This window comes from Panthera pardus, unplaced genomic scaffold (genome assembly GCF_024362965.1).
Source record: "Panthera pardus isolate Hobbes unplaced genomic scaffold, ASM2436296v1 HiC_scaffold_13, whole genome shotgun sequence".
NCBI lineage: Eukaryota > Metazoa > Chordata > Mammalia > Carnivora > Felidae > Panthera > Panthera pardus.
Window position 1 is genome coordinate 186,867,365 of NW_026526688.1, and position 288,358 is coordinate 187,155,722.

The following is a 288,358-nucleotide window of genomic DNA, read 5'->3' on the forward strand; positions in this document are numbered from 1 at the left end:
GGAAGGGGCGGTGGCGGCGGCCGCGGGCGGGGAGGAGCCGCCGCGGGCAGTGGCCGGGGGAGGCGGCGGCGGCAGCGGCAGCGAGGGAGGAGGAGGAGGAGGAGGCGGCGCTCCGGCCGGGCCAGAGAGCAGCGCTGGGATCCGCGCGGCCGTGACCCCGCGGTTCCCCGGACGCCGAGCGCGGCCGCAGCGGACAAAGGAGCATGTTGGCGCCGAGGAGGGCCCGTCCTCCGGCCGCCATGAGGCTCCGGGCGCCGCCGGGCCCGCGCCGCGCCCCCGCCCGCCCGGGCGCCGGGCCGGCCCGCTAGGCCAGCCCGTCGCCGCTCGGCCCGCAGGCCCCGGCGCGCAGCATGGAGCCGCCCGGGCGCCGGCGGGGCCGCGCGCCGCCGCCGCCGCTGCTGCTGCCGTTCGCGCTGCTCGCGCTGCTGGGAGGCGGCGGCTGCGCCGCGGCGCTGCCCCCCGGCTGCAAGCACGACGGGCGGCCCCGAGGGGCCGGCAGGGCGGCGGGCGCCGCCGAGGGCAAGGTGGTGTGCAGCAGCCTGGAGCTCGCGCAGGTCTTGCCCCCCGACACGCTGCCCAACCGCACGGTCACCCTGTGAGTAGCCCTCGCCTCGGGTCCCCTCCCTGGGGCGCTTTCTCGTCGGGCCGCCTCTCTCTGCGCAACTTTGGAGAGGGGTGCTGCCGGCACCCACGCGCCTTTGTGTGAATGAAGCTGCAGGCAGGGATGGCGCTGGGGGGGTTGGCTTGGCAGGGGCGCGTTTCGGGGAAGGCAAGTGAATCCGCCCCGGAGCCGCTTTCCAGTTCCGCTAGTTTGCAAAGTAAAAGTTTTCGGGTTCCCTGGCGCGCCCCGCGCTGTCCCGGCGCAGCGCTTCTGTGGCTGCGCGGTGCCACGTGAGGATGCAAGTAAACACGCAGTCGGCGAAGTTGTAGATGGCCCATCCTTTGCTTGGGCTTCCAGAAAACACGGTGCTCCGTAGAAGCGCCGGTCCTTCAGCTTTTCTGCACATTAACTTACACTTCCATGCGGTTTGCATGAATGTTTGCAGAATACCAAAACAACACTGGGACTTGGAACGCCTGTGTGTACAATCCCCTACCCCCCAGACTGTTTCCTTGCCTTTCGCTCCCTTAGTTTTATCACACAGTAAAAGAACACCTTTTAAAATGGAGTTGTTATTAAGGGCGTGAAATACATTTGAGACGAACCGTGCACCTTCCAGCCCGGATTTCATGTGTTTGCACGTTCATACTTAAAAACCCGAGAATTTTGGAATTGAAAACTGGGTTTGTTGAGCCTCCCATGTCGAGGCACTTGATAGTTGAGTTTCCGACCTGGAAGGAAGAGTTTTTGGTCTCAGGACTCCATTTGTGCTCAGATTCACGGTCCAGTTTTGCAGGCGTGGTTCTGCCCATGCTAGCTGGACAGTTGAAATCTTGACTTGATTTTCTGAACGATGAATTGGCTTGCAAAAGTTCAAGTATTTCTAAGGGATATTTTGTCGAACTGAAACGTGAGCCTCTCTGTCCCGTATTCCTCTCCGTTCTTTTGGTTTGTTTCCTAAAAAAGAATCAAGGCTACCACTGTAAAAACACGAAGGCAGGGGGAACAGCATGACTTATGAAAAGCTTGAAGTACGATTTTTAATTTAACCCAAATTAAGCAGGAGGCTAGGGGTAAGAGAAGTATAAACCTCATTACTAAGACCTTTGTTCTTCCATTTCCATTTGTTTGAATTAAGAAAGGCTTAACACAGGGAAAAAGTGTTTTTGTCTATGGAGGCATGAAAATGGATAAAATAGTTTTCTTTGACTCGTTTACTGACCATTTGGTAGTGGCAGCAGCTGTATTTATTTATTTCTTACCCAGATTCTTTGAAGTGGAAATTTTGGGATGGGACCTTTAATTACAGTCTTGAGTCAAGCAGTGAAAACCCCATGTTGGAGATATCCCTTTATAACTTTGCGGAAATTAGTCATCATACATTTGGGTTCTGAATCGGTGGTGCTCCAGCTGATTCAAGTTTAGGTCGAGTTTTTCAGAATGTCAACAGTTTCAGCTGTATTAAGTCAGCTATTTGTAAGTTGTTTTCGTTTTGCAGAAAAAAAAAAAAGATGGTGTCATAGAAAATCACTTTTCAGCACATTATCAGTTAAGCTGTTTCAAAGAATTCTTAGTGCCTTTAAAATGTCATAATTTTTTAAAACGTTTATTTAGTTTTGGGAGAGAGCATGAGCCTTAGTGGGGGAGGGGCAGAGAGAGAGGGGGACAGAGGATCCAAAGCGGGCTCCCGTGCGTGCAGGAAAGAGCCCGATGGATGGATGTGGGGCTCCAACTCGCAAACTGTGAGATCATGGCCTGAGCTGAAGTCGGACGATTAACCAACTGAGCCACCCAGGCGCCCCTACAATGTACTATTAATCCAATATTTTTTGCACCTGAAACCTCTTTAGATGAAAATAATAGAATGTAGTGAATGGGGAGAAATTATAATTCACTTAAGAATCAGCTAATGTTCTGGATTACGTTGGTTCAAGTTATATCGGACCAGTTCCCTTATTTTGCTAGGGAGTACATTGGAGAGTCCTGCAGGGATAAGTGACTTGCCCAAGTTCCATAGTGATTGAGCATCAGGGTCAATGTCCCAGATTCCTGATGTGCAGTTCAGATGCTTTCTTAACTGTCCCCCCCCCCCCCCCCCCCCCCACCAAGGCTTTCATCATCTTATTAGTTCAACAGTTGTGTGTGTGTGTGTGTGTGTTGTTGTTGTTGTTGTTTTTGAGTGTTTCCTAGGTAGTGGCAGCGTGTTGAGGTTTAGACTAGGTGTTAATTTCCTCCGGGTGTGGCAAATTACCACACATTGGGTGGCATAAAACCAACAAATTTCTTTTCTTACAATTCTGGGAGCTGGAAGTTGCAAGTCAAGGAGTCAGTAGAGCTTTGTCTTCTCCAGAAGGGTCTTCTGACATTTCTTGGATTGTGCCACCCCAGTGCCAGTCTCTGCCCCTGTCTTCATGTCGCTTCTTTCCGGGGTGTCTCTGTGTTTCACATACTGCCCCTTCTCTTGTAAGAACACCAGTCATTGAATTTAGGGTCCACCCTACGTCCAGGATGATCTCATCCAAGGATATGTAACTTAATTACATTGCAAAGACCCTATTTTCAAATAAGATCACTTTCAGGGGTACCAGGGGTTTAGAGCTTTGGACCTCTTTTGAGGGCATACTATTGAACTCACTACAGAATATAAATAAAGCATGGTCTTTCTTTAGGAACACACAGGCAGTAGGAGAGAAATATTCATGAATTCAGAACAGTATGGTAAATGCTCTAATCCTGGAGTGTACATGTAGCAAAAGGAACCCAGAGGAGGGCAACCAAAGCCCCCTTGGGGCACAGTTGGTGGGATCCAGGATCTGAGGATCCTGAGCCAATTCGAGAAGGATGAGGTGGATACCTGTGAATGAAAAAGGTGATGAGATGAGGGGGAAGAAATGCGGAGTTGGTCTGTGGTAGACTCCCTACTTCCCACCCCATGCCCATGGGCTTGGAGGGTGCAGTGTTGGCTTGCTATGCGGTGCAGTTTATATTGCTGGATGTCAAGGGCAAGTGTCTACTCCCTGGAGTGGTCCAAGGGGAGCCCGCAAGCGCCTGGTCAAGGACAGACAGGCTTTCTGGTTCTGGTTTGAGTTTTAATTCCTTAGGTGTGGCCAACCATTTTCAGCTGCTGCAAGGAAATTTGATGGGGCTTGCAAGGATAGCAAGGATAGGATAGAATTTTTTTTCTTTTTTTAAATAATGAAAAGTAAGGTAATTTCTGCCTTGGGGAATGAACTAGGCTTCACCATAGCCAAGAGCTCAGGCCCTTCAGCTATCTTCATGAACAACATCTATTTTCATAGCCTTCGTTATGGAGAGGTCCAGCAGAAACCCTCCGCGTGACCACACTTCTTTCATGTGTCATGTAGTCTTTTGTATTAATGGAGTAAATTGCATTTATTATTTACAGCGAGATTGAATTAAAATTTGACTTTTAAGGTTTTTGTTGGAAATATATATTACTATTTTTTTAAAAATGTTTGTTTAGTTTTGAGAGGGTGCAAGTGGGGGAGGGACGGAGAGAGGAGGACAGAAGATAGATCTGAAGCTGGCTCTGCATTGACAGGCTGGCAGCTGCAAGCCCGATGTGGGGCTCCAACTCACTAACCTGGAGATCATGACCTGAACTAAAAGTTGGATGCTCAACCAACTGAGCCACCCAGGTGCCCTGAAATACAAGTTATTAACTTTATTCCTGTCTTATTTGATATTTTAAGTTTTAAAAATAATGAGGACTTCAGTTATAGAAAGTTTTACACATTTACTTTGCTTTTCAGATTTTTTTTTTTCCCATAATGCTACATGGAGATTCTAGGTAATTTTTTTTTTTTTTTTTTAATTTATGATTTGTCATGAATTGTACCTTAGGGACAATGTCTAGATGTTTCTCAGACTTTTTAAAACAATCAGATAATGTAGGAGGTTTGGTTTTTACTCTACAAAATGTTTGTTTTTGCTATCAAAGACCTGATTACAGACATCAACCAGTGTGCCCAGCTCAGTGTCAGGGAGACAAAAAGGAATGCTGTATTGTTTTGAAACCTCAACCTGGTTGGAAGAAAGGATTTGCACAAAAGCAGCATTTAGGGAACAATTGCAGACTGTCTGTAATTAAGTAATAAATCCTGTACTGCCAACTGTTTAAATGCTTTAGGAAGTCTGAAAAGATTGGAGATCAGTTGGGGCTGCGGACGCCCTGGGAGATTTTCTGGTTTCCTGGAGAAGTTTGGACTTGAGCAAGGCCTGAGGGAAGGGAAAGATTGGATTTTGTGCGGACATCGGGGAGTTACTGACAGGGGTGGGGACGGAGTGGTTCTACTGAAGCAGGGAGGTGGTTTTCAGAACCACTGGTCTGTACCAGGTATGTAATACCCAGGTGTGGTGGAGGTCAAGTTAGAGTAGGGGAGCGTGTGCAGGCGGGGAGGAGGAGGTGGGGGTGTGGCCCAGGCAGAAGCTCCCTGGAGCAGTGGCGGAGCCTGGTGAAGTGGGGGACTCAGAGGGGGGAGCATGCGGTCGTAGAAGCCAAGGCACGTTCAGGTTTGAAGGAAGGAGCGGGTGCCCATGTTGAGAGATGCTGGGGAATCAGGACCAGGAAGGCCAACGAGCTGAGCACTGGATTGGCCTGCTTGGCGCTTTGGTGCCCTCTGGGGGTCAGAGGCCATGAGGGGAGGTTGGGGTGGCTTCGAGGGAGAAGGGGGTGAGTGAGGATGTTGGTGGTAGCATCTAGACGAGGAAGAATTTCGGTGCAAAGGAAGGTTTCTTAGGAGCAAAGGACCATGAGAGCACATCGGAGTAAGCTGGACAGTAACTTGGGTGTGGGGCACACGGTGGATGGAAGATGAGATGAGCTAAGCGTAGGCACAGGGTTTTGCTGGCAACAGGCACTGTTCGTTCTCGAAGAAGGCGGTGGTGAGGCAGGAGGGCTTTGGGAGTGCAGGTGGGTTGAAGTGGGGGTTCTTTTATGTTCCCATAGACGTGGAGGCAGGGTGAGGGAGGAAGGAGAAACAGGAGGCTGGCCTTTGGAAGCTGGGAGAGCTCGCTCGCTCGCTGGGGATTGTAGAAAAGTTAGCAGAGTGGAGTTGTGTCCATTTCTGCCTTGTGATCAAATTCGAAGGCACATAGATGACCACAGTTCTTTCTCCAGTCGCATTCAGCCCAGAGGTGTAAATAGTTGGGATTGGCTCGGCTGCTTCTTGCCAGGGCAGTGCCACAGAGCGAGAGAGGCATAGGCTGTGGCCTGAAGTTCTGTGTCAAGGGTTAGGTTTTTATCTTTGAATTCGAGGCCATCCAAACCTTTTGTAGCCTTATTTCCCAATACTTGGCACCAATTATATTTTCTTCACGTGCATATCAGTTGAGGCACTGTTAATACTGTAGGCACTCGGCTGGGTGCTAGGGGTGTTCAGGGATAACGTAAGACGTGATTCTTTCGTCTAAGGATCAGTGCTATGTGCGAAGTCTCTGCGTAACCCAAGTGTGCCTCTCATTGCCCCCTGACTTGGTTTCCTGTGCATCAAGGGTAAGTCTGTCGCTCTTGCCTGGAAATCCTATTCTGGTAAATTCTGGGTCCTTCACAATCCAGCTCAGCTGCTGTGAGCTTTTTTGTCACCCTTCTGGCTTTGGATCCGTCCCTTCTCTGAAGCCAGGTAGTGCTTAACTAACTGTGCTCCCATGTCCCTCTGTGACACTTTATATGACACTTGCTCTCCTAAAGCACGTACCCTTGAAGGGAAGGACTGGGAAACCTGTCTTAATACCGTGCCTGGACTGTGGGGTGCGAATTGTTCTTAATGGGCATGAGTCATACTGGCAAAGATAATACTGTATATGTGGTACGACAAAAGGACAGTGGAGGGATGGAAGAGGGATGCGAATTCAGATTTTCACCCTATTATGGCAAATGAGAACACTTATTTATTTATTTTTAGGTTTTTTTTTTTAATGTTTTATTTATTTTTGAGGGACAGAGCGTGAGTGGGGGAGGGGCAGAGAGAGAGGGAGACACAGAATCCGAAGCAGGCTCCAGGCTGCCAGCTGTCAGCACAGAGCGCAACGCTGGGCCCGAACCCACGAACTGTGAGATCATGGCCTGAACCAAAATCAGACGCTTAACCAACGCAGCCACCCAGGAGCCCTGAGAACACTTGTTTACTTAGGTCCGCGTTTCATGGCCGTAGGATCCCCAGTTCAAGAAGGGTACGTGAAACTTGTTTAGTTACATTTGACAGAAGTGATCTTATGTGTCTGGTGAGTACACACATAAGGCGGCGTGGTGGCAGGTTGCTCAGAAATAGTGCAGAATTTTGGGCAGACTTAGGCGTTTGGTCCATGAACGCAGACCTTAAGTTTTTTTCCAACAGGATGGGAAGCTTTTACATGATCCAGACTCTGAATCTTGTTGCTTCTTGCCTGCTTGGAGCGCTCCAGCATCAGGAGTGTGTGAGAGAGGTTGGTGGGTTTGGCAACAAACCAGAAATTAAAATACCAGGAACAAAAGAGCACAGGAATGTTTGGAGATCCTTGTCCCAGTTCATCCACTTTTCCCAGGAGCCTGTAAAGATGGTTTTAAAAAACAGACAAAAACAAAAACAAAACACACCAAAAAACAAAACAAAACAAACACCCCCCCCCCCCCAAAAAAGCCCCAGAAGTAAAAGCTCTCGGAAAGTCAGAAAATGACAGTGTGAAGTTTTAGTGTATGTAATCAGTGATTTATTACTATTATTCTTTGCTATTTAGCTGCCTGTCTGAAAGCCATTGTTTTCTGTATTGGCTGCATTCCTGTGAAGGGGTCTTCAATCCCTTCACAATTAGCTGTGTGAAGACACAGCTAATTTATTGTTGGGTGAACATTTTCCTTGTAAATAGGCAAAAATTAGGATACAGAGCTCTTTTACATTTTAGTAGCTTGTTAAGTCAGTTTTTGCAAAGGTAAGGAAGCTATAGATGCAGGCTTGCTCAATGAGTTTTTAATTGTTGCCAGACTAAATTTATTTTAAAACTTAATGTAATTTTCATGCTTTGTGGTTTAGCTTGCATTAATGTTCCTGTGCAATTTTAGTCTGAGGAGAGAGTTTTAGAGAAAGTAAGCATCTTCTCCCAAGGTTTTTTGTTTTTTTTTTTTCTTTTCATGACTAAACTTCTCAGAAATTTCTGGTAGGGGAATATCCTGCGTGTTGGCGTGGGGTGAACAGAGAGGGAGTGGGCATCTCACAGAAGGCCACTTTTCAGTACCATGCTGAGTACATGGCAGTTCACCCAGGGAAGCATTTCTTGTCCTCAATTCCCTCCTGCTCAGGGTCTGAAGGGAACAAAAGGAAAGTTTAGGGATTGGTGTAAGAAGTCTGCAGAACAACCCCTCCCCCCAGTGCTCTGGTCTTCCTTTTTCCTTTCTGTAAGTTGCAAGCCCAGGCTTAAATCTGTGCATTTCCCCATACAGCGGGGTCTGTCCAAAGACCCAAATCTACTTTTGATGTTTACTGTTCTGTACTGGCATTCTTTTTTTTTTTTTTTTTTTTAAGTTGATTCTAGTATCCAACTTTAATAAATTTACCACATATTCTTTCTTTTTTTTCAACATGTTTGTTTATTTTGAGAGAGAGAGAGAGAGAGAGAAAGAGCACAAGTGGGAGAGGGACAGAGAGGGGGAGAGAATCTTAAGCAGGCTCCATGCTGAGCACGGAGCCTAATGTGGGGCTCAATCCCACAACCCTGGGATCATGACCTGAGCCGTAATCAAGAGTTGGATGCTCAATTGACTAGCCACCCAGGTGCCTCTTGACCACATTTTCTTATGGCAGTGAATATTTGGGTTTCATTATTCATTTCGTTGGTTTAAAAATACAAAGAAAACTATGTAAATTGTATATAGGAAGAAATTATGTTCCCTAGTGAACTGTAATCTTACAAATCTTTAATAAAAGGGAAGGTTAAAAAAAAGTTCCTTGAGATCAAAACTGGGAAAGAAAAGGAAAAACAGTCTTTCAGATGACATGATCTTGTTTTGAAGAGACCTAAAATGGGATTTGATATTTGCTGAAGTAGTGTATTTTTTTTTAATTGATGTATAGTTTCTATACAACGTTATCAGTTTCAGGTGTACAACATAGTGATTAGACAATTCTATACATTATGCAGTGTTCCCCACAGTCACCATCTGTCACCATTCAAACTTATTACAAATATTATTGATTATATTCCCTATGCTGTACTTTTTACCCATGTAACATTTTATACCCGGAAATATGTACTTCTGAATCCTTCTCACCTGTTCTGTCCCTCCTTCCTTTGGCAACCACTAGTTCTCTGTATTTATGAGTTTGTTTCTGTGTTTTGTTCATTTCTTTCTTTAGATACCACATAGAAGTGAAATCATATAGTATTTGTCTTTCTCTGTCTTATGTCACTTAGCATAATACCCTCTAGATCCATCCATGTTGTTGCAAATGGCAAAATGTTACTCTTTCTATGGCTGGGTAATACTTTATGGTTTATACCACATCTTCTTCTTTTTTTTTTTTTTTTTTAAGTTTATTTATTTTTGAGACAGAGAGAGACAGAGCATGAACGGGGGAGGGTCAGAGAGAGAGGGAGACACAGAATCGGAAGCAGGCTCCAGGCTCTGAGCCATCAGCCCAGAGCCCGACACGGGGCTCGAACTCATGGACCGCGAGATCGTGACCTGAGCTGAAGTCGGACGCTTAACCGACTGAGCCACCCAGGCACCCCAACCACATCTTCTTTATCCATTCATTTGTTGATAGACGCTTAAGTTGTTTCCATGTCTTGGCTATTGTAAATAATGCTACAGTAAATATAGGGGTACATATATCTTTTTTAATTAGTGTTTTTGTTTTCTTTGGGTAGATAACCAGCAGTGGAATTACTGGATCATATGGAATTTCTAGTTTTAATTTTTTGAGGAGCCTCCTAGTGTTTTCCATAGCGGCTGCACCAGTTTACATTCCTACCAATAGTGGAAAAGGATTCTCTTTTCTCCCCTTCCTTGCCAGCACTTGCTGTTTCTTGTCTTTTGATACTAGCCATTCTGACAGGTGTGAGGTGACATCTCATCGTGGTTTTGACTTCATTTCTCTGAGGACTAGTGATGTGGAGCATCTTCTTGTGTGTTGGTCTATTCAGGTTCTCTGTCCATTTTTAATCAAATTATTAGGGTTTTTTTTTTTGTTTTTGGTATTGAGTTGTGTGAGTTCTTTATACATTTTGGATATTAACCCCTTATTGGATATATAATTTGCAAATATTCCTCTCATTCATTAGGTTACCTTTTCACTTTGTAGATGGTCTCCTTTGTTGTACAAAAGCTTTTTAATTTGATGTAGTCCCAATGGTTTATTTTTGCTTTTATTTCCCTTGCCTGAAGAGACATATCCAGAAAGACATTACTAAGGCCATTGTCCAAGAGATTACAGCCCATGGTTTCTTTTAGGAATTTTATGCTTTCAGGTCTTACATTTAGATCTTTAATCCATTTTGAGTTAATTTTGCATTTGGTGTAAGAAAGTGGCCCAGTTTAATTCTTTCACATGCATCTGTCCAGTTTCCTCAACATTTATTGAAAAGTCTTCTCCCCATTGTATATTTTTGCCCCCTTTGTTGTAGATTAATTGAACATATAAACATGGGTTTATTTCTGAGTTCTCTTTTCTGTTCCATTGATCTATGTGTATTTTTGTGCTAGTATCCTACTGTTTTTATTACCATAGCTTTGTAGTATATTTTTTCTAAAAAACATTCTAGTTTAATTAAAATACAGTATTATATTAGTTTCAGGTGTTCAGTATAGTGAATCAACAATTCTGCACATTACTAAGGGCTCATCATGGTAAGTGTAGTTTTAAAATTGTTTTAAAATTGTCCTCAATCTGGTATGTGATGCCTACATCTTTGTCCTTTTTTTTCTCAAGATGCTTTGGTTATCTGGGGTATTTTATGGTTTTGTACAAATTTTACAATTATTCTAGTTGTGTGAAAAATACTATTGATATATATATATAATATATATATAATATATATATATTATATATACATATTTTACGTCTGTTTATTTTGAGAGAGACAGAGACAGCATGAGTGGGGAAGGGGCAGGGAGAGAGGGAGAGCGAGAATCCCAAACAGGTTCCATGCTGCCGGCACAGAGCCTGATGCAGTGCTGGAATTCATGAAGCCATGAGATCAGGACCTGAGCTGAAACCAAGAGTCAGATGCTTAACTGACTGAACCACCCTGGTGCCCCCTGTTGGTATTTTGATAGGGATTGCTTTGAAACTGTAGATTGCTTTGGACTGTATGAACATCTAACAATATTAATTCTTCCAATCTGTGAATGTGGAATTATCTTCCCATTTGTGTCCTCTTCATCAATGTCTTACAGTTTTCGGATTACAGAAGTTTTATCCCCTTGGTTAAATTTATTCTTTGGAATTCTTTTTGCTGCAGTTGTAAAAAGGATTTCTTTATTTCTCTTCTCTGTTACTTCATTATTAGTGTATAGAAATATAACAGATACCTGTATGATAATTTTGTATTCTGCAACTTTACTGAATTTATTAGTTCCAATTTACTATTGGTAAAGTCTTTGGGACTTTTTCTATATAATATGTCATCTGCAAATAATGACAGTTTTATTTTTTCCCTACCAATTTGGATGCCTTTTATTTCTTATCTGATTTCTGTGGCAAAGACTTCCAGCGTTATGTTGAATAAAATTGTAAGAGTCACCTCGGTGTCTTGTTCCTGATTTTAGAGGCAAAGCTTTCTGTTCATCATTGTGGGTTTGTCATTATATTAATATTTATTAATATGTAGCTGTATTATATACACACACACACACACACACACACGTATAAATAAAATAGGGCTGTGGGCCTCTATTATATTGAGGCATGTTCCCTGTAAACCCACTTTGTTAAGAGTTTTTATCATGAATGGATATTGTACTTTGTCAAATGCTTTTTCTGCATCTACTGAGATGTTTTGATTTTTATCATTCATTTTGTTAATGTGTATCATGTTGATCTTGTGGCTATTGAACCATCCTTGCATTCCTGGAATATATCCCACCGGATTGTGGTGAATGATCCTTTTAATGTATTGTTGAATTTAGTTTGCTGGTATTTTGTTGATTTTTGCACATATGTTCATCAAGGATTTTGGCCTGTATTTTACTTTTCTTTTTTTCTTTTTTGTAATGTCTTTCTTTGGTTTTGGTACCAGGATAATGCTGAACTTGAAGAATGCATTTGGAAGCTTTCCTTACTCTTCTAATTTTAGGAATAGTGTGGGAAGGATAGTTGTTAACTCTTTAAATATTTGATAGCATTTACCTGTGAAGCTGTTTGATTCTGAATGTTTATTGGGAGTTTTTTAATTATATATTCAATTTTGTTACTAGTACTCTGTTTAGATTTTTTGTATTTTTCTGACTCCGTGTTAGAAGATTGTATGTTTCTAGGAATTTATCCATTTCTCCTAGGTTGTCCAGTTTGGCATTTAATGTTTTTGCAGTAATCTTTTACAGTTCTTTATATTTCTATGATGTCAGTTGTTACTTCACTTTGATATCTGATTTTATTATATATGTCCTGTTTTTTTCTTGACGAGTCTTGCTAAAGGTTTATCAATTTTATCTTTTCACAGAACTAGGACTTTGGTTTCATTGATCTTTTCTATTGTTTCTTTTGGAATCCTTTATTTCTGGTCTGGTCTTTATTACTTCCTTTCTTCTAACTTTGGGCTTATTTTTTTTCCCTCTCTAGTTCCTTTAGGTGCAAGTTTGGATTTATTTGAGATTTTTTTCCTGTTTCTTGAGGTGGACCTGTATCCCTGTAAGCTCTCCTATTAGACTGCTTTTGCTATGTCCCAAAGATTTTGGTGGATCATTGTGTTGCCGCCTTCATTTGTCTCCAGCTCTTCTTGGATTTCGTCTTTGATTTCTTTGACACATTGGTTGTTTAGTAGCATATGGCTTAGTTCTAGTGGCATTTCTGATGATTCCCATCCTGTTTTTAAAAATGGCTTGCTTTTGCATTCATTCAACAAAGTTATTCACTGCCTACTCTGTTTGTTGTAGACTTAGGTGGGTTTCTGTGACTTTTTATCTCTGGGCATGACTTTTTCTTTGGCCATCAGACCAGTTTTATCCTAGTCCTGTATGCTCGTATCCCTTTCTGGAACTCCATTTCTTGCCCTTAAGCTGTCCAGTATCTCTCCTACCAGACTTGACCACTGGCTCTTTGTGATGTGATTTAACCTGCATCTCCCTCCATTGCTGTGCTCTGCTAAGAGAGCTAGAGGTGGCAGGGGTGGAAGGCGGGAGTGGGGGCTAACAGGTGGATTTGTAGAAATTCTTATAGGCATTTCTAAGGGAAATTTGTAAGACTGGCTTAGGAAAACCTTGTGAGAGGGGCTCATAGACCTTTTTGTTCAGTGACCACCATTGTTTTCCCTCAAGTCCACCTGCCGGGCACAAAACCTTTCCAAACCTAGTGTGTCTCAGATCTCTTGTGGTACATAATCACTTCCATTATTTATAGCAATTCTTTCCAAGAACTTTCATGCCATGACCTGTATAGGTAGTGATGATGTTTGTGTGAATGAGGCCCCAGGCTCTGCATCCCAGCCCCAGGGGTTGAGGGGAGCGGTTCTCTCAGCTTTCCTATAATCTGGTCGGTGGATTTTTTTGTTGAGGCTTTTCAACCTCGCATTGAGTCACCTGGGAGCATTACAAGTTCAGATGCCTGGGCCACAGACCTCCGCTCTGATTTAATTGTTCCAGAATGAGGCCTAGATGTTGGTATTTTTCACACCTCTGCAGGCAAGTCTGATGTCACCTGGGTTGAGAACTTGTTGTCTAGTAGCCCGGCGACCTGAGGGTTAACCATCTTGACCAGCTGTCACCCACTGCCACAAAAGTAGAGAAAAGAATAGAGGGACACATTGGGGACAGCTGCCTCACGTGGGAGGGAGGGAGTGTTTTAAGTGGAGCAAAGGTGGATGAAAACGAGGAGACATTTAGGTAGCTGAGAGCTTTAGGGGGCCTTATTCACAGGAGACAAGACAAGTGACCATTTGTAAGGTAGGGAGTGATGTGCTGCAGGTGGATTTAATGTCAGGTCGTGGGGTTAAGGACAGTTAGGTTGTAGCAGTGTGTTGTGGCACCAAGTGAGCTGAAAGGGCCTAACAGCAGTGAGCGTTTGTCCAAACCAGTATTTAAGGGCCTGGTACTCTGGTGGAGCCCCCTGCCTGAGTGTACCTTAAACCCATTACTTTAGATTTAAAGTAGAGATTTAAATCTGGTCGTAATGCATTATTAACATAAAATGATGGAGGAATGAGGAGAGGCCTAGTTTCCCAGGTATATACCTGCTCTGGGAATTTTGGTGGGAGGGAGGTCTTACTAGTTAAAAAAAAAAAAAAAGTCTTATTTTACTTTGCATTGTGATTATTAGTGAAGTTTAATATAATCTGACATGTTGGGGTGCCAGGGTGGCTTAGTCAGTTAAGTATGCGACTTGGGCTCAGATCATGATCACGAGCCCCATGTCAGGTTCTGTGCTGACAGTTCGGAGCCTGGAGCCTGCTTCGGGTTCTGTGTCTCTTGCTCTCTCTCTCTCTCTCTCTGTCTCTCTCTCTCTCTCAAAAATAAACATTAAAAAAATTTATAAATCTGATGTGTTTACAAAACTCATTTGTGTTCGACCACCTTCTCTGTACACTTTTATTTTCTAATACCATTTTCCCCACTTGATACTCTTGAGATTTTTAGAGACCTTCTAATCATCTGATAACATTTTAAGTTAAAAAAAATTTTTTTTAAGTTTATTTTGAGGGGGAGAGAGAACATGTGTTTGCACGTGGGGGAGGGGCAACGAGGAGAGACAGAATCCCCGGCAGGCTCTGTGCCATCAGTGATCAGCGCACGGCCCGTTGCGGGACTCCATCTCACAAACCGTGTGATAGATCATGACCTGAGCCGAAATCAAGAATTGGACGCTTAACCGACTGAGCCACCCAGGCTCCCCTCATCTGATAACATTTTAAAAATTATTTTCTTGCTGATTGGGTGGGACAATGGAGGCTGGACGATGGGCATCCTTGTCATATTCTTGACTTTATAAGTGATCGGCATGTTGGGCAGACCAGGACAAGAGATTTTCTGTATCCTAGGCTGTGACCCTGAACGGGCTCTTATAGGAGGCACTTGCTAGTTGCTTTTAGCTCTTTATCAATTCAGATGACTGACCTTCCTGTTCTTAGTTTAAATAACATATATACATCTTTTGACCCCCCCTTTCTCTGCCACCCCGATATTTTGCCTTAAGTTTAAATTACATAGTGTTTGAATTGGGCATATTTGAAATCTTTTTTTTTTTTTTTTGGTTGGTTGTTCCAACCTGCCCCTGTGGGAGTGGGGCAGGTCTACAGAATTCTATATTCTATACAAAGAAAGCTGAATTATCCAGACCCTTAGAATCTTAGAGTTCTTGCTCAACCTTTTTAGATGACAGTGCCATGAGCATAAAGGAAATCTTTTGGCATAATTGCTAGCTCTACGTGAAAAAGCGCTGCTTCCTCCCTATTTAAGAATGGTCTTTGCAGTCAAGATGTCCCTGTAAAAGAGGAATAAGCACGCCGCCTACCGAGGCTGGGGAGAAGTAGAGAATCCCTGGCGTAATCGAAGCTCCCCGAGCCCCCTGCCTCCCACTTCCCACATCCCTAGTACAGGGAATAATGCACAGGATGTGATTGCGAATTAAATTCACTCCCCATATGAGGACATTTCGGAATTATAATACCTCGTTCCGAATATGTGACCTGGGCTCATAGAAGGTCTAGAAGGTCTGTTCTTTTGAGGTCACAGACCCTTGTTTTGCTCCTTCCTTCAGTTGTAGCACCTGGACTTGTATTGCACATGCACTTCTGTGATGGCCTCTTAGTGTGGGCTGGACCAACAGGGCGTTGTAGATTGTGTTTGGGACGGCCCTTCAGTCTAAACCCTCCTTAAATTTAATCGAAGGGAACTTAGAGTGGCCTCAGAGGTGTAAGTGTGATAGAAATTCTTTAATGCAACTGTTAAAGTTTTTTTTTTTTAAGTCTGTTTGAATCTAAGTCTAATTAAATTGATTCATTTCCCATCAAGATAAGACTTAAAAGCATCCTTTGTTTTATTGTGCAATGCTTCCCAGCTTTTTTCTCACGAAGAGGCAAAGAGAAATTGACGAGTGTTGTATTCATCTCCAGGACCATGTTTAAGACAGATGTGCTTTCTATTAGATTAATCTTTTTTTTTTTTAACCTGCCTTTTTTTTCTTTTTAAACAAGACCAAGCATAAACTCTCCCTTAATGCCCAAGACTCGACTAGAATTCTAAAGTCATTACAGTACTGTGGGCCTGCAGTTCACCTTCACAATCCCAGGCTGCTCCTTCGTTCCTTGTGACTGGGTCCTGCCTCTCGTTTGCTTGCATTAAGGCAGGCGTCATACTGTGTGGAACTATTTATAATCCTCACTGTCTTACCAGATTGTGAACTCTTGATGGTGATACTTATCTCTGTGTCTTCAATGTCTCCCCCGTAAGCGCTCAGTAAATCTTTGTATAAAGAACTCTCATTTCCCCCCACTGGTTTTTAAATTAAGTTTTAAAAATGTTTCTATTTTTGAGAGAGTGTGGGGGAGAGACAGAGGGGGGGATACAGAGGATCTGACGTAAGTTCTTTGCTGACACCAGAGAGCCCAATATGGGGCTCGAACTCCTGAACAGTGAGATCATGGTGGAAGTCAGAGGCTTAACTGACTGAGTCCCCCAGGCGCCCCTTCCCCAGTATTTTTTTTTTTTTCTTTCTTTCCTTAAGTAGGACTGGGAACAGAATGTTGCATCATCCTTAAGAGGGATGAATCTATCATGGATAAGCTTCAGGTTCTTGAAAGCAGAATGCCCAACCTACAAGATTAGGGCTTAGACTCCCACTCTTCATTTGCTAGTGAAAAATGTCTTCCCAGATTAGTTTGTCCGCCTCCCTTCTTGATCCCACTCCCCACTACCTCTTGAGAAGCCCATCACTTACCTTTCCTGTGTTTTGAGTTTCTCTCCTACTTTGTGACGTTTCTCCTAGGCATACACCGCCGTGTCCTTTTCTCCTCTCCCCAAACACCCCCTTGTAGCACCATGTTGGAGGGGTCACTCTCTTCCTTCACAATATAGCTTCTTGAAAAGGGGCTTGAATCCATTGTCTTCATCTCCTTACTCTTCATTTCACTTTCAACCCATTACTGTCTCGTGTCTGTACGGAGCCCAGCCTGAGTCCGTCTAGATGTAGACATTTTCCATTCACCACCACGTGTGTTGACTTCTGGTTCTTTGATGGCCACCACCTGTTATCAAGCTCCCCTAATGATTGAATCTTGGCAGTTCACACAGTTTGCGCCATGAAGCTCTTAGGAAGAAATGGTTAGCTTGGCTGTGTGGTTTCTCTGTCAAGATAGACCATGGAGAGCCTTGTCCTAAATAATGCTTTTTGAAGTGCTGAGAATGGGTGTCATCTGATCCGAACCCATGAGAAATAGAGATTGTCCACTTGAGATTACTGCCATTTTAAAGCACCCTGGGTACCTGTGTGACCAGTTTTCAGGGTTCCTTACTTAAATAAAATTATTGGAGTTCCTGCAGGGGTAAAGTTGAAACACTTATGCATCAGCTTGGCTAGAAGTTAGCAACCACAGACCGGGACCCTGAGCATAAAAACTTTGTCAGACTTTTCCTCGTTTAAGCTTTGTGACGTTCTCAGGTACTTGAGTTAACGTTTACATCTTTTCCCATTTGAGTGATTTTTTAAACCTTTTAAATTGTGGGTGTCCTGTCGGCACTGCGTGACCAAAGGTGAGGGGGGATTATGGAGGCCTTCTACGTGGTCCTGGTACGTTGAGTAGTACTGGATGGTGGCACCTTTCAAACGGAAGGTGTAGGGGTCGTGCAGTCTGGGAGTACCAGGCTCCTGTTGTGCCTGGAAGATATACCTGGGAGGTGAACCTAATCTGGCCCAGTCAGGTTCCCTCTCTTTTAAACTTCTTTGTCTTGCTAATCTATGAAACTGAGCCTTAGTGGTTATATTTTATTCTGACCCTGAGGGATTAGTTTTAGTTTAGGTTAGGTTTGGTTATTTTTAGGGATGCATTTATTTTTCTGTTGGGAGGCGGTGGGATAGTAAAGTCAATCTAGAGATTCTGGTCGTCTTTTCTTTCAAGAGCATGGGAATTGGACAACACTACCAAGCCTTCTGATGAAATTAATTTGATAGACCTGCTGCTTCCAGTTTGGATGTCGCCTAAAGATTTATGATTGAGTTACATGGTTACAAACTGTTTCTTTCTGTTGCTGGTTTAACTTTCTCCCAAAACCGGTTTTGTAATTACCAGGAAATACTGGAGAACAGGAGAACCTTAAGCTGTCTATAGAGCCTTTCAGCCTTCAGAACTACCTTTATATACAAGAACCTTTCACTGAGTTATGAGTTGTAATGACGGCCAGCATTCAGATGTTTCTCATGTACCGGGTACTGTGCGAAATGTTTCACATACCACAGCTCAATCATGAAAACCAGTTCATGAGGTTGCTGTGGTCCCGCCCCTCCCCAACATCTGACAGGTGTGCCAGCTGAAGTGTGGACAGGTAAATCGATCCTCTCAAGTTACAGGCTTTGTAGGTTTCTGGCGTCTGTGTCCTCTGGGCCTGTAATTCTCAGTATCATGTCCATAAAAGATAAAACAGACAATTTAGGTGCTCACTTAGGCAGTGGGATTGGGGTTAAATCTTTTTTTTTTTTAATTTTTGAAATTTACTTATTTTTAGAGAGCAGGGGAGGGGCAGAGAGGGAGGGAGAGAGAGAGAGAATCCCAAGCAGGCTGTGCACTGTCAGCGCAGAGCCCAATGTGGGACTTGATCTCACAAACTGAGAAATCATGACCTGAGCCAAAATCAAGAGTCAGATGCTCAACCGACTAAGCCACCCAGGCGCCCTTGGGGGTTAAGTCTTTGTCGAACAAAAGATATGGGACTTCTTTACTTTGAACCATTTCTTTAGCAGTGGCTGGCTGATGAGATAACAAGGTAACTGAGAATTCTCACCTGGTGCATATTCTGTCCAAGGAACTAACTGTTGAAGGAAAGAATTTTAATGTCCTATTTTCCTATCATCGAGTGGCTTTGGGGGGTGACTAGGGCGGTGGCACTTAGGACGGCCGTGGAGTAGTATTGATGATTAAATAATCAGTCCTTTTCTTGTCTGCATTCTTGAGGTTGGAAATTGTACCCTGGAATGCTAATTGACCCTGTCTCAAGCCTGGCTGCCACTTTCAGATGAAAGGAGTGATAGCGAAGGGAAGTAGCTGCGTTTGGGTAGGTTTCCACTTTTAGGGAGGGTCCACACCTACGTGTCACAGTTGCGCTGGGTAAGCAGGGCTCTGGCATTCTTATTCCCTTTTTGATAAGGATGACCAGAAGGAGGGTACAGAAGAAATAGCAATGAGACCGGATGGCTGCGTGGGTGGCTTACGGTAGCTTTGATACCAAGCAGAATGGTGACCCGTAGCCAGTCCTCACTTTTCTGGCCCTCCCTTTCTTGAATAGTAAAATGGGGTTTTGAAGCAGATGATCTTCAAGGGCTCTTGAACTGGTAAAGTTGTATGATTTTATATATCCCACTAAAGCAGACCAAACCTGACAAAATCACGAGGTAGATTTAAAAATCCATGCACGTTGAAGGAAGCTCAAATTGTTTTATTAGGATTGATTCATTGCATTATAATAGGTGCAGCAGCTGTTTTCTTGGGGGAGGGGGTGTAGTATTGGGTCTGTTCAAGTCCTGAGTCTGGTCTGTGTGGTTCCTGAGCTCCTGGGCGTTTTCTTTTTCTTTTTTCTTTTTTTTTTTATGTTTATTCATTTTTGAGAGACAGAGAGAGCATGAGTGGGGAAGGGGCAGAGAGGGAGGAAGACACAGAATTCGAAGCAGGCTCCAGGCTCTGAGCTGTCAGCACAGAGCTCGACACGGGGCTCGAACTCACGAACTGCGAGATCGTGACCTGAGCCTAAGTCAGACGCTCAACCGACTGAGCCACTCAGGCGCCCCACCTGGGCGTTTTCGTACCACTCCTGGGGCTAGTTGCCCCTCACCGGCTGAGACCTGCCCTCTCCCTAGGGCTACTGCCAGCCTTGGGACCGTGCACTCCCTTTCTGTTAATTGGATTTCTTTTTTGACTCTTAGTTCCCATCTTTAACATCTTGGTAGACTTTGTTAGCATCTGAACTCCGGTTGTCTCTTTGTGTAACCCTATTCCTTCCTCTGTTACAGGAATATAGATTTTTAACTTCCCAGCTCAATGAATCGGCCAGCTTGCTTGTCTGAATTTTTGAGTCTCAAAGGAATTGACAGGGTGTCCATAATGTTTGGAAACCTCATCTTACTTTCTTTTCTTTTCTCTTTTCTTCTTTCCTTTCCTTTCTCTTTCTCTTTCTCTTTCTCTTTCTCTTTCTCTTTCTCTTTCTCTTTCTCTTTCTCTTTCTTTTGTATATTAGAGAGAGAGAAAGAGCCCGAGTGGGGGAGACACAGAATCCGAAGCAGGCTCCATGTTCTGAGCTGTCAGCACAGAGCCCGACGTGGGGCTTGAACCCACGAACCCCAAGATCATGACCTGAGCCGAAGTCAGATGCTTAGCTGACTGAGCCACCCAGGTGCCCCTAGACTTTCTTTTTAGCATAGTGAAGATACCCTTCATGACATCATACACACAGTCACGTATTTTTTCCTTTTATCTCCAGACTTAGTGCATCTTTAAAAAAAAATTTTTTTAATGTTTATTTATTATGAGAGTGAGAGAGTGTGCGAACAGAAGCAGGGGAGGGACAGAGAGAAGGAGAGACAGAATCCCAAGCAGGCTCCTGCACTATCAGTGCAGAGCCCAGTGTGGGGCTCAAACTCATGAACTGCAAGATCATGACCTGAGCCGAGACCGAGAATCTGACGCTTAACTGACTGAGCCACCCAGGCGCCCCCAGACTTTATGCATCTTACAGATTGTGTGCCACACAATTATTTTCTTGCTGGCATGCTCTCCTACCCTTTACAGCTTTGCCTGTGTTACCACATATTTTTTTATTAAAAATTTTTTTTAATGTTTATTTTTGAGAGAGAGAGACAGAGTGCAAGCAGGGGAGGGGCAGAGAGAGAGGGAGATAGAGAACCCAAAGCAGACTCAAGGTCTGAGCTGTCAGCACAGAGCCCGATGCGGGGCTGGAACCCACGAACTGCAAGATCATGACCTGAGCTAAAGTCAGACGCTCGATTGACTGAGCCACCCAGGTGCTCTACCACATATTTAATACAGCTCTTTCAATGCCAGTGTTCTGGCTGATGCTGTTTCACGGCAGTCCCCACTGACTCTGAATACCTAACTTCTCTCTAAGTGGGTAGGCCAGGTTCTGGTCATGATCCCTCCACCAATTATAAAACTACATGTGGGGTCATAGTTGTCTATGATCTACTTCTGCACTGGAGCCAGTATGACAGATAGATTTCTTGAGTGTCTGCACTGGTGAATTGGGAATAGTCATCAGGAGTGTCGAGTAAGTGTATCAGGAAAGAGCTAGGACTCACTCAAGGGCTGCCGTGGGCCTGGGATGGGGACCACTAATGAGCTGCCCCGGGATGGGGAGGTGACGGCACACATGCCATTGTTTGCCAGTCGCCCCAGAAGCCCAAGGCTCTTAATCATTTCTTTTTCTTTTATAATCTTAGGATCATATGGCTTTTTGTGCATATCCATGTTCTTTACTGTTTGAGAGCGTTTTCAACAGCTACTTTAAGAGTGGCTTGGCATACATTTATAAAAGGTCTCAGGAGATTTCTTACTGGAAGAATTATTTAGATTCTATACTTAGTAGTAAGCTCTCTCCTTGTCAAAAATATTGATTTCACTCCTCAGTGATAGTTTCTAAAATGTACTTTCCAAATATCTTCTAATAGCGTGGCTCCTAGCATTTGGACCAGCAGTCTAAGGATCTTTGGGAGATTATACTGGAGGAGAATGCTGGTTCTCATATATTAAGAACTACAAATTAGTGAAAACAGACATGATCTATTAGAAATATGGGGCAGTAATAACAGGCAATGTCTACAGAGTGTGCCAGATCCTGTCCTGTGTGATTTGAGTGTTGTATTAGTTAATTCATACAGTTCCCTGATGATATCATTATTCTGATCCCTCTTTGTGTCTGAGGATGTGGGGCATGGAGGCTTATTGATTTCCCTGAGGTCACTAGCCAGTAAGTGATGGAACTGGGACATGAGCCCAGACAGCCTGACTCTAGAGCTCATGTTTGTAACCCGTGTGTTGTAATGGTCAAGGGGTATTTCCAGACCTTCAAGGGAAGGAAACAGATTCTCAGTCGGAAATGCAAATTGGAATTTTGAGGTACCACTTTTCACTACTTAGATTCAAGTGTGACTTTGGTAGGAACTACTTCATAGCTGATGTGTAGACTTAAATCCCTCCTTCCCTCCACCCACGTCCGCTCACTCTGGCCTCGCTGCTCTTGGAGCTCAGGTGTTCTGCAGCCCAGTGTCACCTGAGCGGAGGACCCGCCCACCCTGTGCCTGGACTTCTGACCTGTGTGCCAACTTACCGGTGTTGATTTAAAGCACTCAGTTTGTAAAATTTGTTGTGCAGCAGTAGAAAACTAACAAAGAACTTTGAGGGGTTGTCTCTGTTTGAAAGGATTTTCCCCTTCCTGTCTGCCCTTTGAATTTCTACTCCCTTTTAAAAAAAAATACTTATTTTGAGAGAGAGAGAGAGAGAGAGCTTGTGAGAGTGAGAGCAGGGGAGGGGCAGAGAGAGGAGGAAGAGAATCCCAAGCAGGCACTGCGCTGTCAGCATAGAGCCCGGCGTGGGACTCGAATTGTTGAACTGTGTGATCATGACTTGAGCTGAAACCAAGAGTCAGACACTTCACCGACTGAGCCGCCCAGTTTTTTGTTTTTTTGTTTTTTTTACACAAAGTTCAGAAACGCTTGATCATTCTGCATTTCAGCAACATTTAAACTGCATTGTGTTTGGATCAGTCATGCACCCTTTTCGTAGCACTTTACATTTAGACCACAAGGATTATTTCTACACATGAATCTAGCTGTGTATCCTTGGTGTCCCTCCTAGCACAGAGTAGGTGCTCAAATATATTCTCAAGTAATGTGTAGTAGGTCTGTCAGGAATTTTAACTTAAAAATCAAAGATTCAGAATTCTGAAAGGACCTCAGTATGGTCCCAGGAGAGAGCTCTCTATTTGATTAAAATGCCAAATAACTTGCTTTTATTGTATTCATAAATATTAAATGTCCAGTGTTCTTTATGATGTATAGACACCTTGAAAAATGGGCTCCCTTTTCTCACGGAGCTGGTGTGTTCATGAGATAAGATGAAGTGTTCTTTAATAAACGGTTTTTCATTTTTGGGCATTTTAGACGTATATCTAGACTGGCATAAAAAACCGTTTAGTTTTTCTTAACCAACTGCTATTTAAATACATGTAGACTTCCTGCTTAATGCTAAAGCATAAAAATAGATGATTTCCCTTTTGTTTATGAAACTGCTGAATAAAGAATCTGAAACAATTATAAGAAGGAACAGGCCTGAAGAAATGTCAGGTCTTTGATTAAGAATGAGTGGAAACTTGAAAGGTTATTTAACGAACCATTTGAATAGTTAAGCATGACCATATGCCCAAGATGACACCTGTTGTCTTACTGTAATTATTAATGGCACCTTGTTTTATTCTCAAGTGTCTGTTTGATGATAAATTATATTGTGACCCTGTAATAGTATGTTAGCGGTTGATGTCTTTGACTTGCCGTCTCCTTTTAATAATTATTCACCTCCCAGAGATTGAAGTTGGAAGTTGTACAGCATCAGGTTTCAAGAAGGCAGGCAGACTGTCCTGAACTTCCTCCCGGACTCGCCAAATCTGTGGAAGTGATATTAAAACTGAATGATAAAAACACCCACGTTTTCGTGTCTGTTTGGAAACTTACAGGGTTTTTTTTTTTTTTTCTTTATCATGGAATTCACAAATTTTATTAGAATACACCTGGGTGTGTGTGTGTGTGTGTGTGTGTGTGTGTGTGTGTGTGTGTGTTTAAAATTGATTTGCCTGGCATGTGGTTAGTTTTTTATAAGTCTTCAAACTGGAGATATCCCCCCCCCGCCCTTTTTGAGGGGTTTATATATATATCTTTATCAGACATTACTTTTTTATTGTGGTAAAATACACATAACATCTCTAACCATTTGTAAGAGTATAATTCAGTGGCGTTAAAGACATTTGCAGTGTTTATAACCACTGTTACTATACCTGCAACATTTTCATCCTTTCCAGTGTAAACCCTGTACCCACTGCATGATAACTCCGTAAACCCCCCTTCCCCTGAACCCTGATAACCTCTGTACTACTTTCTGCAGAGATCTTTCCTTTTACTTAATTGTAGTCATTTTTATACCTGTTCCTTTTTTTTTTTTTTTTTTAGTTTTATTTTTGAGTAATCTCTACATCTGACATGGGGCTCAAACTCATAACCCCAGCATCGAGTTGCATGCTTCACACCGACTGAGCCAGCCAGGTGCCCCCACTACCTGTTCCTTTTTTTACCCTCTGGAATCTGTATTACTTACAAATACTCCAGATTTCATGATTTGCCTCCCACTGGTGTCTGTCTTGATTTTTATTTGCTGAATTTAAAAAGTCAAGCTATATGATCTCACTCATATGTGGAATTTAAGAAACAAATGAGCCAAGGGGGAGAGAGAAAAAGACAAACTGAGAAACAGACTCATAACTGTAGAGAACAAACTGATGGGTTACCAGAGGGGAGATGGGTGGTGATGGGAGGGCGGGAAATAGGTGATGGGCATTAAAGAGTAATCAACATCACTATTCATTAGGAAATGTATATTAAAACCACATTTAGTTACCACTGTGCTAGAACGGTGTAAATAAAAAATATTCTGGGTGCTCCTGGGTGGCTCAGCGTCCGACTTTGGCTCAGGTCATGATCTCGCGGCCTGTGGATTTGAGCCCCGCATCAGGCTCTGTGCTGACAGCTCAGAGCTTGGAGCCTGTTTTGGATTCTGTGTCTCCCTCTCTCTCTGCCCCTCCCCTGCTCGTGCTCTCTCTCAGAAATGAATAGATATTAAAAAGAATAAAAATAAAATTCTGACAGCCCCACCGGTGGGGAGACTGTGCCACAGCCCTCACACAATGCCAGTGGGGGTGCAGTATGGTGCAGTTGCTCTGGGAAAAGGATTTGGTAAGTTTTTTATGAAGTTAAACATGCACGAACCAGCGATCACACTTCCAGAGAGTTAGTTACTAAAAGAAATATGTTCACACAAAAACCTGTCTTCAGATATTTGTAAGCAGCTGTAGTCCTATCACCGAAATCTGAAAGTTTCTCAAATGTCCTTCAGCTTGGTAAATGATAAACCGTGGTCCCTCTCTACCATGGATTGTTGTTACTCAGCAAGAAAAAAGGAACAAACTACTGACGTGTGCAACACAGATGAATGTCCCAATATGTTAAAAAAAGGCGGGGGCTGTGATGATGAGTTATCACCTATAATACTCCCAAGGGTTAGAAATCATCTTTCTTGTAGCTCTCCTGGTTTCCCTACCCACCACACATATGGAATAGCATTTTGGGTGCTGGAAAGCCTTTGTGCTAGGTTGCCTTTTATTTGGTTACTTTATGTGTTTAACTTTTCCAAACTCAGAAAATGAACAAGCAATTTAAATGGACACTTTACCAAAGGATATTTATCAATGACAAATAAGCATATAAAGAGAAGCTCGACATTTATACTAACAAAATTACAAAAGAGATACGTCATCATACCTACTAGAAAGGCCCAAATCAAAATGACAATATCAAATTTAGAGGGTGTGGAACAACTGGAACTAAGTGGGGCTATAAAAGGCTACGACCACTTTGAATTTATTAATGCCTAAGCCCTATGACCCAGGAATTCCAATCCTAGATATTTAATTAAGAGAAGAAAACTTACGTCCACAAAAAGTACGTACGTGGTCTTCATCACTTAGTGAGGAACTGGAAGCCCAGATACCGGTCAACAGGGATAGTAAACCAATGGAGGTGTGTGTATTTGCATGGTAGACTCCTACTCAGAAATAAGGGAGAAATTATACAGCAGTGTAGATGAATCTGAAATAATGATGTTGAAGACACAAACTGTGATAAGCATTCCCAAAAGACCAACTTAATTGATGGTGGGGGAAGTCAGAAAGTGATTTCAACAGGGTAGAGGGCAGGAAGGAATTTTCTGAGAGGATGGCAGTGTTCTCTGTCTTGTTTGGGTGGTGATTGTATATAAAGGTGTATAAAACTCAAAAAGCATCAAACTGAATGCTTCCGTACATTTTATTATATGTATGTTACAGCTCAGTAATAACAAGGCTAGGATTGTGCATTAAAAGTAAGTCAAGGTGAGGTGCCTGGGTAGCTCAGTTGGTTAAGCGTCCGACTTCGGCTCAGGTCGTGATCTCGCCGTCTGTGAGTTTGAGCCCTGAATCGAGCTCTGAGCTGACAGCTTGGAGCCTGCTCTGGGTTCTCTATCCTCTCTCTCTGCTCCTCCCCCACTCATGCTCTGTCTCTCTCTCAAAAATAAACATTAAAAAATTTTAAAAGACTTTGAGGACCCCACCAAGCATGTCTCAAAAGAAGAACAACCATAAGAAAGTGAGAAAAGTAGGTCAGTCAGTGGTTGAAGCTATACCCAGGGCTTCTGTGAGAATTGATTGGGCCATAATACAGTCTTGTAAACAAAAAAGGGATGAATCAGTTGCAGACTTTCGAATTTGCTTAGAAGAAATATTTAGACAGCATTTTGGTCTCAGGGACTGTGAAGCTAATATTGCCTTGTCTGCTCATTTTGTTAATGGGCTTCTCCCTGAGCTTAATGATTTATTAAAGAAACATAAAATAAGACGGGAGATCACTCCCCTTTCTGAGCTCCCCACATCTTGCTGAGCATTTTGAAAGAATATTAGAACAGAAAAAGGGGTTATCCAGCAAATAAACTCATGGCCCTACAGTTATAACAACTACAGGGGCCTTGACCAAACTTTAGAACTAACTTTGCACCTGCCTCTGTTGAGGAGATACTTGTCAAGATAGAAGCAAAAGGGACATTGGATAAAGGACTTTGCCCTCAAACAACCTGATTATCCAAGAAGAGGAAACACTCCACCTTCAGATTCTCAAGATAGCACTGATGGGGCTGAGGAATCATCTGGTAAGCCACTCCCAGTAATTCCTGTAACTCATCAGGGTGAAATGAAACTTGAAATAAATGAGAAATCTGCAGTGTGCTGGTAGATACCAGAGGGACTCTTTCTCCTTTTAACTCCACCATGGTACAGCAAGAACTTCTTCAGAGTAATAAAATTGGTTTGGCGATAGGAGTCCAGTCCAAAGAGTTCCTTTATCAACGCCCTTAACTTTGGCCCTTACCCTCTTCTCCGAAAATCATGCCTGTCTCTTAGGAGACACTGACTCTGTAAATCTCCTGGCAAGTTACCTACTTCCTAAATTCAGAGGTCAAATAAATTTTGTCTTCCCCAACCATATAAATCTGTTAATTCAGTTTTTTGGACATGGGGGTCTGACATTTGACTGTTCAGGTGAGGTTCGCTGGTGCCTCTGTCACCAGCCTGTAAGAGACCACTGCTGAGCCCTCCCGCCACTCACAAGTTCCAGCTGCCCCAAGAACAGTGAGGGGTTTGAGCTGAGCACAACTATGAAGTGGGCTATGGCAAGAAAAAGGGAAACCATGACCACTCCAGAGGACCCAGTGGCCAGAGAGAACAAGGGAGCAATCCAGAAGTCTGCTTTTTTTTTACTTTTTTTTTAACGTTTATTTATTTTTGGGACAGAGAGAGACAGAGCATGAACGGGGGAGGGGCAGAGAGAGAGGGAGACACAGAATCGGAAGCAGGCTCCAGGCTCTGAGCCATCAGCCCAGAGCCCGACGCGGGGCTCGAACTCGCAGACCATGAGATCGTGACCTGAGCTGAAGTCGGACGCTTAACCGACCGAGCCACCCAGGCGCCCCCAGAAGTCTGCTTCTAATGACCTGTGTCAAAAGTTGATAAGAAACAAAAACCCAGTGAATCACCAAAGTGGTAATCAGTAGAACTTTACTGTGCACACACCAAAAGGCTGTTTGCCAACCATGAGCACTCAAACCGAAACATGGAATGAGGCTCCACGGTGGCTTATATCGCATGAGGGCAGTGAGTGTTCTTTACAGTGATTGGTTATAGTAATAGAATTTTCTTAAATGTAAAGGAATTGGTTAGTGGTTACCTCATGTCAGTTTTGGGGAATGAGGTTAGTTTTGCTTATGATTTTCAAATGCAGAGGCAGGAGGTGACCCAGGTTGACCTGGAGCTTTTGCTATTAATAACATTTTACCCCTTCATCAGTTGCTTTTTCTGTGTGTGATAAATGTATTTTAAATCTGACCATTTGACAGTATGGTGCCTATATCATAACCCACTGATCTTTTTATATGGGTGATTTTGACTTTTTTTCATCTTTAGTCTTGATAATATAATTTGGGTATCTGTGAAGATCAGTTTTCGTTTGTACTTTTTACTTGGTTAATTTAAAAAGCTCCCCCTGCCCAATTTTAGTTTAATCATGTATCTCTGGAAGTTTAACTGCTTCCCTTATAAATGAGCTGGCAGCTTATGAGATCTGTCGGCTGCTTGAGTGATAGTTCTCCATGACACCTGAATGAATCCCACCAACCTCTCCTGAATGTTAAAATCTGAGAGGTTTAGCATTTCTGCTGCCTTTAATTACTCTGACTGCTGTATAATATGCAATCGTCTATTACACAGCTTTTTTTTCAGTGCTGTATCATAGTGAAACCTTAATGTGTAAACATTAAGCCGCGATTAAGGATCCAGACTTAAAATTCAACCCCAGTTTGTGTGTATGCCAGCAATGACAGCTACTGATAAATTCTTAATTTCTTTTCCTAGCAGCTGGAAATTTCTTTTGATACCAATTTGAAGATGGTCCTAACTTTAGAAGGGTGAAAATGTGGAAAACAGTATCTTAGGACACTTCTATTGCAATATTAAAAGAAGAAAGCGAGACGTATTCCGGTAGAATTTTGGATTCCCTTCTGCCCCCTAAATTACATAAGCCTCAGAGAGAAGAAGTAATGAGAACAGCATTGAGGTTTTTACTCCTTCCTCATCTGTAACACTGGAAGCTGGTACATTGTAGGTGTGGGTGAATTCCTTAAGAAGGATCTTTGCTGATCCTTAAACCCAACTATATTTTTATTTTATTCATTTATTGAACAGATATTCTGGGCATCTTGCCAGCTGGGTCCTCTGGGAAGCACATGCCAAGTGCTTAGACGGGGTTAGAAGTAGAAGATTTTTACCGATGGAAATACAGTACATGAAGGGAAACGAAGCAGAAGTGGGCCCGGGGATCCTTCAGACTGGGATGCAGGTGTAGTCTCTGTGAAGGGAGAGGGGAAAGGGAGGATGACTGGGTAGACGACGGTGCAGTTGTACGGAAGTCTGGGCCCGCCCTGCTGTAGAGATTGCCCACTGGTGAGTCTGTGCTGGCCGGGAATGGAGAGCCCTCTGGGCCCCGCTGTGCTTTGTCCTTGGCTGGCATTGCCTACAAAGTGGCGGCCTCTGCTTAGAAACTGAGGCAGGTCCTCTGCACAGCGGCAGCTGGAGTCTCTCTGCTCACTGGCCTCCTGTGCAGGGTCTCTCTTAGAGGATGGTCTGAGGAGTGCGTCTCCACAGCCAGCAGAGCCCCTTGCCGCGTACCAGGAGTTGTTGTAATGTTAACTCTGCCACTTGGTTTGAATCGGAACCTGGACCAGTCGCCTAACTTGCAGATTTTAGCTTTGGAGAAAATAATGCCGATATCGTAGGGTTTTCGCGAAGTCTCACCGCACAGTGGTCTGACTCACACGTTCGGCGTTCTGGTCTGTTTCCTGTGGGGACGCGGTGATGGTCAGATTCGAGAAGGTCCCTGTGCGGGTTTCACCCGGTCATGGCAGACACGGTAAACACACAGATACCTGAACGGCAGCCTCCCGGCATGAGAGCTGCTCATTAAAACCAGGTGATGCGGCAGTGTTGCGCGCAAAACGTTTTTTCACGCACCGGAGCTGTGAAGCCTACCACGCGGAATGTTTTCTGCAGAATTGAATGAACCAGTGCGCAGGGTTCGGAGGACACATTGACGAACGGACTAATGATACTTCGGACAAAATGTGCACAGCGCCTCTGGCATGCCGACTTAGGTGTGATTTCAATGTAAAGGGGACTCAGATTGATGAGTTTTGCAGTCTAGGAGATTCTTATTCTTACTTGCTGGGAAGAATTAATTTCGAAACGAGCACACGATGTTTCATTTGCTGGGAAACCAAAGGATAAACTGGGACAGACTGTGCTAAAACGGGGGTTGACAGACTTTCTCTTTTTCTGTAAAGGACCAGATAGTAAATATTTTAGGCTTGCCTGGCCGCCACAGTCTCTGTCGACACCACTCACCTGCGCCGTCCTGGCATGAAAGCTGCCGCAGACGACATGTGAACAAATGGGCCTGGTTGTGTTCCGATAAAATTTTGAAAAGATTGGAATTTATGTTCCATAGGATTTTCATGTGTCGCAACAATACCATTCTTTTGATTTTCTTTCAATCATTAAAAATATATAAAATCCATTCTTGGAGCCTACCGGCTGTCCAAACAGGTGGTGGGTTGGATTTGGCCACCCTGTGGACTAGAACTTTGAAGAACGTAGGAGTAACCGGATTTCATTAGTGGGATAAATGAAGCAAAGCACTAAAATTCACTTTTGAGGAGTTAGCATTTCTGATTTTAGCTTTTTGCAGGTGCTCCTAAATTTTTAGGACATCTGCCGATTGAGGTTAGTGACTCAGAAGCTTAGCCTAGCCATATTGTCTGTTTTTCTTGTCTTTGATAAAGATGTAGCAATAACAAGTATTACTCTACGTAATAAATCTAATGCAGAATCAGTTTGTATTACCAGTTTGTATTGCTTGAGCAAATCAGAAATGTCAAGGGATGGAAAATTTTAGTACACATATTTAAAATGCATACCTTTGGCCCTCTGTATGTCTTTGCTCTTTCTGTATGAATACCTGAAAAGCTCTCTCTCTCCCTCCTCTGCGTGGTATCCCATTTTGTGGATAACTAACCAATCCTGTATTACTGGAACGAACCTAAATATCCAGTCGTTAAGTTTTATGAATATAGTGCAATGAATACTTTTGTTCTATAAATATGCAATTGCATAATTTAACATATAACATGAAATGTATATTGCACAACTACAAGTATGTCTTTAAGGTAAATTTCCAGAAGTGGAATTAATGGATCAAATACTGTATATGCATTTGAACTTTTGCCTTCCATAGTGTGATTGTATTGATTGATACCAAATTTGAGTGGCTGTTTCCCTCTGAATATAAAGTGTGTTGTCACATTTTTGTTTTTGCTCATTAAGTGAATTATGGTATCTTGTTTTAGTTTTAATTTGCATTTCTGTCATGATTGTGGTTGTATATCCCTTCATATGATTATGATCCATTTGTATTTATTTTCCGTGAACTGTCTTTTTATGGCCTTTGCTAGTTTTTCTATTGGGGATTTTTTTTTTTTTTTTTAAGTGCTCTTTATATGTTTGAGGAATTAGTCCTTTGTTTTTGATGGTAGTCCCAAGTATTGTATATCTTTTAACTTTGCTTATGATTTTAAAAGTACCAACGTTTTAAAAATGTAGCCCTGTTTACTCCTTTTCTTAGTTCTTTAAAATCTTTAGTTATTATGACTTGTAAATCTGTCTGCCCTCCTCCCCCCTTTTTTTTGTCTTTATGAGACTGCCTTTGTTTTAACTATGACATTCTCTTAGTCTTCTCCCCTTTTTTTTTTTTAATGTTTATTTATTTTTGAGAGAGAAAGAGAGAGAGCATGAGTAGGAGAAGGGCACAGAGAGAGAGGGAGACACAGAATCCAAAACAGGCTCTGGGCTCTGAGCTGCCAGGACAGAGCCCCACACGGGGCTTGAACCATGAGCTGTGACATCATGACCTGAGCTGAAGTTGGACGCTTAACCGACTGAGCCACCCAGGCACCCCTCCCTTTCTTTTCTAAGGATACTTGTCATTGGATTTAGGACCCAAACTAATTAAGGATGATCTCATCTCAAAACTTTGAACTTCATTACATCTGCAAACATCCTTTTCTTTTTAAGGTCACGTTCCTAGGTTTTGGGTGGACATATCTTTTGGAGAGCCACTGTTCATCCCACTACAAGAACTCCATTTGATTGTTTTTCTGATTTTTTTTCCTTCCAGTGTTGACTTCAAGAATTCGATTCCTGACGTTTGATCTGAATATTTAAAGCTCTTGAAATATATTTTCAGTTCTTCTCAGAAGGAAAATTATTCTGTGCCTTCTGCCATACAGGGTGCGGGTGCTATGAATAGCATAGCGTTCCATTCTGGGACTTGGAATAGCAAGTGGCTGAGAACGTGTAATACTTAATTTTTATTTTTTTCTACTCGATAAACTTTTGATTTTTTTTTTAAAAACATGTCTACGTTAAGTCTTACTCCTTTTTTCATGTTTCAGCATAAATGGTATATTGAACTAACTTGCTACTGTGTTCAATGATAACGGGCATCCAAGGCTTCCTGCAGTGTTTAAATTCAAGAGGCATGAGCCCAGAATAGCGCTCCTAAGCATTGTCTGTAGATATGGTAGTGTTATAATATCGTTAGTATAGAACAGAAATGGGTATACATAAGCTTTATAACCTTGGTCAAGTTTTATACTTTTTATTTAGTTACCTCCTGGAAAGTTTGAAGTTTCAGAGATGTCAGCAAAAATATTGATTAGAATGGGTTTTAGGTTTATAATGATACATGATATTATGCCTTTGCTAACTTCACAGTCCCCAGTCTCAAAATTGAGTATAAAAACTGTCTGCAGAGTAAATTTATTCACACTGATCCTGTTTTCTTACACAAAATCCTTAAACACATCAAGTTATGTATAGACTGAATATATTAACATGAGGTTGTAAACTGTATTTTTAAGGTTGCAGTTATAACTTTTTAAGTGTGATAAAATGTCTTCCTTTTTACTCTTCTCAATAAAATCTATCATTTATTGTACTAAAAGCCTTTATGACTGAGCAAAATGACAGTCCTTTCGCTGAAGCAATACTGGATTGCAGTGAATGTAATTCAGCCAGAGCCCTGGATGTTTTTCACAAGCTACTTCCATATTTGGGTTTCATTCTTCACTCAGACACAGGGTACTGATGTCACCAAGCCTGTTACCTGTTAGATTGTGTCATTTTCCTTTGTTTCTCTAACTTTTGGTTTATCGGTTATAAATTCTCAGTCACTGTAAAGTTCGTCAGTTTTGCTCATTGAAACATGGATACAGAAATTTAAAAGGGGCTAGAAAAGGATCTGGGTGGTCACTCTGGTCTGAATTTTTTTCCATCTTTTTTTTTTTTTAATTTTTTTTTTTTTTTTAACGTTTATTTATTTTTGAGACAGAGAGAGACAGAGCATGAACAGGGGAGGGGCAGAGAGAGAGGGAGACACAGAATCTGAAACAGGCTCCAGACTCTGAGCTGTCAGCACAGAGCCTGACGTGGGGCTCGAACTCCCGGACCGTGAGATCATGACCTGAGCCGAAGTCGGACGCTTAACCGACCGAGCCACCCAGGCGCCCCTGAATTTTTTTCCATCTTAAAGGTGATGAAATTGAAGTCTAACTAGAGAAGTGAACTAAATTATTTATTGCTGGTGAGGTCTCTGTTAAAACTCCAGGCTCTGGATCTCTGCACATTGTTCATTGCTCTACTTTTAGTGCCTATTTATTTATTTATTTAAAAAAAATTTTTTTAACGTTTATTTATTTTTGAGACAGAGAGAGACAGAGCATGAATGGGGGAGGGGCAGAGAGAGGGAGACACAGAATCCGAAGCAGGCTCCAGGCTCTGAGCCATCAGCCCAGAACCCGACGCGGGGCTTGAACTCACGGACTCACGGACCTCGAGATCGTGACCTGAGCTGAAGTCGGATGCTTAACCGACTGAGCCACCCAGGCGCGCCCCAGTGCCTATTTATAGTGCCTGCTAAGTTGCAAACTCTCACTACGTAAACATTTCTTGAATATAAATAAATAAGCATGAGTCTTTAATCTCAAAGCTTCAAGTATTCCTTCGGTTTTTATTTCTAAGATATAATTCTATGCAAAATTAACGCAATTTCAAGTTATACCTGCTTACGAAGATTCTTATGTTTATCATCAGGAGAAAAAAATATTTAAAAAATAAGAGGAGTCTGCTAGATGTTTCAAAAAAACTACAATTATAGGGAATAAGAGAGAAACTAATAGAAGGCTCATCACTAAGGTAGTGATCCATTAGGATGTGTTTCTTCCCAGTCTTTTTTTTCTTCTTTTTGATCTCTGTATAGATTCTTTTCAGTCAGCAATATCACTTTTGGTGTTTGCTTCTGAACTGAGTGTAAGCATTTTCCTTTTTATCAAGTTTCCTTTGAAAGAATTCTTTTTTCATGGATGCATGAAATTTTGTTTGGATGTGCCATCATTTAACTCTTCCTCTTACATAATGTTGACATGAGGTCGCTGGATGGATATCCTTCTTGTTGGATTTGGTGACATGTTTAGGAGTGATGTTTTGGAGAGCAAGGTGCACCACCAGGCTGCTTGAGAAAGCTGGTTTCAGTGACCTTTGTGGCCAAAGGTGGGCAAGACTTAGTTTGCTTTTGCTCGAGCCAACCACCTCACTTGCAATTTTGATTGGAGAAAATGGTATTGTATTTTAATGGCAGTTTATTTGACCACCATGTTTTCTTGGTCCCGATGGTTGATGCCTTCCTTGTCTTTGCTTTAGGAACAGCTTTGAGAAGCAAGAGGTTACATGGTAATACACTTGGATTGCAAGAAATATTGGAACGATGGTGGAAGGGGCTGCCTGGGGGGTGCAGTCAGCTGAACGTCCGATTCTTGATTTCAGCTCAGGTCATGATCCCAGGATCGTGGGATCGAGCTCCGTGTTGGGCTCCACGCTGAGCATAGAGCCTGCTTAAGATTCTCTCTCTCTCCCTCTCCCTCTCCCTCTCCCTCTCCCTCTCCCTCTCCCTCTCCCTCTCCCTCTCCCTCTCCCTCTGTCTTCTCTCCCCCACCTGTCTCCCCAGCTTGCACTCTCTCTTTAAAAAAAAAAAAACAACCAGAAACAAAAAAATGAAGGAGGATGTGCGACTTAGACGCAGGGAACAGAATCTGAAATTTGATGAATGCTCGTTGAGTGTGTCGTGCATTTTCTGATTTCCTTCTGGTGTTTATGAGTAGATATTATTCTTCCCGTTTTATGTGTGAGATGTGGACTGACTTACCCCAAGATCAGTGTAACTTGAAAACAGTAGAGCTGAGTTTTAAACATGGGTATCCTTGACTTGAGAAGCTCCTAATAATCATTCCCAAAAAAGGCTCTGAAATATGAATCTACATGAACAGGGCTTTTTTTTTTTTTTTTAATTCCACTTACATCAAAAGAAATTCAGATGTCAAATGGCTATTTTTGTTTGTTTTAAGACAAATACTCAGAGCTGCTTCTTTTAGGGGTACCTGTGTGGCTTAGTGGGTTAAGCGTCCAACTCTTAATCTCAGCTCAGGTCTTGATCTCAGGGTCATGAGTTCAAGCCCTGCGTTGGTCTCCACACTGGGCTCCACGCAGGGGAAGCCTGCCTAAAAAAAAAAAAAAAAATTCTTCATTTAGAATAATAAAAGTAGATAAAATAAAAATGAATGCCTGAAACCGTATGACCCAGAGGCATTCTGTTATTTGTATGTACACAGAATTGCTGTGTTGCTCTTTCCAGGAGGGAGGGGCCACTGCTCAACCTTGTGCCCATTGTGAAGAATGTCCCTGAAGTGCGACATGTGTGTGATGTGCGTGACGTGAAGTGTGTGATGGAGAACTTTCTTGTCCATGAGGCCAGGAGTGAGTTTCTTGACCTATGTTGGTGTGTGTTGAATGTGGGGTGTAGAGTAGAGATTTTCTGGGTTTGTGATCTGACTCTGGCATTTGCTGGTGTAACTTTGGGTCATTAACCTAACTAATTCGTCTCTACCTTGGTTTTCTCACTTTACTATTTGATGTCCCCATTCCTCCAAATCAAGTAGCTTTAGCATTTTCACTTTATGGAAAATATTTATTGGTATTTTAGCTGCCAACGGTGCACAGTTACAATGCCTGGAGAGGAAGCAAGATCGTGTACACACAAGTGCCTTCTTGGGCAAGTCCTACTGTGGGGGTGGCTTGACTGACTTCTTGCAATAAGTTCTTGTTTTTAGGTTGTATTTTTATGAACGTTGTACCTGATACATGACATAGAATACTGTGATACAGGTACCTGTGCCCTCTGTATGTGAGGATGTGCAGAAAGCTTATTTTCACACACAGAGGCGCAGTACATTTGCATACCGTTAAATTACAAATAATATTCAGCTTTGAAATAATATCTAGAGGTTGCTTTATTTCTTTGTAAGATCAGTATTTTATAGAGTGTTACACGTTTTTCTATTAAGTTTCTAGTTTTTAAATAAGCCTTCAACTTACATAAATTGGTTTAATTATATAAACGTATGTGCTGTTCTTCTCATATTGAACTTTAGAGCTATTTTGTGTTCACTTCTCTCCCTTTTTACTTTAAAATGATGGGAACAATTTAAGAGGCAACAAGATGTGTGCGCAAGTTATTTTAGGTAGTTTCTCAGAGAGAAAGAAGGTCCTGTTTTTTTTCAGGCATCTCAAAGATTATTTGGGTAATAAATGACTTTCTAGAATTTCTCATAGGTTTAAACATAGGGAACTAAATTATTTTGATATTATTGGTGTATGTATATTCCACAACTTACGTTTTTTTGTCTTTTGTTTTTTCCCTGTCATTTTTAGGATTCTGAGTAACAATAAAATATCTGAGCTGAAGAATGGCTCATTTTCTGGGTTAAGTCTCCTTGAAAGATTGTGAGTATTGTTTATTATCTCTTATTGTTATTTCACTTACTGCATTTTTTTTTTTTTTTTTTTGCTGTTTATTATGAGCTTTACTTGAGTGAAAGATAATACTAAGTGCATTTTCGTTATAAGACTGTTACTAAAAACTTGAGTTTTCCCAGCATTTTATTTCAAAAAATTTCAAGAATTTAATGTCAGAAAACAATTCGTTAATTAGATGTTGGCAAACTTGCCGAAAAAGGGCCAGATAGTAAATAATTTAGGCTTTGTGGGCCATATGGTCTCTGTCACAGTGCCTCGTTTTCTGCCATCGTAGTGGGAAAGCAGCAAGGGACAATAAATACACGAATCATTGTGGAGGCGAAATTATTTGCAACGCAGGCTGAGGTCATGGTTTGCTGATCACTGGTTTTTGGAGCATAGATGCTCTTTTGAAATTCTTTCATGACGTGGATGTCTTATAAAATAAGTAGAATTTAAAAAATACATCAAGGGGGGTAACTTTTGGATAAATTTTGATATTTTATTGAATGTGGTAATTTTGTTTTGCTTAGAAATTAGGTCTAGTTTTGCTTATGATCAGATATAAGTAGCACTAATTTTTTTTTTTTTTGCCTTGGAGTTTGCACAGTGAATATTTAATTTGTGTGTATTATGAATAATATTTTTGGTTCTTGTTTCAAATTCCCTTATTACTCATACATTTAGGATAACATCTCAAGACATTTTTTTTTCTTTTTCTTTTTTTTTTGAGTACGCTTCATGTCCATCGTGGGGCTTGAACTCACGACCCTGAGATCAAGAGTCCAATGTTCTACCTACTGAGCTTGCTAGGCACTTCTGGGATAACATTTTTTCAGATGAATATAAGGCATAGATCTATAAGGAAGTTGGACCGTGAACCTCTCCACTTCTGTTGAATAATAGACTTTTCCTTATTTTCTTAGTTCTCTTTGCTTTACTTTCTCTATTTCTGTGTGGTCTTTCTTGACCGTTTTACCTAGTAGCTTCTACGGTCAAACGTCCACAGGACATTTGTTGCTCTGGTCACTGATGTGTTATTTACACATATACCTAGAGTTTTTATTTGTCCTTTTAAAAGTGTCTGTTCTTTTCATTCATCATGTGTCTTTTTTTTTTTTTTAATATTTATTTTTGGGAGAGCACAAGTGGAGTAGGGGCAGAGAGAGGGAGACAGAGGATCTGAAGTGGGCTCTGTGCTGACAGGCTGACAGCAGTGAGCCAGATCTTGAACTTACCAACTGCAAGATCCTGACCTGAGCTGAAGTCAGATGCTTAACTGACTGAGCCACCCGGGTGCCCTGATTTACTGATTTTAAAGCTAAAACCTCTATAGTTTTTGTAATTTCCATACCAACTCCTTGAATAATCTCTTGATTCTTGCTTTCTACTGTTTTTAGAGCTCTTCTCATTTTCCCTCTCTACCAGGTCACCTAACTGACTCTGGAACACCTAACTAATGTCCTCTGTCTCTGTGTGTCACTGCCCCCTCCTTGTGATGGAATCCAAACAATATCTTGCCCTTCCTTTATGTCTGTCAGCTATACCTTGTATTCTTCTGTGGTTTTCTTCACTGTAAGATTCTCCTCATGGACTCTGGTTTGCTTTGGGTTCTCCTCATGCTATCTGTGAAGTATCTAGGTAGCTTCTCTTCTCAGACTCTGCAGAGACTTTGGGACTTTGTCTTGGGCTCTCAGTGCCTCACACACAAGCTGTGTGAGTGCAGTGGTTGTCTTTGGGCTGCCATAACAAAATGCTGTAGACTAGGTGGCTTAAACAACAGAAATTTATTTCTTCCCAGATCTGGAGGCTAGAAGTTCAAGATCAAGGTGCTGGCAGGGTTGATTTCTTCTAGGGCCTTAAGGGAAGGATCTGTTCCAGGCCTCTCTTGTTGGCTTGTAGATGGCTGTGTTCTCCCTGTGTCTTCCCATGGTTTTTCCCCTTTGTGTGTGTCCACATTTCCTCCTCTTACGAGGACACTAGTCATATTGGATTAGGGCCTATGCCAGTGACCTCATTGTAAGTCGATGACCTTTTTAAAGAACCCATCTCCAAATCCCAAGTCCCATTTTGAGATAAGAGGGGTTACGACTTCAACATAGGAATTTTGGAGGACACGATTCATCCTGTGACAATGATGTAGCATTTTTGTAAGTTTACTTATGTGTGTTTTCCCTGCCTGTTTACTAATTACTCTGCCTTGGAAGGAATGACAAAACAGAAAAAAGGATTCAGTGTTTGGATGTTGAGTTTCAGAAGTCCTAGTCCAGTATAGAAAAGAGATTTGGGAAAAGATAACATAAGAGAAACTTCCTCCTTTCCTAGATACACATTCTGTGGGCTCAGTGGAGAGTTAGAGGGAATGTAGAAAGAGTGTTTATGCTGGCGGGTCCTGGAGAAGGGTCTCTGTCTTTGCTTCCCCACCCCTACCAGGTTTAGGGGAAGGACAGGGAAAATGACCATATAAAACGAATGGATGGTTCTGAATCTAAGGGCAAAGAGCCTCTGAGTCCTCTTTCCTGGAGAGGAAGCAAACCCCCAAATTTCCCAGGACCCAGTGTGATCTAGGAGCAGAACTGGTCACACAGCCATTGAGGCACATGGGCTAGGTCATTCTGTTAGAGTTTCCCAGGGAACAGCAGAATGGCCCTTGCTGAACACAGGGATGGGTTGTTCTAAAAGAAGGTAGAAGGATTTGGGTTACTTCTGGGGAGCTCAGCCTAAGACATAGCTAGCCACGTAAGTGACTTAAGGTCTTTATGAATGACATCATTTTCAAAATTTTCAGAGTTACTCGAAAATACAGTGTAGCTGATTTTATTCCTTCACTGGTCATTCCTGGTGCATCTCTCCTTGTGTCTTCCCCCTGTGAACCTGAGAGCCTTTTGTGCGCCAGCACTGGAAGGAAAGCCACTGCCCCAGGGACCCTCAACCAGTGACCGAGAGTAGATGGTGGGTAACCACCTGACCACCTCCCCTCTCAGAAGGGGTGATGCTCTCTGCTGTGCCCCAGGGGAGATCTCCTCACCAGTGCCCCTTGTATTGGCTTCCTTCTCATTAAGGGCTGGCTGGGTTGAATTGACTGGCAGATATGCCCCAGAGGTTGAGGAAACCTACAGGCCAAGCTGTCCCTGACAGTTCTTTTGAAGAATAGCTTTTTTTTTTAATGTTTGTTTATTTTATTCATTTATTTAAAAAAATTTTTTTTACCATTTATTTTTGAGACAGAGACAGAGCATTAGTAGGGGAGGGGCGGGGGGGGGGGAGAGGGAGGGAGACACAGAATCTGAAACAGGCTCCAGGCTCTGAGCTGTCAGCACAGAGCCCGACACGGGGCTCAAACTCACGGACCGCGAGATCATGACCTGAGCCGAAGTCGGACGCTTAACCGACTGAGCCACCCAGGCGCCCCTTGTTTGTTTATTTTTGAGAGAGAGACAGAGAGAGACAGAAGGTGAGTAGGGGAGGGGCAGAGAGAGAGAGGGAGACACAGAATCTGAAGCAGGCTGCAGGCTCCCAGCTGTCAGCACAGAGCCCGATGTGGGGCTCGAACCCTGTGAGATCATGACCTCAGGCAAAGTTGGACACTTAACCAACTGAGCCACCCAGGCGCCCCTGTTTGAAGAATAGCTTCTTAAGAGGATTAATTCTCACTCTCTCTCTCTCTCTCTCTCTCTCTTTCTGATATATTAAAACTGGCCTGGGTACACATACTCATTTTAGAGTATTGTGATTCTTCTTATTTGCCACTATTTAGTGACACTCCTCTATAGTCTAATTACTGACACTAAAATTACATACCAGGGAATGTGTTTAACTCCCCACTTTCCATTCCACCCCAAAAGATGGGTCCAGGTCATGATGGCATCTCTTTGTAGCTATTGCTAGAGCTAGCCTGAGCCAGTAAGAGTGATGAGGGGTATTTAGCTGTGAGAAAGAGGTATGGCTCCTAAGGAATTACAGGAGGAAAGAATTCACTCTTTTTCATGACTTTGTGCTTGGAGATAATTTGTGGACCTTGGGATATCCTATCATGGTTGAGGGTCAGCTCGAAGGCCAAGTTGACATTCTGAGAAGGGCAGACTCCAGAGGTGGTTGGAACTGACCACTTAGCCTGTCCTGTGTCTTGATTTCCCTTAATGCCAGAGAATTTCCTTTATTGCTGAGGCCTTTTTGAGTAGAAATTTCGGATACTTCAGTTAAAAAGCATCTTTTCTGATATGCTTGGCATTCTTTCCTAAAGAAGTGTGTTCTTTTTCCAAGCACTGTTAAAATACTCCTTTGATTTTGTTAAAGCAATTCTTGTGCACTTTTTCATTTATTTTTTAATGACCCAACGTATTTAGATTTAGCTATAGACCCTAAAGTTAGACTCCTGTTCCCTAGGGAAGCTGTGTTTGGTAAGAAAGAGGAGAGATGTTAAACGAGAGAATCTGACTATAAATATCGTTTGGCAATGCCTGATTAATATGACTATTAGTAAGTATTATATAATATGTCAAGGCGTGTTTATTATTAAAGGAAAAGTGTATCTTTAAATCATATTACAGTACTCCGTTATTCATGAGAGGTATAATGTAGAAACACATGTAGTACATCATTGACCACAAATTTATGTACTGCGGTAGCTAAATCAGTACTTGTTGTAGATGCGGTTTAAAATATGAAAAGGGAAACCTATGTTTTTAAAAAATGAAACTGACATATATTTGTTTGCAGAGCTTTTTAGCTCCAATTGGGGGCGCTTGGGTGGCTCAGTGTGTTAAGTGTTTGACTCTTGATTCTGGCCCAGGTCTTGATCTCACTATTTGTGGGTTCGAGCCCTGTGTTAGGGGTCTGTGCTGACAGTGCAAAGCCTGCTTGGAATTCTCTCTCTCCCTTTCTCTCTGCCCCTACCCTGCACGAGTGCTCTCTCTTTCAAAATAAATAAATGCTTAAAAAAACACAAAAACATGCCGATCGAATTTTCTCCCGAAATATTGTTTCTCTTTGAGGTGTAGGATTGTGGACAGTTGGGCTGGGGGGAGATAGGGACTAAAAAGTTGGGCCTAATGATTAATTGTATTTTCTGGGGATAAAAAATGATTTTTATAATGAAAATTTATAATCATACAGAAAAATTTAAAGAATCATGTAGTAATCTCCCATATCACCAAGTCACTTAACCTGCATGCGAGAAGAAGTAATGATTTGCTGTCATTTTTTTTTTTTTTTCTTTATACTGGAACATGTGTACACATAGACATGTTTGCTGAATTACTTGAAGGTCAATTGCAGGCATCATGACCCTCTGCCTGTATTAAGAAATGTAAGTGGTTATGAATGCGATGCAGCCGTCTCTCTGTTGCCTGAGTTTATGAATATCATAATGATTCTGTAGCTAACCGTAATTTACCAAAAAGATTTTTATAGTGAAGGTCAGCTAATGGAATTCTGTTTCTCAGCTATGGTTTACTTTTTGAAAAAAATTTTTTCTTATCCATTTATCATCTGTCTTTGTCCATTTTGGCTGCTATCACAAAATACCACAAACTGGGTAGCTTGCAAACAACACAGATTTATTTTTCAACAAACATTTAGTTTTGGAGGCTGGCCGGGAGGTGCAAGATCAAGGTGCCTGCAGATTTATTGTTTAGTGAGACAGCTTCTTGGTTGACTGTCCCCTCACTTGGTGAAACGGGAGGAGGAAGCTCTCTGGGGTCTCTTTTATAAGGGCATCAATCTCATTCATTAGGTCTGTGCCCTCATGACCTAATCACCTCTCAGAGGCCACACCTCCTAATTCCATCACTTTGGGAGTTAGGATTTCAATATGAATTTTTGGAGGACACAAACATTCAGACCATATCAATTCCATCTATACTCTATATTGTGTGTCTGTCCCTCTCACTGAATAGACAGACGTGGACTCTGCCCTTGTGGAACTTCTGGTCTCTCAGTGAAGGTGGTTGAAGCAATCAGTAGAGAGACCTGAGGGCCACATCAGGGCAAGTACAGGGCACTGTTGTTCACAGATATTTTTCTAGAAACAGGAATGCTGTTCAAGGTGTAAAGAATGAGTAGGAGTTATGCAAGAAAACCAGGATGGAGGTAAGGGTAGATGTTGGGGGCTATTGGGATGTGTATCAGTGACAGAGCAACCACGTGCCAAGGTCTAGAGGTGAGAGAAATAGGACTCTTCATAGAAACATCTTGAAATAGGACTAGTAATATGAAGAGAGAGAGAGGCCAGATGAGGGTTAAAACAACGTCTGGGACAGCATGGGAAGTCAGAGTTAGGGTAGGAAAGAAAGAGGGCCAGGGCCATGGAGGACCTTGGAAGTTAAAGAGTTTGGACTTCATTCTGAGGGAACTAGAGCTTTCAGATGTTTTCTCCAGCACAGAGACACATTCAGGTTTATGCTTAGGAAGATCACTTTAAATGGAGAGTGGATGAGAGAAACCAGGGCACCAGCTGGAACTGTGTGGGGGTCACAACGGAGAGGAGGAGAGAGAGGTGCATGGCTCTGTGCATCATTGGAAGGCTGGACGATAACACATCTGATAACTTTTTCGTATTATAAAATTTATCAAACCCAGAATTTGAAGGAACATTATGTCCAGCACCTTGATTTAACCATTATCAACTTTTTGGCATGTTTGCTTTATATGTCTCCCTCTTGCTCTAGGTGTAAATTAACTCAGTTCCTTTAGAAAATCTCCACTGTATCAATGAGAAAGATGTGTTTAAATCCTGAATTCTGGCTTGGCTACTTATTAACACCAAGAACTTGGCCTGATTTCATAATCTTTTTTGCTGTAGCAACAGCCGAACTTATGACACTGAGATCAAGAGTTGTGTGCTCTGTTGACTGAGTCAGCCAGGCACCCCCTAGCCAGGCTCTTATATCATAGAAGCAAGAGGGCTCTAAGGTTACCTCTTGACCTCTAATCAAACCACTGGAAATGGCCATTCCCAATCCCCGTCTGTCTCTTCCTCCCTACCCCAGGCCCTAGGTTTAGTTGGACCAGGGTCATGTAATCATACCATTTACTGAGACCACAGTGTTTGAAGAATCTGGATGGAGGTTGATCAAGTGCCATACCTGGAAGGGTGGTATTGGGGGCTCTGGGGCACTGTCCGTCCTATATGGTGTGTGAAAGAAGTAGGTCTGTGAGAAGAGCAAGGGAGAAGGCAGCAAAAAAAACCAACCAACCAACCAAACAAACCCAAAAAACCAAAACTAAAAAAACCCCAAAAAACCAAAAACCAAAAAAATGTTTAGCACAATGACTAAACATTAAATGATTGATAGCAGTCATAGTTTGAGTTCTCATTGTTAAATTCCGGGACCTTTCATGCTAGCTCTCCTTTCTCACCTCCATCTACTCCAAAGGTTTTGAATTCCTTTTTCCTTAGGAATGAATTTTATTTTTTTATTTTTTTATTTTTTTTAATTTTTTTTTCAACGTTTTTTATTTATTTTTGGGACAGAGAGAGACAGAGCATGAACGGGGGAGGGGCAGAGAGAGAGGGAGACACAGAATCGGAAACAGGCTCCAGGCTCCGAGCCATCAGCCCAGAGCCTGACGCGGGGCTCGAACTCACGGACCGCGAGATCGTGACCTGGCTGAAGTCGGACGCTTAACCGACTGCGCCACCCAGGCGCCCCTATTTTTTTCTTTTAACTTAAGTTTTTGAATTTTTGAATGACTAAGTCTTTCCTTTTCTGCTGTGTGCCCTCAAAATGGAGCAGATGGGTAGAGTGTCTCCTTAGGTTTCTGCACTGATGTTAACACTTGGCCGAGTACTGGTGGGTTTCACATTACTGGGCCAGTATCTTTTTTTTTTTTTTTTAAGTCAATTAATTTATTTTCAGAGAGAGAGAGAGAAAGAGCACAAGCTGGGGAGGGGCAGAGAGGGAGAGGGAGACACAGATCCCAAGCAAGCTCCGTGTCATCAGCACAGAGCCCGATGGGGGACTCGAACCCACAAACCGTGAGATCATAGCCTGAGCTGAGATCAAGTCAGACACTTAACTGACTCAGCCTCCCTGGTGCTCCCATTGGGCCAGTATCTTAACCTGAGTTTCTCCAGAAGCTGGTCCTGAGATGAAGTTTGAGTTCAGGTGGTTTATTTGAGAGGTGGTCCCAGAAAGCTCACAAATTAGGGAGGGAAGGGAGGAAGCCAACGCCTGGTGCCTTTGTGAGCAGCTTTGTTGCAGGGAACTGAGCCTGGACCCGGAACGCTGGGAGCTGCACGGACACACGTCACCCTCATCCCCCTGGAGGCAGAGGATTCTCCCACTCGCCTCTCTCATGGGGCAGGAGCTCTTCTCGGGCCAGTCACACCCTTCACTTCTGACTTCCCTGGAGTGGCCCTTAGGAGCTAGCCAGGAGAGAGCCCACAGGGCAGAGAGGCGTGTGGGGGGAGGTACAGGTCTGGACCCTGCTGTCACAATCTGCCTTAGTATCCGTCTGCCCTGGGCAGGAGTTTGGGGATAAGGGATGGTGGGGGCATGGCGTTTGTAGTTGGAACTTATTCTCTCCCTGATTTTCTGTGGAAATCGTTGCACCAAAGACCTCTTTTTCACTCCTAGTTTAGAGGACCTAAAAGCTGGTTGGAAGTTCCAGAAAAGGGTAGGATTCGTGAATTGACCTGAATATCTTTTGAAACTTTTATTATCACCCAATTACATTTTGTGAAGCTACCTGGCCTTTTCAGATACTTTGGGTTACTTTATTTACAAAAAAAAATACCTTCGAGGCTATGGTGCAAAAAACCAAAAAGGTCAGCTGCCTGCTTTGGCAAAGCAGTTTTCTTGTGGAATATAACGTCTGAGCTCTGATTAATGAAATACTCTTACTTAGTAATGGTAATCCAAGCATAGATTTTATGTGTAATAGTTATTTTTTAAAAAGGGATTGCAGGGGTGCCTGGGTGGCTCAGTCAGTTAAGCATCCGGCTTCAGCTCAGGTTGTAATCTCACAGTTCAGGAGTTCGAGCCCTGCATTATACTCTGTGCTGACAGCTCAGAGCTCAGAGCCTGCTTTGGATTCTGTGTCTCCCTCCCTCTCTGCCCCTCTCCTGCTTGCACTCTGTCTCTCTAAAATGAATAGATTAAAAAAAATAAAAAAATAAATTAAAAAGGATTGCAGATTACTGGGGTGGTGGTGGTGGTTCAGTTTCAGTTAGAAAAACCTGGCTCTGATTTGGGGAGGAGGGTAGAATTGAAACTGTTCCTCCAGAAGAGTACCTGATGTGTTACAATGGGAGTTAAGACCCAAGAAAGGCAGAACAGGATTTGCTGGAGAGCATGCTGCTCCCAGAATTCACAGACTGCACTTCCAGAGAAGCATTACTGAGAGTTTCTGGTCAGTGTCTGTCACCCCATATTAAACAGCATGGAGAGTGTGGGAGGCCAGTGTCAGCGATGTATCAAGAATGGCGGACTTTGGGGCCAGTGGGTGGCTCGGTCAGTTAAGCATCTGACTTCAGCTCAGGTCATGATCTCACGGCTTGTGAGTTCGAGCCCCGCATTGGGCTCTGTGCTGACAGCTCAGAGCCTGGAGCCTGCTTTGGATTCTGTCTCCCCCTCTCTCTACCCCTCCCTGGCTTACACTCTGTCTCTCTCAAAAATAAACATTAAAAAAAAAAAAAAAAAAAGAATGGCGGGCTTAGAGTAAGTGAATGACTACTACCATGTTGTGCATAGGGCCAGTCTTATCAGGATGTTTTTGTGAAATTTCCAGAAAACGTGTTCAGAAACTAACCCCAGCTTTGTAACTGGTATATGGCAATAGTTGGAATGAGCTGTTGGAAAAAAAAAACCCAGCATGTTATGAAGCAGGCCAGATACCAGTTTTCATTAGCTGATGGGACAGTGAAATTGAATGTGCCTTCCTTCACTGGATGGAAGAAAATCTGTGGCTCAGCGTTCACTACATACAGTAAGACTTCCTCGGGGGTCTTTTCTTAAACACAAGCAGGCAAGGGAAGTCACACGCTTTCTGAGTTAGAGCAGTTTGAAAAGTCAAACATAGGGTTCTCCTCTAATTTATAGACTGCCTGGGCTCAGGCTAAAATCCCATGATGGAGCAATAGTCATAAAGATCCCAGAGACCTGTCACCTCAGTGTCATGATAACAGGTGGCACCAGTGGTCCAAGATCTACTTCCAGGAAGGCCTTTTAAATTTCCAGTAAGTAAGGAACTGAAGGATCCTTTGAGGTGGCACCTGCCCTGCTAGGTTTTATCTTGGTGTTGCTCTGCATTTCTGTCTTGTTTCCCTAACTCTGTGTGCATCCCTGTGCCATGTATAATTGTGTCACATGTGCAAAGGGCAGTGTTGCCATTGTTAGGGGAAGAAGGAAGAAGGGAAGGGCGGGAGAAGTTGCAGAGAGTTTCTGTCCTTAGTCTGACATCCGGTGCCCTGAGAGATGACTGGAAACCACTTGGGACTTCAGTGGGCAAGGTTATGAGTGAGTCTGGCTCGAGGGTCTGGCAAAGCTCCAGTGTGGGCCAGCCACTGGCAGGAATGTGGTCAGGAAAAATGGGCTGCTCTTCTGCTTTTCTAAGTCCTCCTGTAGTTGACTGTCAGCTGTCTTTGAGGTCGGTGTGAACACCTGTAGGGGGCAACTTGAGTCCCCAGCTGGGCCCAGGCACCCACTGGAGAGCAGCAGCCTTATTAGCAGGTGGCTCAGATCCCCTCGGGTGGAGGGATGTGGCTGTGGCGTTCACCACCGGCCCCCCAGTGGCGATGCGCTGGCATGGCGTGGCTGTGCACTTGACCCTGGGAGTAAATTGTGCATGCCATCAGCTGCCATTCATTGCCTTGGGGGCTGGTGGATCTTTGCTTTGAGATACATATTGTGAATTATCACATTTTTATTTTACAGGAATCCTAACCATAGAAGCTCAGGGAGGGAAAAATCTGAAAAACCAAATGACATGAATGTTAGAGTGTGTATTTTTGAAAATGGTTTTTAAAAATTAAGTTTAATTATGTTCCCACATATAATCTCTGATTTCTTTCGATAACTGAAGTATAGCATACTAAGGAAGAAATTGTAGAAATAATGTATAGGATTGTAGCTTAGTCATAACTTTGAATTTGAATAGTAGTAAGGACATACATATCTTTTTTTGACATATGCCTTTATTGTATTCACCAAAAAAGTGATTTTGGAACCAGATTTCTTGAATTTGAATTCTGGCTCTACTCCTTACTGCTGGGGTTAACCTTTTTGGCGTTAATTTCCTCCGATTGTTGTTTTCTGTATAGCAGGTAAGTGTAGTTTGCCTAACTATTTGTTGCAGTGCTGATATATGAATAACTTTTATTTCTAACAGGGACCTCCGAAACAATCTTATAAGTAGCATAGATCCAGGTGCCTTTTGGGGACTGTCATCGCTAAAAAGATTGTAAGTATTTGAATTGTTTGCCTATGAATTTAAATTCTTCTTTTTAAAGTAACTGTTAACCTACTTTAAGCTTTACCATGATTAAAAAAGGTGGGTTTTTAACAATTTTTAGTTAACTAGCCAGGACCGTGATGGGGGGGGGGGGGTGGTGGGAGAAAAGAGTAATAGAAGTCGTGTAAAAAGTGGTTAATTTGTACAGTAATTTGATTTGTTTCATGGGAGATGGTTGTGTCCTTCATATGCTAATAAAATGATTACTGGCTTTGCCAATGATCATAATATGTAATATGTGAAGGAAGGATTTTAAGTTATAACTGCATTCAAGCTCCGTCTGTTGTATATCCGTATCAGTTGAGGCCCCTTTCTATTAATGATTCAAAGTCTTACTATTAGCATGTATATTTTATCTGTGTATTATTATTTCAAAACCTACAGAGCAGGTTTTTAGTACTTTTGAGGCTAAATAACTCCCCTCACCCCTTATTTTGCTGTTTTCACAGCTGCCCCGTGAGCTCATATTTGAGCATATGAGCTTAATTATTATTAAGTACTGGCTGCTTACCATGGTCTGACTTCCTGGGAAGAGCTCACAGACTCTTGGGGGCAACTAGACAATGAAAATATACCCTAACACAGGCACATGTGAGCTGTCACAGATAAAGTTATAGCAATAATAATCCACCAATGACAGGAGCGGCCACCTGGGAGGGGAATGGCCTGTCACAGGAGCAGTTGACCTTCAGATTTGACCTGGCTCCTGAGGGATGAATAATACATACTGAGGAATAACAAAATGGGTGTTCTAAGCAGAATGGACAGTGTGGGAGAATATGTCTCTTGGGGTTGAGTTCTTTGGCCAGAGCATGAAGTATATAGCAGGAAAAGATGAATTTTGGAAGTTGGGCTGGTCATGGAGGGATTAAGTTTGTCAGGCTTTTGATGACCTGCCACGTTAAAGAACTCTGAATCTCTTCAGACAGGGTGAGCTAGGAGTGCCTGGGTGGCTCGGTCTGACTTTGATTTTGGCTCATCACGGTTGAGATCGTGCCCAGTCTACACTGACAGCACAGAGCCTGCTTGGGATTCTCTCCCTCTCCCTCTCTTGTCTGTCCTCCCCTGCTGCACTTTCTCTATCTCTCAGAATAAAAATAAACATTAAAAAAAAGTGTGGGGGGGGCGCCTGGGTGGCTCAGTCGGTTGAGCGTCTGACTTCGGCTCCAGTCATGATCTCGCGGTCCGTGAGTTCGAGCCCCGCGTTGGGCTCTGTGCTGACAACTCAGAGCCTGGAGCCTGCTTTGGATTCTGTGTCTCCCTCTCTCTCTGCCCCTCCCCCATTCATGCTCTGTCTCTCTCTGTCTCAAAAATAAATAAACATTAAAAAAAAAAAAAAGTGTGGGGCTAGGAGGACTTTTTGGTTTTATCATACTCTTTTATTTTATTTTTTTTTTAAGATTTAATTTTTAAGTAATCTCTATACCAAATGTGGGTATTGAACTCACAACCCTGACTATCAAGAGTTGCATCCTCTACGGGCTGAGCCAGCCAGGCACCCCTATCATACTCTTTTATTATTTAACATTTTTAAGGTATTGAGGGTACTTGTTCATTTTTTTTTTTATGTCTTTGTTTTCCATATTATTTGTATAGTAAAATCAGCTCTGTTTGTTCTTAGTCGAATCATGTCACGACTTAAATGCTGACAGTGACCTTCCCTCCCAATATTTTTGACGTTTGGTATCTATCATTCTCTCATTCAAAACTCGTTCCTTTTTACAGTCAGAGCCAGTTGTAAGAGTTGGCCATGCTACTTTTGCATATTTAAAAAAATTACTTCTACAAATAAATTTTTTTTCCGTCTAAAACGTATCCTCTGAAACCCTTCCTCTCAGTCTCCTCTCTTGGGTTTCTTAGTGTTCAGAATTCTGGAAGATGAAGCATAGTAGGAGTTAAAGGATTCTCTCTTTCTTCATTCTGTAAAATTGTTTAAAATCTCAGTCAGACTCTGTAGGAGGAAATTTTATTACCATGGTTTTCGTTGAGGGCCCTAGATGGTGGTTCATTGTTTTTATCAGCCATGCGTGCACTCAGGACGCCCAGGGATGTCTGGAGGAGGTCTTGCCCCTGATCAGTTTTCTTCCTCGTGCACTTTGCTCTCCATTATTTTCCAGTTAAGGCTTTTTAACAAGACAAGTCAGAAAAACTGGCCCTTCTGGAGTAGGTCAGTGGTGTTAATGGAGGCTGGAGTTCTGGATAAGGAAGATAAGCATTGGAGGGGAGGGGCATTACGTGGGGCATCAGAGTTGCAGAGGATCAAGGTGTAGAGTTAGGTTTCCAGCCCAGTAAAAGTAGTAACTGAGCACAGCAGTGGATCAGGTGGTGAGACAGAGACCACCATCAGTTCCGTTAAACAAAAATGGAGTCTGTTGTGGGTGCTCAACAGTGAGCCCAGCTCCGAGATACACAGGTAACTCAGGAATCCCTAGAGGGGTTGGCAGACGAGTGGAATCATATACACCGACCAGGAGCCTGGATGTGGGCTTGGGATCTTCTTATAGAGAGCTGGAGCAGTAGCTACAGTGTAGCTCCAAGAGCTTCTAGGACTCAGCCGTTCCGACCCAGACGAGGGTGTGGAACTTGGCCATTGAAGGGCTGCAGGCACCTCTAAACCGGTCACTGGGGAGAGGAGCAGCAGCTTAATACGCTTGTTTTATTACTGAGGCCCTTTCTTTGTGCTTCTTACCAGGTGCACACGGACACCATGTTTGGATGGGTCAGTTTGAATCCAGGTGTAGGAACGGGAGTCCTCAAGTAGGAAGCGAGAGAGCTGGTATTAGACTCACCCTATCAGAAATTGGGGCGGAGGCTGAACCATCTTTGTTTTATTTTTCCCTCCTGGCGATTCTGATGCTAAAGTTGGGGAACTTCTAGAATAGCTTTCCCTCCAGCTTTTTTTTCCCTCTGCGGGTGGGGTGTGACCTCATACTGCCAGATAAGACAACTTCTCTCCCTCTGTGATTGACACCACTGGATCCCAGCCTTTTGGGAGGGAAGCTCTTTTTTAGGAAGATAAATGCTAATAATATCTCCATGTAGAGATGGGAATTGAAGGGAACTTGACTGTGAATAAAAAAGCAGTTTCATCAGGCTGTTTTAAGGATAATGCAGAATATCTTAGATTCTCTGTCTAGTTCTTTATCCTTTAGCAAATAATTTCTCAAGTACTTCCGTCCAAAATAAATAAATAAGTTTCTTGATTGGTAGCATTTAATTACTAATATTGCCCCCTGCATTGCCTGAGCATTTCTTTATTGCATTACACATTAAGTAGTCTCTTGTGTTCTTGCCCAGGAAGGTAATTGCCATTTATAATAATCTTCCCACTAGAAGATACATTCTTAATTTCAAACAGCTGACTTGTAATGGAACTTACGGTATACGGTTTGCTGGCTGAGAGCATCCTGTATGAAACTCAATGAGAAACAAACATATTCTGTGTTAGTAACGTTTGCTAGTTGCTTATGGATACAGGCGCTGCTTCTTATGAGGCCCTAAATCATTCATTTCAATTGTGCATCTCCCTCGACAGCCACACATAAAGTGTTTTTGTAAGTGTACCGTGCCTTTGCCTTTATTTTATAGATAATTTGAATCAGGAAGATTAAGTGGCTTTCTGAAGAATAAACTACCAAAAGTAGGTAAAACCCAGACCCATTCAGTTTGTCTTTTGCTTTATCAACACATTCAGGCTGATTCTCCATCTAAATGGAAACCCATTATCAATACCTAAATACTATTTTAAATAGGTATAGCTATAATGAAATTGTTTCCCAAAGAATCAGTGGTAATTACACCAGTTAAAGCTCAGAAGAGAGACAAGATAATGAATAGAGCCCAGAAATGCTTGCTTAAGCAACAATTCACAAAATGATGCCTAATTTTCTTAAACAGTAAAACCCAGAAATAAAAGGAAAATCGGCTGGAATAAAAAAAGTCCCACAGGATTAAATACTTCACTTTAACATTGTGAGGAGTAGGGTCCTGGAGCCCAGCAGGCGCAAATAAAGTTTCAGTTTTGAATGGCTTAAGATTCTTTTATCAAAAGTTGCTGTAAGATAGAGAAGGCAAAGCTGTAAAGTCAGGGAACCTCAGGATTACCTAAGCTAGCTTTTGGACTATCTAAGGGAGACACTTGGCGAGTAAGTACCTGGTTCAGATGCTAGATCCTTACCATTTCTAATTTCTAGTCTGGCTAATAAAGTTTCTGCTGTTACCAAGCATATGGTTGAGAATCCAACAGTTTTAGTTTAGGAACGGCTGGTACAGATTCCTTCTCTAAAGAGTAGCTGAGAGTGTGGCTCAAAGAATAGGTACTTTTCCATTACAAAGAATAAGACAGACATTGAAGAAAATGTGTTAAAAATATTTCTTGAAGTTTGGTTTAGAACCTTGTTCAAACCCTTTTGTCAACATCCAAGGGATGAATGGTTCCAAATCTAAGAACTGATAAAAATTAAGATTCATTGTTTTAGGGTTTTCTTGTATATAGTTTACTAAGTCTTGTGATGGAAAAAATGCTGAAAGCCATGCTATGTTATTTGAAGGTTACAGAAATTGTCAATTATTATCTCCCAATTAAAATGCGGTTTCCCAGGGGTGCCTGGGTGGCTCAGTTGCCTTTTAAGCATCTGACTTTGGCTCAAGTCATGATCTCGCAGTTTGTGAGTACGAGCCCCGCATCGGGCTCTGTGCTGACAGCTTGGAGCCTGGAGACTGCTTCAGATTCTGTGTCTCCTCTCTATCTGCTCTTCCCCTGCTTGTGCTCTGTCTCTCTCTCTCTCTCTCAAAAATAAATAAATGCTTGGGGTGTCTGGGTGGCTCAGTCAGTTAAGCATCCCACTTTGGCTCAGGTCATGATCTTAAGGCTTGTGAGTTCGAGTCCCATACGGGGCTCTGTGCTGGTAGCACAGATCCTAGAGCCTGCTTCAGATTCTGTGTCTCCCTCTTTCTCTGCCCTGTCCCCCTCACACTCTGTCTCTATATTTCTCAAGAATAAATAAACATTAAAAAAAATTAAAAATAAATGTTAAAAATAATTTTTTTAAATGTAATCTGATTAAAATGTAAAATTGTATTCACTGTGGTGTGAGGAAAGAACACAGTGCAGAAGAAAACAATATCTACTAAACATTTTACGTAGATAAAAAGGAAAACGTTTCATGGACTGAGGAGAAAAACATATTTAGAAAGTAGTATTCGACCGTAACTATTAGTTAATAGTGAAGGGAAAAAATAACTAGGCTGTTACCTAGCTATTGCTGAAGTAATTTGGCTTAGAGACTGAATGATAGATCCGTGGAGTAAGAGCTAATTCCGTTTTCTCAATACACTCAAAACTTCTGACTGTTTAAGGAATGACATTAGAAAGCAGTAAGTTTCAGGTATTCTTGAGGAAATAAAAGTTCAAATATTTTGGTTATTTGCCCCTTTATTGTCTGTTAGATGTTCGCTGAGACTGAGCTCTGTCCCTAACTTCTCCAGCGTCGTGAACTGTGTAGGCCATCTAAGGAATTCTATCACAGACAGTAAGGTAGATGGAGTCTCCTTTTTACCACTCCAGTTTTATCTTGAGTCATTTTATAGGAGTAAATGCTTGAAATACAGAGGGCACCTATAATTAGACAGCATGTAGTCTGTAAGTGCCAGAAATAAGTGAAAGCAAGACTTCGTTTTTCTCAGTGCTACCCTTAACTCACTTGAGGTAGGTAAACTTCTCAGAGATGCTGAAAAGATCTTGTATGTTACCTGGGTGCTGTTCCTGAGTATTGAATGTATGAAATCTTCATTAACCAAGAGAACACACTGAAGATATTTTTTCTTTCCCCTTTCTCCTTAGGGATCTGACAAACAATCGAATAGGATGTCTGAATGCAGACATATTTCGAGGACTCACCAATCTGGTTAGGCTGTAAGTACGCTTTTCTATTAAAATGTAAGAAAGCATGTGAACTATTGCTCAGATATTTATAGATACCCGTGACATGTTTAATAGTAAAGTAGCAACTGTTGGGATTATAGAAGGAGAAGCAGATAGCTGGAAATTCAATCCTGGAGACATATTGTCCTCAGAACTTAATACTCTGTTACTGTGCGCACGCACACATGTACACACAGAGCCACACAATGTGGTATGTGCCTCAGAGGACATGTTCGTGTGGAGAGAGATGGTCGGAAGCTTTGCCAGTCTGGATAAATTTCCTCGAAGAGGTAAAACGTGAGCTGATGGCCCAGAGATTGTAAAGATTTGGTTAGTTAGAAAGGAAAAGAAGCGGAACAAATGATGCATGAAAGTGGAAATAGGAGCAAAGCCATTGTCAAGGGGAAGGCCACTGGTGTGAAGAATAAAATAGCCATTGGAATTGTGATGCCTCTGACTTTGTGATTTGGGGTGAGTTAACTTTTGTGAGCTTTTCGATTATTTTTCATCTGTTAATATAGGTTAATATACCTCAAGGTTATTACAAAGATGAATTAAAATTTGAATTGTCTGTATCTATCTCAAAATTTACACATGATATAAATGCAGAAGAACTTTGTATAAGCCCTCAAATGCATTTTTTTTTAATTTTAATTTTTATTTTTTAAAATGAAGAAGAGGTTCTGTTTGGGAATAACTAGAAGTAAGGCCTATAATAATAGAACTTTAATTTAATGCTTTTTTTATTTTATTTTTTGAGAGTCAGAGATAGACTGCAAGCAGGGGAGGGGCAGAGAGAGAAGGAGACACCAAATCTGAAGCAGGCTTCAGGCTCTGAGCTGTCTGCACAGAGCCCAGTGCAGGGCTTGAACCCATGAATGCGAGATCATGATCTGAGCCCAAGTCACGTGCTTAACCAACTGAGCCACCCAGGCGCCCTTATAATAGAACTTTATATGGGAGCGTATGAGAAGCAGATAGAGGCTTAGATCCGATTTAACAATAGGAATGCACTGAAGGACATTTATCTGGGAAGATGGCATAAAATCCTATTTTAGAGAATAGTAATCTGGGAATAGGGTGCAGGATGAAATTCGGGATTTACAGTAGAAGGTCTAGTTACGAGGGTTGTCTGTGTCTGGTTCTGTCTCTTTGTAGCTTTTCGGAATGTTTCTTCAACTTCATTCATGTTAACTTTGAAAAAGCTGTTAGGGGGCTTCCCCAGGGAGATGAGTTCACCGTAGCAGGAAGGGAGGGGACTTAGGATCACCTGTTAGAAGACCACAGAGGATTCCTGTTTCTTAGCAAACTCATAATACTTTTCAGTGAGCCCTTTAATTTAGGGGGAGACGTATATGGCCAATATTCCTGTGTTGAAATAGAAGACTGATTTGGTGTACAGCTTTACTCACAACTGGAAATCAATGAAACCAATTGCATTTTTTTCTTTTTTTGAGGCTGTATCACAGCACTTTTATTTCAGTGCTTTTATTATCTCTTCTTGAGGGTTTTGTATTTTTGGTTTTTGAGGACTGTGCAGGAATTGGCAAAATGAGGCATTTATGGAGAAAAATCTGTTATATTTTTGGATAGCTATGACTCAAGTAACAAAAAAGAGTCTGGAGTCTACTGTTTTCATTGACTTGGGTTCCAGATGGATTTATAGCTTCGGCAAAAGAACTAGAAGGGGCAGTCTTTATGTTAGGGCCTTTCCTTACTATTTCCTTACTGTTTGTTTGTTTGTTTGTTTGTTTCTTTCTTTCTTTCTTTCTTTCTTTCCCTCCCTCTTCTTTCTTTTTCTTTCTTTCTTTCTTTCTTTCTTCCTGTCTTTCTTTCTCTCTCTTTCTCTCTTTTTCTCTCTCTCTGTCTCTCTCTTCTTTCTTTCTTTCTTTCTCTCTTTCCTTTTCTTTCTTTCTCTTTCTTTCTTTCTTTCTTTCTTTCTTTCTTTCTTTTTCTTTCTCTTTCCCTGTATTTCCTTCTCTTTCTTTCTTTCTTTCTTTCTTTCTTTCTTTCCCTGTACTTCCTTCACTCTTTCTCTCTTTCTCTCTTTCTTTCTTTCTTTCCTTGTATTTCTTTCTTTCTTTCTTTCTTTCCTTTTCTTTCTTTCTTTCTTTCTTTCTTTCTTTCTTTCTTTCTTTCTTTCCTTCCTTCCTTCCTTCCTTCCTTCCTTCCTTCCTTTTTTTCCTTTTCTCTCCTTCTTCCTTTTTTTCCTTTCCTTTCCTTTCCTTTCCTTTCCTTTCCTTTCCTTTCCTTTCCTTTCCTTTCCTGTCCTGTCCTCTGCCTCAAAAGCTGAAGTTTTAAAGCTCGGGTACATCTCTTAGATTTTTAATTAATTCTTTGATACTTGTTGTGAGAATTTACAGGACATTTATTCAGGTGAATTATTCAAACAGAAGAATACTGCTACCAGGTCTCCTACTTTGAGATTTGATTGAGATAATTTTGTAGCCCATGTAGTAATAGGTCTTTGTGGCTTTTTTAAATGCAACAGTTGATGGCACATACAGAAGTAAACCTGACTTAACATCCTTTAAATACTGTTCTAAGAAAAATTGGCAATTGAGGTAGCTTCTTAATGTTCAGAAATGCATTGTAATGGAGATGCCTATAATAATTTGGGTTGACCTAGGTCTAGAGCTGTGGATCAAGAAACTTTGGACAAGTATTCTATATGGGCAACAGCAATTTCCCTGTTTCTAGGCTGAGCCACCCTGTGTGCTGGTTGTGAAGGCTAAAAACAATTTGTGTTTCCCCCTGGGAAGAAAAACATACTTAAAAAAAAATTTTTTTTTTCTAATGTTTATTTTTGAGAGAGAGAGAATGCACTAACAGGGGAGGGACAGAGAGAGGGAGATACAAAATCCGAAGCATGCTCCAGACTCTAGGCTCTGAGCTGTCAGCACGGAGCCTGACACAGAGCCTGATGCTGGACTTGAACCCATGAGCTATGAGATCATGACCTGAGCCAAAGTCGGACACTTAAACGACTGAGCCACCCAGGCACCTGAAAAACATATTTAAAAAAAAAATGTTTATTTATTTTGAGAGAGAGAGAGAGCACGCCAGCCTGGGGAGAGGCAGAGAGAGAGAGGAGAGAAAGACAACCCTAAGCAGGCTCTGCGTTGTCAAGAGATCCTGACCTGAGAGTTGGACGCTTAACTGGCTGAGCCACCCAGGCACCCCAAAATAGTATTTTCTTAGTGTAACAAGTGGAAAAAAAATTTGATTAGCAATGGGGCACATAGTGCATTTCTTACATAAGATCTGTCTCCCCCCCAAAAGACCAGGTATACAGAAGAAGGGAATCCCCAGTGGATCACTCTTGTAGATATTTCCTCTGCTGCTGCTTCAGGGGACTCTCTGGGTTGCCCTGGAACTTGGCATCTGGGACTGGCTGGGCTTCTTAGCCAAGGAGGCTGGAATGGAGGCCTCTTGCCAGGGAGGCCGGATGAGACCTTGGCACACAGACTGTAGCCTTCTTGCCCTGGCTTCTCATTGTTTTGAAACAAGCTGTGGCTTTAGAGGCTTAGGTTAAGAATTCAAAAATAACTTTAAATAGTCTGAGGCTTCAGTGGACATGGATGTGGAGGGTAAAATTGATTAATTCTGTCTGTGGATCTCAGCCTTTGTTGGTGGAGAATTTCTGGGGAGAACCGTCTCAGAGAAGTGAGGGCTTAACTTCCCAGAGGTTCCCACCCTATCCCGCTCAACAGTGGAAATAACCGGCAAACCGAAGATGAGGAGCTGAAAATGGATGCTATATTTAAATTATTTTTTAATGCTTATTTATTTTTGAAGGCCAGAGATACAGCGTGAGCTGGGGAAGGGGCAGAGAGAGAGGGAGACACAGAATCCGAAGCAGGCTCCAGGCTCTGAGCTGTCAGCACAGAGCCCAACCTGGGGCTTGAACTCACGAGCTGTGAGATCATGACCTGAGCCGAAGTCTGACAGTCAACCAACTGAGCCACCCAGATGCACCCTGGACACCATATTTAAAAGCCAAACCAGAGATTTTTTTTTTTTTTTCTCTGAATTGCATTGTATATTTTCATTATAAGTCTCTCTCCTTCATTTAGGAGGTTAATTTCCAGAGAAATTGTTAGGAGATCAGCAAATCAAAAGCTTTCTCCTTTTTTCTTTCTTATGAATTTTGATCAATTTAAATCTGATATTTTTTTTCCTAAGAATTACACATTTAATATTTTTCTATTAGAAATAATTGGTAAGTGGTGTTTATGAAAACTTCCTTTATACAACTGAACAGTTAGTGATGTCATTAAGTAATAAAACCATTTAGAGACCTGAAGGAAAAGTTAAGCCTCCTTCCATCACCTCAGACATACCACTGTGAGGTCGCCTGTACTCACTACGTGGCTGTCTTATTTTCATATTTTCTGTTGCTCCCACAAATGTACGGGCATGCATATAGGGCTTTAAATGTGTGCTGTACTCAGCAGTTTACTTAAAAAAAGTACCCATATATCATTAATCTCTTTTCAAGGGGGTACATGTTGTCGTAGTCCTTGTTTGTTAATAGTTACAGAATATCCCTAGTGTAGAACTGATTATAATTTAGTCAATTGTTCTTCTGTTGAAGGAGATTCTATTTGATTGCATTTTCCCTTGCTTTAATCCATTGGCCCTGGTAAATATCCCTGTATATACACAGGTGATGTATATATTTAACTTATAGGAATTCAGATGTATCTGTTTAGCAAAAAGTAAGTAAATAAAAATTAAGACATTAAGAAACAACAATGCAAGGGTGGGAGTGGGGGATGGATGGATAAGTCACCTGCTGTTCCATTCAGTGAGGTGATAGACTGGGGAGCAATGACTTTGCTGTGCTGTTGTCATTCTCATTTCCCTTTTGCTTTTTCTGTGTAAGCCTCTCAGAGCTGAAGTGTGATTGTAGTGTTTTAAAACACGTGTAAGTTTTTATGGTCCCCAAACCGAAGCCAGTCACTCTGTTTGGTGTTCAGCCAGTCTGTTTGAACGCTGGAGGAAAAATTGGTTTGTGTTGGGATTTACTGGAAGGATGGCATGTCTCACCCCAGTGTGATTCCTTCCTCTGTGATTTCCAAAAGGAAATCGCTAATAATAACTAATAATTAGAATAAAATTACCTAATAATTAGAATCTAATGATCCCTGTAAGGTGCTTTTATTTTGTTTATACTTAAATCCTATATTTACAGGATAGAGCTTTATTTCCAACTTACTATTAAGGAATTTTTCAAGCTTGTAAAAAAAAATTAGAGACAATTATATAAGGAATTTCCACGTACCCTTCCTCCTGTTTTAACACTTAGCAACTTCATAACCAGTCTTGTTTTAGTTATGCCTCCCATCTCTTTTGCCTTCCTGCCTACATTGGTTTAAACAGATCCAAGTAATCATGTAATTCCACATAGGGTAGCTTCATACAGGTACTGTTGTTCATTTTAATTGCATGTAGGTTACTTTTTTTTTTAAGTTAATTTCAAGAGGAGAGAGAGAGAGAGCACAGACATGCGGGTGGGGGAGGGAGGGGGGAGAGAATCCTAAGCAGGCTCCACACCCAGTGCAGACCCCTGTGTGGGGCTCGATCCCAGGACTGTGACATCATGACTTGAGCCAAAATCAAGAATGGGACGCTAAACCCACTGAGCCACTCAGGTGCCCCTAGGTTACTTTTTAAAAATATAATAATGATTTACACTTCCATCTGTAATACCCTTTTCAAAATCCACATTCAGTATCCCTTCTGATAGGCCAAAAAAGAGAAGGGCATCTCTTTCATCATTCTTTTAATGGCAGATCTCCTTTTTTGTTTGTTTGCTTGCTTACATTCCTAGGCAGCTCTCCTATGAGAATCTGAACCCTTTTATCCAGGCCTTTTCTATCAAAAATTCGTATATTATATTTAAAAGCCAATCCAGGGAGGTCTTTTTTTTTTTTTTTTTTGTTACTGAATTTCATTGTATATTAATTTGTGAAGGATTGGCATTTGTGTCATATTAAGTCTTCTCATCCAGGAATACACGACTGCAGATGTCACAGGAATGGCTGACCTTTCCCGGATCAGTTCTGTTCCCTCTCCCCACCAGGGAATCCATCTACCTGATTGTCCACACAGGAGGGATTCAGTCCAGACCCCAGTGAGAGGCAGGCTTTTTCCCAAGTCTCAGGGCATCTCCTTTGAGAATTCTAGGTCTAAATTGTATCTATTCTTGATAGTACTATAGACAGAGAACAGATCTTCAGATCTTGTGGGGGTTGACCTTCCTGTCATTTTTCCGGAGCCCTCAGTCCTGACGTAGTATTCAGAGCCTCCTGAAGTGGAGTCCACATCCCGAATAGTCAGCCACCACCACGGAGCACCTACTGTGTACCACAGCTTGTTACTAGCTGCCAGGGGTACCCTGATAAATAAGACGCACAAGTCCTGCTGCTCCCAGAGCTTATGGTCAAGCGCGGAATCCTTCTGGGTTTACCAAACCACTCAGATTGTAGCATGGGACGTTCTGGGTTTAAGTCATACAAAACTCAGCAAGGGTTAGGTATTTATTAAAGTCATCTGATACAAGGGGAGGAAACAAAATAGGTTAAGTAATTTGCCCAAGGCCCACACTGAATTATGTCCGTCTTAAACCCTGGACTCTTTCCACTCTGTTCACATTTTTTATCCGCTTCCTGTGGGTTGCTGCTGATAATTATTCAGATCATCCTTGTCCTTGTCCTTTTCTGGTTTTTAAATTTCTGCTTTCTTACATGATGCGGAGTTAACACACGAAGACTGATTTACTTAAAATGAGAGCATGACTAGGGCTCTACCTTATTGGTAAGGTAGCTTTTAGATTCGCCTGGTATTTGGTAGAAAATCCTATGTGATAGTAATAACTTTAATTTTATTACTTGAGATAGGCTGAGAACAAAGTTATTCATCCTTGGATAAAGTATTTACTACTTGCTCCTTTTTATAAGATTTAAAACAACTTTCATAAATTCTTTATAACATTATTCAGTGATTATAGGACACTTTAGAAAATTGTATAAAATGATACATAATTGTATTTTTTATATGAAATTGTTTCCTTTTTTTTTTTCTTTTTTCTTTCCCAGAAACCTTTCAGGGAATTTGTTTTCTTCATTATCTCAAGGAACTTTTGATTATCTTGGTTCATTACGGTCATTGTAAGTAAGAAAAAATTTTTTTCCTGTTTTGAAAAATAAATCTTGATTTTTTAAGAATTAAAAACAGTTATTATATGGTTTAAGAGACTTCATGGGGAAAATGTGAAATTTTGCAGAAGTTAGATTCTCAATTGAGAGCATGAATTCTCATTGAAAAGCATACTATAAACCAGAGTAATGTGTTTCAGACTGGGACAGCCATTTTCTCCTTAGAATACTGTCTCTCTCTATATTTAGAGTAAATAAATGGGCAATTCATTCTCTTTCACTTTATTTTCAAATTAGAAAAGATTGTTTGACTAGTTGAATCCTCAAAGTATAAAATATCCTTCCCTATGAAAGTCTATTGTGAAGAATATTTTATACTTTAGGGTTTTACTTTTATCTTGTAACCCTTTCCCCAAACTGAATTCACAACTAATTACTGAAATTTCTAGGATTGTTTATGTAGAATGCCTGCTTTACGAAACCAACATAAGATCATACTGACATAGCTCTCTGTAGCTTTAGAATTAGCTGATCTTTTTTTTCCTCCCAAAACAGTTTTATTAACTGAGATTGTATGGGAGTTCCTTTTGACAGTAATTGTATTTCCACATTAAACCATAATATATTTCAAACTGTAAGTTATACTAATTTCTATTGGAGATACAGTTAAATATAATGTTTTTCAAATCTTTATTGCGTATAATTTATGGGGTTGATTATTTTTCCAGGGAAAAATGTCTTCTCTTGCAGATGCTATCTGGTGTATGCTGTCTTCTTCCCTACTGTGCCTTGTCTTCTCCATTTTTTTTTTTTTAACCTTTCCTTCCCTGTCTCTTCTCTGCTCTTCTCCTTTAATTTTCTAGGTGTACTGTTTAGCAGTTTTCACTGAGATGTAGCTAATATTTAGGCATTCGTCTGGCTCCTCACCATTATAGATATGGACACATGTATCCACTTGAAGAGCCACGGGGGATCAAAGTCTGTCTCGTCTTTCTTTTTGTTGCCATTACCATTGTTTAGTGAATGAAAACATCTCTATTTGGCATATGTAGTAGGCTCAAGTCAACCATTTCTGTAAGTTTAGAAAATAAGGACTATAGAGAGTAATCTGGCTTTTGAGACCTTGGGCAGTAGGAATGCAGGAGGTATTTTTATCCAAAAATTGGGAAAAATGGCTAGTGTTTTTACCTCCGCGTGCTGGAAACCAACCAGAAAGTGGTGCTTAGGAGTTAGAAGTCAGTCCAGTCGTCCTTCCGTAGTGTTTTCTAAAATTTACTTTCTCTTTTGTGTATCACTCATCCCACCTCCTTTTTTTTTTTGCCAGAATTAATGAGATGAAGCCTGTGCTGATGCACGGTCCGTGCTAGGAACACACATGTTATATTTGTTCTTTGCACTTTGATTTATTTGGGCAGGATGTGTTAGGTTCTGTGTTAGTTTTATCTATGTTTTGTCCCCCTATTATGTAATGTGTTCGTGTCCCCATGCTTTTTGATGAATGGGTAGAAGTTTGATAGGCCCAGAAGGTGGAGGTTTGCTATTCTAGACCCTGAGATTCAGGAGCCTGTTACATAGAAGAGGGATGATGTGTAGATTTTGTTTGCATACCAGCTTTGATGTGAAGCGGTCAGTCTCAGGATTAGCAGGGGGGGAGGGCTGGGGTCAGCCATTCCTCCTGTCCTCTCATTAGCAAGGAGAACACAACCGGTGGGTGGTTTGTGCCCCAGGCATCCCAGGGTGAGCACTGGTGTGCTTGTCAAAGCAGAAGCCAGCATATAAAGCAAACATGCCATTCTATTACATTCACTGTAATCACTAATTTGAATTTTGTGTGTTACAGAGAGTTTCAGACTGAGTATCTTTTGTGTGATTGTAACATACTGTGGATGCATCGCTGGGTAAAGGAGAGAAACATCACTGTCCGGGACACGCGGTGTGTTTATCCTAAGTCTCTTCAGGCCCAGCCAGTCACGGGTGTGAAGCAGGAGCTGTTGACGTGTGGTAAGAGAGAAAGAGAAAGAGAGAAAGTGTTTGCCATATTTTACTTGCTACTGTCTTTTTCTTGACAAACTGTGAAGTTCTCTTCACACTGTGATGGAACTGATTACAACCGTTACTCTTTTTGGATCTGATAATACATATTTAGTGTATGTGAATAGTTAAGTCAACTGGATAAAACAGTTTTGGATGGGTGTTTAAAGTTCTTAGGTTTTGAACGGCTTTCTGTACGAAAAGCAAGTTCAGACAATCTTCAAATTTTCTATCAGTTGGCAAATCAGGAATTTGATAGTAAAAAAAAAAATCTGAGTTTGCAATCATACTACTTGTTGGTAGGAGTGTGAATTAATAGAGCCTTTTTGACATATACTTTGGCAGTATGTATTGGTGTTCTCAAAAATTTGATACAGTTTAATCCAGTGATTCTATAGGAGGGTGTAATTCTTAGGAAATGATCAGCTATGTTAGTCAGTATTTAAGTATAAGCATATCTTCAATCCTCAAAAATAGGGGATTGACTGAATTACTTGTGACACATCTATTTATAATAATGCAGCTATTAAAATTCATAATTTTGAAGAGTATTTGAAGACTTGAGGGAAATACAACATATTTATTAAAAGAAAAAGAAAAAAAAATACACATAAACCGAAAATATTCCTTAAAATGATAAGAGGAGATTCCAGACTTTGTGTCTGGAAATAAGCAGTTCTATACTTGTTTACATTTTTTCTTTATTATCATTACTGTTGTAGTTTCACAAGTAAAATATGCTCATTAGATGAAAATTAAGATTTGTGAAAAGAAACAACATATACATGTATCAAATCATCATGATGTATACTTTAAATATCTTACAATTTTAAACATGGGTGGGAAGAATAAAATAAACAGAAAAATATATTATAATTCTGTCAGTTATACCTCAATAAAGCTGGAAGAGAAAAGACACTAAGAAGCAAACCTATGGGGTGCCTGGGTGGCTCAGTTGGTTAAGCATCCAACTTCGTCTCTGGTCGTGATCTCATGGTTCGTGAGTTCAAGCCCCACAACGAGCTGTGTGCTAATAGTGTAGAGACTGGAGCTTCCTTTGGATTCTGTGTCTCCCTCTCTCTCTGCCCTTCCCCTGCTTGTGCTCTGTCTCTCAAAAAGAAATAAACACTAAAAAAATTAAAAACAAACAAACCCAAAAAAGTCCATGCTTGCATTCCCAAAGGTAGCTGTTGTCAACGATAACTCAGTATATTTTCTTCATCCTTTTCCTGTGTTTTGACCAAAACCTCATCATACTCTAATAATATTTTATAACTTTTTAAAACTGGAGATGATGTAAACCCATTTCCTCATCATATAAAAGAGATGCATACCAGTACATGATACAGATGTAGCTGTAACTTGACCACTTCCTTATTACTGCGTATTTAGTTTGTTAATAATTTCCAAGGATTCATTTCTTTGTATGCCTGTTTGCATATGTGCTGTTACTCTTTAGGATAGACCACAGCTTGGACACCTGGTGGCTCAGTTGGTTAAGCATCTGACTTTAGCTTGGGTCATGATCTCGTGGTTCGTGGTTTGAGCCCCACATTGGGCTCCATGCTGTGCGGAGCCTGCTTGGGATTCTCTCTCTCCATCTCTCTCTGCCCTCCCCTCGTTGTGTTCTCTCCTCTCTCTCTTTCTTTCTCTCAAAATAAATAAATAAACTTAAAAAAATAAAAAAAATAAAAGAGAGGATAGAGTACATACAGGTAAAAGTAGTAGACAGTAGACTAAGTATTCTAAAGGCCTTTAATGAGCCCATGGTATTTGTGTATAGTTTTGCACATATATTTAGAATTCCTCCCTGTTATTTTTCTGACTGGAAGGAAATATATCAGCTTTTATTTTTTTAATTAATCTTTTTTTTTTTTTTTTAAAGTTTATTTATTTTGAGAGAGAGAGAGTGCACATGAGCAGCAAAGGGGCAGGAAGAGAGAGAGTCCCAAGCAGGCTCCATGCTGATAATGTAGAGCCCGACATGGGGCTTGAACTCACAAACCATGAGGTCATGACCTGAACTAGAACCAAGAGTTGGACGTGAACCACCTGAGCCACCCAGGCACCCCATATCAGCTTGTTAAAATGATGATGATATGTGGGATCTTAAAAGATTTTTCCTTCCCTTTTCTTTAAATGTTCTAAGTTTTCTCAGTGAGTATTCATCACTTATGTAAGCAGAAAGCAGTGGTTTAATCAAAGGAAATGCTGTCTTCTAAATGTATTCTAAAATTGTATGTCTATCAGTATTTACTTATCACCAGCTCCATTCTCCAGATTTAAGTATTATTTTACAATTTGTTTTCTTAGTAATTGCTTAGATACCACAAAACAGGAACAACTTTAAATGTCAGAACTGATTATGAAATGGTTTCATTTTAATTTTACTAATTTTGTTTTCGTTTAGGAGCCACTTATCTCCGTAGGAGCCTTGTTGGTGCTAGCATGAAAATGCTGGTCACTGGGGAAAATTTGTTTTTTCATTTAAAACATTTTAATTAGAATTTCTATCGCTTTGGGGGTACCTGGGTGGCTTAGTTGGTGAAGCATCCAACTTCAAATCAGGTTGGGATCTCACAGCTCGTGAATTGGAGCCGGAGCCCTGTGTTAGGCTCTGTGCTGACAAGCTCAGAGCCTAGAGCTTGCTTTGGATTCTGTGTCTCCCTCTCTCTTTACCCCTCTCCCGCTATGCGCACACTTGCGCGCGCTCTCTCTCTCTCTCTTTCTTCAACATAAATAAACGTTAAAAATAAATTAAAAAAAAATTTTGTTTTCATAATAGAGTTTTTTCTTTCTGTGTATATTTATTTTTGAGAAAGAGAGAGAGACACACACGGAATCTGAAGCAGGCTCCAGGCTCTGAGCTGTCAGCACATTGCCTGATACGGGGCTCAAACTCATGAACCGTGAGATCATGAATGACCGGAGCCAAAGTTGGAAGGTTAACTGGCTGCGCCACCCCAGCGGCCCCCCGCAAAAAAGAGTTTCAATAGCTTTTAACTCTGGAGAGTGAATATAGTATGGTATCTGTTTCCTGAGTCTTTGTTTTATGGTCTGTAGATCCACCCCTTGAATTACCATCTTTCTACATGACTCCTTCTCATCGTCAAGTTGTGTTTGAAGGAGACAGCCTTCCCTTCCAGTGTATGGCTTCATATATTGATCAGGACATGCAAGTGTTGTGGTATCAGGATGGACGCATAGTTGAAACTGATGAATCTCAAGGTATCTTTGTGGAAAAGAACATGATTCACAACTGCTCGTTGATTGCCAGGTAAACTTTTTTAGATGAGGAATCGTCTCTGTGGATTTTCTGTATTTCAGAATTGAAGTGTTAGAATTTGAACTAATATTTTATCTTCTTGCACTTAAAAATACAAACATTTGGTGTTCCTTTTCCTGATTGTTACTCATTTCCGGAAATTAAATAGCTACCGTTGTCATCCAGTTGTGGAGCAGAAAAGTATAGGAAGAAAGGGAAACACTGTTAAAAAGTTGGAGACTGTTTTTGTTAAAAGTTTTAGGAGGAAAAATGTAAACTTTTTGTGCCAGACTTAATTTCTAACCATTTACTGCTGCTAAACTCAGATTTTCACATTTAGCAATCACCTAATTTTCACTGTAGGTTAATGCTACAGTTTAAGATACTGTATTTCCTTTCTCTACTCCATCAGTATAAAAGATTTTAACACCTGTCCTGTTAACCCAATGACTGGTATGATCACCAAAATCATTGATTTGAATGAGTGTTATAAAGTATAAAAAAACAGAGTGAAAATATATGATATTATCACTATATATTTTATTTTGGTAAAATCTTAACCTGTAGGCATTGAATTTTCTTTTTTCTTCTCTCTTGTGTCTCTCTTTTTTTCCTTCCTACCAATTTCGTTCCTTTTTTTTTTTTTTTTTTTGAGAGAGAGTGTGTGTGCACAGGTGTGAGTGGGGGAGAGGCAGAGTGAGAGGGAGAGAGAATTTTAGCAGGTTCCACGCCCAATGCAGAGTGCATCGTGGGGCTCAGTCTCACAACTGTGAGAGATCATGACCTGAGCTGAAATCGAGTCAGATGCTTAAGCGACTGAGCCACCCTTCTTACTATTTATTCTTCCTACTTCTATCTATTTAAGAATAGGTCTGTAGTTTCCAAACTCTTTTAGAGCAACTTAGGGTAATATCATTGCAGATTCAAAGAGGTGCCATTAAAAAAAATTATCAAGAAAATAAAGGCATTCTGACTTGAGAATCCTGTCTGAGAATTTCGGGGATACAATATTCTATTTTACAATTTTTGTTTCCCTCCTGAGATTTCCTGTCTGTTTATTAGAAGCATATTTTTCTTTGTGTCTTCTAACATATTTATAATAGATGCTTTTAAATTCTTGCCTGCTATTTCCAATATCTAGGTTATCTTGGAATCATCACCACTGTCTTCTTTGCTTTTGAATATGTTTTATATTTTATTATTTAAAAAATGTTGAGGTGCCTGGGTGGCTCAGTTGGTTAAGCATCTGACTTTGGCTTGGGTCATGATCTCATGGTTTGTGGGTTCAAGCCCTTGTTGGGTTGGCATGGGGAACCTGCTTGGGATTCTCTCTCTCCCTCTTGCTCTCTGTCCCTCCCCCACTTGCACCATCTCTCTCAAGATAAATAAATAAGAAAAAAATATTGTTCATGTGTCTAGTAATGTTGGATTCTATCCTGGACAGTGTGAATGATTCACAAGCTGGCAAAGTACAGCCTATGGTCCACACCTGGCCTGATGGGCCTGTGGGCTAAGAATATTTTTAACCTTTGTGAATAGTTACATAAGGACCAATATAATATTTTCAATGTTGCTTCTTGGCCAGCAAAACCTGAAATAATTACTGTCTGGCCTTTGAAGAAAACGTTTACAAACCCCTGATTCTGGGTTCTCTTCCATTTGCTTGAAGTCAGCTGGTTTTTGTTCCCTCGGGCATTTAGTTTGGCTAAACTCAAACTCCTACTTCTGTCTTTTCTGTGCTGGGCAGCATCTGAAGTCTGGTTGGTGCCCACTCTGTCAGGGGCCAGTTAGAGATCCGGGTAGATGTTCTATGCAGAAGTTTGGGCTTCCCGCCAGGTTCCTGTCTACCTCTGTCCTCTGATTTTTCAACAAGTAAGACTGAATTTCTATGTGAGTGGGGCCTGTCCTTGGGCAAAAGCCATTGAAAACACTTTCCCGGTCTTACTCCCCAGTGCTGATCCCTTCTTCCAGGTGTCAGCTTCTCTCCGGTTTCTGCTTGCCTTGGATCACTGACCGTGTGTTGAGATAGGCGTCATGTTGTAGTTTGTCCAGAGTGTATAATTGTTAACTGCAAGGAGGGTAGTTTCATAGGAGCTGCCCTGCTCTTCCCAGAATCAGAGGTTTGTTTTTTTTTTTTTTAATTAGGGAGTGAGATTGTTAGAAACAGTTTGTTAGGTCCCAGTGAGAAGACTCTAATTGTTACCTCACTTGTGTTGTGATAATTTCACAAGCATTGTACATATGTTAAAACTCATGGAGTTATGTGCTTTAAGCAGTTTATTATATGAATAGACAATAAATGAGATATGATATACCAACAATAATATATTAAAATATATAGAACCTTTTTTTAAATAAAAAGGCTCTCAATCATTTAGTACTCTTTACATTTTGCAATTATAAAGTAACTAGATTAACTTTATACATTTATTTCTGCAGGTCATACTTTAAATTCTTTGTAAGCAGGACCAAAAATTAATTCTAAGGTCAGCATCCTTGCCTAATAGTTTTTTTGGGAGGGACACTTGACTAATGTGAAAATCTTTCATATGAAGTCCTTTACCCAAAATTTGCCTCCGAATAGTAAAGAAGTTGCAGGAAAAGGAAATGATGGTTATCAATTTGGTTAACCTGAGACACTTGTTTGTTCTTCAGTGGTTTTTCTCATGTTATCCATTCTCCCTTGGTAAGAATCAGAGTTTGCACTTTTCCTCAAAGATAAAATTGAAGCTGCTTCTTCCTCCTTAAATCTCCAAATATGCTGCCTTGAGGATTCCCGAAAAGTTTATTCTGATAATTGGTTTAAAGCATTGAAGGTGTTGCTAAAGGTTATCTTTAAAAGCATGTTGGCAGAATGTGTTAGGACCTTCGCTCCCAGCGGGTGTGCTGAAGTGCCCTGGGACATCACAGTGAGTTTACAGAGGTGCTGTGGGGTGTTGTAAGTTTTTTCTTTTTTTAAACTTTATTTATCTGTGTTTGAGAGAGAGTCGGGGAGGGGCAGAGAGAGAGAGGGAGACAGAGAATCCCAAGCAGGCTCCACGCTGTCAGCACAGAGCCCAACATGGGGCTCAGACTCACGAACCGTGAGATCATGTTCTGAGCGAAACCCAGAGTCAGTTTCTTAACCGACGGAGCCACCCAGGCGCCCCTGTTTTAAGGTTTTGAAGAAGCGTGGGGATACTTGACATTTGTTGGACCAACTTGAGGCAGTTACAGTATCATTCGATCATGCTGGATTCCTTTCTCTGGCGCCATACTTTAAGGGTACCGAGTTTTGGGTGATTAATATGGTGCAAAGCAGGTACTGTGTGAAAGTCATCGTGGAACGGGAAATAAGGGTATCGTTTGATCTGTATCTGACATTTGGTTAATTTTGGAGTGCTCAAAAGACAGACGCAACCCATCAGGAAGTAATTGTGGTCATTGAAGAATGAAATATTTACCTCGGATTGTTGTGCATTATTTTTTCAAATGGCTCTTAAGATATTAGGACATCCATCCACAATTCTGGGATTTAATTTAGTAATTGGACCATTGTAGGTATTTCTTTTGGGCTTGGGGCTCTGCGTAACATTTTCTTGTCAGTGAAGGTGCTGTGAACCAAGAAAGTTTGGGGACCTCTGGATTAGAGAGTGATTGGTTATTTTAGAATTTGGTTATTTAAATTTAATGTAAGGTACTTTTCGTGGACTTTATTTGGAGTATATTTAGTACTTTTAGTACTTTATTTGGAATATATTTATTACAGTGTGTTGGTTTGTTCACTGACTTAATTAACAAAGATGATAAACATTTTCTTTGATTCAGAGTAACAGTGCCTCAAAGTCTTTATTAGAACATATGATGTTGTATAGCCATTAATGATTTAGGAGACTGGAAAAACGTGTATTAACTTCAAGCATAATTTTGTCAGTTAATTAAAATGATACATCCTTTATGTCTAATTATCTCTTAATTTTCTATTTACATAAAAGCATAGCATAGTGGGTCATATGGTGGGGAGAAAGGCTAATTGAAGGTTCTGACATTTGCTCTTTAATTAATAGGTTTTATAGTAGAGAGTTATGATTTCATCTTGAAAATTGAATTTACTGACAGCTATTTAGAAATATAGCTGTTTTATAAATTGAAGTATACCTTTACATGGAAAACTCCTTTTGTGAAACCATTAGTTGGTAATTTATTAAATCTTTGTAGAGACTTAATGAATTCTTCCCACAAAGTATTTTACCTTAAATATTTTCTTAGTTGTTCACTTCATAATATTAATCTCCTTCCTTCATGCTTGACTATTTTCCTTCAAATCAGTGGAAAGGTACTTGTAACCTGGAAACGTCTCCATTAGTTTTGCCGAAGAATGTGCCGCCATGTTTCTGCCTTTGCACTTAGGCTGTTGCCCTGCCTGGCTGCATCCTGGTTTCCTCTTTCTGGTGGAAGAAGTGTCAGGCATGATGTCCCATCTCACTGTCACTTTGTTCGTAGCTTTTTTTTTTTTAATGTTTGTTTGAGAGAAAGAGAACGAGGAGGGGCAGAGAGAGAGAGAGAGAGAGAGAGAGAGAGAGAGAGAGAATCCTAAACAGGCTCCGTGCTGTCAGCACTCTCTCTCACTACTGTGAGATCATGACCTGAGCTGAGGTCGAGTTGGTTGCTTACCTGACTGAGCCACCCAGGCACCCTGTTCATACTTCTGGTACAGCTCTAACCCTAGTGTTTTCAGGAGCTTTTTATCTGTTCATCTTGACTTGCTGTTGAAGTACTTAAATGGAGGGATCATTTATATATATATTTTACATATGTACATATATATGTACATATATACATATATATGTATGTCTATATATATATAAATATTTAACATTTATCCTAGCATGGTGAGAGGGGCATGTGAGGGAGAGAGAGGGAGGGAGGGAGACAGAGGATCTGAAGCAGGCTGTGTGCAGACAGCAGAGAGCCCGACGGCGGGGCTTGAACTCACAAACCACGAGATCGTGACCTGAGCCAAAGTCGGGTGCTTAACCAGTTGAGCTACCCAGGCACCCCTGGAGGGATCATTTTAAATTTGTTTTTAATCTGGCAAGTGCTTTGCCCACAGTGTGTATTCAGACATATTTGCTAAGTGAATGATAGAAGCCTGATTGTCTCCCTTTTTTGGTCTAACCATATTTTCTCTCTTTTTAAAATCTTTCTTCATGCAGTGCCCTCACCATTTCTAACATTCAGGCTGGATCGACTGGAAATTGGGGCTGTCATGTCCAGACCAAACGCGGGAACAATACGAGAACCGTCGATATTGTGGTATTAGAAAGCTCTGCACAGTACTGTCCTCCCGAGAGGGTGGTAAACAATAAAGGTGATTTCAGGTCAGTGACATGGAAAGTGCTGGAAAAGTGATTTGCCCACATCTGTTTTTATTCCTAAAGGTGCATCATGGTCTCCTGTTCTGAAGAAGAAAATTTGAGAAATACATGCATGTTCATATACATAATCTTTACGTATCTTAGGACTACCCTTTAGAACAGTGATTCCAGACTCATTTATGAAGATTAAGAAAAAATGTGCCTGCATTTTATCTCAGATATGTGGATTTAACAGCCTCTGCAGGCAGAGTGTTTCATGTTTAATAGTTTGTTGTAAAAGTTAAGGACCACTACTTTAGGGAAACGTTTTGGAAATTCTACTAAAACTGTGAAATCCAGACAGGCTAATGGTATGTCCTGTTTTTTTTCAGGGGCTCTTTTATGGATGAACTTTGCTTCATATTGCTAAGTTACTTTTACCTATTGGCAGTTTAGTAGACATGAGAATTAGGAGAAACCCATGTCCCTGTTTCCTCTCCAATTTGGTTTTTCTGACAATTAAGCCAGAAGGACACTGGGGAATGAAAGCTTTTCAGATGGCCTGAAACTTTGGGAGCCACTGGTGGTGGACTCTGTGTTGAGATAAGCAGAAGGAGTTAAATATTACAGTTTTTTTTTTAAATACAAAATTTAGAATTTGTGGGAGGTAACAACTTTTACCTTAGACTCTCCTTAACTTTTCAAGGTTTTTAAAAAGCATCTTTATATTATTTATTTAATGTTCTTTATGTTCAGGAATTTAATAATGACTTTATAGTTGATGTAAATGTAGGGAAATATGTCTGCTCTTGAAAGCAGCGTAAATAGTGTGTTGAAAACCCAGTTTGCACTGTCTTTGATTGGTGCTCCTTTTGCCCAACTTTTAAGGGTAAGAAAACCCTTGGATATTAGTCTTTTAAACCCAAGGTGAAGAAGCAATGCAACATCTTTAGCTCAGCTGCTTCTTCATGGCTTTTTTAAAAAACTGTCTTTTTGTCCTTTAAAAAAAAATCTCTCTGACCTGAGTATGTGGAAATTAGCATTTTATTATTGCCAGGAGCTAAGTCCTTTATGTAGATTAACTGTTAACAGATAATATTTACACTGTATACTTTAAAGCAAAATAGACAACATTTGGGAATTTTGTTCTATTCTGCATTTTTTATTACGTGCTCATGATGTGTTTTCTATTTATGGTGGATTTTCTCTTCCTACTCATAATTGGAGTATTTTACAAATTTAAAAATAGGAGAATCTAATTGGAGTATTTTACAAATTTAAAAATAGGAGAATCTAATTATTTAACTGATTAATGAATTAGCTTTCAACACTCCTTAGTATATTACACGATTGGACTTTCACTGCATTAATAAGATTTAGTTTAGTGTTGCTTAGTCTGTTTATGCAGATTTCGGTGATGAATTATATTTCGGCATGACTGATGCTGTAATTTATCAGTTCCTGTGTTACAGGTCAGCTGTAACTTTTATTAAATATATTCACTTCAGTCCCACTTTTGGAGAAATGGAGCTCAAATGACAAAGATTTCTCCCAGCTGTTAGTGGCAATCCATGCCAGTTGCATAGGGAGCAGTTTCTCCCAGATAAATTCATTCGTGTGTCGTGTTGGAGGTCTGCTGGGCGACCCCCAAGTGCAGAAGCTTGCTAGGAGGACTCGCGTGGACTCAGCTTGTCATTGCGGTCACAGCTAAGATGCATTATAGTGATGTAGTAAGACACATAGCAGGATAACCAGGGCACGGACCTAGGTGCATTCTGGAGAGATCCACGTGCAGGCTTCTTCCTGCTCTTTCCCTCCCATGAAGATCACACACAGCATGCTCCTCCTTCAGCCATGAAAAGGCAGCAGCCTCTATGCAGCCCGTGGGAGACTCAGCACGCCGAGTTCTTATTGCTGGCCGTGTAGACACCCTCTGCCTGGCATGTACCAAAATTTCAGACTCCCAGGAAGAAAGCAAGTTTCAGCATAATCCCTGCGGTGTGTCCCAACAGCCTGGGCACGGTGAACAGCCCTCCAGTTCACTGTTTGTGGGAATACTGCAAGTCCCAAATACTCCCAAGTCCCCAGTTGTCCCAGCAGGCCTTTCTAAGGAGAGCCATCCTGGCCCTGCTGTGGTGACTCTTGTCTGCACATCTGCTGACTCTGTGCCGTATGTGGGATTTTCTTTTTTAAGACAGTTTTCCTGTGTGTTTATAGCAATATTTAGAATATTTTAAGGAAGTATGCTATGGTATTAAAATATATGTGGCTGATGGTTTAAAACAGTTCAGCTCATGCTAACCTTTTTTGTAAAGTCTTCGTTCCGAGAGGAATTTGTTTCTTCTTGATTTTTCTCTCTGATTATACGTGACCTGTTGTCATCCTTGATTTTCTCCCCCTATTACTTGTGTTCCACGTGAGTGTTTTCATACAGTTTTGTCTTCGTCTCTCTAGATGGCCCAGAACGTTGGCAGGCATCACTGCGTACCTTCAGTGTACTCGGAACATCCATGGCAGTGGGATCTACCCTGGAAACCCGCAGGATGAGAGAAAGGCTTGGCGCAGATGTGATAGAGGCGGCTTCTGGGCGGATGATGATTATTCTCGCTGCCAGTATGCAAATGATGTCACTAGAGTTCTTTATATGTTTAATCAGGTAACTAGAAAGTCTTCACGTTGACTGAGGTGGTTAATTTATTTTCGTTGAAATGCCAGGTGTGTGTTTGTGTGTGTGTTAAATACGAGTAAAGCACAAGGATTTGGTGTTTCCATTCAGTTGCTCTGTCTTGGGGATTAGGCTTTGTCACCTCAACCGGTATTCAAGGCCCTCTGTGGTGTCGACTTTCCTTTCCAGTCACTGCCTGACTCAGTGCCTTTGTTTGAATATCTTTATCATCTATATTCACTAGACCGAATTCCCAGCCATCCTTCAAATCCATCTGGGAAGCCACCTGTTGGGTTCCTTTTATAATCTCTTTGTCACGAGTGATCCCTTGTTACACTTGTACTCATATGTCTTTTCTTGTATTCTCTCCTGTGCATCCTTTTAAACCTGACCACGTGGTAAGCAGCGGGAACATGGCCTCCCTGTGACACATTTTCTTATGCTCCTTGGTAGCTGTTATGTCCTTGGTGTAATGGTTGGTGCTGAGTTGTGTTTAAGTCAATAAATAAGCAAATGTAAAACATTACCGGCAGAGCATGGCAGTATAGATACATGTTTAGTAAGTGCTTCATACTCTCGTGCATTGGGGCTCCAGGGGAGTTATTGATCCCTCCCAGTTGGAATACTCAGGAAAGGCTTTACTAAGCAATTGGAATCGAGTATGTGTAGAATTTGGATAAGCAGAAAAGAAGAGATGGTGTTGTGTGTTTACCAGACGTGTTTTCATGTATTACTATGTTTCATTTAAAGTTAAAAAAAAAAAATTTGCCTTTAGGTTGGTTACCATTATAATGCCAGTTTTCTCCGCTTTGAAAAAGCATTTTAAGAAGGTCCTGGTGATAAATGATAAAGACTTTGAATTCATTGCCATGTTTTGAATGCAAAGATAAAACGCCAGATTTTTTGCCTTTTTAAATACAGATGCCTCTCAATCTTACTAATGCTGTGGCCACAGCCCGACAGTTACTGGCTTACACTGTGGAAGCTGCCAATTTTTCTGACAAGATGGATGTTATATTTGTGGCTGAGATGATAGAAAAGTTTGGAAGATTTACCAAAGAGGAGAAGTCCAAAGAGGTATTTTTCTGGTTCACATTTGTAGCATATAGCATGTCAATGAATAGTCATGTGATAGAGTTGAATCTGTAGTTTGTATTTATTTAAAAAAATTCTTTTAAACTCTTTTATTCAGTTTTGAGAGACAGAGAGAGACAGAGCATGAATGGGGGAAGAGCAGAGAGAAAGGGAGACACAGAATCCGAAGCAGGCTTCAGGCTCCGAGCTCTCAGCTCAGAACCTGATGCGGGGCTCGAACTCAAGAACGGTGAGATCGTGACCTGAGCTGAAGTCGGACGCTTAACCGACTGAGGCACCCAGGCGCCCCTGAATCTGTAGTTTTTAAAGAAAAGTTTACTTATTTTGAGAGAGAGAGAGAGCAAGCAGGGGAGGGGCAGAGAGAGGGAGAGAGAGAATCCCAAGCAGGCTCCATACTGTCAGTGTGGAACCCAATGCGGGGCTCAAACCCACAAACTGAGATGATGACCCTGAGCCAAAACCAAGAGTTGGACACTTAACCAGCTGAACCACCCAGGCGCCCCTGAATCTGTATTTCTAAAGCATCTTTATGTTTGCTCTATTTTAATTAAGTATACCTTTTAATTTCCAAAGTATTGAGAAATGTATGCTGCATTTACTATAGTAATCTGTTAGAACAGAGGTGAACAATCCGTTCTTGGGAATTAAGGTATCGTGATAGAGCAGAGCCAGCCTGTGAGAGAGCAACTTCCTGCCTCCACATTGTGGGTTGGCTAGAACTATTCCCAGGCATTCTGGGATTTCTCCTGTCTACACAGGCATGTGTTTATCCTTCTCTTTCTCTTCCCCCACCACCCAGTTTTATTGAGAGACAATAGACACTCATCAGTATATAAGTTTAAGGTGTACACCATGATGCTTTAACTTACATACATTGCAAAATGACCATCATGATAGGTTAGGCTAACATCCATCTTCCCATATAGATACAATAGAAAGAAAAGAAAGAGAAAAAGAAAAAAGAAGAAAACAAATTTCTTCACGTGATGGGAACTGTTGGGATTTACTCTAATAACTTTCCTATATACCATGCAACACTGTTAGCTGTTTTCATTTGTGCGCTACATCCTTGGTACTTAAAACTGGAAATTTATACCTTCTGACCACCTTCCTCCAGTTCCGCCCCCTGTCCTCCCAACCCTCTGCCTCTGGTAACCACAGGTTTGTTCTTTTTCTGTGAGGTTTCTTTTTGTCCACATGTAAATGAAATCAGGCAGTATTTGTCTTTCTCGGATTTATTTCACTTAGCATAATGGCTTCAAGATCCCTCCATGTTGGAATAAATGATAGGATTTCCTCATTTTTTAAATGGCTGAATATGATTCCTTTGTGTATATATATATATCACAACTTCTTTATCCTTTCATCCTCAATGGATCATAGGTTGTGTTATTATAAATAATGCTGCTATGGACGTGGGAGTGCAGAGCCATCTTCAAGCTAGGGTTTTAGTTTCCTTTGGATATATTTCTGGAAGTGGAATTTTGGGATCATGTGGTAGTTCTGTTTTTAAATTTTTTAGGGTCCTGCATATTGTTTTGCATAGTGACTGTACAAATTTACATTCCTACCAAGTGCACAAAGGTTCCCCTTCTCCATATTTTTGCCAGTGTTTTCTTGTCTTTTTGGTGGTAGCCATTCTAACAAGTCTGAAGTGGTACCTCATTATGCTTTTAATTTGCGTTTCCCTGATGACTAGTGATGTTAAAGACCTTTTCATGTACCTCTTGGCCTTTCATATATCTTCTTTGGAGAAATGTCTATTAGGTCCTTTGCTTGAGTTATGGAAGTTCTTTATATATTTTGCATATTAACCCCTTAACCAGATAAATGGTTTGCACATATTTTTTCCCATTCTGTGAGCAACTAGGTTGTCTTTTCACTTTGTGGATGGTTTCTATTGCTATGCAGAAGCCTTTTAGTTTGATGCAGTCCCATTTGTTTATTTTTGATTTTGTTGTTTGTGCTTTAGATGTCATATCCAAAAATCGTTACTAAGACCTATGTCAAGGAGCTTTATTTCTGTCTTCTTGGAGTTTCATGGTTTCAGGTTTTCATTTAAGTCTTTAATCCATTTTCACTTAATTTTTGTGAGGAATGTGAGATAGGGGTTCAGTTTCTTTCTTTTCCATTTTAATATCCAGTTATCACAACACCATGCATTGTGAAGAGACTGTCTTTTCTTCATTGAGTATTGTGGCTCCCTTGTCAAATATTAGTCGACTGTATAAGCTGGGCTCTTGTTTCTGTTCTATTGGTCTGTTTGTATTTATGCCAATACCATACTGTTTTGATGACTATAGCTTTTATAGTATAGCTTGAGATCTGCAAGTATGATGCCTCCTTCTTTGTTTTTTCTCAATATTCTCTTGGCTATTCAGGGTCGTTTGTGTTTCCATGTAAATTTTAGGAGTATTTTTTTCTACTTCTGTAAAAATTGCCATTGGAATCTTGATAGGGATGGCATTGAATCTATAGATATCTTTTGGTAGTGTTGACATTTTAACAATATTCTTATAGTCCACGCACATGAGATACCTTTCCATCTATTTGTATTTTCTTTGACTTCTTTCATCGGTGTCTTGTAGTTTTCAAGGTAGAGAACTTTCACTTCATTACATATATTCCTAAGTATTTTATTGTTTTTGAAGTTATCGTAAATGGAAATGATTTCTTTAAAAAAATTTTTTTAATTAAAACATTTTTTAAGTTTATGTATTTATTTTGAGAGAGGGAGAGAGAGAGACAGACAGACAGTGAACAGGGGAGGGGCAGAAAGAGAGAATCCCAAGCAGGTTCTGTGCTGTCAGCCCAGAGCCCGATGACAGGCTCAAACTTACAAATTGTGAGATCATGACCTGAGCTGAAACTAAAAGTTGGACACTCAACTGACTGAGCCATCCAGGTGCCCTGGGATTGATTTCTTTATTTCATTTTTATAAAATTCATTGTTAGTGTGTAGAAATACTACTGAGTTTTAATGTTAATTTTGTGTCCTGCAACTTTACTGAATTCCCTGATAAATCTAACAGTTTTTTTTTGTTGTTGAGTCTTTAGGATTTTCTGTATATAAAATTATATCCTCTGTAAATAGACACAGTTTACTTCTTTGTTTCCAATTGTGATACCTTTTAATTTTTTTCTAGCTTGGTTTCTGTAGGTAGGACTTCTTGTACTATATTGAATAAGTGTGGTAAAAGTGGGTCCTTTTGTCTTATTTATAATCTTAGAGGAAAATCTTTGAATCTTTCACTATTGAGTATGAGGTTAGCTGTGGGCATGTCATCTATAGCCTTTATTATGTTGAGATACATTCCTTCTATGCCTAATTTGTTGGGAGTTTTTATCATGAATAGATGTTGAATTTTGTCCAATGCTTTTTCTGCATCTATTGAGATGATCGTATGGTTTGTTTTTATTCCATTCATTTGATATATCATATTGATTGATTTATATATGTTGAACCATCCTTGCATCCCAGAGATCAGAGATAAATCCCACTTGATAATGGTGGGATCTTTTTAATGTACTGCTGTATTTGACTTACTAGCATTTTATTGAGAAGTTTTGCATCTACATTTATCAAGGATATTGGTGTGTAGTTTTCTTTTCTAGGAGTGTCATTTTCTGGTTTGGTATCAGGATCATGCTGACTTTGTAAAATGAGTTTAAGAAGAAGAGGGAACTCTTCAGTATTTTGGAAGAGTTTGCATGTGATTGGTTTTAATTCTTCAAATATTTGGTAAAATTCACCAGTGAGACCATCTCATCCTGGGCTTTTTTTCATTGGAATACACACACACACACACACACACACACACACACACACACACACACATATATATACACCCACATACGTATACTTATGTATATATATACACACACATATATGTATACTTATACGTGTATATACATACACACATACACACACACACAAATATATATATATATTTTTTTTTATTTTTAAACATTTATTCATTTTTGAGAGAGACAGTGTGAGTGAGGGAGGGGCAGAGAGAGAAGGGAGACACAGGATCTGAAGCAGGCTTTAGGCTCTGAGCTGTCAGCACAGAGCCTGATGTGGAGCTTGAACCCATGAACTGTGAGATCATGACCTGAGCCAAAGTTGGACACTTAACTAACTGAGCCACCCAGGTGCCCTGGAATATTTTAGATTACTGATTGATTCTTCCTACTAGTAATTGGTCCATTCACATTTTCTATTTTTATCTGATTTAGTCTTGGTAAGTTTTATGTTTCTAAGAATTTTTTCATCTAGGTTGTCTAGTTTGTTGGCGTATAGTTTTTCATTGTTTTCTCCAGATCCTTTGAATTTCTGTGGTATCGGTTGTAATGTCTCCTTTTTCGTTTATAATTTTGATGATTTGAGTTTTCTTTTTTTCTTGGTTGGTGTAAGGGTTTATCAGTTTTGATTTCTTTTCAAAGAACTGACTCTGTTTTGGTTAATCTTTCTATTGTTTTTTTGTTCTCTATTTCATTTATTTCTTCTTTAATCGTCATTATATACATTTTTTCTTCTGCCGCCATTGAGCTCACTTTGCTCTTCTTTTTCTAGATCCAGAAGGTATATAATTAGGCTTTTTGGGATTTTTCTTGTTCTTAATGTAGGTGCTTATTGCCCTTAACTTGGCTTTTAGAACTGCTTTTGCTGCATCTCCCAAGTTCTGCTATGTCTGTTGTGTTTCCATTTTCGTTTGTCTCAGGAATGTTTTTTTTGTTTTGTTTTGTTTTTGCTGCATCTCCCAAGTTCTGGTATGTTTGTTGTGTTTTCATTTTCGTTTGTCTCAAGAATCTTTTTTTTTTTTTTTTTTAAGATTTTATTTTTAAATAATCTCTATACCACATGTGGGACTCAAACTTAGAACCCTGAGATCAAGAGTCACATGCTCTACCGACTGAGCCAGCCAGCCAGGTGCCCCTCAAAAACTGTTTTTAAATTTCCTTTAATTTCTTCTTTGATCTACTGATTATTGAGTAGAGTGTTGATTTCCATATGTTCATGAATTTTACTGTTTCGCTCTTGCTACTGATTTTTGATTTCATGCCATTGTATCAGAAAAGATACTTGGTCTGATCTCAGTCTTCCTGAATTTGTTAAGACTTGTTTTGTGGCCTGATATAAGGTCCATTCTAGAAATTGTTCTGTGTGTACTTGAGAGAAATGTGTGTTCTTCTGTTGTTGGATAGAATGTTCTGTATATGTCTGTTAGGCCCATTTAATCTCTAATGTTGTTCACATATACTGTTTCCTTTTGATTCTCTGTCTGGGTGATCTGTCCATTGTTGAGAGTTAAGTATCAAAGTCTGCAAGTACTATTGTTTTACTGTTTGTCTCCTTTTCTGTTAGTTTCTGCTTTCTATATTTAGGTGTTCCAATGTTGGGTGAATGAGTATTTACAGTTGTTAGATCTTGTTATATTGACCACTTTATCATTTTATAATGATCTCTGTGCCCTTTTACCACTTTTAAAGTCTGTTTTGTTTTTGGTTACCATTTGCTTAAAATGTCTTTTTCCATCCTTTTCTCTCAGCGTAGGTTTGTCTTTAAGGCTAAAGTAAGTCAGCATGTTGTTGGATCTTTTTTTTTTCCTTTAATCTACTGAGGCATTTTCTTTCTTTTAATTGGACAATTTAATCTTTAAAAAAATTTTTTTTTCATGTTTATTTCTGAGAGACAGAAAGAGACAGAGCATGAGTGGGATAGAGGCACAGAGAAAGGGAGACAGAGTCCAAAGCAGGCTCCAGGCTCTAGGCTCTGAGCTGTCAGCACAGAGCCCGAGGCGCACGCAGGGCTTGATCCCACGAACCGCGGGATCCTGACCTGAGAAGAAGTCGGATGCTTAACCGACTGAGCCACCCAGGCACCCTGGACAATTTAATCTTCTTAACATTTAAAGTAATTATTGATAGGTAAGGACTTACTATTGTCATTTTGTTAATTGTTTCTTGGTTGTTTTGTAGATCCCTTATTCCATGATTCTTATCTTGCTGTCCTTTTTGTTGTTTTGATATCTCTTGGTATCAGTATATACTGTTTTGACTTCTTTGTTGTATTTTTTGGTGTAATTAGTATAAGATTTTTCTGACTGGTTGCTATGAGGGTCACATAAAATATCTTAAACTTATCACACTCTATTTTAAACTGACGGCAACTTCAGTAGAGTTTGTAAACTTTGCAGTTTTACTTCTCCTCTCCCTCACGTTTTAGGTTACTTCTGTTACTATTTATACAGTACAAAAAAACACATAGGGATGCCTGTCTGCCTCGGTTACTAGAGCATGCGATTCTTGACCTTGGGGTCGTTAGTTGAAGTCCCATGTATGGCATAGGGTGTATTGTAAAACAATTTTTTTTAATGTAAATTATAACAGATTGTTGTCATTATGGTTGTTTTAAGTATATTCTTTTAACTTTTAAACTAGTTTTAAGTAACTTATGCCCCACTATTACCATATTGCAGAATAGAAAATGCCCATATATTTGCTGTTACCAGTAAGATTTACACTACTTTTTAAAAAAAAAAAAAAAAAAATGTTTATTTGAGAGAGAGTTAGGGAGGAGCAGAGAAAGAGAGGGGAGAGAGAATCCCAAGCAGACTCTGCACTGTGAGTGCAGAGCCCAATGCTGGCTCCATCTTTTGAACCGTGAAATCATGACCTGAGCCAAAATCAAAAGTCAGATGCTTTACTCACTGAACCACCCAGGTGCCCCAGCCATTATTGCTTTAAGTATACTTTCTCTAACTTTCTCTTTCTTTTCTCCTTTTGGAATTCCTAAAATGTGAATATTGTTTTGCTTTGTTTTATTGTTTTTTTTTCCCCATTGTGTCCCATAATTCCTGTAGGCTTTTTTCACTCTGTTTCAGAACATTTTTGCTCCTCTGACTCTGGAATTTCCAGTGTCCTATTCTCTCTAGTTGTTGATTCTTTTTTCTGCATGGCTGAAGCGACCTTTGAAGCTCTGTTGAATTCTTTAGTCATTATATTTTTCAACTCTCGGATTTCAGTTTGTTTTTTGATGGTTGCTGTTTTCTTGTCAGACTTCTTATTTTATTCATGTATTGTTTCCCAAGTTTTATTTAGTGGTGTCTCTCTTTTCTTGTAGCTCACTGAATTTCCTTAAGAGGAGTATTTTAAATTCTTTGTCGGACAGTTCTTGGATCCTCCATTATTGGAACTCGATGAGTTTCCTTTGGTGGTGTCATATTTACGTGACTTTTTGTGCTCCTTGATTCCTTATTTGAGTAATGGGGCTTCTCCTCTAGACTTACCAGTTTTGTTTTTTCACTGGTTAGCTCTGTTTGGGTTTCTGGGTGTGTCTGCTGGTAATGGCCTTGGGCAAGTGGGACCTGCTATTATCAACTTCTTTTGGGCCAGGCAGCTCTTAGAGCTCTGAGAATGGGTACAGGGACTTGTGCTCCTGGCTTGGTTGCCTACCCTGCTGAGGCTTTGTGGTTGCGCGAATTCTCCGGTCAGACTTACTAGATATGGTCTGGACTGAATACCATATTCCGGGGTAGGTGGGGCCATGGGTTAGCTTCCCTCCAGGGAGAGCCATCCTTATTGTGAGTTTTAGTCACCGCGATCTTGTTATATTGCTTAATTTCTTTCGTAATATCCTGGAATAGGAGACTATTTTTCGGAACTTTTTTGAAATTCCTAATGATTGTAATATGCAAGTTAGGAAAATTTGGTGACTTTGAAAATGAGCACATTTTGGGGTACCTGGGTGGCTCAGTTGGTTAAGTGTCCAGCTTAGGCTCAGGTCATGATCCCATGGTTTGTGAGTTCAAGCCCTGTGTTGGGCTCTGTGCTGACGGCTCAGAGCCTGGAGCCTGATTCAGATTCTGTGCTTCCCTCTCTCCCTGCCCCTCCCCTGCTCATGCTCTGTCTCTCAAAAATAAATAACCATTAACAAAATATTAAAAAAGAAAAGAAAAGAAAAGAGGTATATTTTAATAGGGCCATGTTCTTAAAACTATGCTTGTCAACATGATATCCTTTATGTGAAAACATTGACAACCACCATTTTCAGAATGAATGAGCAGAAAATAATGTTTCAAGTAAGTTTTTAGATGCAGATTAATGTATTCTTAAACGTTAAGTTTCAAGCTACTTGAGAGCTAGTGGCTCTTATGTGATAGAGTCAGTTACACAAAAAGGTTCAGCTCTGTCAGCACACTGTCAGCTTGGAGCCCGATGGGGTGTTTGGACTCATGAACTGTGAGATCTTGACCTGAGCCAAAATCAAGAAACATGCTTAACCAACCGAGCCACCCAGGCACCCCTCATGTTTACTTTCTAGTAGTGTTGCCCTGTGTGGTTTTCCAAAGTACACAGCACACAGCTGTGTAGAAACACTGGACTGAACAAAGTCTAATGTATTTCTTGATGTATGACCTCCCAGATTCATTAATAATGTTCAAAGGTAAATACTGTCCCTAGTTCTTCTACATCATTTAAACCAAGGAACTTTTTTTTCCCCCTTTTTGGTACACTGCTTATTAATATCTTGCATTTTGGTGATAAGTTTTGGAACTTGGAACTACAGCCCCAGTACCCTACGTGCTTTATTTGATAGGATGTAGTTACTAAAGGAAGAAAAACAGTTACATGTATTTAAATGAGACTCAGGTCAAGGGACCATTTGATAATGAGGTAACATTTTAGTGTTGCTCTCTGAACTTCAGACCACAGTTTTCTTAAGAGCTGTCTTGCTACTTGATGGTCTCTCTGGGCCACAGCCTACTTCCGGTGGTAAATTTTCCCAGTGGTGGGAGAAGCTGTCTGGATTCTGGCTCTGTGGTAGTGCTGCTTTCCATTTTGATGATAATCACAGGTTGGCTGCTACATGATGAGAAATCATTCATGGAAGTGGGAATGGTTTGAGTCCCGGGAATAAATGGCATATCTTCTGGAATGTGGACATTGAGAAATATTTTGCCAATATATAATGCCTGTTTATTCCTTCACTGCCCTGTTTATTCCCACGCTGCCTGTTTATTCCCACGCTGCCTGTTTATTCCCACACTGCCTGTTTATTCCCTCACTGCCCTGTTTGTTCCCACGCTGCCTGTTTATTCCCACGCTGCCTGTTTATTCCCACGCTGCCCTGTTTATTCCCACGTTGCCTGTTTATTCCCACACTGCCTGTTTATTCCCTCACTGCCCTGTTTGTTCCCACGCTGCCTGTTTATTCCCACGCTGCCTGTTTATTCCCGTGCTGCCCTGTTTATTCCCACGTTGCCTGTTTATTCCCTCACTGCCCTGTTTATTCCCACGCTGCCTGTTTATTCCCTCACTGCCCTGTTTATTCCCACGCTGCCTGTTTATTCCCACGCTGCCTGTTTATTCCCTCACTGCCCTGTTTGTTCCCACGCTGCCTGTTTATTCCCACGCTGCCTGTTTATTCCCTCACTGCCCTGTTTGTTCCCACGCTGCCTGTTTATTCCCACGCTGCCTGTTTATTCCCGTGCTGCCCTGTTTATTCCCACGTTGCCTGTTTATTCCCACGCTGCCTGTTTATTCCCTCACTGCCCTGTTTATTCCCACGCTGCCTGTTTATTCCCTCACTGCCCTGTTTATTCCCACATTGCCTGTTTATTCCCTCACTGCCCTGTTTGTTCCCACGCTGCCTGTTTATTCCTGTGCTGCCCTGTTTATTCCCATGCTGCCCTGTTTATTCACATGCTGTCCTTGTTTGGCCTGAAGGAGCTTTGTGCGCATCTCAACTCGTGAGGAGTCACATGGTGCCCAGAGGCGTGCGTTCCCCCACTGCGTGCGGTGAACGTCTCCACTTTGGTGTGCTGTCAGGTAGATGCATCTTGTTGAGGACAGGAAGTGCATAGGGTTTCATGAGTTACTTATTAACCTGAGGCCCTTTCTTTATTTTTGAAATGGGATGATATTTGCCCTCTTTAACTTGCAGTGTTTGTGTGCACAAGTGAGAAAATAGAGGCGAAACTGTTTTGCAGAATCATTGAAAGCTATGTTATACTTTCATAAAGTTAGGAAATTTAACATTCTTATCTCTGAAGCTGAGAAGTAGGTTCTTTAAAAAAAAAAAAAAAAAAAATCACCAGAATGCTTTAATTACTTAACTGTCACTTTCACTGGTGACATTAGCGGTAAAGTGTGAATTAACTTTGGAAACAAATGATGGCAAGTTATTAAGTATAAATAGGAGAAACAGAAGAAAAATATTTAGGATTGAATAATTGAGGTATAAATGTACTATCATCACCTGTGGTCGTGACAGGCATCCTATCAGATTCTCTGGAAAGTTAAAGTATAGGCCATAGCTGTCACCATTTATTAGAACAGTAAAAAGAAATCATGATGTTTAAGGGCTTCGTTTTATGTTAATTACCATGAAATTATTCTAAGGTATCCTGAAATGCATATGGCTTAGTTGGACAAATAATTAAATTGATTTTTTGCATTATATCCAAAAAGTCACTCTGTTATGAATAATTCATAAGGGAAATATTGTGAGGCAATTGCTTTTTAACCTATGATTGAGTCTAGGCAGCTCAGGCTGGTGCTCTGTGATCTTAAGGTGGGTGCTGAAAGCTTTCCAGCCGTCAGATCCAAATGGTGTATTTAGTGGACTCTTTTTTGTTTTAATATTTGTTTTATTTTTGAGAAACAGAGCACATAAGGGGCAGAGAGAGGGGAGACACAGGATCCCAAGCGGTCTCTGTGCTATGAGCACAGAGCCTGATGCGGGCCTGGAACTCACGAACTGTGAAATCATGACCTGAAATGAAGTTGGATGCTTAACTGACTGAGTCACCCACGCGCCCTTTTGGTGGGTTTTTTTTTAAAACAGCTTAAGGAAGGGGCGCCTGGGTGGCTCAGTCGGTTAAGCGTCCGACTTCGGCTCAGGTCATGATCTCGCGGTCCGTGAGTTCGAGCCCCGCGTCAGGCTCTGGGCTGATGGCTCAGAGCCTGGAGCCTGTTTCCGATTCTGTGTCTCCCTCTCTCTCTGCCCCTCCCCCGTTCATGCTCTGTCTCTCTCTGTCTCAAAAATAAATAAACGTTAAAAAAAAAAATTTAAAACAGCTTAAGGTTGTCTGTCAGGCAATTTAAGTGTCTGTTCCATATTTACACTAGTGATGTCTCTTATGAAAACATATGTGCATTTCAGAAGAGGAGAATGTATAAAGATCAGATTTGGTTATGCATAATAGTCCTTTTACTGCTCTGGTTTTAAATTGTAATTAATTATATATTTAAAATTATATATATGTATGTATTATATATATCTAAAATTTTTAATTTTTTAGTGTGCTCTAGTTTAAAGAAATTTTTTTAATGTTTATTTATTTTTGAAGGAAAGAGAGACAGAGCATGGGCGGGGGAGGGGCAGAGAGAGAGGGAGACACAGAATCTGAAGTGGGCTCCAGGCTCTGAGCTGTCAGCACTGAGCCTGATGTGGGACTTGAACTCACAAACCATGAGATCATGACCTGAGCTGAAGTTGGTCGCTTAACGGACTGAGCCACCCAAGGCGCCCCAGTGAGCTAGTTTTAAATGTCTGAGCGAGGCATGCACCCTAATGCTAGTTTACCACAAAGTTCATTTGGCACGTTTTTATGGCCAGATCTTTAAAAATGTAAAGTTCTTTCACTTCCTTATCTTAAAATATAATCACTTATGTATTAACCATTTTGTTTTGTTTTCAGTATTACTAATGTTTTTTCCTTGATTTTTGTCGGACTTTACTGTTAAGCTTTTCAGAGATGGCTACCCTGGCTTTGTTACATTGTTTCTGAAACTTGAGTGTATATCTCAATCCCCCGAAGGTTTGTGAAATAGAGCGGTGGCCCTGCCCCCTCAGTTTCTGATTCAGTCTGTCAATGAGGAGGTCTGAAAATTTGCATTTCTACACTGTGCCCAGTCACCTATCTTTGGCACAAGCTTTGAGAAGCACTATAGTATCTTCCTTTTCTATCCCTGTCTTGCTTTAAAAAAAAAAAAAAAGTATACTTTAGTCTTAACTTCCTAAAAACTTTTCAGAAACTTTTTTTATTGGAAAATTCTAAAAGTGTAGGAGAGAGAATGTTATCATTAATACCTGTGTTTTACCTTTCACCGGGCTTCAGCATTTTTCAGTATTGACCAGTTTTGTTTCATCTATCTACTTCTTTTGTCCCCATTCCCCCACTCTTTCTTTTCCTTTATCTTTTTCTTCTTTCTTTCTTGTTTTCCTTCTTCAGTGCTGGAACATTGAATAGCAAATTCTAGATGTCCTACTTCATCCATAATTTTCCTGAAATAAAAGGAACTTTAAAATAGAACTATGAGGGGCTCCTCGGTGGCTTATTGGTTAAACGCTCGGCTGTTGATTTTGGCTCAGGTCGTGCTCTCACAGTTCATAAGATCGAGCCGGGAGTTGGGCTCCATGTGGACAGTGTGGAGCCTGCTTGGGATTCTCTCTCCCCCTCTCTCTCTGCCCCCCTCCACCTGCACTCACATGCACGGTCTCTCCCTTTCTCTCTCTCTGTGTCTGTCTCTGTCTCTGTCTTTGTCTCTGTCTCTCAAAATAAATAAACGTTACAAAAGATAAAATAGAACCGTGATACTGTTAATGTGTTACCCAAATGAGCTCTGAGACCTTAACACCATCAAATATCTAGTCCTTGTTCAATTTTCCCTAATTATGGTTTTTAAAAATGTGCATCATGTGTGTGGTTACCTTAAGGAATTCGTTCACTTAATTTTGCAGTTGGTTATGTGGGATTTTCTAGACATAGGTCACCAGTGAATACAGTTGGTTTATCTGTTCCTATTTAAATTGTATCCTTTTTTAAATTTTTTCCCTTTCTGGTTGTCTGTTAGTGAGAACCTCCAGAACAATGTTGATTAATATTGATGATGAGGAGTCTTCATGGGAATAGTCTAATGTATCCTTATGAAGTGTGATATTTGTTTGCTTCTGTTAAGTGCCTAGGGGCAATACCAAGGTAAGGGGCTCGCTTTGAAATTAGTTCTCAGCTTGAGGTTTTTTAGACCTCAGGAATAATGTGATGCCTGACCTTAGTCCTGTGTGATCAGCTGTGTTTACGAATTGCCAGGGAAGAGATTTTTCACCTCCTACTTTGTGCCAAGGTCAAGACAGTTTCAATTTTGCTTGCTGGTTCGCCCTGACCCTGGAGGTGTCCCCTTTATGTTATCAGCTTAATGCAGTGATCTCCTTGTAGGCCTGCCTGGAAATCAAAACATAAGCCACGGCCATCAGAGTTCAACCTCAGAGCTTCTTGGATTCCTGCTGCTGTTTTGCTGTGGGCCTCTGGAACAGTCTTTATTGTCTGACTGGTCAGTGGTGCCTTTCTTTTTTTCCTGTCGACGAGTTTTCGCTCAGCAGTTTTCACTGTTAGCAGGGGAATCTTCCTGAGTACCTAGTTCTCCATGCTCCCCGAATGGGAGAGGCACAGAGGTTTGTGTAATCAGAAAAAAACAAAATGAGCTTCCCTCGGGAGAACTGAAGGACTCCGAGGAGTTAGGCTCTTCCGTTTGTTGTGAAGGTGTGGCTGAGGGGGCCGCCGATCGAGGTCCACCTCTCTTGAGTAGTGTTCCTCATAAAAGCAGCTTTGCTGACCTGGAGGAAGCGTTCTCCCTTTGTGTTGATAATTGTGGTATGGTCTTCACCGCCTCGCCTAGAAACATACCATTTTTTCCCGTGTGATAGAAACTGTGCATTGATGCATAGTTTTTACTTGTGTATCTTTTTCTTATACGTCTATATTTCCCACTATTTGCTTTCTTAATTTATTTTTTTTTAATTTTTTTTTTAACGTTTATTCATTTTTGAGACAGAGCATGAATGGGGGGAAGGTCAGAGAGAGAGGGAGACACAGAATCCGAAACAGGCTCCAGGCTCCGAGCTGTCAGCACAGAGCCCGACGCGGGGCTCGAACTCACGGACCGCGGGATCATGACCTGAGCCGAAGTCGGACGCCCAACCGACTGAGCCACCCAGGCGCCCCGCTTTCTTAATTTAAAAGAATAATCCTTTTTATTTTGCTAAGCTACCTCAAATCCGTTTTGTAAGGAAACAGAATAAATGGGACATTTATTCCACATAACATTATTCTCAGCCTCCCCCCCTCCCCCCCCCCCACACTTCTCACCTGTTTCCCCGGATCCCCCATGGTCATCATCCTCCTCTTCATTATCTTCTTCGCTCCTTTACCACAATAAAATCAGATCTTTAATCTTTGCCACAGGCCCTGATGATTATCACAGTGAGACTCTCACTGAATATTGACCGCTTTACTAAGCAAACTGAGAAGCCTGCAGTGGGACCCCGAGGCACTCAGGACACCGAAGCTAGTTAAGAGGGACGTAAATACACCTTTAAAACTTGGCTTTCACAGTGGAGTAATCCCTTTGTTAAAAGTATGCAGGGCAGTAACACACTTTGAGATAGGTTTGATCTCAGTATTATACGTAATGTGTAACTAGGAGAAAATCGTGAGGGCTTCTTGAACTTAGTAATAATACCAGCTACTGCCCTTATTCCTGTTATTACCTAGTCACGTTTGGACAGCACGTCATCCCTTTACAAACTGTCACCATCTTAGCTGTCCCCAAACAACTGCCCAGCTTGCTGCCCCGTCCCACACATGAGTCTGTAATTCTTGATTTTCTGGTTATTAGGTTTAACGGGTACCCCCTGCTTCCTTGTGCTTGGAAATGCAAACTGGGGTGGGGAGGGCTACATCCCTTGGCTTTTCTCAGAAATGACGTGAGTTGCTTAATGAAGATAACTTTTGTTTTCTTAATTTCCTACTGGCATGAACCCTTCTGAGCCCTTCTCATAGAATTCTTGGTCTCATTTTACAAGTGAGAAAACTGAGTGTTGGGCAGGCTCAATAACTGACTCGTGGGCATTTAACTGGCAGGTGACAGACTTGAAGTCTCAACCCAGGAGTGTGTAACTCGAAGGCACATAAATACTCTGTCTTCATTGTCCTACTATCCTCCTACAGTACAATTAAATACCAAGTTTAGGTTATGCATCATCTCGTGTGTTTCCTATGCTAACGCATCAGACATTCGTGAAATTTACAGGTGATTTGGTCTGATTCTGATCAGAATTCCAAACACATATATTGAGAACATGAAATATTCTTATGACAATTGACATTTAATGCTTTCTTTGTTATTGTGGCATTTCCATTTCTTTACCCTTTTTATCTTTGATAATGCGCGTTCACACGTGTTTTTATTTGAGCTTCAACCATTCACTGTGACAGGTGGGAGAGCAGGTGTGTGATTCCTTCTGACCCTTTTGTGGCTGGAGTGGCCTTTAGGAAATGAGGTCAAGGAGAGATCCAATGCTTTTTAACGCTCGTTGCAGTTGCCAGACTGTCTTGGTGTGTCAGATTTTAGGAATACTTTTTTAATCCAATCTAATTTTTCATGCACTGTTACCCTTTTTGTGTCCTTCTTTTGCCACTGTGACGGATTCAGAACTGCTTCTGTAACCAAGCTACAGAAGTTTACAGCATTTTATGATCACCTGCTCTGGGGAGTATTTTGGCAACAAATCCCTTTCCTGAGTTCTTAGCCATTTGGAATGAAGTAATGAGAAAGATAGCTTATTCTCAGCTAAAGCAATCATTCTTGCTACCTATATACCTTCTTAAAGATACTTCTTTTCTTTACAGTTATTAGAACACACTAAATTCCATTGCTGGCATTATCTGGTGGCCATAGCAGTAAGTAGCTTTTTGATCACACAATAATTAAAGTTTCTCAGTGGAGATGATGTATCTGTCAGGTCTCCTGTTGGATCTTCGTAAAGTCTATGTGTTTAAAACTTAAAAAAAAAAGTATAAGGCAAGTTGAATTGTAATGGTGCTAATCTATGAATACTCCATATTTATTTCTGTAGTACCTTAGAGTCTGTGTTTTCTTACATATTATCTTTTAGGTGTTTGCAGCCAGTGGGAATTTTTTGATAGCCATAGAGCATCTTTTAAAATCCACAGTAGGTAAGAATAAGAGACACAAACCTAGCCAATTTATTCCGGCTACTCTGAATTCCTGTTAAAAATTGGCAGTTACTATTCCAATTGTCTGTATAAATAGCTGATTGACATGTTCAGTTATTGGCATATCGGAGTCATTGTCCTTTTTTTTTTTTTTTTTTAAGTTTATTTTATTTATTTTGAGAGGGGGAAGGGGCAGGGAGAGAGAGAGAGAATCCCAAGCAGGCTCTGTGCTGTCAGTGTGGAGTCTGGCACAGGACTCGATCTCATAAGCCATGAGATCGTCAATGACCTGAGCCGAAATCAAGAGTTGGACGCTTAACTGGCTGAGCCACCGAGGCCCGACCCCCCCCCCCCCCACTGCCTTCTTTATAGCTCCAGAAACAAGAGCTTCTGTTAGAATAAAATCCACCCCCTCACCTGTTTGTTATTAGGAATATATAGACTATATACTAGGATGCTAATGTTCCATGTATTGTATAAAATGAATAGGCTCTGGGTTGCATTGGGGTTGATTATAGGCCTAGGCCTTTCTGGTTCTCAGTTGATCTTGTTAATGTGTTGGGTTTGGAGGGAAATGCTCTTTGGGAATGTCTGAGTCCATTAAAATAGAGTGTTTGGATTAAATTCCCTTCTCTTCATTATATATCACTCTGGTAGTTTTGCAGTTATCACAACTTAGTCACTTTTAAAACATGTGTTTACTTGTTTTGCATTTTCCTCAGAGATTACAAGCCCCCTAATAGACCTTGTGTGTTTCTCTTACTGCTGTGTCTCCATTGCTCTGCACAGTGTCTGGCTCACCTTGGTTCTCAATAAATATTTAGTCAGTGAGTAAATGGAACTGTGTAGCTATTGGCTTTTATACCAAGAGTTCTAGTGAATAAGGGTATAAATATAAGTAAGACATTGTGTTGTCTCTGCCCTTAAGATGTTTACATTGGAAATAAAATAAGGAAAGAGTTGTGATATAGTATGTTAGAGGCATTAAGAAGCCCATAAACTATTTTTAATTGGATGAGGTAGCAGTGCTTTAGAGAGTAGAGAGAGACAGTTTTGCTGGATGCATTGTGCTATTTACAGATGAACATAGACTTAAGTTATTTTTAGGGGCGCCTGGGTGGCTCCATCGGTTAAGCATCTGACTTCGGCTCAGGTCGTGATCTTGCAGCTCGTGATTTTGAGCCCTACGTCGGGCTCTGTGCTGACAGTTCAGAGCCTGGAGCCTGCTTCGGATTCCGTGTCTCCCTCTCTTTCTGCCCCTCCCCTTTTTGTACTCTGTCTCTCTCTCTCTCTCAAATATAAATAAATATTAAAAAAATGTTTAACTGGCTGAGCCATCCGGTTGCCCTGAACATAGACTTTAAAAAGGCACTCCTCTTTTTAAGTTAAATTCAATTCAATTAAATTTTTGGTTTTTGTTGGGGTGTAATTGACATGAAACATTGTATTATTTCTAGGTGTACAGCACAATGATTCAGTATTTGTATATATTGTGAGTCGATCACCAAAATAAGTTGAGTTCGTATCCATCAGTGCACAGTTACAAAATTTTTTTTTCTTGTCATGAGAAGCATCTCCTCTTTTAGCACCTTTCACATATACAATAAGTATTTTTAACTACAGCCCCCACGCTACGTCCCATGACTTATTTGTAACCGGAAGTTTGTACCTTTTGGCTTCCTTCACCTATTTCGCCCACCCCCTACTCCCTCCTCTGGCAACTCCCTGTCTGTCTTCTTGGCAGTTTTGTTGAAGATTCCACATAGAAGTGAGATCCTATGGTATATGTGTTCCTGTGTCTGACCTGTTTCACTTAGCATATAATACCTCAACTTGAGTTCCAACCACATTGTCACAAATGGCAAGATATCCTTCTTTTTAACGGCTGTGTAAAATTCCAGAGAGTGTGTGTGCATGCACACATGTGTGTGGACACCACGTTCTCTTTATCGTTCATCCATCGATGTACATTTGACTTGCTTCCAAATCTCGGCTACTGTAAATATTGTTACAGTGAATGTAGGGGCGTGAGAACCTTATGAGTTAGCATTTTCATTTTCTTCAGGTAAAGTGGAGTTGCTAGACCCTATTTTTAATTCTTCAAGAGACCTCCATACTGCTTTCTAGAAGTAAGTGGCTGTGCCAATTTACATTTCCACCAGCAGCGCACAAGGCTTCCCTCGTCTCCACATCCTCGTCAGCTGTCCCTGTGATAGCCATTTTCACGGGTGTGAGGTGACATCTCATCGTGGCTTTGATTAGCATTTCCTGGATGACGAGCGATGTTGAGCACCTTTACATGTACCTGTTGGTCAGTCTGTATGTTTCTTTGGAAAAATGTCTATTCAGATCCTCTTCCGAATTTTTAATCAGATTTTTTTTTTTTTATATGAGTTCTTACATAGTTTTGCATATAAATGCACCATCCCTCTTTAACACTCCTAGAGCTATCTTGAAAGAAGGGCCTATGCTGGAATTGAAATGTTAAACAAATAATGGAGCGATAAAATACAATAATGAGGACACCTGACCAGGCATGGTTTTAGGAGCCTTGTATTTATCATAGGAACTTAATCTTCACAACATTCAGAAAAGACAGGATTGTTATTATCTGCCTTTTACAATTAAAGGAAGGCATAAGAGGGTAAGTGTCCAGCTCAGCTAGAGGTCAGGACTTGAAGTCCTACTCTTCACCCCTGTACTCACTCACTTGCCTCACCCATCGTGTTCCAGCGCTGGGATCCAGTGCATTTCCACAGGCTTGTCTTCTTTGTGAAGTGAACTGTGGGTGGGATGGACTGAACATTGTCTAGTCCCACCTCAGTCTCATAATTGTACATCTTGTACATCTTGGGAAGAGTATCAGATGCAGAGCAGGGTTGAACAGCTCATCTGGGATCTTCTGGGATGATGAAAAGACATTTGCTAAAATAGCCTTCACTTTCTTGCTTGGCTTTGGGGCTTAACGCCTTTGCTGTTTGTTTCTTGATTAGAGGACCAGCCAGCTTGTAAGTCCTGTGATCCTACCTCTGGAATGTTTTTGTAGTTGTTTCTGCCATAGATCTCCCTCTCAGGAACATTTTGCTTGATAGCAAACCCCCTCGACACCAGTATGTCTCATTAGCCTGGGCTATTCAATGCATTTCTCTGACATGGGACATACAAGTCAGTGTCGACCATAGTTAATGGACATTTTTGGTGGCATTGCCTGACAGATGTTTACATCTGTAAGTCATGGACTGAACTTAATAAAAGGAATTCAATAAATAAAACAAGTGGTGGAAAAGTACCTCTTAGGATCCATGTATTTCGTGGCACTGGATCGTAAAGCATTCATTGAACTGGGAGGAACCGAAGAGGTTCATTCGAGGTCATGGAAACCGCATGTGCAAAGACCCATCCAGTGGCCTGGCATATGCGGGGAACTCATGATAGCTGGACATTCCTAGAGTTTTGGACATCACAGGATGCAAAAGAGGTAGCCGTGTGTATTTCTTACTAATAATACTGAGTTAACATACAAAAAGAGGTCTTTATAAATGTTTTTCCAAAGAGTTGAGATCTTTTTGTTCTGGGAATCGTGTGATATCTTTCCCTTCTCCTTGATTAACTTAACTGCCTTTTTCCCCCCTTATGAAAATGAGTACCACATGTCATTCTTTACCAATGAGTTGGTAGTTATTCAAGTATACTGTTTTGAGCGAAATGTGTTTTTTTTAAGAGAGAGAGCGAGAGGCAGAATGTGAGCAGGGGAAGGGGGGGAGAGAGAGAGAGAGAGAGAGAGACAGAAACACAGAATCTGAAGCAGTCTCTGGACTCCAAGCTGTCAGCACAGAGCCTGACCCAGGGCTCGAACCCATGAGCCGTGAGATCATGACCTGAAGTCGGATGCTTTAACTGACTGAGCCACCCAGGCGCCCCTGAGCTAAATGTTACCCGCCGGTCATAACTGAATGTGCTATTCATATCTGAAAATGTTTCAGTCAGAAAAAATAAGTGCCTGTTGGGTTTTCAGGTGAACATTTAGACGGAAGGCCAATCTTGGTGTCTCATTGTGATTTTGATTATGTAAAACAGCCTGTATTGGTTTTAAAGGTCTTCCTCTTCTCTCCTGCACACCTGCTAGCTAGGTGATGTGATGGTTGACATTGCAAGCAACATCATGTTGGCTGACGAGCGTGTTCTGTGGCTGGCACAGAGGGAAGCTAAGGCCTGCAGTCGAATTGTTCAGTGTCTACAGCGCATTGCTACGTACCGATTAGCAAACGGAGCTCACGTTTATTCAACAGTAAGTGTAACGCTGTCCTAGAATTCTAAGAAAAGAAATTCGTTGAAAGCAACTTGAACTTACAAAAGATAGTTTTTTTTTTTTTTTCCTTATGATGTGGGTATTTTCTGTTCCTGCTGATTATTACAGAATTTCCAGTTCTCTAACATTTTAAAAGCTCATTTCACTTTTGAGTAATCTGTTTTCTTGGTAATTAGAAAATACTTTCTTAATTTGCAGTTTGAATGGTTATCGCCATTTAATTTGAAAGACAAATAAGCACACTGTAGGATTACTGTAACTGTCACATGTACCTCCCAGCTGATACTCTGTTCTGGGCCCTGAAGGATGTTCTGAGAAAGTGATTGTTTGCCCAGATTCCAATTTCAAAAGAGAACTGGGGAGCGCCTGGGTGGCTCAGTCGGTTAAACGTCTCACTTCAGTTCAGGTCGTGATCTCACTGTTTGTGAGTTCAAGCCCCACGTCGGGCTCTGGGCTGACAGCTCAGAGCCTGGAATCTGCTTTGGATTCTGTCTCTCTCTCTCTCTGTGCCCCTCCCCTGCTCACACTCTGTCTGTCTGTCTGTGTCTCTCTCTCTCTCTCAAAAAATAAATAAACACTACTAAAAAAAAAAATCGAAACAGAAAAAGAGAGAGAACAAGGAGGCCCTCTAACCTTTGTGCACTGTTGACATTTCCAGTAAGTCTCACTCTTGGAATAATGAGTATTTATATTTAATAATCCCTCATCATATTAAATTTTATTTGTGCTAAATTGAGCAGCTCTAAATTTCTTGGTGTACTGCTGACTTTTTCTACAAATGTGGTAAATATGATAAATACTCTTGTCATTCCCTTACTACTCATACTCTGATCTCTGGTCCACGGTTCTCATTTCCTAATTATTTTAAGTCGGTTCATAGAATACTCTCTACTTCCTCCTAGGATTTTATACAATTCAGGGTTACTGTTTTTCCAGAGGTTGATGGGATCTTTTTGATGATACTGTGTTTTATTGTTCCTTTTGTTCAATTAAATTTAGGATTACTTTCTTGAATAATAAATAAAATGGTGGGCCTACCATGGCTACTGACCTGACAACATACTTCAGGGTAATTTCTCTCTCAGACACATGGCCTTACTGGAAACTGGCTTGCCATATTTAAAAAAAAAAAATTTTTTTTTTTTAATATTTATTTATTTTTGAGAGAGACAGAGACAGAATGCAAGTGGGTTAGGGGAAGAAAGAGAGGAAGACACAGAATCCCAAGCAGGCTCCAGGCTCCAAGCTGTCAGCACAGAGCTTGACGTGGAGCTCTAACTCACAGGCCGTGAGATCATGACCTGAGCTGAAGTCAGATGCTCAACCGACTGAGCCACCCAGGTGCCCCACACCATTTTCAATGACCACATATGGTCTTCCCTGGTCATTTAGATCTATTTTAAATTCCTTGCCTGAGCCTTACTAAGCTCAAAGAACTTCTTCCTTTCTCTAAACTTCATTGGTTCTTTGGAGAACTCAAGGATATAATAAAGGTGCATAGTGCATTTGCCCTCCTTTTATTTTATTTTTTAGTTTTACATTAATGCTTTTTATTTATTTTTGAGAGAGAGATACAGAGCACAAATTGGGGAAGGGCAGAGAGAGAGAGGGAGACACAGAATTCGAAGCAGGCTCCAGGCTCTGAGCTGTCAGCGTAGAGCTGACCTGGGGCTTGAGCTCATGAACCGTGAGATCATGACCTGAGCTGAAGTTGGACGCTCAACCACCTGAGCACCCCCCCCAGGCGGCCTGTCCTCCATTTCAAAGGGTAGGAAAGGTTCCCGGAAATGATGCATCTACTTATCAAATGATACAGCTTACAGGGCACCTCAAAATGGCTGTTTTCTTCCTTTCAACTGAGGTTTCACATATTTGTCTTAATTATTTGTGTCTTTGGTCAATAAAAAAATGGAACGTACTTTGTTAACAAATACAGTTGGGGGCACCTGGGTGGCTCAGTCGATTAAACATCCAACTTTTGATCTAAGCTCAGGTCATGATGTCACAGTTTGTGGGTTCAAGCCCCACGTTGGGCTCTACGCTGACATTGCCGAGCCTGCTTGGGATTTTGTGCCTCACTCTGCCCCTCCCCTGCTCTCTCTCTCAAAAATAAATAAGCTTGGGGCGCCTGGGTGGCGCAGTCGGTTAAGCGTCCGACTTCAGCCAGGTCACGATCTCGCGGTCTGTGAGTTCGAGCCCCGCGTCAGGCTCTGGGCTGATGGCTCGGAGCCTGGAGCCTGTTTCCGATTCTGTGTCTCCCTCTCTCTCTGCCCCTCCCCCGTTCATGCTCTCTCTCTGTCCCAAAAATAAATAAAAAACATTGAAAAAAAAAAATTTAAAAAAATAAATAAATAAATAAATAAGCTTAAAAAAATGTAATCGAATTTAGTAAGAGTTTTCACAATGTGACATCTGGGTTGCAAAAGCTAATGCAAAAATTTGTTAGTCTTGAATATTTGAGGGAGCACCAATTCTTTTCTTCCATACATATGGTGCTTGGCAAATTCTACTTTGCCTTTTATATTTTTTAATTTGTATCTTATCTTCCTGATAGATTTTACACACCTTGCACATAAGTTTTACACTTAAAAAAAATTGCAAAAGAGGACTTTGTCCATACATGGGACTTAAAATGGGACCTTGCCTTTTTTTTTTAAGTTTCTTTTTAAGTAATCTCTGCACTCAACTTGGGGTTCAGACTCATGATCTCAAGATCAAGAGTCACATGCTCTACCGACAGAGCCAGCCAGGCGCCTTAGAACAAGGCAGCTTTTGAAAGTGTATTTCCCAAACCCCAGCACTCCTCTTGTGTTACTAAGCGAGTCCACTGATTTCTCTAGCTGATTTTTTTATAAGACACACTTTTCTTTAAAGTTTACTTATTTATTATTTTATTTTATTTTTTAAGCATTTTTTTTAATGTTTATTTTTGAGAGAGACAGAGTGTGAGCAGGGGCGGGACAGAGAGAGAGGGAGACGCAGAATCTGAAGCAGGTTCCAGGCTCCGAGCTGTCAGCACAGAGCCTGACATGGGGCTCGAGCCCACAAATCGCAAGATCATGACCTGAGCTGAAGTCAGACACTTAACCAACTGAGCCACCCAGGTGTCCCTATTTTATTTATTATTTTAATTCTTTTTTTTTTAAAGTTTATTTATTTTGAAACAGTGAGCACGAGCAGGGGAGGGGCAGAGAAAGAGGAAGAGAGAGAATCCCAAGCAGGCTTCCACACTGTGAGTGCAGAGCCCGATGTGGGGCTCCATCCCACGAAGCATGTTCCTCAGTTGGTATTTTTCTAGATTAGGATATCCTTTTGTTTCCAGCATCTTTTTTTATGTGCCAGTTACCTACACAGTGTCTTTGTTATGTAAGAACTTGAGCTTTTTGCCTCTAGCTTATGTACAGTGTTTTTTGTTTGAAGACTCTTTGAAAGTGCTTTTCCCTCATGCTGTAAATCTTTCATAACTCCTCTTTGACTTTTGAAGTATTCACCCAATATTGCTCTGGAAGCTTATGTCATCAAGGCTGCTGGCTTCACTGGGATGACGTGTACCGTGTTCCAGAAGGTAGCAGCCTCTGACCGGACAGGCCTCTCTGAGTATGGGAGGCGGGATCCAGATGGAAACCTGGATAAGCAACTGAGCTTTAAGTGCAATGTTTCAAATACGTTTTCAAGTCTGGCCCTAAAGGTATGTTACATTTTATAAGCATTTAAGACTCTTTATTGTTAGGTTAGAATGCTCAAAATGGTTTGCTTTGAAGAATCACCTAATTAGAAGTTATTTTGGGGATGGGGTAGGTATTGGTATTGTTTTTTGCTGTTGTTTTGAAAGAAATTCAGACCAGGAAGGGACATGTAATGCCTCTCATGGGCCTAGACACTTCTGCCCTTTGGACCCTGTCTCTATACAAAAATATCAAAATTATATTTTATGACTGCACTGGTAAAAAGATGGATATATTAATACATATTAGAACATTTTCTTTGACCTGAAAGTTCATTTTTATACTCCTGATTTTAAAGACATGAGAACATTTCGTAGACCTCCTGAAAGTATTGTGTGTCCTTGGCTCTGTGCCTCTTGGACCTAATGGAAAAGCCAGCCTTGAGATTGGGCATTTAATCAGGCAAGCTGTATATCAAGAGTTTTGGCAAAGAAGTGCAAACATGTGATCTGTCTTCAGAAAATGTGTGTTTTATTGCAGCAAGCAAAATGAAAAGCATTTTTATTGAGTTTTAAAATTTGGGGTTTAGATGTGTTTCATTAAGACTACATTGAAGCAAATAGTGGAGGTCCAAGTCTAACACCCTAATGAAACCACATTTTTTTCATTTAGCTTTGCGTGGCCACGTGTAGCTGTGTTGTCTGTGGATTTTAATGACACAGGACTTTCTTTGTTTCTGGCTTGTCCCTGAATTATCTCACAAACAATATTCCATTCACTTTAATGGCTGCATAGTAATTGATCAAATAGGTGTTAGGTGTCCTGGTACATTGTGGGCATTCAGTAAATATTGAATGAATGAATGAATGAATGAATGAATGAATGAATATGGGCACTCAGTAAATATTGAATGAATGAATGAATATGGGCACTCAGTAAATATTGAATGAATGAATGAATATGGGCACTCAGTAAATAATGAATGAATGAGTGAATACAGGCACTCAGCAAATATTGAATGAATGAATGAATGAATATGGGTGCTCAGTAAATATTGAATGAATGAATATGGGCACTCAGCAAATATTGAATGAATGAATGAATATGGGCACTCAGCAAATATTGAATGAGTGAATGAATGAATATGGGCACTCAGTAAATATTGAATGAAAGAAAGAAAAGAAGAGAAAACAAAGAAAAGAAGAAAAAAGAAAGAATATTAATGTATTTTGTTACACCTTGCTATTGGTGACCTCCATAAGGAGAGCCAGCTTGCTGAATTTAGAAGCAGTCCAACTTCCCCCACTTCCCAGGACAATCTCAACCAGGCCAGAATGTCTAATGATAATATATTTACTTGATATAATATACTCAGAGGAAAATTCGCAAGATTTATTTGTTACTCTTGGTTCTGTGAGGGTACTCAATGCACCCAGCATTGCTTCTGCAGACCTGTTCCTTTCCTTGTTGTGTTTTTCGCTGGTAAAACATACCACAGAAGGCAGAGAAACAGCATCGCACACACACCCGAGAGAGAAAGGCATGTGCCTTTGAGGAGCACTTAAAATTGATGAACCCTTCTATCTTAGATGATCAGAGCTGGTAGAAAGGGATTACAAATGATGAAACCCTACATTTCATCAATTTCACAAGCTACCCCTCTGGGTAAGGAGAGCTTCTACCTGCCAAAGTCGAAAGCTTTAAATGAACACACTCAGATTTGTCAATTTCATACTATTCTATCCTTTTAAGATCATCTGTGGCCAGAAACCAAGGACACATTACACTATTATTCATGCTTCTTTGGTGGACATGATTAAACCGAGTGAAAAGGGAGTCTGTGCTTCGTGACACAAAATTAGTTAAAAATTGTAACGTCAACAGAGCAAAATGCTTTAGACTGTAACAGGAAACTACATTTGTAACTTTACACTAGGGCGGTTTTTACTCTTTATGCATGTCTTTTTCCTTTTTTTTTAAAGCCTTGCATATACTAACTAGATACCATGTATATACTTTTGAATGGGAGAATATGCTAACATACAAAGTTAAACCTATAACAAGGAAGTTTTCCGTTAGCAATAGGAGCTTCTTGAATTGCTTTTTATTTTATTTTATTTTTTTTTTAACGTTTTTTAATTTATTTTTGAGACCGAGAGAGACAGAGCATGAACGGGGGAGGGGCAGAGAGAGAGGGAGACACAGAATCTGAAACAGGCTCCAGGCTCTGAGCCGTCAGCCCAGAGCCCGACGCGAGGCTCGAACTCATGGACCCCGAGATCGTGACCCGAGCTGAAGTCGGACGCTTAACCAACTGAGCCACCCAGGCGCCCCGTTAAATTGCTTTTTATATATTTCTTCAATCGCTGTCCTTCTGTCTTTACTACCATCACAGCCTGGTTTGGACTTCTAGATTACCTAAACCGTTGTGGCTTCCTATTTAGTCTTTGGGTCAACAGGCTCTTCCTTAAAAATCCATCCTCCTTATATAGATTGTCTACCTAGGGCTGGCATTCAGCAAGCATGTAGCAATTCAACCATGACAGTAAAGTACTGAAATACTTCCTACCCTCTACCAGAGAGCTGTCGTGCCAGTTCCCTGAGCGGCTCCTCAGCCCTGCTGGGCCTTCTGGGAACAAACACCTCCTAGTCTGTCCACCCTTTAGGAACAAGTTCCAGGGCCGCAGAGCAGAGGGTCTCCAGGAGTCTTCCTGTTTGCAGAGGCTGTTCAAGTTGTCTGTGTCCGTGTCATTTCACCTGGTTAATGTTGTTACTAGCATTATCCCTGGATCTACCCAACATGGAAATTGATCTCAAGTATCCTCTGATAAATACTCTTCATGTCTCTCTGGAAGCTGGCTGCCAGGGAGCTTCATCCTCTGGCATTTATCTGCCCTCCTGCGCCATCTTTCTTCCTGCCTCCTTTCTTCTGTCCACTAACAACCAACCCCCCATGGTTCCTCTCCCAGCCTATTAGGTCAGTCTCATGCTAATTCTTCTGCTAGGATTCCTGGCTCCTCCCCTTCCCCTTCTCAGCAATTTGGTTGTGCATGCAGAAATACTGCCTTCAAGAAATCTTCCCTAATACCGTCCTGTCTATCCTCTCCCACCCTTATCTCCTTTATTTCTCCGTACTTTGTCACATTCTGTGCATCTCTTTGTCATTGCATGTTACACACAGGGGCCAAATGGTTTTCTCACCTCCTACACGGGAGGCTGAAGCTTGCTTGAGGGCAGAGTGCTTGAGTCACCAGTGAGCACCAATGCGGGCCAGCCAGGTGGAGACTGAATTAGCTGTCCTTGGACTCTTACAGCACCACATCTGTTCTTTTTTCTTAACCAAATGCTTCCTTCTCCTGTCGGTGCCATAACAGATTATATTAGCTCTCCCAACAGTATCTGTTTTTCGATAATCTGCTAAGAGCTTTTAGAAATTGCTGGTGTTTTGAATTCAGTTGTAATGTAGTCTGGAAGAATTGGTTCTGTAAACTTTCCTCGACTGGAATTTAGAAATCAGTTTTTCTTGCGCATCCCATGTTTCCCTTGTCCGAGACCCCAACTGAAGTTCTCTAACTTTCCACACCAGTGGTGTAGGTCTTCGGGCCCCCTGCCCTCCTTTCTGCCCCCTTTCCCACCCCACCCTCTTTCTCACTTCTGCCTGGTGAAAGCCTTGCTACTCTGTTTCTAAGACTCCATGCAAATTGTACCTTCCTTCTCTTCCTGAGAATTCATCACCGCCTGTTTGTTCCATAGTGCTTCGTCTGTTCTCCAGAATAATTCAAAGCTGATACTATGGTGAGCTGAGTTAGACTGAGAAGCCACGGGATATGGTGACAAAGAATTTGGTCTCTGCAGCCAGACGTTGTCTTTCTGCTCCCTAACTTAACAGCTGTGCAAACTTGAGCAAGCACCTTCACCTCTCTGAATGTCAGTTCCTCATTTGTTACATAGGCGTCAGGAAACAGTAGCTAAATCAAAGGGTTACTTGGAGGATTAAAGGAGGCAAATATGTAGACATTTACAGTAGTGTCCAGCACAGAGTAAGCCCTTAATAAATGTTAGTTCTTATTATTGTTTTATTGTTGTTATCTCTCCCCTGTTCGATTATCAATATTTGAGTTAGTGTCCGTGGCTTATTCATTGTTTATCTCCAGATCCTGCACAGTGCCCACTACAGAGTAACAAAATATCCAATAAATACTGTTGAATAAAATTTAACAGCCAAAGCTTAATTAGCAAGGAAAGTCAGTTAATAAAAACTTCATTCTGAAGTCAAACATAATTCCTGTTAATCTTTAGCAGTGAGATAATCAAAAAGTGGTATGCAGTTAATAACTAATTATTCACAAAAAAATTGGAGTGTATCATATCTATCTTTAAAATCAAGGGAGTAGATAGTTAAGACAGTATGAATCAATTAGTATTTTCTTGTTTTAAGGCAGGTGGTGCCTCTCTGACTTATTCAAATTTGTGTTAGAATTCCGCAGAATTGAACAAAGTTAGGATTTCAGAAAATTTTAACTTGCTAATTACACAGTGGCAGACGTTCAGGTTGTTTCATAAGGAAAGATGTTAAGATCCAATGGAAGTATTGGAGTTGACATCCTTTATGATACTTAACGTTCTTCTTGACTTAATATCTTGTAAATAGGGAAATATACATGAATTTTGCCAATACAATAGTAAGAGCTCTGTGATAACATTAATTTTATGTGTGTTCATATTTGGTCGATTTTTAGTATTAATACTAAAAGTGAATTGTAGAAGTCAAAATATGATGAGGTTCTAGATTATTGCTGGGAAGTCAGTTACTTGAAGACGTTTTCTGTTTCCCCAGACTCCAGATAACCATTCGCCACACTGCGGTAGTAAGAGTAATAAAAATACCACCCACAGTGATGTGGCCTCTTATGCTTGTCATGGTCATGATCCCATGTGGTCCTTACAACCGTTTGTTAGAAAGATCATTAGCTGCCTGTGACAGATGAGACCCAGAGAGTATAAACAAAATTGTGCAGTGTTAAGTGGCCACTAAGTGGTGAGGCTGGGACCCGTATCCTGGTTTCTTATTTCAGATCCTATGTTCTTTTCCCCAGGGTTGGCATATGATCTGCAGTAATAAAAATTAGACGCCAAAAACATATACGGTATTTCCCAAAGGGTTGTAAGAGAGGTTTTTCTAATTTATTAGCTCTAATTGCCCATGTGTGTATCTTTCTATTGCTGCAATCCATACATTTAAAAATGAACAGAGGGTTAAATGGAATGACAGCGGCAAAAGGTAAAAATCATGGTAAATGTAACAAATGAGTGTTTCTCAGTGATTGTTTTCATTAGATTTACAGCTTTGCCATAATAAGTGATCACTTCTTTTAAGGAAATTAAATATACAAATATTATATTCTTCCTATAAAAATCCAGACATTCTGATACAGCTTTTCGGGCACCCCTAACCGTCCCCTCTCCATCCCAGGTCACCTGTGATAATATTTAACAATATTCCTTATTGGACTTTAAAGGATATTTCAGAAGCTACAGTATGTACAGCCTTGAATATGTAGCTTTCATCTGTCAACGATCTGAGTTTTTATTATTTGTTGTTGTTTGGATGTAGCTTTCATCTGTCAACGATCTGAGTTTTTATTATTTGTTGTTGTTTGGATGGTTTTACAAGTTTAAACTTGGATAGAAAACATTTTCTCACTGCTAGAAATTATAGATGTTATTTCCTTTTTTTCAGCTCTTTCAGAAAATGTCAGTATGTCTTCTTTTTAAAATTAATTTGATATACCATAAGTAATGCTTACCCAGAGACCTGTGCTTTTTGAGTCATTTTGTGTTCACAACAAAACTATATTATTGAATTTTATAGTTCTCAAGTTTTAATAAATGTCCAGTATGTAACGCTTTATCAGGAATTTGACCTTTTAACTAATCGATCTGTTGATGTATTTCCCTTTTTTCTGCACACCTATTTAAGATAAAGTTACATACATAGTAGAAATTTACTAGATTAGCGAGTGAATTTATAAGAAACTTTGTTTCTCTATCAGGTTATATTTTTAAGTGAGAACAGTAGAAACCTTTTTGTGTATTTTTCTTAGGCAAAATATTTTTTTTTTAATGTTTGTTTATTTTTGAGAGAGAGAGAGAGGACAGAGCATGAGCAGGGGAGGAACAGAGAGAGGGAGACACAGAATCTGAAGCAGGCTCCAGGCTCTAAGCTGTCAGCACAGAGCCCGACGTGGGGCCTGAACTCATGAACTGTGAGATCATGACCTGAGCCTAAGTCGGCCGCTTAACTGACTGTGCCACCCGGGTGCCCCTCTTAGACAGAGTATTTCTACCAAATACCTTCTTGGCATCTTCCATTCAAAAGAAATATTCAAACTTCCAGTATTCAAACTTTTCAAAATACTTCATTCAACAGACATTTGTGTGTGTCCAGTGTGCTCCAAGATTGTTCTAAGCACAGCAGTTAAAAACTAATTTTAAAGTTAATCACTTGCTTAAATGGATCCTTTTTTAAAAATACAGTCATGCCACACAGACTTTTGTTAGTTTTACAAACGATGGGTTACTTTTACCGATACAAGTGCCAGGAACTATTATTAGTGTAGAGGGTCCAGAAACATAAGGGAGATTATCTGTACTCAAAAATCCTGCTACTCTGGTTAAAGGGGCAGACAGTGAGTTACACTGTGAAATGCTCATATTAGCAATGAGATGTGTGTGCAGAATCCCGCATGAGGCCACAAGAGGGAGCAGCTAACTGGAAAAGCAGTGTGATAGGGAGTCATGTAATTAATCATCCAAAAAAGCCCCCTTTTAAGGATGTCTTTCTCCTGGCTGTCAACCGCTCTTAACCCTGGGCCATCTTTGATCTTGCTAGAAATCAGATTTGCCCACTTCAAGAGTTGGCCAGACAAAAGAATGGTAGAGCATTTCAGCAAGGGGTCCTGGCACGTACAGCACACACAGTGGCATAAAACACATATGAAATCTTGAAGATCGAAAAATTCAAGGTGGAGATATAGGGGATTTTAGAAGGTGAATTTGAGATGTAGATTTTAGCCAAATTATATGATGTACTTACAATTGGGGGCAGCGATCCCTAAACGTTGGAGAGCCAAGGTGTTCTTTAAAATAACAAGGTCAGATGTATATATATATTTTAATTTTTAATGTTATTTATTTTTGAGAGAGAGAGTGTGAGCGGGGGAGAGACAGAGAGAGAGGGCTCAAACTCGTGAATCATGAGATCATGACCCGAGCCGAGGCCAACACGTAACCAACTGAGCCACCCAGGCGCCCCTGAGATGTATTTCTTTTTCTTTTCTTTTTAAAAAAATTTTTTTTAATGTTTATTTATTATTTTTGAGACAGAGAGAGATGGAGCATGAACGGGGGAGGGTCAGAGAGGGAGACACAGAATCTGAAATAGGCTCCAGGCTCTGAACTGTCAGCACAGAGCCCGACGCGGGGCTCGAACTCACGGACCGCGAGATCATGACCTGATCTGAAGTCGGACGCTTAACAGACTGAGCCACCCAGGCGCCCCCTGAGATATATTTCTTAAGAGGAAATTCTGTTGATAGCGTGGACATTGGATTGGAGAGAGATTGATGCCAAGAGAAAAACTTTGTGATAAATTCCTAAAATAGGGATTTTTTTCAGATGGTTAATTATTTGCCTGCCTGGCATATGAATTTATTTTTTATTGAATGCCGAGAAATTTATAATTTAAAAATCCTGTAAAACACTCCACGATCAGCCAGCATTACTAGCTCTTCTATTTGTTACTGTGTTTTTTCCAACAGGATGTGTTTCTTAGTCTCAGGGATGCTTCTGCTAAAATGAGAGTTTGTTTGAATCTATTTCTATTAAGTCTGTAGAATTTCTTTTTTTGTTGTTGTTTGACAGTTCGAATCCGTCATAAATCACCTTTAGAGTTCCGTAAGTCCAAATTAATTAAACTCAGATTTGTGATATGCTGCATTGGTGCTTATTTCTGTAATTGATCATTATAAAATTGATGCAAAGAGTGATCACTGAGGTCCCTGATCTGTTTAATGCATCGATTTCAGCAGTATGTGTTATCATGGGAAAATTCACTTTGTAGTTGGAAATAATTCCTTATTTACTACTTCAACTCTTTGAACTATAGTTCCCATTTCTCTGTCTTTTCCGCTTCTTTTCCTCTGTGCTTTTGTGTGGTGTTCAGATACTTCACTTAACCGATAAGTTATTTTAACTATTAAATTTCATATGTATACATTTTAAGAAACGGTTCAGTGTATAAATAGGAAACATTCGTAGCTGTCTAAAATATTCTTCCTGGTTTCTGCGTGCTAATGTGGCAACCTTTCTTTGCTTTTGTTTTTGTGTGTATTCAGAATACTATCGTGGAAGCTTCCATTCAGCTTCCTCCTTCCCTTTTCTCACCAAAGCAAAAAAGGGAAGTCAGACCAACTGATGACTCTCTCTACAAGCTTCAACTCCTCGCGTTCCGCAACGGAAAGCTTTTCCCAGCCACTGGGAATTCAACAAATTTGGCTGATGATGGAAAACGGCGTACGGTGGTTACCCCAGTGATCCTCACCAAAATAGGTTTGTTACGTAGGCATATGTTACCCTGGAGTTGCTGGACAATGTGACTTTAATGATACACTGTACCTGAAAGTGCTTAATTCTGTTCCTTCTCATTTTAATGAGTCACTAGTGAAAAAAGACACTGCAGAGTACCCATTAGAGTGTAAGCTGACATTTTATTGTTTATGAAGTTTGTTTCAGAAATATTGTTATTTCCCGTTTCCTCCAGATGGTGTGAATGTAGATACCCACCACATCCCTGTTAATGTGACGCTGCGTCGAATCGCGCACGGAGCAGATGCTGTGGCCGCCCAGTGGGATTTCGATTTGCTGAATGGACAAGGAGGCTGGAAGTCAGATGGGTGCCATATACTCTACTCGGATGAAAATATCACCACCATGCAGTGCAACTCCCTTAGTAACTATGCAGTTTTAATGGTACGGCAGTTGTTAACTTTATGCACATAAACACTAAATTTCCTCATTTTTTTCCCTATGCGTAGTTAAATGAAGATTTTTTAAAAAGAACTTTTAACATAAATTGTTACCTATAGTTAAGGGGTGATACTTGGTGTAATTCTCAGTTTAAAGGGAAATTAAGTTACTACGAAATGCAGTGTGTGGGATTGAATTTGGTTACAGGGATTTTCAGTAAACTTTATAAGTGAGACAGTTCAACTAAACTTTGACCTTCTGAAAATTTGGAGACATTTGGGTCTATAGAGTCTAACTCTTCACCAGGAAAGAGTGACTCATTTGCCCAGAGATACACAGTGGATAGTGAGGGATTTTCCTTTTTTGCCATCGTGCACCTTCTTCCACTATACATCATAATTTTTAGACTCTTCAATTTAGAGTAACAGTGGCAGTTTCTGTTTAGTTACTGTAACTGACGGTATTGACACAGTTAAGGCCTTTTCACTTTTAATGCTAATCAAGCTGCTGTTGTTTTCTGTTATTTACCACCGTTCCTACCTGTCAGTCTTTGGTAGCCAGTTTCTTTAGTCTCAGAGAAACTAAAATATATAGATGTATATCGATGTGTATATGAATGTGTAGGAACAGGTCTTATTATTAGTGACTTACCTAAGTGAGTCGGATTCCTGAGCTGATAATTGTGAAATTAGCCATGCTATTTATATTTTTTATATTACAGTATACAAATGGAGTAGTACACATGGATTTGGAGAACAGTAGAAGGAATTGCTTACGAATCTGAAAGGCATTTCCAAGAAGTCATACAGGACTAGCCTGGGAGTGAGGAAGCTTATGTTTATGTTCCTGCCCCCAGCTCTGAATCTGTTATCTAGACAATATTGTATCAAAGCTGAGTGATCTCGAAACGTGATATATCTTAAAAAAAATTTTTTTTAATGTTTATTTTTGAGACAGAGACAAAGCACGAGCAGGGGAGGGCAGAGAGAGAGGGAGACACAGAATCTGAAACAGGCTCCAGGCTCTGAGCTGTCAGCACAGAGCCCGACACGGGGCTTGAACTCATGAGCCGTGAGACCATGACCCTAGCTGAAGTCGGATGCTTAACCGACTGAGCCACCCAGGCACACCGAAACATAATATATCTTAATTTTTGTAAATTCTTCTTTTCTTAACAAATGTGCATTTACCACTAGAAGTGATCTTGAAGCAAGCTTGAAGTAGGATAAATTTTCCTGAACTCCTTTTTTGTTTTTTTCTTTGTACCTCTGCTAAGCATATACTTACCCAGCAGCTGGTCAGACACGTAGAGGAGTGACTATATTGTTCAGCAGGGCGTAAAGATGGTCTTTCAGTGACCTCCATTAATATGTGGGTTATTTAGCTTGGCTGACGGTGGATAGAGTCTACACTAGTCAGACTCAGCCATATTTGTTTAAGTCATTGATCCTTTTCTTGTGCATGGTTCTTGTTGATAAGTTTAGGCTTCTGACAAATAGAAGATGTTTGATGTCTGTAAGTCTGGTGTCTGTAAGTTCACATTTTATTATTTTGTAGTAACCTTTCACATTAAAGCATGAAGCATTAATTAACGTATGAAGCATTTTCTTTCACTTTGAAAGTGTTGTCATTCAGGTTTTGATTATAAAATAACATGAAACTAGAAAGTACTGGAGGAAAAATACTAGAGATACAGCATTGTCTGAACTTTATATAATAATCAGAAAAAGTTGGGTAAAGTAAATGAAACAAAACACACACAAAAGGCATTTTATAAGCTTCACTGTTAATGACATGATACTGCACGTGTGAAACTTTTATTTTTACTTAATACTAGTTTAAAGCATCTATTTTTAACTTCCTTAGTTGTTCTTCTAAACTATTTAAATTGGTATAATCCTTTTCTAGAAAGAATAAGCTATTTTATCTTTCATGCTTTTCATCTTTTAAAAAATGTAATACACAGTTCTTATTTAAAGCTAAAATACAGTATTGAGATATTTTTCTATTTTCACAGAATATCCCTTTCTTTTGCTTTTTAAAAATATAACTGTGCCATCTAGAGGCTGCAAAGTGAAATGTATCTGAAATTATTGACAAAATTATAATAAAGTTAGTATATGGGATTTTTAGAGTTGCTAATTAAACATAAAGGCAGAGCTAATTAAATTATACCTATTCTTAAGTAAATATATGTCTAAGATAAAAGTGGTGTCTTCAAAATAATGGAAGGCAGCATCTTTTTTCCTTACCTGACACTATTTTGAATAATAGATAAAATCCTATTTTTCTTGAAAACTGTCTTAAAATACATGGCTTTATAGAGAAAATCTAAATTCCTAATTCGGCATTAAAAATCTTTTTTCTGATCTGGTTTTAAATAACTTTGTATTTAAAAAAATGAGACAGAAAGAATATATTGGTTTGCAAATCTGGAATAGATACCGTAGTTTTGATTTAGTAGATGTCCTGTGGTAACCAATCGTGTCTATCCTCAGTCTTGATGGGAGAGAAAAAACTTACATAGAAATTGGGTTTGTTGGAATTATATGATCCGAAAAATAGGAATTGAGGCAGGAAGATTCCTAGAAGTTGGGGTGAGTAGGAGACAAAAAAACCTGAATAGCCAGGAGGCGATGAGTAGGGTCAGACAATTTACATAGCACTTAATACTTTAGTCGGTGATAGGCACAAAAATGTGTAATAACCTCAGTGCCTTGATTCCTTTTTGTTACCGTATTCACACAGAAATACATGAAACTAAAGAGTACTCATTTGTTTTTACGTCTTTCTAGTGCAGGTTTGAATCTTTGTTTGTATAAAACTTGCTGAATGAAAGCAAACTACAGCTTTGTCTACTCTATAACTGAACGTGAATGTTAGCACCGTTGGGTTTTTTTTCTTTATAATTCTTAAATAGGTTCTACATTCACACAGATCAAATGTTTTGATTATTTCTGCACATTAACGTAGAGTGAAAACTTGACCTCCACCCCTCTCCCCCATCACAGTCATTCTGCACCAAATAGGTAACCTGTCACTAATAAAAGTTTCTTTCCTGTTGTTGAAGAGATGTTCATGTATGTTGAAACAAAATGAATAGGTAGTCCTCTTTTCTTCCATTTTTACATGAAGGCTGCATGCTGCAAATGTTGTTTCAGGCCATGCTTTTTTTCTGTGTCTCTAATGATGATGATGATGTCCATGGAACAATTTATCTTATAATAAAGATATCTTTATGATGATACCTTAGGATGATATGATTCTGGTGGCTAATTTTCATTAAGTGCTCATGTATTGGGCATTCTTCTGAAGTCTTTACATGCATCAACTTATTTGGTCATCAGAGCTACCTCACAAGGTCTAATACTATTATCATTACCCCCAGCTGACAGATGGAGAACCTGAGGCATAGCGAGGTTAAGCACCGCCCAACTTGATAAAGTTAGTGTCGTAATTGAGATTTGAATTCAGAGTCCAGAAATCTGTGTTCTTAATTGCTCTACTAAATCTCCTTTCAGAAATCTTTCTATATCTTCCTCATTCTTTTTTACTGTTGAATATTATTTATGCCCCTACCATGATTTATTTAGGTATTCCTCTCTTGTTTCTAGTAATTGCCGTGCACGATATTAGTTTGCACATTTAATAGAAAATCTGCAGGATAAATTTCTAAAGTGGGATTGGTAATCAAAGGGGACCAGTTGTGTTCCGTGGAGGTATTGGGCAGAGTGCACAGATAGATCTGAAGTGTCTGGCTTAATGATATTTTTATGTGAATATGCACATTTGGCTACCATCAAGATCAAGATTTTTGCTCGAGCACTTGTCAGCTCTTCTATGCTTCTTTTTAGTTAATCCTACCATCATCTCAAGAGGTATCCCCCCACCCCCTTATGTCTATCACCATAGATCAGTTTTGCCTGCTTTTCAGCTTCATAAAATGGGAATTTTACAGCATGTACTCATTTATATCTGATGCCTTTCCCATCATTACATCTATGAAATGCATCTTTGTTTTTACATATGGCAGCAGCGTACTTTTTCATGCTACATAGTTCTTTGGAGGAAAATACCAAAACTTGTATGTTCTACTCTTTATGGGCATTTGAGCTGTTGCTAGGTTCAGGCATTCAAAGCAAGCTGCTACGAGTATTCACATACTTGGTTTTTGGCAGACAGAGGCACTCAGGAGTGGGATTACTGGATTGTATGTACCCGTATATTTAGCTTTGGTAGCTAATGCCATACAGTTGACCAGAGTGGTTATTTTGGTTTATAGTCTCACCAGTAATGAGAGTTTTCGTTGCTCCACATCCTTGCCAGTGGTTGCTAGTGTTAAGTCTTTAATTTTAGCCTTTGGTGGGGGTATTATGATGTATCGTTGTGGTTTTAATTTGTCGTTCTCTGTTGACTAGTGATGCTGAGCACCTCTCCATTTTCTTGTTGTGAGTTTGGGTATCCCCTTATTGTGAAGTTCTTGCTCAAATCTTGCCTCTTTGTTTTCATTATCTTTGGCTTTTATTTTTCTCATTCAGTTTTATTGAGATATAATTGACATGCAACACTGTGTAAGGTGTGCAGCATGACTAGACTTCCATATATTATGAAATGATCACCACAGTAAGCTTAATGAGCATCTGTTATCTCATATAGAACTAAAAAAAGAAAGAAAGGAAAGTTTGAAGCTCTACTCTCTCAGCAGCTTTCAAATATACTGTTCAGTAGTGTTATCTTATAACTGGACGTTTGTACCTTTTAACCATCTTCAGCTGTCCTCCTCCCTCCTTCCATGCTCTGCCTCCAGTAACCACAAAAATGATCTCTCTCTGTGAGGTTGGTTGGTTTGTATTTTGTTCATTTATATTGCTTTGTTTGTTTTTAAGATTCTACATATAAATCTTGCCTATTTTTAGTTTGATATCTGTTTTTTTCTTACGATTTATAGGAATTGCTGATACGAATTGTGAATAGGAGCTCTTTGTTGGATTTATGTGTTTAAAATGTCTTCTCCCAGGGGCTCCTGGGTGGCTCAGTCGGTTGAGCGTCCAACTCTTCATTTCGGCTCAGGTTATGACCTCATGGTTTGTGATATCAAGCAACTGACAGCACAGAGCCTGCTTGGGATTCTCTCTCTCTCTCTCTCTCTCTCTCTCTCTCTCCCTCTCCCTCTCCCTCTCCCTCTCCCTCTCCCTCTCCCTCTCCCTCTCCCTCTCCCTCTCCCTCTCTTTCTGCTCCTCCCCTCCTCGTGCATGTGGTCTTTCTGTCAAAATAAATAAATAAAATTAAAAAAAAAAAAAAGTTATTTTCTCCCAGGGCATGCATGCCTTAATGAGTTTGGGCTGTTGTAACAGAGTACTGTTTATATAAGCAACAGATTTCTCACAGTTCTGGAGGCGAGAAGGCCAAGATCAAGGTGCCAGCAGATTCAGTGTTTGGTGAGGGCCTGCTTGTTGGTTCATAGATGGTGTCTCACATGGTGGAAAGGGCAAGGAAGCTGTCTGTGGTCTCTTTTATAAAGGTGCTAATCTCAGTCATGAGGCCACGATCCTGTCCTAATCACCTCCCAAAGACCCCACCTCCTAATACCATCAAATTGGGAATTAGGATTTCAACATATGGATTTGGGAGGGGTGCAAGCATTCAGTCTTTAAAAGCGACTTTTTCGTTTTTCTTTTAATGTTGTCTTTTTATGTATAGAGTTTCTTAATTTTTCTAAAGTTTTGCTTTTTATAGTTAGTGCTTTTTATTTCCTCTTTTAAAAAACTCTTCCTATCTCAAGATTATGAAGATACTCTTTGTTTTCTTTAAGAAGCTTTAATGTTTTTTATCTTTTACATATAGGTCCATGATTTCGACTGGAATTGACCTTTGTATATGGTGTGAGGTAGGGGGAGCAAAATCGTAACATTCCTTTTTGTTCCATAGGGGAAAAATTAAAAGCAGCAAAGAAGTCATATCCTTTATTAATTCTTCATTTTTTATTTTAGAGCTACTTTTAAATTTTATTTTTGGTGAGCTTTTTAATACTTCTTTGTAGTCTGACAAACGGGATACCCTGTGGTATTTTCTTTGAACTTGATTCCATTGTTCAGATCATGGTGAGTTTACATAATTACAGATTGATAGTTAATCTTATACTTTTTTATTTTTTATATGAGGGAGATAAGGAGAACACAAGTGGGGGAGGGGCAGACAGGGAGAGAGAATCCCAAGCAGGCTCCACCCTGCCAGCGCAGAGCCTGATGTGGGGCTGGAACTCACAAAAAGATCATGACTTGAGCCAAAACCAAGAGTCAGATGCTTAATTGTCTGAGCCACCCAGGTGCCCCTATAATTACTCTTATTATTAATATAATGACAATGGATTATTTAAAACTGCCAGTGATTTTATATTTAGTAAGTCTTGGGCTAAAAGTAACATGCAAATGTATGAATCTATTTTTATCAAGTTAACAAAGATTTTCAAAAACTCTTCTTCTTCCCTTTATTTGGGTCCTTAATCATCATCTTTGTGTGGGGTTTTTTTGTTGTTTTTTTTTGTTTTGTTTTTTTGGAACACCTTCAGGTGTTTGGATACCTCTGCGTGCTCTGGCAAAGTTAGCTTCTATGAAAAACTATACTTTTCACTTCCTTTCTCCATTATTTTCTTAAAATTTGTACCGTAAAGAGTGAACAGTATCACTCTGAGGGTCTGTTATGTACACTTGCAAATGTTGAGTTTTTCTCTCACAGGTACCTCCTGGTGGTCATATTTGGGCGGTGTATTAGTGATCTTTGTGCTATTGTATCACAAAGCTTATGTATATAACTGAAAATAATTTTAATTCAGATTTGTATTTTGTTGCTTTAGATATTTAACTTCTATACTATCCTAATCTCTTCAGTTGTCTCAGTAGTCTTATATTCTTGGATTTTAATGCCATCAAGATAGGAGGATTTCTTACCTTATTTTGTTTCCTTTATACCTGACATCTGTAAATCATGGTGGCCCAGAGCAGTCAGCTGCTTTTTTTAAATGGTTATATACTAAGTGGTTCATAAGTACCTGCAGAATAGCCTCAATTTCTCCCTTGGCCCTCAAAGCCTAAAGTTAACTGTTTACTGCCTGGCACTTTACCCCTTTCCTTGGTCAGTGTCTCAGCAGGAGTTCTTTTCCATTTGGGCAGGTCAGTTCATTGTGACCATCAAAAATGCCCCAGTAGGGCACCTCTGGGTGGTTCAGTCATTTAAGTTGTAAGATCAGATCCCCATCTCGCAGTTTGTGAGTTCGGGCCCTGTGTCGGGCTCGGTGCTGATGAGCGGAGCCTGCTTGGGATTCTCTTTTTCCCTTTCTTTCTGGTCACACCCCCAACTCCGGCTCTGTCTCTCAAGATGCGTAAATATGCCCCAATAGAAGCAGTGCCCTGTGAAACCGGTGACGGTAGCACCTGTGCCTTTCTCTAGCTATAACTTGGAATTATAAGAGTCTTTGCCCTTTATTTCAGCCTCTAGTTTCTTTCATCTACTGTGTTTTATTTACTTGGCTTTTGAAAATACTAATTGCTTTGATTTTTTAAATTGTATTTAAAATATTGTTTGTTTATTTGAGGAGAGAGAGGGTGGGGGAGGGGCAGAGAGAGAGACTCCCAACCAGGCTCTATGCTGTCAGCACAGAGCCCGATGCAGGGCTTGATCTCACCAACCGTGAGATTGTGACCTGAGCCAAAATCAAGAGTCAGACGCTTAACTGAGCAAGCCACCCAGGCTCCGCAGTGCTGGCTTTGAAATGTAATTACTATACACAGTATATTTTGAGAACTGAATTCGAAGTTTGAAGTTTCATTAGCTATTTAAAAAAAAGTTGTTTTTTTTTTTTTATGTTTTTATTTATTTTTGAGACAGAGAGAGACAGAGCATGAGCAGGGGAGGGGCAGAGAGAGAGGGAGACACAGAATCCGAAGCAGGCTCCAGGCTCTGAGCTGTCAGCACAGAGCCTGACGCAGGGCTCGAACTCATGGACCGTGAGATCATGACCTGAGCCAAAGTCAGACTCCCAACCGACTGAGCTACCCAGGCTCCCCAAAGTTTCATTAGCTATTATGCAGCCACCTGTGTTGTTACTCTCAACAAGGCCCATAGATGGCACGTTTGCATGCCCCCCGCCGGCTCCTACCCAGACCTTGCCAGGTGATTGGTGGTGTCTTCACTGTATAGTGGGGTAACTCTTCCGGAATCACGTAGCCAGCACGTAAGTGGGGACATTTTACTGAACGTTTCCTAGAGGAATGTACAATGAGTGGTGCACGGAAGGAGTCTGAAGACCAAACCCTGGCTACTGAAAGCTTATCTTTAGTTATTCATCGTGCACTGGAATAGTAGTTTCCTGTAGAAATGAAGAAGAAACGTGTCTGCTTTTACTAGCATCTAACTGGCTCTCGTTGCCCCAGTGTGTTTTTGAGTTTTCCCATTGATATTCTGGACTTGTGGCAAAATGTGAACACACTGAGGCCCTGTGCTATTGACTAATCTCGTGGGCATCTCGCAAGGGCTGGTTGCTCAGACCTTGTGGCCATAGGACTTTTCTCTTGTATTTTCTCTTTTTGGTACTTAGTTTACAGCCTGTCAGCTCTCGAGGGCTGGGACTGTGTTCCGCGGTTCGCTGAATACCTGGGGTTTGGCACAGCTCCTGGCCGTGGCGGGTACCCAATTAACGTTTGTCAAATAAATAGATGAATTGCAGGTTTGAGACTCATCACAGCGTAGTGGAACACTCAGACTGGAATTCAATTTCCCTTGTTGCATCTCCAGTTTCCTATTAACTGTGATTTTTGTCAGGCCCCGTGAGCCTCTGTTCATCATTTGTTACGGTGAGGGGCTTGTTAAGGTGTTCTGATAAGATCTTTTTAGATCCATAATTGTATTGTGTCGGCTTCCGATTCTTCTGTGGGAAAATTTGCCCCCTTTTCCATCTAGCTTTTCTGGATGTGTCCGGCACCTTCGGATTAAAGATGTGTTTCCTGTGAACTACTTCCTGCATCCAGCTGTCATTTTGTAGCCTCCAGAGTCTGTCTAGAAGGATCATGTGGTGACGGGATCTGGTGACTCTACAGCTTGGACTTCTACAACCCTTATTGTCTGGCATGGTGGCTGTGGCCGGCACGGAAGCCGCGTTCCCAGCCTGTTTTGGTCCTTTACGAGGAAGAAGCCTTATGTGTCTACTGTTTTCATTGTAGTGGGGGCACTGTCTGCATCGTGTTGGAGAACACAGACTTGGCAGCCACGTTCTCTTGGACCTAATCCTCACGGAACTTAACCTCTCTGCTCCTCAGTTGTTCAAACTATAAAATGGGGCCTGTGATTTGTGTACCTCATAGAGTTAACTTGCTGTGAGGTGCTGGCCTAGTGCCTGGATTATCATAAATGCCAAATGAGTGATTTGCTGTTATTTTACGGTATTGATTTTTGAGCTCTTCGCTCCCAAAACTGTGTTGCCTTTACCGTCCTCAGACGTTGTTGTGATCTGATCGTGCATCCCTCTCCCCTGTGACTTGCATTTCTTCACGGGCAGGACCCATGTCTGACCCCTGTGTCCCCAGCGCCTTACACGGTGTTTAGTCCACTTGTGTTTGCTGGCCTTGGAGCTAAGCTTACCCTACATGGTTGGGAACGTCTGTCTGGGCTTGGCTGTCTCGGAGGTACTGCTGGGCTGTGCCTTATCACAAGGCTGCTGCTGTCTGTCACCCTTGTAGCAAAGTCAGTATGCAGATTTGCAAAGCCGACGTAGAACAAGGTACGTGTGTGCGTGTATGTATGTATGCATGTGTGTGTGTACACATACACACATACACGAACACAGCCTAAGTGCACACACCGTAGTAGTTTACACGGTGGGAGTCAGGCAGAGTAAGGTGTGAGGAAAACAGCATGAAACATTGGTCCTCGAATAAAATGAAGACGTCATAAAGGTCAGAGTGTTTTAGTCTCTGGAGAACATCTCCGCGTGTCCAGAACAGTGCTCCCAGAATGGTCCTTTCTTTTCTCCCCCCAGGATTTGACGGGATCTGAACTCTACACCCAGGCGGCCAGTCTTCTGCACCCCGTGGTTTACACCACCGCTGTCATTCTTCTCTTGAGCCTCTTGACGGTCATCGTCAGTTACATATACCATCGCAGGTAAGAAGGGGAACTTGGTGAATGGAGGACTTTGACTTGGAGGGTGTTTTTCACCTTGAATGAGGATAAAGCTGAGTTTTAACACCGTGCTATCCTTCCAAAGTAAGAGCAGTTCCTTGAGAACGCATCAAGCCTCCTTCATTTCACGCAGTTCGAGACATAAGTAATTAGTCCATCCGGTGGTAAATTCGTCTTTTATAGCATCCAGTCTGTTTGTATCTGGGAAAGAACATGGGAGGGATGTGTTGGAGGCGGGGAGGTGAGGCTTGGGGACAACCGTGGGTGAGGGAAGCCGGAGGCCTCTTACCCGTAGCCGTGTCGTCCAGCTCCAGACTGTGGTGGTATGTGTGTTTTATGACTTTTTGCAGGTTGCGATATTCTTTATTTTAAAGATGGCATTTGTAAGAAAGTTTGTGGCATTTCAGTGTGGGATATGGTTTCTGTTAATTGGAGGCAGAGCTACAGAAACTTTTATTTTATGGTAGGAACTAGACGGATTTGCTAAGCAGAAATTCACTTCACAAGAGGTTTTGCCAGAATGTATTTTCCTTTTTAAGCTGGACATATATGGCATTTCTTGACATTTAGTTAAGAAACAAAAGGAGATTTTGATGTTAAAAAAAGAAAGATTTCAGCATTTTGTTACGAAAGGCCAGGAAGAAATGCACTGGGCATTTAGACGCGTTATCCTAGTAGGTCAGAAAAAGTAGAGATTGGCACCTTGCAGAAACCTCTAGGAAGCAAACAAGTAATCCCGCTGTCAGAAGACATCATAACTAACAGAAGCCCAGATATTTCTTATTATGGAGAATTTGTTTAGCCTTTCGTGGGTGCAGTAGTTCCATAAACGACTTGTCTCTTTTGGTCATAAAGTTAAATGTTAAGACACTGTATTGACTTAAATGTCTCATATCCTGTGTGTGTGTGTGATAGTGTATGTGTTCTAAGTAAAATGTTTAAGCATGAAACCTTTACATCTGGCCTTTTGTGTTGGTGGAATTGCTGACTTGTGGATGAATATCATAGTATCCTGCTTCACATGGACTAGCCTGAATATTAATGTTTCTTTCTTTCAACAGTCTGATTAGGATCAGTCTCAAGGGCTGGCATATGCTTGTGAACTTGTGCTTTCATATTTTCCTGACCTGTGTGGTCTTTGTGGGAGGAGTGACCCAAACCAGAAATGCCAGTGTCTGCCAAGCGGTAAGTCAGAATGAAAAACTGGAATGGGAAAAAAATACTGGTATTAGAAAGTAATTTCATGTTTTATTAACTGTAAAAGGAAAAAATGCTTCTTCAGGTTATTTTTCTTTAACGAAAGTTAAGCCAAGTGGCACTTACCAGATTTCAGGTTTTGAACTCTTAGTTCACAATTGAACACATGACTTAGGGAGCTTGTCTCTTTATCCTTGGGAATTCATTGCTAATTGTTATGTCTGTTATGGTGGCAGACATCTAATTTAAAAAAATTATAAGACCCTGACTTCAGCTAAGAGAAAAGTATGTTTTCTGACAGTAGAGTTTTAAAAATTATTTCACCTATTTATGACAAAAATAGGAACTTCAAAAAGATTTAACTGGAAGATATAAAAATCAGAAACTTGTGAGGTATGGTAAATATGAACAATTTAAAAAATATTCAACTTTTGGGGCTCCTGGGTGGCTGAGTCAGTTAGGTGTCCGATTTTGGCTCAGGTCATGATCTCGCGGCTCGTGGGTTCGAGCCCCCCATCGGGCTCTGTGCTGGATCATCAGCTCACAGCCTGGAGCCTGCTTCAGATTCAGTCTCTGTCTCTCTCTGCACCACCCCCTCTCTCTCAAAATATAAATAAACATTAAAAAAGCATGTTTAAAAATATGCGACTTGTAACTTCAAATAAGTAAATTATTATATGTAAGCTTAGTACAGTATTCTTGTAGGATAAGTATAAAAAAAACCAAAATTATTCAACATATGAATAGACCTAAAATTCTCCGTATTTCCTATATTTGCATATTTTTTTCTGTATGCATGATAGCAAGTGGTGCCATATCGTAATTAAGAGTCAGACTGCCTGGATTTGGATCTCAGGTTTACTGTTTACTGTTTTGATGGACAGTTTATTTAACGTTTGTTTTTTTAAGTTTATTTATTTATTTTGAAAGAGACAGAGCAAAAGCAGGGGAGGGGCAGAGAGAGAAAGGGACAGAGGATCGGAAGTGGGCTCCATCCTGACAGCAGAGAGCCCTATGTGGGGCTTGAACTCACAAATTGTGAGATCATGACCTGAGCCAAAGTTGGACACTTAACAGACCAAGCCACCCAGGCACCCCTAACTTTGTCTGTTAATTGCAAAAAACATATAACAAAAAGATACACCCTCTTCATAAACTTTTAAGTGTACAGTTTAAATATAAGTACAATGTTGTATAGCAGATTTCTACAACTTTTTCATCTTGCATGACTGAAACCTGTTTTAGCATGATAAAATGCTGTATCTGTTAAACAGCAACTTCCTGCTCCCCTCTCCTCCCAGCTCTGGGCCACCTCTGTTTCACTTGCTGCCTCTATGAGCTTGACCACTTAGATTCCTCATCCAAATGGACTCATGCAGTATTTATCCTTCTGCAACTGACTGGCTCATTTCACTTTGTGTAAAGTCCTTCAGTGAGGTTCATGCATGTTGTAGCATGGGATAGGATTTCCTTCCTTTTTATGGCTGAATAGTATTCCATTGTATGGACGCACCACATTTTCTTTATCCATTTACCAGTTGATGGACATGTAAGTTATTTCCATCTCTTGGCTGTTGTGAATAATGTTACAGTGAACATGGGGGGTGCAGATGTCTCTTTAAGATCCTGTGATTTTAGTGTTTAGCTTTTCTGTGTTTCAGTTTTCTCACCCATAAATTGGGGATAATAATTGAGTTATCAGATTATGTGATTATTTATATACGAAAAATCCTACAGTAATTCACAGATAAATTATTTGAAGTAATGGGAAGGTTTAGCCAAGGGGGAACATACAGGAGTTTGATGCTAGCTTGCAGAAATAGAACTCTGAGAAAACATAATTAATGTGAAGGTGCCATTTATGTGGCATCAGAGAATATCAGGTACCAAGAAATAATAAAAGATGTTCGCGATTTACAGGCAAAATTGTAATAAAGTATTAAAGAAGACCTAAGTAAATGGAAAGGTATACTAGGCTGAAGGAGAGGTAGTTTTAATATCAGAAAAGTGGTGGTTCCTCTGAAATTAATATATACATTAAATAATTTTTTTTACGAAACTCAGTAAGATGGTTTTTAAATCTACATTAAAAGCAAAGGACCGAAGATAAAGATAGCCAGGACTTTTCTGCACGGGAAGAGTAGAGCGAGAAGACTGCCCTTCTGATCATCAGAGCTTGTGAGGCTCTTGTCATGAACACCGAGGCATTTGGTGTAGGGAGAAGGACACAGACCAGTGCAAGCAGAAGGGAGACCCCAAGGCAGACCCATGTGGAACTTTGGTGTGAGACTGAGGCTGCACGCCTCATCAGTTAGGGAAAGAGAGACCTCTGCAGTAAAATAAAGAGGAGCTGGGAAAATCCACGTGGAAAAACGTTACAGTTGTGCCTTATAAGATGTCAATTCTGGGTGGATTAAAAACTAACATGGTCAAGCCAAAATGCTAAAATTCATAGTGGGAAATATCACCATTCTTGGGATAAGGGATTTCTTAATTATGACACTAAAAGGCATTGACTAGAAGAGAGATAATTGTAACTGAATTAAAAATAAGAGCTTTTGTTAAGATTCCTTAATGAAAGTGGAAGGACAAGCTAACAAATTGGAAGACACTGTTCCTTTTTTTGTTTGTTTGTTTGTTTTATTTTTTTTTTTTTTTACTCTCAATTTGGTTAACATACAGTCTAGTCTTGACCTCAGGAGTAGATTCCCGTGATTCGTCACTTACATACAACACCCAGTGCTCATCCCAACAAGTGCTTTCTTTAATGCCCATCACCCATTTTGCCCTCTCCCCTGACCTGCACCCCCCCCCCCCATCAACCCTCAGTTTGTTCTATTTAAGAGTCTCTTATGGTTTGCCTCCCTCTCTGTTTTTATCTTATTTTTCCCTCCCTTCATCTGTGATCATCTGGTGAGTTTCTCAAATTCTACATGAGTGAAATCCTAGGAGACCTGGAAGACATTCTTCTTAATACATACCACCGAAAGGACATTAGGATAAAAAATACATTAAAAACTGTAATCAATGAGAATGTCCCAACCGACCCAGTAGAAAAAGTGGTGAGAGCGGACAGGCTTTTCATAGAGGAGAATGTATACACTGAGGGAGTCCGTATACACGGGAAGAGGTACTCAGCAGCATGGGTGGTCATGGAGATGCAAATTAAGACAATGCGGTAATATTTATGCCTTTTCCGTCAGCAGAAGTCAAGCCTGACACTGCTGGGTCATGAAGAACATGTGAGTCCACATGTTTTATACATAGTGGGTGGGAATGTAAGTGGATGATTTGGGGAGGCTTTGCCATCTGAAGTTAAACATGCACACACCTTGAGACCCAGCAGCCCCACTCCTGGAATCAGAGGGTGAGCTTGCCCGTAGGCAACAGGCACACGTGCGCGTGTGTACGTACATGTGTAGGAGTATACGCATGCACATGAATATTCATAGCGCTGTGCACAATAGAAAAAAACCTGGACGCAACCCAAATGCCCATCGGTGAGAGAGCGGATGAATAAACTGTGATATCATGCAGCAGTCAGAACTAATGAATGACAACAATGTGTAACAATATGGGTAAGTCTTAGGAACATAACGTGAAAAAATTAAGTCCCATAAATTACATCCACCCCGCCGTCTTTTTTTGTAAAGAAAAAAGTAATATGGGAACAGCTCGCTTTTAATGGAAATATGTAGATGTGGTAAAGCTGAGGAAGGAAGGCAAAGAGATGGTAAACATAAGGTATAGGGTGGTTGCCTGGGGTGAAGGGGATTATGTTATTTGATACAGGTTTGATCAAGGTCTCACCTTTTGATCAAGATTCCTAGATGCTTGCAAACAGTAACTAATTAAATCAAAGCAGGCCATGCTTGGTCTCGTCATTAGGATGTGTCTTGAACCTGAGGCTGGCAATTAATCTAGTATTGTAGAGCTGACCTCTAACTGACAATAGGAGTGTGTATAAGAATCATGGAGAGGATTAAGGAACTCAGGAATACCTGGTATACAGAACGTGCTCGTAGATAGTAGCTATTATTACTGCTGTCACTAGTGACAAAATCACCTCTCAGTTGTGCAGAATGTTTCTGTTGTAGGCCATTAGTATACATTGAGAAACAAACCTGATTGGAGCCTACGACAGGTCAGATAATGGGACTTGGGTCAACTGAATCCATGCACAGAAGATAGTCTCCTGTTTTCTCAGTCCTTCCCCGCTTCTGATTTCTCTTCATCTTGTTTGGGGGCCTCAGTTTTACTGTTACTGTTTGAGAGATACTGTCCCTCCCCTCCCCTCCCCTCATTATCATACGGTACTTATTACATTTCCATGATGCCTCCGAAACTTTGCAGTCGACTGGTGTTTACCTGTTTACTGACTCTGGACGCGATGCTCTGCAGGGGCAGGAATCCCCTGGATTTGATTCACCCGTGTTTATCCAGGGATCAGCCCAGGACCTGACCCAGAGTAGGTGATACTAGATGCTTAGCAAGTACTTACTGGGTGAACGAACAGAAAAAGGCCTTTGTTTACAAATAGTAGAAAACATTCAACCCTGGAGCCATCCTGAGCATGGGCTGTTAGGAGCGTGCCCAGCACATGTGGTGGTAGTGGTAGTCTCACTTTTGTCTAAAAATAATCATTGTTTTCACAAAGCAGACACATTTATTTCACTAAGGAGATGAATAGAAAGAGGCCTTTGTGAAGATGACTGCCTTTCATTGCCCTGAATGACATTTTATACCATTTCTAGAAAGAAAAGGAGATGAATTTGCATGGAGTTATCCGGGGCCTCTACACTGAAGGTCCATTACATAATTATTTATTTTTTAAAAAGGGAAAGGCAAGTCTTTAGATGTTTTCGTATGTCGTGTTCTTCTGTTTTTACAATGTTTTCCCCTTCTTCTATGAAAGACATTCTTGCTGCTTCTGACTCAGACATGCCTGGTTTTGCTTTGCTGTTGTGATAGTTCAGTTAGAAGCCAGCTGAGCGGGGGGGTTGGTAGAAGGCGTGCAGGACTGGCCTGGGGTTCTGGACACTAGTAGGTAGGTTCAAATTCGGTGTCTGCCAAATGACTAGTATGACTACCCGCTTAACCTGGTAGGGACTTAATGCTTCTTCTGTACAATAATGGGTTGGGCTAATTAACTTAAATGATCATCAAGGTTCCTCCAGCGGAAACCCTAAGGTTCTAAAACGGAACCCTGAGGTGTACGTATCTTACATGCAGTTTGATATGTGTACCTGATCAACGTACTTTTATGTTTCTTTTCTCCCTTTTTAGTGCTCATATATTTTATGAGCAGCAAGAACAGGTTCTAATATAGGTTCCACCCCACAGTGATTGGTTGAGGTTATTCAAGGTGCCACTAGGCACCAGCCAGGTCCTTCCCACTCTGTCTGTTCCAGGGGGTACCGTGGGTACATTCTACAGCCTTTTACTCTCTTTGGCAGAAGGAGTCGAAGGAGAATAAGAAGCTGAGTGACAGAGGAGCCAGGGCTATTGACTCCCAGTTGGAAAGGTTCTGGGTTCTGGGTCATGATGCACTGCCGGATAATTGTTTGATAATTAATCTTCTGTCCTTGATTTCCCTGGTTTTCCTTAGAAAAGATTTGGCTGGATCTTACCTAAGTCCCCTTGTTCCTCTACCATTCCATCCATGATTTAATCTATTAAGCACAGTGCTGGCTGACCTTCTCTGGTGTCCTTTTGTATCTCTTATCTAGAGTTCTTCTGCAATGACACGTGAAATGCATTGGGGAAATTTAATCAGTGAATATTAAGAGAGTCGACTTGCCAACTACTGCAAATGTGTTATCTTAACTTTCATGTTAACCCTGGGAGGTACTTCTTACTCATCTATTTTATCAATACAGAAATTGAGTCGTAGGGATTTGAAACAGCTTGCCCCAAATCAAGGGCCGTTAGGTGGCAGGGGTGTGATTCAGATGCCAGTCTCTCTGACTCGGGTGGCCCTCCCCCCTCACCACTGTGCTTCACTGTTCAGTGAAGACACACAGCACAATAGAAGGGGCATGGGATTTGGAAGCCAACAGGTGTGGTTGGGACATTAGGAGGATAAATGGAAGCACGTACAAATTGTCTAAATACGTTTTTTGGCACATAGCAGGCATTCAGTAGTGGAAACTATTATTATTTCGTATGTATTCATACATTATTATATGAATATTAAAGATAATTTTTTTGCACACTTGCTGTACATGCTGTAATATCTTAGGTTTACTGGTGGTTAAAAGCATGGTTGTTATAATGTTTGGTCTCTAGTTTGTGAGTGTGGTTAGGTAGCCTATATATAAAGTGCAACTCCTTTTTCTTTGTTTTTAAGGTTTTATTTTTTTATTTATTTTGAGAGAGGAAAAGAGAGAGGATCCCAAGCAGGCTTTGCAGTGTCAGCACGGAGCCTGACGTGGGGCTCGAACTCACAAACTGTGAGATCATGACCTAGCTGAAATCAGGAGTCGGACACTTAACCGACTGAGCCACACAGGTTCCCCTCAAGGGCAACTCTTTAGGATGATTATTTTATATCCATTTTACAGCTTTGGAAATTGATATCCTGAGATCAGGTGACCTCACTAATCATTTGCATGCCCTATAAATTAGATTACTTATTCCCAAACTTTACAAACTTTCCCCTTGTATTTCTAATTTTTTTTAATGCTTATTTATTTTTGAGAGAGAGAGAGAGAGAGAGAGTGTGTGTGTGAGCTGGGGGAGGGCAGAGAGAGAGGGAGACAGAATCTGAAGCAGGCTCCAGGGTCTGAGCTGTTAGCACAGAGCCAGACATGGGGCTCGAACTCAGGAACCACAAGATCATGATCTGAGCCGAAGTTGGACGTTCAAGCAACTAAGCAACCCAGGTGCCCCTCCACATGCATTTCTAACGCAAGTGGAAGAAATTTGACAGTGAGATTGTATTTCAAGGGTCTGATAGAGAGTACAGTAGGAAGTACCCCATTCCAAAAGCTAGGAATACCCTCTCTGCCAGTTCTCAGTCTCTCCTTTATTCCAGTTCTTGTGGAATATCAGGAGATTTGCTTCCATGATGGTTACTAGGAGACATCAGGCTCCTAAAATTCTGCTATTGGTAATATTTGACTGAAGGCTTCGGTAATTTCCAGCATGAATACTTCTGGAAATTTTGAAATGCCGTAGAAAACACTTCAAAATCTAAAGGTTGAGTTTTCCCTCTTGGATCTAAACCAAGAAAATGCTCCATCCTGCACCTCCTATGTTGAAAACATTTTTACTCCTATTTTTTAAACTTATTTCACAGCTCAGTCTTATTCTTCTGACCTCAGCATCACTCATAAAGCCTACCATTGTGATTTGTCTTGAATGTTTTGGTGTCTGTGTACCAAATTCATTTACACTATTTTTACTTCTAGTATTTGGTGTGACTCCAGATAGCTTAAGGTTTATTTTCTGCTTTTTGTTCCACTTTCCTCTGTAAATTTTGCTTTTACAGTACAGTCAGTAAAACTAATGGAAGCCAAGGAGCCACTCATCTCCTTACAAAGAAAATCAATCTGAGTTTTCTCATTTGGCCGAGCTGGATCCAGCCTGCCGGCCCTTCCCAAGTCACTGTAAGGTTCAGGCTGGACAGTGACTACCTTCGTTTTTGTCCTGCAAAAGAAGAATTGGGTTTTCATTTTCCAGATTTTGGCGCTCACTGGTTCTCATTAAAATTTCTGGGCAACAATCTAAATGCATGTATTATTGACACAGGTTTGGTGATGGCAGTCAGATCGATTCTCTTGAGATCGGAGAGCCATCTTTTTAGAATGAAAAAATTTTTCTTGAAGATTTTCATTAATAGGATGTTACCCGTGATAATTGTTTAAAAAGGAAACATTAAAATATGGTAGTTAGACAAGAAAGCTGAATTATGTCCTTGATGCCCCAGTGACACACTTACTTTTCTTAAAATGGATTTTAAGGCTTTCTTAGCCCCAGTACATAGCCTCACCTAGAATTTGATCTTCAACTAGAGTTGCTTCACACTCAAGTCACATGGTAAACATACCCTCCATCACCCCTCTGAGGGAAGAAACATAATTAGTGTGACCATTACATGTGCTACAGTTACCTGCTCTTAAATGGGTACCTATTGTGTCTTAAATATTGTAACCATATAATCCCCACAAAATTGCTAGAGATGGTTATTGATAATCTTCCCACTCTTCAAATGAGGAAAATTAATTTAGAGAGGTGACATTATTTACTTAAAAGCACACTCTTAATAGTAATACTTAAAATACAGGTACCATTTTTCTTGATTATTTACCATATGCCAGGCAATGTGCAAAATGCTTTATGTAGGCTCTCTTAGTTAGTCTCCCGCTACTTTCATATCTCTCTCCGTTTATCAACGAAGAAACCAATGTTTGAGATGTTATGTGACTCTGCTAAGGTATCATAGCAGGTAAGGGGTGGATCCTGGTTTTGAAACCAGGCAGAAGTTGTTGATTCTAGATCTCACCCTCTTAACCACCAGTGTATTACCTTGCTGTCTTACTGTCACCGTATATAGTAAATACTTCTGAATTAGAACAACTCCGTTCTGTCACACTAAAGCTTATTCTCTGTGTATTGTGACTTTCAGTCTCTGGTTACCCTTGCCTTCTACATTCTTCCTTAAAACGGGCCTTCGAAACTGAACTCTAATTTATGACATTGCATCCCTGACACACACACCTTTGGTTTAAAGATATTGAAAAGCCAATTCTGTGGTGTATGAAGGGTTTTCTTGGGTATAAATTGTACGTAGTGTGTGGGCCTCCGAGATCCAAATGTTGGTTTGTCTGTTAGGGGACATAACCCTCTGTCACATGTCTGTTAGGGTCCTCTGTTTGATTCGTGGGTAGAGGAACTGATCTTTAGAAGATACTGTCATACTGGTTTTGAATCATATTTTTGGAAGTTACTTACCGGTTATTTTTGGTAAACCTTGGTGGCAGCTACTACTGGGGAATTTTTTTTTTTCCTTTTAGCTTACATATAGTCTTCAATCTTCTTTCTAGATTGGAATAATTCTTCATTATTCCACTCTTGCTACAGTACTATGGGTGGGAGTGACGGCTCGAAATATCTACAAACAAGTCACTAGAAAGGCTAAAAGATGCCAGGATCCTGATGAACTACCACCTCCACCAAGACCAATGCTCAGGTATTTGGTATCTTTGTTCAGTGTTTCATAGTAAATGTTCATGAAACATCAGTTTAGCTGAAGCTTCATCATAGCAAAACAATTCTGAGTAAGTTTTGGGGAGTACATAATGGACTTGGAAGCCGGGCTTCCTGGGTTTGGGCACTGGCTGCACAGCCGTCCAGCTGGAAGCCCTTCGTGAGGTTGTACCCTCTCCGTGCCTTCCTCTCTCATCTACAAAGTGGGAATAACTAAGTGCCGTAATGTGTGAAGCAGCATCTAATCGGCTCTAAGAAAATGTTAACTGTTTTTATCTCCTTGAGGCCATGTCAGAGATTTTTAACCTACTTAAGTGTGTTTCAATTTAATGATTCCCTACAAAGGACAACATAGTTTTGGAGTTACACCTTTCTTCACAATTATAAGAAGAAAATAATGGATTATCGTGCTGGATGAGTAAAAATTGACCAATGGTAATTGAGTTTACTGAATGCTGGCTGTGTACTTGGCACGGGACCAGAGACTTAAGCTGTCCTGCCTTTGAGGGGTTTACAGTCTGCGTGAGGAGACCGTAAAGAATCAGCTGCAGGCTGTGTAAGAACGTTACACAGTGGAGTTACGGTCTTTTGAAAGTGCAAACAAAGGCACTATTAATTTGGGGGGATGGTGTTAGGAAGTATTGACCATTAGTGATGATCCTTCATTAGGGATTAGAGCAAAGGGGAGAGGGGACACTCCAGATACGAGATTATGTGGTGAGTGAGCTGAGGAAACTTCAAGAAATGCAGTTTGGCGGGAACCTATGGTATGTGGTGGAGAGTTGCCGGAATTCCAAGTGAAAGTTACGTTTCAGGCCTTTGGAAGCCATGTTAAAATGTGGGCAGCCATTGAAGACTTACCTAAGGGAGTGGCCTGACTAGTTATCTCTTTAGAAGGACAGCTTTGCATTAATATAGAGTAAAAATTGGAGACCCTGAGAGTAAGGAATTCTGCTGAGGTCATTAGGGTGGTCCCCATGAGGACTGAAACCAGAACAGCATCATGGAGAATAGAGGGTGTGTGTGTTGAAGACAGTTGAGGCAACTTCTCTAGGGTTGATGGCCAACTGGATTTAAAACGTGTGGGAGGGAGAGAATTCCAAGATGGTTACAAAGTGCTCTAGTTTAGTTTGGCACATGGTGCTTCTGTCAACTGAGAAAATAATACAGGAAATGTAGAATGGGGGCGGGGCAGGTAAGCACAGGGGAGGCAGGCTTACTAGTACTTTTTGTGAGAAGTGTACATTTTTGGAAACCTGGTACTCAGTAGGGAAGATGTGCTAGGCATTTTACAGACAGGACAGGAGACATTTTCCATGTGTGGTGATTGAAGACAAGGATAATAAACCAAATCCCCCAGGGAGAAGTTGGTTAAAAAATGGTCCTGAGGCCATGTTGATTTTTTTTTTTTTAATTTTTTTTTAACCTTTATTTATTTTTGAGAGAGAGACAGAGTGTGAGCAGGGGAGGAGCAGAGAGAGAGGGAGGCACAGAATCGGAAGCAGGCTCCAGGCTCTGAGCTGTTAGCACATAGCCCGATGTGGGGCTCGAACTCACAGACCACGAGATCATGACCTGAGTCAAAGTCGGACGCTCAACCGACTGAGCCACCCAGGCACCCCAAGGGCCATGTTGATATTTAATAAATGGGCCATAGCAAGTAAAGGGAAGAACTGAAAGAGAATGCCTGAGAACGTAAAAGATTCAGGGAGTGAATGGTTCCCTGGACGATTAAGGGACAAACAGGAGTGCTTGACCAGAGTCAGGTTACAGGATGTGAGTTGGCACCTCTGTCACTTGGGTTAAAAGAACTGAGATATGGTGTTTGATTAAGAGATTTAGGGATCCCATCCTTCAGAGCTATTCCTTCCTATTGTTAGGTTCTGAGAAAATAAATAATAACCCCAAGCATTAAGTAAAAGTTTTGAATATAGTAAAACCTTGGTTTGCGAGCATAATTCATTATGGAAGCATGCTTGTAATCCAAAGCACTTGTATATCAAAGCGAATTTCCCCATAAGAAATAATGGAAACTCAGATGATTTGTTCCACAACCCAAAAATAGTCATATAAAAGTGATTACATTACTGCAATATAATCCAAAATAATAAAATACAAAATATAAAGAAAAATAAAATAACCTGAACTTTCATGGCTAGTGTGAGGGAGACCAGCCAGAGGAGGGTTATTGTGTCAGATGACTTTCACTATCACTAACGGATGTTGACTACAGTACAGTATTAATAAACTTTTGTCATGTACTGTATTTAATGTAACTGGCAATAGGCAGCAGAGAAAGGGGTCTATATCTGCAAGCAGCCTGACTTAGAATGAAGCAAAGTATTCCTAAGTTTACTCTTGTACGGAAAAGCAAAGGACTATCCGTAAGTGCTTTGAAATGACAAAAAAATACACTGGGCCTGTTGTGGGTACTTTCTGATGTTCTGCAAAATCACTGATCTCTGCCAAACACAGCAGCCTGAGACCGAGCATCTGAGCATGGGAGATGATCACCCACAATCCCCCAGCAAGAGAGAGAGAACCATTGGCCCATTTGTGATCATGTGACATTCGGCAACACAGACTACTTGTATTGCAAGACATCACTCGTTTATCAAGTTAAAACTTATTAGAAATGTTTACTCGTCTTGTGGAACACTCACAGAACAGGTTACTCATAATCCAAGGCTTTACTGCACTGCCTTTATCCAGCCAGCTCAGGAATGGGGCTGTGTCTCTAGAATTGGCAGATGCAGAGTTAAGATTCTGACTGTACCCAGCAGGATGCGGCCAGGGCACAAAGTTCCTATTTTCTCTAATCAGGGAGCTCAAAGAAGCTCTGGTCAAGAAAAGAAGTTTCTCTTGGTAGGACTCACCGCCATTCTGTCTCCTCAGTTCCTACTGCACGATCCTTTTTCTTGTTGTCCCCAGTGAGTCCATGGGAAGGAAGTCAGGAGGGGCCTGGGCACTGTGTGAGCCTGAGATGGGGCACCTTCCTTGCCTCAGTGACTAGGGATAAGCATACACAGCAGTGAGGTGGCCTGCAACACGCAGGCATAGGCAGACATTAATCAGTAGTTAATATTATTACATATTTTGTGTGAACTGTATGGCACAGCGAGACCTTAAAGTCCATTTTGTAATGGACTAACTTACTGGTTTGCCTGCTGAATTCCCGTGGAAAGAGTAAAACCCTACCTGCAGTATCTCTTCCTGTCCACAGGGTGGCAGAAGCTGATCAGCTTTCCTCAAGTGGAAATGTGGTAGCCTACTCAAAAAAAGCTATCCAAACAAAAACTTAAAAATTTTTTAAAAAGTTTTTGTTAACAAAGCAGCCTCCAAAAGTTAACCTCCAGTTTATAATAATCATTGAGGAAGGACTATTGCAATACCGAGATACCGGGATGTGTGCACCTTAATCAATGGCAATGATGAGCTGACATTCACATTGTCCCTCCTTCCAGATTCTACCTGATTGGCGGTGGCATACCCATCATAGTTTGTGGTATAACAGCGGCCGCGAACATCAAGAATTACGGCAGTCGGCCACATGCACCCTAGTGAGTGTTTTGTGTTCTCTGCGTACCTGACCCCAGTTGCTTCTCTTTTAATGCTTTCCCAGGCCCTGACTCTCTTGCAGTTCCTGGCACAGTTGGTTGCCATGCAGCATCTGAACTGGTTTCCCATTTTCTTTCCTAGTTGCTGGATGGCGTGGGAACCCTCCTTGGGAGCCTTCTACGGGCCTGCCAGCTTCATCACGTTTGTGAACTGTATGTACTTCCTGAGCATATTTATTCAGTTGAAAAGACACCCTGAGCGCAAATATGAGCTGAAGGAGCCCACGGAGGAGCAGCAGAGGCTGGCGGCCAATGAAAATGGCGAAGTCAACCATCAGGATTCCCTGTCTCTGTCTCTGATTTCGACGTCAGCGTTGGAAAATGAGCACACTTTTCATTCTCAACTTTTGGGGGCCAGTCTTACCTTGCTCTTATATGTCGCCCTGTGGATGTTTGGGGCCTTGGCTGTTTCCTTGTATTACCCTTTGGACTTGGTGTTCAGCTTCTTTTTTGGAGCCACGTGTTTGAGTCTCAGCGCATTCATCGTGGTTCACCACTGCGTCAATAGGGAGGATGTTAGACTTGCGTGGATCATGACCTGCTGCCCCGGCCGGAGCTCGTACTCCGTGCAGGTTAATGTACAGCCCCCCAGCTCCAGTGGCGCGAACGGAGAGGCGCCTAAGTGCACCAACAGTAGTGCAGAATCTTCATGCACAAACAAGAGTACATCGAGCTTCAAAAATTCCTCCCAGGGCTGCAAGTTAACCAACTTGCAGGCTGCGGCGGCTCAGTGCCACACCAATTCCCTGCCTTTGAACTCCACGCCTCAGCTTGATAATAGTCTGACGGAACATTCAATGGACAATGATATCAAAATGCATGTGGCACCTTTAGAAGTTCAGTGTCGAACAAATGTGCACCCAAGCCGCCATCATAAAAACAGAAGTAAAGGACACCGGGCAAGCAGACTCGCCGTCCTAAGAGAGTATGCCTATGACGTCCCAACCAGCGTGGAAGGCAGCGTGCAGAACGGCTTACCTAAAAGCCGGCCGGGCAACAATGAAGGACACTCGAGGAGTCGAAGGGCTTATTTAGCCTACAGAGAGAGACAGTACAACCCGCCCCAACCCGATAGCAGCGACGGCTGTAGCACGCTTCCCAAGAGCAGCAGAAATTTTGAAAAGCCTATTTCAAATAGTAGTAAAAAAGATGCCTTAAGGAAGCCAATTGTAGTTGAGCTTGAAAGTCAGCAGAAGTCTTACGGACTCAACTTGGCCATCCAGAATGGACCAATCAAAAGCAGTGGGCAGGAGGGCCCCTTGCTGGGTACAGATAGCACCGGCAACGTCAGGACTGGGCTATGGAAACACGAGACTACTGTGTAGGGTAGCGGCGGTGGGCTTCCTGGGCACAAATCCGTACAGACCGTGTTGTCCACATTCCTTGAAGCCAGGACTATGTAAAAACTGACTGTTTGCAGCCACCTTAGGGATTCAAAACAATTTTGAATAAACTTTGAAGTTTGGGGTCTTATTTTATACCCCCCGATTGTTGCTTTTTTTATGAATTAAAAAGAAAAGCCCTCTAAAGCATCGTTTTCATTGTCAAAGCACCAGCAGGACTTTGAGCATCTGAAATGTAATTTCTTGGAATCTGTGTATCTACTTAACATTTCAGGCTTGTATTTAATATAATAAATAGGTGTTTGTCATTGTTTCAGTCTCACATTTTTTTTTTACTGTTTGTTTTTGAGAGAGAGAGAGAGAGCACGTGTGTGCACAAGTGGGGGAGGGGCAGAAAGAGAGGGAGACACAGAATCCGAAGCAGGCTCCAGGCTCTGAGCTGTCAGCACAGAGCCCGACTTGGGCTCAAACTCCTAGACCGTGAGATCATGACCTGAGCTGAAGTCAGATGGTTAACCAACTGAGCCACCCATGTGCCCCATACATTTTTGTATTTTATAATAGAAGCATGTAGTTCTATTTTAATTGTGTTTATACATGGGGATATTTTAATGGGAATTCTATGTAAATCAATTAGCAGACTCCTACATAATTAACTCCACTGATTATGACATATAAATCAAAACTTGTTTGGATTGATGTATTTTATAAATACAGTTTTAAATGCTACAAGTTTGTAAAAAGATCTCACGGAATTTTTTTTTTTTTTGAAATGGAAATGCCTCAAAAGCTCTCTCTACATTGAATTACTTTGTCTTATCACTTTGGTCCTCTTAATATTGTTTTGTCACTTTTGTGGCTTTTCAGTGATTTATATTTAGGTTTAGTTTTCTTAATCATTCCTTCCCCCCACCCCCCAGCACATACATTATCCTTGAATGTAAATGAAGTACAACCATACAAGTCAGCTTCACATTCACTTACTCTGAGTTCTTCAGTATTGGCTGTTCTGTTGGCTGTTACTTTGTTCTCAGATAAAGTTCCTCAGGTACTGATCTTTAAATTACAGTCTGAGGGCAAAAGCTGCTCTGATCCAAATGTTCCCCTTGGTCATTGATGCACTGCGGTCCTTAACCATGTCTGGTCCTTAGTCTCAATGGAGTCCATTCCTGGAACTCTTTTTTTTTTTTTTTTTTTAAGTTATTTAATGTGTTGCATTATTTTTAAAAATGTTAATTTCAGCATAGTTCATGTGCGGTGTTGTATTAGTTTACATTAGTATACGTTACTCAGTGCTCATAATGATAAGTGTGTTCTTACTCCCCTTCACCTACTTTAACCATCCCCCCACCAACCTCCCCTCTGGTAACCATAGTCATTTCTCTGACTATTTCACTTAGCATTATACTCTGTAGCTCTTTCCATGTTGTTGCAAATGGCAAGATCTCATTCTATTTCATGGCTGACTAGTATCAAATTATACGTGTGTAATATAATCACAGAGCCCAACGCAGGGCTCAAACTCACATGCCATGAGATCATAACCTGAGCCGTGTGTATATAAGGTGATATATATACATGTACACACATTCATACCACACCTTCTTTATCCATTCACCTATTAACGGACACCTGGGCTGCTTCCATAACTTGGCTATTGTAAATAATGGTCTAATAAACATAGAGGGATATATATCTTTTTGAATTCGTGTATTCATATTCTTTGGGTGAATACTTCCGTGGTTGAATTACTGGATCATATGATCATCCTATTTTTAATTTTTTGAGGAACCTCCATACTGTTTTCTACAGTGGCTGCACCAGTTTGCCTTCCTACCAACAATCCACAAGTGTTCCTTTTTCTACATCCTTGCCGATGCTGATTGTTTCTTGTGTTTTTGATTTTGGCCATTCTGACAGATGTGAGGTGATACCTCATTGTGGTTTTGATCTGCATTTCCCTGATAAGTGATGTTGAGCATCTTTTCACATATCTGTTGGCCCTCTGGATGTCTTCTTTGGAGAAATGTCTATTCATGTCTTCTGTCCATTTTTTAATTGGAGGTTTTTTGTTTTTTGGGTTTTATTTGGTATTGAGTTGTATCCGTTCTTTATATATTTTGGATACTACCCTTTATTTGATTTATCATTTGCAAATATTTCCTATTCAGTAAGTTGTCTTTTAGTTTTGTTGATTTTTTTCTTTTGCTGTACAAAAGGTTTTATCTCTTTCTTTCTTTCTTTCTTTCTTTCTTTCTTTCTTTCTTTCTTTTTCTTTCTTTCTTTCTTTCAAGAGAGGGTGTGACGGAGCAGTGACAGGGGCAGAGGGAGGGAGAGAAAGGCCATCTTAGGTAAGCTCCATGCCCAGTGCAGAGCCTGATTGCAGGGCTTGATCTCACAACAGTGAAATCATGACGCAAGCTGAATTCAAGAGTCACTTAACCCACTAAGCCACCCGGGCACCCCTGTGTGGGAGCTTTTTATTTTGATGTAGTCCCTGTAGTTTATTTTTGCTTTTGTTTTTCTTGCCTCAGGAGAGATACCTAGAAAAATGTTGCTATGGCCGATGTCAGAGAAATTACTGCCTCTGCTTCTAGGATTTTTAAGGTTTCAGGTCCTACATTTAGGTTTTTAATCCATTTTGAGTTTATTTTTGAGTATAGTATAAGAAAGTGGTCCAGTTTCATTCTTTTGCATGTGGCTGTCCAGTTTTCTGAACACCATTTGTTGAAGAAACTTCTTTTTTCCCATTGTATATTCTTGCCTCCTTTGTGGAAGATGAACCAGGCATATAATTGTGGGTTTATTTCTGGCCTCTCTATTCTCTTCTATTGATGTTTATTTCTGTTTTTATGCCAGGGTCATACTGTTTTGATTACTACAGCTTTGTGGTGTATCTTCAAATCTGGGACTGTGATACCTCCAGTTTTGTTCTTCCTTTCCCGGATTGCTTTGGCTATTTGGGATCTTTTGTGGTTCCATACAAATTTTAGGATTGTTTCTTCTAGTTCTGTGAAAAATGCTGTTGTTACTTCGATAAGGGTTGCATTAAATCTACAGCTTGCTCTGGGTAGTGTGACAATTTTAACTCTATTTGTTCTTTCAGTCCGTGAGCATGGAATATCTTTCCATTTGTTTGTGTTGTCTTCAGTTTCTTTCGTCAGTGTTTTATAGTTTTCAGACTGTAGATCTTTCACCTCCTTACTTAAGTATATGCCTAGGTATTTTATTATTTTTGATGCAATTATAAGTGGGATTGTTTTCTCAATTTCTCTTTCTGCTACTTCATTTTTAGTGTATAGAAATGCAGTGTATAAGTTAATTTTGTGTCCTGTGACCTTACTGAATTCATGTGTCAGTTCTGGTAGTTTTTTGGTGGAATCTTTCAGATTTAGTATCATGGCATCTGCAAATAGTGAAAGGTTTATTCTTCCTTACCAATTTGGAAGGCTATTATTTCTTTCTGTTGTCTGATTGCTGTGCCTAGGACTTCCAGTACTATGTCGAATAAAAGTGGTGAGAGTGGACATCCTTGTCTTCTTCCTGACTTTAGGGGAAAAGCTCTCCATTTTTACCCACTGAGTATGATGTTTGCTGTGGGTTTTTCATATATGGCCTTTGTTATGTCGAGGTATGTTCCCTGTAAACCTACTTGGTTTTGAGGGTTTTTATCCTGAATTGATGTTATACTATCCATTGTAATGATCATATGTTTTTTTATCCTTTCTCTTATTGATGTGATGTAGCATGTTGATTGATTTGCAAATATTTAACCATGCTTACATCTCAGGAATGAATCCCACTTGATCATGGAAGATGATTTCTTTCATGTATTCTTCAATTTGGTTTGCTAATAATTTGATGAGGCTTTTTGCATCTTTGTTCATCAGAGATAGTGATCCATGGTTCTCTTTTTATGTAGTGTCTTTATCTGGTTTTGGTAGGGTGATACTGGCCTCATAGAATGAGTTGGAAGCTTTCCCTTCTCTTCTATGTTTGGAAAAGTTTGAGAAGAATAGCTATTAACTCTTCTTTAAATGTTTGTTAGAATTTACTTGTGAAACTGGTCCTGGACTTTTCTTCGTTGGGAGTTTTTTGATTACTGATTCAATATCATTGCTGGTAATTGGTCTGTTCAAATTTTGTATTTCTTCTTGGTTTAGTTTTGGTAGATTATATTTCCAGGAATTTATCCATTTCTTCTAGGTTGTCTAGTTTGTTGGCATATAATTTTTCATAATATTCTCTTATAATTATATTTCTATGGTGCTGGTTATTATTTGTCCTCTTTCATTTCTGATTTTGTTCATTTGAATCCTTTTCTTTTTTTATGATTCTGGCTAAAGGTGTATCAATTTTGTTGATGTTTTCAAAGTACCAGCTTGTTTCATTGCCCTATTGTTTTGTTTTTTAGATATTATATATATTTGTCTAATATCTAAATAATATACTTGTCTTATTTTTAGTTTATTTCTGCTCTAATATTTATTATTTCCTTCCTTCTACTGGTTTGGGTTTTTGTTTGTTCTTTCCTAGCTCCTTTAGGTGTAAGGTTAGGTTGTTTGAGGTTTTTCTTCTTGATGTAGGCCTGTAAACTTTTCTCTGTTGCTATAAACTTCTCTCTTAGAACAGCTTTTGCTGATCCCAAGGATTTTTGGCTGTTATAGTTTCATTTTAACTTGTGTCCACGTATGTTTTGGTTTCTTTTTGATTTCTCAGTTGGCCCATTCATTATTTAGTAGTGTGTTATTTAACCTCCATATATATGTGTTCTTTCTAGATTTTTCCCTGTGGTTAATTTTTAGTTTCTTAGCGTTGTGGTCAGAAAAGATGCATGGTATGACTTGCATCTTTTTGAATTTGTTGAGACTTGTTTGGGTGCCTAATATGTGATCCATTCTGGAGACTGTCTCATGTGCACTTGAAAAAAATGTGTATTCTGTTGTTTTAGTATGGAATGTTCTGAATATATCTGTTAGATCCATCTGGTCCAGTGTGTCACTCAAAGCCATTGTTTCCTTGTTGATTTTCTGTTCGGATGATCTGTCCATTGATGTGAGTGTGGTGGTAAAATCGCCTACTATTACTGTATTACCATCTATTACTTTATGTTTGTAATAGCTGCTTCTTGTATTTGGGTGCTCCGTGTAGGGTACATAAATATTTACAACTGATATATCCAATCGTAAATTGGATTTGTCCCCTTATAATATGGTGCTCTTCTTTGTCTCATTACTTTTTAAAAAAAATTTTTTAAATGTTTTTATTTATTTTTGAGACAGAGAGACACAGAGCATGAGCAGGGGAGGGGCAGAGAGAGAGGGAGACACAGAATGTGTGAAGCAGGCTCCAGGCTCTGAGCTGTCAGCACAGAGCCCGACGCGGGGCTCGAACTCACAGACAGTGAGATCATGACCTGAGCTGAAGTCAGACGCTTAACTGACTGAGCTACCCAGGCACCCCTTGTTACTTTGTTTTAAAGTCAATTTTGTCTCATATAAGTATGGCTACCCTGGCTTTCTTTTCACATGCGGTTACATGATAAATGTTTCTCCATCTCTTTACTTTTAGTCTGCAGGTGTCTTTAGGTCTGACCTGTCTCTTGTAGACAGCATATAGATGGGCTTATTATTATTATTATTATTTTATCCATCCCTTCACCTTAGGTCTTTTGATCGGAGCATTTAGTCCATTTACATTCAAAATAATTATTGATAGGTATGTGCTTACTGCCATTTTGCTATTTGTTTTATGGTTGCTTTTGTAGTTTTCTCTGTTCCTTTGTTGTCTTGCACTCTTCTGTCATGGTTTGCTTGCTTTCTTAGTGATTGACTTGGATTCCTTTCTCTCTTTGTCTCCTGTTGTTTAGTTTGTTGTTATTTTTTTGCTCTTATTACTAGTTTTTGATTCGTGATTACCATTAGGTTTGTATATAATATGCATGTAGCAGTCTATATTAAGTTGATCGCTTAAGTTTGAACCCATTTTTTTCTAACTTCTCTCCCCTCCCACATTTTAGGTATTTGATGTCTTACTTTACATCCTTTTATTTTGTGAATCCCTTGACTTACTTTTGTAGATATACTTATTTTTACTGCTTTTGTGCACCCTATTCTTATTACTACTTATGGTCTTTCCATTTCACACAAAGAGTCTCCCTTAACATTTCTTATAGAGCTGGGTTAGTGGTGATGAATTCCTTTAACTTTTGTTTGGGAAACTTGATCTTGTCCTATTCTGAATGATAACCTTACTGGATACAGTATTCTTGGCTGTAGTTTTTTTTTACTTTCAGCACTTTGAGTACATCATGCTACTACTCCCTTCTGGCCTGTAAAATTTCTGCTGAAAAATCAGCTGATAGCTTTATGGGGTTTCCCTTGTATGTAACTGCTTTCTTTTCTCTGGCTGCTTTAAAATTGTTGTCTTTATCACTACTTTTGGCCATTTTATTTATTTTTAAATGTTTATTAGAGAGAGAGAGAGAGAGAGAGAGCAAGGAAAGGAAAGAGAGAGGGAGAGACAAAGAGGAAGAGAGAAAATCCTAGTCAGGGATTGTGGTGAGTGGTCAGCACAGAGCCTGATGCAAGGCTTGATCTCATGAGCTGTAAGTAAGATCACAACCTGAACCAAGATCAAGAGTTGGACCCTCAACCAACTGAGCCACCCAGGCATCCCTACTTTGGGTCATTTTAATTACTATGTGTCTTGGTGTGGATCTTCTTAGGTTCATTTTTTGGGTGCTCTCTGTGCCTCCTGGATCTGGATTTCTGTTTTATTCCCCAGATTCAGGAAGTTTTCAGATACTAGTCCTTCAAATACATTTTCTGCCCTCTTTTCTCCTTCTGAAATACCTATAATGCAAATGTCATTACTCTTGATGGTGTCACTGAGTTTCCTAAGTCTATTTTCATTTTTTGTTACTTTTTTCTGTTTTCTGTTCATCTTATTTGCTTTCCATTATTCTTTCCACCTGGTTACTAGTCTGTTCTGCTTCTCCTGGTCTACATTAATTTCCTCTAGCATATTATTAATTTGAGCTACTGAGTTCTTCATCTCTGATTGGTTCTTTATGTTTTCTCTCTTTGTCAAGGGTGTCACTGAGGTCTTCCACTCTCAAGTCTAGTGAGTATCTTTATGACCCTTACTTTAAATTCTCTGTTAAGCATATTACTTCCTCCATTTCATTCAGCTCTCTTGCTGTGATTTTGTCCCTTTTTTTTTTTTTTTTTTTTTCATTTGGGACATACTCCTCTGTCTCCTTGTTTTGTCCAATTCAATTCTCTCTGTCTGTTTCTATGTGTTAGGAAAGTCAGCTTTGTCTTCTGCTCTTGAAAGTAGTGGCTTTATGGAGAAGAGGGCCTATACTGTCCTGCAGTGCAGTCTCCAGAACCTGGCACTTCAATGGTGTCTCCTGTTTGTGTTGCATGCGCACACAATGTTGTGGCTGAGCCACTTTCTCCTTCAGTCATCTGCGATGGTTCTCTTTGCCTGTTGTGGGCAGGTTTTGGTCCCTGTGTTGTTAGTGGGCCAGTGTGGTGCAACCTTGGGCTTAAGTTGGACCAAGTATTTGCCAGAGATGCAATAGCACTGAATTGCTGGGTGCTTTCTCGGTCTTATCTCCTGAGAAATTCTCCTTGTTGAATAGGGCCCGCAGTTCAACAGAACAGGTCCAAATGTCTGCCTTCACCTCTGGGGCTGTATTCAGACTAGTGTGTGGTTATCTTCTCTCCCTTGGGTGGGAGTCACTTTGGAGTGGTGCTGGCCCCTTTCAGAGCTGCTTGCCCATTGGCAGGCTTGTGGCACGGCTTTGGATGAACTCCAGACAAGAGTGAAGTGGAGGGGATTGATCTGCAGAAGAACATGGTGGTGGGGCACATGGTGCCCATTAGGTCTGCCCTGGTCTCCTGTGAGAAAGGATCGAGGCAGGTCAGGTGGAGGGAGTGGATCTGCAGAAGTACAAGGTGAAGGGTGGGGTGGGGCAGAGGGTGGGCTTTGTGCTGATAGCAAGCCTTGTGTGGGTCTGCTGCAGGAGAGGACCCGTTCCAGGCCTGGCTGCAGGGGGTGTGTCCACAGGGAAAAACACTGGGTGGGGCATGGCGTTAGCAAGTTAGGTAGTGAGTGTTGACACTGTGCTGATTCTCACAGGTGTCCATGTATCTAGACTGGGGTGCAGGGCAGGGAAATGGCACCTGCCAGCTTCTTTGTTCCTGGGAAAGTCTCCCAAAGATCCCTGCTCCTCTGTGATTAGTCATGCTCTGAGATTAGTAAGCAAATCTCTCCCGTATGCCCCAGGAATTTTTCAGACTACTGCCTCTGTGCTGTTATCTCAGTAGGGCTGTTTGCAGTTCTGTCTTCTTAAGGGTGGTGATTCTATCCTGTGCTCTCATAGAGCCCAGACTGCTGATTTTTAAAGTTCTGAGTGTTAAGCCCTGCTGGTTGTAAGAACTCAACAAATTTGGCCTCTTGGTGTTCAAAGCCAAAAATGGGGATTCATGTTTCCCATGCAAGCTCCTTGGTATGAGAGTGTTTCTTTGCCCCTCTCTACACCTGTGGTGTCCCTCCCTCCTGTGGACAGTCCTGTGGGTGTATTTAGCTCCTGACCTTGTCTCTGCCCTTCCTACCCTCTTTGATTGTTGCCTCTTCTCTACATTTGGCTGTGGAGAGTCTGTTCTGTCAGCCTTCAGGTCCTTTTCTGGGTTATTTACACTGATGTGGCTGTATCCAGGGGATGAGGTGGTCTTAGGGCCCTCCTACTCCACCATCTTCCATGAAAGTTCATTTCTGGAACTGTTTTGAAGGTCAGATAGGGTCTTCCCTGACTCTGTGCATCCAGTCCCTCTGATAGGTGAGACAATGCTTGAGAAGTGAGGCACAGCTCAGATCTGTTTGTGACAGCTGCCTAAAGGTTTGAATCAGATCAGATTCAAAGTGTACATTCAAGAAATACTGACTCAAGTTTAGCTTGGTAAACCCCAAATCTGAGAGATGTACCACTTAACTTCTATAGAGTAAATATCAGGGACACCACAAGATCACTTATTAGAGGGTAAGTGTTCACTTGTCATTGGATTACCACATTAGAAATAAATTGTTTTGCTTTGCAATAATAAAACTGGTAGTTCTGTTTAAGCCTTTGTCAAATGTCAGTTTTAGAGACATTCTTTTGGTGGGGGAAGCAAACTAATGGATAGATCCTAACCAAATGGATGGATTCAACACTTGCACGTTGGACCACTGCTTGGCCCAGGGTCTCCTGGTAAGTTGATATATGTATGCAGGATGACGTGTAGAAATGGTAAAGATAAACTAAAAAGGAGTGAATGGAGTGATAATGCCTACTTCTTTATTGCTATTTTAATTTTGCTCTTGTATTTTGTAAAGCATCAACAATGTGTAACGTTTTTCTCTGACCCATAGGTTGACTCCACATGGGGAAAAGAGCTTTGTTCCTCTGCTTTTTCCTACCTCACAGGAAGTGAGGAATTTCCCCTCCTGGAAACGTTCACCATTCAGTAAGCATCTGTTAATTTAAATATAACTTTGTGTAGATAACAGAAGACAAGAAGGCTGGGCCTAGGGGAGGGGTGGAAGACAGAAAACATCAAATACTTGGAATAAAATGAAGATTCTACTAAAAATATTTGGAATGTGTTGATATTCCAAGCGTAGAAAGTGATGAGCAATGACTTTGTGCATTATACTCCTAGTGTTTGACTGAGTTAATGTTTGATGTTTGCGTGTAGGAAATGAAGAACACATTGTATCCCCTTACCTTTGTCCTTTTTGATTTATGGCTTGTGGCTGGTGGAGGTTTCTTTATTTTTCACAGGAGCATAAAACTGTTAAGAGAGGTTTCAGTTTTCTCAGAGAATTGGCTCATTCATTTTCCCGATTCAAAAATGTTGGCAAGTGAGGCTCAAAGAATTTCTGCCATGCCGAACATGCTGGCGGGTTGCGCCACATCTAGGAGCATGACCTGTTTCCTCATGCTGCGGCCACCATGCTTTGCAACACATCGCGTAGCTTCTCTGGAGGCAATCACTCATGCCCTCACGGTGCTTATGATCTGTAGTTTCCCCAAACTTTATTCTCATCCCAGTTCTTTTGTTTGCGTTTTAATTTCATAATAAGGTATAACTGGTCATGTTCTGATTAAGGAAACACACCTGATTTACTCTTTTATTCCACGGAAGGTTTTTAATCATGTTGTCACACACTGCGTAATATAATAGCATGATGTTATTTGCTAGTATTAAACGCCAACCTCTGATTTTAGGTAACAGTTCGAAATCAGGTTTGTGTTTGAGTATTTGTGTGACTAGATTTATATACATGTATAAACATATATTAATATTTCAGCTTGTAATCGGTGGCAACTAATTAATTTCTAGATAACAGGAATTTTTGCACATGCAACTTAATGTAACTTTGTATCCATGTTCAATATATTTCTATAAATAGATAGAATGTTACAGACAGATGGCAACTTATATATAGATGCTTAGGCTTAGATTTTGCTCATTATTGAAAAGTAAGAAAGTTAAAACATTTAAACCTATGTGTTTCAGGCATTGAGATCAGAATGCCTAAGCTGAAGTTGGTTGAAACCATAAAAAATGAGGAATTAAAAAAATTAACGGAAAGCATTTCAGCTAGGAGTTAAACTAAACCATCAAGAAAAGTGAGTCCTACAACAGCAATCCAAAATTTAAAGCAAATGTTAATTGTCTTTTTCTTTTCAGATTCCCAGAATCATTTAATTATTTTAATATTCATTCCAGTGCTTTCATCTGAGAGGCGATTTGATTATTTATAGCTACTTATGATAGTGTTTCCCAAACTTGGGCCATTCCATTATTCTTGCCAAGATTTTGTCATATCTTCCTAATATTTATAGTAATACTGTCATATGGGTCAACTCACCTATTTTTCAATGAAATGCAAGTAACAGTAAATCCAGTACATTTTTTTTGGCTAAATGAAGCCAGCTCCTCAAGGAGAAATATGTTAAGTGTCCATTCTGTGTGTTCACTTAGTTACTGTAGACTGACTCGCCCTGTCTTTCCACCTTCTTGGTGAACCTGGTGCTACACGTGATGAAACCCCCAGCAGCCCTTGGACGTAGCTTTCCTTCAGCTTCTTTTCACTGGGGATGCCAGTGGCTCAAAGGTGGATACCAAGTGTGAACTTACAGGACCCCCGTTATAGTCAGTGACAGACCACTACCTATGCTTTTAGAGTTGGATGCTCAGAATTAATTCCTAGCCATAATCTCATTAGATTTTTTTCAGCAAACTTTTTCAGCAAGCTTTATATTGTTTGAAATATGTATTGTCCTTCTAATTGTTATGTCTACAAAACAGTGGAAGAAAAGTGTGTGTGAGTGCATGTGTTTAATCCATTACTGCTGCCATTATCCAGTTTGAGAAGGTACTGATGACAATTCTTATCAGAATATTCCAGGCATTTTGGGGACCCCGGGTGGCTCAATTAGTTGAGCGTCCGACTCCTGATTTGGCCTCAGGTTATGATCTCACAGTTTGTGAGATCAAGCCTCGTGTTGGGCTCCCGGCTGACAGCACGGAGCCTGCTTGGGATTCTCTCTCTCCTTCTCTCTCTGCCCCTCCTCCCTTGTCACGTGCATATGTGTGCGCACTCTTTCTCTCTCAAATAAATATTTTTTTAAAAGAATATTCCAGGCATGTTTTTAAAAGTTCAAAATGTTTCTAGAGGGTTCTTGAGACACATTCACTGTGTAAAGAATCCAGCTAATCAGAGTGTTCGTATGAACAAATAGATATGCAGAATATGATTGGTCACAAAGCCAGGAGTAGTCATGAGTTCCCAAAGTCATGGGGACTTTGAGTCATGACTCAAAGAAGATTGGGTCTAGGAAGATACTCTACACGAAAGTAATGAATTTCCACTACTAAGCAGGTTTGTTTTGTTACTGGTATCCATTCCTATATAAGACTGAGTAAAAATGTTTAGTGGGCAACCATGATTAACAATTTTTACTGCTTAGTTAAGTATTTCCTTTTAAATTTTGTATTTTAAGAATGTACATTTTAGTACCTTAACACAGTAAGGCTTTCTTGCTGAAGCAGTGGTCTGGTATGTATGTTACTAGCCTGGCAGTGCTCCTCAGGGATTCTTACCCAGGCTCTGCCCGCTCCAAGTCCTTCCTCAGAGAATGGTTGGTAGCACCGGGGAGGGTTTTATGAATCAGGCCCAGGAGATGGCATATGTCATTTCTGCCCCAGTCTACTGGCCAGAGTGCAGTTGTGGCCACACCTAACTGCAGAGTAAGCTGGGAAATGAAGTCGAGCTGTGTGTCCAAGAAGGAAGGGGAGATGGTTTGGTGAACAAATAACCAGACAGCCACAGGAATAGATTCCCAGGATGTACACCAGTGAACTTTATTCCCACCTATCTTCCTACCTGTGGAAAATCTTACTTTTATAAAAGCACTGATCCATTATGAGTTCCAAACAAAAATGTTAGATTTTACATCAGTTTCTAAATTACGTAATGGCCAACAATTTTTTTTTTTAATTTACATCCAAATTAGTTAGCATACCATTTAGCCCCCCCCCCCCCCCCCCCGCATATAGTGCAACAATGATTTCAGGAGGAGATTCCTTAGTGCCCCTTACCCATTTAGCCCCTCCCCCCTCCCACAACCCCTCAATCATATGACTTCACTCATATGGGGACTTTAATGGCCAACTTTTTTTTTTTTTAGTGAATGCTTATTTATTTTTTATTTATTTTTTAATGTTTTTTTAAAAATATGAAATTTATTGTCAAATTGGTTCCCATACAACACCCAGTGCTCATCCCAAAAGGTGCCCTCCTCAATACCCGTCACCCACCCTCCCCTCCCTCCCACCCCCCACCAACCCTCAGTTTATTCTCAGTTTTTAAGGAGTCTCTTATGCTTTGGCTCCCTCCCTCTCTAATCTCTTTTTTTTGTTCTTCCCCTCCCCCACGGACTTCTGTTAAGTTTCTCAGGATCCGCATAAGAGTGAAAACATATGGTATCTGTCTTTCTCTGTATGACTTATTTCACTTAGCATAACACTCTCCAGTTCCATCCACATTGCTACAAAAGGAATGGCCAACATTTTTAAAAGAATTCAGTAAATAGGGGGAAGTTCGGTATCCTTTCTGATCTGCGTCCTTCATATTCTTATTTAGCAATGATTATATTGCAAGGCGCTTCTGCCGAAATTGAAATATATTTACAGCTGTTATGTAATCAATCCCCAGAACTTTTTGGTCTTGCAAAACTGAAATTCTACACCCATTAAACAACTCTCCATTTTACCTTCTGCCCGGTTTTGGCAGCTACCATTCTACTTTGTTCCTCTAAATTTGATTATTCTAGGTACCTCATGTAAGTGGGATCATACAGTATTTGTCTTTTTGTGACTGGCTTATTTCACTTAGCATAATGCCCTCAAGATCCATCCATGTTGTAGCATGCGTCAGAATTCCTTCCTTTCTAAGGCTGTATGCTGTGTGTATACATGTGTGTACATTCCATCGTATGTATGTTCCACCTTTTCTTTACCTGTGTCTATCTGCCGATGGACATTTGTTTGCATTGCTTCCATCTTTTGGCTTTTGTGAATGATGCTGCTATGAAGACCAGTATACTACACATAGATATTTGAGGCCTTGTTTTCAATTCTTTCGGATTTATATCCAGAAGTGGAATTGCTGAATCATATGGCAATTCTATTTTTAATTTTGTAAGAAACCACCATAATATTTTTTCCTGAAGCCTGTACCATTTTACATTGTCCCCAATTGCGCAAGGATTTCAGTTTCTCCATATCCTCATCCAAACTTTTTTACTTCTATTTTTGATTCTTAGTAGTCTTCCAAAAGGATGTGAGGTGATATATCATTTGGGTTTTGATTTACATTTTGCTAATGATAAGTGATATTGAGCATCTTTTCATATTTTTGTTGACCATTTATGTGTCGGTGGGGAAATATGGAGGTCCTTGGTCTATTTTTTCATTGCGTTACTAGGTTTTTTTGTTGTGGAAGTGCAGGTGCTTTATATGTTCGATAGTGAACCTTTATACAATGTATGATTTACAAATATTTTCTTTCATACTGTAGGCTGACTTTTCAATATGTTGATTGTGTCCTTTGACACACAGAAGTTTTTAATTTGATGTCCTATTGATCAATTTTGATTTGTGTTCCTTATGTTTTTGGTATTATACGTGCCAACCTAATGTGATGAAGTTTTTTTCTTCTAAGTGTTTTATAAAGTCTTACATTCATCTTTTCATGTGCCTGTTGGCCATTGGATGTCTTCTTTAGAGAAGTGTCTATTCATGTTTTCTGCCCATTTCTTCACTGGATTATTTGTTTTTCGGGTGTGGAGTTTGGTGAGTTCTTTATAGATTTTGGATACTAGCCCTTTGTCCAACAGGTCATTTGCAAATATCTTTTCCCATTCCGTTGGTTGCTGTGTAGTTTTGTTGATTGTTTCCTTTGCTGTGCAGAAGATTTTATCTTCATAATGTCCCAGTAGTTCATTTTTGCTTTTAATTCCCTTGCCTTTGGGGATGTGTCAAGTAAGAAATTGCTGTGGCTGAGGTCAGAGAGGTCTTTTCCTGCTTTCTCCTCTAGGGTTTTGATGGTTTCCTGTCTCACATTCAGGTCCTTCATCCATTTTGAGTTTATTTTTGTGAGTGATGTAAGAAAGTGGTCTAGTTTCAACCTTCTGCATGTTGCTGTTCAGTTCTCCCAGCACCATTTGTTAAAGAGACTGTTTTCCATTGGATATTCTTTCCTGCTTTGTCAAAGATTAGTTGGCCATACTTTTGTGGGTCCAATTCTGGAGTCTGTATTCTATTCCATTGGTCTATATGTCTGTTTTTGTGCCAATACCATGCTGTCTTGATGATTACAGCTCTGTAGTAGAGGCTAAAGTCTGGGATTGTGATGCCTCCCGCTTTGGTCTTATTCTTCAATATTACTTTGGCTATTCGGAGTCTTTTGTGGTTCCATACGAATTTTAGGATTGCTTGTTCTAGCTTCGAGAAGAATGCTGGTGCAATTTTGATTGGGATTGCATTGAATGTGCAGATAGCTTTGGGTAGTATTGACATTTTAACAATATTTATTATTCCAATCCATGAGCATGGAATGTCTTTCCATTTCTTTGTACCTTCTTCAATTTCCTTCATAAGCTTTCTATAGTTTTCAGCATACAAATCTTTTACAACTTTGATTAGGTTTATTCCTAGGTATTTTATGATTCTTGGTGCAATTGTGAATGTGATCATCAGGGAAATACAAATCAAAACTACACTGAGATACCACCTCATGCCAGTCAGAGTGGCTAAAATGAACAAATCAGGAGACTGTAGATGCTGGCGAGGATGTGGAGAAACGGGAACCCCCTTGCACTGTTGGTGGGAATGCAAACGGGTGTAGCCGCTCTAGAAAACAGTGTGGAGTTTCCTCAAAAAATTAAAAATAGATCTATCCTATGACCCAGCAATAGCACTGCTAGGAATTTACCCAAGGGATACAGGAGTGCTGATGCATAGGGGCACTTATACCCCAATGTTTATAGCAGCACTTTCAACAATAGCCAAACTATGGGAAGAGCCTAAATGTCCATCAACTGATGAATGGATAAAGAAATTGTGGCTTGTATACACAATGGAATACCACTTGGCAATGAGAAAGAATGAAATATGGCCTGTAGTAACGTGGATGGAACTGGAGAGTGTTACGCTAAGTGAAATAAGTCATATAGAGAAAGATACCATATGTTTTCACTCTTATGTGGATCCTCAGAAACTTAACAGAAGACCATGGGGGAGGGGGAGGGAAAAATAAGTTAGAGAGGGGGAGAGAGCCAAAGCATAAGAGACTCTTAAACACTGAGAACAAACTGAGGGTTGATGGGGAGTGGGAGGTCGGGGAAAGTGGGTGATGGGCATTGAGGAGGGTACCTGTTGGGATGAGCACTGGGTGTTGTACGGAAACCAATTTGACAATAAATTTCATTAAAAAAATAAATAAATAAAATAAAATCTTTCATTCACATCTTTGATCCATTTTGAGTTCAGTTTTGTATTTCTTTTTCATCTGTTAGCATTTAATGAACCTCCATCTATTGTGGCTTCAAGCTACCAGGACACAGCACCCCCCCCCCCCACCTTTCCCTCCCTCCTCCCCCCCCCCCCCCCCCCCGCCAAATGTTTAATTTTCTCTCCAGCACTTGTACTGAAGAATTTGGCCTTCATGATGACAGGCTGTTTTGGGAGCTGTCCCTTCCCCAAAACTTTGTAGTAGTCCGATTGCACGAGATCAACAAGAGGAGCAGCGCTGGTCTTCCTTCTGGCAGCATTTACATGTGTCTGCTCGCTGACCGAGGTCCACAGTTTATCAAGGTTGACAGTTGGGCAGAAGCTCTGATCCCTCTCTAAGTGGTAATGCCTCATACCAACTTTTCCAAAGTAACCCAGATGATATTTGTCAAAGTTCATCCTATAGTGATGCATTACCCTGGCCTCCTGAGTGCTTCTGGTGTTTGCTGATGGGCGGCCGTGGCCTTGACTTGCATGGCCTGCCGGTTTTCAGGTCTTCCACAGTCTGGTTGGCAGCCCAGATGAAAGAGCCATTTTTGTGTGGTTTGTAAGGATCCAACTTTATTTCTTTGGCTTGTGGATATCCAGTTTTCCCCGCACCATTTGTTGAGGAGACAGTCCTTTCCCCATTGGATGTCTTAGCACCCTTGTTGAAAGTCATTTGACCCTGAATCTGAGGGTTTACTTCAGGTCTGTCTGTTCCACTCCATTGGTCTATATCTCTTATCTTTATGCTAGTACCATACTCTTTTGATTACTGTCCTTTGTAAAAAGTTTTGAAATCAGAAAGTGTGAGACCTCCAGGTTTGTTTGTTTGTTTGTTTGTTTTTTGAGAGACAGAGCATGAACGGTTGAAAGACAGAGAGACAGGGAGACACGGAATCTGAAGTAGGTTCCAGGCTCCGAGCTGTCAGCATAGAACCTGACGTGGGGCTCAAACTCACAGACCATAAGATCATGACCTGAGCCAAAGTGGTACGCCCAACCTACTGAGCCACCCAGGTGCTCCTGGGTTTGTTCTTTTTTTGACATTACTCTGTTAGTTAGCTAGGGCTACCATAACAAAATACCACAGACTGGGTGGCTTAAACAGCAGACTTTTATTTGTAGTTCTGAAGGCTAAAAGTTTAAGATCAATGTGTGTGCAGGTTTTGTTTCTTAAGTGGCCTTTCTTCTTGGCTTTCGAATGATCTTCTTGCTCTGTTCTCACATGGCCTTTCCTCTCAGTATGCACATCTCTGGTGTCTCTGTATGTACTCAAATTTCTTCTTACGAGGACATTGGTCAGATGAGCCCACCCAAAGGCCTCATTTTAGCTTAATCACCTCTTTAATGGTCCTCTCTCCAAATATAGTTATTTTCTGAGCTATATTGGAAGGCATGTGGTGGGGGGGAAGGGTAGAACTTTAACATGAATTTGGGAAGGTACGTAATTCAGCAGATAACAATTACTTTGACTGTTTGGGACCCGTTGAGATTCCATATGAATTTTAGGGTGGATTCTTCTATTTCTGCAGAAAATACTTTTAGGATTTTGATAGGGATTACATTAAGTCTGTAGATCATTTTGAATGATATTGACATCCTAACAATACCAAGCCTTCCAATCCATGAACACAGTATCTTTCCATTGATTTGTGTCTTTCTAAAAATTTCTTTTGGCAGTGTTTTTTAGTTTTCAGTGTATAAGTCTTTCACTTCCTTGGTTAAATATATTCCTAAGTATTTTTATTCTTTTTGATGCTATCGTAAGTGAGATTATCTTCATAATTTTATTTTTGGATTGTTCGTTGTTAGTGTATAGAAACAACTGATTTTTGTGTCTGATATTATTGTATCCTGCAACTCTGCTGAATTTGTTTATTCTACCAGGGATTTTTATTTTTTTCCCTCAAATCTTTAGGGTTTTGTCTATATATTATGTCATCCAGAGCACAGATTTGGGTGCCTTTTTGTTTCTGTTTTTTGTCTAATTGCTTTTGGCTAGGATTTCTAGTGCTATGTCGAATAGAAGTGATAAAAGTTAGCATCTCTGTTTTGTTTCTGATCTTAAAGGAAAAACTTTTCCATTTTTCTTCACTTTTGGGTGGGATATTAGCTGTGGGCTTTTCGTAGATGGCCTTGATTATGTTGAAGTAATTTCCTTCTGTTCCTAGTTCTTTTTATTATTATTATTTTTTTAATATTTTTATTTATTTTTTGAGAGAGAGAGTGAGTGGGAGAGGGGCAGAGAGAGAGAGAGAGAGAGAGAGAGAGGGAGACACAGAATTTGAAGCAGGCTCCAGGCTCTGAGCTGTCAGCACAGAGCCGTGAGATTATGACCTGAGCTGAAGTTGGACACTCAACCGACTGAGCCACCTAGGCGCCCCTGTTCCTAGTTCTTTTTTACATTTTTTTTGTTAGAAAACGTACTTAATTTTGTCAAATGCATTTTCTGCATCAATTGAAGTGATCATGTCTCCCCCCCTCCCCGCCCCCTTCATTCTGTCAATGTGGTATATTGACACTGGTTTTTCGTATGTTGAATCACTGTTTCATTCCAGGAATAAATCTCACTTGGTCATGGTGTAGAATCCTTTCAATTTTTTGTTGAGTTTTTGTTGCTGGTATTGTGTTAAGTATTTTTGCACTGATACTCATACAGTCTTCCACCTTTTAATAATGATATTGGAATAGGTGTTTTGTAGATACTCTCTCTGATATTAAGAAAGGGTTTTTTTTTAACATTTTAATTAATTTATTTTTTAATTTAAATCCAAGTTAGCATATAGTGTAAACATGATTTCAGTGGATTCTTTAATGTCCCTTACCCATTTAGCCCATCCTTCCTCCTACAACCTCTCCAGCAACCCTGTTTGTTCTCTATATTTAAGAGTGTCTTATGTTTTGTCCCCCTCCCTGTTTTTATATTATTTTTGCTTCCCTTACGTTCATCTATTTTGTATCTTAAATTCCTCATAAGAGTGAAATCATATGATATTTGTCTTCCTCTGACTAATTTTGCTTAGAATAATATAATACCTTCTAGTTCCATCCACGTAGTTGCAAATGGCAAGATTTCATTATTTTTTATTGCCAAGTAATACTCCATTGTGTGTGTGTGTGTGTGTGTGTGTGTGTGTGTGTGTGTGTGCGTGTGTATACGCATACCATATCTTCTGTATCCATCCATCAGTGGACATTTGGGCTCTTTCCATACTTTGGCTATTGTCGACAGTGCTGTTATAAACATTGGGGTGCATGTACCTTTGAAACAGCACACCTGTATCCCTTGTATAAATATCTAGTAGTGCAATTGCTGGGTCATAGGGTAGTTCTATTTTTAGTTTTTTGAGGAACCTCCATGCTGTTTTCCAGAGTGGCTGCACCAGCTTGCATTCCCACCAGCAGTGCAAAAGAGATCCTCTTTCTCCACATCCTTGCCAACATCTGTTGCTGCCTGAGTTGTTCATGTTAGCCATTCTGACAGGTGTAAGGTGGTATCTCATTGTGGTGTTTATTTGTATTTCCCTGATGATGAGTGATGTTGAACATTTTTGCACGTGTCGGTTGGCCATCTGGATGTCTTCTTTGGTGAAGGGTTTATTCATGTCTTTTGCCCATTTCTTCACTGGATTATTTGTTTTTTTGGGTGTTGAGTTTGATGAAGAAAGTTTTTAATTAAACAAAGTTAGCTGAATTTTTACCATGAATGAGATTTGGATTTTATAAAGTGCCTTTTGTTGTATTTAAATGCATGTTCTCCTTTATTCCATTACTATAGTCAAGCACATTGACAGAATTTTGAATGTTAAACTAACTTTGTATTCCTAGGTAAATGCTATTTGGTCATATAATATCTGCATTTTACATATTTTATATAAAACTGCATTTTATGTGCATATGTACTTTTTGGGTTTTTCATCTACATTTACTAGAGAAATTGGTCTAGATTTTTCCTTATAGGGTTTTAGATGTATGTTAATTATCCTGGCCACTTAAAACGAGTTGTGGTACTTCAGTCATTCTCTGAAATTTTTGGAGTTTTTGTAAGATTGGTTAGTCTTTTCTTAAATATTTGAAAGAATTTTGGGGTGAAGTTATTATCCTGGTCTCAAGTTATCTTTCATGGGTAGTTTTTAGTTACAGATTCAGTTTTCTGAAAGATCTTGAACTATTAAAATTTGTCTCTATTTTCTTGTTGTGTAAGATGTATTATTTTCTGAAAGAGTCTGGCCACTGCATCAGAGTTGACTAATTTATTGTCCTAAAGATCTCATCTTTCTAATATCCATCATCCCGTAAAGTAGATTACACTAATCTCACCTATTTCATTCCTGATAATGCTACTTTGTATTTTCTCCACTTAAAAGATTCTGTCGTCTTCGAGGTTTGTTACCTGTGCTAACCTTTTCAGAAAACCAACTCTGGTGTCGCTCATTTTGTCTGTTTTGTTTGCTTCCTACTGCTATTGCCTTTGTTCTTCATTATATCTTCTCATGTTTTTGTGATTTACGGTGCTGTTCTTTCTCTGACTTTTTCAAACAGGTTCCTAACCTTCCCTTTTTTAAAAATCTGCTATTAGAAGGGCACCTGGATGACTCAGTTAGTTAAATGTGCAACTGTTGGTTTTGGCTCAGGCTCATGGTTGGTGGGTTCGAGCCCTATGGTGGAATCTGTGCTGGCAAGAGTCCCTCCTTCTCTTTCTGCCTCTCCCCTGCTCGTGCGTTCTCTCTCTCTCTGTCTCTCTCTCTCTCTCTCAAAATAAATAAACATTTTTTAAAAATCTACACTTAGAGCTATGTAGTTCTCTGTGAATGTTTGGAAATAATGAGAACCAAAACTTTGTATAAATACCTTTATGTTTTCTTTTTTGCTTATTTTAAATAAAATTATAGGCAACTTCTGTTTACCCTAGAGTCTAGTGAGCAACTGATGTTTAAAGTTTCTTCATTATTTCTGTTTTTAACCCTTCTGCTAAGTATCTTCTTACCTGCTGAAGTTTCATAACTTCTCATTTTGCCTGTTTTTTCTTCTTTTTCATTGCCAGTAGACATTTATGGGGTGAATTCCATGGGGTTAAATTCTAAATGTGATTCCATATGAGGATATGTTGCCTGAAAGACTCTTCAGTGTAGGCAAAACCCTACAAGAGTATCTTGCCGTAGCACAGTTCTAACTATGATTCAGGCGACGTGCAGATGATTTTCTCTCATAAAATATCCCCTGAAATAGTTCAGTTTTATGAAAAAGTGAAGAAAACTTTGTAGCCTTAGAATTATTATAGGGAAAGAAAACCCAGAAACTTTAAAAGAGGGAGTGGTTTGAGTCAGATTTTTTTAAAGTGTATTTTCCTTATTTTGAGAGAGAGAGAGCGAGCATGGAGGGGCAGAGAGAGACTCCCAAGCAGGCTCTGCACCATTAGCATGGAGCCAGATGTGGGGCTCGAACTCACGAACTGTGAGATCATGACCTGAGCCCAAGTCAAGAGCCAGTCGCTTAACCTCCTGAGCCACCCAGGCACTGCAGATTTTTCATTATAACTTAAAAGTTCTTAACATTGAATGCAGACTATGTTTGAGAAGTGGTGTTTTACGAGACTTCATACATTGTACTGACTTCAGGGTTTCATTTGCAAGCTGACACCATGGCAGGCCTGGAAGGTTTGGTTGGTTTTATTGACAGAAGGCCTTGGTGCCTACAGAGACAGGAATTTGCAGCCAAGATTACCACACAAAACTGAGTCCCCCAGGGCGATAGCCACAGGAAGAAATCTACCAACTTTTAGAGATAGAACGCAGGGGAGTTTATCAGTCATGGCCTGGGCTCTGGTTTATCTCCTCTGCGAGTGTATAACCACATGGGTTGGTATTTAAATCTTTACTGCCTGCATCCTTCTATGAATATCCTCAGCCAGAGATGGTAAAATAAATGTGGCCTTGCTAGATGCCACTCCAGTGGATGGAAGAAGCTAACATAATACATGCCTGAAAGTACACATTCTCAATGACCTATAGGATTCAGGAGTCCAGATGTCAACCGTCTCTTAGGTATTCAGCACTGTGCTCTCCTAACACTTTGGAATGACCTGCTATAGTTGTGTTTTTGCACCCCTCCGTCTCACTCTCGTCTACAGTGGCTGCCATCCTCACGTAGTGTTATCTCTTGGCCGTAGTTAATTACTCCAGGAATGGGTACATGGCCCAAGCCAAAGCAGGCCGTCTCTTGGGGAATTTGAACTAAAGAGAAATCTCTTCTAGTCACTTGATGGGTAATGTAAAGACTCAGGATCCTTTGGTTGTTACATATTCATTCATGTAACCCTGCAGCCAGAGAGAACAATGCAGAAAAACAGGGGGGAGGAGACAAGAAACAGAGTCCCAAAGGCTTCTGTGAGTGCCTGGGTTTAGAAATTTCAAGTTTAGCTGCATTCCCTACCGGTGAGTTCTGTGCCATACATTCTATCATTGGATCTCCCTCTTCCCCCACTACCTTCTCCCCCTACCTCGACTTTGGCTGAGGTTATAGTTCATCCCAGAAGAGTTCAAACCGATATACCAATAGAGCCCCCACCTCATTTTTTTGTGGGCTCTCAGGGATTAGACATCTCTGTTTTGATGGAATGTTTGATGGAAGAGATATTCCAGATCTGACAGTCAAATGCTACAGTTTCATTTTTGTGTAAACACTCTGATTCATTCTCCTTATTTGAGTAGAAATGCCTAATAATGTATTTACATAAATTATGGCACCATTATATTGTGGATTTTATAAATGCCTTTAGCTATTACACTATGAGGGAGAAGTTGAAGGATGAGAAAATACATTTCTTTAGGCAAAATAGAGTATGCCAACCTCACCTATCACATTTACTATTCTGCAGGTGACGTTTGTGCTCCAGCTAAAATTACTCTTTTTCATACGAACAGAAGATTGGTTGAGTGATAGTTCTTCATTCAAGAAGGCACAGTAAAACTGACTGAAAAGCTTTTCAGAAGCAAAAATACTCTCCTAAAAATATTTTTGTGTTCTACAGAATGTTATTCATTTAATATTCACCTTTGAATATTGAAATTCCTTTTGACTCATTAAATACATTCTGTCACCAAATAGAAGACAAGCTTTAAGAATTTAACAATTCATGAGGATCTATTTATAATTTCATGTTTCTGCTTTAGGGAAATAGTTATGTACAGGATGTTAGAATGGAACTCTCCATGCCTCGGTTTCAACTAAGGTGATGATTCTGTGAATATCAAGATACTGAACGGGGAGAAAGCAGTGCATGCAAACTCTGTAAAAGAAATGTAAAGGCATCTGTTCCACAACTCTGTATCTGTCTGACAGACTAAGGATCAAAGAAGAGGTCTGATAGCTCTTTGTGTGGGGCCTGGAGAAGAGAATTCTTTGGAGGCCTCTTGCCATCCCTGGAGGGATGGAATTTACTCTCTAGTAGAGTGCTACCTTCTTTACCTCGAGCCTGGTGAGAGAGACTTCTGTGAGGAAACCGGGAAGGCTACTATGTATTCCCCCAAATATGTCCACATCTTTTTTTTTATTAAAAAAAAAATTTAAAAGATTATTTATTTGAGAGAGATAGAGAGCAAGCAGGGTAGGGGCAGAGAGAAGGACAGAGAGAATCCCAAGCAAGCTTCGCACAGAGCCCGATGCAAGACTTGAACCCATGAACCGTGAGATCATGACCCGAGCCAGGGTCAAGGCAGGCACTTAACCGACTGAGCCACCCAGGTGCCCCATAGGTATCTACATCTTAATCTCTGGAACTAGTGAATATGTTGCCCCATTTGGCAAACAGGACTTTGGGCTGGTGAAATTATCCTGGATGATCCAGGTGGGCCCAGTGGCATCACAAGGATCCTTTTGAAAAGGAGGCACAATGGTCGGCCAGAGGTGACGTGACGATGGAAGTAGAGGTCAGACCAGTGTGGCATGAGCCAAGGAATACAGACAGCTTCTAGAAGGTAGACAAGGCAAGAAATGGGTTTTCTCTGTTTCTTCAGAGCCCTTAGAAGTAATGCACCCCTTCTGGCTCTTTAATTTTTAGCTCAGTGAAACTGATTTTGAATATCTCCTCTCCTGAACTGTAAAATAATAATCATTTGTGATAATTTGTTACCGTGAAATAGGAAACCAATACACAGATTGCTGCTTGGGTGACAGAGCTGAGTGCTGCTGTTGTGATAGAAGTTGAGAGGCACAGACTCTGGGGGGGGAAAGACGGGTAAGTATTTTCTGTGCATTGGATACAGACCTCACAGTAGACCTTGCTGGCAAGAGGTTTCTGTGAGGCCTGTCCAATACTGCCCTCTGTGGGAGTAGGGAGTCTCAACCAGAAGAGTCTGGAAGTAGGCCATAGACCTTCTGTTGTCAAGGAAGGAATTCCAAGTGACCATATGCGTCCGTCTGTGTCAAGGAAGCTGCAGCAGCGTTAGGCCCAGAGAGCTCAAGGCCGACAAAGGACAGTTCCAAATCGTGTGAAACCTTTTATAAGCCCTTCCCCCAGCACGTCAGTTCTGACCGAAGTGAAAGCCACTTCTAGATAAATGGGGGAGACGAGATGCGGCGATGGAGAAGCTGGTTACCATCTCTTTCTCTCTGCAGACTTGCACCTACAGTAATACCAGCAACCTGGAAGAAAGCAGACGACCAGACATTAAAGCAAATTCACAGCTTTGTTACCTTGAGCCGCAATTTCTAAGTACCTAGTCAACAGATTTTAAGAGTATAAAGGGGACCATAGAACCTTCCAGCACTTTCTGTTTCTCACTAAATAAAGTATAAACACAGAGTCACCAAAATACACTTACATCTTCTAAGTCTTTTTTTTTTTTAATTTTTTTTTTAAATTTTTTTTTTTAACGTTTATTTATTTTTGAGACAGAGAGAGACAGAGCATGAACGGCAGAGGGTCAGAGAGAGGGAGACACAGAATCTGAAACAGGCTCCGGGCTTTGAGCTGTCAGCACAGAGCCCGACGCGGGGCTCGAACTCACGGACCGCGGGATCGTGACCTGAGCCGAAGTAGGCCGCTTAACCGACTGAGCCACCCAGGCGCCCCAACATCTTCTAAATCTTATGAACATTTTCAAACATGGAAAAAATTAGAAATAATATTATAGTGAACCCCCCTGTGATGGATTGAATTATGTCCTCCCTCCTCCCCAAATTCATCTATATTGAAGCTGTAAAGACTCCCACCAGAAATCAACCATGCTGGCACCTTCATCTCAGACTTCCAGCCTCCAGAACGGTGAGAAAATAAATAGCTGTTGTCGAAGCCACTTGTCTGTGGTATTTTATTATGACGGCCCAAGCAGATGAATGCACTGTCTGTCCATCCCCCATGTTCAGCAAATGTCACCATCATGTCGTGCCTCCTTCATCTGTTCCTCTTCCTTCTTCCTCCTTTCCCCCTTTTCCGTTAAGGATTATTTTACATTAAAATTGGACATCATGTCACTCTTATCTCTAAATATATCCATATATGTCTGTAAAGAACAAAGATGACACACAGCCTAACCACTGGGGCACAGAGCATCACTGTTCATGAGGAGAGGACTTCCCGCACCTTCTAGGTGCGCTGGACATTGATTTGAGTTGTAGGCATGTGATTTGCTTTCACTGCCAAAATGAGAACAGAAGTAACCCGTACCAGTTAGCTATTACTGTGTAATAAACCACTCCAAAACTTAGTGGCTATAATGCAAGCATTATTTCTCATGATTCTGGGGGTTGGATGGGCATGGTTGTGGCTGGATGGCACAAGAGGCCTTCAGTTGGCATCACCTCTTTGTGTCACGTGTTCTCTCATCTATCAGCAGGTTAGCTCTGGATTCCTCAGACAGTCGTCCCACGGTTCCAGAGAACTCGAAAGCCGAGCGTAAACTTCATTGCCCAAGCACTTGTCATGCCTTTGCTTCTGATGCATTTGCTCAGATGTTCATTAAAGTAAGTCACATGGGGAGCATCTGGGTGGCTCACTCGGTTAAGCGTATGACTTCGGCTCAGGTCATGATCTCGTGGTTTGTGGGTTCAAGCCCAACATCAGGATCTGTGCTGATAGCTCAGAGCCTGGAACATGCTTTTGATTCGGTCTCCCTCCCTCTCTGCCTCTCCCCTACTCACGCTGTCTCAAAAACAAAGAAACATTAAAAAAAAATTTTTTTAATAAAATAAAGTCACATGGGCAAGCCCAACTGCAGGGACCTGGAAAATGGACTCTGTCTCCTGATGGGAAGGGCTACAGAGTCATACTTCAAAGGAGTATGACTCTTCCTGATGGGAAGAGGTTTTGTGGCCATTTTTGCAATCTACAGGTAATGTGTGGCTCTTCCCAAGGTACGATTAACTGAGGGCCTTGTTTTGAATGTAGTACATTTGAAAAGGCCAGATAACAAATTAACAGTTGGAAATTGGTAATGGAACAAAGCAAAACAGGATTAACAGGAAGGGAAAGAAGTGACAGTTTCTAATTGTTTATTGATGGCATATAGAAAACAATACATTTTTATGGATTGATCTTGCAAATTTGCTAAATTCACCTGACGATTATGGTCACTTTCTTGTAGCTTCTTTAGGATTTTCTTTTTTGTATGAATGTTTATTTTTGAGAGACAGAGAGCATGTGTGTGCACCAGTGGGGGAAGGGCAGAGAGAAGGGGACAGAGGATCTGAAGTGGCTCTGTGCTGACAGCAGACAGCCCATGCGGAGCTCGAACTCACAAACCATTGACGATTCACCGACTAAGCCACCCAGGTGTCCCAATTTGTTAGGATTTTCTGTATGTGTGATCATGTTACCTGCAAATAAAGACAGTTTTAATTCTTTCTAATCTGTATGTGTTTTCTTTTTCTTGATGTCATTTCCTATTTTAATGGAAAAGCACTTATTCTTTCACCATTAAATAGGCGTTAGGTGTAGGGTTTTTTTTTTTTTTTGGATGCCTTTTAGTAACTCTAAGTTATTCCTTTCTTTTTTCTTTTTTCTTTTGAAAATTCAGTATAGGATAAATTTATTACAAGGGACTCATAATTGGAATCACAGCCATGCAAATTTAATTCCCACATTCAGAGAACTATTTAACAAAATTGTCAGGAGATTAGCCCGAATCTACCTTGTCAAAATGAGATAAAGATATACTTTGAGATGACGTGGTATGTGTAAAGACCAGTGGCTTACTACATATATTATGGGCCAATCCCTTTTATTTTATTTTATTATTTTATTTTATTTTATTTTATTTTATTTTATTTTATTTTTATTCATATTTTTAAATTTTAGTTAACATACAGTGCAATATTCATCACTTACATACAACACCCAGTGCTCATCACAACACGTGTTCTCTTTAATATCCATCACCCATTTAGCCCATCCCCTACCCTCCTCCCTCCATAAAACCCCCCGGTTTGTTCTCTGTCATTAAGAGTCTCTTGTGGTTTGTTTTCCTCTCTTCTCTCCCCCCACCCTTTCCCATGTGTTTATCTGTTTTGTTTCTTAAATTCCACATATGAGTGAAATCATATCTTTGTCTTTCTGAATAACTTATTTCACTTAGCATAATACATTTAGCTCTACCCACGTCATTGAAAATGGCAAGATTTCATTCTTTTTGACGGGTAATATTCCATTGTGTATGTATACCACATCTTGTTTACCCTTTCATCACTTGATGGACACTCAGGCTCTCTCCATAATTTGGTTATTATCAATAATGCTGTAATAAACATCAGGGTGCATGTACCCCTTTGAATCTGTATTTTTGTATCCTTTGGGTACATATATAGTACTACAATTGCTGGATCGTAGGGTAGTTCTATTTTAGTTTTTTGAGGAACTTCCATACTGTTCTCCAGAGTGGCTGAACCAGTTTGCATTTACACCAATAGTGCAAGAGGGTTCCCTTTTCTCTGCATCCTTGCCAACACCTGTTGTTTCTTGTGTTGTTAATTTTAGCCATTCTGACAGGTGTGAGGTGATATCTCACCATGGTTATTCCTTTCCATTCTTAAATGGAAATTTCACTTCTTTCCTACAGTAAGCATTTAGAGCTATAAATTCATCTTCAAACTTCTGCATTACATGGATCCCCTAATTTTTTTTTTCTTTTAAGTCCTTTTGAAATATTTTCTAATTTTCTTCATTACTTTTTTGTCCCATGTGGTGTTTGGAAAGTATGTTGGAAGATTTTCCAGGTATGACTATTATTATTGATCCCTAATTCAATTCCTTTGTCATTAGAGAACATGCTTTGTAAGTCTTCAGGCCTTATCAATTATTTGTTGCTTTGTTTAGCATGTGATCTCTCTTATTGAATGTTTGATGACCATGTGTAACAAAGGCACATTTTAATGCTGTTGGGTAGAATGTTCTATAAATGTAAGTTAGAGTAGTTAGATTGACAGATTTTTAGGTTGTCTGTATTCTTATTGATTTCTCTCTACTTGATCTATTATTTGTTCAGAAAGGGATGTTTAAATTTCCAGTGATAATATTGAATTTGTCTACTTTCTGTTTTCTCATTATAGTCTTCATGTATTTGAAACTATGTAACTAAGCATATAAACTTAGGACTGTTGTGTCTGTTGATGACTTGATAATTTTATTATAAAAGATTTGTCTTTCTGTCTGACTACTTTTAAGATTTCTATCATTAGTTTTCAACAATTTCATTATGTGTTGTGCTTTTCCTTGTGTATATATTTCTTGGATCTATGTGTTTATTGTTTTTATCAATAAAATTTGTGAAATCTGCAGGCTATTCCTTTGATTTATCTTTTTCTTACACGTAAGTTAGAACAATGTTGTCTAAAAACACTGAAGTTCTTTTCATTTTTTGCCTGTTTTTCTATCTGCTCTTCAGTTTGGATAGTTTCTAATTCTATGTCTTCAAGTTCACTAATCTTTTCTTCTAAAGAGTCTTATCTCTATTAACCCCATCAAGTTTTTCACTTCAGATATTGTATATTTCATCTCCAGGACTTAATTTAGTCTTTATATTTTTTATTGTGTGTATGTTTTCCTTTAAAATAAAATATTGAGCATATTTACAGTACCTCTTTTAAGTCCTTGTCTGATAGTACCATCCTATGTCATTTCTAAGTATTTTCTATTATTGACTGAGTTTTACCCCCTCATTCCTGGGTGGCATTTTCTGGCTTCTCAGTCTGTTGATTTTACTTGAAGGCTGTACATTGTGATCCTTTGTTGTTGAGTGTTAGATTTTGTTGTCTTAAGGAGCACTGGAGTTTTTTTTCTAGCAGACGGTTAGATACATGTGGATTTTCTTGGTACTTAAAAGCTGGCATTTAAGGGCTTGCATAGACTTCACTGTAAGCCTGGTTTACCCCTACCATTTAGTGATAACTCTCAGGTCTCTAGTCTTGGTGGGTATTGAGACCTCCCTGCTGTGCCTGGTTTAAACTCAAACATCTCTCAGGTCTATGTAAGAGCTCCTACAGGGGCACCTGCGTGGCTCAGTTGGTTCAGCATCTGACTCTTCAGTTGAGCTCAGGTCATGATCTCATGGTTCATGGGTTCGAGCCCCGTGTCTGGCTTGGCACTGACAGTGCAGAGCCTGCTTGGGATTCTGTCTCTCTGCTCCTCCCCCCACTTGTGTGCTCTTTCTCAAAATAAATAAAATATTTTTTTAAAGGGGTCTTAAAGTTTCTCAATTGGTCTTTCCTGACTGTGAAATTTAACCTTATGCATACATAAGTTAGTGTTCAGTTATAGTTTGGAGCAGATCCCCATGCAGATTCCTGGAGCTCTTTCTTTGTATGCTTCTCTCATCTCTGGTTCTTTTGTACAAATGCAACCACATGGCTTTGCTGACTTCCAGTCTTCATGAACAAAGTGGCACACCTGTGTTCTGCTTGGGGTTCTCTTTTCCAGCATAATCTAGGAAGTGCCTCCAGGCAGAAAGCTGTGGTGACTGTATCACCCTTCTAGATGTTTCTCTTCCTTTAGAGATTGTAGTCCTTGGCTACATGTTCTATAATGTCCATAAACAGTTTCACATGTTTTGTCCATGTCCCTACTTCTTTATGGTGGGTAGACAAATCTGATCTGTTACTCTAGTGTTGCTGAAGGGAAGCCCTCTACTCCATTAGTTTTTAAGACAGCTGATAATGTTGTTTGTTAAGTCCCTCTAGAGGTAGCCAAGGTATATTCAACTGTTTGCTCAAAATATATTTTCTATTCATGAAATGCAAATTTTATCAACTCTTTTGAAAATTAGAAGAGCTGATTGTGATAAAGCTACAGCTCTTAAGGTAGAAACGGAGCTGTTAGTAGCTATTAAGCATGTTTCTCAGTTAAAGAGACAAAACCATATAATTAAGACCATTAGATCGGTTGAGGAAGCATTGTTGTGCATCTCTGCAATTTTGTTCTCTTCTGAATTTGACAGAACTTTTTTTTTTCATTGTCCATATACCTTGTAATAATGTCACTGATTTTTATCATTTTCAAAAGGCTGAACTTGATTATATTTTGTAGAGCTATTAATTCTTGGTTTACACAGCTTTTAGAAACCCGTAGTTTTCTGGATCAATTTTTATAATTTGAAGTGATACAGATTTCTTTTCTTTCTTTAGCTTTATTTAAAGACCCTGAGGGGACATTGATTTGGAATTAATTCACTTATTTAGAGAAATCAAAGAGCCTGCTAGAAATTATGTTTCTTTTCATATTTAGTATAGAAATCCTGTTTTCATGGAGTTTGGCAATAGTGGACCCCTCATAAGTAAAAATGTAGAAGGCTAGAGCTTTTTGGACAAACAGGAAGAATCTTTAGAGTTAAAGGAGCCCATATTGTTCCAGATTAAAAAACAACAAAAACAAACATAAGTATAACATGAACTCAGATAAGAGTGAAAGGGAAGTTCAAATGGATGAAAAGATAATAAGACAACAAGCAACAAACAGCTGCTATAAGCTATAGCCTGTTGTCTGCAGTAACTTCTGTCCTCAATTCTGAGGAATAGAAAACTCTGGGAGAATCAGAGTTGGGTAAATTTTCAGGAAACAGCAGATGTTGGTGAAGACGAGGAGAAAGGGGAACTCTCTTGCACTGTTGGTGGGAATGCAAACTGGTGCAGCCAGTCTGGAAACAGTGTGGAGGTTCCTCAAAAAATTAAAAATAGAATTACCCCATGACCCAGCAATAGCACTAATAGGAATTTATCCTAAGGATGCAGGAGTGCTGATTTGTAGGAGTAAATGTACCCCAGTATTTATAGTAGCACTTATCAATGTTAGCCAAATTATGGAAAAAGCCCAAATGCCCATCAGCTGATGAATGGATAAAGAAGATGGTGTACACACACACACACACACACACACACACACACACACACACACACATAATGGAATGCTACTCGGTGACAAAAAAGAATGAAATCTTGCCATTTACAACAACATGGATGGAACTGGAGGGTATTATGCTAAGTGAAATAAGGTAGAAAAAGATAGATATCATATGTTTTCACTCATGTGGAATTTGAAAAACTTAACAGAAGACCATAGGGGAAGAGAAGGAAAAATAAGTTTCAAACAGAGAGGGAGGCAAACCATAACAGACTCTTAAATACAGAGAACAAACTGAAGGTTGGTGGGGGTGGGGGTAGGAGATGGGGGTAGGGGTCGGAGGTGGGGGTGGGGAAAATGGGTGATGGGCATTGAGGGGGGCACTTGTTGGGATGAGTACTGGGTGTTGTATGTAAGTGATGAATCATGGGAATCTACTCCCAAAGCTGAGACTATACTGCCTACACTATATGTTAGCTAACTTGACAATAAATTATTTAATAATAACAATAAAAAATAAAAAAGAATGAGAAGCCTCCATACACTGTGAGGCATACCCACCCTTAGAAGATAAGCCAAATCTTGACTGGCCAACCAGTTGAGATACAATGAGCCACTTTTAGGTTTAGACAGTTCGTTATAAACCACAGGAAGAAGTCAGAGGGGCTGGCTCCTTGTTCTACTCACCAAAAAGGATGACATCCAAACAAGAGACAATGATTGCAGGATTAGTTGCGGGTGCCCTGTCCGGAGCTGCCTGTCCATCAGAACCCAGGAGATGATGAGACACTGTCTCGTAACATCCGTGCAGGGAGACAGAGAGGTGGGTGAGAGATGACTGCCTACCAGCTCCTTAGAGGCCGCCCAGCCTCTCTGCGCTTCAGGATGGTGTCCTGCCAGGCTGCAGCTCGGGCTTTGTTTATCCGGATGCCTGCAGGGTCACCAGTGGGGAGCTGTTCCCCTGTGTGAATCGGCAAACTTGGGTGGATCTAAACAAAACTCTTAAACAGATCATTGATGCGAAAACTAAGATGATCTATGAACATCTAAAGAGAGAATGAGTTGAAGATGTGATGCTGACAAGGTCAAATTTGATATGAATGAATGTGTCATCATGACTTCTGTTCTAGGAAACTGGCCTTCCAGTTCGGTGAGAGTGGGACCTGGCTTAGCAGAACTCTCCAAAGAAAAACACTGGTGAGTCAAAAAGACCCGAGGGTTTTCCTGGATAGCTTAGTGTGAATGTATGGTGATCTGAGAGTCAGAACAGTACGTAGGCCGGTCGCTTCTAGCATTAGGATGTATGTTTCCAACCCCATGGATAGTGATATGCTTAGTGTAACCCATGTTACACCTGAACAGTCACTTTGAAGACAGTTTAGGTTCAGGAGATGGGAAACACGTTAAAAAGTAAGGGTTTCTTAGGCTAGAGGAGAATCAAGATGGATTATTCGTAAAGCCCTATACTATATGCTAGATATCATGTTAAGTGCTTTGCATGAATTATGAATTAAATTCTCACGGTACCATATCGAGTAATTACCCTTATTCTCGTCATGTTCCATAGGAGACAATGAAGACTCCATAAGGTTAAACAGCGGCACTTAGACATGTTCCTAACTGGTGCCTGAGCTGGGATTTGAACCCAGGACTAATCCCAGGTCCACACTCCTAACATGTACTGTAAAATCTCACTACAGTTTTCCAATATGTGAAGGGCTTTAGTGTTTAAAAGGGATATCATGGACTGAATTGTGCCCCACCATCCCCACACCCCATTCACATGTCAAAGCCCTAACCACCCCCCGATCTGACTATATTTGGAAATAAGGCCTTTAAACAGGTAATTAAAGTGAAATGGAATTTAGACTTCAATGCTCAGCAGTTGGTAGCCTAGATAATCTTTAAAGTCTCACACAATTCCTACCTCACTTATCTCTGCTCTCTGTACCCACTGAGCTTTTTAAAAAAGATTGTTGTTCTGGAATAAGTTTAGATTTATAGAAAAGTTGCAAGGATAGTACAGATAGTTTCATTAAACCTACAGCCAGTTTTCCTTCATACTAATATCTTACATTACTATGGCATATTTGTCATAACTAATGAACCAATATTCCATTGATCTTTTGAACCCTTTTTTTGTTTTTTAGAAAAAAATTGCAATTTTATTTTGTCTTTAATCAAACTGAAGGGTTTCTTTGCTCTGAAAATAACTGTCGAAAATACAAATGTTGGCTCTGAAACTTTCAACTGAGCAAAGAAATTTCAAGGCTAAAGCAGAAATGTACTCCCCAAATTTCACACAAGTGGGCAGAACAAAAGCTATAGAATCTTGAGAATGGGCAGATACCTCAAAATAGTAAGTAGTGTAGAATTTAAGGAATAAAGTATGTGTCTGAGGGGATAAAAACAAGACAGCTGCTTCTGAAACTCTGTTATCAGTCAGAATGTGACTAGGATGAATTTAAGGTTAGAGCAGAATGTTTGTTTTGGTTGAAAAACATAATGGGAAAGACAGATTTTACTTTGCTTTCTTTGTACTAAGGATAACATGATTTCTTCCCCCACTTTTTTTTAAGTTTATTTTTATTTTTGAGAGAGAGAGCTAAAGAGCAAACAGGGGAGAGGTTGGGGGGGGGGGAGACAATCCCAAGTAGGCTCTGGGTTGTCAGCTCAGACCCCAGTGTGGGGTTCAAACTCACAAACCATGAGATCATGACCTGAGCTGAAATCAAGTGTCTGATGCTTAACTGACTGAGCCCCTTAGGTGTTCCTTCCCCCACTTTCTTAAAAAAGGTGCCTGGTGCAGAAGCACATGAGTAACTTCCTGACTCTTCCTTTCATAGTCTTTACAAATTAAGAAGTTTTAGAATTAAAGACTATACAAGGAAGTATATAAAGAAAGATTTTATCCTGAGGTTCATTTGTTTTCCTAGGAAATGATCACTGGACAAATAAATGGAAAAAAATTATCAACTGTCTCTCTTAGGTCTTGGCATGTTGAAGACCTATCCTTTTTCCTAAACCCACTTAAAAAAAAAAAAACAAACTACTCGGTAAAATTCCAAGTTTTCCAAAGATACTAAAAATGTATTTTCCACTACAAACTGCAACCCCAACAAGTAGATTTTGATGCAACTCTGTGTCACAAAAGAACCAACATGGTAATATAAACTAAACTCGTAAAACCCACACAGAGGAGGAAATGGTATGTTTAAATAGCAGCATCCATTTGGGCATTGGATTATGTAACACATACTGAAAAAGTAAAACCTTCTGCCCATTGTAGGAAACTGTTTTGGGCATTTCTCAGTTTGGCAGCCCTTCTTATCTTGTGAAAGGGTGAGGCTGTCTCTGTTATTTTCACTTTGTCACAGCAAAGATGGTATCTGTCCCCATACTGTCATAACTGGACATGGGAACATGTGCACTAAGTCAGAGGAGAAAGATTTTAATTCTACACAGATCTGTGCAGTAGCCAAGAAGGAATAATCACAATTATAGATGTGTAATTGGTGATGGCCTTAATGAGTGATTACAGATAATATAAAAATATTTTTAAATAGGTAGGTGGAAGAATCAGCATTAACTAAGAGACAAGAAGGCAAGCAGCAGATTCCATTAAACGAAGACAATGAAAAGGGATGATTTGTGCATTAACAGGACAAAAACATTACCTCTAACCTCATCTAGATATAATTTTTATTAGTCCTTAGATGAGGAGGGATTAGATATTAATAACCTCTCGTAACAATTTACTGTATTTATGTTTACATAATGCAAATAGTAACTTGACATTAACTATTGAGTAAGTAGCAGATAGTTCATTCTATACCAGGTTCAGTTTCAACTCCTCCTTGTAGTAGTTTTTGAAATCCCAAGTCATTGAATTCCTCGACAGTGGTCAAAGGCAGTATCTCAACTGTGTAGATACAAACTGACCATTCAGCCAATGGCTATGGATCAGACCAGGTGAAAGGCCTTCACTCCAGGTGCTACCTGAGCAAAGCATACATACATGTCTTTGGGACATAGCCGGACATTGCCCTGACTTCGTTTGTCGCCGATCTGTGTTTTTTAAAGTGTGGTAGGCTGATCATCTGTATCAGAACTCCCAGAGTTTAAAACACGGATTCTGGGGCCATGTCCAGATTTAATGAATCAGAATTTCTGGGGATGTCCGGGAATCTACATTTTAAAGACACAATTAGCCACTTTGAATGAGTGAAAACTACTGTCTTAGACATTAACATTAATGGGAATGAATTCTATATAGAAATTTTATAGGAAACCAAAAGATAATTACCGGTTTTTAATGTTTCCTTAGTAATGCTTCTATTTGTGTCTATAGGTGATTCTTAGGAAGGCTTATTTGGGTGTTGAGATTATTTATAGTATGTTTATGGGGATCATTGTAATTACCTACCTGAGGACCCATATGACATGACCATACTGTATACCTGCAGATGATTTTCAAATTACTCAAGCAATGCGTAAAGTAGTTATATGAAAACTTAACTGGAATCGTACAACCGAGACAAATCTATTTTGTCAATTCCCACATTTCTCTACATATCTAACAACCACCTACGTACTCTCATGGCAAATTATATGCGGTTTTTTAAACCATCAATGTAAATTAGAGTAATAAATGTAACCAGTTACTGTCACTCAACTTAGAATCTAACAGATAATATTCTCAGTATTGCAGTCACTAGACGCCTGCAGTTATACTTTGTGCCTGTATAGCTGGACCAACATAGGAACCAAAGAGTGTTAATTTTTTAATTCCCTGACTTGCATGAAAGAATCTCTACAGGGTAATAATATAAAAACAAGATCTATTTTTGAAATCTTATCTAAAAGTGGTGGTGTTTTATTTTAGAGAAACTAAGAAAGCTAAGCTAAACTAAGAAAGTAAGAATATTATATCCCAGGAGTATGGTGTGATGATTACAAGTGTAGACTCTGGAACTGGACAGTCCACACTCCACTCCAGTTCTACCATTTCTTAGCCGAGTAACCTTTGACAAAATATTTAACTGCTCTGTGCTTCAGTTTTCTTATGTGTAGAATGGCAAAATAATTGCACCTCTCTCATTGGTTTGTGGGATGATTGCATAAGTTATATACGTAAAGGCTGAGACCAATGTCTGGTACGTAATAACACACTCGAAGTTAGCCATGATTATTATTATTATTTTACTTTTTATTTTTATTTTTTAATACAGAGAGCATAAGCAGGGGAGGGGCAGAGGGAGGGAGAGAGAGAATCTTAAGCAGGCTCCACACTCAATGCAGAGTGTGATACAGGGCTCAATCCCATGACCTTGGGATCATGACCTGAGCCAAAATTAAGAGTCTGATGTTCAGGTGACTGAGCTAGCAAGCACCCCAGCCGTTATTATTATTAATCTATTTGATAACATGCCAGAATTGTGTCCCAGGTCATTCATCTGGTTTTGGTACTCCTTTTTGCTCTCACCAGTAACTTGAGGGTTCTTTTTTTTTTAATTGAGCTATAATTGACATAACATTATATTAGTTTCAGGTGTACAACATAATTTGGTATTTGTATATAGCGCAAAAGGATCCCGACAGTAAGTCCAGTTAACATCTATCACCATATATAGTTACAATTTTTTGCCAGTCTTGAAAATCATGAGAACTTGTTTCAAGATCCACTTTCCCAGCTACTTTCAAAAATATAGTATCATATTATTAACTATTGTCACTGTGCTGTATGGTACCTCCCCATGACTTATTCATTTTATAATTGGAAATGTATACCTATTGACCCCTTGACCCTTTTTGCCCACTTTATACCCCCTACCTCTAGTAACCATCCATATTTGTATCTTTCTTTTTTTAAATTTATTACTATTATTATTATTATTATTATTATTATTATTAAGTAGGCTCCATGCCCAGAGCCCAACACAGGGCTTGAACTCTCAACCCTGAAATCAAGACTTGAGCTGAGATCAAGGGTCAGATTCTTTTTTTTTTTTTTAATATATGAAATTTATTGTCAAATTGGTTTCCATACAACACCCAGTGCTCATCCCAAAAGATGCCCTCTTCAATACCCATCACCCACCCTCCCCTCCCTCCCACCCCCCATCAACCCTCAGTTTGTTCTCAGTGTTTAAGAGTCTCTTATGCTTTGGCTCTCTCCCACTCTAACCTCTTTTTTTTTTTTTTTTTTTTTCCTTCCCCTCCCCTATGGACTTCTGTTAGGTTTCTCAGGATCCACATAAGAGTGAAAACATATGGTATCTGTCTTTCTCCGTATGACTTATTTCACTTAGCATAACACTCTCCAGTTCCATCCACGTTGCTACAAAAGGCCACATTTCATTCTTTCTCATTGCCACGTAGTACTCCATTTTGTATATAAACCACAAGTTCTTTATCTATTCATCAGTTGATGGACATTTAGGTTTTTTCCATAATTTGGCTATTGTTGAGAGTGCTGCTATAAACATTGGGGTACAAGTACCCCTATGCATCAGTACTCCTGTATCCCTTGGGTAAATTCCTAGCAGTGCTATTGCTGAGTCATAGGGTAGGTCTATTTTTAATTTTCTGAGGAACCTCCACACTGTTTTCCGGAGTGGCTGCACCAATTTGCATTCTCACCAACAGTGCAAGAGGGTTCCCGTTTCTCCACATCCTCTCCAGCATCTATAGTTTCCTGATTTGTTCATTTTGGCCACTCTGACTGGCATGAGGTGATATCTGAGTGTGGTTTTGATTTGTATTTCCCTGATGAGGAGCGACGTTGAGCATCTTTTCATGTGCCTGTTGGCCATCAGGATGTCTTCTTTAGAGAAGTGTCTATTCATGTTTCTGCCCATTTCTTCACTGGGTTATTTGTTTTTCGGGTGTGGAGTTTGGTGAGCTCTTTATAGATTTTGGATACTAGCCCTTTGTCCAATAGGTCCTTTGCAAATATCTTTTCCCATTCCGTTGGTTGCCTTATAGTTTTGTTGATTGTCTCCTTTGCTGTGCAGAAGCTTTTTATCTTCATGAGGTCCCAATAGTTCATTTTTGTTTTTAATTCCCTTGCCTTTGGGGATGTGTCAAGTAAGAAATTGCTGTGGCTGAGGTCAGAGAGGTCTTTTCCTGCTTTCTCCTCTAGGGTTTTGATGGTTTCCTGTCTCACATTCAGGTCCTTTATCCATTTTGAGTTTATTTTTGTGAATGGTGTGAGAAAGTGGTCTAGTTTCAACCTTCTGCAAGTTGCGGTCCAATTCTCCCAGTACCATTTGTTAAAGAGACTGTCTTTTTTTCCATTGGATATTCTTTCCTGCTTTGTCAAAGATGAGTTGGCCATACTTTTGTGGGTCTAGTTCTGGGGTTTCTATTCTATTCCATTGGTCTATGTGTCTGTTTTTGTGCTAATACCATGCTGTCTTGATGATGACAGCTTTGTAGTAGAGGCTAAGGTCTGGGATTGTGACGCCTCCCGCTTTGGTCTTCTTCAAAATTACTTTGGCTATTCGGGGCCTTTTGTGGTTCCATACGAATTTTAGGATTGCTTGTTCTAGCTTCAAGAAGAATGCTGGTGCAATTTTGATTGGGATTGCGTTGAATGTGTAGATAGCTTTGGGTAGTATTGATATTTTGACAATATTTATTCTTCCAACCTGTGAGCATGGAATGTTTTTCCATTTCTTTATATCTTCTTCAATTTCCTTCATAAGCTTTCTATAGTTTTCAGCATACAGATCTTTTACATCTTTGGTTAGATTTATTCCTAGGTATTTTATGCTTCTTGGTGCAATTGTGAATGGGATCAGTTTCTTTATTTGTCTTTCTGTTGCTTCATTGTTAGTGTATAAGAATGCAACTGATTTCTGTACATTGATTTTGTATCCTGCAACTTTGCTGAATTCATGTATCAGTTCTAGCAGACTTTTGGTGGAGTCTATTGGATTTTCCATGTAAAATAAATATCATGTCATCTGCAAAAAGTGAAAGCTTGACTTCATCTTTGCCAATTTTGATGCCTTTGATCTCCTTTTGTTGTCTGATTGCTGATGCTAGAACTTCCAACACTATGTTAAACAACAGCGGTGAGAGTGGACATCCCTGTCGTATTCCTGATCCCAGGGGGAAAGCTCTCAGTTTTTCCCCATTGAGGATGATGTTAGCTGTGGGATTTTCATAAATGGCTTTTATGATGTTTAAGTATGTTCCTTCTATCCTGACTTTCTCAAGGGTTTTTATTAAGAAAGGGTGCTGGATTTTGTCAAAGGCCTTTTCTGCATCGATTGACAGGATCGTATGGTTCTTCTCTTTTTTTTGTTAATGTGATGTATCACGTTGATTGATTTGTGAATGTTGAACCAGCCCTGCATCCCAGGAATGAATCCCACTTGATCATGGTGAATAATTCTTTTTATATGCTGCTGAATTCGATTTGCTAGTATCTTATTGAGAATTTTTGCATCCATATTCATCAGGGATATTGGCCTGTAGTTCTCTTTTTTTACTGGGTCTCTGTCTGGTTTAGGAATCAAAGTAATACTGGCTTCATAGAATGAGTCTGGAAGTTTTCCTTCCCTTTCTATTTCTTGGAATAGCTTGAGAAGGATAGGTATCTCTGCTTTAAACGTCTGGTAGAACTCCCCTGGGAAGCCATCTGGTCCTGGACTCTTATTTGTTGGGAGATTTTTGATAACTGATTCAATTTCTTCGCTGGTTATGGGGCTGTTCAAGCTTTCTATTTCCTCCTGATTTTTGGACGTGTGTGGGTGTTTAGGAATTTGTCCATTTCTTCCAGGTTGTCCAGTTTGTTGGCATATTAATTTTTCATAGTATTCCCTGATAATTGCTTGTATGTCTGAGGGATTGGTTGTAATAATTCCATTTTCATTCATGATTTTATCTATTTGGGTCATCTCCCTTTTCTTTTTGAGAAGCCTGGCTAGAGGTTTGTCAATTTTGTTTATTTTTTCAAAAAACCAACTCTTGGTTTCGTTGATCTGCTCTACAGTTTTTTTAGATTCTATATTGTTTATTTCTGCTCTGATCTTTATTATTTCTCTTCTTCTGCTGGGTTTAGGCTGCCTTTGCTGTTCTGCTTCTGTTTCCTTTAGGTGTGCTGTTAGATTTTGTATTTGGGATTTTTCTTGTTTCTTGAGATAGGTCTGGATTGCAATGTATTTTTCTCTCAGGACTGCCTTTGCTGCATCCCAAAGCGTTTGCATTGTTGTATTTTCATTTTTCGTTTGTTTCCATATATTTTTAAATTTCTTCTCTAACTGCCTGGTTGACCCATTCATTCTTTAGTAGGGTGTTCTTTAACCTCCATGCTTTTGGAGGTTTTCTGGACTTTTTCCTGTCGTTGATTTCAAGCTTCATAGCATTGTGGTCTGAAAGTATGCATGGTATGATCTCAATTCTTGTATACTTATGAAGGGCTGTTTTGTGACCCAGTATATGATCTATCTTGGAGAATGTTCCATGTGCACTCGAGAAGAAAGTATATTCTGTTGTTTTGGATTGCCGAGTTCTAAATATATCTGTCAAGTCCATCTGATCCAATGTATCATTCAGGGCCCTTGATTCTTTATTGACCGTGTGTCTAGATGATCTATCCATTGTTGTAAGTGGGGTATTAAAGTCCCCTGCAATTACCACATTCTTATCAATAAGGTTGCTTATGTTTGTGAGTAATTGTTTTATATATTTGGGGGCTTCCGTATTTGGTGCATAGACATTTATAATTGTTAGCTCTTCCTGATGGATAGGTCCTGTAATTATTATATAATGCCCTTCTTCATCTCTTGTTACAGCCTTTAATTTAAAGTCTAGTTTGTCTGATATAAGTATGGCTACCCCAGCTTTCATTTGACTTCCAGTGGCATGATAAATAGTTCTCCATCCCCTCACTTTCAATCTGAAGGTGTCCTCAGGTCTAAAATGAGTCTCTTGTAGACAGCAAATAGATGGGTCTTGTTTTTTTTTATCCATTCTGATACCCTATGTCTTTTGGTTGGCACATTTAGTCCATTTATGTTCAGTGTTATTATAGAAAGATATGGGTTTAGAGTCATTGTGATGTCTGTAGGTTTCATGCTTGTAGTGATGTCTGTGGTACTTTATCTCACAGGATCCCCCTTAGGATCTCTTGTAGGGCTGGTTTAGTGGTGATGAATTCCTTCAGTTTTTGTTTGTTTGGGAAGACTATCTCTCCTTCTATTCTAAATGACAGACTTGCTCGATAAAGGATTCTCGGCTGCATATTTTTCTGTTCATCACATTGAAGATTTCCTTCCATTCCTTTCTGGCCTGCCAAGTTTCAGTAGAGAGATCTGTCACGAGTCTTATCGGTCTCCCTTTATATGTTAGAGCACGTTTATCCCTAGCTGCTTTCAGAATTTTCTCTTTATCCTTGTATTTTGCCAGTTTCACTATGATATGTCGTGGAGAAGATCGATTCAAGTTACGTCTGAAGGGAGTTCTCTTGCCTCTTGGATTTCAATGCCTTTTTCCTTCCCCAATCAGGGAAGTTCTCAGCTATTATTTCTTCAAGTACACCTTCAGCTCCTTTCCCTTTCTCCTCCTCCTCTGGAATACGAATTATACGTAGATTATTTCTCTTTAGTGCATCACTTAGTTCTCTAATTTTCCCCTCATACTCCTGGATTTTTTTTTTATCTTTTTCTCAGCTTCTTCTTTTTCCATAATTTTATCTTCTAGTTCACCTACTATCTCCTCTGCCTCTTTAACCTGAGCTGTGGTTGCCTCCATTTTATTTTGCAACTCATTAATAGCATTTTTTAGCTCCTCCTGGCTGTTCCTTAGTCCCTTGATCTCTGTAGCAATAGATTCTCTGCTGTCCTCTATACTGTTTTCAAGCCCAGCGATTAATTTTATGACTATTATTCTAAATTCACTTTCTGTTATATTGTTTAAATGATTTTTGATCAGTTCGTTAGCTGTTGTTATTTCCTGGACGTTTTTTTGAGGGGAATTCTTCCGTTTCGTCATTTTGGGTAGTCCCTGGAGTGGTGCGGGACTGCGGGGCACTTCCCCTGTGCTGTCTTGAATAACTTGCTTTGGTGGGTGGGGCGCAGTCAGACCTGATGTCTGCCCCCAGCCCACTGCTGGGGCCACAGTCAGACTGGTGTGTACCTTCTCTTCCCCTCTCCTAGGGGCGGGATTCACTGTGGGGTGGTGTGGCCCGTCTGGGCTACTTGCACACTGCCAGGCTTGTGGTGCTGGGGATGTGGTGTATTAGCTGGGGTGCATTGGCAAGGTGCACGGGGGCGGGAGGGGTAGGCTCAGCTCGTTTTTCCTTTGGTGATCCGCTTCGGGAGGGGCCCTGCAGCACTGGAGGGAGTCAGACCCACCGCCTGAGGGAGGGGTGGATCTGCAGAAGCACAGCATTGGGTGTTTGGGTGCAAGCAAGTTCCCTGGCAGGAACTGGTTCCCTTTGGGATTTTGGCTGGGGGATGGGCGAGGGTGATGGCACGGGCGAGTGCCTTTGTTCCCTGCCAAGCTAGCTTTGTCGTCTGGGGCTCAACAATTCTCCTTCCCATTGTCCTCCAGCCCTCCCGCTCTCCGAGCAGAGCTGTTAGCTTATAACCTTCCAGATGTCAAGTCCCGCTTGCTGTCCCAACACACTCCGTCTGGCCCCTCCGCTTTTGCAAGCCAGACTCGGGGGCTCTGCTTGGCCAGCGGGCTGTCCCTCTGCCCCGGCTCCCTTCCACCAGTCCGTGTAGCATGCACCGCCTCTCTACCCTCTTCCATGGACCTCTGGTCTACGCTTGGCTCCAGAGAATCCGTTCTGCTAGTCTTCTGGTGGTTTTCTGGATTATTTAGGCAGGTGTGGGTGGAATCTAAGTGATCAGCAGGAGGCAGTCAGCCCAGCGTCCTCCACATCCTCCTCCATATCAAGGGTCAGATTCTTAACCAGCTAAGCCACCCAGGCACCCAAGTTCTCAGGATCTCTTGAGGGTTCATCTTTCCTCCCTCATCCCACACAATGCCAAAAAAAAAAAAAAAAAAAAAAAGATTCAAGCTAACTATTGACTTAAATCTAAACAGAGATTCTTGGGTCTGCGTTTTGTTTTTGTTTTTGTCTTCTTTTCCTCATAGATCATAAGGTTGAGGGCTTGGGGCTGGGAAAGAGGGAAGGAAAGGCAGGATGGTGACTCTGGAGGGAAAGAGCTGGAAGAAGGGAGGGAAAGAAAAGGCCCCTCATCTGGAAATGACCCGTGATAAGCACACCATCCAGTGTGTTCACCCATCAATGGACCTCCCATGACAGAGAAGCTACTCTCCAGCAGTCCTGAGCACCTAGAAGCTTCTGCTCACAGGCTGGGGAATCTGGTCATCCTAAGTGAGTTTGGGACCTTGAAGGGAGAATGTCAAACTTGCAGACAAGGTAGAACTGTGTAGAATCAGTGGGGAACTTCCCTAGGAATGGAGCAGTAGGCATACAATGGCTGTTGTGATTCAAATATGTGAATCTTTCTACATAATAGGAACATGCTAAATTGGAAAAAGGTCAATGTATGTAGAGTTTGGGTGGTATTAATGACCACATTCTGGAATTATAGGAATTACACAACCATATTATTTAATTATAGAGCAAAGTTTTGAGTATGGTTTAAAATATCAGTTCCTTCTCAAGTAATTCTTCTCTCACGAATTTTTAATGTCCCTCTTAAATGAATCATTTTCCTTTATCCTTTAACAAAAACAGTTTTTAAAAAATTCCTACAAATTACTTTCTCATGACATAAATCTCTTCAACCTCCCACCACCAGTTACCATGTCTCATAACTTTTATTTGCATTTTCCAAAATTACTGATGACCTTATCTGCACAAGTCTCATCCATTGTTTTCCTTGACTTCTCAGAAGTATTTGACAACAAATCCCTTGTCTACTTTCTTGAAATTATATTTCCTTAATTTCTACAATATTGCAGGGTATCTGAATCAGTTAAGGATCCAGCTCTTTATTTCAGCTCAGATCATGATCTCATGGTTTGTGAGTTTGAGCCTGACGTCAGGCTTGGGGCTTGGGATTCTCAATCTCCCCTCCCCCCCACCCCCCGCTCTCTCTCTCTCCCCTCTCCCCACTCTCTCTCTCTCTCAAAATAAAGAAATAAACTTAAAAAATTTTTCCATAATATTTCAGCATGCTAATTTCCCTTCTTTATAATTCATCTATGATATCTTAGGGGTCATCCTTGGCCTCAAGAAACTTACAGTCTAGTGCCAAGCCCAACATTTTGGCAGACATTGCTAAGTAGCTGGCCCAATCTCAGTGCATAGACCACTTCTCCCCAGCCATTTCCTTCTACACGTCCATTAGTAAATAAGTGTAAAGCCCAGCAGTACCCATTAAGCAGTAAATAAATGTACTATAAGAGCATGGACAGAGGAGAAGTAATTTGAATGGAGGAGATGCGGAAGCTTTATACAGGAGATGACCCTTGGGATGGAGATCTAAGGATGGAGAAATTTCACTGGCAAGAAGTGGAGAAAAGATTCCACATGGATCGAACTGCTTGAGCAGTGACCCAGAAGTAGAAGATGTTATATGTTCTTAACTGTTCTGGGTTGAACTATCGCAGGGATGAAATGGAAGATATGAACTACAGTAGATTGGTGAGGACAGGGGGCACATAGACCATGGGTGAATGCTATGGAACCTGAACTGGCTTATGTAGATAGTGTAAAGGAGCCATCACAATTTAGGAACATGAGAATGTCACTATTAGAGTTATGTTTTAGAAAAAGAGGTCTAGTGTCAGTGTGGAGAACACGTTCGTGGGTAGAAGAGGTTGGTGGTGGGATATCTGTTTATTTTCTTGTGTATCTCATTCAGCATCGATCATACATTGCCCTCTTGGATTACGTATCTCTTCTGTGCTAAATATTTATCCCTTGGATTCCAAGATAAACTATTTAAGACAGGGGACACATCTTGTTTTTCTTTCAAGCATACTATCACATACACAGAAGTTATCACCCTGCCTTGAACATTATCATAATTTTCATTGTTATTAACTAACATTGATTGAGCAGTTATGTGTTAGACACTAATGCAAAGTCAATGATATGTACTATCTCATTGAATCCTTGTGATTGTCCCCATTTTATAAATGTGTAAATAGGGAATTAGAGAACTTAGTCCTTTGCTCCAAATCATATGGTTGGTAACCAGTGGAACCAGGATTCAAAATAAGTTCTTTGTGACTCCAAAGTTATTAACAACATTGTTAAATGGACTTTCCATAGTGGCCAATCAACACATACTTTTGAACGATTGGATAAATAAAAATGGTGGGTCACAAAATAAATTGTTTTGATTTGATTTGATCTGTATAGGCAGTAAACATATTCATTCATATTGGGAAGATATATCCTTTGTCTGAGTTGTACACATGTGTCTATCTAATATTTTCAAATAATAAAGTTAATAATAGTGGTAGGAAGTATTACTTATATGAATGAACATCATGAAAGAACCAGATAGTAAATAATGTCAGTGCTCTACCTAGATCCCATAATTCCCTTTTCACCGTTTCTGTGTGTCTCCAGACTTCAGTGTGCTCTTATTCCCATCATTCCTAAGCTATAGCAATTAGGGGGAGGATTTTCTTCGGTCTACTGGACACTTCTTTGAACACGTGGGAACGTAGCCCCCCTCTCCCCCTCCCCCGCCCCGGGTTGACCCTTGTGCAATACCTAATGCCAATGGAGTTTTAAAGTCCTGCTTTCTTGACTCAGGAAAACTCTCAGGGATAATTTTTTTCTTCTTAGTTCTCTGTGGGGCTAGGCTGTGTGATTTTGCTTGAGATCAGACCCTTATTTGTCTTCCTCCCCCTCTCTGTCGTTTTTCCTTCAGCCTTTTTTTGTTGTTGTTTTTCCCCTTGGTGAATCCCTTGCAGGTGAACCTTCATCTCGGGATCTGCCTTCTGGGGAAGTTGACCTGGGAAAACTGTACGTTAAAATCTAATAAGTCTGCTTATTTTTTTCCTCTTTCTTTTCATTGTTTAACATGGTGTGTATGTCTTTGTAAGAATCAGTGACCAACATCACATGCAGTGATTTGTTAGGATCCCTTCTCTTATCATACGACTTTTTCTGAGATTTTATTTGACCTTTGGTACTTTTTGTAGCAAACAATGCAGAAAAGTTTTCTGCTGAGTGTGTTCATGTACAAAAGTGCAGCTTATGTGTGTTTGTTGAATGGAAACTAGAAGTTGCCTTAAAAATTCCACTATTGAATTTTTAGGAGTTTGAAAATCTAAGTTCTTAAGTTGTATTCCAAATATAGCCAATGTGCTTTTTAAAAATGGGTACATTTTGAATTCACATGGTTCAGATAATTCTGTTTCTTCCAGCATTATGAGCAAAACATTGATATGTTTTCTTCCTTCATTTCCCAAGCTGCGCATTTTATTTCTTCCAACAGGACCATGGATAAGCAAATCATTCCAAATTTAGCACATTGGAAATGTCTCATGTTTAAATCATAGATGTTTTTATGGCTTGTGTGCCTTTTGCTAACTTTATCTCCCGCTTTGCTTCAGGTAACATTCTGAATGCTAGCAGTTTTTGTGCCTCCAGACTGGTGATGATGTTCGGCTCTCAAAATGGCCAGGTCATAATAAATACACTTTAAATAGAGCTCAGTAGTGCTCATGATTTGCAAACTAACTGGCTCCTCTCCCTTCCAGCCTTAGACTGTAAATTCTGCATTGTATGTGATTAATGTGGCCCCATCAACATCCTAGTCCTGCTTAGGTGACTAACTTGGGATAGAGTTACCTAACCTAGAAATTCTCCTTGAACTTGGAGGGAAAACAGACATGGCAGAGGCTGGGGGATTTTAGTGGAAGAAAAGATGTATTTTCTTTCTTAGTCCTTTCAAAACACATAGTATTAGTTATTTCCTGTATCTTGGAGGTTACATACAATAAAGTCTTACAGTAGAATGGATGCTGTCGTACAAAGTGTTAGCTGATGCCCCCTGTATCGAAGGCCCAGTGTGTGCTAATGCAGAGAAACCACTGTAGGATGGAGAGGCAGATTAAGGGAAGAGAGTTGATACCCAAAAATGAACAAGGAGAAAACTGTCAGGTTCTAGGGCCTGTTGGATGCCAGGCATGAGAGATGAAACTGATAGGGCAGGACGTGAGCACAGGCAGGGGTGAAAGGGAAGGTGAGACAGGGACAGAAATGAGGCAGGAAGATTTGGGACCTTTGCAGTATTCTGAGCTGAGCTGGCAAGGGCTTCCTTTCAATGCCTTGGTGTTTTGATCTGTGTTAAAACTGTGGGACCAGGCAAACAAGTACTATATTAAAATCCTCTTACATAATAGTTAAGGGTGATTCACTCTTTATAATTGAGGGGCACTGCAGTAGGCAATGAGGTTACAAATAATAATAATGATAATCAGCATCATTGTGATAATAATAGTAATAAAAATAGCTTACACTTACATAGGGCTTACTCGTATGGTGTATATTATGTGCCAGATACCTTTCTAAGGGCTTCACGTATATTAACTCCTTACAACTCTTTGAGGTGTAACCACTGTTTTTGTTTATTTTAGTTTCTCAGTTGTTACCATTTTAATGCCCATCTTATGGATGGTGAATCTGAAGCACAAGAAGGTGAAATGCTTTGCTCAGTGTCACTCAGCAGGTGAGTGGTAGAACCAGCATCCAAGGCCCAGGAAGTCTGGCTTCAGGGTCTGCACAAAACTGCCCTCAAATGATCTGCTGTTGGGTGGAGAGGTAGGAAATGCATTAACCGTGTAAATGACCATATAACTCACTTTGTCCTAAATATTGAATTAGTGTTCTACATAGTAGATGACTCGGGGGCCTGGAGCTTGTATGGCTCCAGGGAGAGAAGCTTGTATGTAGCTATTTGGAGAGGTGATAGGAAATGAAAGATTCAAAACTCAAGCTCAAACTTCTGGGAACAAAAGGCATTCGTTGGTGACCTAACTGAAAAATCTAGGAGTGCATCTGGCATGCGTGCATCCCAAGGTGTAAATGATGATATCAACAGTATCTGTCTTTCCTTCTGGTTTCCTTTCTTCTGTCGGCATAATTCTCAGCAAAGTTCTCTTCATGCAAGCCAGGTTGCCCCTACTGGCTTCAGGAGTACATTCTGCCAGCTTTATACCCCCAGTAATGAGCTCTTCCACCTCCATGTTTCTAGAAGCAGTTCCAGGACGGTCTCAGATTTGAATTTCCATGGATTCAGTGATGTATCCACTTCCTGAGCCAGTCACTGCTTGTAGGCCTGGGTTATTTACGCATCCCTTGCCCAAGGGTGTGCCTCCCAAAATTATATGGATTAAGTGTATAGGAGAGGTGGTTTTCCAAGGGAACATCTAAATGCAGTTGCCAGAGAGAGGGGAGATGATGGCCTCTAGGAGAAAAGAGGGCAAAACATTAGATCTCTTGCCCCTGTATTACCAGGTGATATGTTGACTAACCAAGCCAAGTACCCAGACAACTAGAAAAAAAGAAGCATGTGAAGGTGTGAAAACCAGTTGGGCAGTCAGAGAAGGAGTCCTTGCTGGAGAAATTGGGACTAGAGTTCGATTTTAAAGGTACATTTGAGAGGTAAGGCTGGGGAACAGAGAAGACAGAAGTCTTCTTGGTGTATGGAAAGGCGATACTAAAGCCATATAAAGCAAAACAAAATGTGTTCTGAGAAGGGCAAATGTTCAATATTACAGGAAGAAAATGGAATAGAGTCGGTAAATCTTAAAAGTTTGATTTTAGCCAGATTATGGAGAGACCTTGAATGCCAGCCTGAGAAATATTTAAAATTTTTAAATGTTTATTTTAAGAGAGAGAGAGAGAGAATGAGAGCTTGTGCATGAGCCAGGGAAGGACAGAGAAAGAGGGAGAGAGAGAATCCCGAGCAGGCTCTGCACTGTCAGCACACGAGCCCAATGTAGGGCTCGAGCTCATGAACCGTGAGATCATGACCTGAGCTGAAGTCAGATGCTTAACTGACTGACCCCCCGGTGCCCCTTTAAATTTTATTATGTAGGCAATGGATAGCCACTGTACATATTTCCTCAGAGAAGTAAAGTAAACCTGACCCTGATTTAAGAAGATTAATCTAGAGAGTTGGTAGCACATCAGGAATCCACAGATCATTTATTAGTTTCCTGGTAGGCGGTATCCACACATCTGAGATTTGTTTGAGGAAATCACACAGTGGGGCAGATTGCTATATTGATAGATCCTGTTCGTCAAACTCAAATGGATACACAGCACTGCTTTCTTTAATAACTAACTCTCTGGAATAAGTATTTTATACATTTTCTGCCTTGTCTAGACTCTCTTTCTCCTGCCTTTCCAGTCTTTCTCAACTCTCACTGCCCCATCTCTGTGCAAAGGTGCTTCCATTCCCCCCTGGACCATTGAAATACCATATTCCAAGGTGATTCCCCCTTTGTTTCGTCTTTGCCCCATCTTGGGGCTCTAGTCCAAATACAAGGTGCTAGGAGTGATGTGGTAGAGTCAGTGTTTCAAAAACAAGTTAGTGAAGTCCCAGAGGAAAGGAAAGGAAAGAAACAAAAAGGTTGGTACAAGGATACTGAACATGCTTTTAGGCTGAAGAGATGAAGCCAGCAGAGAAAATTATGATACAAAGAAAAGCAAAGGGGCTAAGTATTGGAGCAAAGGCCCAGAGCGGAGAAGCATCATGGTATCTCAGCAGAGACACCTGTTACACCAAAACGGGGGAAAAGGAGCAAAGACTTACAAAGTGTCCTAGCTGACAAAACGTCAACCCTACCTGCGCCGGTAGCTTCTTAACCTGATCTCAAATCTGGGGATGCTACAGAGGTGAGTACGTACTGGAGGAATGTATTCAGTTCTTTGTTCAATCACCGTTTAGGCCTTTCTATGCTTATTGGGATGTAACTGTGACCCGCTGAACATTAGCGTCTGTGGAACACAGGTTGTACTGGGAACTGGGAAGCTCATGTCAAATTGTAAGAATCTCCCGGGAGATCTCAGGAAGAGCACAGAGTACCGTGCATGGGGAATCTTTTTAATTTGTACTCATTTTTCCTTGGTGGTCTGTTGTCTATGCCTGAGTCACGGTGAGGCCCCAAACCCACAGATTCAGCTCAGCCTTGGCCAGGCTTTGTGGAGTAATGTTAAGTGGTGCTAACATTTAGCTTGTTGGGGAGCACTGAACTTTAGGAGCAGGCAAAGGAGCTGAGTCCAATTACACTGCCTATAAGAAGACAGTGGGGTAGTGATTTAGCACGTTTCTTGGAAACTTACTGACCAAATGGACAAAAAATTAAGTGTACTAGAAGATTTGAGTAACATAATTAATATGTCCTTGATAATAGACTTATACAGAAATATAAATATAAGATATACATAGAAATTTTTTAGCATTGCTGAGTGCTCATCAAACACTCATAAGCCATAAAAACGCTATGTGACAAAGAAGTTTGAACCAATAAAAGAATCAACAGGAAAACTCAATCACATTAGAAATCAATAACAAAAGGAAAGCTGGAAAGCTGGCACAGATGTGGAAACTAAAATCATAATATTAAATAACCCTTGGGGGAAAGGACCAATAATGATAAATTGATAAAATAACTAGAATGGATTTACCAAATTATTATATGATAGAATTTATGGAATATAGCTAAGGCAGTGTTCAGTGGAAAATGTATAGCTTTAAAGATCTTTACCATAGTAAAAACTGAAGTCAAGTAAACTGTTCAACTAAAAAAGAATTAGTGATGTGCAATGTTAGACCCAGATAGGAAATAAAACAAAAATTATGACAATAAGTTAACATTTATATTACAACATTTATTGACCCAGGCATTGTTATTGATGCTTAACTCACTTGATCCACAATAATAAAGATACATGCAGAGATCACTGAGTCAAAGTAATAAAGAATATTAATCAAACCAAAAACTAAAATAGTTTATTTAAAAATGTTAAAATAAATAAGATCTTTTAATTTTTGCATTGCCTTTCAGCAAATTACCAAGGAACAGATAATTCCTAACCTAGTGATTTATTTCCGGAAAACGGAAAGACATGCCCAATTCATTTATTTCCAGTTTTATTAAGAAATAGTTGACAAAACATCACTGTGTAGGTATAAGGTGTATAGAATGATGGTTTTGTTTAGACCCAATTCATTTTATGAGACTAGAAAAACCATTCTTCCAAACATGAAGAAATGAGAAAGAAAATTATAGACCCTTTTCACTTGCAAATAGAAGTGCCTAAATGCAAATGAGATATTAATCCTACGATGTAACAATGTATCATGATTAAGTAGGGTTTATCTCAGGAATTCAAATATGGTTTATAACTGAGATTCACTCCACCAAATGGATTAAAGAAGAAAAATCACATGTTAACGAAATAGATGCTGAAAGTGCATTTGATAGCATCCAATTCCTATTTATGATTGAACAAAAAATCTGGACAACTAGAAATAAATGGAAATTACTTAACTTGATTAAAGCCTACTACAAACATTATGTAATGCCATTTGATAATATGAGGATCCCTACTCCCATCATTACTCTTCATCATGGTCCTGACTAGTTCAAAGAGATTAAGAGAGAGAGAGAGAGAGAGAGAGAGAGAGAGAGAGATATCAAATCAGGATGCTGCACTCCATAAAACCTAAATGTTTTTAGTTGCTTAAAAACCCCAAGAGTTTCTTTCTTTCTTTGGTTTCTTTTTGGTCATTTTCATATTAAATAATACTCTCTTAGAAACAGTCTTTAAAGTATATAAACAAAGTGTCTTCATGGCATCAAAATGTTACTCCAGATCAGGAGGGACACCAGTGGGAGGCGTGTGACTGCAGAGGGCACAGCCCCACTGTGTGCAGGGCTGAGGATGGGCATGCTCTGGAGGCCCACTTGGCTGGGAGCCACCTTGGGGAGGAACACCCCCACCAGCAGGACCTGGAAACCTCTCCTCTGCTGCCCAGCCTGTGGCTCAGACCATTCATTTGGTGTCACTTGCCTGGAGTGGACGCCTGGCCCCTGCTGCTTTCTCTCACCTGAGGACCCTTGGGTCCCCACCTCGTCTCCCTGAAACGGGTCTGCTTCTCCTTCCCAGCCTGGGCACCCGACAAGTCCAGGAGAGGATCAGGGAAGCCCACCCAACAGGACAGTCATCGCAGGCTGCCTGGGACCCTGGGGGAAGAGTCTCAGGCTGCCCGATGGGGTCTTCATACCCACAAGTCAAAGGCAAGAACAGAAAGGTGACAGAAGAAAGAAGAGACATGAAAGTCACCACTGGAAATGTTCAGGAAGCAAACACGCCCTCTCAGACCCTTTTCACACACGGTGGCTGCGGAGCCATCTATGAAAAATGACCCTCTGGTCACCCTCTGCCTGGAACCAGACCACACAGGTCAGGTGTGGGGTCAGCCAGACTGAAAACCAAAACCAAAGGGAATCAAGAAACTCCAAACGTCACTCCGAAATGAGTGTTTCTGTATCCCTGCGACACCTAGCAGGCCCCGGTGGACTTCTCCATGAGACCGCTTCCCTGAGGCACCTCAACCCCTGCGAGCTGCCACACCTAGGCCACACACTGTCTCAGGGGCTCCCACTTTGGAAGATCAGGCTGCTAGCTGCCTCTCTGCACTCTGTTTATGGAAATCAGAAAACCCTGTGGGCCTTAAATCACCCTGTTCTTGGCCAAGTGTCCACTCAGGGGGGAGCCAGGGCGGTGACAGCTGCCACAAGTCCCCCCAGGAGCTGCTGTGCCACGGACAGAGGGTCAGGGCCTGAGGCCGGGCCTCATTGGTGTGACTTGTGGGAGAGGGATGGGAACTTTCCCGCCCGGAGGAGGCGACCTGGGCGCCCAGTTTTCAACAGATGCCACCAGATTAGGACTCAGACCCAAATCCATGCCAACTCTTCAGATCCTGCTGCCCGGAGGAGGTATGACCCTCCCGGGACCATCACAAACTGGGTGAGTGGGCAACAGCGAGGAAGACCCACTCCTGGGGCCCTACTTTGGCTGTCGAGTCCAGGGTCCTTCTCTTGGGAGAAGCCTGTTCTCTCCTCTGGTGACAGAGGCGTCCGGTCATCTGGGAAAGGCAGCACAGGTAGGGAGGGGCAGGGCTGGGCAAGGCTGCATTTATAGCTCCAGCTGAGCAGGAGGTTGGCCCCACCTCACTAGGGCCCGGAGGCCAGGCCTCTCCTTACACTCTGTGGAGTTTCCTCCCGTTGTGCAGGTGGAGTCTGGCTCTCAGTCCCCTGGGCAGGTGGTCAGTACAACTAGGAGCATGTCCAAGGTCACAGAGTGCCAGGAGGTGGCGCTGGTCACTCCCAGCTCTGGGCATTTAAGGCAAAGCCTCCAGGGGACAGCGCCAGCCCTGGGAAGCGGGGAGGGGGAGACTCTGGGAGCCCCCGCCCACCAGTCCCAACGTGGCATTTCAGGAGCCGCTGGCTTTACTCTGGGACAGAGTCCAGGCGCCCAGCTTGTTCTACAGCGTGCTCCGAGGTGGTTCCCAGGGTGGAACCAAGCGCACCCTGGCCCCACGTGCTCAGACACAAAAGGGTCAGTGGTCCCCCGCACGGCGAAGCTCAGCTCCCTGTGTCAATAGCGGCTGGTCTGCAGATGCCTCAGCACCAGCTGCACGAGGTCGAAGGTGGTGAAGTTGACGCCCACGGCGGTCAGGCCCTTGAGCCAGTTGCTGGGCCCACGCACGGCGCCCTCCTCCCCCACGGGCGGCAGGCGATGGAGGCGGGCAGGTGTGCCGAGACCCCGGCCGTCCGCCTGAGCCACCCACCGCTGGGCGTCCAGAGGGCGCCAGGAGGCCGGCGGGAGGAAGGACGGGGCGGGCGCAGGCCCGGGGGGCGGGGCTGCGGGCGGCCCCTGAACTCTGCGCGGCCCGAGCGTCTCCTAGGTGTAGGCAGCGCCGCCAGCGCGGTGGGCGCGTATCCGTGGTCGACGGTCTCCGGGCCCACTTCCCGGGAGATGCGGCTGAAGACGGGAAAGATGGCGCTGTACGTTGCCCTTGGGGTCACGGCCACCCTCGCTCCGGCAGGGCCGGGGGTTGGGTCCTCGAAGCCGCGGTCGCCGCAGCCGGGGTGCGGGCGAGGAGGCGGGCCGGGGGCAGGGCTTCCCCACCGCAGCCCGAGCGGCGGCCGCGGCTGCGCGGGGCTCCCGGAGCGCGCTCCACCGGGGGGCTGCGCGGGGCCGCCTGAGCTCCGGCGCCCCAGGCTGAGGATGCCGTCGTGGAGGCAGGTACAAGGTCTCCTTGGCCAAAAATCTTTGTGAAGACACTTGGAAGGTGATTTTGGTTGGGTCCACGGGGGAGATACGGCCGTTTTGGCAAGAGCACCGGCCGGAACCCAAGGCAGGAGGGAGCTGAGAACTTGCCTGTGATCACTGTCCCACGAGACAGCTGAGGGCAGGACAGCGGCCACCACGGCTTCGCCTCCACAAGTTTATTTCTTGCTCACACTAAACGTTCCTTATGGGTTGGCAGAGGGGTCGGGCTCGTTGTCCCTCGGAGAGGGAGGCTGATGGAAAAGCCATCATCTTAAACATTGCCAGTCATTACGTCTAAGGGAAGATGACAACTTGGGAAGGTCTGGCATCCACAATTAAATGCTGTGGTTCCAAAGCAACAATGTCACTTGCTCAAAACTCAGTTGGCCAGAAATAGCCACATGGCCCCACCCATGTACTGGCAAGGCAGGAAGTGGAATCCTATTAATGGGCCTAGAAAGGGGAAGATACGGAAATATCGGTGGACATTTCTAACAACTACCACAGAGGCATATTCATAGGAAATGAGGAAAGGACACAAAACTATCTCCTTGTAGATTTATGAGTTTTTACATAAACCAACAAGAAATAAAAGAAAACCACTAAATGATTATGACTAATAAGATCTTGTGGCAGTGTTGCTGAAACATCAGTTTAGAAAAACAAATAGTGGTACTAAATGTCACCTATTACTGGTATTTGATAAAGTAGATTACTTTCTCCTCCAAACACTCGATTCACTTGGCTTCTATAGAACTGTAGCCTCCTGGTTTTACACCACCTTCACTGGCTGCTCATCTTGATTTTCTTTTTTCATTTCCTCTGCATCTCTGTGCCTTCTTAATGCTGGAATACACCAAGATCAGTCCTTGGACCTTTTTGACCTATTCTCTCTTCCTTGGTGGTATCTTCTAGTTTTTTAAGTTGATATGGTAATGTTACAAATTTTATCTCTTGGACAGATCTGGACTCTCAACTCCAGATTCACATATACAACAGTCTATTCAAATCTCACCAGAGTGTCTGATGACATCTAAAAGGGATCTTACTGACCCCCTTATATAATGGCATCTAAAAGATTAAGGGAGTTTTCTTCCCTTAATGTGTTCTTTAGGAACTCTTCCCCATTTAGTAAAATGACAACTGCATCTTTGAAAACCTTGAAATCATCAGTGACTCCTCTCTCTTCAATACTCCACTGCCCAGTTGTCAACAAACCCAGAATGTGACTCCTCATACCTCCTCCATTGCTACTAATTAGTCCAAATCACCATCATCTCTTGTTGTGCCTATTGAAATAGTCCCTAATTGGTCTTCGTTTTCTACTCTTGCCCCACCTATAGCCTGGTGAAAACATAATAGCCTAACTAAACCTAACATCTAGATCAGTTGTGGTATTCATACAGTGGTTTCCCATCCCAGTCAGAGACTGTGCAAGGTAGTGTGTAAGAGCACAGGCTCTAGAATCAGACCCAATCAGTCATGTGACCCAGCTCCCTGATCTTGGGCAAGTTACTTAAGCTATTTGTGCTGTGGCTTCCTCATCATTCAGGTGGGGTTGTCGAGAGGATTAGGTAAATTAATATGTATAATGTCCTTGGAACAGTGCCTGGCATATGGTAATGCAATATGTGTATCAGCTGTTATTTTATTATTATTGTTATTTTGGTAAACTCCAAAATTCTTAATTTTTTAAATGTTTTATTTATTTTTGAGACAGGGACAGAGAATGGGCGAGGAAGGGGCAGAGAGAGAGGGAGACATAGAATCTGAAGCAGGCTCCAGGCTCCACGCTGTCAGCACAGAGCCCGACATGGGGCTAAGATCATGACCCGTCAGACGCTTAACTGACTGAGCCACCCAGGCACCAAAACACCAAAATGCTTAAAATGACTTTTAAGGCTCTACACTTCCTACCTACCCCCAAGATAAGCTCTGTGGTAATCAGGAACTTTTGTCTGTTTTCCCAGCACATAAAATAATATCTCAGTTATAGCAGGAGCTCAGTAAATATTTGTTAAGTGAATTAATGGATAAAAGAATAAATGAATTCAAAGAGGGCTGATAAAATATAAAGAAGAGCTCAGAATCTAGTCCTTATTAAATAATACAAATTACACCACAAAGAAGGACTTTTTAGTTGATATCATTGAAGAAATTTGCTTTTCATGTGAAAAAAGTTAAAATTGATGTTTTTAAAGTCTATACCAATTAGAAAGCTACACTTAAAAATGTGACTTTCTAAATAAAACACTGAAGCACATACCCTAAAACTTAAAAGTGGGTTGAGCAAAGTTAGCAGAAGGAAGAAAATGATAAAGAGTAAAGCAGATATAAATGAAATAAAGAATAGAAAAACAGTAGGAACAAATCAACAAAACCAAGAGTTAGTTCTATGAAAAGATCAACAAAACTAACTTTGAGGAATCTTGGGCAAGGAGAGCCAAGAAGGAAAAGTGATATTTTCTGTTAAACTGAGTAGAATAGGATTGGTGATATTATAATTTGAATAGTAAAAGAAATATGACTTTATTTTATACCCAAACCAATGAAGGGGGCATACTTATTGCTTGTGAATAATTATACATAAGTAGGATCATAGTATACATGCTGGTTTAGAACTCATTGTTTTTCTTTTAACAGTATGTTGTGGACATGTTTCTTTGAAGTAAATGTATACATGTAAAAAAATTTTTTTTAAGATCTCAAAAAGAGAGTGGGCTGTTGGATTAAGACTACAAGAAAATGAAGGATTTTTTTGTCAGTAAAGGTAACAAAACAACTTACCAATTGGGAACCAGGAACTATATTTGCAACATTAAAAACCACGGGGATTATTTTCTAGAACATAATAGAAGTGTCTGTTGATGTGCAGTTAAAATAAAATAAAGTAGAAAATAATGAACAGACGTGAATTGGTAATTCACAAGCAGGGGGAACCTAAGTGCTTTTAAGTATCAGAGATTCTTATGCTTACAAATAATCAGAGAATTATAAATTAAAACAGTAAAGATATAATCCTTTATACTCCTTAGATGGATAATACAAGGCTGATACAATTTTTTATACTTCTGAGATTGATAATTAGGAAAATAGCGAGCACTGGCGATGGGAATGAAATGGGAATTCTCATATTCTGGAGAAAGTATAAACTGGTAGAAACCTGCGGGAGAGAAATCTGGCAGTACTAATGAAATTATATATGTGTATCTCCTAACACTCCCACAACCCTGTTCTTGGTTGTAGACTTCTCTTCAACACGTCTAAGGATCCCTGTTTGCATCACAGTTTGTGGTAGCCAGAAGCTGGAGGAAACCATGGCTGAAGAAAGAGTAAGTAAAATGAGACAAGGACACACAAAAACCTGTTATCAGGATGAAGAAGCAATAATCATTGTACATCTTGAAAGTGATATTATTGAGTGGAAACTAATAAAGAGGGAGAACCTGATTTATAGGTCAATATAATTTATATAAAGTAAGACTGTATATTTGTAGGAGTAGGAAAGGAGGTCAGCTCATAGCCATACTACTGATTCTGTTTTTTAAATGTTTTTATTTAATTTTGAGAGAGCACAAGTGGGGGGAGGGGCAGAGAGAGAGGCGGACAGAGGATCCGAAGCAGGCTCTGTGCTGACAGTGGTGAACCTGATGCGAGGGCTCGAACTCACGAACCATGAGATCGCGACCTGAGCCGAAGTCAGACGCTCAACCAACTGAGCCACTCAGGTGCTCCCATGCTGCTGATTCTTGTTCAGTGATTCTGCGCCTGCTCGTTCCCCAGTGTGAGTGCGTTGGCCTCCAGGATTGGGCTGCAAAGGCAATACCTGATATGTTTATTGTGGAGGAAGGTGTGAAGACTGTTGGGGAGACAACTGCCCTTTAATGCAACTAACACACCTGGAAAGAAGGTATAGGCATCCCCAGAGTCCCTTAACACAGAGCTCCTTCAGAAGTGTGCACAGATTCACAGGTGATTGGATTTAGGGCCCAAAAAAGACATTGGAAGCCTAGAAGAAAAATACCTTCTTACACCTAAGTAACTAAAAGGGGCAATAATCCAAAATCTTTATAAAGAGCATCTTCTAAAACCACCACTGCGGTGTCTTAGAGTTTCCACATCAGACATTAACCATAGTCTTTGGCCTTTGTCGTTCTTAAAATACAGCTACTATCGCTTGAGCTCTTACTATGCATTGGGTAATGCAAGCCATTAGCCATAGCTTCTGCCCAGATTTCAATAAAACCAGTGTAAACAGTTCATAAATTGCCCAGTATACTTGTCAGGATGTGTCTTTGCCAGTGTGATCTGTGATTTATCTGCCTTGTGTTACGGATTTTAAATCTGCAGTATTCTAGGCAAGTCCCAAATTATAAACCAATTTCACTTCAGAATTTATTTGGTGACCTTATGGTTGGGAAATGAGAATGTTTTTTCACATGAAAAGAATGGTGTAAGTGGTATAACCCACTTTCCTGGGCACTGGGTTCACAGCCAGATTTTGGAAGCCTGGCATTTATACTTAGCAGCTTCCCTGCAACACTCACAGGTTTGCTTTATATGCTGTAACACACCTACCCTTGTGCGACATGGCCCGTGGGGAAATAAGCTGTTTCTTGCGCTACAGAAATCCTGAGGAGGGATTGCAGGCAAGGTAAGTGGTTTCCCTAAACCACTGGATCTCAGTCCTATCTGGGTATTGAAATCGGCCCTAATCATTTTCCAGAAAGGACCATGGAAATCCCGGCAGGTAGGTTTGGGTCAGGTGCAGCAGCTTCACATATGATGCTGTTACACAGCCGTGTTACCAGGCAGCAACACAGTCATTCAGTCCCTGTTCTCGTCCTGCTCACCTGATCTCACCTGTGCCGCAGGAGCACCAGGCACCCTCTGGCATCTGAAGTCCAGCATGCAGGTGGTTGAAAGCCTCAACCATGCTAGTTTGTGGAATCTAACGCATGCCCAGACTGACAAACTCCCATCTACGGCCTCACCTTCACTTGGTGTGGCTTATATAACTTTGAGATTCTCGTGAACGTGACCCCTTCTTTTGTCTTAGTAGTAGGTGATCAGGATGTCGACTTCTGCTCTGATGAACATAAACAAGAAAAGTCAAACCACAGTGTCTGAAGGAGGAGAGAAGAGGTCGGATCTTGAAACGGGTTCTGTGGGTGGCCATGCTGTCCTTTGCTCATTCATTCATGCAAAGTGTCAACATATGCTTAGTGGGGGTCTGCTCTAGCCAGGCCCTTCTCTAGCTACAGTGGAGCTATGGTGGGGGAACAACGCAGATGGAAGTCTGTTTATATGTCAGCAAAATGTGTAAAACATGCTAGAGGGCAGGAAGTGATAGAAAGTAAGTTAGGAAAGGGCTTAGGGAAAATTCTGGGTGACATGTCTGGGATGGTAGAAGACTGTCAGAAGGGGCCGGAGGGGCCTGAGTGGGGTGTGAAGGAGAACCTGAATAGAAGTAATGAGAAATGAGAAATGAGGTTTACTCGATTTTGAACCACCCCTCCCACCACTTTACAGGTAGTGAAAGGACACGATCCCTTCCGCCCCCCATCACCCTCTCCAAGGCTCAGAGCCTTCACACCAAGACTAAAATGGTCTAGGCTCCTATTGCCTGCATCCCCCAATAGGGCACTTTGCTAGTCTTACCTAGGACTTCTCTAGTTTCTTCCTCACATGCCCTGTATCGCCCCGTTATTTTTTCCTCTCCCTCTTTAATAATATTTCTTGCTTCTGTGAAGATGAGAATGGCTACATATTCGAAAAAAAACAGTCTAATTTAGTTCTCACTGAGGTGCTTGTCAATAAGAATAAATTTTTAACTGATATAGCATCACACACTGGGAGGAACAGAGTTCTGGAACTGTTGCCTTCACCTGGGAGCTGGCTCTGGGGTCAGGGGACCTTAACTGGTTATTCACCATATTTTCCTTTTGCTGACTCTGGAATCCATAGGCTCAAGAGCATCAGGACCTCTGCCTGGTGTTTCTTTGATGGAGCACATTTGTTGGCAGGAAGGGCCAAATAGGGCAGGCTTTGCACAGAAACCTGACGTGTCAGCTGGTGCTGGTGGTTTGCTGTCTGCAGCACTCGCCAAGCTGAGGACACCCCTTTGGTGAACTTAGAAGCCCGGCATGGCCTTCTGAAAGAAAACTTCACGGAACGCCCTGGGCCTTTGCTGTTATGGCCAGTGAGTCGGAGTGCACGAGGTGGGGGAAGCAGCTGGGGTCAAAAGCAGAAGACAGGATAAATGAGTCTATGAAACAGCAGGCCAAGATTTCCAGGGGAACTGCTTTAGCTACCTACTGCTTTGAAATGGAAGGAAGAAAGCAGACCAGAGTACACGGCTCAAAGAGAGCGAGAGGTGACAGAAGGATCATTCTCAGGAGCCTTATGAGCACCGAAATAGGTTTTCATTCAGGATGACCCAAACCGAGATTTAGAGTCTGTCAGGGTGCTGAGTGGCTAAGTCAGTTACGCGTCTGACTTCATGATCTCACGGTTCGTGGGTTTGAGCCCTGCATTGGGCTCTGTGTTATAGCTCAGAGCCTGGAGCCTACTTTAGATTCTGTGTCTCCCTCTCTCTCTCTGCCCCTCCTCTGCTCTCTCTCTCAAAAATAAATAAACATTAATAAAAAATTTAGAGTCTGCCCGTCACCCCACCCCCCACCCCTCTTTCTCATCCATCCATTTATCTATCAATTCCATCTATCGGTTATCCATCTATCTACTTACCTGCCCGTGAAAAGGAAAAGTCAATCCACATTGTCTGGAAGGAAAGGAAATAGGTCGAATCCTAAAATCTGTTCTTTTGGCATTCAGACTGTAATTAAGAGATTAGAGGTTCAGGGGCACCTGGGTGGCTCAGTTCGTTTAGTGTTTGACTGTGGCTTAGGTCATGATCTCACAGTTCATGAGTTCAAGTCCCGCATTGGTCTCTCTGCTGTCAGCACAGAGCCTGCTTTGGATCCTCTGTTTCTCTCTCGATTCCTCTCTCTCTCTCTCAAAAATAAATAACCATTAAAAAAAGAAAGAGATAAGAGATTTATTCATTTTGCCAAGAAATACACAAACACACATATATACATTATTACTTTCTATTAGAATCAGAGGAATGCACACACATTCATAAAGACCCAAAGTCACTCTCAGGGCCCAAGTGAAAAGTTAAGAGTTTTAACGAATTTGGCTTTAAACTCAAGGCTTCCAGTACAGGTTAACCGGAGGGCATGAGGGGCATTGCAGGAGAGTCGGCATTGGAGCAGTGAACACCGGGAGTGAGGACAGCACCCTGGAATGAAGACATATCACAGCTTCCTCCTCCAGGGCTTTTGTGAGATGTTAGCAGGAAAAGAACTTGGGTGTTTGCAATCTAAAGCAGTTTGGGGAAAACATATGAAATGTCTGGAAAGACTTTTGATAATATGATACAATGTTGGAAGATCTTGAAAAAACATGCTGAATTGTATTTCTCATTGCTCTCAAGGACTATATTGCATAAAGCACTTTAGATTATTCCCAATACTTTATGACAGATTGAGGTAAGAAACTCGATCTGATGGATTCCCATCGTACTTCCCCCCCCCCACCCCGTGCAACATACTTCTCATTTAGACTTTCACCCTTTCAATTGTGTTCCTGAACTTCACCTAAACATGTGATATTGGCTTAGCCATTAGGTGGTAAGTGCCATAGACACAGACACGCGGGCTGGAGAGCTGGTGACGCTTACATGTTGTGGCCAAAGAGGTACTATGAGTTTTGCTTGTGGTACCTCCGAACACGGGCTCCGAACTCCTGAGTGCCAGAGAGGGAAGTTGAGGTACAGTAGAGTTCTGCACCCCAAATGGGAAAAAAAAAGTTCACAGGTGGTTCTAACGAAGCCGCTTAGGAGACTGCAGTGCTAAACCTTTCCCCCAAACCTCCTGTTGAAGTCCCTGGCAGATAAGGTGAGACCAGCCTGCATCACTCACTAGTTCAAGGCAATGTTTTAGATCCAGTGTACCTGGGTTTGGATTCTGGCCTGCCTCTTACTAGAAACATAGTTTTATGTTTGTTTGTTTGTTTGTTTGAACATTTATTTATTTATTTATTTTGAGAGAGAGAGTCAAAGAGCGTGAGTGGAGGAGGGGCAGAGAGAGAGGGAGAGAGAATCCCAAGCAGGCTCCACGCCGTCAGCACAGAGCCTGATGTGGGGCTCAATCTTACAAACTCGATCATGACCTGAGCTGAAATCAAGAATCAGATGCTTAACCGACTGAGCCACCCAGGTGTCCTAAGAAATAGAGTTTCGAATACGTTTCTCAATCTTTTTGAATTGCCGTTTCTTTTGCCATGATTGTGGACTTAGTGACAACAAACACAAAGCTTATGGCCATGTGTGTGGCACAGGGCTTGTTTACTAAGAGTTCCAGTGGGTAATGCTTCTGTTTATTGTTGTTGGCTCTTCATTCATTAGCATCCATCCTCTTCTGTGTCCCACCTTACCCCGTGACCGACTGGTCAGGTCCTGATAGACAGGAAATGCAGAATTCCTGGCTTGCAGTGGCTTCAGTTTTCAGCCATAAACCACAGAGTCCTCATCCATCCTATTTCTCCATTTGAGCTCATGTGTTTCTGTAATTTCTTGTATATTAGCTACATGGAAGGAAGACCAGCCTTTCTTCCAATTTGTTCCTTACCGCACCCAGGGGATGATTTTTCTCTGTGCTTTTTGTTAGTGGTTGTGTAGGTGGGGATTTTATAGAACACTCTGGCTTAGAAAAGGAAAAAAAAAAACTCAAGCCTGCATGCTGCATCAAAACTTCTCCTCCCAGTAATCAAAAACTGACAGTGTTTTATTTCTGTATCACATTGCTTTTACACCTGTCGGCTGAACCACCTGGGATTCTGTGGTTTAAACATTTCATTTTCCTATAAGTATGAGATATAGTGAAGCAGCCACAACAAAAACAGTAAGTTACATGCAATGAACACTGTACTGAAATAGCAAATGCTGTGCAGCCCCAGAAAGTATAATCTCCAGGGGTCAATTCACATGAAAAGTTGACTGTTTGATACCTTACGAGGGCCTTTAAATATCAATGGTTCTCTTTTCCAAGATAGCAAATTTAAATCCTTCCTAGATTTTAATAGTTTATTTTGAAGTACTCTGCTTGTATATAATTTTTATAGACCAGTGAAGGCTTTTAGGTAAAATACTCCATCACTTTCAATTCCATTTATTAAATAAATATGTATGGAAACCCTACTAAATTCAGAGGGACTAATCCAAGCCCTGTAGGGACTCCAAAGATTTCTTGTGTATAAACAACTTCTGTGGTTTCTTCTCTACATAATATATCACCTGTTTTACATGTAAATAGAGGCTTCTTTTAATTATAATACATCTAAATCACAATTATAGCTCTTTTTTTAATTTATGGTATTTATTTCCCAGTGTGAATAACATAGTTTATAAATCAAAGTAAAAGGTTATATTCAATTACGCAAACACGACTTTTCCAAAAAGACAAGCAACTGGACTTGAAACATCGTACTTCAATTCATGTGTTATTGAGTAAGTATATTTGGAGCACCTACTATGTGCCAGACACTTTGGTAGTATCTGGGATATGAATAAAACAGGATCCTTTCTAGGGACTCAAAATCTATTAAAATGCAAGTTGCAATAAAACATGGCACACACCGGGACAAGATGTATTTAAAGTGTTAAGGAGGTTACTAATAAGAAGTTACTGGTAAGAGTTGGGGGGTGATCCCTTAATTTCCTGCTCCAAACCTCCAAATAATCTCTGGCCCTCCACATCTCCCAGCTGATGAAGCCACAAACATAGAGGTCATCATCCATGAACTGGCCCTTTCCTTGATCTCCCTCATTCAGTCCATCAGCTGGTCCAGCCACACCCTTCCCCTAAATTTTGAACCTGCCAGTTCACCTCCATTCCCACTTTTCTCCCAAATTCAAGCTGTTGTGCACTTTCCTCGGGTCCTCTCCAATAACCGGCTCCCCTGGTCTCCTTTCTTCCATTCTTGTCACCCTACAGTGCTTTCTCTGCACAGCAGTAAGTAGCGTTTTAAAAACATACAAACCAGGGGCGTGTGGGTGACTCAGTCGGTTAAGCGTCCGACTTTGGCTCAGGTCATGATCTCACGGTTAGTGAGTTCGGTTAGTGAGTTCGAGCCCCATGTCAGGCTCTGTGCTGACAGCTCAGAGCCTGGAGCCTGCTTTGGATTCTGTGTCTCCTCTCCCTCCCCCCTCCCCTGCTCATGCTCTCTCAAAAATAAAAATTAAAAATAATAAATAAAACTACAAATCATGTTCTACTGTCTCAAGCTCTTCAGTGGCTTTCTGTTATGCTTAAAATAAAACCCAGCCCCCAGCCAAGACTTCTAAGACTCAACATGAGCTGTCCCATGCCGTCCTCCTCTCTCTCCACTTTCCTCTCGGCTCCAAGTCATAACAGCTGTGACATGTACAATCGGTTTGCCATCTTAGTGCTGCAAGTATCTCAACCTTCTTTCCATTTCTACATAGGTCTAGCTTGCTGTCGCCTCACACCTGCTGCATGGAACTCGCTCTCCCCAGATATGCTCATGGATAGCTCCTTGTTTTCTTGGAGACCTGAGCTCAGGAGTCCCCTCCCCACCCTGGCTCAATTCACTATTTCCTTCTTCACAGCACTTACCTCTGAAATTGTGCTGGCCTCTCATTTGTTTACCTTTTCTTCCCAATCCCTCCCCGCTCTGGCCCTCCACACGCACATACAAACTCACAGATGAAAGCTTTGCAAGATCAAGGATCTCTTCTGTCTTCTTTGTATGTATCCACCCAGCACTTACCGTTTGTTGAACGCATGAACGAATGATTTCAGAGGGAAAATGACATTGGAACTAGGTAAGATCTCATCAGACCAAGATGATGGAGTGAGATTCTAAAACTATCAGCTATTGCCTAGTGAGAGAGACACTTTAAAGGCAAGGAACTAGCAACACCATGGTTAATATTCCAGTTGGGAACAACTTCCTGAACGCAGGCATAGTACATGGATTGCAACATGCTTCACTTAAGGCAGAGCCAGACTAAGACTGAATACTAACACTTGGAACATGTTTTGATTTTTTTAAAAGTTTTGACTATTGGAACTGGTGTCTGCATTCAGAAATAAATCTCATGGATTATATCTTTCCAACTATATCTTCACTGTCTGGTATTTTAAAAGTGAAATGGCAATTTAAAATTTAAATGCTTCTTTTATATGTGATTGGGAAGAGGGGTCATGAGAGTTCACTGACAAATACGTTGGTATATGTGGAACATACTCCCTGACAAGATCGCACATTGTTTGCAAGAGTCTTGGAAATAGAAGCTTGTTACCCATCACCGAAGCTTTTTAACATAGGCCTTAAACCAACAGTGACAAGAACCTGGGGGAAAACGATCCCTACCTTTACTAAATTGTCTGAAGGCCATTTTTGTTCTTAATTGAAACTTTCAAGTTTTCTTATGATTTATGGAGGAACTGGAAATAAATCAGCTTCCATCTTCTCATTGTCTTTATGGGGAGTTCACCATTTTCCCACCCATCATGAACATTTGTCAGGTAATTATGGAAGCTGGCCTCTTATAAACCAACAGTGTTGACCTCTCTAGAAACCACAAAATTAGAACGTGGACAACTTAAGGAAGAGGTTTTTTTCCTTTTTTTTTTCAAATTAGCATTTACATTTTCCCAAGAAATGTATAAGCATAATAAATGTCTGGTGTCAATGGCATAGACATTCTTATCATCTGAAGTCTAATTATTCTGTTTTCTTATTTCTAATAGATAGTCACTGCTAACTTGTTCTGGCTTCTGAAGGTTTGAATTGATCTCTGCATCCCCTCTATCCACAGAGCTCATCTGTTTTCAGAGTTGAACATCCCTTCTGCCTCAATGATATCCTGATTTCCAGGCTAGACTTCTTACCCAGGCATTGGGCCCATGGTTTCAAGTGACCATAGGACATTTTCATGCAAAAGATCCACCACCGAATAAAATACAACAAACCCCAACTTAACCAAGATTCTTCTGCTATCCATTTGGTCTATCTTTCACCCCCGCATCTCCCACATTCCCTCTCCGGTATGCCTATCCACCGTTCCCTCATCCCTTCCATTCGGACTGTAGCACAGGCTTATATATTATCTCTTGGATTCCTTGCTGCTAGTCCCATTGGATACACACTTGTACACATTTCATCACACCTGAATCAAATCGACAATGTTCTCATCTGTCTCCCTGCCTCTTATTTCTTTGTTCCTCATACCCAGATACATTTTCAAAGACAATTTTCACAGTGTAACCATGACTAGAAAGGGATCCATGAACTCTTCACTTACCATGAGAAGATTAGTTTCACATTATCTATGATAACAATTCTCGGGTCAACTGAGTGGCTCAGTCAGTTACGCGTCCTACTTCAGCTCAGGTCATGATCTCACAGTTCGTGGGTTCGAGCCCCGCGTCGGGCTCTGTGCTGACAGCACAGTGTCTCCTTCTCTACCCCTCCCCAGCTCAAGCTTTCTCTCTCTCAAAAAAAAAAAAAACAAAAAAAACCAAAAAAAACAAAACCAAACACTTAAAAAATTAAAAAAAAAACCAATCCTCAATAACTTAACACTTAATGCCCCACTTTTTTTTTTTTTTTTTTTTTTTGGTGAGCTTGCAATCTGGATAATCCTGTCTCTTTGCTGTCTTCTCTCCAGCCTTTTTTAGGTGGTCCTCTATTATTTCTGTCCATGGCCTTCTCTCTTCTCGTCAGTTATCAAGATTATTTTTTTCTTCAAAGCACTTTTGAAACCTCATCTCCTCAAATAAATCTCCCCTGGACACTCAAATCCCTCTCCACTTTCCTTTGTCAACAGGGTACTCTCATGTATTGTTTTGTGTGCTGGGGGTTGTCTCCTTCATAAAAACTTAAATTCTTGCAGGGTCAGAGGTGTTATTTTCTGCTGCATCGCATCTATGACAGTGCTAAGCCTTTTAAAAAAATTTTTAGTAAGTATTTGAGGAATCATATGGCAACAGAGAATCTTCCGTGAGGGCTGGGGTCATGCCTTCTCTGTTCCCGGGTTATGTATTCAGTAGGTAACACAATGCCCGGCACATGGTAAGTGTCCAGTATACATTTTGTGATTGAGGGAATGAGTAAGAAGAGCTAAGTGCAGTAAAAACCCTCCTGTGTCAATTTTTATAGCATGCATTTAACAGGTAAGAGCAATCAGGAGAAAGGATACCTGAGGCAGAATGTCAAATCCAAAGACACATATCCATAGGTTAAAGATAGAAGCTATGGCATATGTATGTTAAACAACTAGCATAGGAGAATGAATCGTGACAATCAGAATGCAGGCATCTGTTGAACCCTCAAAAGCTTTGAGATTTCTGCAGCCTTTGGTCTGATATAGGGACAAGGTATCATGGAGCAAAGATGTACAGTTGCTTCAAGCAGTGAGAAAGCAAGGGGGAGGAGTGGAACTAGTTCACACCATCAGGAAGCAGGTGGATGTGCTCGCGGAGGGATCAGTGCAATATGTCCTTAATAAAAATGTTTTTCCCCCTCAACTTTGGGTTAGGTCCCCAAGTTAGGAGCTGTAATTCCATACTCTACATCTACTATGGCATTTTATTACAACTGTAATAAATGATTTTTTGTTTGATACATTTCTTTAATATCTGTGACAGGTGCAAAGTGCAAGCTTCACATAGGCTTCTGGTATCCTTCATGTGTAGAATGGAGCCTGGAGCAGAGCAGGTGTTCCATATATATTTGTTGAGTGAATGAGGAAATCTAGGTCTATGGTGAAACAAGCACACGCATGTGTGTATGTGTGTGCACTCGTGCATGCGAGAGACACAAAAATAGACCCACAGGATAGACCTGAAGACTCCAGGAAGATCTCAGAAGAACCTTCAGACCCATTAAGAGAATGGAAAATAAGTGCTAAGAAAAAAAAAGTAAGAGTTGACATTGCAAAATTTAGAGCTAAGAATGTTGCAGGATGAGGCAGTTCTGTGAAGTGAAAAGTGCCCATGCCTAGCTGTCTCTTTTCATTTGCATCTGTGAAATGGGGACAACAGCAGAATCTCCTTACATTGGTACCAATTGGGGTTGCATCTGTGAAGCATTGGACCCAGTCCCTGGTTCCTACACAAGAAATTGCTTATCCTTTGACAATTTTCTTTTAATTCAATGAACTTATAGGCTACTCTTTCTTAAGGGAATATGATGAAACAAATTTGAGAAAAACAAAAAAGCAGGACAGAGCACAATGTAACAGAATGGATTGTACATGCTCAAAAAAGATTCAAATCCTTGGAAAAAGAAACTAGAAAATGTTTCCTCTGATTTCGACCCATCCTAAATACTTTGTGTATGTGTGTGTGTGTGTGTGTGTGTGTGTGTGTGTGTGTACAGTATATATCTATATCTGTCTCTTCATCCATAGCTCAGACTGCATCTGTCCATAGTTGTCCATATATTTTAATTAGTGATAGATTTTTTGCATTGATATATAAATAAGTAAAAAGTGAGATTTCATAAAACAAAAAGTTGAAATCATCTCCCTTCTCCGCCTTCCTTCCTCCCTCCTTTCCTTCCTTCCTCCCTCCCCCCACTTCCTTCCTTCCTTTCTTTATTGAAGTGATCATATCAAAATAAATACCAGAATAGGTTTTTCCTTTTACTTTGGAATATCTTCTGCAGTTTTGATGAACTTAAAATTTTGCTTTAGGTACTAAGGGCCATAATCAAGTTTTTAAAGAAAGCACCAAAGTAAGTTCTGCTGACCTCTACATCTGGCAGGTGTTGGGCATTTTTCTTTATTCACAGTCTGGGCAACATTAATCTTTGTGGAGGGATCCTTCTGTGCCCCACGTGCCCAGTATGATGGCATGAAACATCTGTGCACTCTTGACCTTCTAATAGGAAGGTGGAACACTCAAGGGTCCTGAAGATCCTTCTATAGCTTCCTGCTGTTGAATTCATTAAGAGAAGATGGTAAAAGTCAACATGACTAGAGACCTCATCCCTAGGCAGATCAAGGAGTGGGGTGCTCTGAGCTTTGAGCGTTGCTACCATGTCACTGACCCCTTTATCAGACGACTGGACCTAGAAGCAGAGCTACGGGGTCCAGAAGCAATAATAGCTATAAGTTGCTGGTTTCTCAAATTGCATTCCCCACTAAAAAGAACCAGGAGTCCTTGGAAAAATAACTGATTCCAGCTCTGGGACAAGGAGTGTACAAGATGAGCCTACAATATCTTAAAGCAGAAGGTAAAAAGTAAAGAAATATATGAAAAATGAAAGAAACATACCATTAAGGACACAAGACATAGGTCAAAAGACATGCTACTGGCCAAATATGTGACAAGTTGAACATCAGGATGAATAGTGACAGTAATGAATTAAAACCCACTGAGTAAAAAATACCTGAGTTGGGGGGCTTCTGAGTGACCTTCCTATAGGAAAATGGAGGGATCAAACTGAATCTTGGGCAGGGATCTTTTCCTGAAATATAGAGTCAGGGACTCCAGATTTCCCTCCTGGAATTAAAATTATTGAAAAAATGTTGGAATTAAAAAAAAGGTCTTTGCGGTAAAATTGTCTGCATCGGTCCAAACCTCTTTTCAACCACGGTCCCAGATGAAGCTGCACTGTGCTATCAAGAGAACAATGGTTAGAGGTAAAGCTTAGGAGAGGGGGTGAAATGTGAGCAAAATTTGTGTAAGAAGAGCGCTTGCCTCTTAATGGATTCCATTAGAATTTGCCATTTAGCACTGAGACGATAGACCACTTACTGCACATTTACCTTGTGTTGGGTATTTTGCGGATGTCATTTAATCTTTGCAGCAATCCTGTGAGGTAACTTTTATTGCCTTTATTAATCTCCTCTTGTAGAGGAGCAGACTGGAACACTGAGAGGTCAAGGTCACGCTCAGGCCATGCAGCCAGTAGGTGGCCAAGCCAGGGTTTAAACCCAGGCAAAAGGATTCCCAAGGCCAACCTAGGCAGTGCACCATTGTTGGCTCACCTCTGTAACGGTCAGAACCTATCCTGAGGACAGGGGCTACCAGTGGACTGATTATATATAACCGGGCGATCTTTTTATGATCCAGACAGAGGAGCAATGTCTTTATTCACTTCTGATGGAAAACAAGTGCGTGTTTTCTCCTGAAGAATGAAGAACGCCAATAAAGGCTTCGGCACCTGAAATGGTCTCTGTGATAATTTACTTTATTTGCAGTTTACCTGTCACTGACCTACAACGGTAGCATCTGGCTTTGCTCACTGAAAAGCAGGGGCTCAAGATTAACTGCCTTTGACTGTTCTTTTCCCAGAGCCGTCTGCATCTGCTGTGCTTTGCAACTGGAATTTCTGAAGCAATTCCCCCTGACATGAAAATTAGGCTCTATACAAACAAGAGTTTCATAGCAAAAAGGGAAATGAGTGAGGTCACGATAATTTAGCACTAGATTTTCAAAGAAGCAGAGCCCCAAATAAGACATGGACTGTTTGGATAAAGTCCCCAAGACAGACAATACTTTGATGGGTGAAATTACTTTCCTTTTCGGGTTTCTCTAAGCATCTGACGTTACAGACCACACTGTCGGTGCATGTGAGCACAGGGGAGGCACCTAACAGAAATCGGGGAAATCTTTCTGAATTCTTGAAAGAAAAGGACTTGTCAAGGCTAGAATATGGAAGAGGCAATGTGTTTTAGGTAGAGGGGGAGCATGAACAAAGGAATAAAGATGTGGGAGGAAACCAGTTTAAGAAGTTTGCAATGCCAGTGGGAGAGGCAGAATGGCTGGCCAGGTAGGTAGGAGGCAGATCTGGGAAAGTTTCGTGCATTATGTAAGTGAGTCTAATTTTATTCCACAGGCAAAAGGGAGCCATGAAAAGATGTTAAACGGAGTAGTAGCATGGTTATTTGCAGATTTTAGAAAGCTCTCTGGAAGCATGTTGTCCATTAGATTGGAGAGAACAAAATGGAGCAAGGGAGAACTAGTCAGGCTACTGGAATGACCATTGTGAGAAAGGATTGTGGCTCGAACTGAGGCAGTGGTACTGAGTGCAGACGGGGTGGATATAAGAGGTCTTTAGGAGTTTGAATCTATATGTGTGGTGACTGATTAGATGCAGAGGAAGGGAGAAGAGTCAAGGAGGACTCTTAGGTTTCTGACTTGGACACTAGGAGGGTGGGAGGGACTTGTATATCTGTCTGGTAAGAGCAAAGGACCAGGGATGGTGGAAAATGTTGGCTAGAAAGCACGCGTAGAGGCTGTTTGGTATTGTGAGGTCTTGGAGACTCAAGAGGATACGGGGGTACCAGTGCAAATAGAAGCATCACTTCTACAAGATGGGAGAGCAAGGGACAAAGAGGGAAGCAGGTGCAATAAGTCTGTACTGACACACTGGATGGGGCAGCAGTGCTCAGAAGATTAATGGACTTCTTACATTTTTTCTAACAGGTAACAGACGAAGTTTTGGCTAAGCATAAGGATCGAGTGTCAGGTGGGAGAGAGGTGAGGGGTGGTGAGGGTATGAACTGTTGCAGACAATAGAAAGGAATGTCGCCTGGGAAGAGGCAGTGTGTCGGCTGGACAGGTTAGTGGCTTTGAAAAAGCTGAGGGAAGGCATAAACTGGTAGTGGTACCATTCTGCTCAGTTCATGATGCACAACTCCACCCTATTGTGTTACACCCCGTGATTGTATTATAACTCACTATTCTTAAGACCACAGTGATGGGAGGGACCATATTTCATTTAACTTGGAGAATCTTCAGTGTTCGGAACAGGGCATGACCCGTATTAGATGCTCAATATACTTTTGTTGACTTGAAATTTGTGCAGCTATAGAGCAGTAGACATGAAATACTATTAGCAAACAGCACTTTTTCCCCCCAAGTGCATTAAATGGCAGTACCTTGGAGAACTCTGAAAGTAGAACAGCCAATATTTTAGGATGGTTCTCCCAGGAGTGACAGTTCTCTGTATGAACAGGTGTATCTGAAAAGACCAATTTGCTGCCAATAGTCACTTTCCTGCTGCAGACTCGGGGTTTAATGATTTAAGGCAAGACAGAGCACCTGGCATTGTTTACAGGGCTCTTTCTTCACAGTGACAATATACAAGAGTCTATGCAGGGATTTCAGGGAGAAAAGTGAAGGGATTTGGAAAAAGTGATAAAAAAGGATAATGAAGGAGAAGAGTGAGCTGAGGACAACTGCCAGTTGAAAGTTATTGATTGACACCGTATATGCTGCAAGGCGAAGAGCACAGAGTAGAATAAAACAAAACTAAACAAAACAACTCTCCCCCCCCTCACCAGCCCCACCTAGGTCCTAGTGTTATCTCAGCCTCTGACCAATTGTATGATCTCCAATGTGACCTTTAGGCAATTTTTTGAAACTCAGTTATTTTTGTTAGCAAAGAGGGGTCACACTTCTTGCATTAGATGATTCTTGTAATAGGTATTTTTGGGAGCTGCCCAGCACTTCACAAATGTGTAGTGAAGGCTACAGATAAGAACTGTGAGGCCGAGCAAATGTGCTTCCATGGGGGCTTCCATGTTTGCCTCACTGCCTTCCCTATGCTTGTGCCCCCACCCAGCCCAATCTTCTGTTTCTCTTTCTTCAATCCTTTCAGAATGAATTTTATCTCCATAAAATCCTTACATAGAAGTTGAAAGTTAAACGTAATGTAGTATTTACTTCCCAAGGTAGCCTTTGCAGTGTATCCAGAATGATCCTTGACACACCATCTTTCCAATTCCTCAAAATTTGCAAGTCGGGGTAATTTGTCAGTGCAATCCCATGAATGTGTTTTGTTCCAAGCCCTGTATTAGGTGCAGGGAATGAGGTACAACAGGGGAGATGAACACAGCTTTTTCTATGCTAAATGTTCATAATAAAGTATAAAGTACTAACAGAAACACAGAAAAGAGATTAATTTTATCTGGGTGTTTAGAGAAAGCTTTCTAGAAGCTGTGCTATTTGACCTGGGCCGTGAAGGATGAACACAATCAGTACAACTGTGCCAGATATAGAAGGGAAAGACCTTTCTCAGGTAGAGAAAAACAGCATGGACCAAGACCTAGAGGTAGCAAGGGGAGTGTGTGGAGTGGACAGGTGGTGTAGCCGCCAGATTGTTCATCCTCCAATGGTAAATTCTCACTAGAAGTAAAAAAAAAAAAAATCAGATGTGGACACAAGAGCCTTAAACATGGGAATTTCCATCGCTTTGGGAGACTGATGGCTACCAGAGACTCTAGAATCATGACAGAAAAGAGTAGTGAAAATCCCTGTTGCACATAGATGAGCTGTTACCAGAAGTGACACACTGAAGCTGGTGCGCTGAAATCGCATTGTTTTGTGGAAAATCCCAAAGACGGCTGCAGATTTGCTGTGATTTAGGAAATGACTAACAAAGGAGAAGAAAGGAGGCATGTGAGTTGGTGTTTTACAAACCGACAGATGGACACACACTTCTAATCACTGGAGATGTTGAGATATCTGTAAAACGAATGGAGGCTCACCTCTTCCTCCTGAATTCTTCTAAATCGCATGACAATTACATAGCTACAGCTTGTTTATAGGCATCAGAGGGGAAGCTGGATTTAACTGCAGGCTCTGCTACTTAGATGTGGGCACATGGCCAAGCTATTTGAGGTCTATAAGTCTCATTTGGTTCATTTGTCTGAAAAGATGGGAATAAGAATACATACTTGGGGAGCCTGGGTGGCTGAGCCGGTTGAGCGTCCGACTTCAGCTCAGGTCACGATCTCTCGGTCTCTGAGTTTGAGCCCCGCATCAGGCTCCGTGCTGACAGCTCCGAGCCTGGAGCCTGCTTCAGATTCTGTGTCTTCCTCTCTCTCTCTTCCCCTCCCCCACTCATGCTCAGTCTGTCTGTCTCTGTCAAAAATAAACATTAAAAAAAATAAAAAAAATAAAAGGATAAGTACTTATTTCACAAGGTGGCAGTGAGGATTCACAAGGAGGTTCGTAGGGCAGCCTGCAGAATGGCTGGCATCTGCCATGTGCTCAAGAAATGGTGCTCGTTACTATTCTTGTCTTAATTCTATTGCCTTAGCTCTATATTTAATAATTATGATGGTTTAATTTGCCCAATTTCACCAGCAGATCTCCACCTGTGTTTTAAAGATTGTTGTTCCCATCTAACTAGCCTTGCAGAGCCAGAGCTCCTGAATAGGAATTGTTGTGGGTGATAATTTTCTTGTGAGAAGCCAGATGATGAACCGTGCTTTACCTATTTTATAGATGCCCACACTGAGGTAGAGACCTTGGATGTGCCCCAAGAAATTCAGACTCTGAGCTAAAACTATAATTAAATTCCTTCAACTCCAAGCCTGCAGACTTTGTCATTTGCCTCTGCAATCTTGTCCGTGCCACCATATGTCATCCGAGTGCTGAAAGGCACAACTTTCATAAGGCTCTCTGTGCACCATGCTACGTCACTGTGGCTAGCATCCCACAAAGAGTGAGTCCTTTAGAAAAATCCAACTGGAGAGGAGCGAGGGTAATAACAATACAAGGGATTGTAATTTAATCACATCAAACCAGAGAGATAGCATTTACCGTGATCAGATGGTAATGGTAATGGTAAAAGAAAAGAGTAGTTCATTTTTGTGGCGTCAGAATTGGATTTTCCCAAGATCAAAACAGAGCTCAATTCTTTGGACTCCCGATGATACTATCACTAACAGAGAATGCCAGGAGCAAGAACAGAAGCCACTGCCTGTTGAATAGCTTTCCCCAAAATTTATTGTCCCATTTATGGATGTGAAAATCTGAATTGTAAAAGGAATGATGTATGTCTCGGTTAGATATGGTCTGATATAAGATTTTTCATTTTGGAAATTTATTAATATTCCTTAGGCAATTCATCCTTCATGAGAGAGGCAGCGGTGGCATGGCATTTAATAAGTTTGCAGCAACATTAAGCTCTATTGATCTGAATTGGTCTATCTGCCTTTTGCCTTGATGGTTTATTACTGTGATTCACAGGTAGCAAGATGTACAGTCACCCAGTTTCTATTGACTATGCTAGAAAATGTATTACATGTCATTGAATATATTGCAAGTCTTGGGGATAATTTACACAGTATATTTTGTTTTTGTATATTAAATTATTTTATCCTGGCATTAATGTCAGTACATAAACACATAGACCAATGCTCAGTGAACACTGAACGTATGAATGAATGAGTAAATATCTCGTATAACATAAAAGAAAATAAGTCGTGGATTCAGGTTCTCTGCTTGAGAATGTTTAAGGCCTTTGGTCAAGGAGAATCAGTTGGGTTGGTTAGGCAGCAGCTCACAACTTCAGATCCTGATGTGCTATTCTGGTTGCGTAGCCTACTTACTTGATCGAAGTTGGAAGAGCTGATGGAGTTAATCTGAGTTAGATTTCTTGAAGCAGCATTAGGAGCTAGGGAAGCCAAAGTGATAGAATGAGATCAGCAATATAAAATAAGATTTGTGAACTGGGGCGATGGAGCGGGGTGGGGCACCTGGGTGGCTCAGTCGGTTAAGAGTCCAACTTCTGCTCAGGCCATGATCTCACAGCTTGTGGGTTCCAGCCCCGCGCCAGGCTCTGCACTGACAACTCGGAGCCTGGAGCCTGCTTCAGATTCTGTGTCTCCCTTTCTCTTTCTCTGCCCCTCTCCCACTTGTGCACTCTCTTGTGCGCTCTCTCTCTCTGACAAATAAATAAACCTTAAAAAAACAGACTTATGAACTGGGAGCTTGGTGGGAGAGATTTTCTGAAACGGATTGACTATACTTTAGTAAGGTTCTAGGAAATCACTCTGAGCATGGTTGGGTGTTTGTGGTTGGTTTTATTTATTGATTTATACATGGTTATGTTCTATCAGCTGAAAGTTTATCAAGTCAAGATGAACTAAAAGTATTTTAGGATTTAATTTAAATATATAGTAATAGTGGAAATTATTAGACAAAGTTCTAGGTTTTTCCATGGATTATCTTACTTAAACCTGGTATTATCACTACCTTCATATTCCCGTTTACTGAGATCTAGAGAGTTTAGTTATCATGCACAAGGTAAAGAAAGTGGTAGACTCAGAGCTTGAGCCTTTGGAAGCTGACTCCAAGGTTTGGGCTCTAAATAAGGAGTCTCTAGAAGTGGGATGTACCTCGGCATTGCCAGGAAGCATTTGCTGATATTTTCTACCACATATATGTGGTTCCCCAGCATTACTGGTGGTCATTTCTATGATAGTAAGTAAACAAATAAAAGATATTTTATCCTCAACAAACAAAAAAGATCATCCTCCAAACATAATTCTACCATTCACCATCTCTCTATGTTAAGATCTTCTATACTTGCCATTTTGTGCTGATGTTTGCATTCATTTATTCATTAAATATTTTGTTGAGAGCTCACAGTGTGTCAGACACTGTTTTAAGTGCTTGGATTCCATCATGAATGAAACTGACAAAGATTCCTGTCGTCATGGATCTTACAAATCTTATATTCCACCAGGGGAGATAGAAAGTAGAAAAGAAATAGAACATATAATAAGAGGGTTTATTGAAAGCTGGCCATTACTATAGCTACAAGAAAAAGATGAATAAGAAACATCAGGTGTGCCTTGGTCAGGGGGAGGGTTATTTAAAATAGAGTGATTGTCATATGTGTTGTTGAGATGATGTTCATTAAGCAAAGGTTTGAAGGAGGAAGGGAGTGTGGCATGTGTGTTTAGGCGCAATGATGTTCATTGTGTCCAGGAAACTCGGTCATCCTGCCTAGTCAGGAGACTAAGGATGAACCTGTGCTCATGGGTAAAGTCAGAGCTAAATGTTGTATGTGCAGTTTGGTCTCAAAACCTTGGCCTCATAAGACTCTTGAGAAAACTGAAGGTGTAACCTGTCATTTCTCAGTGACAGACTAGCTTTGCCTTCAGGTGGTCACAAGCTCATAAACTCTGCAGTCAGCATGAGCCATCAGTATGGGCCCTGCTCCAGGATAACACCCACTCTGCCTACCATGGTGGTTTTCCATCTCAGAGCCCCAAATGTGGGGGGTCAGTACTCCAGCCTCTAGAGGCAACTCAAGGTACTGTCTTCCTACCCCTTCTCCACCTCACCAACCCCTTGCGACTCCCCAGTACTCTGACTTTCTCATCCTTAACATCTCACCTGAGATGTTAAGACCTAGGATAGTATTAGATCTTGGTGCTTCGAGCTGGAGTTTTTTCATAGAAGTACATTCACTCAGAATGGAAATGCTAATGAACTTCTCAGCAGAATCTCTGATTGGCATTTACCTGGGTCTGCAATTCAAAAAATATAAGATGGATTATTACTTTGCAAATGCAATATGGAGGACTAAATATTTCAAAATATAGATTCCTTGGAGGAAATACCTGTTCACCAGATGAGGTGACAGTTGACAGTTTTTTATTGCTCTTCCCTTTCTTATCTTACTTCAAGTTTGGCCGTCAGCTAGAGTTGGCTATTTGTCTGCTGGACCACAAAATCAGGATGAAAGCCAGCAATGACAAGAAAATAGTCATAACAGGATCACTACCTTTTTGAGGTTGGGTTGATAATCCAGGAGAAGAGATTTTTTGCTTTGCAGAAACTTTCATACCAAAACTAGCCTACTTGACAGTGAGTTGGTTTCACTGCAAATAGTTATCAAATACCCGCAAGGCTCTAAAGAATGCTGACACAGGCCTCTGTTCAGGGCCCTGTCAGCACTTAGTGCAAGGCAGATGGAAACAGATCTTCAATTATTTATAGAATCTTTTGTGAATAGAGAATGTGCGTGTGCGTGCATAAGTGTGTGTGTGTGTGTGTGTGTGTGTGTGTGTGTGTAGTATTTTGAATATGGATCTTTGATCAAATCCTATATTTGAGTAATTGAGGGTAAAATGGAGAGCTTCCTTCTCAGATATGGGTGAAGACATGGTAGCATGGTTTAATGGAAAGGGGAGAGTTTGGAGCCTAGCAAAGACTGGGCTTATACACCAGACCATGTCTTAGACTGACCTGCATTGTGATGATGGGAAAATTGCTTAATCAGGTTAAACCACAGTTTCCTGATTTATAAGAATCAGTATTGTCATAGTTCCCACCTTGAAGGCTTTTTATGAAGAGTAAATGAAAGAAGATATGGGTAATGAGGTAAAGAAACCCGTGAACTTGTCCAAGGCCCTTGATTTACAAATAAGGAACGTGTAGCTAATTTGTTTTCAAGGTGCAAACCTGGGACTCCATTCATATGCTTAACTACGAGCACACTGGTCTTTCTGCTACAACATGCTGGAGGAAAGAAAAATATTTCTAAACAGCACATGTTACATAATATAGCTATGTAGAGCTCAAAAGAACCCACATTCTCTATTTAATTCTAAATATATAAAGCTGGATTCCAACAGGCTAAAATCTTAGAGGAAGTAGCCATACCCAACTGGGTTTCTAAACAATGCATTTTGGTTGAAGTATGGGATAGTGGCTTGACTGGTGACCTCCAAAAAGAAATGTCCTTGACTGATCCCCAGAACACACACATGTGACTTTTTTGGAAAAGAAGACTTTGTAGATGTAATTAAGTTAAGGATCTTGAGATCAAGGGATCATCCTAGAACATCCAGGTCTTAAGTCTAATGAGAAGTGTCCTTATAATAGACACACAGAGGACAGACACAGAAGAAGAAGAAACAGTGTGGTCATGGAGGTGGAGATTGAAGTCACAAAATGCCCAGAAATGCCCACAGCCCTCAGAATCTGGAAGAGGCAAGGATCTGAATTTCCTATAGAGCCTCTGAATGGATCATGGCCCAACCAGCAGTTTGATTTTGGCCCTGTGATGCTGATTTCAGACTTCTGGCCTCTGGAGTTGTGAGAGAATAAATCTCTGTTGATTTAAGTCATCAGAGTTGTTTTAATTTTATGGCATGTTAACGGCAGCCCTAGGAAACCAACATAGGACCTCAAAAACTCTGAGATAAGGAACTGAAAGCACACTGAGTGCCAGCTACAATGTGATGCACCTGTGCCATGTGGCGAGGGCAAGCATGCCCTAGTTTTAAAATCTTTGCTTGCTCACACTCAATGGGTCATTTGAAATTCTGTACTGGGGCTGTGTGTCTGGGCACATTAATTCAAGGAGGATCAGAGAAGCACAGGATGCTTGCCCTTGAGTTACTTAAGTCATTGGTTAGTGAACAAACCAAACAACAAGTCAATTAGAATGCAGCATGCTGATGGCTGCGATAGAAGGGGTGTATGAGTGCTGTGAGTCGCTTGGAGAAGTGAAGCTCAAGGCCTGATGGGGACAGGGAAGCCACCAGCACTGGCTTCTGAGAGACACTGATGCCTGACTGGGGTCTGACCTTGTTGGCTTAGAGACAGGGTCGTTTTTTTCTGACAGGAGGAGCAGGGCTGCTATTTTCCCCACCCTAGATATGGAGGTCCTGAAGGGTTTTCTATTTATTATCATGTCGACTCCCTCTTTTCCATGACCTAGTATGTCTATATAAGGAACAGTGTGGCTGTTTGCTGGGTTGAGATTAACATTACACAAAGAAGTGTGTCTGACTAACTAACACATGTGAGCCAGGTGTTCTGGAAAGATAAGCTCAGAAATGGGTAAAGTCAATGTCATGGGGATGGAGGGACTTCAAGCTTCCATTAGCCTGTGGGGGCAGGTCCAACTCCACATTTGACAACTCTGCCTGTGGCTTCATTGTTCCTGCCTCTGAGGCCCTGCCCACCACTCACTTCCCTCCTTGTGCAGCCCCCTAACTCCTGTGCTGGATGGTGGGACTGAGCAGGAGACAGGGAACAAATCTCTTCTCATGTGTGACAAGCCCTGTGCTATGTTCTTTACATATATGATCTCACTTAGCCCTTACCACCTTCCTCTGGGGAACATATCACTATTCCCATTTTTCAAAAGAGAGAACACTTTTTCCTAAAGTTGAGAAGCCTTTGGAGATCTGGCTTTTGCTTATTTCTCCACCTCCAATGCTAGTTGCTCTCGGTCTCGTGATTTATACTCCAGCTGTGCCAAGCTGCTTCTAGCTTTTCCATGCTTAGTGCAGTGGTTCTCAAAGAGTGACAGTTTTGTCCCTAGGGGTAAAATTTGACAATGTGCAGAGACATTTATGATTACCACAACTGAGGAAGAGGATGCTACTGTCATCTAAGGAATAGAAGCCAAGGATGCTGTTGGGGTGCCTGGGTGGCTTAGTCGGTTAAATGTCTGACTGTTGATTTTGGTTCAGGTCATGACCTCACAGTTCGTGGGACTGAGCCCCTAGAGCCTGCCTGGGATTCTCTCCCTCTCTCTCTGCCCCTCCCCCACTCACGTGTGCTCTTGCTCTCTCTCAAAATAAATAAACAAACATTTTAAAAAAGCCAGGGATGCTGCTAAGCATTGTGCAATGTACAGGACAGCCCTCCTCCCCTGCAGTAAAGAATTATCTGGCACAAAATGCTGGTAGTTCCAAGACTGAGAAGTCCTGCTTATCATTCCCTCTGCCTGGTTTGTTCCTTAGCTGGATGTGTCCTACTCATGTAAGACCTTGCAGCGGTGTTGCTTCCTCTAGGAAGCTCTTTCTGATCCCTCCAGGCTGGGCTGGGGGCTCCACCTCTGTGCTCCCACACACAGCCTAGGTAGCATTATATTGTTAGCATTTCTACACTGTCCTGCTCATGAATTGGCAGGAAACCATATTCCATCCACCTTTGTATCTCTAGGAGAGAGTGCACAGCCCTGGAAGGTTGCTTAAGATATATTTGCTGGACGAATGATGTGGGACTTATACACTATAAGAAAGGGAACACGAGGGGGGATTGAGATAACTGGTCTCAGCACATAGTTTCATTGGCATGAAAAGAAAATGGTGGGAGCTGCTGCTGCCGAGATGCAGACACACTTCCTGCTGTTTTTAGCATTGGTTTCCTAAACCGAGAGAGAGAAGAAAGTCTTGGAGAAAAGAAACAAGTAGCAGAATATACTAGATGCATGTCATTTCCTCCTTAACTCCTACCTCCTCCCCATGTTGTGGTAATGACAGGAATGGCAAATACAACCCAACAAAAATTGGGGCTGGCTGTTGTAGCTTGAGCAGCCATCAGACCCAATGGCAGAAGCATGAAGTGGCGGGTGTTTGTGCAAGACACGGATTCAAGAAAACCTAGTTGGCCCCTTCCTTGCTTCCGTCAGAGAAATTCAAGAGACAGTAGCACTTGTGCCAGCTGCCAAAGGAATTGGCTGAAAGCAGGAGATATTTGAGGCATCTGACATGCTATTTCTTTTCAAGAGAGTGTCTGTGACAACCTTCAAGCTCCCTGGCTCCCTTTGGCACTTGGAAGCAATGGCAGTCAAAGGAACATTGGGGACCAGACTTCATTGCTTTTTCTCTGTGCAATCTCAGGATTTAGAGCAGCACAGGCATGAATGAAAAGGTGGCTGTGTGTTTTAGTTAAGCTCTTCTACCTGTGGCAGAAGATCCAAAGACGAGGAAGCAGGACTTCGTTAAACATGAGCACTCAAGAGCCTCCCCAGGCTTGAAATCTGGCTCCAGCATTTCTTACAAGATTTTAAATGTATGAATCTTTAGATGATGTTGTTTAGATTTTAAATTCATTTTTTGTATATAAACAGGAGCTTACATTTGAACATGAGGTGATCGTTGGAAACTCTTAATTTAGTGTAGAGCAGCCTGGTGGGAAAGACTGACGACGATGGGTGTCTTTTCTTCCATGCTGATTTTTCCCTCTAATTCCAAATATTCCTGCTTTCTAGTTCTCATCCAAGCCCCTTTCTTCCTGAAGGAAAAATACCATAGTCAGGAAGATTATTACAAGACTAGCCAAGGCAATTCTTTCATGGATAATATGCTACATGGAGCAGACATTTTCCAGCAGTCTTGAACACTCAGTGATTATGCAGATTTTGAGTTCCTCCCTTCAGAGAGGGTGTTGGACAGTGTGCCACCGGAACTGCATGCTGTCCATCTCCTATGCAAGGGACCATCTGTCTTTGTTGTACAGCCAACCCTGAAATTATTACTTCCTTGGACAGCATGCCACATAATCTTTCCCCTCCTGCAGCAAACAAGAAGCCAGAACAGGAGGGGCAAGGACTGAATGCAGACACAGCAGAGTGGGAGTCTAAAGGAAACTGGAGAGTTTAAAGTTTTAATAAAAGATTTAAATTTTCATGTGGTTAAAATCTCCATTTTGTCCTTAGGATTAATACTTTAAAAATCCCTATTTATCTCAAGGTTATAAAAATATTTTTCTCTATTTTCATCTAAATGTTTTGAAGCTTTGTTTTGTATTTATGTTTGTAATCTACTGATTATCTTTTTTTGTGTAGAGGTGATGTAGGTATTTATTTTTATCTTTATCCATATAGCTGACAAATGATTCCAACTTACTTATATTAGTCTATCTTTTGCTCAGGGGCAGAATTACTACAAGTTTCAAGTATCCTCACTTTTAGTAGACCCTTCTAAGACCGCAGAAAGAGTTTTTGCACTGTGATCACACAGTCATATATTTCTATAAATCTTCCAAAAATATTTTTGTATTCTTTTTCTTAAAGAGAATTTAGAACTGTTCTAAATTGTATAAACTCCAGGCTTTGCTAAGCCTGGATGCATTTGGTGCCCAAGGATTTTTTTTTAATGCTGTCTTGTGGTAGGCAGAGTAACAGCCCTTCAAAGAGGTCTGCATCATAATCCTCAGGACTTGTAAATAAATATGTGAGGTTACATGGAAAAAGGGAATTGGTGTTGCAGATGGAATTAGGGTTGCTAATCAGCTGACTTTACGATATGGAGAGTATCCTTGATTACCCAGGTAGACCCAGTGTAACCACCAGGATCCTTAAAAGTAGACAAGGAAGGCAGAAGAAGAGGAGAAGGCAGAAGGAGATATGACTCCAGAGAATGGTGAGAGACAACATTGCTGGCTTTGAAGTTGAAGATGAGGTGACAAGTCAAGGAATGTAAGTGGCTTCTAGAAGTGGGAAAAGACAAATTGATTCACGCTTAGAGATGCTAGAAACAAGCATAATACTGCTTATTCATTTATATTGGTTCGATAAGACCCATGTTGGATTTCTAAACTATTGAGATGTAATATAAATACATTTGTGTCATTAAACCATCAAGTTTGTGGTAATTTGTTATAGCAGTGATAGAAAACTGATACCCTGTCTGGGCCATATAGACAAGGGTTTGTTTCTGTTTTTTTTTTTTTATTCCTTTCCAGTTATCTTTCCTTCCATTCCTGTGCTGATACTAGATTGTGTCAGTTACTGCAACTTGGTGATGATTCTTGATTTCAGATAGGGCAACTCTCTTACCTTCTTCTAAAATATTTTGTCTTCCATAATGAAATTTACACTTGGCTTGTCATTCCACAAGGCATAATACTACAGAGCAACAAATCAAAGCCCTGTGAAATTTTGATTGAAACTGCATTGTATTCAACAAGTGATTTGGCCTAAACTGACATTTTAAGATATCTATTTTTAGTTTAAGGAACCTCCATACTGTTTTCCAGAGTGGCTGCACCAGCTTGCATTGCCACCAGTAACGCAAAAGAGATCCTCTTTCTCTGCATCCTTGCAAACATATGTTGTTGCCTGAGTTATTAATGCTAGCCATTCTGACAGGTGTAAGGTGGTATCTCATTGTGGTTTTGATTTGTATTTCCCTGATGAGGAGTGATGTGGAGCATTTTTTCATGTGTTGGCTGGCCATCTGATGTCTTCCTTGGAGAAGTGTCTATTCATGTCTTTTGCCCATTTCTTCATTGGATTATTTGTTTTTTGGGTGTTGAGTTTGATAAGTTCTTTATAGATTTTGGATACTAACCCTTTATCTGATACGTCATTTGCAAATATCTTCTCCCATTCTGTCGGTTGCCTTTTAGTTTTGCTGATTGTTTCCTTTGCTGTGCAGAAGCATTTTATTTTGATGAGGTCCCAGTAGTTCATTTTTGCTTTTGTTTCCCTTGCCTCTGGAGATGTGTTGAGTAAGAAGTTGCTGCGGCCAAGATCAAAGAGGTTTTTGCCTGCTTTCTCCTCAAGGATTTTGATGGCTTCCTGTAATACATTGAGGTCTTTCATCCATTTTGAGTTTATTTTTGTATATAATGTAAGAAAATGGTCCAGGTTCATTCTTCTGCATGTCGCTGTCCAGTTTTCCCAGCACCACTTGCTGAAGAGACCGTCTTTATTCCATTGGATATTCTTTCCTGCTTTGTCAAAAGTTAGTTGGCCATATGTTTGTGGGTCCATTTCTGGGTTCTCTATTCTGTTCCATTGATCTGAGTGTCTGTTCTTGTGCCAGAACCATACTGTCTTGATGATTACAGCTTTGTTGTATAGCTTGAAGTCTGGGATTGTGATACCTCCTGCTTTGGTTTTCTTTTTCAAGATTGCTTTTGCTATTCGGGATCTTTTCTGGTTCCATACAAATTTTAGGATTATTTGTTCTAGCTCTGTGAAGAATTCTGGTGTTACTTTGATAGGGATTGCATTGAATATGTAGATTGCTTTGGGTAGTATCAACATTTTAACAATATTTGTTCTTCCTATCCAGGAGCATGGAATCTTTTTCCATTTTTTGTGTCTTCTTCAATTTCTTTCATAAGCTTTCTATAGTTTTCAGTATATAGATTTTTCACCTCTTTGGTTAGATTTATTCGTAGGTATTTTATGGTTTTTGTGCAACTATAAATGGGATCAATTCCTTGATTTCTCTTTCTGTCACTTCATTGTTGGTGTATAGGAATGCAACCAATTTCTGTGCATTGATTTCATATCCTGCAACTTTGCTGAATTCATGAATCAATTCTAGCAGATTTTGGGTGGAATCTTTTGGGTTTTCCATATAGACTATCATGTCATCTGTGACGACTGAAAGTTTGACCTCCTCCTGGCCGATCTGGATACCTTTTATTTCTTTGTGTTGTCTGATTGCAGAGGCTAAGACTTCCAATACTATGTTGAATAACAGTGGCGAGAGTGGACATCCCTGTCTTGTTCCTGACCTTAGGGGGAAAGCTCTCAGTTTTTCCCCATTGAGGATGATATTAGCATTGGGTTGTTCATATATGGCTTTTATGATCTTGAGGTATACTCCTTTTAACCCTACTTTCTTGAGGGTTTTTATCAAGAAAGGATGCTGTATTTTGTCAAATGCTTTCTCTGCATCTATTGAGAGGATCATATCGTTCTTGTCCTTTCTTTTACTGATGTGATGAATCACGTTAGTTGTTTTGCGGATATTGAACCAGCCCTGCATCCCAGGTATAAATCCCACTTGGTTGTGGTGAATAATTTTTTTAATGTATTGTTGGATCCGATTGGCTAATATCTTGTTGAGGATTTTTGCATCCATGTTCATCAGGGAAATTGGTCTATAGTTCTCCTTTTTAGTGGGTCTCTGCCTGGTTTTGGAATCAAGGTAATGCTGGCTTCATAGAAAGAGTTTGGAAGTTTTCTTTCCATTTCTATGTTTTGAACAGTTTCAAGAGAATAGGTGTTAACTCTTCCTTAAATGTTTGGTAGAATTCCCCTGGAAAGCCATCTGACCCTGGACTCCTGTTTTTTTGGCAGATTTTTGATTACTAATTCGATTTCCTTACTGGTTATGGGTCTGTTCAAATTTTCTATATCTTCCTGTTTCAGTTTTGGTAGTGTATATGTTTCTAGGAATTTGTCCATTTCTTCCAGATTACCCATTTTATTGACATATAATTGCTCATAATATTCTGTTATTATTGCTTTTATTTCTGTTGTGTTGGTTGTGATTTCTCCTCTTTCATTCTTTGTTTTATTTATTTGGGTCCTTTCCTTTTTCTTCTTGATCAAACTGGCTAGTGGTTTATCAATTTTGTGAATTCTTTCAAAGATCCAGCTTCTAGTTTCATTGATCTGTTCTACTGTTTTTTTGGTTTCGATAGCATTAATTTCTGCTCTAATCTTTATTATTTCCTGTCTTCTGCTGGTTTTGGGTTTTATTTGCTGTTCTTTTCCTAGCTCCTTAAGCTGTAAGGTTAGGTTGTGTATCTGAGATCTTTCTTCCTTCTTTAGGAAGACCTGGATTGCTATATACTTTCCTCTTATGACTGCCTTTGCTGCGTCCCAGAAGTTTTGGGTTGTGGTGTTATCATTTTCATTGACTTCGATATACTTTTTAATTTCCTCTTTAAGTGCTTGGTTAGCCCATTCATTCTTTAGTAGGATGTTCTTCAGTCTTCAAGTATTTGTTACCTTTCCAAATTTTTTCTTGTGGTTGATTTTGAGTTTCATAGCATTGTGGTCTGAAATTATGCACGGTGTGATCTCAATCTTTTTGTACTTACTTAGGGCAGATTTGTGTCCCAGTATGTGGTCTATTCTGGAGAACATTCCATGTGCACTGGAGAAGAATGTATAGTCTGCTGCTTTAGGATAAAATGTTCTGAATATATCTGTTAAGTCCATCTGGTCCAGTGTGTCATTCAAAGCCATTGTTTCCTTGTTGATTTTTTGATTAGATGATCTGTCCATTGCTGTGAGTGGGGTGTTGAAGTCTCCTACTATTATGGTATTACCATCGATGAGTTTCTTTATGTTTGTGATTAATTGTTTTATATATTTGGGTGCTCTCACATTTGGGGCATAAATGTTTATAATTTTAGGTCTTCTTGGTCTGTAGACCCCTTGATTATGATATAAGGCCCTTCTGATCTCTTGATACAGTCTTTATTTTAGAGTCTAGATTGTCTGATATAAGTTTGGCTACTTTGGCTTTCTTTTGTTGACCATTAGCATGATAGATAGTTCTCCATCCCCTTATTTTCAATCTGAAGGTGTCTTTAGGTCTAAAGTGGGTCTCTTGTAAACAGCATATAGATGGATCTTGTTTTCTTATCTATTCTGTTACCCTATATCTTTTGATTGGAGCATTGAGTCCATTGACGTTTAGAGTGAATACTGAAAGATATGAATTTATTGCCATTATGATGCTTGTAGAGTTGGAGTTTCTGGTGGTGTTCTCTGGTCTTTTCTAATCTTTTTGCCTTTGGTATTTATTTATTTATATGTATATATTTTCATCTTTTCTCCTCTCAGAAAGTCCCCTGTAAAATTTCTTGCAGGGCGGTTTAGTGGTCACAAACTCCCTTAATTGTTGTTTGTCTGGGAAACTTTTTATCTCTCCTTCTATTTTGAATGACAGCCTTGCTGGGTAAAGAATTCTTGGCTGCATATTTTTCTGATTCAGCACACTGAATATATCCTGCCATTCCTTCTGGCCTGCCAAGTTTCTGTGGATAGGTCTGCTGCAAGCCTGATCTGTCTTCTCTTGTTTGTTAGGGACTTTTTTTCCCTTGTTGCTTTAGTGATTCTCTCCTTGCCTGAGTATTTTGTGAATTTGACTATGATATGCCTTGTTGATGGTCGGTTTTTGTTGAATCTAATGGGGGTCCTCTGTGCTTCCTGGATTTTGATGTCTGTGTCTTTCCCCAGGTTAGGAAAGTTTTCCACTATGATTTGCTCACATAAACCTTCTACCCCTATTTCTCTTTGTTCCTCTTCTGGGACCCCTATGATTCTGATGTTGTTCCTTTTTAATGACTCACTGATTTCTCTAATTCTTAAATCATGCTTTTTTGCCTTAATCTCCCTCTTTTTTTCTGCTTCATTATTCTCTATAAGTTTGTCCTCTAGATCGCTGATTCTCTGTTCTGCCTCCTCCATCCTTGCCTCCGCTTCATCCATCCATGATTGCAGCTTAGTTATAGCATTTTAAATTTTATTCTGGCTATTTTTTACTTCTTTTATTTCTGCAGAAAGGGATTCTAATCTATTTTCAACTCCAGCTAGATTCTTATTATCATGATTCTAAATTCTGGTTCAGACATCTTGCTTGTATCTGTGTTGGTTAAATCCCTGGCTGTTGTTTCTTTGTGTTCTTTCTTTTGGGATGAATTCATTAATTTTGTCATTTTGGAGGGAGAAAAGGAATTAATGAGGTAGAAAAATTGAAATTAAGAAAAAATTGAAATTAAAAAAATATTAAAATTAAAAATTAAAAACACACATACTCACAATAATCGAATAGATAATGCTAGATCCTAGGTGTGTTTTTGTCTGGGTATTGAAAGTGGTTTGACAGATTAGAGGGAAAAAAAGGGGGGGGGAGAAAAAAGGAAATCGTTTGAGAATTTGAAAAAATGAATACACTGAAGTAGACTAAAATGACATGATGAATGTAAAATAGAACTTGAAAAAAATACACAAAAGCGAAGAATATAGTAGAAAAAAAATTAAGGAAAATATTTTTAATAAAAATTAAAAATAAATATGAATTTTTTTTATTTTGTGTATTTAAGAAAAAAGGAAAGAAATAAAAAAAAGAAAAAAGATAAAAAAAGAAAAAAAGAAATCGTTTGAAAATTTGAAAAAGCGAATACACTGTAGTAGACTAAAATAAAATGATGGAACTAAAATAGAATTTGAGAAAAAATTACATAAAAGCAAAAAATATAGTTATAAAAATTAAATAAAAATATTTTTAATAGAAATTGAAAGTAAAAATGAAGTTTTTCTCTTTCTGCATTCAAGAAAAAGAAAAGAAATGAAAAAGAGAAAAAAGAAAAAGAAAAAAAAGGAAATTGTTTGAAAATTTGAAAAGGTGAATACACTGAAGTAGACTAAAATAAAATGATGGAAGTAAAGTAAAATTTGAAAAAGTTTACACAAAAGTAAAAAATATAGTAATAAAAATTAAATATTTTTAATAAAAATTCAAAGTAAAAATGAATTTTTTTCTCTTTCTGTATTCCAGAAAAAGAAAAGAATTATAAAAGAGAAACAGAAAAAAGAAAAAAAAAGAAAGACAATTGAATAGATGAACCTGGTAACAGATTGAAGTAGGACTGAAATTGCTTCATTTTCCCCTAGAAGTCAGACTATGATGCGCTTTATAGTTCATAAACTAACTAGGCGGTGAGACTTGTGTTCTTGAAGAGTGAGGTTGGCCCAGTTGGGCGGGGCTAAGTGTAACAGCTCTGCTCTCCACTAGGTGGCGCTAATAGCCTACTTGGGTGGATTGTTGCAGTGCTTGTAGGTGAGTATGCGCATGCAAGGGAGTGGTGAAAATGGCGCCACCCAGCTACCCAGTCTATTCTCCTGGATCAGCAATTGCGCACCCGTCCTCTGTCTTCAGCTCTTGTCCACTCTGCGCTTCTTCACTCTCCGTGACCAGGTCCCAGGCAGTACCTCTCTCCCGAGTTTTGTCTCAGATGTGGCTGTTTTTCCCGTCCCCTTACTTCCGAAGGACTGCGGCTTTGACCCGCTCTGCCCCTCCATGGGAGGTCTCACCGAGCAATGGCCAAATGAGCAATGGCCAAATATCGGCTGCACCCAGGTACACCCATGGGACCCTGTTGTTGCCTGTGCCCCGAGACTGCGGCCAGGTGACAGCCCATCCAAGAAAATGTTCGCGAGACAGTGTAGCAGCAGCTTTTCAGGGGTTATGGAAAATCACAACACACATCTGGCACCAGGCTTCACCCTCAACGACCTTGCCCCAGCACCAGCGAATGTGGCCGCCTTCTGGGGTCTGCTGGGACCAGGTGGCTTCAACAGTCTCTACCAAATGTCCTTCCAGCAGTGGAACTGCTTTTCCCCACGTGGCCCGAGAACCTCCCAGACCCCAGTCTGTTCCTGGGGATTCGCCCTTCCCACCAGAGTACCGCCAGGTATCGAGCTGTGGAGTTGCAGCCTTTGTGCTCCCCTTGTTTATAGTCTTACTGGAATTTAAACCCTCTCCTTTGTCCTTTCTCCCTTTTGGAGTTTAGTCCCTGTGCCTGTTTCCAATTTTCCACTTTCTCTCCAGTTGCTTTTGGGGAGGGGTGCTTGTCCCATATTCTTACCCCCCGCCCAGTCTCTGTCCTCTCTCCTCCCACAAAAGTGGTTCCCTACCTTTCGCGGCTTCTTGCTCCCTGAGTTCAGCTCTCCATGTTGCGTACCTGCTGAATTCTGTCTCCATTTATTTTCTAATTGATTATTAGCCAAATAAGGAAGGCTGCTCAATTTTTTTGGGGGTCAATTTCATCTAGAAACCTTGCTGAATTATCTTAGTTTCTGATAGTTTGTTGGCAGAGCATCTGGGAATTCTTATAATTATATTGTTTACAAATCTGGACATAATTTCTATTATTTCTCAATTATTACATTTTTTAAGTTTATTTTGAGAGAGAAAGAGTGGGTGTGCGAGTTGAGGAGGGTCAGAGAGAGAGAGAGAGAGGGAGAGAGAGAATCCCAAGTAAGTTCCACAACCAGCTTGGAGCCCTACTCAGGGCTCCATCTCATGACCTCAAGATCATAACCTGAGCTGATATCAAGGGTCAGATGCTTAACTGACTGACCCAGGAGCCCCTCAGTTCTTACATTTTATTTCTTTATCTTGGCTAGGGCTTTGTACATTGCTGAATGTAAATGATCTTAGTTGTATACTTGTTTTGTACTTTTGTTCTAAGAAATCCCTTTAATGTTTGGTTGTAAGGAAAGAAATATAGTGTGGTTCTTTTAATATGTAACTTTTATTAAGGTAAATATTTTCCTTATTTTTTAGTTTGCATAGAGGTTTTCTTCATGGTATTATTTTTTTAGGTGATTTTTTTAAAGGTTTTATTTAAATTCTAGTTAGTTAACATATAGGGTAATATTGGCTTCAGGAGTAGAATTTAGTGATTCTTCACTGGCTGAGATAATTATGTTTTTCCTTTAGTATGTTCTTCTGGTGACTATAGTATTAGATTTTCTTTGCTTTCCTGGGATTAACCCATTTTAGTTATATTTTTAACACACCATTACTTTTGTTAGACTTGTATATGTTTAAAATTTTGCCTCTATATATTTTTTAAGTGGTTGTTGTTTTTTTTTTTTAATTATTTTTGAGAGAGCACACACACAAGAAACAACAGTAGCAGAGAGAGACAATCCCAACCAGGCTCTATGCCTGAGGCAGAGCTCGAAACCACAAATCCTGAGATTGTGACCTGAGCCAAAGTCAAGAGTCAGATGCTCAACTGAGCCATCCGGGCACCCCTTGCTTTTATATTTTTAAATAAGATTGGCTTAAATATTTTTTTCTTGTGCTGTTCTGTTCTAGTTTTAATACCAATGTTACAGTAACCTCATAGAATGAGTTAGTATATTTCTTTTTTTAATATTCTGTGATGCAATTTACATGAAACAAGGATTATTTATTCCTTGAATGGTTAATAGAAATCATCTCTAAAATCATCTAAACCTAGTATGTTTTGGATTTCATGGTGTTTCTCATTTGTTCAGCTCTGCCCTGTAGGTCTTATCTTGAGACTTAGACCGAAGGGTCAGATTTACTTGAGATATACTGTTCTCACAGGAAGGGAGGAGCAAAAGACCAAACCAAACTGTGCAAGCATGTGTATATAGCATCTTCTTAGAGGTGGCAGGGAAAACTACTGTGCCTGCCTAGGGTATCATGATATTTGCTTAGCAGTTGAGTGGCAAGTGTTGAGAAAACAAGAATAGAAATCTAGATAATGGAAGATCCACATATGTGGTGGCAAAACTCATAAAACTGACACCTGTGGTCACTTGGAAAGACACCTATATACTGAGCTTACAGTTCTTTTTTTTATATAAGATTTTTTTTGAGAGGGAGAGAGAGAGAGAGAGAGAGAGAGAGTGCAAGCATGAGCAGGCAAGGGGAAGAGAGAGAGAGAGAGAGAGAGAGAGAGAGAGAGAGAGAATCTCAAGTAGGCTCCATGTTCAGTATGGAGCCCAAAGTGGGGCTTGATCCCACGACCCTGGGATCATGACCTGAGCTGAAATCAAGAGTCAGATGCTCAACTGACTGAGCCACCCAGGTGCCCCTGAGCTTATAGTTCTTAAGGAAGGGATTGAACAGTAATGTTAATAGATTTATATTGCTTATTATTAATTACATTTTGCAAGTTATTTCTATAGTTCATAGACTATGTTATGTTATAGATTGTAAGACACACCTTTATTTTATGTACTACTCAGAATGGAAGAGAAAACTCAATTAAGCTCTCCCATAATGATTTTTTATTGCATCAGTTATGAAATGCAGCCCAGTGTCAAAGATATTAAAATGAGAAACAAATGGGCATCTTATAATCAATAAAATATGGTGCAAAAAAGAGATGAGCTAAGGAAAAAATAGGCAGTTATATGCAAAAATGAAAAGGAATAAGATCTACAAAGCCAAGGTCCTGCAGAATTGGAAAAGTCAATTCCACTGGACTCAAAGGAAGAGATGTTGTTTCAAAAGGTCTTGAGAGACAAAGACCCAATGTGACTTCTTAGTTGAATGGAGTGACTCAGCTTTAAGGCAGAGATCAACTTTGAGTAGAAGAAATGGCCTGTCTACTAAGCTTTACACCTCAAGTTAAAGAGAGAAGCAGGTCTATGGTGAAGAACTAAAGAAATAAATCTGTGATCCAAATCTATAAAATAACCTTAAATATAGTAAACAGCTCATGGATCTCACTAGAGACAAGTAAATCAGAAGCATAGTAATTCTTTGAGAGAGTTTGCTGCTAAAGGATTCTTGAGCCTTGCCTAAAAGATAACCTCGCTGTTCAGGGAATCTCAAAACAGCCCTCATGCAGGAAGTGGGCCATATGAGCTTTGCAGTTCTCAACGAAGGCATGCTGTCCAACACCCACATTAGATGTGGCCAACATGGATTAAAAAACCAGAAGATCCTAGATTCAAATCAAGAATTATGAAGAACAAAGGGCAAGTGAGTTTCTCCTTAAGAGAGCAGAATTGGGGTCTTTCAAGGAGCTTCACATCTTCTGTGGTAGAAGACCTTCACAAAGTTGACCCAGTGGTATTTCAGAATTGGTACAGACCAGTGGCTACTAAGCATCTTCCAATCTTCCTTTTTATGATTGGAAGTGTCTACATAGTTATTCTGTCCCTGTCCCACCATTGCACATTGTATGCCGAAGTGGAGGAAGGTAACTGTCTTTAGTTCACAACTGCTAGTACAATGAAAGCTACATTCAGAAATGGAGAGGTCACCCGGAAATCCTGGACTTGGGGTTAATTTCACTGCAGATTGGATCTCTGGGTTGCCTCCTTGGGGAAGGGTGAGCATGTTCTGTGTGAGTGAAAAAGAATGAATTACATATTTGGAAACCATAAGTAGGGACATTTGCTGTGACAATGATAGGTATCTATCAAACCTGGTTTTCCTGCTGACTACATTGGAAGACCATTTTGGTCATTCTCCCGTTGTATTAGTGGATCCATATGACTGGAATTCTGGCCAATAGGATGTGGGTGAAAAGTAACACATACTAAACCACTTGTAGACCTTTCCATCAAACATCCCCCGCCCCCCCCGATCCCCATAAACCTCTCTCTCCCTTAAAGGAATTTAGAGGGTTTGTATTGAAGTGGGAGGAGCCCCTTTGAATGACTGTGGAAACCAAAACAGAGAACTGCACCCTCAACCCAGCTCTCCCTTCACCAGTAATTATGGTTGAAAGTGAGCAATACAATTTTATTGTGTTCAAATTAGATTTTGTTTTTCACTTCTAATTGCAGAATAACTTAGCCTAGCCTAATTATTACAATCAATCAACTTCTCTCCATTGGATTATTCTTACTGGGCTTACCATATATTCATACACATTGTCCTACTAGAAAATATCTTTCTCTTGGCCTCAGAACCTCCTCCAGTCCATCTCATTGTTCTCTATTCAAAGAACAACTTCATGAGTCTGCTTTATTCAGTGTCCACCCCCTTTCACTCCCATTAATTCTAAACCTGATGGTCAATTCTTTGTTATTTTTAAATTTGAATTCCCAGCAGCATTTGTGATGGTTGACCATGCCCTTTTACTTTGGTTTTCTTCCTCCTGTATTGGTCATTTTTTTCTCTACCTTCCTTACTGGCTTCATCCCTTCACCGGATCTCAAAATATGGGAGTGACCCAGAAGTTCTTCTCTCAGCTCCCTAAATCACACCCTACATAATCTTATCTACCTTATGCTGCTAAAGTGTACCAGATTTATGAGTATGGAACCCAAATCCATAGGTTTATTCCAACATGCTAATCTGAGCCCAAGGTTCATATATTTAACTGCCACTCGTTGTCTCTGTGTGGAGGCCTACTTGGTATCCCAAACTTAACATGAACAAAGCAGAACTATTGATAGTCCCTCTGAGCATATTTATTCTTCCCCAAGGTTTCCTATCTCTATAAATGGTATCACTGTCCTCAGGCCCTAAACCCAAGATTCCTCTTCGACTCTTCTGTGATTCATTCTTTCCTCACAGCTTTCAGTCAATTGACCATTTACCTCACCATCACCACTAACCAAACTGTACTTCAAGCCACCTTCATCATTTGGTTTGAAATTGCCTCCTGGATTGTCTTGTTTTCTTTTCAGTCTCCTCAGAAAAGCCCCTGGGATCTTTGGAAAAGATAAATCAGATAATATCACTTTTCTGCTAAAAGTCTTTAGGAGTCTCTGATTGCACTTAGAATAAAATCCAGATTCCTTAGTTTACCCGATAGTGTCTTACACAGTCTGTCCCCTATTGAATCTCCAAACTCATCTCTCCCATTTGCCCCCTCACACACTACATTTTAGTCTTACTGCTCTTATTATTGTCACTCAATCGTGTCAGGTTCAGTCCTACCTTAGGGCCTTTGCACTTCCAGTTCCTCTAGTAGGATTTCCTTTCAGATCTTTTCACACCTGCTTTCTTTTCATCACTCTGGTCTCTGTTCAAATATCCTTGTCTCAGAGAAGCAAATAGATAATTCCTGAGTTATTTTCCATCCCCTTAACCAATATTGTCTTCATAGCATGTATTTGGTTCTGAAATTATAATTTTTCCTTACGTGTGACCAATTTGCTCTAAAGAGGTTTGACTATATCTTAATAAGCGATACACTTCCAGTATTTTAGCTTAAATCATTGTGTTATTATTTATAAACAAGGAAGCTGGATATTTAGCCTTTCTACCAAGAAATCTTGAGCAGGAGCTAGGTAACATGAATGTGACAGGAATTGAAGAGAAGTGCTGACTTTTGTGGAGAGAAACTTAATAAAAAACATTGGTTCAAAAAATTACTTAATTATAATATGCCCGCATTTGAATGCAACCTGATTATGGCTCCATTTCAATTTACAGCCAAGATTCTGGTGCAACTAGCACTTTGAAATGCCATGGCAACATCGCCTGCTAGAGCATCTTGTTCTTGGTGAAAATGTTTCTTTTTTCTTCCTAGTTGCTTAGGTACCACTCTCATTCACTTGCAGTTGAGTCTTTGCCCTCCAACATATCTATTTTCATGGGTAGTTCACCCTTTTTAAACGCTCATCCTCCATGCAATAGAGTGTGCCTTCTCATCCTTAAAGAGATAGCCATGCTGACCTTCTGCAGTGGAGGTTTTACGTCTGACTTCAGTCCTCACTTCCCTCTGCTGATCCTTAGCACCCAAATATTGTCATCTCTTACTCATGTTCCTGTTCCTGCGTTTATCCCTCCAATCCTGATGAACACATGGCTCAGTTTTCTCAGCCCCAGTTTTCTCTGGCTGGCCAGGAAATTCTAAGGGTAAAAGAATAGTCTAGTCACCAATCTCCTCTTGTTATAACACTGTCACCTGTTATTCTTGTTTATGATTCCTGGGCAGCTCCTACTGAGCACACAGTCTGGAGGTTAAACCCATAGATGAACTGACTTTTAGCATGTTGCCCCCAACCAGAAGACTTGGGACCTCATGATGATAAGGGGAATTAAACTGTGCTTGGTAGTTTACCAGAGGACTATTCTGTACTCCTTTCCAAGAATCTTAATTCCTGCCATTAAAGCCATTCATGAGAAAACATGGCAATCCTGTGTTGGTGAGGATGCTTTTGAAGATGTCAACTGAGGTTCAATTGGTCCATATGCCTCCTGGAGAAATAGTGTGCTTTTGGACTTCTTCCTACTTGACCAACCCGCTTGGCAAAAGTCCTGGGAGACCTAATCTGAATTAGCACTTATCCCATCCTTTGGAATAGATCAAAATCTTATAAGAATGAAATTTAAATTTGAATAATAAACACATCCATCTGAAGGGAAAAATTCCTCCTATTCTTGAGAAGGAGGTCTGTATTAATTTGTGAGGTCATCATAACAAAGTACCACAGACTGGGTGGTTTAAACAACAGAAATTAATTTTCTTACAGTTCTGGAGGCTGAAAGTCTTAAATCAGAGACTGAGATGGTTTCTTCTCAGGCCCATGGGGGAAGGTCTCTCCTAAGATCCTCTCTTTGACTTATAGATGGCCATCTTCTCCCTGTGTCTTCACATTGTCTCCCCTCAGTACCTGTCTGTGTCCAAATCTCCAGTAACATTGCATTAGGGTCTATCCTAATCACCTCATTTTAACTTAATTACCTCTGTAAAGACCCTGTCTTCAAACAGTCACATTCTAAAGTTCTGGGGTTAGGACTCCAATATATGAATAGGTGGTGGGGTATAGTTCATCCCATAAAAGATATTTAGCCTTTAAAAATGTTTATTTATTTATTTTGAGAGAGAGCAAGAGAAGGTATGAACAGGGGAGGGACAGAGAGAGAGAGGGAGAGAATCCCACATTCTGTCAGCACGTGCTGTCAGCACGGCGTCTGCTGTGGGACTCGATCGCATAAACTGTGATCTCAGATCATGACCTGAGCCAAAATCAAGACTTGGATGCTCAACCAATTGAGCCACCCAGGCACCCCATCTTTATCCTTTTGAGAAACATTCCATTGATACTCACCTTCTGTCTTCTACATGACTACCTGTAGCTAAATGAGTGCATGAATATGAACACCTTAGTTAATTTCTGTCTAAGAGCATCTGTCTAAGAGCATGGCCTTTGGAAGTCATTCAGACTAGGTTTCAAATCCTAGTTCTGTCCTTGCTTTTGGTGTAAATAACTTACTTAAACTTCCTGACCTAAAGATTCCTCAAATGCAGAATGAATGTAACATTTTCTATTTTATATTATTGTCCTGAAGATTAAATAAAATTACATACTGTTTAGTACACTGTCTGTTCCAGAAGTAAGTTCTCAATACTTAAAAACTACTCAAAATAGAAAGCCCCTGGGAAACCGAAGGAACGGTAGAATTATCTTCTTTTTTGTAACTGCATTAAAATCAGTGTGGGAGATATCTGAAAGACACCTCTGTACCAAAATTTGCTACTCTAAACACACCAGAACCTTGCAGATGTCCCAAATACCATGTGACCCCTGGCCAAGGTTTTCAGCCACAGAATCTTCTTCTTGGTCATCCTCAATGGAATCTCAAGTCTCACAAGAAATTAGGACTGATCTTTCTCTACTCAGATTTTCCTGGGGCTGCAACCAAGTAGTGGCAGCCATTATCTCCCCCTCAGTTGCCAAGGACCATGGGTGGTTTTAGGCACAGCTGCAGGATAATTACAACCACTTTTTAATTTGGTCCAAGTTGAATAGTTTGAGGAAGATCATCAGGTATTGTTTCATTCCACAAATCATTCTAATATGTTAGCAGAGGAAAATGTCATCCATGAAGTAGATACAAGTAGAGAAAACTCCTAGCAGTCCAGATTTGTTCTCCATTATATGGAAGATCTGAAAGGACTTCCACCCTCAGGATACTGTCATTCTAAAATCTTACTGTAAATTTGACCTTGTTGGCTTTGGCTTTCCTAGAGCTCTGTAGAAGTGAAGATGATTAGCATACAGTTTGAATCACTTACCCTTTCTGTTATTCACTGGGCACAGTTTGAATGGAAATCATTTGCATAACTGAATTTTCCCTTCTTCAGTGTTATGAAAGGAGCTCCTTGTTGTAAGATATTCCATAAGGTGAATTATCTTAATGGATTGAGTGTGTATGAAAAATTAACAGATGTTTGTGGAAGTCTAAATCTATTTTGCTTTGTTTAAAGATGTGATTTAAAGTCTTCTGTCTCCAAATAGCTCCTAAATGATTCAAATAAATATCTAGTCAACCACTGAGGATTACTAAGGGTAGGTCGTGCCCAGAGAGTATGTATGCCAAATTGTATTTTAATTTTTCAAGGAAATGGATGATTTCCATTGTTTGAGGTGTTTACCATTTCTAAGGGAAGATTTGAGCCTGTGCCTATGCTGAGCTTTTCTGTAGCTTCTAGAAAATTGAGGAAATGAATTTGCCCGCAGGAATTGTGTTCTATATTAGGAAACGTGCATATTGGCAGATGGTCAAGGGAGTGCTACCTAAGTGTAGAGAGCCATTTAGGACTATTCAAATTTAAATCTCCCCATTTGAGCTCAACACAGTGGAGCAATAAACCCATTTGTTGCATTTATGCTTGGCTGAAGTCAGAGGAAATGTAATATTGGTATTATCTACTCTTGTTGCTGTAGACGTACATATTTGCATATAGGTCATTGTTTAAACATATTTGCATAGCAATGAAAGTATAACCTCTAACTGAATAACTTAATGGAGATAATAACAACATTTGTCACACATCTATTACAGAATATTTACCGTGTGGTAGTTGTGCTCAGAAACAGTGCTATATAATCTAGGAGACTCTTCTACCATCATGGCATACATTTCCATGGGCTATGCAGGCCGAAGAGATAGATGCTGAGCAGTTTTACATTTATAGAAATACGTACATTTCTTTGAAAACACATTTCTATTAGTTACTCTATAAAAATTTCTGAAGCAAGCAGTTTAAAAATGGAATAGTTAAGTACTTCTAAACCTTCTAAAATTCCAAAAGTCGTCTTGTATGCGATCTGGCTATGACTTGGCACTATGCTTTGGATTTTTTGGGAATTACAGAAAAATAAGCAATTGTGAAGTCCACACTTAATCAACTAAGAGATTAATTCCCCATTTACCTCCCTTCCTGAGCTAAACTGAGACATTTTCTCTGATGTTTAGTTTATTAGTGATTTTCTTACTGTAGCTTGTACGGTGGGGCAAGGGGAATTTAATATGTAATTAGATTATGACAAAATTTTAATCTATACTTCAGAAATGCAAATATTAGTGGAGCTGAAAGGAAACTTTTGAAGACTTTCTAGTGCAACTTCATCATTAGGTAGGTAAAGAGAAAAAATGACTTGTATAAGGTTAAGTCACTGATTAATGTCTGAGCCAGAAGACAAGACCAGGAGAGACCAGATTAATTAGGATAATTAAAATTAACAGCAAAACAAGACATATTAGTAATTTTCTTGACAATATTTCATTCCATCAGTTTTATTTTTTCACAGAAGCAAATTTTATCGAAAAATAAAATTACGAATCAATCACCCTTGTGTTCATTGTAAAATCATGTAAAATTATATACATACATTGAATTAACTAGAATTTATGAATATGTAAGGATTTCTTACACAGTACATACATAAAACATACATCAAAGCATTTGTGAAATGACATGGTTTTCTGATGTTGCTTCCCATGGACCTCCTTCTAGGCTTTTTCTCTGAAGGTCAGCACAGCGCTGTTAAACATCCTCTGCAGGGAGTAAGAGCCTGAGCTTGCCTGAAAGTTGGAAGGTTCAGTTAATTCTATGGACACTTGATAAGCATAAAGTAAGAATTTGGACTCTGATCTAGTCATGTCTGTGTGTGTGCATATGTGCTGTCTGTGTGCCTGTTTGTGTGTGTGTGTTTCCTCCTCCCTTCAAGGGTGAATAAACGAAATCTCTAGCCAAAGCACGATTATTCAGAATTTCAGAGTATATAAAGACAAGCCCAAGGTAGTAAACCAGTCCTCCTACCCTCCACCAATAACTCTTTTTAATCAGATATTTTCTTTATGTTAATATTTGTATTTTATTCCACACTTGGAATACATTTGGGGTGTATGTGTATATCTTTTCCTTTATATATCTTTGTTTTCTCCTATGGGACTAAAAGAAGAGGGAACAAAAGTTATATGTTGTAATTATGATAGCTTCCTGAAGGATTGTTCCTTTTATCATTATAACCTATTTTATGTCTCTAGAAACAATTTTTATCTTAAAGTCTACTTTGTCCAATATCAGCATTGTCACTTGACTCTCTTTTGGTTATTATTTGCTTGCTGTTCTTTTGCTTTCTTTTTTTTTTATTACTTTTTTTAATGCTTACTTATTTTTGAGAGAGAGAGACAGAGAATGAGCAGGGGAGGGGCAGAGAGAGGGAGACATAGAATCCGAAGCAGACTCCAGGCTCTGAGCTGTCAGCACAGAGCCTGACGCAGGGCTTGAACCCATGAACCGTGAGATCATGACCCTAGCTGAAGTCGGATGCTTAACTGACCGAGCCACCCCGGTGCCCCTGTTCTTTTACTTTCAACCTATTTGTGTCTTTGAATCTGAAGTGTGTCTCTTGTAGACAGTCAATAGTTGGATCATGTTTTTGTATCCATTCTTCCAAAGTTTGCCTTTTGATTAGAGTGTTTATTCTATTTACATTTAATGTGGTTCCTGATAAGATAGGATTTATATCTATTGTTTTGCTATTTCTTTCCTATATGATTTGTTTTCTTTCTCTATTTCTCCATTACTATCTTCTATTGTGTTAAACAGATATTTTCTATTGTTCCACTTTAATTTTCTTGTGGTTTTTCTCATATATTTTGGAACAGCAACTTTGGAAACCAAATCCTCCTCCACTACCTAGAGTCTGTTGTTTTGATGTTTGTTGTTTGTTTAATGACTTTCTGAACTAATTTTGTAATATCTGTATGCCGTGTTGTATATGATCGCTATAGTCTCTGCTCAGTTAGCTTAGTGATCAATTAATGACTGGACAGAAATTTCCTTAAATCCTATCAGCAATTAGTTGTCACTCTTTGCCAAGGGACTCTGTATAGTTTGTTGTGTCATGCCTTCAACACTTTGGCAACTTATAACTCCACCTTATCTTTCCCTTACTACTTGCAAAGAGCCTCAAGGTTAGTCAGGGGTGAAAGCTTAGCATTTTCCCAGATCTTTCTTGGCAGGGACATGACCTTCTAGATCCCCAGGAATATGCCAGAGATTTTCAAAACCCGCTATAGACATTTCATTCCCTAGAATTTTTGTTTCAGATTTTTGGGAGGCCTCTTAAGTCCCAACTTATATCCCCAGCTTAGGCAGCTATGATGTTAACAATTGCTGCTGATTACTTCTGACAAATGCCCCGGGATTAGAAATTTTCCCAAGGATGGTGTGCCTGGGTGGCTCAGTTGGTTGAGTGTCCTACTTTGGCTTGGGTCATGATCTCGCGGTTTGTAGGTTCGAGCCCTGTGTTGGGCTCTGTGCTGACAGCTCGGCGCCTGGAGACTGCTTCGGATTCTGTGTCTTCCCCTGTCTCTGCCCCTCCCCTGTACGCTCTGTGTCTCTCAGTCTCCCAATGATAAATAAACAGGTAAAAAAAGAAAAAAAGAAAAAAAAAGAAATTTTCCCAAGGAGTCGTAGCTGAGTCAGGTTACCTGAGGACAAACCCTGTGACTGGGACTTTTACAAGGAAGCATCAGAAAGGTTAAATAGTGACAATTCTGTGGGGATGGGTTTTTTTGCAGTGCTTCAAATCCATTCTGCCCCATCCTGTGTCTCTTAGACTGCTGTTTTTTCACAGCTATCATAGTTGTGAGAATGCTAGTTTCCAAGGCTACTGAAGAGCTGGAAAGAGGAGTACGGGAACGAGGTTAAAGCACAGTAAACTCACCTTTCTTACCATGATTTAGCTGTTTTTACTTAATAAACACTCCTCATATTGTGATAAGCCTTTAGTTAATACCCAGGGTTCTGAAAAGTTGCTTTTAAAAATAGTTTGTCAGTTTTCTCATTGCTCTTATGGAGAAATGGAGTTTTGGAGGTCCTTACTCTGCAGTGGAAGTGTTTCTCCCCTACTTATGATTTAAAAAAATTTTTAAAAATGTTTATTTATTTTTGACAGAGAGAGAGACAGAACATGAGCTGGGGAAGGGCAGAGAGAGAAGGAGACACAGAATCCAAAGCAGGCTCTGGGCTCTGAGCTGTCAGCACAGAGCCCGACACGGGGCTCGAACTCACAGACTGCGAGATCATGACCTGAGCCAAAGTCGGACACTCAGCCGAATGAGCCACCCAGGGGCCCCTCCCCTACTTATGATTTTAAGGCTTAGCTTAGACATTATCTTTTCCAAGAAGTCTATCCTGAACTTCTAGGATGGACTAAATACCCTGATTTTGAGCCCTCATTGCATCCAGGGCATATCTTTCTATAGTACTTGTCATATTATGGTGAAATCATGTTTCTCTGTTACTGTTTTTCTTTCATTAGTCTGTAGGTTCTTCAAGAACAGGAACAGTGTCTCATTATTCTTTGTGGCCCCTACTCCTTTTGCAGTGTCTGACTCATTTAGCTTGTTTATTCAGCTATGTTCTCTTTCTTTAGGTGTATGCCAACTTCCCTCATTCTAAGACCATTCAAAGCAAATAAAAATATAATAGTAAAGGTTAAAATGAATATTTGGGTGGACTCAGAGATAGGGAGATTACACTTAGGGCTAAGATTCATACTTCATATGATCTCATAATAATTATTAGGTTTAGAATGAAAGTTGGCCTTGAGATGCCTAGGTACAGACCTCTGGAAAACTCTCTGGTTTCAAATATGGAGTTATGATTATAAAACAGAAAGGCCGAAAAAAGTATTATAACGTGTATCTCCAAATACGTTATCATTTTTTAATGGTCACTATAGGAATTGGACTTATTGCCAATAATATTTCCCCAACACAAGATGTCTCTTTGATACCAGCTCTTTCCAATGTAGTTCTATTACCAAAAGTACCCTGCATCATCAGCCTTAGTTCAGGTTGAATTTGCCCCATTCCCTCTGCTCAGTCCCTCCCTTCAAAGGATGAAGATTTACTTATATCAAAGTGATAGGACTGAAATACATACTGCCTGAGGACCACATTCTTGGTCAAAGGGGGGTCATGGGAGACAGACCTGTAAGCTGCTCCTGGGGGCTTTTTCTTTAGCTGGCGTGTCAAGCTCTATTTGGAGTGGCATGGCCAGAGTGGCTAAGTACCAGCCTCTTAATTTGTGGTACTGAATGGAATGCAAAGAAATTAAGACAAAGTTAAACAAATAGGAAAAGGTGTTTGCAAAGAGATTTAGTTTCTTGCTCTCACACCAAACCACATGCTTATCTACACAGGAAGGGTACAGTGGTATTTTAACAGGTATGAAGCCCTTTGAGATGTTGATGAAATAATCTATAATTAGGTTCTCATTATTTTTTTGCAGTCTTGGCATTAAGCTCAGTAATTCAGAGCCTCAGGCCTTTTCTTCATGGGAAAAAAATGGAAAAAAATATAAATTAACTCTTTCCCCCTCCAGAGGAAAATTCAAAGGCTGGTGACTCAGGGTCAAAAGCTTTTATTTTAATAAAGATGACCCCTTGGCCACCTGCTGTTCCACAAGTCTTGAAAGAAACAGTTGCAATTTTTAGGACAAATGCATGAGATGAACCTACTGTCCCTTTGAATTTCCTTTTTAAAAAGTGAATAGTTTATAAACATAGTGTTATCAAGTTGCTTAATTTCCATTTCTTTTGAAATAAAGTTTTCTTTAAAAAATGATAACATTTGGAGCAGAATTCTCCCCATGAACTTTGAAACTATAGTGAAACTGCTTTTAGGTGAAGGATTAAGGAAATGCTTTTTATTAATAACACGAACTGACAGGAATTGGGGAGTTTTAAAATTCTTTCTCATTGTTAATGGTAAGTGAGTCTAGGTGAAGCAGGTCAGAGCCAGCTAAATTTAGAGCCAAGTCTCCAATTTCTGTAAAACAGGATTAAAAATTGGAATAGTTTTATGTCTAGAATATCCTGAATATTTTTCTCTCTTTTTATAGCAAAGACTTGGTATGTTTGATTGACTGGTAACTTTTTTTTTTTATCTTGGTATACCTCAAAGCATAAAACAAAGAAATTTTAAGCAGTAAACAATCTATTTTGAGTTTATTAAGATCCAGAAATAAGACTAAAAATCAGGAAGAAAAGAAGCAAGAAATATTATGAGAAAGGAGAACATGCAGCTAATCACAATATTCCAATTTTCTCTCCCATGAAAGATGATTACATGGTGACATTTATCAAGTTCAGAGTTTACATGGTACTTGTAACAAATCCCAATTATGCTTGCTCCATACCTAGTAGTAATCCATAGGTATTGGCAAATGACAAACTTGAGTGACCGAAATAGTTTAACTAGCTCACAAATCCATGGAATTTCATTTCTCGTGTAAGGTTGTGAAAAGAGATTGCTACTTCTACAACTCAAAAAGAAGCGTGGTGGCTGTTTTAGATTTGGCCAGGGCTGTGTCCTTCTTAGAATTTATAAGTGCCTGGGCACAGGGAGTGATGGTGCGAGTCCATATGCATGAAGGGCAAAAGCACATCCGTATGTAGAATTTTGATGAGGGAAGGAAGAAATGAAAAATACTAGCTTAATTCAATAACATGCCTCAGATCAGAGAGGAAGGAGATTTGGGGTACAATGTCCTTGTTGTAAATTACATTCCAGCTCAGTGTCATGCACTCGTGGCTGAGTATACTGAAGAAAGGGATAAAATGAATCAGAAGGCACCTACGTGGCTCAGTTGGTTAAGTATCTGATTCTTGATTTTAGCTCACATCATGATGTCACAATGGCAAGATCCAGCCCTGTGTCAAGCTCTGTGCCAGGACGTGGAGCCTACTTAAGATTCTCTCTCTCCCTCGCCTCACTCCCTCCCTCTCTAAAAAATTTTTATATATATATATATATATGTATAAAAAGAAGGGCAGGCTCATCAAATTCTCACTAAGAAGTGGGAGCACCAGAAGCCGAGCACCAAGACCCATGGAACTGAGTGTAATATGAAGGTGGTGAGAGCCTGTCTTCCCTTCATTATGGAGATGACATCTGACAGCACTCCCAGCTAAGACTGATGTCTTGGGATAGTAATGTATGCTATGTTAAAAGAAAAAAAATGGGACTAATTTCCAAACAGAGGCAATGTCGGGCTGACGATAAGAAGGTGGAAGCAAGAACCAAAAGGCAAGAACAGAAATTGCACATCAACATCTTCCATGTTTGACCTGAGCCACTGTAGTTCTCTTAGAGAGATGTCCTGGACTGTGGTGACTGCTTTGTGAGACTCTGAGGCCTTGCAGATTATTAGAGAGGGAAGGAGCAAGAATAACCATGGCATAAGCCACCTTGTATTGGAAAGGACTAAAATGCTAAGCACTCAGGAAATACCTCTGAGGAGCCCCAGGAGTTTATAAGGATACAATATTCAATAAAGGGAACTGGTGGTCTTACAATCATGGGTGGATGCAGAGTCAGAAGAACACAGTGTAAAACTCTGAATGCAATCCTCATTTTATCACCAGTAGGATTGAAGCCAAGGAAGAACTTTCTAGAACTTAAGGAAAATTGTCCCTCAATCCCTACAAACATTAATTTTAAGGAGAAATAGAAACTTGAAAAAAAAACCCTTATGTGTATAGTTAAAGATCACTTTCACTTATGTTTTGATGCATTTTTCACTAGGGCTGGTTTTAGTGGCCTTATTATTATCCTCACTGCATATATGAAGGAAATGGGCCTCAGTTTCCTCAAGTTGCTAAGGTGCCAAAATTTATGAATGGGAGAATTTACATTAGCCCGCAGAGCTAGCAAGTTGTTCTCTGAGAAGTGATGTCCCAGTAAACCCTTTAGAGTCCTAAATGCAAAAATCTCATTTGCAAGAGGGCAGGTACTCTGTTTGAGGCTTTAGGTTAGGGATGAACTTAAACACTGCAACAAGAAAGGGATATTTACAAAATCAAATTCCAGATTTATTAAGCTGTATCCCAAGGTCTTTAAAAAGAATAACCAAAAGCACCCACTTTCCTTTTCTGTACATTGGAGCAGAACCAGTGGGAGCAGCAGGTGTGTGGGGGGCCCCCTGGCAGGCCCCTAGAGCACAATCGGGGTGGGACAGGCATTGCTTGGAAGAGCCTGAATCAAAAATTGTCTCTTAGAAACAGAATCCTTATTCCAGGTACTTGTCCTCTGGGGAGGACACCAGAATGACCTAGAGATTGAGGAATTTCAAAGAATTATCAGGTCAAGTTTTTGTTTGTTTCTGCTTTTTGATGGTGGCTGGCTCAGGTGAAGCTTTGCAGAACCACATAAGTTGCCCATCTCCTCAGGAGTCTTGCAAAGCCCCATCTATCCCGACCCCTTTCTATCCTTGGATGACATCTAGTTATCTAGCTTCTCTCTGCTGATGTCTGTCATAGGTCTCTGATTGGCTAGTGTTGTGAATTCAGCTGGATGATCCAGAATGACTTCACTCACATATCTGGTGGGAGGCAAGCTGTCAGCTGAGGTATCTCCCATCTTCCTCCATATTGTGGAAATTAATAATGGGAAACCACATTAAAGTGGAGTTGGGAAGCTGGAAGGGGAGCCATACAACTTGTCAATTGCAGGAAGAATTGTCAATTACAGGCCTGGACAGGGAAAAGGTACACATTGCATCTCCTACAAGAAATGGACTACCCTTGCAACTCAGCCAATGAAAAACCATCATCTTAAATTCTTGCTTTTTTCTAATGGGCTTTTGTTCAAACAGCCTCACCCAATTTCCTCCTTCTCCATAAAATACTGTTCCTCTCCTTTGCTGGATTTCCCATAGCTTGCTTCTTTTGTGTTGCAATTCTCCGCTATTCCTGCATGAACCGATTTTTGCTGGTAAAATAACTGACAGTTTTATTTTTAAGGTTAACAGTATGGACTCTCACCCTTCAGCAGCCTAGTTCAGGTTCCTCCCGATGTCTTCAACTGCAGCAAGAGAAGGAAAGTCCTGACAAGCAAGCACTTAAACCTTTGTTTGCTTACTGTGTTCTCACTGAAGTTGACAAATCCTCCTTTTAACTCAAACACCATCAAAATCCCACAATATGGGCTGAGGCAATTAATTTTTAGAACTCTTACCCATGAAATTTTCAAACAGACATTGGTTAGAGAAAATAGTGCAATGAAACTCTGTGTAGGATCCAGCTTCAATAACTAATTATACAACGTGTGTCTTAATTCTACATAGTCATTAAAAAAATTTTTTTTAACGTTTATTTATTTTTGAGACAGAGAGAGACAGAGCATGAACAGGGGAGGGGAGAGAGAGAGGGAGACACAGAATCTGAAACAGGCTCCAGGCTCTGAGCGGTCAGCACAGAGCCCGACGCGGGGATCGAACTCACGGACAGTGAGATCATGACCTGAGCCGAAGTCGGACGCTCAACCGACCGAGCCACCCAGGCACCCCTACATAGTCATTTTAAATTGTATGCCATGGCATAGACTGCTGCTTCTCCCCCAGATCTACTCACCTCTGCTTCTATCATAATAAAAGCCTGGATTTATAGTTCAAAATAGAGATTAAATTTTCCTTTCTAAGTTATAGCTTGATGTGACCACGATTCATTTCTAGTCAATGCGATATGAGCAAAACTTGTAGATATGTCCTAGATGGTATCACTGGGCATAACTTCCAGGAGTGCCCTGTAATGCAAGGTATCTCCTACCCTCTTCCTCTCCAGGTGTCTGTTTTGCAGACAAGGAAAGGAAGCCGTCTTGTACCAGAGATGCAGGCCACCTTAAAGATGGGAGAGCAGCAAAATAGTAAGCATTCTGACCTCTGAGGACTTGGCAGAATTGAACTGCTCTATCAGGTTGGATTGTTACATAAGAGAGAAATACACATCTATCTAGTTCATTATATTTGGCTCCCCAGCTTAAACCACAGTTTACTTGGGTCTCCTCTAGCAGCATAAAAACCAACATCTTAACTAATAGTCTTGATGAAATCCCTATGTTTAGAGAGCAAAAATTGCATCCGTATATATTACTGTTACTTCTGTGATTTGATGATGGCCCTTGCATTTTAGCTTGACAATTACATTACAATTTCTCCTGTTCTTATTTAATAAATATTTCCTGAGTGATTATTATATGCCAGGCACTATTCTAGATGTAAGGACTACATCAGTAAACAAAAAGAGACAAAATTGCTGCTATCAAGCTTATATTCTGTTACTGACTGAATGTTTAATTTTTTTAATGTTTATTTTTGAGAGAGAGAGAGAGAGAGAGACAGAGTGCAAACAGGGGAGGGGCAGAGAGAGAGGGAGACATAGAATCTGAAGCAGGTTCCAGGATCTAAGCTGTCGGCACAGAGCCTGACATGGTGCTCAAACCCCCAAACTGTGAGATCATGACCTGAGCTGAAGTCGGACGCTTAACTGACTGAGCCACCCAGGCACCCCATAGTGATTGAGTGTTTATATCACTCTATCCCCATTCCTTGTTTTTAAAAGTTTATTTATTTATTTTGAGAGAGAGCAAGCAGGGGAGGGGCAGAGAGAGAGGGAAAGAGAGAGAATTGCAAGCAGGCTCCCCACTGCCAACTAGGAGCCTGAAGCAGGGCTCGAACTCATGAATCCTGAGATCATGACCTGAGTTGAAATTGAATTGAATGTTTAATAGACTGAGCTACTCAGGCATCCCTTCCTACTCCCATTCCTATATTGAAGCCCCAAACCCCAGTGTAATAGTATTTAATGCTGGGGCCAGTGGGATGTAATTGGGTTTAGATGAAATCATGAGGGTGGGGTTCACATGATGGGGTTACTACCCTGTAAGAAGAAGAAAGAAGAGAGATCTCTTCACTTACACTCATAAAGGAAAGGCAATATGAGCCACAGCAAGAGGACAGCTGCCGATGAACCAGGAAATAGACCCTCACCAGGAACTGAATCTGCCAGCACCTTGATCTCGGACTTCCAGCCTCCAGAACTGTGAGAAATAAATGTCTGCTATTTAAGCCACCTGTCTAAGGTATTATGTTATAGTAGCAGCCCAAGCTGACTAAAATACATTCTAATAGGTTTCTACTTCCTGTTTTAACACTTTATTACCAGGTCATTGATTTATTGAGCCAACAAATATGTATTGAGTACCTAACATGTGTCAGGCTCTGCTCTAGGGCACACAGCAGGTGAAGGAGGCAAAATCCTTCTGCTCACGGGGCTTACATTCCAAAAGCGGAAACAGTTGGACAAGCAAAATCAATAAGTCTTCCTAAAATACCTTGTATTACAAATAGTTGATAAATGCTAGGGAGGAAAGTAAAGCAGGAAAGGGGGATGGGACACGGGGGGAATGGAATGTTCTATTTTAGCTGGGGTCATCAGAGACCACCTCACTGAGAAGGGCATGTTTGAATAAAGACATGAAGGAGCACTGGAGCGAGCCAGGCAGATGCCTGAGGGAGAAGCAGTCCAGGCTGCAGGAATTGCAAGTACAAAAGCCCAGAGGGGCTAATGTGTTCTGGAAGCTTTGATGAGGCTCTTGTGGCTGGAGCTGAGTGAGCCAGGAGGAACTAGTTAGTAGGTGATAAGATGTTTTAGGGCTTTCTAAGGTCCCGATGGCCGGAAAGCTCAGCCACAAAAAACAGGCATCTTTGTCTCGTGCTCGCAGTGTTTCTTTTTCTATATTATTCCTTCTGCAGTTATTATCCCCAGAAACCACGCATCTGCACGGGCCTGTGGGCAAATGCTGTTGTCTCAGAAGAGAGGCATGATTGGTACTACAGGAGCAAAATCAGATTTGGTGATCTGATGGGTGAACGTGAAGCCAGACAGGTGGGCAGGAGTGAAGAGGTGAAGTATGGGAAGGAAGCAGGAAGTGAGGGCGTCACAAGGGGAATGGCTTTCGAATGTCGGTGGTGAGCTGGGTGAGGGACTGGCAGCTTCTTACTGGGCCGGCTCTTCGTGATGAGTGGGATGTCTTGCTCAGAGGCGTGCTTTGTTTTGTAGCAAATGTTCAGGTTAGACCTTGCAAAAAGAAGAGAAAACATGCTGACTAGGAATAGTTTGCATATTTTGAGCGTGCAGCTGAGAGCAGCTGAGAGCATAGAAAGAATATGACTAAAGCGAGTGAAAGGCTGGGCCAAAGCCCCTCTGGTGCCCTGGTTTTAAGAGATATCAGCCGATTATAATAGCATTATAATGAGAAAGAACATCCGCCAGAGACGTGAGGAGTGATGAGAGGTAGGTCCACGTGTGGTCTTATTAGTCTTCCACCACAGGAGGTCTGGAAGAGTTTAAAAGGCCTTTCTCAGGGTGCCTGGGTGGCTTAGATGGTTGGAAGTCTGACTTCGTCTCCCGTCATGATCTCAGGGCATGGGTTGGAGCCCTCGTTGGTCTCTCTGATGTCAGTACAGAGCCCTCTTTGGATCCTCTCTGCCCCTCCCCCATGCTCTCACGCTCGCTCTCTCTCAAAAAAAATAAAAGTTAAAATAAATAAATATAACTTAAAAATAAATAAAAGGGATTTCTCACAATCAGAGAAAGGAGAAGAATTTGAGATTGTATTAAAAGGCTGCTTTGGTGCCGCGTTCTGGGGAGTGCCCTGAGTATAGATGACCTTCCACTACTCCCCTGCTGACCTTGATTGGAGCCCGTGTAGGAAATAAATACAGCCGTGGCCCATCCATGTTCTATTTCCTGGCCCTCTTTGGCAATGGTGCTTGGAGGGAACCCTGAGCTATAAAAGGTGCACCTGCCCCCTGACCCGGCAGCGTGGATTCCCCACCCTGCCCTAACAGATTGCACTAGTCTGGTTGGAGCAGCAGAACAGGAGGGCGAATATGCAGCGTAAAGACTAATTTGGGTTAAACCAATGGGTGATGGAAAATGAAAAGTATCGCCATATCTTCTATTAACTCTGTTCTATACCTCCTGTCTCTCTGAACTGCTGTTTGACTAGAAGATGGAGACTCCCAACAGAATGGAGTAGAATATGTGGCTGATTTGTCATATCCTCTGTGAGCATTCCAGCGGAGGGTGGTGGTTTCTGTACTCCATATTTGCCATCTACACTAAATTAAATATTTCCGATAAAGCTACTTTTTTAATAACAGAACATACTTGAAATTTGAGACCAGTGGGATTCTGTCCAAAGAAAAACTGGAGATATGAATATCAAAAAAATATATACAGTATGTAACTTAGAGAAAGGTTTAATTGTTTTATTTGGGGTGCCTGGGTGGCTCAGTTGGTTAAGTGTCTGACTTCGGCTCAGGTCATGATCTCACAGTTTGTGAGTTCGAGCCCCGCATTGGGCTCTGTGCTGATAGCGTGGAGCCTGGAGCCTGCTTCAGATTCTGTGTCTCCCTCTCTCTTTGCCCCTGCCAGTCTCACGCTCTGTCTCTCTCTCTCTCTCTCTCTCAAATGAAAATAAAAAAATAATTAATTGTTTTACTTACAAATTTCAACCAGTATCCTTCACTTTAAATTCAATTAAATTATGATTCGATTTGTGTCAAATCTGAGCAAATTAAATAATATATTTATAGAAAATCATCAGGGTCAGAACCCTCTCAAATAAGGTGGTAAATATGCAATCTCATAAGCAGAGATATTCTTTGTATCTGCTAGAATTTTTTATGGAATTATACATGTGAAAAATGTGAAATTTAGGTAAGTGGAATTAAAGAGTAGAAACCCATTTGTGGTGCCATTCTCATACCATAACTATAGGAGACTTTAATACTTCCCTTACAGAATGGACAGATAATCTCAGCAGAAAATCAACCAGGAAACAATGGCTCTGAATGACATACTGGACCATATGGACTTAACAGATATTTTCAGAACATGTTATCCTAAAGCAACAAAATACACATTCATCTCAAGTGCACCTGGAACGTTCTCCAGAATAGATCACATATTGGGTCACAAATCAGCCCTCAACAGGTATAAAAAGACTGAGACCATACCATGCATATTTTCAGATGAAAATTGAAATCAATAGTACGAAATTTGAAATCAAGTATAAGAAAAAATTTGGAAAGCCCTCAATATGTGGAGGTTAAAGACATCCTACTAAGGAATAAATGGGTTAACCAGGAAATTGAAGAAGAAATTTTCAAATACATGGAAACAAATGAAAATGAAAACATGTAGCAAAGGCAGTCTTAAGAAGAAAATACATTGCAAATTAAGCCTATCTCAAGAAGCAAGAAAGGTCCCAAATAAAGAACCTAACCTTACACCTAAAGGAACTAGAAACACAGCAGCAAAGAAAGCCCAAAGCCAGCTGAAGAAGGGAAATAATAAAGATTAGAGCAGAAATAAACAATATAGAATCTAAAAACAAAACAAAACAAAACACACACACACAAAAACAAAACAAAAAACCAGTAGAACAGATCAGTGAAACTAAGACCTGGTTTTTTGAAAGAATAAACAAAATTGATAACCCCCTAGCCAGACTTCTGAAAAAGAGGACCCAAATAGATAAAATCAAAGATGAAAGAGGAAAGATCACAGCTACTCTCTTTCAGTATTATGTCTGCAAGTATCCTGCTATGGGCATTTGTAGATTGATCACTCTCACAGCTGTGTAGCTTTCCTGGTGTGAATATACTATAGTTTAATTATGCATTACATGCATTATCTACCTTTCATAAATACCTAGGTTGTTTTCATTGGTGTGAACACAAAAACCCAACTGTGTTGGGTGTTTAAGTAGGAATGGATTTGCTGGGTCATGTGATAGACATGGGTTTAGCTTGACAGATATTGCCAAAGTTTTGTACAGGGTATTTGTACAAACTTACTTTACCAATGGCAGTTAGGACAATTCAGTTGTTCTCCATATTTTACCAGCATTTGATATTGTCTGTCTTCTTAAAATTTAGCCATTGTGTTGAGTGTATAGTAATTCTGTCTTGTAGTTTTAATTTATATTTTCCCGAAAACTAATAGAATCTTGTCCCATTTCAAAAAGAAGTGTATATAATAACAGCTTAGGTTTTGTAAGTATGAGGCAAGAAAGTTGCCCTGAGTCAGACACACTGAAGCTATTACATGGAGGTGGCACACTTTTGGTTTCATGGTGAACCTGAATACAAAGATAAAATGATTGGTTGTGGGAGGTCATATTTTTCTCTGTTCCAGTAGATGTTAAAGCTGATCACTTGAAGGTAAGTATAGAAGAGATTCCAACAGTGTTTGGCATCCAAATCCATTTCAATGCCTAGTTCAGTGGTGTCTTTAAAACGTAAGCCTGCTGCTTGGTTTTTCTTAAACTCTCAATTTATTTTAGTATCATCTCGATTTTCTTAAGGTCATGATCCACATACACAGATATTAATTATGGATGGTACTTTTTTTTTTAGTAGTTCAGTAGAGTCTGAATTAATAAAAAAGTGATTCACCTTAAAGAAAATTTATAATATTAAAATCTGTTACATGAATATATGGCAGAAATAATGGAAATAGAACATGAGCATTCTTATAATATTTAAAGAGAAATGGAACCTTAATCAGGGATATTAATCTTGCAAATGGAGGACCCTTGGTGTTGTACCTCTTTCTGTGGTCTGAAGTTCCTTGATGTATATTCAATTAGGGACAAAAACGGTATGTTGGTAATGGTGGTTATGATTCATAAAACCTTGAAGACTACATTAAATGCTGTCCATATGTTACATCAGATATATTGCTGCTTTCTGAGGAAAAGTCTAGTTTTACTACAGTTTGCTTCCCAGCGAGAGCTCTGGTAGCCTTTGATCCAAGTGAAAGTTTGGTTAAGTGCTTGCCTCCATTTTTACAAAGTGTTAGCCTTAACTCCTTCCCATCTGATGTTTACATAATATAAAAACCTGTCATTCGTTGAAGATTTACTGTGTGTTAAACATGTTATATTTCTTGTTTCATGTAATCCTGCAACAACCCCATGAAGGAAGTATTGTTATTATCCCATTTCACAGGTATAGAAACGAAGGCACATAGAAGTTGAATAACTTACCCAAGGTGACTTAGCTAGTCAGTTTTGAAGCTGACCTTTGAATTCAGATTTGGCTGTGACAAATACTAGCTTTGTGCCCTCCGTAAGTTGTTTTAACTTTCTAGGTCTGTTTCTTCTTCTGAAGAAATGAGAAAATACCAACAATATTGGGTAATAATGAAGATTAAGGAAGATGATAGCTCTAAAGGGTTCAGTATGTACATGCGAGCATGACTTGAGCAAGCACTCCACGTGACAGCTAGTGTTGTTGTCTGTAAGTGTTATTACCGTCAGTAATCATTATCGGCCAGGTGGATTTCTAGGTGCTCACGACAGTTCTGCAAGGCAGTCATCATTATCCACTGTTGAAAGAGACTGAGTAATGTGTCCATTGTTTTATCAATTAAGTGTGAAATTCAAGAAGTTTTCCCTTCTTATGTACAATCCTGTAACCCTGTCTCTTCATTTCATAGGTATTATCTCCGGTTAGCTACTCAGAACCTTTGTATTCTAGGTTAGATCAGAGCCCACTTTGAGCTCTCTGCTTCCCAGCTCCAAACAGAAGCCCTCCCGAAGGAAGACGAAATTGTGGAGAATGGTGAACGGAGCATGCCTTCTGCCTCCCTCCCAGGAGATCTGCATTGTAACCTTATCACGCTGTGCCACCAGGCTGTTATACATCTAGCATTAGCTTATTTAGCCTTTTGGGAATTGCTTTCCTGGAATTATTGTGCAGCTTTACCTTTAACTTCCATGGAAAGTCACTTCAAAGACCTTTTGAAATTTATCATTGCACTTGCCTCTGAGAACATTGCCCTCCATAGCACTTGGTGTCCCATTAATAAAGTCTCACTTGAGATGATTTTTCCGGGAAAAGCTTATGCTTGTGCTAAGGAACTAGTAAGTTTCATTCTTTCTAATACTAGGAATTCTGTAATTGCTTGTTTCACAATTTTTAGTAAGAAAGCTCAGAATCAAATTTCAACTTAACTACAATAATTATTTTGACATATTTAGGTTGTGATATTGTAATAGGCTGCTGGAACAGGAGGATGTTTGAAAACTGAAGACAATACAACTTAGTGAAATCTTTCTTGAGCATAACTTTTATTTTGGAGTCATTCTGGGTTTATGGAAAAGTTTCAAAGATTGTATGACCTGCACAGAAAAAAACTTGTGTGATAGTTAACACTGTGGTACTGAACATTATTATTATTATTATTTAAACATTTTTTTTTAGAGAGAGAAAGAGAAAGAGTGAGCACGTGCACAGAGGAGGTGCAGAGAGAAGGGGAGAGAGAGAATCCCAAGCAGGCTCCACACTCAGCACAGAGCCCACTGCAGGGTTTAATCCCATGACCGTGACCTGAGCTGAGATCAAGAATTAGACGCTCAACGGACTGAGCCACACAAGCGTCCCATTATTATGAATATTATTATGTATATGATGGTTCCTATTACTACATGATATGGTGGTTCAGGCTGCAGTGTATACACAGTTACGCTGTGTGGTTGTTTACATGGTTAATCCGTTCATGTCAGTACTCTGTGTATTAGTCTACACTAAAGGTTTACACTACTAAACAGATGACCCTTGAGTAATACAGGTTTGAACTGCATGGGTCCACTAATATGTGGGTTTTTTTTTTTATAAATATAGTACAGTGAATGTATTTTTTTCTTATGATTCTCCTAATAACATTTTCCCTAGCTTAGTTTGTTGTATCAATACACTAAATAATACATATACAAAATATGTATTAATTGACTCTGTTATCTATAAGGATTCCAGTTAATAGTAGTCCATTAATTGTTAAGTTTTTGGAAAGTCTAACATTATACATGGGTTTTTGATTGTGCAGGGTATGATGCCCCTAATCTCCGTGTTGCTCAAGGGTCAATGAAACCGTGTATTAGTTCACACTACTGGAGTTCACATTTGTTCACACTGCTTAGCGGTTCACACCGCTCCACAGTGTATTAGTTCGCACTGTGTGTGTGAGTTCACGCCCTATGTACTTTACATCACCACACTGGGTATTAACTCACACCACACGCAGTTCACGGTTCTACACTGGGTGTTAGCTCACACTGCGTGCAGTTCACACTGTTACATTGTGTGGTGATCCACACGGCACACAGTTCAGTGATGCTGGGTTTGGCACTATTCTATACGTGCAGGACTCGAGAGCAAACACAGCTCTTTCAAAAATTGGTAATAAAGGGGCACCTGGGTGGCGCAGTCGGTTAAGCGTCCGACTTCAGCCAGGTCACGATCTCGCGGTCTGTGAGTTCGAGCCCCGCGTCAGGCTTTGGGCTGATGGCTCGGAGCCTGGAGCCTGTTTCCGATTCTGTGTCTCCCTCTCTCTCTGCCCCTCCCCCGTTCATGCTCTGTCTCTCTCTGTCCCAAAAATAAGTAAAAAAAACGTTGAAAAAAAAATTTTTTTTAAAAAAATAAAAAATTGGTAATAAGAAAAAGAGAACCTTTCCAAACTCATACTTCTTTTTTTTTTTCCTCCAAGTTTTTATTTAAATTCCAGTTAGTTAACATATAGCGTAATATTAGTTTTCGGTGTACAATTTAGTGATTCAGCACTTCCATATAATACCCAGTGCTCATCACAGGTGCACTCCTTAATCCCCGTCACCTTTTTAACCACATGCCTCCCCTCTGGTATCCATCAGTTTGTTCTCTATAGTTAAGAGTGTGTTTCTTGGTTTTCCTCTCTTCCCCCCACCCCATGTTTGTTTTCTTTCTTAAATTCCACATATGAGTGAAATCATATGGTATTTGTCTTTCTCTGACTGACTTATTTCACTTAGCATAATACTCTCCAGCTCCATCCATGCTGTTGCAAATGGCAAGATTTCATTCTTTTTTATGGCTGAGTAACAATCCATTGTATATACACCACATCTTATTTATCCATTCATCAGTCAGTAGACAGTTGGGCCATTTCCATAGCTTGGCTATTGTAGATAATGCTGCTATAAACATCAGGGTGCATGGATCCCTTCAAATCAGTGGTTTTTGAATCTTTTGGGTAAATACCTACCAGTGCAATTGCTGGATCATTGGGTAGTTCTATTTTTAACTTTTTTCGAGGACCCTCCATACTGTTTTCCAGACTGGCTGCACGGGTTTGCATTCCCATCAACAGTGTAAGAACGTTCCCCTTTCTCTGCATCCTCGCCAACACCTGTTGTTTCCTGTGTTGTTGGTTGTAATCATCCTGACTAGTGTGAGGTGATATCTCATTGTAGTTTTGATTCATATTTCCCTAATGATGAGTGATGTTGAGCATCTTTTCAAGTATCTATTGGCCATGAAAAATGTCTATTCATGTCTTCTGCCCATTTTTTAACTGGATTGTTTTTTGGGTGTTGAGTTTTATAAGTTCTTTATATATTTTGCATACTAACTCTTTATCAGATATGTCATTTGCAAATATCTTCTCCCATTCTGTCACGTGCCTCTTAGTTTTGTTGATTGTTTCCTTCACTGTGCAGAAACTTTTTATTTTGATGAGGTCCCAATAGTTTATTTTTGCTTTTGTTTCCCTTGCCTCAGGAGACATATCTAGTAAGAAGTTGCTATGGCTAATGTCAAAGAGGTTACTGACTGTGTTCTCCTCTAGGATTTTAATGGCTTTCTGTCTCACAGTTAAGTTTTTAATCCATTTTGAATTTATTTTTGTGTATTGTGTAAGAAAGGGATTCAATTTCGTTCTTTTGCATGTCGCTGTCCAGTTTTCTCAACACCATCCAAGTTCATACTTCTAAGAGTCTAGTGGACAGAATAGTTATTTTTAGCATTTACATGGTTTTTCTGCCACGTCTGTAAGTCAGGAGTTCAAGATACAACTAAGCACCATGTATGCTTCTACCAGAAAGTTCTGGTGTGAGAGCTCCTAGTTTTATTTATTTATTTTTAAAAATGTTTATTTATTTATTTTGAGAGGGAAAGAGAGAGAGAGCATGACTGAGGCAGGGGCAGAGAGAGAGAGGAAGAGAGAGAGAATCCCAAACAGGCTCCACACTGTCAGTGCAGAGCCCAGCACGGGGCTCATCTCACAAACCCTGCGATCATGACCTGAGCCAAAACCAAGAGTCAGATGCTTAACTGACTGAGCCACCCAGGTGTCCCTAGAGAGAGCTTCTAGTTTTAAATCATCTAAGTTTGGCCTAGGTGAGGCTGTTATTTAGAATAGCATTGAGGAACAAGTTAAGAAACCATTACTCTTGGATTTGTGATGATCCATGTGGATAATGAGACTTATCCACAACATCTTAGGGGTCACTCCCTATCATGCGATCTGAGTTTGGCTTTTCTCTGTCCACTGCATTGGTCATGGCCAAGGTCTTGTATTGCAACTCCCAAACAGTGGCTTCACCCTCAAAAGGTCATATATTTGTTAATAGCTGATATAGTTTGGGATGAAAAATAGAATAGAAAGTGGGTGTAGTTTTATTACTATATTCTTCAGATCTATCTAAAGACCTTGTGGGGGCAAAGTGTCCTAAAAATGCCCAGGAAGATACTCCAATAACCAGAAATGGTGTTGTGTTCTGGACTTATGAAGGTCAGAGCTAATTGACGCAGTCTGCTGAGCCTTCCCCAGGTACGTGACCACACGACCCTGACTGACCATAGACTTCATGGCTAAACCCAATGGGTTGAGAGAACAAATACAGGGAATGTGGGGGAGGGATTCTTATTCCTACTCGTGCAGTCCAAGAGGAGGAATTTTCCTTAAACAGTCCTGGCTTCTAGCCTTGCCCTGATCGCCTCAGGCAGTGGGGTGCGTTGCTTGGTCGGTGTCTGATCGTTACTGGTATAACCCTTTTGGGCCCTGTTTCCACATCTGCTGAACACAGTCTTGCTAGGTAAGTGTGTCTTTCCTGCAGCTCAAACCTCAGCAAAGCTGTAGTCAGGTGGCCCACCGTTGCCGCACACCTAACCCTGCACTGCAGACCAGCTTTTTATCAGCCTCTATCTGCCTGAATCCTCTGTACCTTTCGAAAATTCATAATTCACGTAGTGAGATTAGCCTTCCAAAGCCACAATGCTTCATATCATTTAACTGTAGTTTTAATTCTGACTTTTTTGTATATGATTTGTATATGGTTAATATCTGTCTTCCTAATTAGTTAATAAGTTTCATGGGGGATGAAGGGGTAAGCACACATGTGCTTCTGATCCTTGTTGTATTCCTAGTGCCTGGCCCAACGTCCCAAGTTCATACGTACAACCAGTCAAAGGAAATGAATAAATGAGTCTCAGAAAGCCTTACATTCTCTTTGGGCCTGGCTGTCGTCCCCTCTAGTAGGGTCCCTTTGCTGAGGTCCGTAAAACTCACGTGAGCATCCTGCCAAAGTTGCCAACTCTGAATCGGTCCCTGGATCAGTTTTCAACCCCCACAAAGCCAACCACACATTCACAGTGCCACCACCCAGGTTGTAACTGCATCCTGTTCCAAGGAAAAGTCCTGGTTTCTTTTCTTTTGCTTCTCACTTCTAGCTGTGGGCTTGTGTTTTTATTGAGAATTCTGGCCCTGAGCTGCCTTCTCTCCAATAGCCTTAGCATGCCTTCATGAACAAACCTATGTGCTTTCTCTGTTGCAGGATGCCCCAGGAAATCCCTGGGTCTGAGACTGCATTGCAGGGGCCATGAAACCCAAGTTGGCTGACATCCTCTTACCTCTACCCCCAGCCACCGTGGGGGCTTAGGAACAGTTGGAGCAGGTCTTAGACACAGCTCGGGAAAAGTTCTGTTTTTAGACTTTCTTGGAGGGAGGTGGGAGTATGGCATAGGGGAAGAAAATATTTACAAATAGAAAAGCCAAAGGGTTGCCTCACCTTTCTTTCAACTATTGCTTTTCCTAGTTGTTTAAGAGCACAGAGAAGATTTTTCTCTCCTCTCTTGCCTGGGTTTTCCTAGGCTTTATTGTTTCATTTTGACACACTCTTTTCTTCAGTGCTCATCTCTGAACGCTTCCTGAGGCTCCTTCCCCTGCTAACTATTTTATAGGAGGCAGGAAAAGTCAGCACAAAGGAAACAAACAGCACTGAGTGGCTTGTGAGAAGCCTGCTGGTTTTGGCCACCTGCTGTAAGGCGGTGAGGCTGAGCCCAGCAACACTTCCTTAAAAACAGAGCCATGTGCCTGCTATCCAAATCAAAGGTGCTTATAAAAAGAATTCCCTCTTTTGGGTCTTTTTTTTTTTTTTTAACCTCTCCCAGCTCCAGGTCCTGCTGTCTTTCTGCTGTCACGAGGGAAGGACCCATGGTTTTATTCCTGCTTTGAATGGCAAAAACTTTAAATTGTAGTACCTTTTCCTGCTCGGCTGGCTGAAGCCAACTCTGCATGTGGCTCCCTAACCCACCCTGGAGCTGTTAGCTACAGCTTTACCTTCCGGTTTCACTGACTTTTCCAAGATCCAGTGTTTTCTCCTTCACTGTAAAGGTAATACATGCTTACTGTAGGACATCACTACAGAAATATGCAGAGGGAAAATAATTCATCCCAAGTCCCACCCCCAAAGACAAACACTGTAAACATGTTGGTACATCTCCTTCTAGACAATGTTTAACATGCTTTAGAATTGAAAGATTCCTGGCTTATGCTCATTATATCTTACTCATCAAATATTGTGGATTCCCAAGGGAGATTTTATTTTATTTTATTTAAAATTGTTTTAATGTTTTATATTTTGCTTTTGAGAGAGAGAGAGAGAGAGAGAGCATGAGTGGGGGAGAGAGCAGAGAGAGTGGGAGACACAGGATCTGAAACAGGATTCAGGCTCTGAGCTGTCAGCACAGGCTCACCAACCCGGATATCGTGACCCGATTCGAAGTTGGCGCTCAACCGCCTCAGCCACCCAGGCACCCTGGGGGATTTTATTTTGAAGTATGAACGTTCTAAGGGAAAGAGAGAGAAAGGGGGAAAAACGCTGGACGCACAAGATGCAAAAGCCCTCAGTGTAATAGTATTTCATCTTTGTGAACTCCCAGACTGGGGCTTAGTTACAATACTGCGCATTTAGATTCATCTATTAATTAGGAAGGGAAGTGATGAGTCAGCAACTGATCAAGAGCTAACAACTCACCCCTCTGAGATGAATAGGTTTTTAGTGCCTTCAGCTACTTTTCCAAAAACTTCTAGTGTCCAATAGGCTGAAAGGAGTTTACTTCCAGACATCTGAATTCTGTGAGGAAGCAAGTAAATTAAGAGATGGCAGACCGTTTAATAATGTGTAAAATGGAATATGGCGCCCTCTTCTGAGGCACATACAGGCCCATATGGGCACTTGGCATGGAGGGCCCCTGGAGTCTGGCCTCTGCCCGGCTTTTCTTCCATCACCTCCAGGAAGGTAGGACCTGTGCTGCCATATATGGTGTGGCATGGAATGAGGAGTCAGGGGAACTCAGTTTGAAGGTCACTTTTGGATGTTATGTGTTTGCTTTGGTCCGGTCATTCTCCCTTGGCAGGTTGGCATGTTCCCTAGCACAATGGGTGGCACAAAATGAGATAGTCCCTGATGTGCATTATGGGCCACACATCCCAGGTACAAAGCAAAATTACATCTGTAGATGTTGCAGACACACATTGGATTGGCCTATTCTCACATCTCACCTGAGGTCTCACAGACCTGACTTCCAAGAAGGTAGAATGAGCCATTGATTGGAATCCTGAACCTGTTCCTCCCTAAATCTGAGTGACCTTGTATGTCTTACTTAATTTTTAAACCTCCCTTTACTCCTTTGTTAAAAAGGAATAGTCACGTGTACCTTTGGCATTGTTAGGAAGATGCAATGGAAAACAGGATCAATTAATCACTAATTAACAGCGATTTATTAAGCACTCATGACATGCCAGATACAGTTCCAGGCATTGTGGGCAAGCAGCGAACCAGCAGAAGAAAGTCTGTGGTCCTGTGGAGCTGTCGTACCGGGTGAGGGGGAGGGAGACAGGAAAGAAACAAATGAAAGTATCAGTGCTGTGCAGACAATTGCAGTGGAGTGATGTGATAGAGGGTGATGAGGGAGCCACTCCAGTCTGGGTAGTCAGGGAAAGTTTCTCTGAGGAGGTGACATTCAGGCTGAGATGTAAATGACAAGAAGGAGCCAACCATGCAACAGTGACCAGGAGAAGAACGTTTCGGGGAAGGGAACATAAGTGCAAAGTGCAAAGTAGAGAGGCGATGTGATTGGCATGTTTAGGACCTGGAAGGAAGCCAGCATGGCTAGAGCTAAAAGGTGAAGTGAAGGTTCAAGAAGTATGAAGGCCGTGGGTCACAAAGAGTCTGATAAATCAGAGGAGCACTTTGGACTAGGGGGAGACTACACGGCTCTTGGCTCAAAGGCACTCTTGAATGAGGCACTTGTCTGTGAGAATGAGGAACAGAAAGTTCTGGGGCAATCTGTTTCTCTGACCCTGAAGGATGAAGGTGAATGTGTTGTCACACGTTGCCATGCCAGACGTTTCTGCAGTGGTGAGTGTCTGTCTATGTCAAACAGAAACCCTGGGGGAGAAATGGGCTCTCCCCAGTCTTCAGAGGAGACACCATCAGTCGTGGAAAGTGGGAAATGACAGGAGATAGCCATTGGGTTCACAAAAGGAACCTTAAAATAGATTCAGTGAGAGATGCAATTCAGCTCCAGGCAGGTCCCTCCCGTCTTGAAGCTCAAAAGACTCCTCTGGGAGGAAATGTGGGGAGGGGAACTGCAGGCAGAGCAGATGGCTCGACGAATAGGACCTCAACACTTGAGGCTACTCCAAGAAAGGGCCTCTTAATTAAGGGGGAAAAAGCCCGATAGCCAACCGGGTTGCCTTCCATCATTAATTGTTTTATTCTTCCATTTCCGAGTTGCTAACGGATGCATCCTGGGCTACTCAGGTCTGAGAGGCAAAGAATCCTGTTCTGTGTCTTATTTACAAGGTCCCCTGGAGCTGCCCCCAGGTCATTTCCCAGGATTTCAAGGAAAGGCTAATGTTCCAGATGAGAAGTAATTACAGCTCTTGGTTTCCAACTGTCCAAGTGGCAGTGCCGATGGTTGATTGGCTCTGCTGTCTTGGTTTCGTTTCCCGAGGCTCTTTCTACATCATTCCACTCCCTCTCCTACGTCCGAAGGAGTTTTCAGTCCAGCAAGCTCTGCACTTTTAGGTTACTTTGAAGGGTGGGTCTATCATCAGGCAACAACTGATTTCCAAGCCTCTCCAGCCACCTCAGCTGGTTGTAGGGAGCTGGCTGTTCATTAGCATCTGTGACATTTTCGTGAGCATTAATGAGGTCCATCTGAAGAACTCAGATTCAGAGTCAGTGAAAATTATTCTGTGCCCTAGGAAGTGATTGGGAAACCTCCAGGGTTGATTTATCTCCTTGTTAAGACAAAAGGAGCATCAAATATGTCCCAAGATGACAGTATTCCTTGAAAAGGGGATTCTCTGGAAGCTTCGGGAATAATATCTTAAAAACACTTTAAAATGGAGAATTTCAAACACATACAGAAGACTAATGTTACAAAGAACCTCTATGCACTCTTTGCTCAGTCTCAACAATTACTAGCATTTTGCCGATTTTTTTTTCTTCTATTTCCACACATTTATTTTTCCCTTTGCAATTGTGAGACATCATATCATCTCATCCTTAAATTCTTCAAGGGTCATCTCCAATAGGTAAAAACATTCCCCCATGCTATTGTTGCAAGTTGGGTTCCCTGTAAAGCAAACTCAGATGAGGAGTAGCAGGCAGAAAGCTTATTAGGCTTTTCAGGATTAGAATCCATAGGAGGGAAGGAAAGGAAACAAGACTGAGCTGGTAAGCAGGCTCTATAAAGGACTCAGCTGGCCCCCATGGAAAGCTACAAAGCTGAGGACTTCTCCGTTGTCTGGAGTCTCGGGGAGGAAGTTGGGCCTTTATACTCCTATGATGCTCCCATATTGACTGTGCTGTTCCTAGAAAGCAGGTATAACCTTGAAGTAGGTGTCTCTCTTCAGCCAATAGCAATTTGAGGGCAGTTTCTGGAGAGGGCACATAGCAGGGGGCTGTTAGCTGGCAGTACTCCCAGCAGCATAGAGAATAATCTTTAACTTCCGAAGGTGGATCAGGGTGGCCCATGTAGCACCCACTACAGACATTGTTATGCCTAACAAAATTAACAGTGATTCTTCACTGTTATCTAGTATTACCTAAACAAGGTCCATGAAGGGAAGAATTATGTTAAGTTAAAAGACTCCTTTAGAGCAGGTTTATTATGAATTTTAAATATGCAAATGAGCATTGTGACTTTTCAAGAAGGTTCTTTTTTAATTACTATTACTTTATTTCTTTATTTTTGAGAGGCAGAGACAGAGTGTGAGTGGTGGCGGGGGGCAGAGGAAGAGGGAGACACAGAATCCGAAGCAGGCTCCAGACTCTGAGCTGTCAGCACAGAGCCTGATGTGGGCCCGAACTCATGACCTCTGAGATCATGACCTGAGCCGAAGTCGGGCGCTCAACCGACTGAGCCACCCAGGTGCCCCATTTCCAAGAAGGTTCTTAAATGGGCAACATTTCTAAAATTTATTTGACCACCTTACATGTTTGTGGTTTTGCTTTTATTTTTATGTTTTGGGGCATAGGTCCAAAAACAATGTCCTGGAATATTTAATAAACAGAGAAAGCAGTAGTTTTTATTTTACTGTGCTTGAGAATAGCTAAAACCAAGACTATCTTTGATGGTGAAAATGCTGAACGTTTGGAGGGGAACTACAGTAAGAATAATAAAAGCAAACTCTCCTTGATGATACAGTCCCTTCCAAGACAGCTACAAATTACATGGACATTTTAAGATATTTTGCAGTTGGAACAGGACACGTGCTAAAAATACTGTGCGATTCATCACATCCACAACCTTTCACTATGGAGCTTTTTGATATGGTCATTTCTGCACATTGGAAGGGCGGCAGAAAATGTGGTAACTGGCGAAGAGTCTCTTTGTGGATGCTGTGAAGTTATTTTTCAGTTGTTACAAAGCCTCATTTATAACTGCTACCCCAATCTTAGGAGGTTGGTTTGGAGACCAAGGAACTGGAAAGAAGTAGTATTCTAGGGTTTAGTGAAAGGTTCATAAATCAATAGGTTCCGGTTGTGCATACAGCATGGGGTCAGGCATTGGAATTGAAAAATGAGAAATATAGTTTGCTTCCCTAAGAATTTATGTTGAAACGAAGAAGGAAAAGACAACAAATACAATGGAGTGAAACAAGTAAACATGTATGAAGTGCAGTTTTCATTTTGTTCTATGGTTGGTTCTCTCTTGGGCTTTTTTACTAACATTACCTCAATAAATATGAAATAATATTATGCAATAATAATATGCAAATATTATTATTCCTATTTCATAGATAGAGAGGTAGAGAAAATTCTTAATCACACAGGTAGTAAGTGAAGTTTGGAAACACAATCCGGATATTTTGATGGTAACTCTATTGGGGCTCTAGTAGATAATGATTCAACTCACTGAGGGTTCAGAATCATGAAGGAATCGAAGGGGAGAAGATGGGGTGTCTGGAATGAGGGATACAATTGGCATAAGATTCTCTTGGTTCCATGATTTAAGGTGTTGGGTCCCCTTCTCTCAGAAGTGAGACACTAGACATACCTGTAGGAGTTTATGATCTGGGAGTAATAGTTATCTCTCCACATCTATGGGAGAACTTAGGTGTTTTCCAAATACGTAGAGGTTGCTATACTGGTCCATTTGAAATGGGCCACTATGGAAAGAGAACATGGGTCTGAGACCAGATATTACTGCTTTTAAATCCTAGCTCTACCTGCTAGTAGTGTGTTTCCATTCATTACATTCAGAACTTTAGTTGTTGGATCCATAAAATGGGTGTAATAATTCCTACCTCCTTATAGGGTGTTTGTAGGGAATAAGTGTTGTGTTGTTTATGCTTGACACCTGGCTGATACTCAGTAAATACCAATTTTCTTTTGTTATCCATAATTAAATAACTTTTCTTCAGTATAAGAAGTTGTTAGTATCAGGAGCACTGAATAGGCTTTTCAACAAAACCCAGAATTCCTGGCCTTCTCCTTCCCCTCTCCCATCCCATTTCCTGGGAATCCATGCACCAAACACTGCTATAAGGTCTGCTATGTATTCTACTGAATGATTTTTATGTATTGGTACATGAGTCTCTGAAAGATTCATGTTTCTCTGGTTTATCGCATTAAAGTTCTCTCATTCAGTAGTGAATAAAGACAATGGAAGCTATAATATCCTGGGTGTTTACTATGTGCCAGTTAAATATTTGACAGACAGTAACAACTTTATGAGACAGGTCCTCCCATGATATATATTCCCATTATAGTGATGACGCTTTTGAGTCTTGGGTCAAGTAAATCGCCCCAGATCACAGAACTGGTAAGTGATACAGCAGGCCTTGAAACCAGCTATTTTTTTTAATGTTTATTTATTTTGAGAGATAAAGAGAGAGAGAGAGAGAGAGAGAGAGAGGCAGAGAAAGAGGGAGAGAGAATCCCAAGCAGGCTATATGCTCAGCATGAAGCTCAACCCAGGGCTCTATCTCATGACCATGAGATCATGATCTGACTGATATCAAGAGCCAGTTGCTTAACCATTGAGCAACCTAGATGCCCCCAAAGCAGCTATTGTGACACCAAAGTATAGAGGTAAAACCTTTGAGTGACAAAAAGCTTGTGACATGGACTCTTATGATACTACTAGGCTAGGACTGCTTGGGTGTAATGAAAAGAGAGAATTGGCCATTGTAGTACCTGGATTTGAGTCTAGTCTCGCTATACTCTGGACTGACACTTCGCCGGAAGTTCAGCTCAAGTTTGTGTCAGCCAATAAATGCAATCTCTTTCTCCCTCTGACACTGGTTCTGTTGGCCAGCTTTCTCATATTGAAGATATTGTCTAAATTTGACCCAGGAGATTTGCCAGAGTTAATTTTGGCTTAGTTTTTCCTAAAACTTGTGATCACAGAGAAAGAGACTATGTTTCCACAAAACCCACCAAATTTGGGTCCCCAAACTAATCACTATGGTCAGGAGAATGGAGAGTGCTCAGTAGCTGGCCAAGGTCATATTCCCCTAACCCTTGGGCTTGGGTAGAATGGAGAGTAGGGTAAATCCCGTAAGAAATACCTAGAATGGCACATTGTAAGAGGGAAGCTTAATAAACAAGATTACTTATATACAAGGCTTGTCTTGGATGGATGCAACATGAATAGATTCTGTACCCACCCACCTAAATTTCTAAAATTTATAGAGGCCTTAACTGTACATACACAGTCCAGATGTTCTCAATACCACCTTACTGTCTCAAGGCTGTGCCCTTGAAATAGCTTCGACTGTGGGAATGGTGGGCAGAAAGTACCTTCTAAGGACAGGGGATGGGGTTGAAGAGCCACTCATTACCCAGGTCTAGCTGGTGGGTCAACCAGTGGTCATATCCTCTCAATGATCTCCTCCAACATGAAGTAGGTCATTTCTCTCTAAACTCTGGCCTCTTCATCTGTGAAATAAGAATAATTTTCCTTGGAAGGTTGAGGTAAGGGAAGAAGGAAATAATAGACCAGAAGGAAAATATTTTGTAAACTTTACAGGCCTGTGGTAACACTACTCCAGCTAGTATCTCTGAAAAACCTGTTTCTCCAGCAACCTTTGCTTTAACATAGGATTTAATTTAGGTGCTTCCTTGCCATTCAGTAATGGTCAGTCATGGGCTACACTAAACTAATTAAAATACATGCATGAGCATTAGAATATATATGCTCACATTGTTTATCTTGAAGAGAAGTAAAAATGAAAGCGTTAAAAAAATCTGGGATACTGCTATTTGTTTCTCACGTGTGCCAAATTCTGTGCCAATGTACAGTTTAATTTCAGGTTTACCTTAAATTGTCTCAGCTAAAAGGTAAAAGCTGGGTAACTAGCCTGTGGATAAAAATAGAGGGTTGATACAAAGGGAAAGTACAAAGCAAGAACACAAAGCTCAGGGACATGGAAGTGAAAACTGAAGCATGAGCAGTTCATGCACTTTAAGGCAAGTCGGGACTTTGCCTAAAGTTATAACCCAAGGGGACAAAGTGCTTCTTCCTTATCCACGTGATTAACCCTTAAAATTGTATCTGACTATAATACCCCAGTTAAGTGAACCTTGGGTGCTTGGCCTCACAATAAGAAGGGAAACTTGAATTTCTGCAATTTCATGCTCTACCCAAAGAATTCAAAACCATATCCACAAGAAAATCATCTTTTGAGAATTTTCCAGGTGATGAATTATATTCTCTGGTTCTGTAGCTCTAGAAGGATATTAAGTTCACTCAGGAGGTTGTGTGTGTCATAACATGGTAGCCTCTGCTTTCAGACACCTAGAATTTGCTAAGTTCTTTTAATATCAGAAAATGAAAGACTAAAGAAATGAAGAAGACAAATGACCAGGTACTGTGGCTGTGAATAAAAAGGCCTACCTTCAAATTTGCATTCAGTCAATATCATTCAAAGACTAAATATTTGAGCATCGGGCTCCATCCTAGGTGCCAGGGATAAAGTTTTGAACCAAATATTGTTCTTGCCTTCATGAAGCTTATATTTATCATGTGAGGGAGACACATAATAATGTCACATAAATGGTGATCATTACGATGAAAAATAGGGCAGGGAGATTAAGAGGGCCACCTAGGTGGCTCGGTTGGTTAACTCTTGATCTCTGTTCAGGTCTTGATCTCAGGGTTGTGCATTCAAGTCCTGTGTTGAGCTCCGCATTGGGTTTGGAACCTACTTAAAAAATAAAAAATTAAAAAAAAAGAAGGGTGTTGAGTGCTCTTTTAGAGGGAGTGGTCAGAGGAGAACTCTCTCAGGGGTTAATATTTGAAAAAAGTCTTGAAGGAAGTGAGAGAACAAGACATGAATTTTGGGGAAGAGTGTTCCTAGGAGAGAGAGAATCGTACGTGCAAAGATCCTGAGCCAGGAGTGTACTTCATTTGAGGAGCTAATAAGGAGGCCAGGTAGTTAAAGAGGATTAAGCCAAGATAGCAGGGATGATAGATAAATAAATTTGACACAAAGCTAGAGGCTACATTACATGGGGCCTTATAGACCTTGGTAAGACTTTCACTTTTACTGATGTGTAGTAGGCACCTATTGGAGGGCTTGAGCAGAGGGATGACACGATATGATTTATGTTTTAGAAAGATCACTCAAGCTGTTCTGTGGAAAACGGTGAAGAGTAAGGGGAGAAATGGGGAAATCAGATGACTATTACAGTAACTTAGGATGTACATGGCTGCGGTGAGAAATGGTTTTATTTGAGATATTTTATGAAGGCAGAACCAAAGGATTTGACCTGGCTTTCCTGCTGTAGAACTCCAGTCACATAGAGGGCATTTTATTTAGAAGATTTTCAAACATACACAAAGGTAAAGTGAATAGTGAAGTGAACTCTGTATCCACCACTCAGATTTTACAATTTTGAAGATTTGGTCATGGGTGAGATGGGTGAAAGAGGTCAAGAGGTACAAACTTCCAATTATAAAATAAATAAGTCAGGGGATGTAATGTATAGCATGGTGACTATAGTCAATAATATTGTAGTGCATACTTGAAAGTCACCAAGAGAATAAATCCTAAAAGTTTCCCTCACAAGAAAAGAAAAATTTTTTTGTAATTTGTATGGTGACATTTAGTAACTAGATTTATGGTGATGATCATTTTACAGTGTATATAAATATCAAATCATTATGTTGTACACCTGAAACTAATATAATATGTCAATTATACCTCAGTGATAATAATAAAAAAGATTTTGCCAATCATGTTTTGCTTGTGTCTTCCTACAACTCTTTTTTTTCTCTTCCTAGATATTCAAACAAACCCTAGACATCACATCTTTTTACCTATCAATACTTTGGTATGTGTCTCCAACAAATCAGAACTTAAAAAAAGTCAAAAATAAGAACACAAAACCCCAGAATATCACACATGAAAACCCACAATATTCACCTAACAAAGCAGATAATAATTATTATTTTTTTAAGTTTATTTATTTATTTATTTTGAAAGAGACAGAGATAGCATGCAAGCAGGGGAGGAGCAGAGACAGAGGGAAAGAGAGAATCCCAAGCAGGCTCCATGCTGCCAGTGCAGAGCCCCATGTGGGGCTCGAACTCATGAAACTGTGAGATCATGACCTGAGCAGAAATCAAGAGTCAGACACTTAACTGACTGAGCCACCCAGGCGCCCCACTAATAATTATTTATTACAGTCTAAAATCAATGTGTCTTCAAGTTTTACTAACATTTTTCAAAAATGTATTTTTAGAGTTAGTTTGATCAAATCAGGATCCAAAGGAGGCCCACCCATTGCATTTGGTTAATGTGCCTCATACATCTCTCTAATCTATAACTGCCTACCTCCTCCCAAATTTTCATGTAGTTATATTTAACGTTTTTAATTTTATTTTATGTTTTTATTATAAGACTGTACTTTTAATGGCAATTTTAGGCTTATTGCGAAGTTGAGAAGATGCAGAGATTTCTCATATACCCCCTGTGCCCGACACAATGCACGGCCGCCTCTGTTACCCACGTCCTCCAGCAGTGGTGCGTTTGTTACAGCTCATGAACCTGCATTGACATATCATAATCACTCAAAGTACTTACTTTACCTTAGGGTTCACTCCTGGTATTGTACTGTCTATTAGTTTGATCAAATGTATAATGACATGTATCCATCATTATGGTTCCATACGGTGTATTTTCACTGCCTTAAAATTCCTCCGTGCCCTATTCATCCCTCTCCACTACCCCAACCTCTTGCAAGCACTGATCTTTTTACCATCTCCATAGTTTTGCCTTTTCCAGAATGTCATATAGTTGCAATTATGTGTGTAGCCTTTTCAGATTGGCTTCTTTCACTTAGCCATGTGGATATAAGGTTCCTCCGTGTCTTTTCATGGCTTGGTAGATCACATATTTTTAGTGCTGAAAAATATTCTGCTGTGTGCATGTGCCACAGTTTATTTAATCCATTCACCTACAGAAGGACATCTTGGTTGTTTCCAAGTTTTGGCATTTATGAATAAAGCTACTATAAATGCCCATATGCAGGTTTTTTATGGACATAAGTTTGCAGCTCCTTTGGGTAAATACCAGTGTGTATGATTGCTCACCATATGGTAAGAGGATATCTACTTTTGAGAAATTGCCAAACTGTCTTCCAAAGTAGCTGTACCATTTTGAATTCCCACTAGCAATAAATGAGGGAGAATGCCTGTTGTTCACATTCTCATGGGTATTTGATGTTGTCAGTGCTCTGAATTTTAGTCATCCTTTTATTTATCTCTGCCATTTTGCTGTTGTTGTTGAGAATCCTGAGTCATTTGCTCTATAGAATTTCTCATATAACTCAGTTTGGCTGATAGCACCGGGTGGCATTTGAAAAATGTTTCTTTATCCTCCTAACTTACTGTAAAACTGTTAGCTAGATCTAGCGGCTAGAATAATTCATAGACGACACCATGTCCTATCTATATCATTGCACTGTCAACCTAAATAAAGAGGTAAACTGAGGCAAGTTCGAATGACCAGAAATTGAGTTTATTCAGGGATAGCAGAGGAATTGCCGTTCAGGTCACACAAACTATGGCAAGTTACAGGTGTGTCTTTGAGGGTTTAGGGTCAGGTGTTTTTATGGTCAGGGAGTGCAAAGAGAGGGGAGTTTAGCTAGAGTTCAAGCAGCAAGTTTATTGGCTTGGGGGTGGGTGGAGGTTCTTGGTGGTGTTCATTGGCTGAGGGATGTTTTGGTTTTCTATAAATCAGGAATTAGGGGGAAACCAGTCTGTCAGTCTGTTAAGTTTCATTCTCCTGAGGACACATGCAAGTATTCCTCCATTTTCTATCCTCCAGTTCCATTTGAGAATGAAATCCTTTCACAGCATGGCGGTTATATGATGGCCACCTTAGTGAGGTTGAACAGCCTCACCTTAGTGAGGTTAAACTTGGTCAGTGGTGTAGTAGGCCAAGTATTCCCCCACTTTCCAACGATGTCTGTACCCTACTCCTGGAACGTGTAAATCTGTCATGCTACCTGGCAAAGGGTAGTTTGTAGTTGTAACTAAGGTTAGAGACCTTCCAATAGGAGGAGCCAGGATTGTCCAGGTGGGTTCAGTTGAGTCACATGTTCTTTAAAGGCAGGAAACCTTCCCAGCCGAAGTCAGAAGAAGCAGGAGACAGATGCAGAATGAGGTAGGGGGGAAGCGAGAGAGACTGAGGGCATGAGAGGTGTGGTGTGCCCTCGCTGGCTGTGACCCATGGGGTCCTGAGCAAGGCTTCTGGAGCCAAGGGCAGCACCAGATCCAAAGCTTCTGTGGCCAACAGCTTGAATGAACTAGGAAGCCGGGTCTTTCCAGAGTCTCCCAGTTATAGCCCAGGCCGGCTGACACCTTGGTTCTGGTCTTCTAAAATCTGCAGCCGGGAGACCAGCCAAGCCCACCTGGACTCTTCACCCACAGAACGGTGAGGTACAAAATGTATGTTGTTTTAAGCTGCTAAATGTGTGGTATTAGGACAGGGATAGATCACTAATACAAGCGGATGCAGGTGTTGTGAGTGGGACCCATAACGTTCTCAGGGACTGGTGCCTAGTGGTTTCAGCAGCTGTTGATAATTGTTGTTCAGATCTGTTGTCATTTGCGGTTACAAAATGCTGGTTATTTTTTGTTTTTTTAATCATTCCTTCTGCATTCATTAGCTGGAATTCTTCTCTAAGGAAGAACTTTATCAATAATTTAGTTTCCCTGAAAACATTTGGTATACAAAAAGCAGGATAAATGCCTGAGTTTTTTCTCTTCATTAGGCTTCAGAATATGGGGATGGTGGTTTTGCTACAATTTAAGGTGACCAATTAGGGTTTTCTTGGTTGTTGTTGTCATTGGTATTATTATGAATTCATGAAGTGTTATTTATTTGTGTGTTTTGACCACATTGCTGTCATTAATTTCTTTTTGGTGCTTAAACGGTCCCATCGGTGGCCCACGGAAAGCCTTTCAAGTTTAATCCTGTGTCTTTTTGTCAACGCCTTATTATTTATGACAGCATTCTTTCTGTCCAATGTTATGGACAATGTTGATGTTGTGTATTTCATGCCCCAGACATTACATTGGTTGTACATTTCCCCGAGAATCCTTTGTTTTTTTGGGGGGGGGGGGTGAGGAATTTAAAGACCACAGTCTTTCCAGACAATTATTTCCAATTGGGAGACAATTATTTCCAATTATCCAATAATCTTTTGTCTCGCTCTTTGTGCCCCTCCCCCACCCTCTTGCTGTCCCAAAAATAAACTTTTTTTTTAAAAAGAACCTTTTATCTTTAATTTTCTCATTAAAAAATATATGTGTAACACCCACACACAGTTTCACCTATTCCACAAGGTTGTTTGGGAAGTGAAGTACGTTTCTGGATATTTGTGTTTTCAAAAGTTGCTTGGCAATTGTTTTTATCTTTGAAGAAAGAAGCAAAAACAAAAACGCTCTATTAGTTTCTTAAGGCTGCCACAACCTGGGTGGTTTTAAATAATAGAAATTTATTGTCTCATGGTTCAGAGGGCCAGCAAAGTATTGGTGAGGCCGTGTTCCCTTTGAAGCCTGTAGGGGAATCCTTTTTGACTCCTCTTAGCTTCTGGTGGTTTATGGGCAATCCAGGGCCTTCCTTGGCTTGGGACACATCACTCCAATCTTTGCCTTCGTGGTTAATGTGGCATTTTCCCTGTGTGTCTTTGTGTCTTCATGTAAGGTTGTCTTCTTATAAGGATACCAGCTGTTTTGGATTGGAGGCCACCTTGCTCTAGAGTGATCTCAACTTAGATAATAAATCTGCAATAACCCTATTTCCAAATAAATTGATGTTGTGAATTTCTGGGGATTAGTACTTCAACCTATCTTTGGTGGGCATGGTGGGGGGTGGTTAGAAGCACAATTTAAACCATAGAAGATGGTAATATGCAAAAATCAACCCTTGAAACAAGTCCCAAATGTCTTCTCAAGAAAGAATAGGGATGGAGATGGACCAAGTGGAAGAAGGTTCTGACTCTTCTGTTAAGAGGGTCTGAGTGAGCAGTTTCCCAACAGAACTGCCATTGCTATGTTGAGTCAGTGATTGGCCATCTGCCTGGTTCCTCCTCTTCCTTTGCCAGATCTTTAAGTTTGCTTGTTTTTTCCTGCACAGGTAAGGGACTTTTAGGGAATAAGTTAGTGGTTCTTGTGAATAAATCAGCAGAGAGAGCCCAAACAATGAAAAGTTGTTCTTTCTTCCTAAAATGAAAAAAAGATGCTAAGTTATTTGTGATTATAACAATAATGCAGAACAGAAAAGTATAAAGGAGAGGCCACCAGATACTTGGGAAAGAGATGTTTACTGTTAACACTTTGGTGAACACACTCTTATGCCTGTTGTGTACCAGTGTGTATCTCTCTGTGCATGTGCATGGCTGTGCACATGCATGTGTATTTTGGGTCAATTAAGAATGCATATGGCTGGTAGCAACAGAAAACCAAACTAGGGTAGATTTAGTAAGCAAGTGTTTCCTTTTCTCACATTTCAGGAACTCTGGAGGTAGGCTGCTATTGATCAAGGATTTAGTGGTGGCAGGGCTAAGACTCAGCAATTCTCCTGTCCTATCCATTATGGTTTCACAACGGCTGCTGCAGCTCTAGCCATATTAGTGGTAACCCAAGAAAGAAGAAAAAGAAAGAGATGTCATCCCTCTTCTTTTGTCAGGAAAGTGAAAGCTAGTCCTGCAACCATCCTGTGCCCTCCCCCGCAGCCAGCCATTAGATCCCTCATCTCATGTTTGTTAAAGAATCACCTGTTTCTAGTTATGTGGCAGACTGGGAATATAGGGAACAGGATAGCTTAGATCAAGAATTGGGAAGCTGTGGTTCCTAGCCCAAATCTGTCTGTTGCCTGTTTTTGTAAATAAAGTTTTATTGGAACACAACCCCACCCATTGATTAACATATTTTCTATGGCTGCATTCACACTATAACGGCACATTGTGATGGCAACCATACAGTCTATAAATCTTAATCTATTTATCATCGGGTCCTTCAGAAAAAAATTTACCACCTCCTGGCTTAGATCAGGTAATGATCCATCCACTGAAATACAACTGAAATCAGTTGTTCCAAACAAAAATGTGTTTTGTTAGCAAGGGAGAAAGTGGGAATGGATGTTGAGTAGGCAATTAAACATGTCTATTGCCACGTTGGTGATGGAGGTTGGAGGTATCACAGGGACCAAAAGGACAAAGTTGAACTAACCTTTGCAGGAGCCATGGTTTCTCTCTTAATCAGTCACTTACTTCAACGTTTTCTTCTGTTTGTGGTTTTTATTCCTCCTGGATTACTCTGTAACCCAGCCCTTAGGTAGCAAGCCCTTCCTCTGCCATCTTTGAATATTTTACTTCTGAAATGACGAGTGCTCTGAACAAAACTTATGTGGGGTGAAGACCTGGAGAGTGACAAGAGGCCTATTTTAGAGAGGGTAGTCAGGGAAGGCTTTCACTAGGAGGAGACTCTCCAGTCTGAAGGAAGTGAGGCAGGGAACCCTGCATATACCTGAGGAAAGGATTCCGGGCAGAGAGACACGCAAGCACAAAGGCCCTGAAGTAGAACTTTGGTTGGAAGCATCAAAGACAAGGACATCGCGGACACCAGTGCTTGGTGACAAGTGAGCAAGGAGAAGACTGATATCAGAGAGCTGGAGGTAACAGCCAGGTGTTAGAGCACACAGGGACTTGTGAACCATAAAGAAGTTGGGGGGTTATTCTAATGATGGTAACAGGTTATTGGAAGATTTTGATCAAAAGTATAAAGTGCTCTGACAGATACTTAAAATGATCCCCTTGGATTACTCTGGGGCAGAAAACAAGTTTCCATTTATAAACTATAGAAATAATTTGCTGAGTTGTGAAGGTGCTTTGTAAACAGTGAATTTCTGTTCATTTAATAAGTAAATATTGAATAACTGTTATACTGTGGGCACTTTTGGGCTTTGGGGATAGAGTGATCAATGTGACATAAGTCCTGACCTTGTAGAATTTATAATCTAATAACGGAGGTTTAGAAGTAAACAGACAATTGTAAAGAGTGTAGTCAGTTCTATAAAAAGGGTAAACATGGGAGAAGCCACACAGCTCAGACAGACTTAGGTGGTTGGGGAGAGCAGGAAGATGTGTTCAGGAAGTTGTGTCCTGAAGGATGGGCTGTGGGGTAGAATGCTGCCAGGGAAAATATAGGATGTCCAGTTAAATTTGAACCTTATATATACAATGGATAATTTTTTAGTATAGATAGGTCCTAAAAATATTACATAGGGCATACTTCTACTAAAAATTTTATTGAAAATTCAGATTTAAATAGGTATCCAGTAGGTTTAACTTCTTAAATCTAGCAAACATGGAGGTTGCTCTGCAGGAGAGTTGAAAGTGTTTGGGTAAGCATAGAGTCCAGAGTTGGAGACAAGAGTTTTGAGAGAGGTAGTCTGGACCAAGTAGGTTGGGCCAAGCAGGACAAAGGGTTTAAAATAAGGAAGTGACCTGCTCAGGTCTCAAATTCAGGTAAAAGCACAATGGCTCTAAATTACAGATGATGAAGTGGGGGTTGGGCAAGGGAAATCATAACTTGAAGAGAGGAGCTGTGAATGGGTCCTTGCTAGGCACGTCTTTAAATTATTTTTTCATTTCTTTCATATTCCTTTGAGGAGGGGCATATTATATGCTTTCTCATTAGTCCATGCTAATTTTAATCCTAAAGCAGCTGAAAAGAACTTTGGAAAGAAGCTTCTCTAACAAGAAACGAAAACAAGATTTCACAAAAAGAGAGCTTCATCCTTAGGAAGCTCTCAGAACGTTTTCACAGGAATTGTCTCCTTTGCCCTCAGATCGCTCCCTGCTTTCCATTTGAGTGGGTGAAGTTATCATGGGTCAAAACTTCATCTCCCGCTGTTGCTCATTCCACCCGCAGGCAGGGATCCGGAGGGTTCTCTGACAAGTAGGACGCTGAGGCCTTCTTAGAGGCCAAGAGGACAGCCCGGTGAGAAAAAGGCCACGCTCTCTCCAATGGTTGGAGAAAGACGGCTCTCTGCTCTTTGGCAACGGCCAAACTCATGCTTCAGCCTGACTTTGAAACTGATTCATGAGGGCCGGATGAAATTTCTTTGGAGATTTAAGTGCAAAAGGGAATTTCTCATCAAATGCCATGCCACAGGACACAATAATTCTGAAGCACGATTCCCTTCTAGTAATTTTTCATTCAAATTATCTTCCTGTCAGAATTTGCTGGCCTATAAGACTCATTCTTCTTAATCCAAATCTTGTCCTTTTTTCTTCTGTCCTTCCACTTCTTTTCAGTCACCCACCTCAACCTTCCAGTTTTTTTACTTTTTTTTTTTTACATCCATTTGCTATTTCACTCATTAAATATCATCGACTATCTACAATGAAGCCTACCTCTGTCCTAGTTCCTGAAGAATAAAAGACTGATCAAAGACTATCCTTTTCCAAAAGATATTTACAGAGGCTGGGGAAAGAGAAAGTAAAAAATGAGTAATAATTATTATTATAAAATAGTAAACAGTAAAAAAAATAATTATTGTAAAAATAATTAATGATAATAGTAACAATCTAGTAAATGCTTACTAGGTGCTAGAGACACTTCTCAGAATTTTGTATATCGTCACTCATTTGATATTCACAAAAATACCATGAGAAAACTGCAATTAGCATCACCAGTTCATGAGAAAACTGAGATGCGGAGAATTCCCCGGATAATCTCGTGGTCTCAAGATTAGTGGAAGAACTGAGCAGAGACCAGCACTCTGGCTCTAGAGTTTGTGTTCTTAACAGTATGCTTTATAAGTGTCTTTGTCTTCTATGTCTTATTTTGTTTAAAGACCATTTTCTGTAGGTATGTATGCCATTGTGTAAATACAGAGACAGCAGTAGCTTATTACTTGATGATAGACCATCTCCCACAGGTCAGCTATGCCAGATAGACATGGCACACACAGACGTTTGGGGGTCTTCTGTAACAGAAATTGACAACCATGGAATAAATGGTATCACCCAGAGGAGATGTGAGATGAAGAGCCAGGGTGAGAGTAAAGTTCTGAAGCCTCAAGATTTTGAGGGTGGGCGGAAGGAGAACCACAAATAAGGAAGAGAAGGAAGGGTGTGGGGCCGGGGAAGAACGGGAAGAGAAGGCCATGGAAGACAACAAGTGGAGTTTCAAGGATGGAATCCATGCCATCAAATGCAGCAGAGAGATCCATTTCCTTTCCTGACCTTCAGGTACAAATAGCACTTGACAAAGCTGAGAAGATATGCTTTCCAGCAACTCGCCTGAGGTGGCTCCTGCTCTCCTCTGTCCCGGTGCTGGTGCTCTCTTTCCTTAACTGGGTTGGGCACCTTTGCCCCTCAGAAATGCTTTCCCATGACTGGAGGCCATCTGGCCTTCAACAGACTTCCACCTACTCCATCCTGTCTGGATAAGCCCACTGGACAAAAAGGCAAATGAGCCCTTTGATTTTGCTTGTGTTGGGAGTTTGCTTTTGACGGAGGAAATGAGATTAAGTGACTCACCCCCAGAGCAGAATGGGCTGGACTGAACTTGTGTGAAGGAGAAAAAGAGGGGGAGAAGGTGGAAGTCTGAAGAGGAATTACAGTGCTTAAAGGAGAAACAGTGGGTAAATTAGGTAAAGAACAGATGTTCGCTTGAAGAATGGTGGAATGTGACCATTCCAATCTTAGAAGTCCTTTGAGGTTACTATCACACTTCTCTAAAAATTCTCAGAGAGGCTTATTTGACTGTCCATCTTTCCACCAAATATCCTTCAGGTATAGTGCTGGCACAGAGACCTTCAAGGAGGAATGGATGAGTCACTATGTTCTTCCTCTGAGGTCAGGGGATGGGGATGTCCTGATTTTACTTTAGGAATGAGGACAGAGAGCAGAAAGGGGACCAAACTCCTACTGATGATCTCCGAACGAGGCCCAAGTCTCTAGAGGAGACCACAGCTTTCAAATCTTTATGAAATTCAGAACACATTGTACCTTTTTGCATTTTTTTTCATTTTGGTTTTCCTTTGTCTGTTCCTCATAGGGATTAGTAATAAAAACATCCAGTCAGAAAGACACATGTCCTTGCTTTGAGAAGGAAATTGGGGTGGCAGGAAAGTAGAGAGGTACTGAATCCAGCTCTGCAGCCAATTTTGAGGGAAAAGACATCCCACAGATGCTGGTGGTAGCAATTTAAAATTGGAGGCAGGGAGCTGTGAGACCCAGGACAAGGAGAAAAAGGCAAAAAAGGAGAGCTGAGAGAAAAAAAAAAGTATCGATAATACTATAATTTTATATTATTGAGGGGTTGCAATGCTCCAGGCACTATTCTAAGTGTGTTACCAATTTTAACACCTTTAATGCACCAAATAATTGTAGGTGCTATTTGTCCCTCTTACTAATGTTACCTAACAAACCTTCCCCGATTTGAGTGGTGTGAACTAATAGCCCTCTTATTATGCTCACAGGTTCTGGGAGTCAGGAATTCAGACAGGTCACAGTAAACACAGCTTTTATCCACCCGCAATGTCTGGAGCCTCGGCTAAGACTCAAATATCTGGGGGCGGAAGGGGCTGAGACTCGGGGATCCATTCCCAAAATGGCTTCTTCACTCATACATTTGGTTCCTTGACAGGGACGGATGGTTAGCTTGAAGTCTGGGCATAGCTGGGCCTGTCATGCAAAGTGCTTCTTCTACCAAGCCTCTCCCACACGGACACCTAGGGGAAGTTGTAACTTCTCTTTATGGCACTTGGTGATCCAGGGAAGAAGGTGGAAACTTCATAGCCTTTTATGACAGGAAAAACACATGGTGTCCCTTCCATGGGACTCTAGGGGTAGAAGCAGACATCAGCCCTCCCAGACTCCAGGGGAAGGAACATGGACTCCACCTGTTGATAGGAGATGTGTCAAATGATTTGTTGCCAGTTAAAAAATGTGACTTTTCTTATTACCATATTACAGATGAAGGAAAGAAAACCTGGGGAAATTGAATAATTAGTCAAAACTGGTCTAGCCAGTATGCAGCAGAAGTATGCATCAAATCCAGACACTCTGGTACCAAAGCCAGTGTTTTTGTTTTTGTTTTGTTTGTTTACTGTCAATAAGAAATTGACCTCTTTTAAAAAAAATCCGAATGCTGGCATTGTCCAGAAAAATCTAACAGGTTTATTTGTAATTGTTATAAAGTTGAGCCGTGGCACCTGTTTACTGAAACATTTTGACTCGCATTAATGCTTTATGTCTCTGCATGTATGTTAAAAGTTCAGACACAAATGAAAATGGAAAAACTACCAGTACATGATTTCTATCCCCTATTTTTCCACTTGCAGTCATATATGTAGGTACTTTTGAACCCATGGAAAACATATTTAATATTCAGAACTACCAAAAATAGGAAGAAGATAATTAAAAACAATTTTTTTTAATGTTTATTCATTTTGGAGAGATAGAGAGGGACAGAGCATGAGCGGGGGAGGGGCAGAGTGAGGGAGACACAGAATCTGATGCAGGCTCCAGCCTCCGAGCTGTCAGCACAGCCAGACGCGGGGCTTGAACTCACAAACTGTGAGATCGTGACCTGAACTGAAGTCGGACACTCAACTGACTGAGCCAGCCGGGCACCCCAAAGATAATGTTTTTTTAAAAGAATGAAATGTTTCCAATCATAGTGGATTCTTAAGTATGTTCTCCATATATGGGGCAGGCTAGCTGATGTCTTTTGGCATGAATGTTAAACGTTTAGCATGAATGGTTACAAATTGTATAACTGAGCTCAAGAGTTCACCGTGTGGGATGCATTAAATTGAACACAACACAAGTGTTGAAAGCAAAGGTTTTTTTTTCTTTTTAATTTTTTAATTTTTTTACTTTTTATTTTTTTAATGTTTATTTTTGAGATAGACATGAGCGGGTAAGGGGCAGAGAGAGAGAGGGAGACACAGGATCTGAAGGAGGCTCCAGGCTCTGGACATGGAGCTCAAACTCAGGCACCACAAGATCGTGACCTGAGCTGAAGTCGGATGCCTAACCCACTGAGCCACTCAGGTGCCCCAAGGAGGGGATCTTGGTATCAGAATGAGCTAAAGGTAACTTTAGGGCGACTCGAGGGGCTTTTGCACAGGTGTTCAGCTCCAGTCAGCTCAAACCTGCTTGCCCAAGGGGGTATTTTGTGGTAGCCATATGTCTTCTTGGTAAGGGCTGCTTGTTCCGGGAAACGGATGTTCTTTCCCTGCTTTAGTTCCTTCCCCCTCTTTCCCTCTGCTAGTAGCTTGTAGCCCTCTTATCCTGGTGACGACCCATAGGGTTCTAGCTAACATCATCTTCAGAAAGGCTCACCAGATGGGCCTTGCTTGCCTCCTGCAGAGCACCAATAGCTGCCGTCAGGAAGTGCAGGTCTGTTTTGAAGCGCGGAACAATTTCTCAGCCCAGACACTGGGAAGGAAGTTTGCAAATCAGATGTCAGCGTGCTTCTAAAAATGTCTAATTTGGCGGAGTGCCACGGCACCAGGCCTGTAAGGATGAGGTTTCTTCAACCTTCCTGTAGAGGGCGGGCCATTGTTGGGAGCGGCTCTTGGACCCCGCTGCTACCTCGTTGCCTTTACCACCAGTCGATCTGTGGGCAGGTGTGTGTGCTTTGTACGAGCATGGTACAGAGATCTTACCCCTTCTCGTTTGGGTGGAGCTCCTCCAGCTCCAAAGCCAGGGATCTTTTTTTTAATTTTATTTTGTTTTTTATTTATTTTGAGGGAGAGAGAGGGAGGGAGGGAGAGAAAGCAAGCACAAGCTGGGGGGGGGGGGGCAGGATAGAGAGAAGGAAAGACTGAATCCCAAGCAGTCTCTGTGCCATCAGTGGGGCTCAAACTCACAAATTGTGAGATCATGACCTGAGATCAAGGGTCAGATGCTTAACTGACTGAGCTACCCAGATGCCTCCCCCAAAACCAGGGTTCTTTTTTTTTTATGTTTATTTTTGAGAGAGTGAGAGACAGAGCATGAGCAGGGGAAGGGCAGAGAGAGAGAGAGAGAGAGAGAGAGTGAGTCTGAAGTAGGCTCTAGGCTCTGAGCTGTCAATACAGAGCCCACTGTGGGGCTCAAACTCACAGACAGTGAGATCGTGACCTGAGCTGAAGTCGGACGCTTAACCAGCTGAGTCACCCAGGCACCATAAGCCAGGGTTCTTAACCATTGCATCAATGACACCGTGAGTACTGATAACTACCTTACTCCAGCGCTGGCTGTTGCTATTGCTGTTATTACCACGATGGTCACCATTTCTTCCATGAGTGACTACTGCTGTCTCTACCACGTGATTACTACCACCAGCACAACCCCTGTTACAGTAACTGCTTCTGCCGCCAGCAGCCGTTCACTGGGTAGAGTTGGTGACACTCACGTCAGCCCATGTGAAAAGTGTTTTACGTGCAATATTAAAACCTTACAGCATTTCTGTCAAGAAACTAGTGTCCCACTCTTCTTTCTCAGAATGGGAAGACCAGGTCAGAAGCTAGGAATTTGGAAGTGGACAATAGGCTGTGGAGCCTGGGCTGTCAACCACCCTCGAATCCTGCCCCTCAAAGGCTGGCTGCAGTGGCAGGTCGGGGCTAGCCCCTCCCCCACCCTGGTTTATTCCCAACTCAGTGCAAGGTGCTGTGTGGTGTTGGAAGGAACAGTACTTCCTGTAGTGTTGGTCTATGAAGAAGCAATGTGAAGAGGCAGTTTTGCTTTACTGATGGGGAGAAGGTGTGGGTGATACAGAGTTGTCGAATAGAGGGGGCAGGTCTCTGGGACTCGTCCTGGCCGCTGCAGAAGTTATGTGCCTTTGGGCAGTCACTTCCTGTGGCTGCCTTCTCATTCCCCCACTCTTTGGTTAGAGGGGTTTGTAAAGCCTCTTTCAACTCTGGTGTCTCATATCCCAGGATTACGCAGACAGTAGGGAGTAGGGGAGAGACGCAGCCTTCCTCAAGACACCTATGTTGGGAGCAGCTTCTCAGTGTATTTGGTTTTGAAACCGCTTGAAAACCTAAAGTTGAACAAAAATCAAAATGGCTGCACTAATGCTTCAGTGAAGCTTGATTTAAAAAAAAAATTTAAGTTTAATTTATTTATTTTGAGAGAGACAGAGACAATGCAAGTGGGAGTGGAGCAAAGAAAGAGGGGGAGACAGAATCCCAAGCAGGCTCCACACTGCCTGAGCAGAGCCCCATGTAGGACTCAAACTCCCGAAACCACTAGACTATGACCTGAGCTGAAACCAAGAGCCAGACACTTAACTGAGCCACCCAGGCTCCCTGAAGCTCTATCTTTAAGTAACATTTCCCTCTCTTCTGCAAACCTCCTCTCCTCCTTCTCAGCCTTTTGTTTCAAGCACCCAGGACCACCCTAAAGACAGGACAAGGGAGCCTGGCAACAAATACACAATCCTGTCAAAACCAGCCAGATCCTGTATTTCCCTATAACACCCCTCAGCCCCTTCCTTGCGGGGTGTGAGGGAGCTTGCAGTTTCGAAGGCCATAGCCTCTGTACCCTCCTGTGTCCAGCAAGGCAATAAAACTATTGTTCTTCTTTATCTCAAACTTTATATTTTGGCTCCAAAGCACAGAGGTCAGTTTTTGACAACAAATTTGGTGACCACGAAGGGACACTGTGTGGTTTGATCCATTTCTGCACCAGCTTGCCCTCGGGAGGAGCAGAGAGCTAGAAACAACCTGTGGAGGCCAGACCACTGAGGACTTCGTTTTCTGTCAGGCGGATTGCTCCCTGGTTCCAACTCTGTTCTAAAAGCCCAAACAAGTACTTTGAGGAGCCCGTGGGGGGCATATTCCGGGACTGCCTCAACAGCCACCAAATCCGTTTCACTCTGGGGACCTTCCTGTGCCAGCCCTGCTCCTGGCTGCCCAAATTCCCAGTAGCAGGGAATTTCTTTGGGGAGAAGAAGGCACATAGGGAAAGGGAAACATAGCCACTCCTTGGCTGTAATTGGGGGTAAGTCCCCCAGTGTGCACACTGAGGGCCCTTGAATCTTGCCTGTAGTTCAGGAGAAAATGGAGGTTCTCAGGTTGCAGGTGCCATACAGCCACAGGCTTGGTGGGACAGAGGAAGCTGGAGCTTTCTTCCTCCCATTCGATTGCCTCCAAATAGGGGGTTTTGATTTGGCGCTCTCAGTGTATCTAGGTAGCCATTTGGTTGAGCCTGTGGAACTCTGACTTTTGGGGAGGGGACCAGAATACCAGCTTGCGTCAGACGGCTGAGCTTTGGGGCTTGATTTTTTATGAACAGCATGCATGGTTTTTGTATGTGACATAATGTGGGAGGTGCTGCTTCTGTTTCACTTAAGCATCCCCCTAGGGAGAATCTTAGCTGATGGGTGGACCTATAGCTATGATTCTATGTCAAAAAAGAGATTGGTGTTTTACCGTAATACTGCCTGGCCCATGTATGTTTTGGAAAGTGAGGAAAGGTGGCCACTGAATGGAAGCTGGAATTATTATACTGTTATTATAGTTGGAGTTCTTTTGTCAAAGGAATGGGAAAGAGATTCCATACGTACAGGCATTTCTGCAATTGCAGAACAAAGATGGTGTACAACCAGCAGTAAGTTGACAGTGCAAAGCAAATTGCAACCTTCCGTATTTGATGATTCTTGAACCCCAGAATACAAATAAAAGAGGACTTGTTAATTTCGAGTGTAATGAATCCTTTTAATCCAAATTATGGTCAGTCAGCCCCTTGCACCACCACAGTCAGCAGCCCCTTTGCGGTCACAGGAAGAAAGAACTAGAGTTGAGACTGTTTCTCCACACCTCTGTCCTTCATTACTAGGTGGAAGGGCAGAAAGAGGGTGCAAACAAGAGGGACCCCCATATTATGACCTGGGAATGGGTATGGTCTTTCCCTTAAAGACCCAACAGGGCATCCAATTTGGACAGGGCCCACCTGATGTGGGGGCAGGACAATTTATGTTGCACCAACTACATGTTGGAGTGAATAGGCAAGGCCAACTGACTGCTTATTACTGGACCCACAGTCCATTCTCTACCTTGGATTTGTTAAATTGGAAATCTCAAAACCCTTCATGTCAAGATGATCCTAAAAAAACATATAGCCTGATATGCCAATTTAGATCCCAAGGCCCCTGAGAATACATAGCTTGTCAATCAGGCTGGCATCAGGCAAAAGCTAAATAAGTTGAGGATGCCATGACTCTGGGGCTGGCCCATTTGGTGGTGATGGCTTACAAGACTTACAATGCTAGGGAAAAACAAAAGGCAAGGCTTATTTGAGTTTTGCTGTCAGCACCTGGTAAAAGGGACATAAACAAAATGGACACAAACAAAACGAGTCCCAGAGACCTTGCCCATTTTGCCCATCTCAGGTTAAGCAAAGACCAATGTGCATATTGTAAAGAAGAAAGGCATTGGAAGTGAGATTGCGTGGTTTTATAGACTGGGAAAGGAAGGCCAGACTGAAAGGTCTGGGAAACAGATGGTCACTCTCAGTAAAGGATTGGACAGGAATAGTGAATGAAGGGGCCTGGGGCTTCTGGTCCCTATTAGAATAGCCCTACAGGAGTCCTGGCTGCAATTAACAGCGGGTCCCAGTTGATAGACATCTTGGTGGATACTGGAGTAACCTATATGGTCTTAAAATAGTAAACTGGCGGGACACCTGGGTGGCTCAGTCGGTTAAGCATCCAACTTTGGCTCAGGTCATGATCTCATGGCTGGTGGGTTCGAGCCCCGCGTCAGATTCTGTGCTGACAGCTCAGAGCCTGGAGCCTGCTTCAGATTCTGTGTCTCCCTCTCTCTTTCTGCCCCCTCCATGCTTGCACTCTGTCTCTCTGTATCTTAAAAGTAGATAAACATTAAAAAAAAATTTTTAAGTAAAAAATAGTACACTGGCTTCATGAAGCCCTTCTATGTCCATGATGGGCATCACTGGACAGGCACAACAGCAGTCTCTGTTACAACCACTGGAATGTAAATTAGGTGAACAGAAGTTGAGACATAGCTTTTTATACAAGCCTGACTGTCCAAATTCCTCTTTCCGGGCAAGACCTTTTATGCAAATTAAATGCTCAGATAGCTTTCTCACCTGGGAAATGCCATTTGTGGTTACAAGTTCCACCTGAAAATGCCTTAAAGCTCCAGCTCCTGCTGATAACCCAAGAAGACAAGGAAGAAGGCCCAGAACCATCTGATATCTATGAACAAGTGCGCACCACTGTTTGGGCACATGGGAATATCTGGGTGAGCTAAGTCAGCCACTCTGGCAGTAGTATCATTAAAAGGAGTAAAATGTCCTTGTGTTAAACAGAATCCTTTAAAGGAGGAAACATTAAAAGCCATACAACTGAGTCTCCATTGGTTTTTACAACATGGACTGATTAGCCCTTGTCAGTCTCCCTGCAACACTCCCATTCTACTGGTGAGGAAGCCCCATTCAGAGGAATATCACTTTGTTTAAGGTTTAAGGGTTTATCAGTGAAATAGTTCAGGATATCCATCCTACAGTACCCAATCCGTGCGGTGTATTGAGTGTACCGCCAGGAGACTATGGATGGTTTGTGGTGTTGGACTTCAAAGATGCCTTCCTTTGTATTCCTTTGGAAGGTGAGTCTCAATTGCATTGGCTTTTGAATGGCAAGACCCAGAGGTGCAGGTAAGAATCCAACATTGTTGGGGTGTGCTCCCTCAGGGCTTCAGAAATTCATGTTAGGTCAGCCCGTTGTTATACATGTGCCCCACCAAGTGTTAGTATTATGAGAACAAAAGGGGGAGAGTGCTATTGGTTGACTGCAGGCTGAATGGGAAAATAGCAAGCACTTTCTTTTGGATAACCCAAATGTCACTTTCAATACCGAGAACTCTTGAAATTCAGCCACTCTGCTGCCTTCTCCTTTGAACCAGTCTCTCTCCGTAATTTTTTGGAAGTTCTTGCAATCGTGTACTCCAGCACGCTTGAGTTATCTGACCAGCCGTTGACGCAGACTGATTGGGACTTGTTCACTGATGGCACTAGTCTTCTTGATCACAGACAGCGCCGAGCAGGATATGATGTGATGAGTGGCTAGCGTGTTATGGAAGCAAGAGCGCTTCTCTTAGCCACGTCATTATGAAAGGCCAAATTATTAGCCCTCAAGGAAGTACTACCAAGATGTGGATTCCCTACTTCTATCCAAAGTGATAATGGATCGTCTTCCATTGCAGCAGCAATTCCGTAAGTAAGGTCTTGAGCATTAAATGGAAATTACATGCATCGCGGAGGCCCCAGTCTATGGGAAAAACAGAAAACAATGAATCGTACTTTAAAAAGGACCATTGGAAAGCTGTGCTAGGCAACACACCTGATATGGGATCAGACCAATTGCTCTTCTCTGCATCTAGGTGACCCCCTCCAGAAGTGGGCTCCAATTAAGCCCCTATGAAATTTTGTATGATAGACCATTCCTAACTCCCCAAGATAGCAGGGAGGGTATGCATTTGGTTCAGGAAACAAAACTAAAACCGTCCAATAGTTGAATCAGTTATTAACTTTGCACAGATGGAAGCATCACTGTACCCTTTTAAGGCTGGTGACCAGGTGCTACTCAAAAGTTGGAAAGAACAGGGCCCAAACCATCAGTTGGAAGAGAAGTGGAAAGGACCCCACAATGTTCTCTTGATGACCCATGCATCCCTCAAATTGGCAGGAATAAAACCTTGGGCGCATCATACTTGAGTTAAACAAGTGATCTACACCATATATTAAGTCAGCCAACCAATCCCAGTGGGAAAGTCAACCCTTGGGAGATTTGAGATACTTATCTAAGAAAAAAATAGGTGTGTAATGTTATTTACACTTTGCCTTCTCCTTGCCTTCTCTGCAGGGTCGAGAAATAATTCCCTAGTTCGCATTGCTCAGACATGGGCCTCATCTGCACAGGCTGTTGAGTGCTGGATTTGCCTTCCAAGAACAGAGTCAACACTGGATCACTGTGACTCATTCATACATGCAGTACAGAACTGTATCTGACTCCCTAATGGACACTGGACTACTGATAAGGTTTCCCGATCCCAAGTGGTGATGTATAGGGACATAATAATCCATTATATTCATAAAAGCAATTTGGAATCACATGGCCTTAGATTATAAGTTGGCTGAGCAAGGGAGTGTCTATGCCATTGCAGATACATCCTGATGTGCATACGTAGATACTTCTTCCCAAGCTGAGACTATTGTGGAACAAATTTGGCAACAGGCCACCTGGTTACAATAATCTCTAGCCCATCACCCTTCTCTTTTGGAGGGAATGGGTGCAGGTCCTACTGACCAACTTGTTCTTAGCTCTTTTCTCATGGATCCCAGATGGGCCTAAATCCATCTTCTCAAACATTTTGTTTTGTTTTGTTTTCTTCTAACTCTTTTATTTCTGGTCTCAGGTCTATATGCACCGCTAAAGGTCATCTTTTATTGTCTCTTTATGTCTGTAAACACACCCTATCTGTGTTAAGAGGTAGAAAAAGGTGACTGGGAAAAACACTCCTGTAGTAAAAAACACTCCTGTAGAAAAGCCTCCTGTAGTAAAAATCCCCTGACATGGCCCCTGACCAGCAGGAAGCAGCCAGATGAGTAGAGGACACCCCTCTTCCGTAGTACTGGAAAGCATACAATGACAGCGGGGGAACTGAAACCATTTAAAAACATGAAGTTGAACAAAAATCAAAATGGCTGCACTAATGCTTTAGCGAAGCTCTATTTTTTTTTTTAAAAATTTTTTTTTAACGTTTATTTATTTTTGAGATGGAGAGAGACAGAGCATGAACAGGGGAGGGGCAGAGAGAGAGGGAGACACAGAATTTGAAACAGGCCCCAGGCTCTGAGCTGTCAGCACAGAGCCTGACGCGGGGCTCGAACTCACGGAGTGTGAGATCATGACCTGAGCTGAAGTCAGACGCTTAACCGACCAAGCCACCCAGGCGCCCCAGTGAAGCTCTATTTTAAAGTAACCTTTTCCCTCTCTTCTGCAAACCTCCTCTCCTCCCTCCTCAGCCTTTTATTTCAGGCACCCAGGACCACCCTAAAGACAGGACAAGGGAGCCTGGCAGCAAGTACACAATCCTGTCAAAACCAGCCAGATCCTGTATTTCCCTATAAAATTCCTCAGCCCCTTCCTGGGGGGAGGAAGGGCTGGAGGGGGCTTGCAGTGCTTTGAAGGCCACAGCCTCTCTAGCCTCCTTTGCCCAGCAAAGCAATAAAGCTATTGTTTTTCCTTGTGCCAAACTCTCTTTGTGTTCTGTTTTGGCTTCAAAGTCCCGGGGTTGGTTTTTGACAACGGTTTGAGTGAATCCAGCTTGTCTGGGTCTAACATTGGATTGGGATCATAGACTTCTTGCCCATTGAAAAGTATTCATCCAAAAGAAGTGCAGGTGGGGAACAGGTTTTAGGGTGTTTACTACTCTGAAATTCGAGATGCTTTAGTCCTGAAAGGTTTTGAACAAAGTGCAAATTATACAAAACCACGTGACTTCACGAACATTTTAATGAATATTCTTCCAGTAATGAAATTACTTTGGATAATGCATTTCTTGGATATGTTTTACGTAAGGAGGTAAAAATAGAATTGTGCCAGTTAAAAAAACAAATGAAAATGAACTACTGAATATTTAAAAGATCTAAACAATGATGACACTTATTTTTTGTTTTGTCTTAGCATTTTATTGGATATCTTCTTCAGTACATCTGTTAACATTAATGTGTGGGAGTTTATGCAAATAAGCACATTATTAAGTACAGTTCACACTAAGGTAGATTTGCTGCATTTTTCTACTCAGAGGTTTAAGGTGTATGTGTGTGTGCAAATGCTGTGTCTGGGTTTTCTTCATTGATAGCTTCAAAACATTGGTGGGGCAGGTGGGTGACTCAGTCAGTTGAATGGCCAACTTCAGCTCAGGTCATGATCTCGAGGTTCTTGATATGAGCCCCATGTTGGGCTGACTGCTGTAAGTGCAGAGCCCACGTCAAATCTTCTGTCCCCTTCTCTCTCTGCTCCTACCTTGCTTGTGGACTCTCTCTCTCAAAAATAAATAAACATTAAAAAAATGATTGTTACCAAGTAGCATACTTAAAAGGTCAGTCTGTGATCTAAACTTCTTTAGTTCTGCTTTTTCTTGAGTGGCTTGCAGTTTTTGGGTCAGATTATAATAAAAACAACCATGGGGATTATTATTGAATGTTTATTTTCCACCAGATGTCACACTAAACTTCCTTTATTTAGGTATTCCAAGACTCCTTATGGGGTAGGTATTATTTTTTTCACCGCCATTTCACCGATGAGGAACCTGAGGGTCAGAGGCATTACATGAATTTCTTTTTTTATGCATTTTTAAAAATTAAGTTAATTTTTGAAAGAGAGAGACAGAGCGAGAGAGGAGGGGCAGAGGGAGGGGGTGAGAAAGAATCCCAAGTAGGCCCCGCACTGTCAGCATGGAGCCTGATGCAGGGCTTGAACTCACAAACCATGAGATCATGACCTGAGCTGAAACTAAGAGTTGGAAGCTGCACCGACTGAGACACCCAGGTGCCCCCACATGGGTTTCTTAAGGCCACACGACTGCCAGGAACCAGAGAGCCAGAATATGACCCCACCTCAGTCAGAATCTAAAGCCCGAGGTCCAAACTAGCACCTCAGATACCCTTTCAGATCTGCACTATTTGTCCACAAATCTGGGAGTAATGCTCTGCTGCTTTTCTCAAGTTTGTAGTTAGTGGTCTTTCTTCTAGATTTACCATACCAGCTGTCTGCTGTCCGTGAAGCCAAGGATTGCAGAATGAATGTCCCGCTGCCCCACAATTCAAATGTTGAAGCCCTGACCCTCAATGTGGTACCTTTGGAGGTGGGGGCTTTGGGAGGTAGTCAGGTTTACTTGAGGTCATGAGGGTGCGACCCCCAGGATGGGATTAGTGTCCTTAGAAGACGAGGAAGAGAGAAACACAACCCCATTCTCTCTGCCATGTGAGCACACGGGGAGAAGGCGGCCATCTGCAAGCCAGGAAGAGGGACCTCAGCAGGAACTCAATCTGCTGACACCTTGATGTTAGACCTCCCGCCCTCCAGAACTATGAAAAACAAATGTCTATTGTGTAAGCCGCCTGGTCTATGGTATTTTGTTATAGCAACATAAGCTAAGACACCAAGATTTGAGCTCTCTCTCATGCGTAGCATTCTTTCCAATTAGAATGTCTCAGCTCAGTGCACCTGGCCCCACACCTGCCTCCTCTCCAACTCGGCAGACCCCTCTTTAGCAGCACCTGGTACTCTGCACTAGCCCTTTGGAACTCCTTGTAGGGTCCCCAAGGTCCTCACTGCCTCATGCCTGGTAAACTTGTGCTCAGTCACATCTCATCCTAAGCTGTTCATCTTCTGGGAAGCCATCCCAGATTGATTTCCCAGATAGCACCTCACGCTCCCTCCACCGTGCTGACATTCCAGTCTACATCTTCAGTACTTCTCTAACAGTGCTACCTTCTCTAGTGCAATTCTTATTTTTTATTGTACACAAAAGAAACACCCCACATAAAATCAGCCAAACCATTTCCATGTGTGCAGTACAGTATCATCAGCCACATGCACGTTGTTGGACAACAGGTCCTCAGAACCCTTCCGTCCTGCATTAAGTGAAGCTCTACACCCATTGAACAGCAACTCCCTACCTCCCCTTCCCCCAGCCCTGGGCAACCACCTTTCTCTTTTCTATTTCTATCAGTCTGGTTCAGACACTTCATATAAGTGGAAACATACGGTATTTGAGTATTGTCATTCTGTGACTGGCTTATTTCGCTTACGTAATGTCCTCAAGGGTCATTCGTATTGTAACATATGACAGGATTTTCTTCTTTTTAAGTAAGGCTGAATAACGTTTCATTGTATGTATATATCACATTTTCTTTATCCATTCGCCAGTCCATGGATTTATTTTTTTTAGGTAAACACTTTTGTTAATAATTGACTTCTATTTATTGAGATAGAATTGACATACAACATTTAACCGTATGTGTAACATGCAAGTTTAAGGAATAAAACTGGTTGGTTTGATACATTTATATATTGTAAAATGTTACCACCGTAGCATTGGCTAACACTTCTGTCACATAATTAGTCTTTCTTTTTTTGTGATGAGAACTATTAAGATCTAGTAGTCTCAGGGGCCTGGGGCTCCGTTGGTTAAGCGTCCGACTTTGGCTCAGGTCATGATCTCACGGTTCATGAGTTTGAGCCCTGTGTTGGGTTTTGTGCTGACAACGCAGAGTCTGGAGCCTGCTTCGGATTCTGTGTCTCCCTCTCTCTCTCTCTGCACCCCCCCCCCCCCCCCCCCCCGGCTTGTGTTCTGTCTCTCTCTCAAAAATAAATAAAACATTAAAGAAAAAAGATCTGGTAGTCTCTTAGCAGCTCTGAAGTTTATAATGCGGTATTGTTAACTACAATCACTATCTGTGAATGAGATCCCTAGGACTTATTTATCTACCAGTTGCAAGGTGGTACCCTTGCAGGTTTATAATGGATCTTCAGTTCCCCTAATCCACAATCTCTGGTATCACCATTCTACTCTTGGATCTTATACATTTGGCTTTTTTAGATTCCAAATTTAAGTGGTATAATACAGTGTCTTTTTCTGACTTCTCTGCCCTCAAGGTCCCTCTATGATGTTGCAAAGGACAGTATTTTCTTCTTTCTCATGACTAACATTCCACTTTACGTGTGTGTGTGTCCATACCACATCTTTATCCATTTGTTGATGGGCACTTAGGGTGTTTCCACGTCTTGGCTATTATGAACCATGCTAGATCAACATGAGAGTGCAGTGATTTCTTTGATACATTGAGGGACCTGTTGCAATTAATTTGGATGTGGGCCATCTGCCGTATTAAGTCCATTGATGGGAATGACCATCTCTTACTCCAGTTTGTATGACAGGTTCCTAGCACAGCATCTGACACATGAGAGACTTGATAAATATTTGGGAGAATGAATTTAAATTTGAACAAATGACGAAATTTGGGAAAAGGATATGCTTCCAGCAAAAGTGCAGATTTTTTTTTTAATTATCACAGTAGGGATTTGAAGAGAAATCTGGAACAAAGAAATAAAAAATTAATTTTGTATTTTGCTAAGCTTTAAAAATCAC

At 40.9% G+C, this 288,358-nt stretch overlaps 1 protein-coding gene and 1 pseudogene across 2 annotated transcripts; one reads left to right on the top strand and one right to left on the bottom strand.

The window, feature by feature from the left end:
- The first annotated feature begins 297 nt into the window (after nucleotides 1-297).
- Nucleotides 298-134,633, top strand: ADGRA3 (adhesion G protein-coupled receptor A3). 2 transcript variants are annotated; one of them, XM_019453600.2, is made up of 19 exons: nucleotides 299-595; nucleotides 36,741-36,812; nucleotides 48,156-48,227; nucleotides 54,121-54,192; nucleotides 61,305-61,376; nucleotides 63,205-63,365; nucleotides 66,459-66,672; nucleotides 71,856-72,020; nucleotides 74,451-74,652; nucleotides 75,583-75,738; nucleotides 95,908-96,069; nucleotides 99,575-99,778; nucleotides 108,152-108,365; nucleotides 108,577-108,785; nucleotides 118,813-118,937; nucleotides 120,017-120,140; nucleotides 129,200-129,345; nucleotides 132,827-132,922; nucleotides 133,062-134,633. In XM_019453600.2, exons 1-19 carry the CDS (start codon nucleotides 351-353, stop codon nucleotides 134,302-134,304), a joined length of 3,954 nt encoding a protein of 1,317 aa, XP_019309145.2. In that variant the 5' UTR covers nucleotides 299-350; the 3' UTR covers nucleotides 134,305-134,633. The 2 variants fall into 2 exon arrangements, with proteins under 2 accessions (XP_019309146.2, XP_019309145.2); XM_019453601.2 differs by lacking the exon at nucleotides 99,575-99,778 and having other exon boundaries at nucleotides 298-595.
- Nucleotides 134,634-150,489: 15,856 nt separating this feature from the next.
- Nucleotides 150,490-150,989, bottom strand: LOC109269549 (60S ribosomal protein L27a-like; annotated as a pseudogene).
- Between the last annotated feature and the right edge of the window lie 137,369 nt (nucleotides 150,990-288,358).

Excerpts from the sequence above, each read along its gene's own strand:
- ADGRA3 (XM_019453600.2), top strand. The coding sequence starts at position 351 with ATGGAGCCGCCCGGGCGCCGGCGGGGCCGCGCGCCGCCGCCGCCGCTG. Across the intron at positions 61,377-63,204 it reads CTTGGTTCATTACGGTCATT|AGAGTTTCAGACTGAGTATC; the intron begins GTAAGTAAGAAA and ends TGTGTGTTACAG. Across the intron at positions 96,070-99,574 it reads GAGCTCACGTTTATTCAACA|TATTCACCCAATATTGCTCT; the intron begins GTAAGTGTAACG and ends TGACTTTTGAAG.